The 265,312-nt window shown below is 49.4% G+C and overlaps 5 protein-coding genes and 3 pseudogenes across 8 annotated transcripts; 5 read left to right on the forward strand and 3 right to left on the reverse strand.

The window, feature by feature from the left end:
- The first annotated feature begins 586 nt into the window (after positions 1–586).
- LOC129151316 (natural cytotoxicity triggering receptor 3 ligand 1-like) lies at positions 587–28,325 on the forward strand. Its single transcript, XM_054725687.1, has 6 exons — positions 587–677; positions 1,287–1,634; positions 7,118–7,432; positions 11,803–11,973; positions 27,751–27,921; positions 28,194–28,325. Exons 1-4 carry the CDS (start codon positions 587–589, stop codon positions 11,856–11,858), a joined length of 810 nt encoding a protein of 269 aa, XP_054581662.1. The 3' UTR covers positions 11,859–11,973; positions 27,751–27,921; positions 28,194–28,325.
- On the forward strand, positions 23,837–37,384 carry LOC129151317 (translin-associated protein X-like; annotated as a pseudogene).
- A 17,886-nt stretch (positions 37,385–55,270) lies between these two features.
- On the forward strand, positions 55,271–65,004 carry LOC129151318 (translin-associated protein X-like; annotated as a pseudogene).
- A 2,136-nt stretch (positions 65,005–67,140) lies between these two features.
- LOC129151057 (natural cytotoxicity triggering receptor 3 ligand 1-like) lies at positions 67,141–113,567 on the forward strand. The gene is made up of 5 exons (XM_054724574.1): positions 67,141–67,294; positions 69,949–70,296; positions 77,997–78,311; positions 80,886–80,994; positions 112,772–113,567. Exons 1-5 carry the CDS (start codon positions 67,204–67,206, stop codon positions 112,854–112,856), a joined length of 948 nt encoding a protein of 315 aa, XP_054580549.1. The 5' UTR covers positions 67,141–67,203; the 3' UTR covers positions 112,857–113,567.
- Positions 82,900–93,893, forward strand: LOC129151107 (translin-associated protein X-like; annotated as a pseudogene).
- A 10,454-nt stretch (positions 113,568–124,021) lies between the features above and the next one.
- Positions 124,022–126,652, reverse strand: KCNJ11 (potassium inwardly rectifying channel subfamily J member 11). The gene has a single exon (XM_008149010.3). The coding sequence runs from the start codon at positions 126,377–126,379 to the stop codon at positions 125,192–125,194; it is 1,188 nt and encodes a 395-aa protein (XP_008147232.2). The 5' UTR covers positions 126,380–126,652; the 3' UTR covers positions 124,022–125,191.
- Positions 126,653–130,891: 4,239 nt separating this feature from the next.
- ABCC8 (ATP binding cassette subfamily C member 8) lies at positions 130,892–202,718 on the reverse strand. 4 transcript variants are annotated; one of them, XM_028156784.2, is made up of 39 exons: positions 202,571–202,718; positions 201,212–201,353; positions 197,014–197,135; positions 191,711–191,877; positions 189,695–189,934; positions 188,595–188,783; positions 181,054–181,218; positions 177,630–177,785; positions 174,023–174,157; positions 173,601–173,763; positions 164,672–164,712; positions 163,410–163,555; positions 161,339–161,444; positions 161,092–161,208; positions 160,599–160,674; positions 159,776–159,881; positions 152,912–152,944; positions 151,251–151,286; positions 150,287–150,385; positions 149,139–149,223; positions 148,375–148,455; positions 146,332–146,469; positions 144,732–144,857; positions 143,609–143,708; positions 143,139–143,380; positions 142,867–143,033; positions 141,730–141,799; positions 140,872–141,029; positions 139,071–139,163; positions 136,182–136,284; positions 135,500–135,613; positions 135,027–135,147; positions 134,748–134,878; positions 133,764–133,842; positions 133,481–133,589; positions 133,012–133,115; positions 132,136–132,269; positions 131,608–131,670; positions 130,892–131,080 (listed from the first exon to the last, which is right to left on the reverse strand). In XM_028156784.2, exons 1-39 carry the CDS (start codon positions 202,716–202,718, stop codon positions 130,943–130,945), a joined length of 4,743 nt encoding a protein of 1,580 aa, XP_028012585.2. In that variant the 3' UTR covers positions 130,892–130,942. The 4 variants fall into 4 exon arrangements, with proteins under 4 accessions (XP_028012585.2, XP_028012584.2, XP_008147231.2 ...); XM_028156783.2 differs by having other exon boundaries at positions 152,912–152,947; XM_008149009.2 differs by having other exon boundaries at positions 189,692–189,934.
- A 14,985-nt stretch (positions 202,719–217,703) lies between these two features.
- Positions 217,704–263,681, reverse strand: USH1C (USH1 protein network component harmonin). The gene is made up of 28 exons (XM_054725688.1): positions 263,646–263,681; positions 255,614–255,681; positions 253,959–254,102; positions 253,685–253,823; positions 249,910–250,018; positions 249,734–249,758; positions 249,485–249,542; positions 249,116–249,210; positions 246,163–246,247; positions 245,196–245,255; positions 244,986–245,042; positions 244,555–244,697; positions 243,486–243,551; positions 242,625–242,749; positions 238,349–238,398; positions 234,903–235,052; positions 233,491–233,607; positions 232,519–232,992; positions 229,088–229,207; positions 227,909–227,959; positions 224,754–224,795; positions 224,159–224,212; positions 223,734–223,833; positions 222,632–222,738; positions 221,206–221,261; positions 220,075–220,177; positions 218,860–218,916; positions 217,704–217,715 (listed from the first exon to the last, which is right to left on the reverse strand). Exons 1-28 carry the CDS (start codon positions 263,679–263,681, stop codon positions 217,704–217,706), a joined length of 2,703 nt encoding a protein of 900 aa, XP_054581663.1.
- Between the last annotated feature and the right edge of the window lie 1,631 nt (positions 263,682–265,312).

The following is a 265,312-nucleotide window of genomic DNA, read 5'->3' on the forward strand; positions in this document are numbered from 1 at the left end:
CGGCTCCGTGAGGATTTTAAGTCCAGTTGCCGCCCCTAACGTCAGGGCAGCCAGGGCTACCCGCCCACAATCCGTCTCTGCTCAATGGGAGGGACGGCCCATGCTGGGTGGCAATGGCCCAATTGCTCTCAGGGTTGGAAGTGATCTCAACGCTCATTGGTTGATCTGATGGGTTGATCTGATGACGCAAGGCTGCCCGGCTCCGGTCCCACCTCCAACCACTAGGATCAGGGCCCGGGAGTTTCCAGGCGGATTCCCGGCGTGGCTGCCGGTGGGGCCGGATCGCTCGGTGTTGGGTGTTGACGCAGGTGCTTCCAAGGCTGAGACCCCAGGCTGCCGCGGGGACGCGGGAGCTCCCGAGGCTGCAGCTTCCGAGGCTGCGTGCTCGGGGAAATCATAAGTCAGGTTGAAGGAGGGGCAGAAAGATTAAGAAGGCGCAAAGAAGCCACTCTTTACCAAGAAAGTGAGCGCCCTAAGACGCGGGTTTGCGGACTGCACCTTTCGACCGAGGACTTCTCTTTCTAGAAAAAAACTCGGCGGCGGCCTCCAGTGCAGACCAGGGCCGGCGAGCTGGTCCTCCTCAGCCATGACTGTCACCGGGACGGAGGCGGCAGGCCGCACATTGCGGGGCTTCCTGCGGCTGCTTCCTGTCCTGTGGTGCTGGGTGGCCCCCGCAGGTAAGGTGGGGGAGTTGGGGTGGGGGTGGGAGATGGTTGTCGCCAGGCACTCTCCCTGGTCATCTCCTTCGGGGATCCCCCCTGCCGTCCTCAGCCACCTGTACCTTAACAGTCCCCAGCTCTAAGCTCTCCTTTGTGGAATTGTAGGAATCAATTAAACGGATTTGAAAATTTCTAAGAAATTGCAAGAGACCAGAACAATCAAAACAATATTGAAAAGGAAGAACAAAGTTGGAGGATCTTACGAGGATTAAGGAGGGGCCATGAACTAAGGGCCTCTGTACAAGAGATGCCTCCCTACCCCACCCCCCAAAGGAGTTTGTTTTTGGGTTTTGTTTTTTTATAAAGGGTCCGGTAGAGTGCCCGCTACCTAGTAAGCTCTTTTAAAAAAATGTGTATTTTTATTGATTTCAGAGAGGAAGGGGGCGAGGGAGAGAGAGAAATATTAATGAGGAGAGACTCATTGATCAGCTGCCTGCTGCTCGATCCCTACTGGGGACCGGTTAGGGCAAGGAATTTGTTTTTAATTACAAGGTAGTGTCTTGGGGAGTACAAGACCTAATTTTTTTTTCAAGGTTCTCCCATAACTGAATTTTCTTATTTCCACAGGTTTTTTCATATTGAAGATGGAAGGGAAGAATCAAACTGTGTTGCTGAATGACAATGTTACCATCTCTTGCAAGGTCCCTGGTTCCACACCCCTGAACACCAACATTATGGGTGTTATCTGGTATCGGAAGCACCAGGCGCATGAAACAGAGCACGAGGTGTTTAAAATGTATGGAAAACATCAAAAGGCGTTCCGACCCGGAGCCAGCGTGTCTCGAGCGGGGCTAGAGAAGGGGGACGTCTCACTGCACCTTCCTGGAGTCCAGCTGAGGGACGCAGGAGAGTACCGATGTAAGGTGGTGGTCACCCCTGAGCAGGCCCAGGAAACAGTCTTTCTAAATGTTTTGGGTGAGTGCCTGAGGCAGTGTCCTGCGGTTCCCATGGTGATGGGGCTTGGGGTAGAGATGTGGGTCAGTGAAGTAGAGCAGAAGTTTGGGCACGGGCCTTGGAGTTGGATAGACTCGGGTTTAAGTTCTGGGCTTCCCTGGACGTCTGGACAACTTAGAGCAAGTTATTAATCACGCTGAACCTCAGTGTCCTTTTCTGTAAACAGATGTACTAGTACCTCTGTAAAGACCCTGTCTCCAGCCCTAGCCGGTTTGGCTCAGTGGATAGAGCGTGGGCTTGCGGAGCAAAGGGTCCCGAGTTTAAAAAAAGACCCTGTCTCCAAATACAGTCACAGTCTAAGAGAATGGGCTTAGGGCTTCAACACATGAATTTGGGGGTGGGGCCACAATGCAGCCTACAATGGGGGCAATGTCTCTGAGCCTTCAAAATTGTACTTAAGACTTGGAATGTTTTGTACATATTAATTAGGGAGATGGGAAAGTATATTAGGATTCATTTCCTCCGCAACTGACAGAAAGCCTAAAAAGATTTAAAAAAATTAATAGACTTTATTTTTTAGAACAGTTTTAGATTTACAGAAAAAATTGCAAAGATAGTAGTTTCTTTATGCTCCTGCCTGTGCACATACCGCTTTTTCTATTATTAACCTCTTGCATTAGTATGGTATATTTGTTATAATTAATGAACCAATATTGACACATTTTTATTAACTACTGTCCATAGTTTATTCAGATAACCTTAGTTTTGACCTAATATCCCTGATAATTTTTCTTGTTCTAAAGGCTACTTTGAAATTCATAGAGCTATCCCAGTTTTCTTTAGATTAGGGTTAGTATGGTATATAACTCCCTTTACTTTTTGTTATTGTTGTTAATCCTCACCTGGGGATATTTTTTTCCAGTGATTTTTTTTGTATTTTTGAGAGAGTGGAAGGGATGGAGACGGGAAGGTGTGAGAGAGAGACAGAGAGAGACATCGATGTGAGGAAGACATCGATTTGTTGCCTCTCACATGCACCTAGACTGGAGCTAGAGGCTGAACCTGTAACCCTGGTACCTGCCATTCATTGGATGAAAATAGGACCTGTGACCCTTTGGTGTGTGGACTAATGCTCTAGCCATTTAGCACACCAGCCTGGCTCAGTTATACTTCTTTAAAAAATTTTTAGTGATTGCAATGTATTTTTACCTCTAATCTAAGTCAGTTTATGAAAGAACACTGTACTGCATCATTGTCATCAGTAGTACAGATATTTTGTAACAGGATATTTCCAGTTCTCCCCTCCCATCTCTTATAACATTCTGTCATTCACTTATCCATATGCTATAATCACCCAATGTATTGTTGCTATTATTTTAAATCAACAATTATCTATTAGATCAATTAAGCATCTGAAAAGGTTTTAATTTACCTTCATTTCTGTCTTCTCTGATTCTAGTTTCTGACCCATATCCTTTTCCTTCTCTCTGAAGACTTTTTAATATTTTGCAAGGCAGGTCTATTGGTGACATATTCCCTCAGTTTTGTTTTTATACTTCACTTTTGAATGATAATTTTTCTGAATATAGGATTCCAAGTAGGTGGATTATTTTCTTTCGACACTTAAAATATTTCATGTCCCTCTCTTCTCTCTTGCATTTAAGAAGTCCAATGTCATTCTTATAACTGTTCCTCTATGAGTCAGTTATTTTTTTCTTTCAGGTTTCTTTTCTAGAAGATTTTCTCTTTGTCTTTTGATTATATATATATATATATATATCTCCTACCTAATAATAGACAAATATGCAAATTGACCGCACCTTCGCTACGCACAAGCCACGCCCACCAGCCAAAAGCCACGCCCACCAGCCAATCAGGGAGAGCATGCAAATTACCCTAACCAATATGGTGGTTAATTTGCATATCAAGACAGTGTAGAAAGAAGCCAAGAGCTGCAGAAGGGAGCAAAGCTGCGGAGAAGCAAGCAAGCGGGGCGGAGGAGAAGGGAGGAGTGGAGGCAGGGTGGGGGAGAAGGGAGGAGAGCAGGCGGGGTAGGGGGAGAAGGAAGGAGAGTGGGCGGGGCTGGTGGAGAAGGGAGGAAAGCAGGCGAGGTAGGGGAGAAGGGAGGAGAGCAGGCGGGGCGGGGTAGAGTTCAGCAGGAAGCCCTATTGCAGGAAACTTCCTGCAACGGGAACGCTAGTTTTATTTATAAATATATATATATAAATATAAATATATATTTCTGCATTTTCAATATGATAAGATGTTTTCCTACTTGGTGTTTTCTAAGCTTCAAATGTCTGTGTTTTGATGTCTGTCATTAATTTTGGAAAATTCTCAGCTATTATATTTTAAACAATTTCTTCTGCTTCCTTCTCTTTACTTCTTTTTGTATTCCTATTACATTAAGATGACCAGACATCCGCTTTTGGTGGGACAGTCCTGATTTTTAACAATTTGTCCCGTGTCCCGTGGCTTTTTTAAAAAGTCCCGATTTTTGGAAAGAATGCACGACAAGCTAGGGAACGGCAGGAGAACGGGAAGGGAATATACGGTTTTCGGCGGCCATGTGGCTATTTAGCCAGGATATGAGTTTTATATGATTTTTGTTAATTTTATAATGTTAAACTTTAATAATAACAAATAATTGTTGAGAACTGATTATCGAGAACTGCTTATCAAAGTTCGCATTGTTGATCAGTTGTTAGAATTCAACCACTATTGTTTGGACTTAATGAACAATGGCATTTTTTGGGATTGGCAACGACGAAAACATTTTGTAACTGTCTCTCAGACGATACACATCATACTGAGCGCTAGTAAGCTAGTTAAACAAGTGTTGTCGTTACAAATCAGCTATTCAGATAATTTAGGTAAGTAAGTTAGCAGACAGTACTCGTATTATTTATATTTTATAGTGGCGGCAAAAAGTCTAGCGCCGGCCTTGAAAGTGACACGACTTACGTTAATCAAGAACCTCTCCCCCCACCCCCCCCACCCCCCCGTCAATGGTGTCCCGCTTTACCAATGTTAAAATCTGGTCACCTTATATTACATGTACATTACAACTTTTGCAACTGTCCAGATTTTGGATATTTCTTTCCTTCCTGGGTCCTTCTCTCTCTCCTCCCCCCCCCAAAAAATTCTTTTTGCTCTTCGCATTTTAGTTTGGGAAGTTTATATGGACATATTTAAGCTAGCTGATTCTCTCTTTGGCAGTGTTAAGTCTATTGATGATTCTGTCAAAGACATTCTTCATTTCTTTTATAGTGTTTTTGGTTTCTAGCATTTCCTTTTGATTCTTTCTTAGAAAGTGTCTATCTCTCTGTTCACATTATCCATCTGTGCTTGCATGTTTTCTGCTTTTTTTCATTAGTGCTCTTAACATTTTAATCATAGTTATTTTGAATTTTGTACCTGATTATTCCAAAATCTGTGTCATACCTGAGTCTGGTTCTAATGCTTTTTGTTTTTTTCCACTATTCAGCACGCCTTGTAATTTTTTGTTGAAAGACAGATATTATGTATCAGGTAATAGGAACTGAGGTAAACAGGCTTTTAGAGTGAGAGTGTATGTTAATTTGGCTAGGAACTGGGCTGTGTTTAATGTTAATACCATGCTGTACGTGTCAGATTTCAGTTTTCCTCTACCATCTTGTTTCCTCCTTCCCTGTTTTCTTTAAGTTTCCCTATGAACTCCTTATGTAGATTTTGTGTCTTGCAGCTCTCTCAGTTGTAATCTACTATCATTATACGGGAGCCCTGTTGATGTGGTGGCAAAGTGGTGTGGAGGGGAAGCAGTCTATCATCTGATATTAAATCTCATTCTCTGAGTGGCCTGAGCCCCTAGGCCAGTGGTCGGCAAACTGCTGCTCACAAGCCACATGTGGCTCTTTGGCCCCTTGAGTTTTTAGCAAAGGCCAGCATAGGAGAACCCTAATTAAGTTAATAACAATGTACCTACCTCTAGGTTTACGTTTAAAAAATTTGGCTCTCAAAAGAAATTTCAATATTTGGCTCTGTTGACTAATGAGTTTGCCCACCACTGCCCTAAGCTATGACCTTCAGAAGTGTGCCTGGGTGAGAAAGGAAGGTTATAGAGGGCTGAAGAGCTAATCATCATTCTTCTGGGTGAGCCAGGGCTCTGGCAAAGTCTTCCCACTTGAGAGCATTCTTTGTTATGGAGAACGCACTGGGTATATTTTTAAATGGTTACTTTTCCTCTCCCTTCTCCCACAAACAGGAGGGAATTTTTCTTGGAACTGCAAGAACCTGAGGGGGGCGGCGGGGGTTTCTGGAGGTAAAACCCAGAAAAAACTCCTAAGACTGGCCTCCAGCTAACCCACCTTCATCCTTGAGCCATTTGTCAGCTATACCTCCAGCACCTTCTGCTGTGGTAATAGGATTATGGCTGTGGTTCTCCAATCTGCTTGTCTCTCTAGCTTTCAGGGTTGTGGTTGGCCCTGTCACCTCAGTTCTCTGATGGATCTAAGAAAAGTTGTTGATTTGCCGTTTGTTCACTTCAGTGGTTTTTTTTTCCCATTATGAGGATAGGAGTGATGACTTCTAGTTCTTTACATGCCAGAGAGGAAACCAGAAATCAACAAGTGCTTTTATTATTTTTAATTAAATTAATTAATTAAAAAATATGTTTTTCTTGATGCTAGAGAGAGAGAGGAAGGAAGATGGAGAGGGAGAGAAACATTGATGTTTGAGAAACATTGATTGGCTGCCTCCTGCACGCCCCCTCCTGGAGATCGAGCCTGCAACCAGGGCATGTGTCCTGACTGAGAATCAACTCGGCCACCTCTTGGTCATGGGATGACACTCAACCAACTGAGCCACACTGGCCAGAGCAACAGGGCCCTTTAAAAAGGTAGTTTATTTTTCTTTCACACAAGTGGAGCCAACCTTGGGCAGGGAGGGCAGTTCTGTGATCATCTGGGACCCAGAGTCCTTTTGTCTTGCCACTTTGGCATCCTCAACCTGTGGCTTTCACCTTGTGTTTGGAAATGGCCGCTCCATCTTGAACCATGACATGGTCTTCCGGCTGTTCTCCAGGAACGAAGAAGGGGAGAGGAAGAGAAGGGCATAGTGCTTTTCTTTAAGATACCCTTGTTCTTTAAGGGTACTATCCAAACTAGTAGACCCTGAGTTCACATGGCTACACCAGCTGAAGTGGAGGTTGGGAGATATAGCTTTAACTTGGATGTGTCATTGAAGAATGGACAGCGGATTCCACCACAGCAGTGTTCCAAAGCTTTCCTCCCATTCTCAGAGGTGTCTATGACACCAAGTGGCTTAAGAAACTCTGCTTTACAAAATGGCTGGGAGAGTCGGGGTCATGGTCTATCAGCATCACATTGGCACCGGGATTACGTAGGCTAAGCAGAATCTCATTCGCCTCACTCACCCTTCCTGAAGGCTTGCTATGGGTCAGGCTTTGAACTGATAATAAGCTAGTCCCAACCTACCCTCAAATCATGACTTCTCTTCCCTGGCAGCTTCCCCAGAGTGCACCTTGTTTCCAGAGCAAGCCATGGTGAAAGATGATGGCAACAAATATATTTTGTGTAAGGCTCGTGGGTTCTACCCAGAGAACATTATCATAACATGGTATACGTGGACCCAGGAGAATCCCCAGGGCCAGGAGATTTCTGAAGGTATCACCACTGGTCCAGCCATCAAGAATGAAGACGGCACATTTAACATCACCAGCCGTTTGAGGCTGGAACACATTGTGACCACCTGCCAATGTGTGATAAGACACATATCCTTGCTCACCTCCTGCAGATTGAACTTCACCCAGTTTCAGAGAGGTAAGCATCCTCTAAACGTTTCCCTTACTCTTCACCTTGAGGGGGTATAACGTAACATTGAGGTTCCCAGTTAGTCCAGGCCAAGATGGGGGCTAATGGGGAAGGAGAGAAAGTTTGGTTTGGCCTACTTCAGCCCCAGAGTCAGCAGTCCAGACTAGGTCCCTACGCCAGGGTGGATGGCCTAATAGGTGGAGAGTGGTGACAAGAGTCCTCAGGGTTGCTGTTAACTTATGGCCCCTTAGGGAGCTGGGAGGTCTATATGACCTGGAATAGGAAGCCTGTCAGCTACGAGGAGAAAGGAGATAGGATCCTGTCCATGACCCCTGAGGATAGGGGTCTATCAGGGGCCAGAGACCCAACCCTACCAGCAACTCTTCTGGCCAGGCTCCAGGGCCACTGCAAACTGTTTGCTGGTAGAGGTCAAATCAGGAGTTCTGTGCCCAAGCTGGGGAGTCCATAGTAGGGAGTCCTGCAAATGCCAAGGCCTTTCCCCAGGCACACTAGATCCTGAGCTTAAGATAATACAGCTCACTACAGATCTCCCCCTGCTGGTGGGGTGGGGTTAATTGAGCTCATATCTTGGTTTCCATGGTCATGGCTCTGGTCCTGGGTGGGGATGACCCTGCAGGTCAAATGCGTCTGCCTAGAGCTGAGAGGGGTTAGGGAGGCAGGGGCTGACTGGTATTGCCAGATGGGGCCTCGGGTGGCCCTGGAGGGAAAGAGGAATTGTTTTTGGAAGCAAGGGCCAGGGATGTGTATGAGTGTGGTGTGTGTAGAATATGTGTGGCACATGGGAGATAAGGAATTGAAATATGTGTTTTGTGTATAATCTCTCATATAAAAGGCCCGTGGCCGTCACACCATAATGCTGTCACAACCAAATGAGCAGTGGCTTGGGGGTGTGGGGGTGGAGACGGGGGGTTGGGTCATGATCTACTGGCGGTGAAGGGCGAGCCAGCCAGCTGAGGCAAGCGGAAGCCAGCTATCCGCGCATGATTTTGTGCGCACTGGGCCTCTAGTACAATGAAAGAGATTTGTGTTGGGGACTTGTGGCTGCTATAATAAATTGCCACAGACTGGGTGGCTTATAATCAACAGCTTTATTTCTCACAGTTCTGGAGGCTGGAAGTCTGAGATCCGTGTGCCAGCATGGCTGGGTGAGGGCTTCCTCCTGGGTCACAGATTCCTTGTGTCCTCACATGGTGGTGGGGATGAGGGAATCTCTAGGGCCTCTTATATAAGGGCACTAATTATTCACGAGGGCTTCTCCCTCACGACCTAATGATATCCCCAAAGCTCCACCTCCTAATACCATCACATTACTATTTCAACGTATGAATTTTGGGGGGACACAGATATTCAATATATAGCAGCGTATAGTGATGTAAGATGGTGTAGTGTGGAAGCTTTGGACATGTGCACGGCATTCATATGTGGTAGGTGGTGTTCCATATTGCCCTGTATTTCTGGAAGGTGCTAAACACACTATTTGATGTGTGGAGGTGTATGTGATAGGAATAACAAGAAGTGTGGCAGAGGATTGGTGGTCATATCTATGACAGGGAAATGACACACCACCACAGATACCTTAGCAGTGGTTGTGTGGTCACTTTGGCCCCTGCCCGTAGGTTTCCTTTTAACGTTTGCCTCCTCTTTCTGCAGGATCTGAGATGGGATATGCCTGGGGGACTACTGATACTTATATTACTACTGTTGGTTGTATTATACCAGCAATCGTGGGACTGATTTATTGTTTCAAAAAAAGGTAAGAGTGATGCCAAAGCAAAGTGTAGCCCTGTGTTTTGGACTTGGCTCTGGGAGTTCAGGGGCCTTTGCCAGTGGGTGATATTTGAGAGTTCTCAGGATCGATGCCAGAGGAATCTGAGTGTGGTGTGTGTGTGTGCTGTGTGGCTTTTTCTGATGCTGTGTCAGGGAAGAGCGTTCTCATTAGATCCATCTGTGGTAGCTGGGACTCTGGGGAGCTGCACTGTAAGGCCCCTCTGCCTCTTCCTGACATGCAGTCTCACTGTGAACCAGACCTCACTGTATTCATTCAGGCCAGGCCTCCTAACTGTGTATGGGCTGCAATGTTGTTCTCACACATAGAACCACAGCTCAGAGAGGGGAATTCCTTCCCCAGGTGCTCACATTTTGTTAACAGCTTAAAGGGATAGCTTACAACCAGATTTCACCATTAAATCAAGAATTTCTAGCCCTCATTGGTGTTTCCAAACTAAGAAAGGTTTCCAAACATTTATCTTGACTGTGGTCAAAACAGCAAATAAAAGAGCTGAGGTAAAGAAGTCTAAGAGACACGTGTGAACATGTTGCTTAAAATGGTTCTAGATACTAAATTGCCCTCATTTTTTTTTTTTTTTGAGGGTGGGGGGAAGGGCGGGCCTCCAAGGCAGAATCTGTGCAATAGCTAATACATCTCTTTAGAAATCCTGGTGTATGGTCCAGGGGAAATCACTTTATAGAACTGGTCTTCCAAGTGATTTTTAAAATTTATCCTTCTATTGGAGTTTTTAGGTCAATTATGTATGTTGACTAAATTTACAAATAAACTTGTTTAGCCAACTAAAAAACAACAACAAAGAAATGCTTTAGGAAAATTAGAATAATCAATTAATCAAGAAAAAAGGCCTTCTATCCAAAGTTCGCCTACTGATTCTTGGGACAGTTTCTTCTTTTTTAAAAAAATTTTTTTATTGACTTCAGAGAGGAAGGGAGAAAGAGATAGAAACATCAATAATGGGCAAGTAACATTGATTGGCTGTCTCCTGCACACCCTGAATTGGGAATCAAGCCTACAACCCAGGCATGTGCCCTTGACTGGAATTGAACCCAGGACCCTTCAGTCCGCAGGCCAGTGCTCTATGCAGTGAGCCAAACCAGCTAGGATGGGACATTTTCTTCTGATTTGACTTAGGCCAATGAGAAAACTGGATATAAAGTGATTTTCGGATGATTCTTTTGAATGATACTTGTGAATGTTCTCATATTTCTGGCCTTGCTCTGGCTTCTGATATCTAGTACTGTCACTGTTAGCAGACATTTCACATTGAAAAAAGAGACTACTAAAGCCTTCATAATCATTCTGGATTCTGCCGTGGTTTGTAATGAAGGTTCCAGGCCTCTAACCTTCCCTAATATTTATCCTTTGCCATGTAACTTTAAAAAATATATATTTTTATTGATTTCAGAGAGGAAGGGAGAAGGAGAGATAGACAGAAACATCAATGATGAGAGGCCATGTAACTTTTCAGTGCCCTCCAACCATGGGCTGCCCCTTAACATAGGGCTCAACCTTGTGACTTGCACTGGCCAATAGAATGAGACAGAAGTGAAAGAGGCCTTGTGTATTTCCATTTGCTTTCTTTTGTGCTGACATCAGTGAGAGGAGGACACTTCTAAGCTAGCCTGAGGGGAGACGAGAGACACTGAAGCCAGTGCTAGTTGCTCTAGAGGAGGTCAGTCTACAGTAAGACCGCACCTAACATCATGCCTAGGTTCTGCAACTTTAAACAAAACGACATATAATAAAGCTAATTTTACTAAAGGCTATTTGATATAAACAGGAGGCAAGTTCCTATGGCATCTCATCAACATTATAATGGGAGGACATTGACCAAAACCACATTTTTTTTTTTTTTGAGAACCAGCTATAGATTAGATGACAGTCATCTAGTTCCTAGACATGTGAACAAATCTAGCTGAGATCATCACCATCAACAGGGTCAACTCGCGAATGTGTGAGAAATAAATATTTATTCTTTTAAAGCCACTGTTTTAGTCTTGCTTGTTATATAGCAAAAGCTAACTGATACAGCTCCTTGGAGAGCTGAGTTTTGACCCAAAGTGGTTGCTCTAGAGCTGTGAGAGAGTCTGCTATGAAGCATGCACCCAGGTCACATGTTCTACCTGTGCCATCTCAGGAATCTGCTGCTATCCTCACCCCAAGGAGGTCCAGCCAGTACCTGAACAAAGCAGGAGTCTTTGGAGCTCTCTGTTGGAGTGGCCGAGACTTCCTCAGAGATGCACTATAATCTGAAACTCTTGCTTCCCAATCCTTTCTCCTTCCTCCCTTCACAGATATCAGATCTACATCATGATCTAAAGCAGTGGTTCTCAATATAAACACAGATATTTACATTACGATTCATTAACAGTAGCAAAATTACATTTATGAAGTAGCAACAAAAATAATTTTGTGGTTGGGGGTCACCACAACATGAGGAACTGTATTAAAGGGTTGCGGTATTAGAAAGGTTGAGAACCACTGATCTAAAGGCTTCCCTCACCTACTTCTGTGCCCTCTTTCATAGGTACTACTCCCAATAACTCTCTCCTATTTCTAACATATCTAGAAAGCTGCTTCTCAGAAGATTCAAACTACTACCACAAGAAGAGCCTGAAGAATTGAAAGTCGGTGCTTTCACTGAGGTGCATTCATGATGTCTTCAGTTGGGGCAGCACTGGAAAATCGGCAGTTCTTACACAGACAGATAACAGAAACCACATGCTTTCTCAGAGAACGTGTAAGTAACTGACTTACTTTTCCTGATGACTGCCAGAGCCTCCTCAAGAGTATACTGTTCAAGCTGCCCTCCTGGATAGCCTCTGGCCAATCATCTCTTTCCAAGAACAGGAGAAAGCAACACTTTCCAAAGAAGATATACAAATGGCCAGCATGGGTATAAAAAGGTGCTTAACATCATTAATCTTCAGTTAAATGCAAGTCAAAACAATGCAAGTCAAATCACCTCATGCCTCTCGGAATGTCTACTATCAAAAAGACAAGAAATAAAAAGTAGTGGCAAGGATGTGATCAAAAGGGAAGACTTGAGTACTGTTGGTGAGAATATAAATGGGTACAACCATTATAAAAAACAGTATGGAAGTTCCAAAAGAATTAAAAATGGAACTACCATATGATCCAGCAGTTTTACTTCTGGGTATTTATCTGAAGGAAAGGAAAATTCTAACTTGAAAAATGATCTGTACCTCCATCTTTATTGCACCATTACTTACAATAGCCAAGACATGGAAGCAACTTGTGTCATCGATGGATGAGTGGATAAAGAAAATGTGATACACTCCTATACACACAGTCATGTGCCACTTAACAAAGGGGATGCATTCTGAGAAATATATTGCTAGGCAATTTCATTGTTGTGTTAACATCATTGATTATACTTACACAAACCTACATGGTATACTAGTAGCCTATTGCTCCTGTACAGTCAGACTACACTAAAATCATAAAACAATATGAGACCAAATCAAGCAGAAGAGAAAATGATATCAAGAGATGCAGTCAACAGGCTAGGCTGCTGCTAGTGTAACTCCACATACTGCTTTTCAGAAAATTATTTTTATACCTAGAAAGAGTACACTCTAAAATAGCAGTAAAAGGCCCTGGCCAGGTGGCTCAGTTGGCTGGAGTGTTGTCCCATACACCAAAAAGGTTGTGGGTTCCATTCCTGGTCAGGGCACATACATAGGTTGCAGGTTTGATCCTTGGTTGGGGCAGGTACAAGAGGGAACCAATCAATGTTTCTCTCCCACATCCATGTTTCTCTCTAAAATCAATAAAAACATATTCTCAGGTGAGGGTTACAAAAAGAGCAATAAAAGTATAGCATAGTAAATACATGAGCCAGGAACAATCGTTTATTATCGTTATCAAGTATTTTGTATTGTGCATAATTATATACAGTTTTGTATGACTGGCAGCACAGTAGTTTGTTTACACCAGCATCACCACACACCTGTGAATAACGCATTGTGCTACAATGTTAGGATGGCTGTGACTCCCCAGGTGAGAGGAGGTTTTTAGCTCCACTATGAGCTTATGGGTCCACTGTTGTATAAGTGATTAGTCCATTGTTCCTCGAAACATCATAATGAGGCATATTACTGTGCACACAATGGAATATTATTTAGGCATAAAAAAAGGAAATCTTGTAATTCGTGACAACATGATGGACCTTAAGGGCAGTATTTTAAGTGAAATAAGAGAAAGCTATGTATGATCTCACTTATATGTGAATCTAAAAAAGTACCCTCACCCCCACCCCCCCCCGCCCCCGCCCCAATGAGCTCATAGATACAGAGAACAGATGGGTGGTTGCTTGAGGTTGGGGACAAGAATGGGGAGAAATGGGTGAAGGGGATCAGAAGGTACAGACTTTGAGTTTTATTTATTTATATTTTAAAAAATATATATTTTATTGAATTTTCACAAAGAGGAAGAGAGGAGAGAAACCAAGATGGCGCCATAGGATAAACACCTAACCCGCAGCCGGGCACAACAATTTCAAAAATACAACTAGAGGTCAGAACGGTCATCGTCCAGAACCACAGGAAAGCTGGCGGACTGAAATGCCCACAGCTGGGGAGAAGGAGAAGGCCACGGGGACAGTCGGGGGAGCCGCAAAAGCCTGAGGTATGGAGAAACGGACGGAGACACGAGCACGCGCGCCTGCGGGGAGGATGGAGCCGGAGAGGAAGGGGCGGCTGACGGCCTGGCCGGCGTTCACTGGCAGGAAGGAGATAAAGGCTCCGGAATGCGCTGAGCGCCGGCTCCGACTGCACTGAACCCTGTTCCGGGCGAAACCCTGGGAAGCCAGGCGCAGGCTGGGGGAATGAATCTGGGCTGTGGGGCGCAGGCACAGAGGAGCGGCGGAAGGCAGAGCTCCAGAGGCGCGCGCAGGAAGGGGCGCAAAGGACGGACTGTTGCCTGCGCCACTGAACTGCCCTAGCGGGAAGGAGACAAGGGCTCCGGACCGTGCTGAACCCCAGTTCCGACTGCACTGAACCCCAGTTCCAGGCGAAACCCTGGGAAGCCAGGCACATGCTGGGGGAATGAATTTGGCCTGTGGGGCAGAGGCACAGAGGAGCGGCGGCTCCAGAGGCGCACACGGGAGGGCGCGCAGAGGAGGGACTGTTGCCTGCGCCACTGAATGGCCCTGCTGGGAAGGAGACAAAGGCGCCAGACTGCGCTGAGACCCAGTTCCAACTACATTGAAACCCAGTTCCAGGCAGCGGGCGAAACTCCAGGGCGCGTTTCTCTCAGAGGTGTTTGCAAGGAATACAGAGGGACACAGACACAGGAGCCTCATGTCTCCTGCACAGCAACTCTTCCTATATAGACAAAGAGGGTCCTCATGGACAATTGGCCTGGAGGACAATTCCTCCTAGTGACACCAACAACAATCAAGACTTAACTGTAGATACTCACTCAGTTTCGCAACTGCGCCGCCCCCGCAGGCCGCCCGGCCCGGGGCACTGGGGACGCCGCGGCGGCAGCGGCGCCCGGAGCCCGGCGGCCGCCCAGCACCCATCCCCGCCGCGAGGCCCCCGCGCGCCTGGTTCCGCGGGCCGCGCGCCCCGCACACCGGACGGAGGCCCGGGCGCCCTCTCCGTGCACCTCCCGGCGCCACTAGACCTCAGTAGAGTTGACTGAATTCAAGGGATTAAGAAGAACAAATTGGGGAATTCGAAAAAGATGACGGCGGAGGTGAAGGCTGATGTGTTGCCTCACATGGCAGTTTCGGAAATACAACTGGAACATGGACTAGTGAGGGTGGCGACTGCTGCTCGCGTCTCCCCAGACCGGGCGGCTGCTCCTCTCAGTCAGCACCGCAGCCGGGGCCATGGGCTCGTGGGCGCCGCAGCAGCTGCTGTGGCGGCGGCCGCGGACTCGGCGCAGCGGCTCTCTGTGAAGGAAGAGACCATCTTTCTGCAGGAGGGGCGCATCCGCGCCACCGACCTGGCCGAACTGCGCAGTGAGATCCTCGAGGCCCCGGAGGCCGCCAACACCGATTTGGAGGATTCTTAGGAGTTCTCATCTTACATTCAAGCCCTTTAAGCCATTTTGACAGAGGAGAATCAAGAAGGCGGCTAAGTTAAACAAAGGAACTGCGAACTCCACCGCGCACAGCAATTTCAGGGGCACGAATGGAGGACAGAGCCTCTGCCATCCAGAACTACAGGAGAGATGGCTGAATGGTAGATTTATAGCTAAGAGGGAAGAGGAAACCAGCGAAATCGGAGGGGATGAGGTGTGGAGGCGCGTGGGTCTGGTTGGTGGCGGGGGAAAGGGGCTTTTGTTCCAAACCTAGGGGAGATTAGCTCTCCATCACACTGAAATCCAGCTTCTGGGGACCCGTGGGAGACCCAGATGCCTGCGGGGAGAGGCGGGACTCTTGCGGAGGTGCCAAGCGCCCCTGGGTCTGGGGGAGGCCGCGCTCCCCTGGGTCCGAGAGAGGCCAGGGGTCCATAGATCCAGGTGAGGCCTCGCGCATCTAGGCCTGGTGAGCCCAAGTGGCCCTGGGTCTGGGAGAGGCCAAACATCCCTGGGTCCGGGTGAGACCATGCGTCCCTGGATCGGGTGAGGCCTCGTGAACCTAGGCCCGGGTGAGCCCAAGTGGCCCTGGGTCTGGGAGAGGCCAAGCGTCCCTGGGTCCGGGTGAGACCATGTGTCCCTGGATCCGGGTGAGGCCTCGTCCACCTAGGCCCGGGTGAGCCCAAGTGGCCCTGGGTCTGGGAGAGGCCAAGCGTCCCTGTGTCCGGGTGAGACCATGTGTCCATGGATACGGGTGAGGCCTCGTGCACCTAGGCCCGGGTGAGCCCAAGTGGCCCTGGGTCTGGGAGAGGCCAATCATCCCTGGGTCCGGGTGAGACCATGTGTCCCTGGATCCAGATGAGGCCTCGTGCACCTAGGCCCGGGTGAGCCCAAGTGGCCCTGGGTCTGGGAGAGGCCAAGCGTCCCTGGGTCCGGGTGAGACCATGTGTCCCTGGATCCGGGTGAGGCCTCGAGCACCTAGGCCCGGGTGAGGCCACGTGCCCCTGGGTCTGGAAAAGACCAAGCGCCCCTGGGTCCAGGTGAGACCATGTGTCCCTGGATCCGGGTGAGGCCTCGTGCACCTAGGCCCGGGTGAGCCCAAGTGGCCCTGGGTCTGGGAGAGGCCAAGCGTCCCTGGGTCCGGGTGAGACCATGTGTCCCTGGATCCGGATGAGGCCTCGTGCACCTAGGCCCGGGTGAGCCCAAGTGGCCCTGGGTCTGGGAGAGGCCAAGCGTCCCTGGGTCCGGGTGAGACCATGCGTCCCTGGATCCGGGTGAGGCCTCGTGCACCTAGGCCCGGGTGAGCCCAAGTGGCCCTGGGTCTGGGAGAGGCCAAGCGTCCCTGGGTCCGGGTGAGACCATGCGTCCCTGGATCCGGATGAGGCCTCGTGCACCTAGGCCCGGGTTAGCCCAAGTGGCCCTGGGTCTGGGAGAGGCCAAGCGTCCCTGGGTCCGGGTGAGACCATGCGTCCCTGGATCCGGGTGAGGCCTCGTGCACCTAGGCCCGGGTGAGCCCAAGTGGCCCTGGGTCTAGGAGAGGCCAAGCGTCCCTGTGTCCGGGTGAGACCATGTGTCCCTGGATCCGGGTGAGGCCTCGTGCACCTAGGCCCGGGTGAGCCCAAGTGGCCCTGGGTCTGGGAGAGGCCAAGCGTCCCTGGGTCCGGGTGAGACCATGTGTCCCTGGATCCAGATGAGGCCTCGTGCACCTAGGCCCGGGTGAGCCCAAGTGGCCCTGGGTCTGGGAGAGGCCAAGCGTCCCTGGGTCCGGGTGCGACCATGTGTCCCTGGATCCAGATGAGGCCTCGTGCACCTAGGTCCGGGTGAGCCCAAGTGGCCCTGGGTCTGGGAGAGGCCAAGCGTCCCTGGGTCCGGGTGCGACCATGTGTCCCTGGATCCAGATGAGGCCTCGTGCACCTAGGCCCGGGTGAGCCCAAGTGGCCCTGGGTCTGGGAGAGGCCAAGCGTCCCTGGGTCCGGGTGAGACCATGTGTCCCTGGATCCGGGTGAGGCCTCGTGCACCTAGGCCCGGGTGAGCCCAAGTGGCCCTGGGTCTGGGAGAGGCCAAGCGTCCCTGGGTCCGGGTGCGACCATGTGTCCCTGGATCCAGATGAGGCCTCGTGCACCTAGGCCCGGGTGAGCCCAAGTGGCCCTGGGTCTGGGAGAGGCCAAGTGTCCCTGGGTCCGGGTGAAGCCAGAGCCTGGGTCCGGGTGAGGCCGTGTGCCCCTGGATCCATCCGGGTGAGGCTGGGTCCCAGGCCCGGGTGAGACCACGCGCCCCTTGGGTATGGGTGAGGCCACGTGCCCCTTAGTCCGGGTGACGCCGTGCCCCTGGGTTCGGCCGAGACCAAACCAGAGGGAGTCGGACCTCCGTTACCGCCATTTGTCCACCATCCAGAGCTGGGGGGTCAGTGCTGACATGTACACATAAGGAACTACTGGACATTGAAATTGAGTCTCAAAAGAACTGTTGGTCCAGGGGGAAGCTCGCTACAGACTGATTCATTTGCCTGTCAGCATAACTATTATTGCTCGTCTCACATTCAGTGCTTATTAGTATATATCTAGTGACATATGATCTCGCTCATCTAGGGGAAATGATGAACAACATAGACCGAGGAACAAGAACAGAACCAGAAGCAAGGAGGCATCGATCGGACTATCGGGCCTCAGAGGGAGGATAGGGGAGGGTAGGGGGAGGGTGGGAGGAGGGGGAGAGTTCAACCAAAGGACCTGTATGCATGCATATAAGCCTATCCAACGGTTAAGTTCAACAGGGGATTGGGGCAGGCGTGGGGAGAGGGGTGGGATGGGAATGGGGGGATGAGGACAAATATGTGACACCTTAATCAATAAAGAAATTAAAAAAAAAAAAAAAAAAAAAGAGGAAGAGAGAGGGATAGAGAGTTAGAAACATCGATGAGAGAGAAACATGGATCAGCTGCCTTCTGCACACCCCACACTGGGGATGTGCCAGCAACCAAGGTACATGCCCTTGACCGGAATCAAACCCGGGACCCTTCATTCCGCAGGCCGACGCTCTATCCACTGAGCCAAACCAGTTTCCGCTGGACTTTGAATTTTAAATAACTCATGGGGATGTGATAGCACAGTGACTCGAGTTAATAATGCTGTATTGCATATTTGAAAGTTGCTAAAAGTAAATCTTAAAAGATCATCATAAGAAAAATATTTGTAACTGTATGGTGATGAATTTAAATTAGATTTATTGTGGTGATTATTTAGCAATACATAAAAATATCAAATTTTATCCTGTACACTTGAATCTCATATAATATATGTCAATTATACCTCAAATAAAAAAGGGGGTGGGGGAAAGCAATATTTACTGGCTGCAGATTGTGTCCAGTTTCCATTTCATATTCTATTTATGTTCAGTAAATTCAATCTGTACATTTTAGTATATGAATAAAAATATTCCCCTTTATTAATGGCTGAGTTATTCTTTGATAGAAAATAAGTGATGTATCCCCTATCTCATGATTAGTAAAGAGTGGAGCTTGGATTTTTTAATCAATATACCATACTAGAGACCCGGTGCACAGGATTTGTGCACTGTTGGGGTGTGGCCTGTGAGGATAGGCCCGGTGTGGGAGCACCTCTCATCCCCTGGCTATGGACCGCACTCTGAGCAGCTGCTCTCTGGTCCGGCATCTTCCGTGGAGCCAGAGCACTCGCCTCTCCAGGGACCAGGTCGGGCTGGGCCCAGAGACAATAGCACTGAGAGGCAGTGGAGTAGGCCTCAGTCCTGCGGCAGCCAGGAACCTGCCTCCGGGGTCAGCTCTGTGAGCCTGGTGGCGCTGAGAGGCCTGGGGGTGTCTGGAAGAGGTGGGGGAGGGGCGAGGAGGAGGGTGTTTGCTGTGGGAGCAGCTGCTCATCCCAGGTCAGCCCAGCTGCGCTACCACTGTGGTAGCACATTGACCACCAGGGGTAACTCCTGCATTGAGCACCTGCCCCCTGGTGGTCGGTGTGCGTCATAACAACTAATCAACGGGTCATTCTGGTCATTCTGCCATTTGGTGTCTGGGCTTTTATTACATAGGATTGATAACCAAGGAAGATCCAGGCTGTGAGGTTGGGCTGTGAATCATGGGCTTGATCATTAATTAGATCTAGAGGAGCGGCTTCCTCTGTACAGTTCTAGTCTGTTCTTAGGGGAGGACCTGATAGTTGGTGTGTTGGGCCCTTGCCTTATTTTCTGTGACTGGCCCAAGGTGGCTGATGCTATTCCCAATTGGATAGAAGTAGGGGCGCCTCAGCCAGGACAGGCTGACAGGGCTGTGGAGGGTCTCATGCAGGTGCTGGTCATGGGTAACACACAGTGTGGTTCTGAATGCAGTTATCAGGGATGTGCAGCTGTACTTCAGGCCCTTTGTGGGGCAGAGAAGCCCTGTTACCATCTTTACTGGATGGAGTAATGACTCAGAAACAAGTGTTAGATCACTCAGGACTGGTGCAATTAGCACTCAGGCATAACTTAACTTGGATTCTCTTGGCTTAGAGCAGTGATTTTCAACCTGTGTGCCACAAGAATTTTGAAAACATGCAATTCCTAACTATTTAGTCAGGGGCGCTAATCTTTCCCCTTAGATTGTCAAATGACAACAGCCAACATAACAATAGCTGTCTGGTGTGAATGAATCAAAATTATACCTATTTTTGTGTGTCAAATAGACAATATAGTATATTTTTTGGTGTATTGCAGAATTTAGTTTATGTGTGCCATGAGATGAAAAAGGTTGAGAGTCCCTGGTTTAGAGGGATGAATAGAACAGACTCTCCATAGCTGAATTCCCACCTGAGGGTGAGTTAGAGTGGCCGTTAGTGGTGCCCTGTGGGGATCGCAGTGTTGATGTGTTTGGTGCCTGCTCTGAGAATATAATGAGATCAAACAATAAATCTCAAAGTGGAAGGAGGCACATGGCAATAGTAGGAAGTAGTCCAAAGGTGTTCATAGTGGTTGAAAGAAAATGGCACCCTTTGCAGAAAAGTAGTAAGGCAGAGGAAATTTTTATAAATTTAGTAAAAGAAACTATAATTTTGTAGAGATTGTGATAAAATAATGAAAGGGGAAAAATAAATAAAATATAATTAGATAGGGAAAATCACAAATGGGGTCTTTTTATAGGAAGATGAAAATATTAGATATAAAACATGGGGAACAGTAATTGGACATTATTGATTAGAAGTGAATCTATGATGTAGAAAAAAAAGGCACCAAGGAGTTACTGAACTCAGATATAAGTTTGCTGGTCAGACCCTGAGAGACCTGAAGAGAGGCACAAAAGAGGCAGAATTATGGGACGATTTTCATTCTTCTACATTTACTTCTTTCCCTCTTTTCCCCTCTATTTTAAATCTGTGTATAAGTATATCCTATCTTATAAAAGAGTAATATGCAAATTGACCATACCTCCACTATACCCACCAGCCACGCCTCCCAGCCAATCAGGAGCAAATATGCAAATAAACCCAACCAGGATGACTGTGACCACAGAGAGCAGGAGGGAGGTTTGGGTTTCCCTGGTAATGGAAGTGTTGGTCATGGGTAACACACAGTGTGGTTCTGAATGCAGTTATCAGGGATGTGCAGCTATACTTCAGGCCCTTTGTGGGGCAGAGAAGCCCTGTTACCATCTTTACTGGATGGAGTAATGACTCAGAAACAAGTGTTAGATCACTCAGGACTGGTGCAATTAGCACTCAGGCATAACTTAACTTGGATTCTCTTGGCTTAGAGCAGTGATTTTCAACCTGTGTGCCACAAGAATTTTGAAAACATGCAATTCCTAACTATTTAGTCAGGGGCGCTAATCTTTCCCCTTAGATTGTCAAATGACAACAGCCAACATAACAATAGCTATGAATGAATCAAAATTATACCTATTTTTGTGTGTCAAATAGACAATATAGTATATTTTTTTGGTGTATTTAGTTTATGTGTGCCATGAGATGAAAAAGGTTGAAAGTCCCTGGTTTAGAGGGATGAATAGAACAGACTCCCCATAGCTGAACTCCCACCTGAGGGAGTAATATGCAAATTGACCATACCTCCACTATACCCACCAGCCACGCCTCCCAGCCAAATATGCAAATAAACCCAACAAAGATGGCTGTGACCACAGAGAGCAGGAGGGAGGTTGGGTTTCCCTGGTAATGGAGGAAGCCAAGCTTTCTGCCTGCCCTTGCTGGCTGGGGTCTCCACTCAATGCCACAAAGTTTCAATGATAGAAGATAAATGAATCCCCCCAAAAATGATGGCAGCCACAGAGCTGGAGAGAGGAGGAGGCTTGAGTTGTACCCGGAGATGGCAGAAGCCAAGCTGTCCTCCTGCCCTGGCTGGCCCAGTCTTCCGCTTAAGGCTACAAAGTTTCAATTATCCTATATAATAAAAGAGTAATATGCAAATTAACCATCACTCTGTTATACTCACAAGCCATACCCACAAGCCAATCAGTAGTGTGTATGCAAATTAACCCAACCAAGATGGCTGGAGCCACGAAGAGAGCAGGAGGGAGGCTTGGGTTTCCAGGCGATGGAGGATGCCAAGCTTTCTGCACACTCTGGCTGGCCCAGGCCTACAGTCCAGGCTACAAAGTTTCAATTATAGAAGATAAATAAATCCTAACAGAAATGGCTGCCGCCGCAGAGTGAGTAGAAGTCTTGGCTCTGCTCTAGGCTACAAAGTTTCAATTGTAGAAGATAAATAAATCCCAATCCCAGGGCCTCCGCTTGTGTCACCGGGCAGGCGTGGCCGACTTGCAAACCACCACAGGCCCCTTGCCCAGGTCACCCCATGCCTCAAGAGAACCTCCACCCTGATCCGGGATACCCTTCAGGGCAAGCCAGCTGGCCCCCACCCATGCATCAGGCCTCTATCCTATCTAATAAAAGAGTAATATGCACATTGACCATCACTCCAACACACAAGATGGCTGCCGCCATGTGGTCAAAGATCCTGCCCCCATGTGGACACAAGATGGCCACCACAAGATGGCCAGCAGGGGAGGGCAGTTGGGAGGGACCAGGCTGGCAAGGGAGGGCAGTTGTGGGTAATCAGGCCAGCAGGGCAGGGCAGTTGGGAGGGACCAGGCTGGCAGAGGAGGGAAGTTGGGGGTGATCGGGCCTGCAGGGGAGGGCAGTTAGGGGCAAACAGGCTGGCAGGGGAGCAATTAGGCATCAATCAGGCTGGCAAGGGAGTGGTTAGGAGGTTATCAGGCTGGCAGGCAGAAGTGGTTAGGGGCAATCAGGAAGGCAGGCACGCGAGCAGTTGGGAGCCAGCAGTCCTGGATTGTGAGAGGATGTCCGACTGCCCATTTAGTCCCTATCACGGTATTGGGCTTAAACGGGCAGTCGGACAACCCTCAAGGGGTCCCAGATTGAAGAGGGTGCAGGCTGTGCTGAGGGACACTCCCCCAACCCCTCCCTGTACACGAATTTCGTGCACAGGGCCTCTAGTCTATATTTAACGTATAATTATTTTTGAGAGTAACTTGCACATGATACTGCTTTAATCTTACATGCTCAAATGTGTATTTCTTGCAAAAAAAGGATTTATCCTATCTAATACAAGAGTAATATGCAAATTAACCATCACTCCGCTACACCAACAAGCCATGCCCACCAGCCACGCCCACCAGCCAATCAGAGCGAGTGTGCAAATTAACCCCAACCAAGATGGCTGCAGCCACAGAGAGCTGGAGGGAGGCATGGGTTTCCCTGACAATGGAGGAAGCCAAGCTTTCCACATACCCTGGCCGGCCGAGGCCTCCACTCAAGGGTACAAAGTTTCAGTTATAGAAGGTAAATAAATTCCAACAGAAATGGTGGCAGCCACTGAGCTGGAAGAGCAGGAGCCTAGAGTTGCCCCGGGCGATAGAGGAAGCCAAGCTTCTGCAGCATTGGCTGGCTCAGGCCTTCACTCCAGGCTACAAAGTTTCAATTGTAGAAGATACATAAATTCCAACAGAAACTGCTGTGGCCTCGGAGCGAGCAGAAGGCTTGGCTCCGCTCCAGGCTACAAAGTTTCAATTGTAGAAGATAAATTCCAGATACCAGGGCCTCTGTTGCTGGGGGCGCATGGCTGTCCTGCAAACCACCACAGGCCGCTCTTTCAGGCTGCCCCACGCCCCAAGGGAACCCTTCAGGGCAAACCAGCTGGCCCCCACCCATGCAGCAGGCCTCTATCTTATCTAATAAAAGAGTAATATGCAAATTGACCATCACTCCAACACACAAGATGGCTGTCCCCATGTGGTCAAAGATCCTGCCATCATGTGGACACAAGATGGCCAACACAAGATGGCCATCAGGGGAGGGCAGTTGGGAGGCACCAGGCCTGCAAGGGAGGGCAGCTGGGGAAGATCATCCCTGCAGGAGAGGGCAGTTAGGGGTGACCAGGCTGGCAGAGGAGGGAAATTAGGGGCAAACAGGCTGGCAACGAGCAGTTAGACATCAATTAGGCTGGCATGGGAGTGGTTAGGGGGTTATCAGGCTTGCAGGCAGAAGTGGTTAGGGGCAATCAGGAAAGCAGGCATGCGAGCAATTGGCAGCCAGCAATTCTGGATTGTGAGAGGGATGTTTGACTGCCCATTTAGGCCCAATCCCGGTGGGTCCCAGATTGGAGAGGGTGCAGGCTGGGCTGAGGGTCACCCTCCCCCCCCCGTGCATGAATTTCGTGCACCGGGCCTCTAGTCTTATATAATCAAGTAAAATTATCAACCTCCTCCCATCCACCCACAATTCTCTAATCCAGGCGTGGGGAACATCTGGCCTGCGGGCTGTATATGGCCCAGAGATCATTTGGTCTGGCCCTGCCAAGGCATTAGTGGTGAGTTATCAAATGTTTGACCAAAGATAGCAGGCTCATTGATAAGTTGGTAATTTTGTATGGCCTGAGAATGATGTTATAAATATCCAAATGGACCTTGGCAGAAAGAAGGTTCCCTACCTCTCTAATCAGGTAGACTTGATTGAGATTTTTGTCAATGTTCCCAATATTGTCTTTTATAGCAAAGGAAAACCCAAGATACTGCATTGAATTTAGTTGTGATGTCTTTCTAGTCTCTGTTAATCTGAAATAGTTCCTGAGTCATTGTTTCTAATGATATTGATATTTCAAAACAGTATAGACCAGCTATCAGTGTGAGGGGCTGTTTCCTACTTTTGACAGGAATATAGCTGAAGTGCTGCTAACTAAGGACATCGTATCAGGAGGCATGTGGTCCTGATGATTCCCTTAACTGGCAATATTGACTTTGATTATTTGGTTAAGATGAAGTCTACCAGGTGTTTTCACTGTAAAGTTACAATTTTACCTTTTATAATCTAAAACATATCTTGTAGCCGAAACCGGTTTGGCTCAGTGGATGGAGCATCGGCCTGCGGACTCAAGGGTCCCGGGTTCGATTCCGGTCAAGGGCATGTGCCTTGGTTGCGGGCACATCCCCAGTGGGGGGTGTGCAAGGGGCAGCTGATCGATGTTTCTCTCTCATCGATGTTTCTAGCTCTCTGTCCCTCTCTCCTCCTCTCTGTGAAAAATCAATAAAATATATTTTAAAAAAATAAAACATATCTTGTAAAACCAATGATATTGCCAGAATCTTGAGTCAGCTTTAAAAAAATCATTCTACATCATAAGTCTTTCCAAATTTAATTTGTAAGCATTATTTTCATACCTATGGGTGCTTAATTATTTTCTCAGGATTAGACATTCAGGTTATCTTCAGTCTTTTATTGTTATTTTAAAAAGTGCTGCTCTGAACACATCTTCTCTAATAATAGACAGATATGCAAATTGACCATACCTCCGACACACCCACAAGCCACGCCCACCATCCAATCAGAGCGAGTATGCAAATTAACCCAAACCAAGATGGCTACAGCCACAGAGAGCAAGGTTTCCTAGGTAACAGAGGAAGCCAAGCTTTCTGGCTGCCCTAGCCAGGCCTAAGCCTCCACTCAAGCTACAAAGTTTCAATTATAGAAGGTAAACAAATTCAAACAAATGGCGGCAGAATGGAGCTTGAGAGAGCAGGCCAGGGTTGCCGCAGGCAACACGGGAAGCAAAACTTTTCACTCACCCTGGCCAGGCCCACCCACTTAAGGCAACAAAGTTTCAATTATAACCCCAACACAAATGACTGCCGGCCAGCCTCGGAGGGAGCCCCAGGCTTGGCTCCGCTCCAGGCTACAAAGTTTCAATTGTAGAAGGAAAATAAATTCCAGATACCAGGGCCTCCACTTGCATTGCCAGGGGGCGTGGCCGGCCTGCAAACCACCACAGGCCCCTCGCTCAGGCCGCCCCACACCCGAAGGGAAACCCCACCTGATCGGGGACGCCCTTCAGGGCAAACCAGCTGGCCCCCACCCCTGTACCAGGCCTCTATCCTATCTAATAAAAAAGTAATATGCAGATTGATCATCATCGCAACACACAATATAGCTGCCCCCATGTGGTCAAAGATCCTGCCCCCATGCGGACACAAGATGGCCACCACAAGATGGCCAGCAGGAGAGGGCAGTTGGGAGGCACCTGGCCTGCAAGGGAGGGCAGTTGAGAGGGACCAAGCCTGCAAGGGAGGGCAGTTGGAAGTGATCAACCCTGCAGGAGAGGGCAGTTAGGGGTGACCAGGCCGGCAGAGGAGGGAAGTTGGGGGCAAACAGGCTGGCAGCAGAGTGGTTAGGGGGTGATCAGGCTGGCAGGCAGAAGCGGTTAGGGGCAATCAGGAAGGCAGGCAGGCAAGCAGTTGGAAGCCAGCAGTCCTGGATTGTGAGAGGGATGTCTGACTGCCCGTTTAGGCCCGGGATTGGGCCTAAACAGGCAGTTGGACATCCCTCAAGGGGTCCTATATTGGAGAGGGTACAGGCTGGGCTGAGGGACAACCCCCCTCCGTGCACGAATTTCGTGCACCGGGCCTCTAGTTTTTATATAAAACTTTTAATGTGTTTACGGCTATTTTATAAAGTAGATTCTCGGTGTAGCATTATCAAGGTCAAGAGAATATTTTTAAACTATTGATATACTTTGTAAAGAATATTGAAAGAATTGCACTAATTTACATTTATACTAATAAAAAATGAGTGATCTGTTTGTTTTTTTTTAAATGTATTTTTAAAGATATACTTTGAGACAAATTTCATCTTCTCATGATTCTGGTCAGCATCATTTGCTACCTGACTGTTGACAAATAGTGATTTTCTAATCATCATTCCTTCTACATTTATTGTTGCCTTTGTATTGTAAGAGAAAACTACCCTTTTCCTCTTCTCTATCTGTTCACTGTAGACTCATGGATTCCTGTTTTATTCAGTAAACCTGCATCCTTCCTATTATTTCCATACTTGGCTAGTGGGAGTTTCCTGAAACAGGTTTTTGTGGCCTTCTGGTATGTTCCCATCATTCTTTGAGGACTTTCTTATTTTTTAGCATAAGATGTTCAAGGTTCATCTTGTTCCTTCTCTGTCCCACCTCCGAAAGCAGCCATTTTTCTGTTGTTTGTTTGTTTTTCAGTGGCGATTGATAGTACAGACCAGGAACTGAGCACTGAATTGACTACTTGCTACTGAATTGTCCTTGCTTTTAAAGCAAGTCCTGGTCAGATAATAGAGCTGGGAATTAAAAAAAATTAAATACATTTTTATTTATTTATATTGTGAATATATACATATACACACATACTTGCACACACATACATAGACACACTACACACATTTATATTCATTTTATATATTTCACTGTTAATATATGTTACAACTCATGAGTTCACACTATCCTCTTAAATTTTAATACAACACCTTCAATTCCAATACATTTTATCTTTTTCTTTTTCTGTATTTCGTACAAAACCTGGCTCCCATTTTCCACAATAATTTTCCATGTATTTGCTCAGTCCTAGCATATTCAAAGCATTTTAGAATTGCTAATCCATGCCTCTGCAAAACAAGACTAAGATTTGTTTAGATTTTTGGGTTGTTTTTAACCTGAGTGCACGCAGTGCAGATACTGTGTTCAGAAGTTTCTTGGGTTAGTTCTTTTTTCCCCTTCTCCCTTCTGTCAGTTATTTTATTCAGTTAAAATAAAAGTATTTCTGTCCTTGTGGATTTTAGTTATTTGGTTGTTGTTGTTTTTTTGAGTATGTAAAACATTGAATGTTTCAGAAAAGCAATTCTGTACAAAATGTGTATTCAGAGGAGTAGGATTTCCTTGCCTTCATTCCCTTTCCACCCAGTTTCTCCCTCGTTCTGTAGATAAACAATCTCATTAATCTTTAACTATTCCTTTTATTCAGAGTACATAAATATGTATTTTCTTAATCCCCTTTCTTTTTTTACCCCAAAGGTATAATACCATATTCTACTACACTTTGTTAATCATACAATTTTATAGCTGAATCAGACTTACCATTGCATTTCTAAGATTATTCTTTCTTTATTTTTTTTTTCTTTAGACATTAGATCAGCAACAGTTTTTCACAGAGGAAGAACTGAAAGAATATGAAAATATGATCTCCTTACAAGAAAATGAACTTAAGAAGAAAGCAGATGAGCTTCAGAAACAAAAGGAAGAACTACAGCGTCAGCATGACCAACTCGAGGCTCAGAAGCTGGAATATCATCAGGTGGTTTTTTGTGAAAGGGTTGTGGCATTAAAAAGGATTTTAGGCGCTTTGCCAAAGTCTGTGTTGTAGTAATATTTCAAAGAACTATTAGCTACAGTATTTTAAATGTTGGTATTTTTAAAAGTGCTTTGTGGAATATTAATCTAAATTTTAGAATTTGACTATTTCATTTTGGAAAGTAAATTTAAGTTAGTTTTGATTTGTTAAAGGTCACACATATCAGAGAAAATTAAGTACTACTTCCTTGTAAAACATTATTTTTCATTCCCCAGGTCGTACAGCAGATGGAACAAAAAAAAATCATAACAAGAAATTTCTCCATCAGGGCCTGGTGGAGAATTGAAGTTTGAGCCACGTATGTAATTTTATTTGCTTATTTGTTTAAGGAAATAAATTGAAATCCACATTTATTGCAAGTATAATGTCAAATTATTAATATCTTTGTTATTTTTCTATATATGTGTGGAACTATAGCACCTTACATTACAGAAGGCCTATAAAATTTTTATGCATCTGTGTATTTTAAAAACTATATAATTTGTAGGCATATTTATGGTGAAGTGATTTATTTTAACATTATTTATCATTCTTTCTAATCATTTATTGATATTATCAGAGAACATGTTTTTAATTTTAATTTTTTTTCTTAACTATAGCCTCCATTCTGACACAGTTTTGGTTTTACAACATTTGGTAGGGTAAGGGTAAGCGTTGCTCAGCCAGAGAATCCATTCCCATAAAACATTCAGGTAAAGAAGACAAGTTATTTGCATAAACCTGTCTAAACATTCCAAGGCTCATAATCGCATCAGTCCTTTCCTTGGGAGGACAACCTTTATGTTCTCTCAGTCTAATTGTAGTTCACACCAGCGCTTCACCAGTGGATTTTGGTACCACAGTTTGTGGAGCTCCCATGTCACTGAGTCCAGAAATTTCTCTTCTCTACCTCCTGACCATTTTACCCACTCTGGTGTAAAGAGTGGTTGAGTCAAAGGATCCTGGTTCTTTTGTCAGCTTTCATCTTTTTAAAAAAACATTTTTTATTGTTGATAATATTACGGATATCTCCCATTTCCCCACTTCCCCAGCCCCTACCCACCCCTCAAGGTCTTCACTACCCTATTGCCCGTGTCCATGGGCTATGTCAGCCTTCATCTTGATTCATCTCCTTAACCATTGCTCAAAGCCATGGCAAGTCAGATTTCTCGTTATAATCTTTGAATCTTGGCTTTCAAAGTGTTCCAAACCAGGATAAATAAAGCGGACTTGTTTGGGGCTCTTTAATCCTGGGGAGTCAATAGGAGGTTCTTTTGGCGTGCACCACCTTGGGTAGTGCTGTATTAAAGCCTTTGTCAATCCCCCTCATTGTCCATTTTATTCACATCTAACCATCGAGGGTGTGGGTGTTCATATGCTGGGCCAGGGCCACTGTGGTTGGGGTCCCAGCATTGGCTCCTTCTTTGGGGGGCTCAGTAGCATGGATTCTAGGCAGCTCCATCAGATGAGATTGGCATAGGCAAAGACTGAGGGAGTCCTTAGTGGCAATATTAGGTGTTGGGTTTGGCTCAGTGGATACAGCTTCTGCCTGGGGACTGAAGCGTCCTGGGTTCAATAGATTGCGGGCTCATCTCCTGTGTGGCGTGTGCACAAGGCAACCGATTAATGATTCTCTCTCATCGTTGATGTTTTTTATCTCTCTCCTCCCTTTCTCTTCCTCTCTGGAATCAATAAAAATATATTAAAGAAAAAAAAAAAAGCTTAAGTGTCTCTGACAGCCACGAGCGCTGCTTGGGTTCCCGGTGATGAAAGCTGCTGGGGTCTTCTCCTTTTCCTCCAAAGGGAGAGGTCACAGCTGAGGCCATCCCTTTTGGCAGCAAGCTCTGCGGGACTGGGGGACAGGATGACAAAGGTCAAATGCTGCCTGTGCTTGTCTATGTGGCCATCTTTGACTTCTGTGCTCCACTGGGCTGCTGTAGCTCCGGCGTGTCTCCCCAACTCTCTCGGAGCTATTTTCATCAGTGAGCGGCAGTTACCTAACCATTGCTTTTTTGGCGGCGGTACAAGTGCTGGGACCTCCGAGTCCACAATCTTGCTGACGTCATGCTCTTAAATGTTTTTTGTGTGTGTGCGTGTGTGTGTGTGTGTGTGTGTGTGTGTGTGTGTGTGTGTGTATGGGTAAGAAATAAAGATGTTCCTTTTGGGACAGGAATTTTACATAGTATTGACTGTAGTTGGAGAGCTTTCATGGTGCTAGGCTAACTTGGGACAGGCTAGGACCAAGGAAAACTAGTTGGCTTTTGTTTCTTCCAGAGGCACCGATGACTGTCCTTGACTCAGGAGACTAAGAGGATGGAACTTTCAGGCGATGATAAAAGGTAGAGGGATTTCTTCTTATAGAAAAAGATAAGTGACTGGTCTGTTTAAACATTTAAGAGCTTGATGTCAGCAAGATTGTGGACTGGGAGGTCCCACCACTTGTACCGCCGCCAGAAAAACAGAGGCACCAGCCCCTCCAGAGTGCTGGATACCAGAAGTCTTAGGTGGTTCCTGGTCATAGGCATTCACAATGCTGTACTCATGGTGTTTGTGAACTAATGGGTAAGGGGGTTTCTGCCTCCTTCGCTGAAATTATTTGGTTTGGAGCTTCTAATGCCAGGCTTGGCAAGTTTGTAGCTACTGCTTCTTCCTTTTTGCTGTGCTAGTTCTTCTTCTTTTTCTTTAATATATATTTCATTGATTTCAGAGAGGAAGGGAGAGGGAGAGATAGAAACATCAATGATGGGAGAGAATCATTGATAAGCTGCCTCCTGCTCTGTTTGTTACTTTTTAAATAAATTGCTCTCACTTACTCATGAAGATAGATATTCTTTTATGGGTGCTTATCATCCCCTCTCTCTATAAAAGTCTCTTTGATACTCACAATTATTCTCCTGAGAAGACCATGTACTGGTATTTCCTGTTTCTTGGTAACTTCTTCCTACTTTCAGCACCTTAAGTGCTAGAAATTCTTCTACTGAATAGTTTTTTTGATACTACTTGAGGTCATTTTTCACTCACACTTTTGCTTTATACTCTATCGTTTAAGATCAGATTTGCTACATATAACCAAAAACCAGAGATAACAGTGGTTTAAACTAAGTAGGAGTTTTTCCCTTTTATATAAATCTGTAGGCAGGTGGTGTCCAGGTTCCTATCTTTTTGCTCTACTATCCTCACTACATTGCTTTTATCCTCAAGCTGCTTCATCCTTACTATCCAAGATTGCTTTTGGAGGCAGCTGGGAAGGGCAAGAAAAGGATCTTTCTCCACTTGAGGAGCTTTCTCAGCTCCCTTGAAGCAATTTTCCTGGAGAACCACACAGCATTTGAACTTACATCTCATTGGCCCAAACTGAGTTACATGGCCATCTAGCTGCTAGGGAAACTGAGACATCTTTGTGGCAATGTGACCAGCTAAAAGTTAAGATACTTGTCCTAGCTGGTTTGGCTCAGTGGATAGAGTGTCAGCCTGAGGACCAAAGGGTCCAGGGTTCGATTCCAGTCAAAGGCATGTACCTCAGTTGCAGTCTCCTCCCTGGCCCGTGCCCTGGTCAGGGCTCCTGCAAGAGGCAACCAATCGATGTGTTTCTCTCACATCGATGTTTCCATCTGTCTTTCCCTCTCTTTCCCACTCTCCCTAAACATCAATGGAAAAATATCCTTGGATGAGGATTAACCAAAATAAATAAATAAATGAATAAATAAATAAATATTGGGATACTTTAATTAAGGAAGGTGGGAAGAGGTAATATTTGTTAGGCAACTTTTTAAAAAAATGTATTTTTTTTATTTATTTCAGAGAAGAAGGGAGAGGGAGAGAGATAGAAACATCAATGATGAAAGAGAATCATTGATTGACTGCCTCCTGCATGTCCCTCACTGGGGATTGAGCCTGCAACCTGGGCATATGGCCTGACTGGGAATCGAACAGTGAGTGACCTCCTGGTTCATAGGTTGATGCTAAACTACTGAGCCAGCCGGGTTGGTAAGCAACTTTTAATTTTAATCCAGACAGCCTTCTTGGCTACCTAAATATATATGTACACTCTTCTAAAACATAGGAAACACCCACCTCAAAAGGAAACCATCAAAATCCCACCCATTATTGCATATAGCTCAAAGACCATGATATCGCTGGCCATCCAGAAACTAAAAATCAAGGTGTCTGCCCCATGGGTACCATATGCATAAAGGTGGGATAGTTACAGGATAACTGCATACAATCAATCTTTTTGAAAAAGGGGAAAATGGGAAACATAGCAGTCACTGATCCATAGCAAGGTCTCTCTGCTCTGTCCATAAACATATTCCTTGGTTTTCCCATCAGGCAAGTGCTGATTCACCTTTCTGGGAGTAACTCCCTTGTCTAATGTCCTCAGGGGCTCTTGGTGTTGCCCTCTAGGAAGTCTTTATTGTCCATTACTTTTTAGGTTCACACCAGAAAGGATGCGTTTCTTGGAGGCTGGATAGTCTTAGCACTTTGTTTCCTATTATTTTGGGTTTGGCGGCTTGGGGATTATTTAGATAGTTACAGGCTATTGCAGGCCAGGTTTAGGGTTTTTATTTATTTAGTTTCTTTTTTTGTTTGTTTGTTTGTTTTTTTTTTACAAAACAATTCCCTAAAAAGTTAGTAAGTTTCTGGTCTGTTTTCTTTAATTATTATCATCATGAGTAACCAGAAAGATCTTGTCAAGGCATAGTTTTTATCAAAGAACCCATCTTTACTTGCCTGTTTCTGTGTTCTTTCTTTCCCCTGGGTCTTAAATGAATGGCTTGGATGGATGACAACAGAATTCATCTGACTGTTTTTCTCAGGATGGCTCCCATTACTTGGCAGAAAATTTCCAAGGGAAGATTCTTGAAAAAGGTTAAAGAAATTTTAACAGCTTTCTCAGAACCTTTACTTATGGAGTGTGGTAGTAGTTGACTTTTTCAATTCTTCAAGGCTCCAGATTTGGGACTTTAGTCACTTTTTTTAATTTTTTATTTTTGTAGACAGAGAACAATTTCCTCAGCAAAGCGATATATACCTTTCCATCTCTGCAGACTTGTAAACCTTAGCCCAAGTGGTATTTGTCTTGTAGGATTTTGCCGAAAGAGGCAGAGGCAGCCCCGCAGGCTAGCATTCTCAAGTTCCACCACACTTTCTTTGAAACCCTTACTTCGGTTGGCATGAGGCCTCATGGCCTAAGGCCCTACCTCTTCAACTCAGCCCACTTCATATTTAAGATCCTTTCACTTGTTGCACCTTGCTTCTAGCTATCAGATTCTGTAGAGGTCAATATTCATGGCTGTAGGTCATGGACTCTTCTTGAGCTATTAAACTGAATGGGATTGATCACGGGAGATAGATAGCTCACTGAAATTTTGAGAGGGCTGAAGAAACAGAACCTGGGCTGAGCTTGTAGGAACCACATCACCAGAGAGGACTGCCAAAGAAGCTGCTGCTTTGGAATAATGAAGAAGCTGCCTGCCACATTGGGAAGCTGCCTGCTGGATTAGAAAGACATGAACAGTTGCCAGCTCCAGAATCACACCACTGCTGCCACGCTTTGTGTTGGCAAACTCGGCTACAAGTGGAAGTCTCAAGTGAGTGCATCTGATTGTTGGACCAATCATACCTGGAACCCTAGCTGCAAGGGAGGCTGGGAAATAATAGTGTTTAACTTTCCTACCTCTGTAGTACAGGAATGCATGTTTAAACTTTTTAAGTGAACTAATCCACTGTAACACCTCATAATTTCACATTGTTTCTCTTAACATTAATACTTTTTAAACTCCTAGTTTTCATTTTACACGTTTTTAACTAATTATTGCATATTCCTCCAAATATACTTCAGACTTTTTTTTTTCTTAAATCATGGATCCCAAAATTAAGTATAGCAATCTAGAAATGTTCTGCTTATATTCAGCTTTAAAACCCCGACAAAAATCACTCAACAGAGTAATGCTATGGTTTGTTAGGGATGGAGAAGAATTTTTATCTCTATGGTGAAAATTGTAGGAAACATTAAAAAATGGTCTGGAATATCTTTTTATTTATTATTGTATCTATGCCCAGAAATTGTGATAAGATGAGTTTTCCAAGGATAAACTCTTTTAGATGATTTAACCACAGTCCACCTTTTAGGTGGTGGACTGTGGTTAAATCAAAAGGTAATTGGAGGAGAACTTAGAGAAATATCTTAAAATGCTTTTATGCATGAATAAATAATGGTTGGATATTAATATAGACATGCCTCTTAGTTTCCAGCAAATTATCTATACTAATAAAAGGGTAATATGCTAATTAGACCAAACATCTTCTGGACATCCTTCTGGACGTCCTTCCGGACAAAGCCATGGTGGCAGGGCCAAGGCAGAGGCAGTTAGGGGCATTGGGCAGGCAGGCAGAGTGGATAGGGGAGATCAGGCAGGCAGGCCGAGTGGTTAGGGGTGATCAGGCAGACAGGCAGAGTGGTTGGGGTGATCAGCCAGGCAGGCAGGTGAGCGGTTAGGAGCCAGCGGTCCCAGATGGGTAATTCAGCATTGCAAGGGCAGGGGAGAAGTCATTTGAAGGGCCTGGTAATAAGTTCCATGAAGCTGGTGGGTTTGAAACTGTAAGAGAGCTGACAATGGTGCTATAACTTTTCTACATCCATCAAAGCTTCCTCCAGCAATTAGGGAGGTGCATTAGAAATACAACATTGGAAAAGTCATTATAGAAGTAGGAAAATGGGAGAGTATAGAGAAAAGAAAGAATTTAATTAAAACTCAGATCATCCTGGCAAACATAAGGAAGAAACAGTAAATGATGCTACTTCAGAGATTGCTCAATTTATGTCCTGGTCTAGTCCAAAAAAAAAAAAAAAAATTCCCCTTTGTTAACTACTGTGAAATACAAAATATCTGCTGGGGTACACAATGTATTTTAAAACTATTATTATTTAAGGAGGATATAAAAAAGCTAATGACTTGGACAAGGGCTACACATCAGAGTTTCTGTCGAAGGGAATGAGTCAAGAGTCAGGGTCTCTCCTCATGCGTTACAAATTTTCTTCATGGTTAAAACTACTCTCCACAGTGCTCAGAAAGCACTAGAGGAGTGACTGCCTGCTTGTCTAACTAGTTTTTAAAAAGCTAACATTTCTGCAAATTTAGTTTTGTTTAGGCCAAGATCAACCTTGAATCTCAATGAAATATACTATGAATATTGAAGAGAGTGAAAATACATACACAGGGTCTGTTGTATTACTAATTAAGATGTAGATGTGGCTTTTTAAAAATAGCATTAATTTCCAAAACATTTCTATAAAGGATTAAAAAAAGGCTAAGAATTTTGCTTTAAGGACAACCTTTAGAAGCCAGTTAATGCCCAGAGGGACTGTTTCATTCTTTTGTGATGGCTCTGGTGACTTCCGGATGGTTCTACCCGCACCTCTCTATCCAGTTTCAGGGCCTAAGAGTTGAAGCTGAAATACTGATGGCTGAAATAGTGTAGCCACAGTGGACAAAGAAGCCCCTTATCAGTGAAGGTGTTTCTTTCTCTGAAGCTGTTAGTCCAGCATCCATTAGCATACATGAAGGTCATAATAAGCCCTTGTGACTTTCAAAGCATCTGTCTATGTACCAATTAACAGAGACTCTCATGGAAATATATTTTTGAATGAACACATGTGTGTTTGTATGTAAGCTTGTGCCTAAAGTAGGTCTGGAGGGAAACCATTAGTTATGTCATGTCTTCTGAAAAACTTATCTTCTGGAATTTAAACATGAAAAACACCTTTTTAAATTATTGGTTTTTCTTTTCATGAAGGAAACTAGTGCTACTTAATCTATATTTTATCAATATTTATTATGGTTATAAAAACCATTTAATAATGATGATTTATACATTCTATTTTAAAGTTAGGATTTTATTTGGGGGGAATTTAAAAAATTTTTTTATTTAAATGTTGAATTAAAGATTTAACCTTTTATAAGTATGTGGTCCAAAATGTTCTGTTAATTTTAAACATTGGAAAGAAATTTTATTAGTCTTATGTGTACTTAATTTTTCTTGGCTTATTTAGATAATTGGACTGTTTTTTAAACTATAAAGAAATAATTGGATTTTAATTGATAATCAGAAAGACACAGAGACTTTATATAAGTTTATTATATTTTAGTTCATTTATTTACTATGTGTTATGAAACTTCTTTCAGTGCAATATTTGTTGGAATATTGTTGCTAAGGTCATTTGTATAAGTTCATTTTTAATTATAGTAAATGTAAAATCAGAACAATATGTAATATTTGTTGTAATTTTTTTGGGCAAAAAGACAAATTTGACAATATTGAAAGAATGGATTGTTTACAAAAAAATAACATTTCAGAGTCATAGTCTTGGGGCCTTTCTTTCTCCTAAACACCATGGGTCCCCGCAGAGACTTGCAACCAGGGGAGCAGCAGGCAGCAGCAGCTCCTTCCAGGCTTCCCCCAGAACCGGTATCCAAGGCCCCTTTTCTCTGACTGTCCAGTGAGCGAAGCAGTCCCACCTTGGCTCACTTCTTTCCTATAATCTTTCTAGAGAGCCAAAGCAGAGCACTGCCTAGGCTCTCTCCTGTTGCTTCTCCTACCCTGAGTCCTTCCTTTGTTCCACTGTCCCAGTGTTAATAAAAATATTCTCAGAATCACCTGGACTCAAGAAGGCAATGATAAGCCGGAAGCAAATTCCAACTCTGCTCCTGGGATACGTCAAAGGGCCCTAACAGGCTCTCTTCCCTGCACCCCTCCCTTCCATCCCCCCTCTACCCTTCACCCCCCTAACCCCCCCACTTTCCCCCGCCTCAGGCACTCCACCAGGTCCAAGGCCCTCTGTCTGTTCACGCACTCCACCAGGTCCAAGGCCCTCTGTCTCTAGGAGACTCGCTGTAGGCTGTGACAACGTGAGCAACAAAGAAGGATTGGGAGGGTTCAGGAAAAGGAAGCATGACAATTTTCCCTACAACCACAGGATAGAAGGGTAGGATGTTAATGCATTGTCACCTGTGATGGTGGCCTTCACATCACTTCAGCAGGAACTTGATGCAAGACATAACAAATATGAGAGACTTGTGAAACTTAGTTGGGATGTAACTGTAGAAAGTAAAGGATAATTTTTCTGCTCCATAGGATAACAAGTGTTCCTGATATGGAGGAAATATTGACTGAGTCAGAAATTAAATTAGATGGTGTCAGACAAAAGATACTGCAGGTGGCCCAGGAGCTCTTGGGAGAAGAGATGCATTAATTCCATAGAGCCCATTACCACAGGACTTATGACAGGACTTCAGAAATATGTGGAGGCCGTCTCTTTTCAACACTTAATTATACACCATCACTTATCAGTATGGATGAAATTAATAAACAACTGGTATTTACAACAGGAGATAATTATGTTAAACCTCTCTGTAATCAAAGATAAAGATACGTAATTTAAATATAATCCTATTATAATTTTGTTTTGAGTTACTATTACTGGGGGTGAGGGGGATCCTTTAAGGAACTGCATTCAGTAACAACCCCACAGTATAGCAATATGGATAAAATTTTAAATCCAGCAAAGAATGCTATTTAAGATTACTTTAATGTATTTTGCCTGAATAACAAAATAATACCTCAACTTCCAATTAAAAATATAAACCTAGCCCTCTCATCTCTCACTCACTTCTAACTAGACCTTCTTTTAAAGGCAACTATCGATTACATGGTTAGATTGGATTCGAATTAACCCACAAACCCAAATGAGCCAAAAGCCCAGTGATGTGTAAAACCCAGGAGGCACCCTGCGAGGCTGACCTGGGAAACCCCTTCCTCCGCTCTCATTTTATGAAACCATGTGATCACCTCTGGAGATGAAAACTTTTGCCTGGGAACGTAGAACCAGGATCCCTGGAGGAACAAGAGTAAAAGAGCACTACATCGTGCTCCACAGCAAATACTGAGGTTATGAAAACAGAATCTATTTGTTGAAAGAAGAGGACATTACTAACAATAGAAACATAAAACTCAGGAAGAAAGACTAAGAAGCACATGGATAGGCCTTAGCAGTTTTGATGCCATCTGCAAGTCTTCTGCTTTGTGTAGGACTTCGGTATAGGTAGTTTCGATGCAATTATTAGGCATGATATTCACCAGAGCAGACTCAGTCTCTTTCCCTACCAAATATCTGAATACAGGATAAGCGTTCTAACATTGCCACCACCGGCTTGAACTTCAGGCTCTCAAGTGTTGGATGCAGAGTAAATGTGATTTGCAAGTAAAATGTGATTTCCCAATTCTTTAATGTGTGGACGTGAAGTTGTGAGACATCCACCTTCCAGCTCTTCCCTGTTTCTGTGGTTTCACAGTGCTGGGCTCTGCATACCCATTTGGCCATTTTAACCCAATTTTGGAAACCAAGAAGTTTAGCCTGGTTTTAGACCCTGGTATGCCATCTCTCCCAGGGTACAGAGATTACAATAATCCAAATGGCAATTTTCGATGTTTTGAAGCATGTGGCCTCAGCTGGGTGAGGGCTCAGCCGGGTTAGGGTCATGTGAGGGCTCAGCCGGTTGGGGTCATGAGGGCTCAGCCAGGTTAGGGTCATGAGAGGTCAGCTGGGTTAGGGTCATGTGAGGGCTCAGTCGGGTTAGGGTCCATGAGGGCTCAGCTAGGTTAGGGTCATGAGGGCTCAGCCAGGTTAGGGTCATGAGGGTCAGCCGAGTTAGGGTCACGTGAGGGCTCAGTCGGGTTAGGGTCATGAGGGCTCAGCCAGGTTAGGGTCATGAGGGCTCAGCCGGGTTAGGGTCATGCAGGGTCTACTAATCTTGATTGAGATATTTAAGAGATGACAAAAATAAATTTAAATATTGAAGTATATTTACATTGTATGTAACCAACAAACAAAATTATATACATATTTTTTCTTTCACATATTGGACACTGTAACTGCTGTGGTCCTGGCAAACCAGTAAACATGTAAACCCAAACTAGAAGTGCCATAAAATAAACTCCTTAAACAGGAAGTTCATGAGACTTTGGAAAGGTGATATCATGTGGTTGTTTCCTTCTTTTTTCCTTCTCTTTCTTTTTCTTGATGTTTCATCTTTTGTCCTTTCTTTCTTTTCTCCTTTTATTCCTTTTTCTGTCCTCTCTCTTAACTTTTCTGTTGGTAGAATCCTCAGTACCTGAATCTGTCTCGCTTCCAGCAGACGAAGAAGAGGGAAACACACAGTCATCTGAAGAAAAAGATGTTGATCTATGTTGGGATTGGTGATGTTTCTGGTTTTGCTCTCTCCCTCTCTCTGCATCTTCCCCCCCTGCCCCCCCCTCCCCGGTTGTTTGTGATTGTCTTCATGCTGGTCCTGCATCTTCAGGACTTGTGCGTGGGCACTTCTTTTTAAAAAAATTTTTTTTAAATTAATTTCAGAGAGGAAGGGAGAGGAAGAGGGAGATAGAAACATCAATGATGAGGGGGAATCATTGATTGGCTGCCTCCTGCACACCCCCTACTGGGGACTGAGCCCGAAACCTGGGCATGTACCCTTGACTGGAATCGAACCCTGGACCCTTGAGTCCCGCATGCAGGCTGACGCTCTATACACTGAGCTAAACTGACTAGGGCACTCTTATTCATGTCTACAAAACCTGCCTGCCTTGGTGAAAACTGTAGGGGAAAAGGCCTTCCAGGGTGGGCTCAGGCCGGGGGAGGGTGCCGAGGAACCAGGGCGGGGAGCGCCGGGCACCGCTGCTAGGCAGCCGGACCGCCGGACCACGGGGCACTCTCTAGTTACATTGCCATTTGCCTACAGAAATTAGTTGTAAGTTATTTCGGATGTGAAACCTGACCTCACACATTTCCTTTGGTTCTATGAGGATTTTTAAGTCCAGTTGCCGCCCCTAACGTCACGGCAGCCAGGGCTACCCGCCCACAATCCTTCCCTGCCTGATGGGAGAGGTTGCTGGGTGGCATTGCCCAGCCGCTCCCAGGCGGAGCTCAACGCTGATAGGTTGAGCTGATGATATGATGCAAGGGTGCCCGGCCTCCTCCGTCTCCAACCACTAGGATGAGGGTCTGGGAAGTTGCCAGGTGGATTCCTTAAGAGGCTGCCTTTGGGGCAGGACCACTCCGCCGGGACACTGGTGCTTCAGAGGCTGAGACCCTGAAGCTGCAGGTGTGTGTGTGGGATCACTCGTGGGGAAGTGCAAGGTTCCGAGCTGGAGACCCCGAGCCTGCATTGCTTGGCGGGGATGTGCAAGGTTCCGAGGCAGAGACCCCGAGGGATCGCTGGGTGGGGATGCGGGAGCTTCCAAGGTTGAGAACTGAGGCTGGGGGTCGGGGGTGGGCGGGGAGAGGGGATCGCCTGGCAGGACGGGGTAACTTCCCAGGCTGAGGGGGAGAGGGGATGCTCTGCTGGGACATGGGAGCTTCCGAGGCTGAGACCCGGAGGCTGCCGCTGGGAGGGGATCAGTCCAAGGCAGTGGTCGGCAAACTCATTAGTCAACAGAGCCAAATATCAACAGTACGATTGAAATTTCTTTTGAGAGCCGAAAACTGACTTCTGCGCATGGGCCCTGAAGTTTCAATCGCACTGTACGTGCACGCGGCACGTAGCTCCGGGAGCAGTTTGCCAACCACTGGTCCAAGGGGAGGCGGGGCAGTGGGGACGCCGGAGCTCCCGAGGCTGCAGCTTCTGAGGCTGCGTGCTGGGGTAAATCATAAATCAGGTTGAAGGAGGGGCAGAAAGATGTAGAAGGCGCAAAGAAGCCACTCTTGTACCAAGAAAGTGAGCGCCCTAAGACGCGGGTTTGCGGACTGCGCCTTCCGACCGAGGACTTTCCTTTTTAGAAAGAAACGGCCACGGCCTCCAATGCAGACCAGGGCCGGCGAGCTGGTCCTCCTCAGCCATGACTGTCACCCGGACGGCGGCGGCAGGCCGCACATTGCGGTGCTTCCTGCGGCCGCTTCCTGTCCTGTGGTTCTGTGTCTTCCCCGCAGGTAAGGTGGGGTGGGGCGCGGGAGTGGTTGTGGCCAGGCACTCTCCCTGTTCATCTCCTTCGGGGATCCCCCCTGCCGTCCTCAGCCACCTGTACCTTAACAGTCCCCAGCTCTAAGCTCTCCTTTGTGGAATTGTAGGAATCAATTAAACGGATTTGAAAATTTCTAAGAAATTGCAAGAGACCAGAACAATCAAAAACAATATTGAAAAGGAAGAACAAAGTGGGGGGATCTTATGAGAATTAAGGGGGGGCCATGAACTAAGGGCCTCTGTACAAGAGATACCTCCGTACCCCCCCGCCAAAGGAGTTTGTTTTTTATAAAGGGTCAGGTAGAGTGCCTGCTACATAGTAAGCTCTTTTTAAAAAAATATGTATTTTTAATGATTTCAGAGAGGAAGGGGGCGAGGGGGAGAGAGAAATATTAATGACGACTCATTGATCAGATGCCTGCTGCACGCCCCCTACTGGGGACCGGGTGGGGCAAGGAATTCGTTTTTAATTACAAGGTAGTGTCTTGGAGAGTACAAGGCCTAAGTTTTTTCCAAGGTTCTCCCATAACTGAATTTTCTTATTTCCACAGATTTCTTGATAGTGGAGATGGAAGGGAAGAATCAAACTGTGTTGCTGAATGACAATGTCACCATCTCCTGCAAGGTCCCTGTTTCCACACCCCTGAACACCGATATTATGGGTGTTATCTGGTATCTGAAGCACCAGGAGCATGAAACAGAGCACAAGGTGTTTGAAATGTATGGAAACCATCAACAGGCGTTCAGACCCGGGGCCAGCGTGTCTCGAGCGGGGCTAGAGAAGGGGGACGTCTCACTGCACCTTCCTGGAGTCCAGCTGAGGGACGCAGGAGAGTACCGATGTAAGGTGGTGGTCACCCCCGAGCAGGCCCAGGAAACAGTCTTTCTAAATGTTTTGGGTGAGTGCCTGAGGCAGTGTCCTGCGCTTCCCATGGTGATGGGGCTTGGGGTAGAGATGTGGGTCAGTGAAGTAGAGCAGAAGTTTGGGCATGGGCCTTGGAGTTGGATAGACACGGGTTTAAGTTCTGGGCTTCCCTGGACGTCTGGACAACTTAGAGCAAGTTATTAATCACGCTGAACCTCAGTGTCCTTTTCTGTAAACAGATGTACTAGTACCCCTGTAAAGACCCTGTCTCCAGCCCTAGTCGGTTTGGCTCAGTGGATAGAGCGTGGGCCTACAGAGCAAAGGGTCCGGAGTTTAAAAAAAGACCCTGTCTCCAAATACAGTCACAATCTAAGACAGTGGTTCTCAACCTTCTTAATGCCATGACCCTTTAATACAGTTCCTCATGTTGTGGTGACCCCCAACCATAAAATTATTTTCGTTGCTACTTCACAACTGTAATTTTGCTACTGTTATGAATCGTAATGTAAATATCTGTGTTTCTGATGGTCTTAGGCGACCCTGCTAGCAGTTCTCAACCTGTGAGACCAAGTAGGGTGTCACCACAACATGAGGAACTGTATTAAAAGAGGGTCACGGCATTAGGAAGGTTAAGAACCACTGGTCTAAGAGAATGGGCTTAGGGCTTCAACACATGAATTTGGAGGTCGGGCCATAATGCATCCTACAAAGGGGGCAATGTCTCTGAGCCTTCAAAATTGTACTTAAAACATTGAATGTTTTGTACATATTAATTAGGGAGATGGGAAAGTGTATTAGGATTCATTTCCTCCGTAACTGACAGAAAGCCTAAAAAGATTTTAAAAAAATTAATAGACTTTAGTTTTTAGAACAGTTTTAGATTTACAGAAAAAATTGCGAAGATAGTGGTTTCTTTATGACTCCTGCCTGTGCACATATTACTTTCCATATTATTAACCTCTTGCATTAGTATAGTATATTTGTTATAATTAATGAAACAATATTGATACATTTTTATTAATTAATGTCCATAGTTCATTCAGATAACCTTAATTTTGACCTAATATCCCTGATAATTTTTCTTGTTCTAAAGGCTACTTTGAAAATCATAGAGCCATTCCAGTTTTCATTAGATTAGGGTTAGTATGGTATATAAATCCCTTTACTTTTTGTTATTGTTGTTGTTAATTCTCACCTGAGGATATTTTTTCCATTGATTTCCTTTTTAAAAAAACAAAATTAGAGTTTTTATTATCAAGACAGTGTGGTATTGACCTAAGGATATGCATAGGTCACTGGGACAGAATGTGGTGTGGAGGGGAAGCAGTCTATCATCTGATATTAAATCTCATTCTCTGAGTGGCCTGAGCCCCTAGGCTATGACCTTCAGAAGTGTGCCTGGGTGAGAAAGGAAGGTTATAGAGGGCTGAAGAGCTAATCATCATTCTCCTGGGTGAGCCAGGGCTCTGGCAAAGTCTTCCCACTTGAGAGCATTCTTTGTTATGGAGAACGCACTGGGTATATTTTTAAATGGTTACTTTTCCTCTCCCTTCTCCCCCAAACAGGCGGGAATTTTTCTTGGCACTGCAAGAACCTGAGGGGGGTGGCGGGGAAGGGGGTTCCTGGAGGTAAAACCCAGAAAAACCTCCTAAGACTGGCCTCCAGCTAACCCACCTTCATCCTTGAGCCATTTGTCAGCTATAACTCCAGCACCTTCTGCTCATGGTAATATGATTTTGACTGTGGTTCTTTCAATCTGCTTGTCTCTTTAGCTTTCAGGGTTGTGGTTGGTCCTGTCACCTCAGTTCTCTGATGGATCTAAGAAAAGTTGTTGATTTGCAGTTTGTTCAGTTCAGCTTTTATTCCTATTACTAGAGGCCTGGTGCATGAAATTCGTGCACGGGTGTGTGTGTGTGTGTGTGCGTGTGTGTGTGTCCCTCAGCCCAGCCTGCACCCTCTCCAATCTGGGACCCCTTGAGGGATGTGTGACTGCCCGTTTAGGCCCGATCTTAGTGGGATTGGGCCTAAACCGGCAGTCAGATACCCCTTTCACAATCCAGGACTGCTGGCTCCCAACTGCTCACCTGCCTGCCTGCCTGATTGCCCCTAACCACTCCCCTACCAGCCTGATCGACGCCTAACTGCTCCCCTGCCAGCCTGATTGCCCCTAACTGCTCTCCCCTGCTGGCCCGGTCACCCCCAACTGCCCTCTCCTGCTAGCCTGGTCATCCCTGATTGCCCTCCGCTGCCAGCCTGGTTGCCTCCAACTGCCGTCCCCTGCAGGCCTGGTATTCCCCCCCCCCCCCCCCCGTCAACTTGCCTCCCCTGCAGGCCTGTTCACTCCTAACTGCCCTTCCCTGCAGGTCTGGTCACTCCTAACTGCCCTCCCCTGCAGGCCTGATCTCCCCCAACTGCCCTCCCCTGCTGGCCTGATTGCCTACAACTGCCCTCCCCTGAGGGCCATCTTGTGGCGACCATCTTGTGTCCACATGGGGGCACCCATCTTTTATTGATTTTAGAGAGGAAGGAAGAGGGATAGAGATAGAAACATCAATGATGAGAAGAATCATTGATTGGCTGCCTCCTGCACACCCCCTATTGGGGATTGAGCCTACAACCCAGACATGTGCCCTTGGCTGGAATTGAACCTGGGACCCTTCAGTCCGCAAGCCAACGCTCTATCCGCTGAGCCAAACCGGCTGGGGGGTACCCATCGTTGACCACATGGGGGCGGCCATCTTGTGTGTTGGAGTGATGGTCAATTTGCATATTAATGCTTTATTATATAGGAGGAGGATAGGAGTGATGACTTCTAGTTCTTTACATGCCAGAGAGGAAACCAGAAGTCAACAAGGGCTTTTATTAATTTTAATTAAATTAATTAAATGTTTAGAGGATGCATACCTCTCCGAGATTGGGTGATAAATCACCCAATCTCGGAGAGGTATGCATCCTCTAAACGTTTCCCTTACTCTTCACCTTGAGGGGGTATAACGTAACACCCAGGTTCCTAGTTAGTCCAGGCCAAGATGGGGGCTAATGGAGAAGGAGAGAAAGCTTGGTTTGGCCTACTTCAGCCCCAGAGTCAGCAGTCCAGACTAGGTCCCTACGCCAGGGTGGATGGCCTAATAGGTGGAGAGTGGTGACAAGAGTCCTCAGGGTTGCTGTTAACTTATGGCCCCTTAGGGAGCTGGGAGGTCTATATGACCTGGAATAGGAAGCCTGTCAGCTACGAGGAGAAAGGTGATAGGATTCTGTCCATGCCCCCTGAGGATAGGGGTCTATCAGGGGCCAGAGACCCAACCCTACCAGCAACTCTTCTGGCCAGGCTCCAGGGCCACTGCAAACTGTTGGCTGGTAGAGGTCAAATCAGGAGTTCTGTGCCCAAGCTGGGGAGTCCATAGTAGGGAGTCCTGCAAATGCCAAGGCCTTTCCCCAGGCACACTAGATCCTGAGCTTAAGATAATACAGCTCACTACAGATCTCCCCCTGCTGGTGGGGTGGGGTTAATTGAGCTCATATCTTGGTTTCCATGGTCATGGCTCTGGTCCTGGGTGGGGATGACCCTGCAGGTCAAATGCGTCTACCTAGAGCTGAGAAGGGTTAGGGAGGCAGGGGCTGAATGGTTTTGCCAGATGGGGCCTCGGGTGGCCCTGGAGGGAGAGAGGAATTGTTTTTGGAAGCAAGGGCCAGGGATGTGTACGAGTGTGGTGTGTGTAGAATATGTGTGGCACAAGGGAGATAAGGAATTGAAATATGCGTTTTGTGTATAATCTCTCATATAAAAGGCCCATGGCCGTCATACCATAATGCTGTCACAACCAAATGAGCAGCGGCTTGGGGCGGTGGGGGTGGAGACAGGGGGGCGGGGCATGATCTACTGGCGGTGAAGGGTGGGCCAGCCAGCTGAGGCAAGCAGAAGCCAGCTACCTGCGCATGACTTTGTGTGCACTGGGCCTCTAGTATAATGAAAGAGATTTGTGTTGGGGACTTGTGGCTGCTATAATAAATTGCCACAGACTGGGTGGCTTATAATCAACAGCTTTATTTCTCACAGTTCTGGAGGCTGGAAGTCTGAGATCCGTGTGCCAGCATGGCTGGGTGAGGGCTTCCTTCTGGGTCACAGATTCCTTGTGTCCTCACTTGGTGGTGGGGATGAGGGACTCTCTAGGGCCTCTTATATAAGGGCACTAATTATTCACGAGGGCTCCTCCCTTACGACCTAATGATATCCCCAAAGCTCCACCTCCTAATACCATCACATTGGGTATTAGGATTTCAGCATATGAATTTTGGGGGGACACAGCTAGTCAATATATAGCAGTGTATAGTGATGTAAGATGGTGTAGTGTGGAAGCTTTGGACATGTGCACGGCATACATATGTGGTAGGTGGTGTTCCATATTGCCCTGTATTTCTGGAAAGTGCTAAACACACTATTTGATGTGTGGAGGTGTATGTGATAGGAATAACAAGAAGTGTGGCAGAGGATTGGTGATCATATCTATGACAGGGAAATGACACACCACCACAGATATCTTAGCAGTGGTCGTGTGGTCACTTTGGCCCCTGCCCGTAGGTTTCCTTTTAACGTTTGCCTCCTCTTTCTGCAGGATCTGAGATGGGATATGCCTGGGGGACTACTGATACTTATATTACTACTGTTGGTTGTATTATACCAGCAATCATGGGACTGATTTACTGTTTCAAAAAAAGGTAAGAGTGATGCCAAAGCAAAGTGTAGCCCTGTGTTTTGGACTTGGCTCTGGGAGTTCAGGGGCCTTTGCCAGTGGGTGATATTTGAGAGTTCTCAGGATCGATGCCAGAGGAATCTGAGTGTGGTGTGTGTGTGTGGTGTGTGGCTTTTTCTGATGCTGTGTCAGGGAAGAGCGTTCTCATTAGATCCATCTGTGGTAGCTGCCTCTCTGGGGAGCTGCACTGTAAGGCCCCTCTGCCTCTTCCTGACATGCAGTCTCACTGTGAACCAGACCTCACTGTATTCATTCAGGCCAGGCCTCCGAACTGTGTATGGGCTGCAATGTTGTTCTCACACATAGAACCACAGCTCAGAGAGGGGAATTCCTTCCCCAGGTGCTCACATTTTGTTAACAGCTTAAAGGGATAGCTTACAACCAGATTTCACCATTAAATCAAGAATTTCTAGCCCTCATTGGTGTTTCCAAACGAAGACAGGTTTCCAAACATTTATCTTGACTGTGGTCAAAACAGCAAATAAAAGAGCTGAGGTAAAGAAGTCTAAGAGACAAGTGTGAACATGTTGCTTAAAATGGTTCTAGATACTAAATTGCCCTCATTTTTTTTTTTTTGAGGGTGGGGGGAAGGGCGGGCCTCCAAGGCAGAATCTGTGCAATAGCTAATACATCTCATTAGAAATGCTGGTGTATGGTCCAGGGGAAATCACTTTATAGAACTGGTCTTCCAAGTGATTTTTAAAATTTATCCTTCTATTGGAGTTTTTAGGTCAATTATGTATGTTGACTAAATTTACAAATAAACTTGTTTGGCCAACTAAAAAAACAACAAAGAAATGCTTTAGGAAAATTAGAATAATCAATTAATCAAGATAAAAGGCCTTTTATCCAAAGTTCGCCTACTGATTCTTGGGACATTTTCTTCTTTTTTTAAAAAAATTTTTTATTGACTTCAGAGAGGAAGGTAGAGAGAGATAGAAACATCAATAATGGGCAAGTAACATTGATTGGCTGTCTCCTGCACACCCTGAATTGGGAATCAAGCCTACAACCCAGGCATATGCCCTTGACTGGAATTGAACCCAGGACCCGTCAGTCCGCAGGCCAGTGCTCTATGCAATGAGCCAAACCAGCTAGGATGGGACATTTTCTTCTGATTTGACTTAGGCCAATGAGAAAACTGGATATAAAGTGATTTTCGGATGATTCTTTTGAATGATACTTGTGAATGTTCTCATATTTCTGGCCTTGCTCTGGCTTCTGATATCTAGTACTGTCACTGTTAGCAGACATTTCACATTGAAAAAAGAGACTACTAAAGCCTTCATAATCATTCTGGATTCTGTCGTGGTTTGTAATGAAGGCTCCAGGCCTCCAACCTTCCCTAATATTTATCCTTTGCCATGTAACTTTAAAAAATATATATTTTTATTGATTTCAGAGAGGAAGGGAGAAGGAGAATAGACAGAAACATCAATGATGAGAGGCCATGTAACTTTTCAGTGCCCTCCAACCATGGGCTGCCCCTTAACATAGGGCTCAACCTTGTGACTTGCACTGGCCAATAGAATGAGACAGAAGTGAAAGAGGCCTTGTGTATTTCCATTTGCTTTCTTTTGTGCTGACATCAGTGAGAGGAGGACACTTCTAAGCTAGCCTGAGGGGAGACGAGAGACACTGAAGCCAGTGCTAGTTGCTCTAGAGGAGGTCAGTCTACAGTAAGACCGTACCTAACATCATGCCTAGGTTCTGCAACTTTAAACAAAACGACATATAATAAAGCTAATTTTACTAAAGGCTATTTGATATAAACAGGAGGCAAGTTCCTATGGCATCTCATCAACATTATAATGGGAGGACATTGACCAAAACCACATTTTTTTTTTTTGAGAACCAGCTATAGATTAGATGACAGTCATCTAGTTCCTAGACATGTGAACAAATCTAGCTGAGATCATCACCATCAACAGGGTCAACTCTCGAATGTGTGAGAAATAAATATTTATTATTTTAAAGCCACTGTTTTAGGCTTGCTTGTTATATAGCGAAAGCTAACTGATACAGCTCCTTGGAGAGCTGAGTTTTGACCCAAAGTGGTTGCTCTAGAGCTGTGAGAGAGTCTGCTATGAAGCATGCACCCGGGTCACATGTTCTACCTGTGCCATCTCAGGAATCTGCTGCTATCCTCACCCCAAGGAGGTCCAGCCAGTACCTGAACAAAGCAGGAGTCTTTGGAGCTCTCTGTTGGAGTGGCCGAGACTTCCTCAGAGTTGCACTATAATCTGAAACTCTTGCTTCCCAATCCTTTCTCCTTCCTCCCTTCACAGATATCAGATCTACATCATGATCTAAAGCAGTGGTTCTCAATATAAACACAGATATTTACATTATGATTCATTAACAGTAGCAAAATTACATTTATGAAGTAGCAACAAAAATAATTTTGTGGTTGGGGGTCACCACAACATGAGGAACTGTATTAAAGGGTCGTGGCATTAGAAAGGTTGAGAACCACTGATCTAAAGGCTTCCCTCACCTACTTCTGTGCCCTCTTTCATAGGTACTACTCCCAATAACTCTCTTCTATTTCTAACATATCTAGAAAGCTGCTTCTCAGAAGATTCAAACTACTACCACAAGAAGAGCCTGAAGAATTGAAAGTCGGTGCTTTCACTGAGGTGCATTCATGATGTCTTCAGTTGGGGCAGCACTGGAAAATCGGCAGTTCTTACACAGACAGATAACAGAAACCACACGCTTTCTCAGAGAACGTGTAAGTAACTGACTTACTTTTCCTGATGACTGCCAGAGCCTCCTCAAGAGTATACTGTTCAAGCTGCCCTCCTGGATAGCCTCTGGCCAATCATCTCTTTCCAAGAACAGGAGAAAGCAACACTTTCCAAAGAAGATATACAAATGGCCAGCATGGGTATAAAAAGGTGCTTAACATCATTAATCTTCAGTTAAATGCAAGTCAAAACAATGCAAGTCAAATCACCTCATGCCTCTCGGAATGTCTACTATCAAAAAGACAAGAAATAAAAAGTAGTGGTAAGGATGTGATCAAAAGGGAAGACTTGGGTACTGTTGGTGGGAATATAAATGGGTACAACCATTATAGAAAACAGTATGGAAGTTCCAAAAGAATTAAAAATGGAACTACCATATGATCCAGCAGTTTTACTTCTGGGTATTTATCTGAAGGAAAGGAAAATTCTAACTTGAAAAATTATCTGTACCTCCATCTTTATTGCACCATTACTTACAATAGCCAAGACATGGAAGCAACTTGTGTCATCGATGGATGAGTGGATAAAGAAAATGTGATACACTCCTATACACACAGTCATGTGCCACTTAACAAAGGGGATGCATTCTGAGAAATATATTGCTAGGCAATTTCATTGTTGTGTTAACATCATTGATTATACTTACACAAACCTAGATGGTATACTAGTAGCCTATTGCTCCTGTACAGTCAGACTACACTAAAATCATAAAACAATATGAGACCAAATCAAGCAGAAGAGAAAATGATATCAAGAGATACAGTCAACAGGCTAGGCTGCTGCTAGTGTAACTCCACATACTGCTTTTCAGAAAATTATTTTTATACCTAGAAAGAGTACACTCTAAAATAGCAGTAAAAGGCCCTGGCCAGGTGGCTCAGTTGGCTGGAGTGTTGTCCCATACACCAAAAAGGTTGTGGGTTCCATTCCTGGTCAGGGCACATACATAGGTTGCAGGTTTGATCCTTGGTTTGGGCAGGTACAGGAGTTAACCAATCAATGTTTCTCTCCCACATCCATGTTTCTCTCTAAAATCAATAAAAACATATTCTCAGGTGAGGATTACAAAAAGTGCAATAAAAGTATAGCATAGTAAATACATGAGCCAGGAACAATCGTTTATTATCGTTATCAAGTATTTTGTATTGTGCATAATTATATACACTTTTGTATGACTGGCAGCACAGTAGTTTGTTTACACCAGCATCACCACACACCTGTGAATAACGCATTGTGCTACAATGTTAGGATGGCTGTGAATCCCCAGGTGAGAGGAAGTTTTTAGCTCCACTATGAGCTTATGGGTCCACTGTTGTATAAGTGATTAGTCCATTGTTCCTCGAAACATCATAATGAGGCATATTACTGTGCACACAATGGAATATTATTTAGGCATAAAAAAAGGAAATCTTGTAATTCGTGACAACATGATGGACCTTAAGGGCAGTATTTTAAGTGAAATAAGAGAAAGCTATGTATGATCTCACTTGTATGTGAATCTAAAAAAGTACCCTCACCCCCACCCCCACCCCCGCACCCGCCCCAATGAGCTCATAGATACAGAGAACAGATGGGTGGTTGCTTGAGGTTGGGGACAAGAAGGGGGAGAAATGGGTGAAGGGGATCAGAAGGTACAGACTTTGAGTTTTATTTATTTATATTTTAAAAAATATATATTTTATTGAATTTTCACAAAGAGGAAGAGAGAGGGATAGAGAGTTAGAAACATCGATGAGAGAGAAACATGGATCAGCTGCCTTCTGCACACCCCACACTGGGGATGTGCCAGCAACCAAGGTACATGCCCTTGACCGGAATCAAACCCGGGACCCTTCATTCCGCAGGCCGACGCTCTATCCACTGAGCCAAACCAGTTTCCGCTGGACTTTGAATTTTAAATAACTCGTGGGGATGTGATAGCACAGTGACTCGAGTTAATAATGCTGTATTGCATATTTGAAAGTTGCTAAAAGTAAATCTTAAAAGATCATCATAAGAAAAATATTTGTAACTGTATGGTGATGAATTTAAATTAGAGTTATTGTGGTGATTATTTAGCAATACATAAAAATATCAAATTTTATCCTGTACACTTGAATCTCATATAATATATGTCAATTATACCTCAAATAAAAAAGGGGGTGGGGGAAAGCAATATTTACTGGCTGCAGATTGTGTCCAGTTTCCATTTCATATTCTATTTATGTTCAGTAAATTCAATCTGTACATTTTAGTATATGAATAAAAATATTCCCCTTTATTAATGGCTGAGTTATTCTTTGATAGAAAATAAGTGATGTATCTCCTATCTCATGATTAGTAAAGAGTGGAGCTTGGATTTTTTAATCAATATACCATACTAGAGGCCCGGTGCACAGGATTTGTGCACTGTTGGGGTGTGGCCTGTGAGGATAGGCCCGGTGTGGGAGCACCTCTCATCCCCTGGCTATGGACCCGCACTCTGAGCAGCTGCTCTCTGGTCCGGCATCTTCCGTGGAGCCAGAGCACTCGCCTCTCCAGGGACCAGGTCGGGCTGGGCCCAGAGACAATAGCACTGAGAGGCAGTGGAGTAGGCCTCAGTCCTGCGGCAGCCAGGAACCTGCCTCCGGGGTCAGCTCTATGAGCCTGGTGGCGCTGAGAGGCCTGGGGGTGTCTGGAAGAGGTGGGGGAGGGGCGAGGAGGAGGGTGTTTGCAGTGGGAGCAGCTACTCATCCCAGGTCAGCCCAGCTGCGCTACCACTGTGGTAGCCCATTGACCACCAGGGGGTAACTCCTGCATTGAGCACCTGCCCCCTGGTGGTCGGTGTACGTCATAACAACTAATCCACGGGTCATTCTGGTCATTCTGCCATTTGGTCACTGGGCTTTTATTACATAGGATTGATAACCAAGGAAGATCCAGGCTGTGAGGTTGGGCTGTGAATCATGGGCTTGATCATTAATTAGATCTAGAGGAGAGGCTTCCTCTGTACAGTTCTAGTCTGTTCTTAGGGGAGGACCTGATAGTTGGTGTGTTCGGCCCTTGCCTTATTTTCTGTGACTGGCCCAAGGTGGCTGATGCTATTCCTAATTGGATAGAAGTAGGGGCGCCTCAGCCAGGACAGGCTGACAGGGCTGTGGAGGGTCTCATGCAGGTGCTGGTCATGGGTAACACACAGTGTGGTTCTGAATGCAGTTAACAGGGATGTGCAGCTGTACTTTAGGCCCTTTGTGGGGCAGAAAAGCCCTGTTCCCATCTCTACTGGATGGAGTAATGACTCAGAAACAAGTGTTAGATCCCTCAGGACTGGTGCAATTAGCACACAGGCATAACTTAACTTGGATTCTCTTGGCTTAGAGCAGTAATTTTCAACCTGTGTGCCCCAAGAATTTTTAAAACATACAATTTCTAACTATTTAGTCAGAGGCGCTAATCTTTCCCCTTAGATTGTCAAATGACAACAGCCAACATAACAATAGCTGTCTGGTGTGAATGAATCAAAATTATACCTATTTTTGTGTGTCAAATAGACAATGTAGTATATTTTTTGGTGTATTGCAGAATTTAGTTTATATGTGCCATGAGATGAAAAAGGTTGAAAGTCCCTGGTTTAGAGGGATGAATAGAACAGACTCCCCATAGCTGAACTCCCACCTGAGGGTGAGTTAGAGTGCCCGTTAGTGGTGCCCTGTGGGGATCGCAGCGTTGATGTGTTTGGTGCCTGCTCTGAGAATATAGTGAGCTCAAACAATAAATCTCAAAGTGGAAGGAGGCACATGGCAATAGTAGGAAGTAGTCCAAAGGTGTTCATAGTGGTTGAAAGAAAATGGCACCCTTTGGAGAAAAGTAGTAAGGCAGAGGACATTTTTATAAATTTAGTAAAAGAAAATATAATTTTGTAGAGATTGTGATACAATAATGCAAGGGGAAAAATAAATAAAATATAATTAGGTGGGGAAAATCACAAATGGGGTCTTTTTATAGGAAGTTGAAAATATTAGATATAAAACATAGGTAACAGTAATTGGATACTATTGATTGGAAGAGAATCTATGATGTAGAAAAAAAGGCATCGAAGGGTTACTAAACTCAGATATAAGTATGCTGTTCAGACCCTGAGAGACCTGAAGAAAGGCACAAAAGAGGCAGAATTATGGGATGATTTTCATTCTTCTACATTTACTTCTTTCCCTCTCTTTTCCCCTCTATTTTAAATCTGTGTATAAGTATATCCTATTTAATAAAAGAGTAATATGCAAATTGACCATACCTCTGCTACACCCACTAGCCACACCTCCCAGCCAATCAGGATTAAATATGCAAATAAACCCAACCAAGATGGCTGTGACCACAGAGAGCAGGAGGGAGGTTGGGTTTGCCTGGTAATGGAGGAAGCCAAGCTTTCTGCCTGCCCTTGCTGGCTGAGGCCTCCACTCAATGCCACAAAGTTTCAATGATAGAAGATAAATGAATCCCAACAAAAATGATGGCAGCCACAGAGCTGGAGGGAGGAGGAGGCTTGAGTTGCACCCAGAGATGGAAGAAGCCAAGCTTTCCTCCTGCCCTGGCTGGCCCAGTCCTCTGCTTAAGGCTACAAAGTTTCAATTATCCTATATAATAAAAGAGTAATATGCAAATTAACCATCACTCTCTTATACTCACAAGCCATCCCCACAAGCCAATCAGGAGTGTGTATGCAAATTAACCCAACCAAGATGGCTGCAGCCACGAAGAGAGCAGGAGGAATGCTTGGGTTTCCTGGCGATGGAGGAAGCCAAGCTTTCTGCACACTCTGGCTGGCCCAGGCCTGCAGTCCAGGCTACAAAGTTTCAATTATAGAAGATAAATAAATCCTAACAGAAATGGCTGCCGCCACAGAGTGAATAGAAGTCTTGGCTCTGCTCTGGGCTACAAAATTTCAATTGTAGAAGATAAATAAATCCCAATCTCATGGCCTCCACTTGTGTCACCGGTGGGGCGTGGCCAACCTGCAAACCACCACAGGCCCCTTGCCCAGGTCACCTCACGCCCCAAGGGAAACCCCACCCTGATCCGGGACACCCTTCAGGGCAAACCAGCTGGCCCCCACCCATGCAGCAGGCCTCTTTCCTATCTAATAAAAGAGTAATATGCAAATTGACCATCACTCCAACACACAAGATGGCTGCCCCCATGTGGTCAAAGATCCTGTCCCCATGTGGACACAAGATGGCCACCACAAGATGGCCAGCAGGGGAGGGCAGTTGAGAGGGACCAGGATGGCAAGGGAGGGCAGTTGTGGGTAATCAGGCCAACAGGGCAGGGCAGTTGGGAGGGACCAGGCTGGCAGAGGAGGGAAGTTGGGGGTGACCGGGCCAGTAGGGAAGGGCAGTTTGTGGGGACCCACGCCTGCAGGGGAGAGCATTTGGGGGGGACCAGGCCTGCAGAAGAGGGCAGTTAGGAGTGACCAGGTCTGCAGGGGAGGGCAGTTAGGGGCAAACAGGCTGGCAGGGGAGCAATTAGGCATCAATCAGGCTGGCAAGGGAGTTGTTAGGGGATTATCAGGCTGGCAGGCAGAAGTGGTTAGGGGTAATCAGGAAGGCTTAATTTTTCTTGGCTTATTTAGGTAATTGCACTGTTTTTTAAACTATAAAGAAATAATTGGATTTTAATTGATAATCAGAAAGACACAGAGACCTTATATACGTTTATATTTTAATTCATTTATTGACTATGTGTTGTGAAAATTCTTTTAGTGCAATATTTATTGGAATTTTTGTTGAAATATTGTTGCTAAGGTCATTTGTATAGGTTCATTTTTAATTATAGTAAATGTAAAATGAGCACAATATGTAATATTTGTTGTAAATTTTTGGGGCAAAAAGACAAATTTGACAATATTGAAAGAATGGATTATTTACAAAACAATAACATTTCAGAGTCATAGTCTTGGGGCCTTTCTTTCTCTTAAACACCATGGGTCCCCGGCAGAGACTTGCAACCAGGGGAGCAGCAGGCAGCAGCAGCTCCTTCCAGGCTAACCCCCAGAACCTGTATCCAAGGCCCCTTTTCTCTGACTTTCCAGTGAGCGAAGCAGTCCCACCTTGGCTCACTTCTTTCCTATAATCTTTCTAGAGAGCCAAAGCAGAGCACTGCCTAGGCTCTCTCCTGTTGCTTCTCCTACCCTGAGTCCTTCCTTTGTTCCACTGTCCCAGTGTTAATAAAAATATTCTCAAAATCACCTGGACTCAAGAAGGCAATGATAAGCCGGAAGCGACTTCTAGCTCCGCTTTTGGGACATGTCAAAGGGTCCTGGCAGGCTCTCTCCCCGCCCCCCCCTCCCAACCCCGCCCCGCCGCCTCATGCACTCCACCAGGTCAAAGGCCCTCTGTCTGTTCACGCACTCCACCAGGTCCAAGGCCCTCTGTCTCTAGGAGACTTGTTGTAGGCTGTGAGGATGTGAGCAACAAAGAAGGATTGGGAGGGTTCAGGAAAAGGAAGCATGACAATTTTCCCCACAACCAGAGGAGAGAAGGGTAGGATGTTAATGCATTGTCACCCATGATGGTGGCCTTCAAATCATTTCAGCAGGAACTTGATGCAAGACATGACGAATATGAAAGACTTGTGAAACTTAGTCGGGATGTAACTGTAGAAAGTAAAGGATAATTTTTCTGCTCCATAGGATTACAAGTGTTCCTGATATGGAGGAAATATTGACTGAGTCAGAAATTAAATTAGATGGTGTCAGACAAAAGATACTGCAGGTGGCCCAGGAGCTCTTGGGAGAAGAGATGCATTAATTCCATAGCGCCATTACCACAGGACTTATGACAGGATTTTAGGAATATGTGGAGGCCATCTCTTTTCAACACTTTATTAAAACACGATCACTTATCAGTATGGATGAAATTAATAAACAACTGGTATTTACAACCGAAGACAATGGGAAAGAAAATAAGAGTTTGAGGAAACTGAGGTTTAGAGAGATGAAATAAAGGCATACCCCTTATGAAGCAAGGTCCTGGAAGAGGTGGGAGGAGATGGGTCAAGATCATTTAAAAGAGTTAACCTCAAAACAAGAGGAGGGACAACTCATCATCTGAGACTGGAGGATAGAAGCCCTCAGTGGGAACCCCTTTCACGTCCCGCGTGGTTCAGGGTTCAGGTTTAGGGTTCAGGTTCAGGGATCCGGTTCTGAAGGAGGCCGCACACAAATGAAAGAGACTAGAAAAGTATTAATTTGGGCTTGTGGGCCAGGCGGAAGTCCAAGAGAGGACTACTCACTGCTCTGGCCTTGCTATCCCTTTATTTATTTATTTATTTATTTATTTATTTATTTATTTTTTTTTATTTCTTTATTGATTAAGGTGTCACATATTTGTCCTCATCCCCCCATTCCCATCCCACCCCTCTCCCCACGCATGCCCCAATCCCCTGTTGAACTTAACCGTTGGATAGGCTTATATGCATGCATACAGGTCCTTTGGTTGAACTCTCCCCCTCCCCCCACCCTCCCCCTACCCTCTTCTATCCTCCCTCTGAGGCCCGATAGTCCGATCGATGCCTCCTTGCTTCTGGTTCTGTTCTTGTTCCTCAGTCTATGTTGTTCATCATTTCCTCTAGATGAACGAGATCATATGTCACTAGATATATACTAATAAGAACTGAATGTGAGACGAGCAATAATATTTATGCTGACAGGCAAATGAATCAATCTGTAGCGAGCTTCCCCCTGGACCAACAGTTCTTTTGAGACCCAATTTCGATGTCCAGTAGTTCCTTATGTGTACATGTCAGCACTGACCCCTCAGCTCTGGATGGTGGACAAATGGTGGTAACGGAGGTCCGACTCCCTCTGGTTTGGTCTCGGCCGAACCCAGGGGCACGGCGTCACCCGGACTAAGGGGCACGTGGCCTCACCCATACCCAAGGGGCACGTGGTCTCACCCGGGCCTGGGACCCAGCCTCACCCGGATGGATCCAGGGGCGCACGGCCTCACCCGGACCCAGGATCTGGCTTCACCCGTACCCAGGGATGCTTGGCCTCTCCCAGACCCAGGGGCACGTGGCCTCACCCGGGCTTAGTTGCACAAGGCCTCACCTGGATCCAGGGACACATGGTCTCTCCCGGACCCAGGGACGCTTGGCCTCTCCCAGACCCAGGGCCACTTGGGCTCACCCGGGCCTAGGTGCACGAGGCCTCATCCGGATCCAGGGACGCATGGTCTCACCCGGACCCAGGGACGCTTGGCCTCTCCCAGACCCAGGGCCACTTGGGCTCACCCGGGCCTAGGTGCACGAGGCCTCACCCGGATCCTGGGACACATGGTCTCACCCGGACCCAGGGATGCTTGGCCTCTCCCAGACCCAGGGCCACTTGGGCTCACCCGGGCCTAGGTGCACGAGGCCTCACCCGGATCCAGGGACGCATGGTCTCACCCGGACCCAGGGACGCTTGGCCTCTCCCCGACCCAGGGCCACTTGGGCTCACCCGGGCCTAGGTGCATGAGGCCTCACCCGGATCCAGGGACACACGGTCTCACCCAGACCCAGGAACGTTTGGCCACTCCCAGACCCAGGGCCACTTGGGCTCACCCGGGCCTAGGTGCACGAGGCCTCACCCAGATCCAGGGACACATGGTCTCACCCGGACCCAGGGACGCTTAGCTTCTCCCAGACCCAGGGGCACGTGGCCTCACCCGGGCCTAGGTGCACGAGGCCTCATCCGGATCCAGGGACACATGGTCTCACCCGGACCCAGGGACGTTTGGCCTCTCCCAGACCCAGGGCCACTTGGGCTCACCCGGGCCTAGGTGCACGAGGCCTCATCCGGATCCAGGGACGCATGGTCTCACCCGGACCCAGGGACGCTTGGCCTCTCCCAGACCCAGGGCCACTTGGGCTCACCCGGGCCTAGGTGCACGAGGCCTCACCCGGATCCTGGGACACATGGTCTCACCCGGACCCAGAGATGCTTGGCCTCTCCCAGACCCAGGGCCACTTGGGCTCACCCGGGCCTAGGTGCACGAGGCCTCATCCGGATCCAGGGACGCATGGTCTCACCCGGACCCAGGGACGCTTGGCCTCTCCCAGACCCAGGGCCACTTGGGCCCACCCGGGCCTAGGTGCACGAGGCCTCACCCAGATCCAGGGACACATGGTCTCACCCAGACCCAGGAACGTTTGGCCACTCCCAGACCCAGGGCCACTTGGGCTCACCCGGGCCTAGGTGCACGAGGCCTCACCCAGATCCAGGGACACATGGTCTCACCCGGACCCAGGGACGCTTGGCCTCTCCCAGACCCAGGGCCACTTGGGCTCACCCGGGCCTAGGTGCACGAGGCCTCATCCGGATCCAGGGACGCATGGTCTCACCCGGACCCAGGGACGCTTGGCCTCTCCCAGACCCAGGGCCACTTGGGCTCACCCGGGCCTAGGTGCACGAGGCCTCATCCGGATCCAGGGACGCATGGTCTCACCCGGACCCAGGGACGCTTGGCCTCTCCCAGACCCAGGGCCACTTGGGCCCATCCGGGCCTAGGTGCACGAGGCCTCATCCGGATCCAGGGACGCATGGTCTCACCCGGACCCAGGGACGCTTGGCCTCTCCCAGACCCAGGGCCACTTGGGCTCACCCGGGCCTAGGTGCACGAGGCCTCACCCGGATCCAGGGACACATGGTCTCACCCGGACCCAGGGACGCTTGGCCTCTCCCAGACCCAGGGCCACTTGGGCTCACCCGGGCCTAGGTGCACGAGGCCTCACCCGGATCCAGGGACACATGGTCTCACCCGGACCCAGGGACGCTTGGCCTCTCCCAGACCCAGGGCCACTTGGGCTCACCCGGGCCTAGGTGCACGAGGCCTCATCCGGATCCAGGGACGCATGGTCTCACCCGGACCCAGGGACGCTTGGCCTCTCCCAGACCCAGGGCCACTTGGGCCCACCCGGGCCTAGGTGCACGAGGCCTCACCCGGATCCTGGGACGCATGGTCTCACCCGGACCCAGGGACGCTTGGCCTCTCCCAGACCCAGGGCCACTTGGGCTCACCCGGGCCTAGGTGCACGAGGCCTCACCCGGATCCAGGGACACATGGTCTCACCCGGACCCAGGGATGCTTGGCCTCTCCCAGACCCGGGGCCACTTGGGCTCACCCGGGCCTAGGTGTACGAGGCCTCACCCGGATCCAGGGACACATGGTCTCACCCGGACCCAGGGACGCTTGGCCTCTCCCAGACCCAGGGCCACTTGGGCTCACCCGGGCCTAGGTGCACGAGGCCTCACCCGGATCCAGGGACACATGGTCTCACCCGGACCCAGGGACGCTTGGCCTCTCCCAGACCCAGGGCCACTTGGGCTCACCCGGGCCTAGGTGCACGAGGCCTCATCCGGATCCAGGGACGCATGGTCTCGCCCGGACCCAGGGACGCTTGGCCTCTCCCAGTCCCAGGGGTACGTGGCCTCGCCCGGGCCTAGGTGCACGAGACCTCACCCGGATCCAGGGATACATGGTCTCACCCGGACCCAGGAACGCTTGGCCTCTCCCAGACCCAGGGCCACTTGGGCTCACCCGGGCCTAGGTGCACGCGGCCTCACCCGGATCCAGGGACACATGGTCTCGCCTGGACCCAGGGGTGTGTGGGCTCTCCCAGACCCAGGGGCGCTTGGCCTCGCCCGGGCACGGGATCCAGCGTCATCCGGGTCCAGGGGCACTTGGCCTCACCCGGACCCGGAGTCCGGCCTCACCTGGACCCAGGGGCATGTGGCCTCACCTAGACCCAGGGACTTGAGGCCTCTCTTATACCCAGAGGCGTGTGACCACACCCGAGCCCAGAGGCGCGCAACCCCGCCCGCACCCGGGTCTCAGCGGGGCCCCGTCTTCCCGATCCCAATTCCTGCCGGTCAATCCCCCCTCAGCAATTCCCCTGGCCATCCTTCCAGCATTCCAGTATGGCTGCTGCAGAACTCCTCGGGCGGCGGCTCGGCGAAGCTCCGGTGCACCCGGTGCATGGCGGTGGGCCAGTCTGGCGTTGCTGCTTTGGCCCTTGGGTCTGCATCGGTGGCCGGTCGCCGAGCATGCGCACTTGGCCGCTTCCGGGGCGTTGAGATTCTTGACGGACTCAGAGGTCAGCAAGCGCGGAGTCTCCCACCCCATGTCTCATAGGGGTTCGTCTGTCCGTGCTTGGCTGCCAGTGGAGCCGTCCCCTCAGCCGGAGACCGCCGGGGGAATTGCGCCGAGCACGTTCCAGGCCGCTGTTGTATCGCCTGAGCCATAGTTCTTTTGTGTCGCCTGAGCCGTAGTTCTTAAAGTGTGGTCTTTGGGTCACCGGCATCAGCATCATCCCACATACCCCTCTTTTATTCTAGTTGTAGAGCATCTACTCAGCCAGCCCTATGGTGGTCTTGGATGGTGTCTGCTCTGCTCTCTTGTCGTAGTCTCAAAGTTGTTGTGGTAGGCAACAATCAGGCTTCCGCCCTATGCCTCCATCTTGGTCCTCCTTTGTATAGTTAAGTCTTGATTGTTGTTGGTGTCACTGGGGGGGCTCTCTTTGTCTATAAAGGAAGAGTTGCTGTGCAGGAGACACATTTATGGGCCGGGTCTTGGTGCAGCAAAGCTTTGGCGCTCACTGAATATTCCCGTTGAATGTGTCCCTTATGCACGTGGTTGAAATCTGGTGTCATCTCCCACAGACCACTAGATGCCCTCGTTTCTGGGTCTCCAATGGGGTGTAGATCAGCTACTGCCTTAGGCACTCAGCAAGGATTACAGCAAAAACTGTAGTTTCTTCCTCCTGTCTGAGTGGCCCTGGAGCAGTCCGACTAGAACAGCAGATCATCTGGTCCGCTGCCAGAGGGCAGACCACCCACATGCATAAGCCGTTGCTTGGGGCGCAGGTGTGCCTGCGAGACTTGCGGGGCAGGTCTTCAAAACGTGTGGGGCGGGTCCCAGGGCGGGGCGGGGTCTCAGGGCGCCCACAGGCCATGGTGCGGCGAGCCGAGATGGCTGTGAGTCTGGTCCTTCTGCCTTCCACGTATCTAAGTCCCCTCGTTCCGCACTCCAGCGCAGCAAACACTGATTGCTGGGCGCACCTCCGCAAGAGTCCCGCCTCTCCCCGCAGGCATCTGGGTCTCCCGGGGTTCGCCAGAAGATGGGTTTCAGGGTGATGGAGAGCCAATCTCCCCTAGGTTTGGAACAAAAGCCCCTCTCCCCCGCCACCAGCCAGACCCACGCACCTCCACACCTCATCCCCTCCGATTTCGCTGGGTGCGAGGCAACAGAACAGCCCCTAACCTCCGCCGCCATCTTTTTCAAACTTCTCAATCCGTACCTCTTAATCCCTTCATTTCAGTCAACTCTACTGAAGTCTAGCGCCGCCGGGAGGTGCACGGAAAGGGCGCCCGGGCCTCCGTCCAGTGCGCGGTGCGCGCGTCCCGTGGAACCAGGCGCACGAGGGCTGCGCGGCTGGGACGGGCGCTGGGCGGCCGCCGAGCTCCAGGCACCGCCATCGCCGCATTCCGGACGTCGCTGCCGCGGCGTCCCCCCAATTTATACTTCTTAATCCCTTGAATTCAGTCAACTCTACTGAAGTCTAGCGCCGCCGGGAGGTGCACGGAGAGGGTGCCCGGGCTTCCGTCCGGTGCGCGGTGCGCGCGTCCCGCGGAACCAGGCGCGCGAGGGCCGCGCGGCTGGGACGGGCGCTGAGCGGCCGCCGAGCTCCAGGCACCGCCATCGCCGCGTTCCGGATGTCGCTGCCGCGGCGTCCCCCCAATTTATACTTCTTAATCCCTTGAATTCAGTCAACTCTACTGAAGTCTAGCGCCGCCAGGAGGTGCACGGAGAGGGCGCCCGGGCCTCCGTCCGGTGGGCGGGGCGCGCGGCCCGCGGCACCAGGCGCGCGGGGGCTGCGCGGCGGGGACGGGTGCTGGGAGGCCGCCGGGCTCCGGCCGCCGCCGCTGCGGCGGCGTCCCCAGGGTCCCGGGCCGGGCAGCCTGCGGGGGCGGCGGAGTTGCGAAAGTGAGTGAGTTTCCCAGGGTTTCGCCCGGAATGGGGTTCAGTGCAATCGGAGCCGGTGCTCAGCGCACCCTGGAGCCTTTATCTCCTTCCTGCCAGTGAACTCCGGCCAGGTCATCAGCCGCCCCCTCCTCTCCGGTTCCATCCTCCCCGCAGGCGCGTGTGCTCGTGTCTCCGCCTGTTTCTCCATACCTCAGGCTTTTACGGCTTCCCCGACTGTCCCCGTGGCCTTCTCCTTCCCCCCAGCTGTGGGTATTTCAGTCCGCCAGCTCTCCTGTGGTTCTGGACGATGTCCGTTCTGACCTCTAGTTGTATTTTTGAAATTGTTGTGCCCGGCTGCAGGTTAGGTGTTTAACCTATGCCGCCATCTTGGTTTCTCCCCGCTATCCCTTTTATTAAAACTTTGGATCCACCCATAGAGGCAGGAAATTCCAATAATAGCCACCCAGCAAGGATTTACATAAGATTGACAGGCGGAAGTGGCTTCAGCTACCAATGTCTCAATCAGAGGACAATGGGCGGCTTACGACAGCCCTCTTTCGATGCTCAATGCTCACGATAAAGAATTTGGTACTTGGAGACTGAAAATCACCCCTGTTGATTACCTCCTGGGAGTGGCTGATCTAACTGGTGAGTTGATGCCGATGTGTATTAACAGTGTGGGCAATGGGGACATTGACACCCCCTTTGGAGTGAGCCAGTTCTTATGTCAGGTTTATGATGGGTTTTCATTCATTGGCAATACCGGACCTTATGAGGTTTCTAAGAAGCTGTATACCTTGAAACAGAGCTAGGCCAAAGTGGAGAATGCCTGTTACACCTTGAAAGTCAGAGGCTCAGAAATTCCCAGACCAGTTTGTAAGACGATTATTTGGTATTTTATTTGACTTTATTGTGGCTTTTACGTAGGAAATTTTCAGTTTTACTTGTTTTGAATTCTATACAAGCTGTACGTAAAATGATCAAATGAATCATTTTCCGTGTCTTACTCATGAAAGGTGGCATTCAAATGTTTACATATATGCCTATTTGAATTTTTGCTGGCTAAACCCTATCACTTGTCTCTGCAATGTGAATGTGCCAGCACTTTCTGCCACCCGTTTCACTTTACTTTGTGTGAATTTTGAGTGGTAGTAATTAGTGGGAGCCATTTATAATTTAAGTTGATGATTTTGTAATATATAGAAAAGACTTTTTAGTTATATACTTGGACTTGAGCTTTTTGTTAAATTTCTTGGTAATATTGTGCCAAGCCTCCAAAATAGGCTTATTCCATAGAACAGAATTAAAACTACTAAGTTATCGATATACTTTAATGTTATGTGGCAATATGATAAGAATTCACATTATATTCTGGCTAATCTAGGCCACTTTGAAATAGCCTTCCAGAAAAATTGACAGAAACCCAGATGTTAGTTCCTACATTTAACTTTTGGGCTTTATCACAGAAAGTCTGATAGAGAATTGGAATTAATATTGTAATATTTTTATTGGTGTTTTTGTTGAATTATATACTTGTACATACAACTATAAAGCTTTTAGTAGTGATTAGTTAGCAATTTTTTGTTGTCTATTATATTGACATTAGGCATGTTTGGAGACTTCCCTATTTTAGCATCTAGAAGAAATTACATTTAAATAATTATAATGAAGTTTTGAAATACTAAGCACAAACCTTTATAGTTGTCTAGTTGTCCGTTTGTGTTAATTGATAGTATAAAAAGCTGCCAAAGAAAACTTATGCTGTACAATTCAGCAATAATTGTCAACACAGTTGGGAACAACAATTGTAGTTTCTAGTTATATATATATATGTATATGTATCTGTGTATATATACATATATATTTACATATGTGAATATTTATTTAGAATAACAGAAATCACTAATTACAAATTTTATAACTTGACAATTAGCACAAATATTTCAAAATCCAGAAAAACAACATTCTCATTTTATTAGCTGCTTGACATATCTCTATGTTGCTTTTTTTTACATATTTGGAGGGAGAGAACTGTAAATGTCTTTGTAATGATTTTGTAGTATCTTTTAAAAATATTTTTATTGAGTTCAGGGAGGAAGGGAGAGGGAGAGAGAGATAGAAATATCAATGATGAGAGAGAATCATTGATCAGCTGTCTCCTGCACGCCCCCTATTGGGAATCGAGTCTGCAATCCAGGCATGTGCCCTGACCCTGAACCGTGACCTCCTGGTTCATAGGTCGAAGCTCAACCACTGAGCTACGCCAGCCGGGCTGTAGTATCTTTTTTTATACATAGAGAAGGGAAAGATAATTTAGCTTTTCCTCTTTCATGGTTGATCAAAATTATTTTTAAATGAAAGGATGCCCAATCAACAAAGGTGTCCTCAACCACAGGTACACTAGCTGTAGCACAGCTGTAAGTTTGTGCCCTACATAAAGCACAACTCAGATAAACGCTATTGTATATGATTCCCATAAACAAACAAGCACGGTGCCTTTTAGACTGTATAGGCCCCATTATCAAGTATATCAAATTGTGGACTTGAATCTTTATTTTGATAGATATTGATGAAAACTAATCATCTGCTAACAGCTTCACATACCTAATTATTGGACATTTTTCATAAGCTACTCTCTGGCTCCATATTGCAGGAAGACCTCTGGCCCCGCACCTGGTGATACGGAAGTGCAAGACCATGTAAGCACAGTGCTAAGGACCCTCGGACCCTTGCTGGTCTTGGCAGGGCCCTGATGCTTATGCTTCATCATCTTCCTGGAACTTCAGCCTCTGCTGATGGGGCAATGGAGAGAAAAAATTTCGGGAGGGACAAATCAGCACGGGGGCTCACAGCTCCTGATCACACACAGCCCTGCAGTTTTTTCTACTGGAACATATTTTACAAGTCTCTTTTCAGGTTTTCTTCATTAAAACTCTCTCTTGCTATCAGGTGGGTACTAGATTTATCAGGGTGATCACTTTGTAAGTTATATAAATGTCAAATCACTATTTTGTACACCTGAAACTAATATAATATCGCATTTCAAGTATAATTGAAAAAAAATTTAAAAACTACCTCTTGCTTGTCTGAAATTGTTTACAATTCAGTAAATTTAACTTTTATCTTGGAAAGCATTATAGTTCTCCAAAGTGAGGTTTTTCAAGTAAACTGACCCATTATAAGCACCAATCACATGGGTAAACGCAGGCCTGGAGCTGGGAGAGAAGGCAGGGAAGGGATGCCCTGTCCAGACCTCCATCTGTGCTGTCAGTCTCGCCTCCAGAAAGCATATGCTCTATTTTAATTAGGCTACAATGTAAAAAATAGTTTTGAGATAATTTTAATATCTAATGCCTACATTTTATTTTACTCTCCTAAGAGGTCATGCTCATCCCATAATTATGAATATTACTTTTCTGGAAAAAAAATAGTCTATTCATAAACTAAAATATCTTTATTTCTTTAGTAAATAAAAAATAAAAGAAAACCCACCTGAGTCCTATGCTAGCACATTTCAGAAAGTCACCATTTCAAATATAAGGAAGTAACTTTCTTAATACATAAATACTATGAGCCCAAGACAATATTGGGAGGGGGGAAGGAAATGATGTATAATTATGTTAAACCTCTCTGTAATCAAAGATAAAGATACTTAATTTAAGTATAATCCTATTATAATTTTGTTTTGAGTTACTATTACTGGGGGTTAGGGGCATCCTTTAAGGAAGTGCACTCAGTAACAACCCCACAGTATAGCAATATGGATAAAATCTTAAACTCAGCAAAGAATGGTATTTAAGATTATTTTAAGGTATTTTGCCTGAATAACAACATAATAATACCTCAACTTCCAATTAAAAATATAAACCTAGCCATCTCTTCTCTCAATTCACTTCTAACTAAACCTTTTTTTAAAGGCAACTATCGATTACAGGGTTAGATTGGATGCAAATTAACCCATAAACTCAAATGAGCCAAAAGCCCAGCGATGTGTAAAACCCAGGAGGCACCCTCCTGCAAGGCTGACCTGAGCCGAGGATGCTGAGGAACCAGGGCGGGGAGCGCCCGCCACCGCTGCTGCGGAGCCCGGCCCCCGGACCCCGGGGCACTCTCTAGTTACCTTGCAATTTGCCTACAGAAATTAGTTGTAAGTTATTTCGGATGTGAAACCTGACCTCACGCATTTCCTTTGGTTCTGTGAGGATTTTAAGTCCAGTTACCGCTTCATGGCAGCCAGGGCTACCGGGCCACAAGTCCCTGCCCGATGGGAGAGGTTTGCTGGGTGGCACCGCCCAGATGCGGAGGCGGAGGAGCGAGCTCAACGCTCATAGGTTGAGCGGATGACGGCTAAGGCTGCCCGGCTCTGGTCCCGCCTCCAACCGCGAGGGTCACGGCCCGGGAAGTTTCCAGGCGGATTCCCTGTGAGGCTGCCGGTGGGGCGGGACCTCGGTGGGTGGGAGCATGGGGAGCTTCCGCGGGGGATGCCGGGGGGATTGGAGCTTTTGTGGCTGCAGGGTGTGGGTGGGGGTGTGGGGTGCGGGGGCGCGGCAGAGGCGAGGGCCGCGGGGGTGCGGGGGGTGCAGGGAGGGGGAGAGGGGCGCGGGGCTGGGGCTGCGGGGAGGGAGGGGAGGCTGGCGGGCCGGGGAGCGGTTTCCCAGGCTGAGAACCGAGGCTGTGGGGGGGTGGGGGGTGGGGGGGGGGCGGGGGGGGGGGGGGGGGGGTAGGGAGCGGGGAAGGCGTGCTCGGGTAAATCATAAAGTCAGGTTGAAGGAGGGGCAGAAAGATTTAGAAGGCGCAAAGAAGCCACTCTTGTACCAGGAAAGTGAGCGCCCTAAGACGCGGGTTTGCGGACTGCGCCTTCCGACCGAGGACTTCTCTTTCTAAAAAGAAACTCGGCGGCGGCCTCCAGCCATGACTGTCACCGGGACGGCGGCGGCAGGCCGCACATTTTGGGGCTTCCTGCGGCCGCTTCCTGTCCTGTGGTTCTGTGTCTTCCCCGCAGGTAAGGTGGGGGAGTTGGGGTGGGGCGCGGGAGTGGTTGTCGCCAGGCACTCTCCCTGTTCATCTCCTTCCGGGATCCCGCCTGCCGTCCTCAGCCACCTGTACCTTAACAGTCCCCAGCTCTAAGCTCTCCTTTGTGGAATTGTAGGAATCAATTAAACGGATTTGAAAATTTCTAAGAAATTGCAAGAGACCAGAACAATCAAAACAATATTGAAAAGGAAGAACAAAGTTGGAGGATCTTACACGGATTAAGGAGGGGCCATGAACTAAGGGACTCTGTACAAGAGATGCCTCCGTTCCCCCGCCCCCCCACCCCCACCCCGGGCAAAGGAGTTTGCTTTTTGTGTTTTTTTTTTGGTGTGTGTGTGTTTTTTGTTTGTTTTGTTTTTTATTTTAATGAATCTTTATTGTTCAGATTACAACTGTTTCTCCTTTCCCCCCCCATATCTCCCCACCACCCAGTTCCCCCCCCTGCCCTTACCTCCCCCCTGCTGTCCTTATCCATAGGTGTATGATTTTTGTCCAGTCTCTTCCTGCACCCTCCACACCCTTCCCCCTGAGAATTATCAATCCACTCCCATTCTATGCCTCTGATTCTATTAAGTTCACCAGTTTATTCTGTTCCTCAGAGTTTTAATTCACTTGACTTTTAGATTCACTTGTTGATAGATATGTATTTGTTGTTCATAATTTTTATCTTTCTTCTTCTTTTTCCTCTTTTTAAAGAATACCTTTCAGCATTTCATATAATACTGGTTTGGTGGTGGTGAACTCCTTTAGCTTTTTCTTATCTGTGAAGCTCTTTATCTGACCTTCCATTCTGAATGATAACTTTGCTGGGTAGAGTAGTCTTGGTTGTAGGTTCCTGCTATTCATCACTTTGAATATTTCTTGCCACTCCCGTCTGGCCTGCATGGTTTCTGTTGAGAAATTAGCTGATAATCGTATGGGAGCTCCCTTGTAGGTAACTAACTGTTTTTCTCTTGTTGCTTGTAAGATTCTCTCTTTGTCTTTTGCCCTTGGCATTTTAATTATGATGTGTCTTGGTGTAGTCCTCTTTGGATTCCTTTTGTTTGGGGTTCTGTGCGCTTCCTGGACTTGTAAGTCTATTGCTTTCATCAGGTGGGGGAAGTTTTCGTTCATTATTTCTTCAAATAGGTTTTCAGCATCTTGCTCTCTCTCTTCTTCTGGTACCCCCATAATTCTGATGTTGGTACGCTTGAAGTTGTCCCAGAGGCTTCTGACACTATCTTCAATTTTCTGAATTCTCTTCTCTTCATGCTTCTCTGGAGGAGTATCCTTGGCCTCTTTGTATTCCAAATCTTTGAGTTGATTCTTGCGATCCTCTAGTCTGCTGTTGGGTCTCTGTATAATATTTTTTATCTGTCAGTGTATGTTTAATTTCTAGTTGGTCCTTTTTCATATCCTCGAGGGTCTCATTGAATTTATCGGCCTTTTCCATGAAATTCTTGAAAAACCTTATAACCGTGGTTTTGAACTCTATGTCCAGTCGCTTGTTCTCCTCCATTTCTTTGGTTTGTGATCTGTTTCCTTGCCTCCTCATTTTCTCTGCTTCCCTGAGTTGGTAGGGTAGTTTTGTGTACTAGGTGTCCTATTGGTTCAATGGGTCAGCCTCCCAGGTACTTGAGGTGGACACTCTTGGTGTACCCTTGTGTACTGTGTGTCCCCCAGCAGGAGCTACAGCAAGAACTAGTTTTCTCCTCCTTTGCTTGGGCGGTTTTGGAGCAGTCTGACTGGAGCTGCAGTTAATTTGGTTGAGCTGCCACAGAACAGGCCATTTATATGCAAAAGCCGTTGTGTGGAGCCTAGGCGGGTTTGTAGAATGTGTGGGGCGGGGTCTCAGGGCGGGGCAGGGTCTCAGGGCGTCACTATGTTAGGGCGTGGCCAATGGCAATGGCTGGCGTCAGCCGTCTCTGCCTTTCCACGTTTCCAAGTCCCTGCACCCCACGCTCCAGTGCAGTAAAACAATGATTGCTGGGCACACCTCTGCAAAAAAGTCACTCTCACTTTCCGACCTGATGGCCTAGAGTCCAGCTTCTCCCTGTAGGTGTCTGGGTCCCCCGAGTGTCCCCAGAAACTGGATTTCAGAGTGATCGGGAGCTTGTCTCCCTTTGGGTTGAAGAAAAGCCGTGCACCCAGTCGCCCGCCACCAGCCCGATTCGCGCGCCTCCGTACCTCACTCAGCTTTTCAGCATTTGTGCTCCTTTTTCTCCTTAGTTGTAAATCTACCACTCAGCCAGCTTTCCCGTGGTTCTGGGTGGTAGACGTTTTGTCTTTTAGTTGTATTTTTGAAATTGTTGTGTGAGGCAGCAGATTAGTTGTTTAACTATGCCGCCATCTTGGTCCCTCCCCTGTGTTTTGTTTTTTATAAAGGGTCACGTAGAGTGCCTGCTACATAGTAAGCTCTTTTAAAAAAATATGTATTTTTATTGATTTCAGAGAGGAAGGGGGCGAGGGAGAGAGAGAAATATTAATGACGAGAGACTCATTGATCAGCTGCCTGCTGCACGACCCCTACTGGGGACCGGTTAGGGCAAGGAATTCGTTTTTGATTACAGGGTAGTGTCTGAGAGTACAAGGCCTAAGTTTTTTTCAAGGTTCTCCCATAACTGAATTTTCTTATTTCCACAGATTTCTTGATAGTGGAGATGGAAGCGAAGATTCAGACTGTGTTGCTGAATGACAATGTCACCATCTCCTGCAAGGTCCCTGGTTCCACACCCCTGAACATCAACATTATGGGTGTTATCTGGTATCGGAAGCACCAGGCGAATGAAGCAGAGCACAAGGTGTTTGAAATGTATGGAAACTATCAACAGGCGTTCAGACCCGGGGCCAGCATGTCTCGAGCGGGGCTAGAGAAGGGGGACGTCTCACTGCACCTTCCTGGAGTCCAGCTGAGGGACGCAGGAGAGTACCGATGTAAGGTGGTGGTCACCCCCGAGCAGGCCCAGGAAACAGTCTTTCTAAATGTTTTGGGTGAGTGCCTGAGGCAGTGTCCTGTGCTTCCCATGGTGATGGGGCTTGGGGTAGAGATATGGGTCAGTGAAGTAGAGCAGAAGTTTGGGCATGGGCCTTGGAGTTGGATAGACTCGGGTTTAAGTTCTGGGCTTCCCTGGACGTCTGGACAACTTAGAGCAAGTTATTAATCACGCTGAACCTCAGTGTCCTTTTCTGTAAACAGATGTACTAGTACCTCTGTAAACACCCTGTCTCCAGCCCTAGCCGGTTTGGCTCAGTGGATAGAGCGTGGGCCTGCGGAGCAAAGGGTCCCAAGTTTAAAAAAAGACCCTGTCTCCAAATATAGTCACAGTCTAAGAGAATGGGCTTAGGGCTTCAACACATGAATTTGGGGGTGGGGCCACAATGCAGCCTACAATGGGGGCAATGTCTCTGAGCCTTCAAAATTGTACTTAAAACATTGAATGTTTTGTACATATTAATTAGGGAGATGGGAAAGTATATTAGGATTCATTTCCTCCACAACTGACAGAGAGCCTAAAAAGATTTAAAAAAATTAATAGACTTTATTTTTTAGAACAGTTTTAGATTTACAGAAAAAAATTGAAAAGATAGTAATTTCTTTATGCTCCTGCCTGTGCACATACTGCTTTTTCTATTATTAACCTCTTGCATTAGTATGGTATATTTGTTATAATTAATGAACCAATATTGACACATTTTTATTAACTACTGTCCATAGTTTATTCAGATAACCTTAGTTTTGACCTAATATCCCTGATAATTTTTCTTGTTCTAAAGGCTACTTTGAAATTCATAGAGCTATTCCAGTTTTCTTTAGATTATGGTTAGTATGGTATATAAATCCCTTTACTTTTTGTTATTGTTGTTAATTTTCACCTGAGGATATATATATATTTATATATTTATTATTATTATTATTATTTTTTTTTTAATATATATTTTATTGATTTTTTATAGAGAGGAAGGGAGAGAGATAGAGAGTCAGAAACATCGATGTGAGAGAAACATCGATCAGCTGCCTCCTGCACAGATTTGCCCGCAACCAAGGTACATGCCCTTGACCGGAATCGAACCTGGGACCCTTCAGTCCGCAGGCCGACGCTCTATCCACTGAGCCAAACCAGTTTCAGCCACCTGAGGATATTTTTTCCATTGATTTCCTTTTTAAAAAAAACAAAATTGGAGTTTTTATTATCAAGACAGTGTGGTATTGACCTAAGGGTATGCATAGGTCACTGGGACAGAATACGGGAGCCCTGTTGATGTGGTGGTAAAGTGGTGTGGAGGGGAAGCAGTCTATCATCTGATATTAAATCTCATTCTCTGAGTGGCCTGAGCCCCTAGGCTATGACCTTCAGAAGTGTGCCTGGGTGAGAAAGGAAGGTTATAGAGGGCTGAAGAGCTAATCATCATTCTCCTGGGTGAGCCAGGGCTCTGGCAAAGTCTTCCCACTTGAGAGCATTCTTTGTTATGGAGAACGCACTGGGTATATTTTTAAATGGTTACTTTTCCTCTCCCTTCTCCCACAAACAGGAGGGAATTTTTCTTGGAACTGCAAGAACCTGAGGGGGGCGGCGGGGAAGGGGGTTCCTGGAGGTAAAACCCAGAAAAACCTCCTAAGACTGGCCTCCAGCCAATACACCTTCATCCTTGAGCCATTTGTCAGCTATAACTCCAGCACCTTCTGCTGTGGTAACAGGATTTTGGCTGTGGTTCTCCCAATCTGCTTGTCTCTCTAGCTTTCAGGGTTGTGGTTGGCCCTGTCACCTCAGTTCTCTGATGGATCTAAGAAAAGTTGTTGATTTGCCCTTTGTTCACTTCAGTGTTTTTTCCCATTATGAGGATAGGAGTGATGACTTCTAGTTCTTTACATGCCAGAGAGGAAACCAGAAATCAGCAAGTGCTTTTATTATTTTTAATTAAATTAATTAATTAAAAAATATGTTTTTCTTGATGTTAGAGAGAGAGGAAGGAAGATGGAGAGGGAGAGAAACATTGATGTTTGAGAAATATTGATTGGCTGCCTCCTGCACGCCCCCTCCTGGAGATCGAGCCTGCAACCAGGTCATGTGTCCTGACTGAGAATCAACTCGGCCACCTCTTGGTCATGGGATGACACTCAACCAACTGAGCCACACTGGCCAGAGCAACAGGGCCCTTTAAAAAGGTAGTTTATTTTTCTTTCACCAAAATGGAGCCAACTCTGGGCAGGGAGGGCAGTTCTGTGATCATCTGGGACCCAGAGTCCTTTTGTCTTGCCACTTTGGCATCCTCAACCTGTGTCTTTCATCTTGTGTTTGAAAATGGCCGCTCCATCTTGACCATGACATGCTCTTCCAGCCGTTCTCCAGGAAGGAAGAAGGGGAGAGTGAGAGAAGGGCATAGTGTGTCAGGGCCAGCCTGATGGTTGAACCGGGCTGAGGTAGGTAGGTGGGAATTGAGAAAAGAAAGAAAGACAGGACAGCGGGATCGGGAGGACTACGAATCATCAAGAGACTGTAGTGAGTTTATTAATTGTGTAATGCCTTTTATACACAAAACACTGAATAGGAGGTCTGTGAAGAGGAATGTACTCTTTGTTCCTCTTAATCTCTAAGGGAGAGACAGAGCAGGATAAATTCTTGGTACAGAAAATCAGGCACAGAAATATGACTGCTTTGGATTTATTGTATGTTTAGCAATTTTACTATGAAATGAACCATTAATAAAAGTTTTTTGTTAATACTTTAGGAATAGTCTTTTGTCTAGTACAATTAAGTTTTTATGAATACTTATTTTAATTAGCTAATTTAAATTAATCTGAAATATAGCTTAATTTATTTATTAACTTTACTTGTCCTAGATTATGGACAATAAATGACATTAAGTTTCTGTTATTAATTTTTAATTTTATATAAAACTTATTAGAGAGGAAAAATATAAATTATTTACCTTAGTTTAAAAGGCTAAGCATATAGACTTTTAATTATAATTCTTATAATATTTGAAGGAAACCTCTTTATTTCTTTTTAAAATAATCTTCAGGCTACAGAGAGTTTTATTTAAGGATCTTTGTCTTTCTTTTTACAACAGGTAACCTTTAGGGCTGTAGTTTGAAGGTTAAGCCTACAGGCGACTAGCTAGCTATATTATAAGTACTTTTATAGTAAGGCTGACTACTAATTTACATTTAAATTTAATATTTTAACAACAATCTTAAGTTTACCCTGTAAATATTAATGGAAAGGATTATTTGTATCCCTGTGAAAGCCCTGAGCATTCCTGGTGTTAGGCTGGATTTAGATATAGGGCAGCTGCTGTTAGCCACGTCTCTGTTATCTGGGTCCCGATCTGAGCTGGGCCAAGTCTCTATTACCTGGGTCCCAATCTGAGCTGGGCATGGGAAGTGTAAAGTAGTGATGGGGGCAGGAGACCTCCCTTAGAAGGGGCGAGTGTTCAAGCCGCTGTAATATTGGGGGGTTGAGGATCTGTGCCCTACCTTTGTTGACCCCCAAGTTCTCTCCTGATGGCCCCTTTGCGACTGTGCCTGTCTTAGGTTGTTCCTTCCCTGAGGAATCTTACCCATCTCTGGCTAACCAGCCATCTTCCGGGGCCAAGCAGGGTGATGTGAGGTTCAGTTCTGTCTCCTTGGTAGCCTATGCCTCTGTGGCCTCCACACCCAGCACCTGCCTTGTGATCCCTTTGCCTGCTGGCGGGGCCTCGGTATTGATCACATATCTTGGGGAACCCAGGTTTCTTCTCCAGGGAGGGCCCAGCTCACGCCATTGGGCGAGAGACAGATCTATGGTACCAGCCACCATGAGGCTTCAACCTCAGTATGAATAGAGAGCTCAGGTAACAGCTGTGGGCAATTGGATTGTGAGAAGAGGGTCCCTCTTGGCAAAAAGTGTAAGAAGGGCCAATATAGAATGCTCAAGTGCTCTCCCAGGGGGCCCTCCACACAGTTGAAGGGATTAAATCCTTTTATGTCCTTTTAAATTGCTGCTAAATATTCAAAGAATTAGTTTGTAAGTTTGTTTGGGATAAATGTACAATATGCTGTTGTAAAATATTAAAAATTATAATGACATTGTAGAATAATATTATGTAAGGATATTCTTTGCGCTGGGTATGGCAATTTAATTTTAAACTGGCTGTTAATTTTTGTATAGACAAGGTCTTAGTAACTTTCTTAGTATACTTAATTAAATTGCTTACGAAGACATTGACTTTTCTTTAAGCTGAAAACCTTGATTATAATTTAATAAGCTAATTTATTTAAGTAATTAAAGTAGGTATATTTATTTAAAATAAAGTAAATTTACATCTGATTTTATAAAACGCAAATGTTGCCCCGCCTCTAGCTTAATGCAGGCGGCTACATAAAGTTAGACAGTAAATGGTGGCTTCTAATCTGTTCCTAGGTTTTACTTGGATTTAATTATTTAAATATTGGTTTCTTATGTAACTTAATTTATATGAGACCTTGATTATATTTTAAAAGGCTAATTTATAAAGTAACTTAAATAGGTATCTTTAATTAAAAAGTAAAGAAACTTATCTAGTAAAACCTATAGGTCTGATACTTTATTGGTCTGATTTAAAAGTATGGCTTTTGTCTTTCTAGAAATTCTACTGTTGTTGAAAAATTTGGATTTATTTAAGAAATATATTGTTTTTGCCCTTCTTACAGGCGAAAACTTATAACATTTAATATATATGTATAAGTAAAATATATTAACTTTTATTTGATAAAGCTTTCCGTGCGATTTCAAGTATTACTCGGTTTAATTAAAAAAATATTTCTTTTAAGAGAGAACAGACTTTTGAAAAACATTTCGGGGCCCAATGAAATGTCTAAAAGTCACTCTCAGTCTTGAAATAAATTGGAAAGATTAAATATATATATATATATATATGTATATGTATATATTTATATATATGCTTTAAAGATTATATACCTAAATTATCTTTTTTAAAAAATATATTTTATTGATTTATTACAGAGAGGAAGAGAGAGGGATAGAGGGTTAGAAACATCAATGAGAGAGAATCATCCATCAGCTGCCTCCTGCACACCCCCACTGGGGATGTGCCCACAACCAAGGTACATGCCCTTGACCGGAATCGAACCTGGGACCCTTCAGTCCGCAGGCCAATGCTCTATCCACTGAGCCAAACCGGTTTTGGCAGTATATCTAAATTATCTTAAAAATATCAATTACATTTAAACTGGATTATAGAATTAATCCTCTTTTTAAAATCAGACCAATAACTAATATTTTTTAAATTCCTAATTATTAGAGAAAATATAACATTTTATTTTTTCAAAAATATATTTTTATATTTTAGGTATATAATTACTATATTTATATAATTTCTCCTAATTCAATATGTACTTTAAACTTTCAGAGCTTGTAAGTCAAATATTTTTAGTAGTTCTTAGATTAATAACACTTTTATATTCTTAAGAATAAATTTCTAAAACACAAGATATAATCAATTAATAGCTTCAATTCTGTCCTTTAGATTTTTCTCATGAGGCAAATTTAAACTTTACTTTTTATTTGCCAGTAGCTCTGGAAAACTAGGTTTGGTTTATTCAAATGTAAATTACTACATTCTTTAAAATGGCTATTGGCAGGAGACTGACCTGTCTGCTGGGGGAAAGGCAAGCATCCTTCTTCCTCTATTAGTAAAGGGCGTAGCCAGTTACCTGGGCTACTTAGATCTTTATAATCAATACATTATTTATCTGTATTTTAACAATTTCTTTGAGATTCTAGAATAAATTATAATTATTTTAAAGCATTACTTTGGATAAATTCTATGACAGAGACAAATTTACTTATTTTCTTAAAGGCTATAAAAGTTAACTTTTTAACACCCTTTATTAGTATTTTAAAAACAACTCTTTATTATGGAAATGCGAATCTTGTTGGAATCAGTTTGAATTTCTTTCCTTTAGATCAAATTCGATACATATATATATATATATATATATATATATATATATATGTATTTTTTTTTCTTTCCTTTTTTCTTAGGAAAAAACTATTCTTGGGTTTTTCATTTCTGTAGCCCTTGTAAAGAGTTAAGTCTAGTTCAAGACCTATCTAATATCCGAAATCGGACCGTGTGCACATTTTGCCTTATACTAGCTTTCTCTTTACACATGTACAGATATCCCAGATGCATTTCTAAATTTTTAAAACTTTTTTATGGCGAGAAAGAAAACTTTTAATTTAACATACTAGGAGAGTGGGCTTCTATATTGAATCGCCACATGTCTCCCTTCCCCCACATCCTGCTTACTTCAGGGGAAGCATTAGCAACAGATCTGGCCACATTTCTTTTCATGCTTAAAAGATAAACAGATCTCAAATTTTTTCTTTCTATTTTGCTTTTTGAAGTAATAACTCACACCCAATTTGGTCAAGATTTGCATTTCCCTTAAAATTCTCATAATTTTTAAACAAGGCATTAAGTAATCTTATTGCAACTAATCTTATTGCGGGAGAGCAGATAGCCCTGCCCTCTCCTGTCTCCTTTGAATTTCTCCATACCAGAGGCAGTTTCAGCAGTGGAGTTCCACTTATTACAGATTTTAAATTCCATACACACACTAAGATTCTAATTTGAACAAGAAACAACATTATTTTGTGATCACATAGACTTCAACATTTGCCTCTAAAGGGCACTTTCACTTTGTCCCATGCTTTACTCCTGACTATCAATAAATTGCTCCTCCCTTACCTTATCGAGTGCACTCTTTATCTGTAGGAGTTCCTCACCATCTGCTTCCCAAGTCCTCAGGTGTCTGTTCGGGGTGCCAATTGTCAGGGCCAGCCTGACGGTTGAACCGGGCTGAGGTAAGGAGGTAGGAATTGAGAAAAGAAAGACAGGACAGTGGGATCTGGAGGACTACGAGTCATCGAGAGACTAGTGAGTTTATTAACTGTGTAATGCCTTTTATACACAAAACACTGATTAGGAGGTCTGTGAAGAGGAATGTACTCTTTGTTCCTCTTAATCTCTAAGGGAGAGACAGAGCAGAAGGACAAATTCTTGGTACAGCAAATCAGGCAGATTCTCAGTACCGAAAATCTCAGTAAATAGTTACAGACTTCTTGGTAAGCCATGAAAGGGTTGCTCTCATTCTACTGATAATCGCCATCCAAACAAGCCTGGGAAAACTGTGTGGGTAGAGGACAGCCTTGCTAGTCCCTCCGGGTGCAAGGACCGTGCCAGCTTACACCCGGTCTCCAACAATAGTGCTTTTCTTTAAAGACCCTTGTTCTTTAAGGGTACTTCCTTGAGGTTGCTCTTCCTACTTCTGATTCTATCTGAACTAGTAGTCCCTGAGTTCACATGGCTACACCAGCTGAAGTGGAGGTTGGGAGATATAGCTTTAATTTGGATGTGTCATTGAAGAATGGACAGCGGTTTCTATCACAGCAGTGTTCCAAAGCTTTGCTCCCATTCTCAGAGGTGTCTATGACACCAAGTGGCTTAAGAAACTCTGCTTTACAAAATGGCTGTGGGAGTCAGGGTCATGGTCTATCAGCATCACATTGGCACTGGGATTACTTAGTCTAAGCAGAATCTCATTCGCCTCACTCACCCTTCCTGAAGGCTTGCTATGGGTCAGGCTTTGAACTGATAATAGGCTAGTCCCAACCTACCCTCAAATCATGACTTCTCTTCCCTGGCAGCTTCCCCAGAGTGCATCTTGTTTCAAGAGCAAGCCATCGTGAAAGATGATGGCAACAAATATATTTTGTGTAAGGCACATGGGTTCTACCCAGAGAACATTATCATAATATGGTATACATGGACCCAGGAGAATCCCCAGGGCCAGGAGATTTCTGAAGGTATCACCACTGGTCCAGCCATCAAGAATGAAGACGGCACATTTAACATCACCAGCCTTTTGAGGCTGGGACACAATGTGACCACCTGCCAATGTATGATAAGTCACATATCCTTGTCCACCTTCTGCAGATTGAACTTCACCCAGTTTCAGAGAGGTAAGCATCCTCTAAACGTTTCCCTTACTCTTCACCTTGAGGGGGTATAACGTAACACTCAGGTTCCCAGTTAGTCCAGGCCAAGATGGGGGCTAATGGGGAAGGAGAGAAAGCTTGGTTTGGCCTACTTCAGCCCCAGAGTCAGCAGTCCAGACTAGGTCCCTACGCCAGGGTGGATGGCCTAATAGGTGGAGAGTGGTGACAAGAGTCCTCAGGGTTGCTGTTAACTTATGGCAGCTTAAGGAGCTGGGAGGTCTACATGACCTGGAATAGGAAGCCTGTCAGCTACGAGGAGAAAGGGGATAGGATCCTGTCCATGCCCCCTGAGGATAGGGGTCTATCAGGGGCCAGAGACCCAACCCTACCAGCAACTCTTCTGGCCAGGCTCCAGGGCCACTGCAAACTGTTGGCTGGTAGAGGTCAAATCAGTAGTTCTGTGCCCAAGCTGGGGAGTCCATAGTAGGGAGTCCTGCAAATGCCAAGGCCTTTCCCCAGGCACACTAGATCCTGAGCTTAAGATAATACAGCTCACTACAGATCACCCCCTGCTGGTGGGGTGGGGTTAATTGAGCTCATATCTTGGTTTCCATGGTCATGGCTCTGGTCCTTGGTGTGGTTAACCCTGCAGGTCAAATGCATCTGCCTAGAGCTGAGAGGGATTAGGGAGGCAGGGGCTGACTGGTTTTGCCAGATGGGGCCTCGCGTGGCCCTGGAGGGAGAGAGGAATTGTTTTTGGAAGCAAGGGCCAGGGTTGTGTATGAGTGTGGTGTGTGTAGAATATGGAATTGAGGAATGGGAAATAAGGAATTGAAATATGCTTTATGTGTATAATCTCTCATATAAAAGGCCCATGGCTGTCACACCATAATGCTGTCACAACCAAATGAGCATTGGCTGGTGGGGAGGAAGGGGGGGGAGACAGAGGGGTGGGGCATGATCTACTGGCAGTGAAGGGCTGGCCAGCCAGCTGAGGCAAGCAGAAGCGAGCTGCCCGCGTATGATTTTGTGTGCACTGGGCCTCTAGTATAAGGTGACCAGATTTTAACATTCGTAAAGCGGGACACCATTGACCGGGGGGAGGGGGTGGGGGGAGGGGAGGGGAGTTCTTGATTAAAAATTTGGTCTATATGGAGCAACAAAAATTTTCATAGAAGGCAAAATAGTATTGTAGTATATTTTTAAAAATTTCAACTTAAGTACAATTTACAAATATAAAAAATAAAAAATTATGTATAGTATTATTTTATTCTTTGTCATATTTCTCATTTGAGTGAATTTTTTTTTAGTAGATTGCTGTCGTTGTTTAAAAGGTCATGAATTTGCCGTAAGTCGTAAGTGTCGCTTTCAAGGCCGGCGCTAGACTTTTTGCCGCCAATAAAAAATATAAATAATACAAGTACTGTCTGCTAAATTCAAGAAAATTTATGTATTTATGAAATAAATAAATAAATTACTTACCTAAATTATCTGAATAGCTGATTTGTAATGACATCACTTGTTTAACTAGCTTACTAGCACGCAATACGATGTGTATCGTCTGAGAGACAGTTACAAAATGTTTTTGTCGTTGCCAATCCCAAAAAATGCCATTGTTCATTAAGTCCAAACAATGGTGGTCGAATTCTAACAACTGATCAATAATGCGAACTTTGATAAGCAGTTCTCGATAATCAGTTCTCAACAATTATTTGTTATTATGAAAGTTTAACATTATAAAATTAACAAAAATCATATAAAACTCATATCCTGGCTAAATAGCCACATGGCCCCCGAAAACCGTATATTCCCTTCCCGTTCTCCCGCCGTTCCCTAGCTTGTCGTGCATTCTTTCAAAAAATCGGGACTTTTTTAAAACGCCGCGGGACGCGGGACAAATTGTTAAAAATTGGGACTGTCCCGCCAAAAGCGGGACGTCTGGTCACCTTACTCTAGTCTAATAAAAGAGATTTGTGTTGGGGACTTGTGGCTGCTATAATAAATTGCCACAGACTGGGTGGCTTATAATCAACAGCTTTATTTCTCACAGTTCTGGAGGCTGGAAGTCTGAGATCCGTGTGCCAGCATGGCTGGGTGAGGGCTTCCTTCTGGGTCACAGATTCCTTGTGTCCTCACATGGTGGTGGGGATGAGGGAATCTCTAGGGCCTCTTATATAAGGGCACTAATTATTCACGAGGGCTCCTCCCTCACGACCTAATGATATCCCCAAAGCTCCACCTCCTAATACCATCACATTACTATTTCAACGTATGAATTTTGGGGGACACAGCTAGTCAATATATAGCAGTGTATAGTGATGTAAGATGGTGTAGTGTGGAAGCTTTGGACATGTGCACGGCATACATATGTGGTAGGTGGTGTTCCATATTGCCCTGTATTTCTGGAAGGTGCTAAACACACTATTTGATGTGTGGAGGTGTATGTGATAGGAATAACAAGAAGTGTGGCAGAGGATTGGTGGTCATATCTATGACAGGGAAATGACACACCACCACAGATACCTTAGCAGTGGTTGTGTGGTCACTTTGGCCCCTGCCCGTAGGTTTCCTTTTAACGTTTCCCTCCTCTTTCTGCAGGATCTGAGATGGGATATGCCTGGGAAACTACTGCGATTTGTATTATTACTGGTATTTATATTGTAGTAGCAGCAGCAATCATTGGATGGATTCGTTGTTTCAAAAAAAGGTAAGGGAGATGACAAAGCAAAGTTTAACCCTGTGTTTTGGACTTGGCTCTGGGAGTTCAGGGGCCTTTGTCAGTGGGTGATATTTGAGAGTTCTCAGGATCGATGCCAGAGGAATCTGAGTGTGGTGTGTGTGTGTGTGTGTGGCTTTTTCTGATGCTGTGTCAGGGAAGAGCGTTCTCATTAGATCCATCTGTGGTAGCTGCGACTCTGGGGAGCTGCACTGTAAGGCCCCTCTGCCTCTTCCTGACATGCAGTCTCACTGTGAACCAGACCTCACTGTATTTGTTCAGGCCAGGCCTCTGAACTGTGTATGGGCTGCAATGTTGTTCTCACACATAGAACCACAGCTCAGAGAGGGGAATTCCTTCCCCAGGTGCTCACATTTTGTTAACAGCTTAAAGGGATAGCTTACAACCAGATTTCACCATTAAATCAAGAATTTCTAGCCCTCATTGGTGTTTCCAAACTAAGACAGGTTTCCAAACATTTATCTTGACTGTGGTCAAAACAGCAAATAAAAGAGCTGAGGTAAAGAAGTCTAACAGACAAGTGTAAACATGTTGCTTAAAATGGTTCTAGATACTAAATTGCCCTCATTTTTTTTTTTTTTTTGAGGGTGGGGGGGGTAGGGCGGGCCTCCAAGGCAGAATCTGTGCAATAGCTAATACATCTCATTAGAAATGCTGGTGTATGGTCCAGGGGAAATCACTTTATAGAACTGGTCTTCTAAGTGGTTTTTAAAATTTATCCTTCTATTGAAGTTTTTAGGTCAATTATGTATGTTGACTAAATTTACAAATAAACTTGTTTAGCCAACTAAAAAACAACAACAAAGAAATGCTTTAGGAAAATTAGAATAATCAATCAAGAAAAAAGGCCTTTTATCCAAAGTTGGTCAACTGATTCTTGGGACATTTTCTTCTTTTTAAAAAAAATTTTTTTATTGACTTCAGAGAGGAAGGGAGAGAGAGATAGAAACATCAATAATGGGCAAGTAACATTGATTGGCTGTCTCCTGCACACCCTGAATTGGGAATCAAGCCCACAACCCAGGCATATGCCCTTGACTGGAATTGAACCCAGGACCCGTCAGTCCACAGGCCAGTGCTCTATGCAATGAGCCAAACCAGCTAGGATGGGACATTTTCTTCTGATTGGACTTAGGCCAATGAGAAAACTGGATATAAAGTGATTTTCGGATGATTCTTTTGAATGATACTTGTGAATGTTCTCATATTTCTGGCCTTGCTCTGGCTTCTGATATCTAGTACTGTCACTGTTAGCAGACATTTCACATTGAAAAAAGAGACTGCTAAAGCCTTCATAAGCATTCTGGATTCTGTCGTGGTTTGTAATGAAGGCTCCAGGCCTCCAACCTTCCCTAATATTTATCCTTTGCCATGTAACTAAAAAATATATATTTTTATTGATTTCAGAGAGGAAGGGAGAAGGAGAGATAGACAGAAACATCAATGATGAGAGGCCATGTAACTTTTCAGTGCCCTCCAATCATGGGCTGCCCCTTAACATAGGGCTCAACCTTGTGGCTTGCACTGGCCAATAGAATGAGACAGAAGTGAAAGAGGCCTTGTGTATTTCCATTTGCTTTCTTTTGTGCTGACATCAGTGAGAGGAGGACACTTCTAAGCTAGCCTGAGGGGAGACGAGAGACACTGAAGCCAGTGCTAGTTGCTCTAGAGGAGGTCAGTCTACAGTAAGACCTCACCTAACATCATGCCTAATTTCTGCAACTTTAAACAAAACGACATGTAATAAAGCTAATTTTACTATAGGCTATTTGATATAAACAAGAGGCAAGTTCCTATGGCATCTCATCAACATTATAATGGGAGGACATTGACCAAAACCACTTTTTTTTTTTTTGAGAACCAGCTATAGATTAGATGACAGTCATCCAGTTCCTAGACATGGGAACAAATCTAGCTGAGATCATCACCATCAACAGGGTCAACTCGCGAATGTGTGAGAAATAAATATTTATTCTTTTAAAGCCACTGTTTTAGGCTTGCTTGTTATATAGCGAAAGCTAACTGATACAGCTCCTTGGAGAGCTGAGTTTTGACCCAAAGTGGTTGCTCTAGAGCTGTGAGAGAGTCTGCTATGAAGCATGCACCCAGGTCACATGTTCTACCTGTGCCATCTCAGGAATCTGCTGCTATCCTCACCCCAAGGAGGTCCAGCCAGTGCCTGAACAAAGCAGGAGTCTTTGGAGCTCTCTGTTGGAGTGGCCGAGACTTCCTCAGAGATGCACTATAATCTGAAACTCTTGCTTCCCAATCCTTTCTCCTTCCTCCCTTCACAGATATCAGATCTACATCATGATCTAAAGCAGTGGTTCTCAACCTTTCTAATGCCGTGACCCTTTAATATAGTTCCTCATGTTGTGGTGACCCCCAACCATAAAATTATTTTTGTTGCTACTTCATAACTGTAATTTTGCTACTGTTATGAATCGTAATGCAATTATCTGTGTTTTCCGATGGTCTTAGGCTCACAGGTTGAGAACTGCTAGCAGGGTCGCCTAGAACCATTGGAAAACACAGATATTTACATGTCGTGACCCACGGGTTGAGAACCGCTAGCAGGGTCACCTAAGACCATCGGAAAACACAGATATTTACATTATGATTCATAATAGTAGCAAAATTACAGTTTTGAAGTAGCAACGATAATAATTTTATGGTTGGGGGTCACCACAACATGAGGAACTGTATTAAAGGGTCGCGGCATTAGAAAGGTTGAGAACCACTGATCTAAAGGCTTCCCTCACCTACTTCTGTGCCCTCTTTCATAGGTACTACTCCCAATAACTCTCTCCTATTTCTAACATAGCTAGAAAACGGCTTCCCAGAAGACATGAACTACCACAAGAAAAGCCTGAAGAATTGAAACTCGGTGCTTTCACTGAGGTGCATTCATGATGTCTTCAGTTGGAGCAGCACTGGAAAATCGGCAGTTCTTACACAGACAGATAACAGAAACCACACGCTTTCTCAGAGAACGTGTAAGTAACTGACTTACTTTTCCTGATGACTGCCAGAGCCTCCTCAAGAGTATACTGTTCAAGCTGCCCTCCTGGATAGCCTCTGGCCAATCATCTCTTTCCAAGAACAGGAGAAAGCAACACTTTCCAAAGAAGATATACAAATGGCCAGCATGGGTATAAAAAGGTGCTTAACATCATTAATCTTCAGTTAAATGCAAGTCAAAACAATGCAAGTCAAATCACCTCATGCCTCTTGGAATGTCTACTATCAAAAAGACAAGAAATAAAAAGTAGTGGCAAGGATGTGATCAAAAGGGAAGACTTGGGTACTGTTGGTGGGAATATAAATGGGTGCAGCCATTTATATTGAAGTTCCAAAATAATTTACATATGAAGTTCCAAAAAAATTAAAAATGGAACTACCATATGATCCAGCAATTTTACTTCTGGGTATTTATCTGAAGGAAAGGAAAATTCTAACTTGAAAAATTATCCATACCTCCATCTTTATTGCACCATTACTTACAATAGCCAAGACATGGAAGCAACTTGTGTCATCGATGGATGAGTGGATAAAGAAAATGTGATACACTCCTATACACACAGTCATGTGCCACTTAACAAAGGGGATGCATTCTGAGAAATATATTGCTAGGCAATTTCATTGTTGCATTAACATCATTTATTATACTTACACAAACCTAGATGGTATACTAGTAGCCTATTGCTCCTGTAAAGTCAGACTATACTAAAATCATAAAACAATATGAGACCAAATCAAGCAGAAGAGAAAATGATATCAAGACATACAGTCCACAGGCTAGGCTGCTGCTAGTGTAACTCCACATACTGCTTTTCAGAAAATGTATTTTTATACCTAGAAAGAGTACACTCTAAAATAGCAGTAAAAGGCCCTGGCCAGGTGGCTCAGTTGGCTGGAGTGTTGTCCCATACACCAAAAAGGTTGTGGGTTCCATTCCTGGTCAGGGCACATACATAGGTTGCAGGTTTGATCCTTGGTTTGGGCAGGTACAGGAGTTAACCAATCAATGTTTCTCTCCCACATCCATGTTTCTCTCTAAAATCAATAAAAACATATTCTCAGGTGAGGATTACAAAAAGTGCAATAAAAGTATAGCATAGTAAATACATGAGCCAGGAACAATCGTTTATTATCGTTATCAAGTATTTTGTATTGTGCATAATTATATACACTTTTGTATGACTGGCAGCACAGTAGTTTGTTTACACCAGCATCACCACACACCTGTGAATAACGCATTGTGCTACAATGTTAGGATGGCTGTGACTCCCCAGGTGAGAGGAGGTTTTTAGCTCCACTATGAGCTTATGGGTTCACTGTTGTATAAGTGATTAGTCCATTGTTCCTCGAAACATCATAATGAGGCATATTACTGTGCACACAATGGAATATTATTTAGGCATAAAAAAAGGAAATCTTGTAATTCGTGACAACATGATGGACCTTAAGGGCAGTATTTTAAGTGAAATAAGAGAAAGCTATGTATGATCTCACTTATATGTGAATCTAAAAAAGTACCCTCACCCCCCCCTCCCCCCGCACCCGCCCCAATGAGCTCATAGATACAGAGAACAGATGGGTGGTTGCTTGTGGTTGGGGACAAGAAGGGGGAGAAATGGGTGAAGGGGATCAGAAGGTACAGACTTTGAGTTTTATTTATTTATATTTTAAAAAATATATATTTTATTGAATTTTCACAAAGAGGAAGAGAGAGGGATAGAGAGTTAGAAACATCGATGAGAGAGAAACATGGATCAGCTGCCTTCTGCACACCCCACACTGGGGATGTGCCAGCAACCAAGGTACATGCCCTTGACCGGAATCAAACCCGGGACCCTTCATTCCGCAGGCCGACGCTCTATCCACTGAGCCAAACCAGTTTCCGCTGGACTTTGAATTTTAAATAACTCATGGGGATGTGATAGCACAGTGACTCGAGTTAATAATGCTGTATTGCATATTTGAAAGTTGCTAAAAGTAAATCTTAAAAGGTCATCATAAGAAAAATATTTGTAACTGTATGGTGATGAATTTAAATTAGATTTATTGTGGTCATTATTTAGCAATACATAAAAATATCAAATTTTATCCTGTACACTTGAATCTCATATAATATATGTCAATTATACCTCAAATAAAAAAGGGGGTGGGGGAAAGCAATATTTACTGGCTGCAGATTGTGTCCAGTTTCCATTTCATATTCTATTTATGTTCAGTAAATTCAATCTGTACATTTTAGTATATGAATAAAAATATTCCCCTTTATTAATGGCTGAGTTATTCTTTGATAGAAAATAAGTGACTTATCCCCTATCTCATGATTAGTAAAGAGTGGAGCTTGGATTTTTTAATCAATATACCATACTAGAGGCCCGGTGCACAGGATTTGTGCACTGTTGGGGTGTGGCCTGTGAGGATAGGCCCGGTGTGGGAGCACCTCTCATCCCCTGGCTGTGGACCCGCACTCTGAGCAGCTGCTGTCTCTGGTCCGGCATCTTCCGTGGAGCCAGAGCACTCGCCTCTCCAGGGACCAGTTCAGGCTGGGCCCAGAGACAATAGCACTGAGAGGCAGTGGAGTAGGCCTCAGTCCTGCGGCAGCCAGGAACCTGCCTCCGGGGTCAGCTCTGTGAGCCTGGTGGCGCTGAGAGGCCTGGGGGTGTCTGGAAGAGGTGGGGGAGGGGCGAGGAGGAGGGTGTTTGCAGTGGGAGCAGCTACTCATCCCAGGTCAGCCCAGCTGCGCTACCACTGTGGTAGCACATTGACCACCAGGGGTAACTCCTGCATTGAGCACCTGCCCCCTGGTGGTCAGTGTACGTCATAACAACTAATCAACGGGTCATTCTGGTCATTCTGCCATTTGGTCACTGGGCTTTTATTACATAGGATTGATAACCAAGGAAGATCCAGGCTGTGAGGTTGGGCTGTGAATCATGGGCTTGATCATTAATTAGATCTAGAGGAGAGGCTTCCTCTGTACAGTTCTAGTCTGTTCTTAGGGGAGGACCTGATAGTTGGTGTGTTCGGCCCTTGCCTTATTTTCTGTGACTGGCCCAAGGTGGCTGATGCTATTCCTAATTGGATAGAAGTAGGGGCGCCTCAGCCAGGACAGGCTGACAGGGCTGTGGAGGGTCTCATGCAGGTGCTGGTCATGGGTAACACACAGTGTGGTTCTGAATGCAGTTAACAGGGATGTACAGCTGTACTTTAGGCCCTTTGTGGGGCAGAGAAGCCCTGTTCCCATCTCTACTGGATGGAGTAATGACTCAGAAACAAGTGTTAGATCCCTCAGGACTGGTGCAATTAGCACACAGGCATAACTTAACTTGGATTCTCTTGGCTTAGAGCAGTAATTTTCAACCTGTGTGCCCCAAGAATTTTTAAAACATACAATTTCTAACTATTTAGTCAGGGGCGCTAATCTTTCCCCTTAGATTGTCAAATGACAACAGCCAACATAACAATAGCTGTCTGGTGTGAATGAATCAAAATTATACCTATTTTTGTGTGTCAAATAGACAATGTAGTATATTTTTTGGTGTATTGCAGAATTTAGTTTATATGTGCCATGAGATGAAAAAGGTTGAAAGTCCCTGGTTTAGAGGGATGAATAGAACAGACTCCCCATAGCTGAACTCCCACCTGAGGGTGAGTTAGAGTGGCCGTTAGTGGTGCCCTGTGGGGATCGCAGCGTTGATGTGTTTGGTGCCTGCTCTGAGAATATAGTGAGATCAAACAATAAATCTCAAAGTGGAAGGAGGCACATGGCAATAGTAGGAAGTAGTCCAAAGGTGTTCATAGTGGTTGAAAGAAAATGGCACCCTTTGGAGAAAAGTAGTAAGGCAGAGGACATTTTTATAAATTTAGTAAAAGAAAATATAATTTTGTAGAGATTGTGATACAATAATGCAAGGGGAAAAATAAATAAAATATAATTAGGTGGGGAAAATCACAAATGGGGTCTTTTTATAGGAAGTTGAAAATATTAGATATAAAACATAGGTAACAGTAATTGGATACTATTGATTGGAAGAGAATCTATGATGTAGAAAAAAAGGCATCGAAGGGTTACTAAACTCAGATATAAGTATGCTGGTCAGACCCTGAGAGACCTGAAGAAAGGCACAAAAGAGGCAGAATTATGGGATGATTTTCATTCTTCTACATTTACTTCTTTCCCTCTCTTTTCCCCTCTATTTTAAATCTGTGTATAAGTATATCCTATTTAATAAAAGAGTAATATGCAAATTGACCATACCTCTGCTACACCCACTAGCCACACCTCCCAGCCAATCAGGATTAAATATGCAAATAAACCCAACCAAGATGGCTGTGACCACAGAGAGCAGGAGGGAGGTTGGGTTTGCCTGGTAATGGAGGAAGCCAAGCTTTCTGCCTGTCCTTGCTGGCTGAGGCCTCCACTCAATGCCACAAAGTTTCAATGATAGAAGATAAATGAATCCCAACAAAAATGATGGCAGCCACAGAGCTGGAGGGAGGAGGAGGCTTGAGTTGCACCCAGAGATGGAAGAAGCCAAGCTTTCCTCCTGCCCTGGCTGGCCCAGTCCTCTGCTTAAGGCTACAAAGTTTCAATTATCCTATATAATAAAAGAGTAATATGCAAATTAACCATCACTCTCTTATACTCACAAGCCATCCCCACAAGCCAATCAGGAGTGTGTATGCAAATTAACCCAACCAAGATGGCTGCAGCCACGAAGAGAGCAGGAGGAATGCTTGGGTTTCCTGGCGATGGAGGAAGCCAAGCTTTCTGCACACTCTGGCTGGCCCAGGCCTGCAGTCCAGGCTACAAAGTTTCAATTATAGAAGATAAATAAATCCTAACAGAAATGGCTGCCGCCACAGAGTGAATAGAAGTCTTGGCTCTGCTCTGGGCTACAAAATTTCAATTGTAGAAGATAAATAAATCCCAATCTCATGGCCTCCGCTTGTGTCACCGGTGGGGCGTGGCCAACCTGCAAACCACCACAGGCCCCTTGCCCAGGTCACCCCACGCCCCAAGGGAAACCCCACCCTGATCCGGGACACCCTTCAGGGCAAACCAGCTGGCCCCCACCCATGCAGCAGGCCTCTTTCCTATCTAATAAAAGAGTAATATGCAAATTGACCATCACTCCAACACACAAGATGGCTGCCCCCATGTGGTCAAAGATCCTGTCCCCATGTGGACACAAGATGGCCACCACAAGATGGCCAGCAGGGGAGGGCAGTTGAGAGGGACCAGGATGGCAAGGGAGGGCAGTTGTGGGTAATCAGGCCAACAGGGCAGGGCAGTTGGGAGGGACCAGGCTGGCAGAGGAGGGAAGTTGGGGGTGACCGGGCCGGTAGGGAAGGGCAGTTTGTGGGGACCCACGCCTGCAGGGGAGAGCATTTGGGGGGGACCAGGCCTGCAGAAGAGGGCAGTTAGGGGTGACCAGGTCTGCAGGGGAGGGCAGTTAGGGGCAAACAGGCTGGCAGGGGAGCAATTAGGCATCAATCAGGCTGGCAAGGGAGTTGTTAGGGGATTATCAGGCTGGCAGGCAGAAGTGGTTAGGGGTAATCAGGAAGGCTTAATTTTTCTTGGCTTATTTAGGTAATTGCACTGTTTTTTAAACTATAAAGAAATAATTGGATTTTAATTGATAATCAGAAAGACACAGAGACCTTATATACGTTTATATTTTAATTCATTTATTGACTATGTGTTGTGAAAATTCTTTTAGTGCAATATTTGTTGGAATTTTTGTTGAAATATTGTTGCTAAGGTCATTTGTATAGGTTCATTTTTAATTATAGTAAATGTAAAATGAGCACAATATGTAATATTTGTTGTAAATTTTTTGGGCAAAAAGACAAATTTGACAATATTGAAAGAATGGATTGTTTACAAAACAATACCATTTCAGAGTCATAGTCTTGGGGCCTTTCTTTCTCCTAAACACCATGGGTCCCCGCAGAGACTTGCAACCAGGGGAGCAGCAGGCAGCAGCAGCTCCTTCCAGGCTAACCCCCAGAACCTGTATCCAAGGCCCCTTTTCTCTGACTTTCCAGTGAGCGAAGCAGTCCCACCTTGGCTCACTTCTTTCCTATAATCTTTCTAGAGAGCCAAAGCAGAGCACTGCCTAGGCTCTCTCCTGTTGCTTCTCCTACCCTGAGTCCTTCCTTTGTTCCACTGTCCCAGTGTTAATAAAAATATTCTCAAAATCACCTGGACTCAAGAAGGCAATGATAAGCCGGAAGCGACTTCCAGCTCCGCTCTTGGGACATGTCAAAGGGTCCTGGCAGGCTCTCTCCCCCCCCCCCCTCCCAACCCCGCCCCGCTGCCTCATGCACTCCACCAGGTCCAAGGCCCTCTGTCTCTAGGAGACTCGCTGTAGGCTGTGAGGTCGTGAGCAACAAAGAAGGATTGGGAGGGTTCAGGAAAAGGAAGCATGACAATTTTCCCCACAACCAGAGGAGAGAAGGGTAGGATGTTAATGCATTGTCACCCATGATGGTGGCCTTCAAATCATTTCAAGCAGGAACTTGATGCAAGACATGACAAATATGAGAGACTTGTGAAACTTAGTTGGGATGTAACTGTAGAAAGTAAAGGATAATTTTTCTGCTCCATAGGATTACAAGTGTTCCTGATATGGAGGAAATATTGACTGAGTCAGAAATTAAATTAGATGGTGTCAGACAAAAGATACTGCAGGTGGCCCAGGAGCTCTTGGGAGAAGAGATGCATTAATTCCATAGCGCCATTACCACCGGACTTATGACAGGATTTTAGGAATATGTGGAGGCCATCTCTTTTCAACACTTTATTAAAACACGATCACTTATCAGTATGGATGAAATTAATAAACAACTGGTATTTACAACCGAAGACAATGGGAAAGAAAATAAGAGTTTGAGGAAACTGAGGTTTAGAGAGATGAAATAACTAGCCCAAGGGCATACCCCTTATGAAGCAAGGTCCTGGAAGAGGTGGGAGGAGATGGGTCAAGGTCATTTAAAAGAGTTAACCTCAAAACAAGAGGAGGGACAACTCATCATCTGAGACTGGAGGATAGAAGCCCTCAGTGGGAACCCCTTTCACGTCCCGCGTGGTTCAGGGTTCAGGTTTAGGGTTCAGGTTCAGGGATCCGGTTCTGAAGGAGGCCGCACACAAATGAAAGAGACTAGAAAAGTATTAATTTGGGCTTGTGGGCCAGGTGGAAGTCCAAGAGAGGACTACTCACTGCTCTGGCCTTGCTATCCCTTTTATTAAAACTTTGGATCCACCCATAGAGGCAGGAAATTCCAATAATAGCCACCCAGCAAGGATTTACATAAGATTGACAGGCGGAAGTGGCTTCAGCTACCAATGTCTCAATCAGAGGACAATGGGCGGCTTACGACAGCCCTCTTTCGATGCTCAATGCTCACGATAAAGAATTTGGTACTTGGAGACTGAAAATCACCCCTGTTGATTACCTCCTGGGAGTGGCTGATCTAACTGGTGAGTTGATGCCGATGTGTATTAACAGTGTGGGCAATGGGGACATTGACACCCCCTTTGGAGTGAGCCAGTTCTTATGTCAGGTTTATGATGGGTTTTCATTCATTGGCAATACCGGACCTTATGAGGTTTCTAAGAAGCTGTATACCTTGAAACAGAGCTAGGCCAAAGTGGAGAATGCCTGTTACACCTTGAAAGTCAGAGGCTCAGAAATTCCCAGACCAGTTTGTAAGACCATTATTTGGTATTTTATTTGACTTTATTGTGGCTTTTACGTAGGAAATTTTCAGTTTTACTTGTTTTGAATTCTATACAAGCTGTACGTAAAATGATCAAATGAATCATTTTCCGTGTCTTACTCATGAAAGGTGGCATTCAAATGTTTACATATATGCCTATTTGAATTTTTGCTGGCTAAACCCTATCACTTGTCTCTGCAATGTGAATGTGCCAGCACTTTCTGCCACCCGTTTCACTTTACTTTGTGTGAATTTTGAGTGGTAGTAATTAGTGGGAGCCATTTATAATTTAAGTTGATGATTTTGTAATATATAGAAAAGACTTTTTAGTTATATACTTGGACTTGAGCTTTTTGTTAAATTTCTTGGTAATATTGTGCCAAGCCTCCAAAATAGGCTTATTCCATAGAACAGAATTAAAACTACTAAGTTATCGATATACTTTAATGTTATGTGGCAATATGATAAGAATTCACATTATATTCTGGCTAATCTAGGCCACTTTGAAATAGCCTTCCAGAAAAATTGACAGAAACCCAGATGTTAGTTTCTACATTTAACTTTTGTGCTTTATCACAGAAAGTCTGATAGAGAATTGGAATTAATATTGTAATATTTTTATTGGTGTTTTTGTTGAATTATATACTTGTACATACAACTATAAAGCTTTTAGTAGTGATTAGTTAGCAATTTTTTGTTGTCTATTATATTGACATTAGGCATGTTTGGAGACTTTCCTATTTTAGCATCTAGAAGAAATTACATTTAAATAATTATAATGAAGTTTTGAAATACTAAGTTAGCACAAACCTTTATAGTTGTCTAGTTGTCCGTTTGTGTTAATTGATAGTATAAAAAGCTGCCAAAGAAAACTTATGCTGTACAATTCAGCAATAATTGTCAACACAGTTGGGAACACCAATGGTAGTTTCTAGTTATATATATGTATGTATATGTGTCTGTGTATATATACATATATATATATATATTTACATATGTGAATATTTATTTAGAATAACAGAAATCACTAATTACAAATTTTATAACTTGACAATTAGCACAAATATTTCAAAATCCAGAAAAACAACATTCTCATTTTATTAGCTGCTTGACATATCTCTATGTTGCTTTTTTTACATATTTGGAGGGAGAGGACTGTAAATGTCTTTGTAATGATTTTGTAGTATCTTTTAAAAATATTTTTATTGAGTTCAGGGAGGAAGGGAGAGGGAGAGAGAGATAGAAATATCAATGATGAGCCGAAACCGGTTTGGCTCAGTGGATAGAGCGTCGGCCTGCGGACTCAAGGGTCCCGGGTTCGATTCCGGTCAAGGGCATGTACCTTGGTTGCGGGCACATCCCCAGTAGGGGGTGTGCAAGAGGCAGCTGATCGATGTTTCTCTGTCATCGATGTTTCTAACTCTCTATCCCTCTCTCTTCCTCTCTGTAAAAAATCAATAAAATAAAATAAAAAAGAAATATCAATGATGAGAGAGAATCATTGATCAGCTGTCTCCTGCACGCCCCCTTTTGGGAATCGAGTCTGCAATCCAGGCATGTGCCCTGACCCTGAACCGTGACCTCCTGGTTCATAGGTCGAAGCTCAACCACTGAGCTACGCCAGCCGGGCTGTAGTATCTTTTTTTATACATAGAGAAGGGAAAGATAATTTAGGTTTTCCTCTTTCATGGTTGATCAAAATTATTTTTAAATGAAAGGATGCCCAATCAACAAAGGTGTCCTCAACCACAGGTACACTAGCTGTAGCACAGCTGTAAGTTTGTGCCCTACATAAAGCACAACTCAGATAAACGCTATTGTATATGATTCCCATAAACAAACAAGCACGGTGCCTTTTAGACTGTATAGGTCCCATTATCAAGTATATCAAGTTTTGGACTTGAATCTTTATTTTGATAGATATTGATGAAAACTAATCATCTGCTAACAGCTTCACATACCTAATTATTGGACATTTTTCATAAGCTACTCTCTGGCTCCATATTGCAGGAAGACCTCTGGCCCTGCACCTGGTGATACGGAAGAGCAAGACCATGTAAGCACAGTGCTAAGGACCCTCGGACCCTTGCTGGTCTTGGCAGGGCCCTGATGCTTATGCTTCATCATCTTCCTGGAACTTCAGCCTCTGCTGATGGGGCAATGGAGAGAAAAAATTTCGGGAGGGACAAATCAGCACGGGGGCTCACAGCTCCTGATCACACACAGCCCTGCAGTTTTTTCTACTGGAACATATTTTACAAGTCTCTTTTCAGGTTTTCTTCATTAAAACGCTCTCTTGCTATCAGGTGGGTACTAGATTTATCAGGGTGATCACTTTGTAAGTTATATAAATGTCAAATCACTATTTTGTACACCTGAAACTAATATAATATCGTATTTCAAGTATAATTGAAAAAATTTTAAAAACTACCTCTTGCTTATCTGAAATTGTTTACAATTCAGTAAGTTTAACTTTTATCTTGGAAAGCATTATGGTTCTCCAAAGTGAGGTTTTTAAAGTAAACTGACCCATTATAAGCACCATTCACATGGATAAACGCAGGCCTGGAGCTGGGAGAGAAGGCAGAGAAGGGATGCCCTGTCCAGACCTCCATCTGTGCTGCCAGTCTCGCCTCCAGAAAGCATGTGCACTATTTTAATTAGGCTACAATGTAAAAAATAGTTTTGAGATAATTTTAATATCTAATGCCTACATTTTATTTTACTCTTCTAAGAGGTAATTCTCATCCCATAATTATGAATATTAGTTTTCCTGGAAAAAATAGTCTATTCATAAACTAAAATACATTTATTTCTTTAGTAAATAAAAAATAAAAGAAAACCTACCCGAATTCTCTGCTAGCACATTTCAGAAAGTCACCATTTCACATATAAGGAAGTAACTTTCTTAATACATAAATACTATGAGCCCAAGACAATATTGAGGTTTTTTTACTTTAAAAACCTCACTTTGGAGAACTATAACTTTGGAAAGCAATGATGTATAATTATGTTAAACCTCTCTGTAATCAAAGATAAAGATACGTAATTTAAGTATAATCCTATTATAATTTTGTTTTGAGTTACTATTACTGGGGGGTAGGGGAATCCTTTAAGGAACTGCATTTAGTAACAACCCCACATTATAGCCATATGGATAAAATCTTAAACTCAGCAAAGAATGGTATTTAAGATTATTTTAAGGTATTTTGCCTGAATAACAACATAATACCTCAACTTCCAATTAAAAATATAAACCTAGCCATCTTGTCTCTCATTCACTTCTAACTAGACCAGTGGTTGGCAAACTTCGGCTCGAGAGCTACATTTGGCTCTTTGGCCCCTTGAGTTTTTAGCAAAGGCCAGCTTAGGAGTGCCCTAATTAAGTTAATAACAATGTACCTACGTATATAGTTTAAGTTTAAAAAATTTGGCTCTCAAAAGAAATTCCAATCATTGTACTGTTGACATTTGGCTCTGTTGACTAATGAGTTTGCTGACCACTGAACAAGACCTTCTTTTAAAGCCAACTATTGATTACATGGTTAGATTTGATGCGCAATTAACCCACAAACCCAAATGAGCAAAAAGCCCAGTGATGTGTAAAACCCAGGAGGCACCCTGCAAGGCTGACCTGGGGAACCGCTTCCTCCGCTCTCATTTTATGAAACAACTAGAGGCCTGATGCACGAAATTTGTGCATGGGCCTTGGCCCTGGCCCCCACACGCTGCCATGGCCACGGTCGTCGAAGGCCTCTGCCACCTCTGCCTCGGCCCCCCGCCTGCTTCAGCTTTGTCTGGAAGGAAGGACGTCCAGTCTAATTAGCATATTATTCTTTTATTATTATAGATGTGATCACCTCTGGAGATGAAAACTTTTGCCTGGGAACGTAGAACCAGGATCCCTGGAGGAACAAGAGTAAAAGAGCACTACATCGTGCTCCACAGCAAATACTGAGGTTATGAAAACAGAATCTACTTGTTGAAAGAAGAGGACATTACTAACAATAGAAACATAAAACTCAGGAAGAAACACTAAGAAGCACATGGATAGGCCTTAGCCTTTTTCATGCCATCTGCAAGTCTTCTGCTTTGTGTAGGACTTTGGTATAGGTAGTTTAGATGCAATTATTAGGCATGATATTCACCAGAGCAGAGTGTCTCTTTCCCTACCAAATATCTGAATACAGGATAAGCGTCCTAACATTGCCACAACCAGCTTGAACTTCAGGCTCTCAAATGCTGGATGCAGGCCTTTGCAAGTAAAATGTGATTTCCCAACTCTTTGTCATGCAGATGTGAAGTGGTGAAAGACATCCACCTTCCAGCTCTTCCCTGTTCTGTGGTTTCACAGTGCTGGGCTCTGCATACCCATTTGGCCATTTTAACCCAAAAGGATGAACTTTGGAAATCAAGAAGTTTAGCCGGTTTCAGACCCTGGTATGTCAGCTCTCCCAGGGTACAGAGATTACAATAATCCAAATGGCAATTTTTGATGTTTTGAAGCATGTGGGTCTGTTCTACTAATCTTACTCAAGATATTTAAGAAATGACAAAAATAAATTTAAATATTGAAGTATATTTACATTGTATGTAACGGACAAACAAAATTATATACATGTTTTTTCTTTCACATATTGGACACTGTAACTGCTGTGGTCCTGGCAAACCAGTAAACATGTAAACCCAAACTAGAAGTGCCATAAAATAAACTCCTTAAACAGGAAGTTCATGAGACCTTGGAAAGGTGATATCATGTGGTTGTTTCCTCCTTTTTTCCTTCTCTTTCTTTTTCTTGATGTTTCATCTTTTGTCCTTTCTTTCTTTTCTCCTTTTATTCCTTTTTCTGTCCTCTCTCTTAACTTTTCCGTTGGTAGAATCCTCAGTACCTGAATCTGTCTCGCTTCCAGAAGAGGAAGAAGAGTTGGAAACACACAGTCATCTGAAGAAAAAGATGTTGATCTTGGTGTTTCTGGTTTTGTTCCCCCCCCCCCCCCCCCCTTTGTTTGTGATTGTCTTCATGCTGGTCCTGCATCTTCAGGACTTGTGTGTGGGCACTTCTTCTTTTTTAAAAAATATATTTTTATTAATTTCAGAGAGGAAGGGAGAGGTAGAAACTCAATGAGAGGGAATCATTGATTGGCTGCCTCCTGCACGCCCCCTACTGGGGACCCAGCTGGCAACCTGGGCATGTGCCCTTGACTGGAATCCAGCCCTGGACCCTTGAGTCCCGCATGCAGGCTGACGCTCTACACACTGAGCTAAACTGACTAGGGCACTCTTATTCATGTCTACAAAACCTGCCTGCCTTGGTGAAAACTGTAGGGGAAAAGGCCTTCCTGGGTGGGCTCAGGCCGGGGGAGGGTGCCGAGGAACCAGGGCGGGGAGCGCCGGGCACCGCTGCTAGGCAGCCGGACCACCGGACCACGGGGCACTCTCTAGTTACCTTGCAATTTGCCTACACAAATTAGTTGTAATTTATTTCAGATGTGAAACCTGACCTCACACATTTCCGTTGCGTTCTGTGAGGATTTTAAGTCCAGTTACCATCCCTAACTTCATGGCAGCCAGGGCTACCGGGCCACAAGTCCCTGCCCGATGGGAGAGGTTTGCTGGGTGGCACTGCCCAGATGCGGAGGCGGAGGAACCTCAGAGGTAGAGCTGATGACGCGAGGCTGCCCTCCTGCCTCCAACCACTAGGATCAGGGCCTGGGAAGTTTTCCCGGCGCATTCCTTGTGAGGCTGCGGGTGGGGCAGGTTCACTCGGTGTTGGGTGTTGACGCAGGTGCTTCCAAGGCTGAGACCCCCAAGCCCCCCGAGGCTGCCGCGTGGAGGGGATCGCCGGGTGGGGACGCGGGAGCTTCCGAGGCTGAGACCCCGAGGCTGCAGGTGTGTGTGTGTGTGTGCGCGCGCCGGCGATCACTCCGTGGGGATTCTGGAGCTTCCGAGGCTGAGAACAGAGGCTGGGGCGAGGGGCGAGGGGCGAGGGGTGGGGAAGGGGGAGAGGGGTTCGCTTGGCGGGGCCGTGGGAGCTTCCCAGGCTGAGAACAGAGGCTGGGGCGCGGGGTGCGGGGTGCGGGAGGGGGAGAGGGGATCGCTTGGCGGGGCATCGGGAGCTTCTGAGGCTGAGACCCGGAGGCTGCCGTTTCCCAGGCTGAGAACCGAGGCTGCGGAGGGTGGGGCGGGTGGGGGGGATGGTGGGGGGTGGGGAGTGAAAGGAGTGAGGGGGTGGGGGGCGGGAAAGGCGTGCTCGGGTAAATCAAAAATCAGGTTGAAGGAGGGGCAGAAAGATGTAGAAGGCGCGAAGAAGCCACTCTTGTACCAAGAAAGTGAGCGCCCTAAGACGCGGACTGCGCCTTCCGACCAAGGACTTCCCTTTTTAGAAAGAAACTCGGCGAGCTGGTCCTCCTCAGCCATGACTGTCACCGGGACGGCGGCAGGCCGCAAATTTTGGGGCTTCCTTCGGCTGCTTCCAGTCCTGTGGTTCTGTGTCTTCCCCGCAGGTAAGGTGGGGTGGGGCGCGGGAGTGGTTGTCGCCAGGCACTCTCCCTGTTCATCTCCTTCCGGGATCCCGCCTGCCGTCCTCAGCCACCTGTACCTTAACAGTCCCCAGCTCTAAGCTCTCCTTTGTGGACTTGTAGGAATCAATTAAACGGATTTGAAAATTTCTAAGAAATTGCAAGAGACCAGAACAATCAAAACAATATTGAAAAGGAAGAACAAAGTGGGAGGATCTTATGAGTATTAAGGAGGGCCATGAACTAAGGGACTCTGTACAAGAGATGCCTCCGTACCCCCCCCCCCCCCCCCCCCCCCGCCAAAGGAGTTTGTTTTTGTGTATATATATATATATATATATATATATATATATATATATTATTATTGATTTTCCACAGAGAGGAAGGGAGAGGGATAGAGAGCTAGAAACATCGATGAGAGAGAAACATCGACCAGCTGCCTCCTGCACACCCCCCACTGGGGATGTGCCCGCCACCAAGGTACATGCCCTTGACCAGAATCGAACCTGGGACCTTTCAGTCCGCAGACCGACGCTCTATCCACTGAGCCAAACCGGTTTCGGCGTGTTTTGTTTTTTATAAAGGGTCAGGTAGAGTGCCTGCTACATAGTAAGCTCTTTTTAAAAAAATGTATTTTTATTGATTTTAGAGAGGAAGGGGGCGAGGGAGAGAGAGAAATATTAATGACGAGAGACTCATTGATCAGCTGCCTGCTACACGCTCCCTACTGGGGACCGGGTGGGGAAAGGAATTCGTTTTTGATTACAGGGTAGTGTCTGAGAGTACAAGGCCTAAGTTTTTTTTCAAGGTTCTCCCATAACTGAATTTTCTTATTTCCACAGACTTCTTGATAGTGGAGATGGAAGGGAAGAATCAGACTGTGTTGCTGAATGACAATGTCACCATCTCCTGCAAGGTCCCTGGTTCCACACCCCTGAACACCAACAGTACGGGTGTTATCTGGTATCTGAAGCACCAGGCGAATGAAACAGAGCATGAGGTGTTTGAAATGTATGGAAAACATCAAAAGGCGTTCAGACCCGGAGCCAGCGTGTCTCGAGCGGGGCTAGAGAAGGGGGACGTCTCACTGCACCTTCCTGGAGTCCAGCTGAGGGACGCAGGAGAGTACCGATGTAAGGTGGTGGTCACCCCCGAGGAGGCCCAGAAAACAGTCTTTCTAAATGTTTTGGGTGAGTGCCTGAGGCAGTGTCCTGCGCTTCCCATGGTGATGGGGCTTGGGGTAGAGATGTGGGTCAGTGAAGTAGAGCAGAAGTTTGGGCATGGGCCTTGGAGTTGGATAGACACGGGTTTAAGTTCTGGGCTTCCCTGGACGTCTGGACAACTTAGAGCAAGTTATTAATCACGCTGAACCTCAGTGTCCTTTTCTGTAAACAGATGTACTAGTACCTCTGTAAAGACCCTGTCTCCAGCCCTAGCCGGTTTGGCTCAGTGGATAGAGCGTGGGCTTGCGGAGCAAAGGGTCCCGAGTTTAAAAAAAGACCCTGTCTCCAAATACAGTCACAGTCTAAGAGAATGGGCTTAGGGCTTCAACACATGAATTTGGGGGTGGGGCCACAATGCAGCCTACAATGGGGGCAATGTCTCTGAGCCTTCAAAATTGTACTTAAGACTTCGAATGTTTTGTACATATTAATTAGGGAGATGGGAAAGTATATTAGGATTCATTTCCTCCGCAACTGACAGAAAGCCTAAAAAGATTTAAAAAAATTAATAGACTTTATTGTTTAGAACAGTTTTAGATTTACAGAAAAAATTGCAAAGATAGTAGTTTCTTTATGCTCCTGCCTGTGCACATACTGCTTTTTCTATTATTAACCTCTTGCATTAGTATGGTATATTTGTTGTAATTAATGAACCAATATTGATACATTTTTATTAATTAATGTCCATAGTTTATTCAGATAACCTTAGTTTTGACCTAATATCCCTGATAATTTTTCTTGTTCTAAAGGCTACTTTGAAAATCATAGAGCCATTCCAGTTTTCTTTAGATTAGGGTTAGTATGGTATATAAATCCCTTTACTTTTTGTTATTGTTGTTGTTAATTCTCACCTGAGGATATTTTTTCCATTGATTTCCTTTTTTAAAAAACAAAATTGGAGTTTTTATTATCAAGACAGTGTGGTATTGACCTAAGGATATGCATAGGTCACTGGGAGAATACGGGAGCCCTGTTGATGTGGTGGTAAAGTGGTGTGGAGGGGAAGCAGTCTATGATCTGATATTAAATCTCATTCTCTGAGTGGCCTGAGCCCCTAGGCTATGACCTTCAGAAGTGTGCCTGGGTGAGAAAGGAAGGTTATAGAGGGCTGAAGAGCTAATCATCATTCTCCTGGGTGAGCCAGGGCTCTGGCAAAGTCTTCCCACTTGAGAGCATTCTTTGTTATGGAGAACGCACTGGGTATATTTTTAAATGGTTACTTTTCCTCTCCCTTCTCCCCCAAACAGGAGGGAATTTTTCTTGGAACTGCAAGAACCTGAGGGGGGCGGCCTGGAAGGGGGTTCCTGGAGGTAAATCCCAGAAAAACCTTCTAAGACTGGCCTCCAGCCAATCCACCTTCATCCATGAGCCATTTGTCAGTTATAACTCCAGCACCTTCTGCTGTGGTAATAGGATTTTGGCTGTGGTTCTCCAATCTGCTTGTCTCTCTAGCTTTCAGGGTTGTGGTTGGCCCTGTCACCTCAGTTCTCTGATGGATCTAAGAAAAGTTGTTGATTTGCAGTTTGTTCAGTTCAGTGTTTTTTTCCCATTATGAGGATAGGAATGATGACTTCTAGTTCTTTACATGCCAGAGAGGAAACCAGAAATCAGCAAGTGCTTTTATTATTTTTAATTAAATTAATTAAATTTTATTGATGTTTTTCTTGATGTTAGAGAGAGAGAGGAAGGAAGATGGAGAGGGAGAGAAACATTGATGTTTGAGAAACATTGATTGGCTGCCTCCTGCACGCCCCCTCCTGGAGATCGAGCCTGCAACCAGGGCATGTGTCCTGACTGAGAATCAACTCGGCCACCTCTTGGTCATGGGATGACACTCAACCAACTGAGCCACACTGGCCAGAGCAACAGGGCCCTTTAAAAAGGTAGTTTATTTTTCTTTCACGAAAATGGAGCCAACTCTGGACAGGTAGGGTAGTTCTGTGATCATCTGGGACCCAGAGTCCTTTTATCTTGCCACTTTGGCATCCTCAACCTGTGTCTTTCACCTTGTGTTTGGAAATGGCCGCTCCATCTTGACCATGACATGGTCTTCCAGCCATTCTCCAGGAAGGAAGAAGGGGAGAGGGAGAGAAGGGCATAGTGTGTCAGGGCCAGCCTGATGGTTGAACCGGGCTGAGGTAGGTAGGTGGGAATTGAGAAAAGAAAGAAAGACAGGACAGCGGGATCGGGAGGACTACGAATCATCAAGAGACTGTAGTGAGTTTATTAATTGTGTAATGCCTTTTATACACAAAACACTGAATAGGAGGTCTGTGAAGAGGAATGTACTCTTTGTTCCTCTTAATCTCTAAGGGAGAGACAGAGCAGGATAAATTCTTGGTACAGAAAATCAGGCACAGAAATATGACTGCTTTGGATTTATTGTATGTTTAGCAATTTTACTATGAGATGAACCATTAATAAAAGTTTTTTGTTAATACTTTAGGAATAGTCTTTTGTCTAGTACAATTAAGTTTTTATGAATACTTATTTTAATTAGCTAATTTAAATTAATCTGAAATATAGCTTAATTTATTTATTAACTTTGCTTGTCCTAGATTATGGACAATAAATGACATTAAGTTTCTGTTATTAATCTTTGATTTTATATAAAACTTATTAGAGAGGAAAAATATAAATTATTTACCTTAGTTTAAAAGGCTAAGCATATAGACTTTTAATTATAATTCTTATAATATTTGAAGGAAACCTTTTATTTCCTTTTAAAATAATCTTCAGGCTACAGAGAGTTTTATTTAAGAATCTTTGTCTTTCTTTTTACAATAGGTAACCTTTAAGGCTGTAGTTTGAAGGTTAAGCCTACAGGCGACTAGCTAGCTATATTATAAGTACTTTTATAGTAAGGCTGACTACTAATTTACATTTAAATTTAATATTTTAACAACAATCTTAAGTTTACCCTGTAAATATTAATGGAAAGGATTATTTGTATCCCTGAGCATTCCTCGTGTTAGGCTGGATTTAGATATAGGGCAGCTGCTGTTAGCCACGTCTGTTATCTGGGTCCCGATCTGAGCTGGGCCAAGTCTCTATTACCTGGGTCCCAATCTGAGCTGGGCATGGGAAGTGTAAAGTAGTTATGGGGGCAGGAGACCTCCCTTAGAAGGGGCGAGTGTTCAAGCCCCTGTAATATTGGGGGGTTGAGGATCTGTGCCCTACCTTTGTTGACCCCCAAGTTCTCTCCTGATGGCCCCTTTGCGACTGTGCCTGTCTTAGGTTGTTCCTTCCCTGAGGAATCTTACCCATCTCTGGCTAACCAGCCATCTTCCGGGGCCAAGCAGGGTGATGTGAGGTTCAGTTCTGTCTCCTTGGTAGCCTATGCCTCTGTGGCCTCCACGCCCAGCACCTGCCTTGTGATCTCTTCGCCTGCTGGCGGGGCCTCGGTATTGATCACATATCTTGGGGAACCCAGGTTTCTTCTCCATGGAGGGCCCAGCTCACGCCATTGGGCGAGAGACAGATCTATGGTACCAACCACTATGAGGCTTCAACCTCAGTATGAATAGAGAGCTCAGGTAACAGCTGTGGTCAATTGGATTGTGAGAAGAGGGTCCCTCTTGGCAAAAAGTGTAAGAAGGGCCAATGTAGAATGCTCAAGTGCTCTCCTAGGGGGCCCTCTAGACAGTGGAAGGGATGAAATCCTTTTATGTCCTTTTAAATTGCTGCTAAATATTCAAAGAATTAGTTTGTAAGTTTGTTTGGGATAAATGTACAATATGCTGTTGTAAAATATTAAAAATTATAATGACATTGTAGAATAATATTATGTAAGGATATTCTTTGCGCTGGGTGTGACAATTTAATTTTAAACTGGCTGTTAATTTCTTTTTGTATAGACAAGGTCTTAGTAACTTTCTTAGTATACTTAATTAAATTGCTTACAAAGACATTGGCTTTTCTTTAAGCTGAAAACCTTGATTATAATTTAATAAGCTAATTTATTTAAGTAATTAAAGTAGGTATGTTTATTTAAAATAAAGTAAATTTACATCTGATTTTATAAAACGCAAATGTTGCCCCGCCTCTAGCTTAATGCAGGCGGCTACATAAAGTTAGACAGTAAATGGTGGCTTCTAATCTGTTCCTAGGTTTTACTTGGATTTAATTATTTAAATATTGGTTTCTTATGTAACTTAATTTATATGAAACCTTGATTATATTTTAAAAGGCTAATTTATAAAGTAACTTAAATAGGTATCTTTAATTAAAAAGTAAAGAAACTTATCTAGTAAAACTTATAGGTCTGATACTTTATTGGTCTGATTTAAAAGTATGGCTTTTGTCTTTCTAGAAATTCTACTGTTGTTGAAAATTTGGATTTATTTAAGAAATATATTGTTTTTGCCCTTCTTACAGGCGAAAACTTATAACATTTAATATATATGTATAAGTAAAATATATTAACTTTTATTTGATAAAGCTTTCCATGCAATTTCAAGTATTACTCGGTTTAATTAAAAAAATATTTCTTTTAAGAGAGAACAGACTTTTGAAAAAAATTTCAGGGCCCAATGAAATGTCTAAAAGTCACTCTCAGTCTTGAAATAACTTGGAAAGATTAAACATATATATATGTATATATTTATATATATGCTTTAAAGATTATATACCTAAATTATCTTTTTTAAAAAATATATTTTATTGATTTTTTACAGAGAGGAAGAGAGAGGGATAGAGGGTTAGAAACATCAATGAGAGAGAATCATCCATCAGCTGCCTCCTGCACACCCGCACTGGGGATGTGCCCACAACCAAGGTACATGCCCTTGACCGGAATCGAACCTGGGACCCTTCAGTCCGCAGGCCGATGCTCTATCCACTGAGCCAAACCGGTTTTGGCAGTATACCTAAATTATCTTAAAAATATCAGTTACATTTAAACTGGATTATAGAATTAATCCTCTTTTTAAAATCAGACCAATAACTAATATTTTTTAAGTTCCTAATTATTAGAGAAAATATAACATTTTATTTTTTCAAAAATATATTTTTATATTTTAGGTATATAATTACTATATTTATATAATTTCTCCTAATTCAATATGTACTTTAAACTTTCAGAGCTTGTAAGTCAAATATTTTTAGTAGTTCTTAGATTGATAACACTTTTATATTCTTAAGAATAAATTTCTAAAACACAAGATATAATCAATTAATAGCTTCAATTCTGTCCTTTAGATTTTTCTCATGAGGCAAATTTAAACTTTACTTTTTATTTGCCAGTAGCTCTGGAAAACTAGGTTTGGTTTATTCAAATGTAAATTGCTACATTCTTTAAAATGGCTATTGGCAGGAGACTGACCTGTCTGCTGGGGGAAAGGCAAGCAGCCTTCTTCCTCTATTAATAAAGGGCGTAGCCAGTTACCTGGGCTACTTAGATCTTTATAATCAATACATTATTTATCTGTATTTTAACAATTTCTTTGAGATTCTAGAATAAATTATAATTATTTTAAAGCATTACTTTGGATAAATTCTATGACAGAGACAAATTTACTTATTTTCTTGAAGGTTATAAAAGTTAACTTTTTAACACCCTTTATTAGTATTTTAAAAACAACTCTTTATTATGGAAATCCGAATCTTGTTGGAATCAGTTTGAATTTCTTTCCTTTAGATCAAATTCGATATATATATATATATATATTTTTCCTTTTTTCTTAGGAAAAAACTAGTCTTTGGTTTTTCATTTCTGTAGCCCTTGTAAAGAATTAAGTCTAGTTCAAGACCTATCTAATATCCGAAATCAGACAGTGTGCACATTTTGCCTTATACTAGCTTTCTCTTTACACGTGTACAGATATCCCAGATGCATTTCTAAATTTTTAAAACTTTTTTATGGCGAGAAAGAAAACTTTTAATTTAACATACTAGGAGAGTGGACTTCTATATTGAATCCCCACATGTCTCCCTCTCCCACATCCTGCTTACTTCAGGGGAAGCATTAGCAACAGATCTGGCCACATTTCTTTTCATGCTTAAAAGATAAACAGATCTCAAATTTTTTCTTTCTTTTTTGCTTTCTGAAGTAATAACTCACACCCAATTTGGTCAAGATTTGCATTTCCCTTCAAATTCTCTCATAATTTTTAAACAAGGCATTAAGTAATCTTATTGCAACTAATCTTATTGTGGGAGAGCAGATAGCCCTGCCCTCTCCTGCCTCCTTTGAATTTCTCCATACCAGAGGCAGTTTCAGCAGTGGAGTTCCACTTATTACAGATTTTAAATTCCATACACACACTAAGATTCTAATTTGAACAAGAAACAACATTATTTTGTGATCACATAGACTTCAACATTTGCCTCTAAAGGGCACTTTTACTTTTTCCCATGCTTTACTCCTGACTATCAATAAATTGCTCCTCCTTTACCTTATCGAGTGCACTCTTTATCTGGAGGAGTTCCTCACCATCTGCTTCCCAAGTCCTCAGGTGTCTGTTCGGGGTGCCAATTGTCAGGGCCAGCCTGACGGTTGAACCGGGCTGAGGTAGGGAGGTGGGAATTGAGAAAAGAAAGGACAGCGGGATCTGGAGGACTACGAGTCATCGAGAGACTAGTGAGTTTATTAACTGTGTAATGCCTTTTATACACAAAACACTGAATAGGAGGTCTTTGTAGAGGAATGTACTCTTTGTTCCTCTTAATCTCTAAGGGAGAGACAGAGCAGAAAGACAAATTCTCGGTACAGCAAATCAGGCAGAGTCTCAGTACTGAAAACCTCAGTAAATAGTTACAGACTTCTTGGTAAGCCATGAAAGGGTTGCTCTCATTCTACTGATAATCGCCATCCAAACAAGCCTGGGAAAACTGTGTGGGTAGAGGACAGCCTTGCTAGTCCCTCCGGGTGCAAGGACCGTGCCAGCTTACACCCGGTCTCCAACAATAGTGCTTTTCTTTAAAGACCCTTGTTCTTTAAGGGTACTTCCTTGAGGTTGCTCTTCCTACTTCTGATTCTATCTGAACTAGTAGTCCCTGAGTTCACATGGCTACACCAGCTGAAGTGGAGGTTGGGAGATATAGCTTTAACTTGGAATTGTCATTGAAGAACGGACAGCGGTTTCCACCACAGCAGTGTTCCAAAGCTTTGCTCCCATTCTCAGAGGTGTCTATGACATCAAGTGGCTTAAGAAACTCTGCTTTACAAAATGGCTGTGAGAGTCTGGGTCATGGTCTATCAGCATCACATCGGCACCGGGATTATGTAGGCTAAGCAGAATCTCATTCGCCTCACTCACCCTTCCTGAAGGCTTGATATGGGTCAGGCTTTGAACTGATAATAAGCTAGTCCCAACCTACCCTCAAATCATGACTTCTCTTCCCTGGCAGCTTCCCCAGAGTGCACCTTGTTTCCAGAGCAAGCCATGGTGAAAGATGATGGCAACAAATATATTTTGTGTAAGGCACGTGGGTTCTACCCAGAGAACATTATCATAACATGGTATACGTGGACCCAGGAGAACCTGCAGGGGCAGGAGATTTCTGAAGGTATCACCACTGGTCCAGCCATCAAGAATGAAGACGGCACATTTAACATCACCAGCCGTTTGAGGCTAGAACACATTGTGACCACCTGCCAATGTGTGATAAGACACATATCCTTGTCCACCTCCTGCAGGTTGAACATCACCCAATCTTGGAGAGGTAAGCATCCTCAAATGTTTCCCTTACTCTTCACCTTGAGGGGGTATAACGTAACACTCAGGTTCCTAGTTAGTCCAGGCCAAGATGGGGGCTAATGGGGAAGGAGAGAAAGCTTGGTTTGGCCTACTTCAGCCCCAGAGTCAGCAGTCCAGACTAGGTCCCTACGCCAGGGTGGATGGCCTAATAGGTGGAGAGTGGTGACAAGAGTCCTCAGGGTTGCTGTTAACTTATGGCCCCTTAAGGAGCTGGGAGGTCTATGACCTGGAATAGGAAGCCTGTCAGCTTTGAGGAGAAAGGAGATAGGATCCTGTCCATGCCCCCTGAGGATAGGGGTCTATCAGGGGCCAGAGACCCAACCCTACCAGCAACTCTTCTGGCCAGGCTCCAGGGCCACTGCAAACTGTTGGCTGGTAGAGGTCAAATCAGGAGTTCTGTGCCCAAGCTGGGGAGTCCATAGTAGGGAGTCCTGCAAATGCCAAGGCCTTTCCCCAGGCACACTAGATCCTGAGCTCAAGATAATACAGCTCACTACAGATCACCCCCTGCTGGTGGGGTGGGGTTAATTGAGCTCATATCTTGGTTTCCATGGTCATGGCTCTGGTCCTGGGTGGGGATGATCCTGCAGGTCAAATGCATCTGCCTAGAGCTGAGAGGGGTTAGGGAGGCAGGGGCTGACTGGTTTTGCCAGATGGGGCCTCAGGTGGCCCTGGAGGGAGAGAGGAATTGTTTTTGGAAGCAAGGGCCAGGGTTGTGTACGAGTGTGGTGTATGTAGAATATGTGTGGCACATGGGAAATAAGGAATTGAAATATGCTTTATGTGTATAATCTCTCATATAAAAGGCCCATGGCCGTCACATCATAATGCTGTCAGAACCAAATGAGCATGGGCTGGGGGGAGGGTGGGGAGAGACAGGGGGCGGGGCATGATCTACTGGCGGTGAAGGGCTGGCCAGCCAGCTGAGGCAAGCAGAAGCGAGCTACCTGCGTATGATTTTGTGTGCACTGGGCCTCTAGTATAAGGTGACCAGATTTTAACATTTGTAAAGCGGGACACCATTGACCAGGGGGTGGGGGTGGGGAGGGGGGAGCGGAGGGTGGTTCTTGATTAAAAATTTGGTCTATATGGAGCAACAAAAATTTTCATAGAAGGCAAAAATAGTATTGTAATATATTTTTTTAAATTTCAACATAAGTACAATTTACAAATATAATAAATAAAAAATTATGTATAGTATTATTTTATTCTTTGTCATATTTCTCATTTGAGTGAATTTTTTTTAGTAGATTGCTGTCATTGTTTAAAAGGTCATGAATTTGCCGTAACGTAAGTCATAAGTGTCACTTTCAAGGCTGGCGCTAGACTTTTTGCCGCTACTATAAAATATAAATAATACGAGTACTGTCTGCTAAATTCAAGAAAATTTATGTATTTATGAAATAAATAAATAAATTACTTACCTAAATTATCTGAATAGCTGATTTGTAATGACATCACTTGTTTAACTAGCTTACTAGCACGCAGTACGATGTGTATCGTCTGAGAGACAGTTACAAAATGTTTTCGTCGTTGCCAATCCCAAAAAATGCCATTGTTCATTAAGTCCAAACAACGGTGGTCGAATTCTAACAACTGATCAACAATGCGAACTTTGATAAGCAGTTCTCGATAATCAGTTCTCAACAATTATTTGTTATTATGAAAGTTTAACATTATAAAATTAACAAAAATAGTATAAAACTCATATCCTGGCTAAATAGCCACATGGCCACCGAAAACCGTATATTCCCTTCCCGTTCTCCCGCCGTTCCCTAGCTTGTCGTGCATTCTTTCCAAAAATCGGGACTTTTTTAAAAAGCCGCGGGACGCGGGACAAATTGTTAAAAATCGGGACTGTCCCGCCAAAAGCGGGACGTCTGGTCACCTTACTTTAGTATAATAAAAGAGATTTGTGTTGGGGACTTATGGCTGCTATAATAAATTGCCACAGACTGGGTGGCTGATAATTTCTCACGGTTCTGGAGGCTGGAAGTCTGATATCCGTGTGCCAGCATGGCTGGGTGAGGGCTTCCTTCTGGGTCACAGATTCCTTGTGTCCTCACATGGTGGTGGGGATGAGGGAATCTCTAGGGCCTCTTATATAAGGGCACTAATTATTCACCAGGGCTCCTCCCTCATGACCTAATGATATCCCAAAAGCTCCACCTCCTAATACCATCACATTGGGTATTAGGATTTCAACGTATGAATTTTGGGGGGACACAGATATTCAATATATAGCAGTGTATAGTGATGTAAGATGGTGTAGTGTGGAAGCTTTGGACATATGCACGGCATACATATGTGGTAGGTGGTGTTCCATATTGCCCTGTATTTCTGGAAGGTGCTAAACACACTATTTGATGTGTGGAGGTGTATGTGATAGGAATGACAAGAAGTGTGGCAGAGGATTGGTGGTCATATCTATGACAGGGAAATGACACACCACCACAGATATTTTAGCAGTGGTTGTGTGGTTACTTTGGTCCTGGCCCGTAGGTTTCCTTTTAATGTTTGCCTCCTCTTTCTGCAGGATCTGAGATGGGAAATGCCTGGAAAACTACTGCGATTTATATTACTATTGTTGTTGGTATTGTAGCACCAGCAGCAGCACCAGCAGTAGCAGCAACAGTAGCAGCAGCAATCATTGGACTGATTTGTTGTTTCAAAAAAAGGTAAGAGTGATGCCAAAGCAAAGTTTAGCCCTGTGTTTTGGACTTGGCTCTGGGAGTTCAGGGGCCTTTGTCAGTGGGTGATATTTGAGAGTTCTCAGGATCGATGCCAGAGGAATCTGAGTGTGGTGTGTGTGTGTGCTGTGTGGCTTTTTCTGATGCTGTGTCAGGGAAGAGCGTTCTCATTAGATCCATCTGTGGTAGCTGCGACTCTGGGGAGCTGCACTGTAAGGCCCCTCTGCCTCTTCCTGACATGCAGTCTCACTGAGAACCAGACCTCACTGTATTCGTTCAGGCCAGGCCTCCGAACTGTGTATGGGCTGCAGTGTTGTTCTCACACATAGAACCACAGCTCAGAGAGGGGAATTCCTTCCCCAGGTGCTCACATTTAGTTAACAGCTTAAAGGGATAGCTTACAACCAGATTTCACCATTAAATCAAGAATTTCTAGCCCTCATTGGTATTTCCAAACTAAGACAGGTTCCCAAACATTTATCTTGACTGTGGTCAAAACAGCAAATAAAACAGCTCAAGGTAAAGAAGTCTGAGAGACAAGTGTAAACATGTTGCTTAAAATGGTTCTAGATATAAATTGCCCTCAATTTTTTTTTTTTGGGGGGTGGGGGCGAGGGGAGAGCGCCTCCAAGGCAGAATCTGTGCAATAGCTAATACATCTCATTAGAAATGCTGGTGTATGGTCCAGGGGAAATCACTTTATAGAGCTGGTCTTCCACGTGGTTTTTAAAATTTATCCTTCTATTGAAGTTTTTAGGTCAATTATGTATGTTGACTAAATTTACAAATAAACTTGTTTAGCCAACTAAAAAAAAACAACAAAGAAATGCTTTAGGAAAATTAGAATAATCAATCAAGAAAAAAGGCCTTTTATCCAAAGTTCCCCTACTGATTCTTGGGACATTTTCTTCTTTTTTTAAAAAAAAGTATTTTTATTGACTTCAGAGAGGAAGGGAGAGAGAGATAGAAACATCAATGTTGAGAGAGCAACATTGATTGGCTGTCTCCTGCACACCCCCCATTGGGAATCAAGCCCACAACCCAGGCATGTGCCCTTGACTGGAATTGAACCCAGGACCCTTCAGTCCGTAGGCCAATGCTCTATACAGTGAGCCAAACAAGCTAGGACGGGACATTTTCTTCTGATTGGATTTAGGCCAATGCGAAAACTGGATATAAAGTGATTTTAAAATGATTCTTGTGATATTTGTGAATGTTCTCATATTTCTGGCCTTGCTCTGGCTTCTGATATCTAGTACTGTCACTGTTAGCAGACATTTCACATTGAAAAAAGAGACTACTAAAGCCTTCATAAGCATTCTGGATTCTGTCGTGGTTTGTAATGAAGGCTCCAGGCCTCCAACCTTCTCTAATATTTATCCTTTGCCATGTAACTTTTTAAAAAATATATTTTTATTGATTTCAGAGAGGAAGGGAGAAGGAGAGATAGACAGAAACATCAATGATGAGAGGCCATGTAACTTTTCAGTGCCCTCCAATCATGGGCTTCCCCTTAACATAGGGCTCAACCTTGTGGCTTGCACTGGCCAATAGAATGAGACAGAAGTGAAAGAGGCCTTGTGTATTTCCATTTGCTTTCTTTTGTGCTGACATTAGTGAGAGGAGGACACTTCTAAGCTAGCCTGAGGGGAGACGAGAGACACTGAAGCCAGCGCTAGTTGCTCTAGAGGAGGTCAGTCTACAGTAAGACCTCACCTAACATCATGCCTAATTTCTGCAACTTTAAACAAAACGACATGTAATAAAGCTAATTTTACTATAGGCTATTTGATATAAACAAGAGGCAAGTTCCTATGGCATCTCATCAACATTATAATGGGAGGACATTGACCAAAACCACATTTTTTTTTTTTTTGAGAACCAGCTATAGATTAGATGACAGTCATCCAGTTCCTAGACATGTGAACAAATCTAGCTGAGATCATCACCATCAACAGGGTCAACTCGCGAATGTGTGAGAAATAAATATTTATTCTTTTAAAGCCACTGTTTTAGGCTTGCTTGTTATATAGCGAAAGCTAACTGATACAGCTCCTTGGAGAGCTGAGTTTTGACCCAAAGTGGTTGCTCTAGAGCTGTGAGAGAGTCTGCTATGAAGCATGCACCCAGGTCACATGTTCTACCTGTGCCATCTCAGGAATCTGCTGCTATCCTCACCCCAAGGAGGTCCAGCCAGTGCCTGAACAAAGCAGGAGTCTTTGGAGCTCTCTGTTGGAGTGGCCTCAGAGATGCACTATAATCTGAAACTCTTGCTTCCCAATCCTTTCTCCTTCCTCCCTTCACAGATATCAGATCTACGTCATGATCTAAAGCAGTGGTTCTCAACCTTTCTAATGCCGTGACCCTTTAATATAGTTCCTCATGTTGTGGTGACCCCCAACCATAAAATTATTTTTGTTGCTACTTCATAACTGTAATTTTGCTACTGTTATGAATCGTAATGCAATTATCTGTGTTTTCCGATGGTCTTAGGCTCTACAGCAGTGTTTCTCAACCTGTGGGTCACGAGACAGGTTGAGAACTGCTAGCAGGGTCGCCTAGAACCATTGGAAAACACAGATATTTACATGTCGCGACCCACAGGTTGAGAACCGCTAGCAGGGTCACCTAAGACCATCGGAAAACACAGATATTTACATTATGATTCGTAATAGCAGCAAAATTACAGTTTTGAAGAAGCAACGATAATAATTTTATGGTTGGGGGTCACCACAACATGAGGAACTGTATTAAAGGGTCGCGGCATTAGAAAGGTTGAGAACCACTGATCTAAAGGCTTCCCTCACCTACTTCTGTGCCCTCTTTCATAGGTACTACTCCCAATAACTCTCTCCTATTTCTAACATGTCTAGAAAGCGGCTTCTCAGAAGACACGAACTACCACAAGAAAAGCCTGAAGAATTGAAACTCGGTGCTTTCACTGAGGTGCATTCATGATGTCTTCAGTTGGAGGAGCACTGGAAAATCGGCAGTTCTTACACAGACAGATAACAGAAACCACACGCTTTCTCAGAGAATGTGTAAGTAATTGACTTACTTTTCCCGATGACTGCCAGAGCCTCCTCAAGAGTATACTGTTCAAGCTGCCCTCCTGGATAGCCTCTGGCCAATCATCTCTTTCCAAGAACAGGAGAAAGCAACACTTTCCAAAGAAGATATACAAATGGCCAGCATGGGTATAAAAAGGTGCTTAACATCATTAATACTCAGGGAAATGCAAAGCAAAACAATGAGACATCACCTCATGCCTCTTGGAATGTCTACTATCAAAAAGACAAGAAATAAAAAGTAGTGGTAAGGATATGATCAAAAGGGAAGACTTGGGTACTGTTGGTGGGAATATAAATGGGTACAGCCATTATAGAAAACAGTATGGAAGTTCCAAAAGAATTAAAAATGGAACTACTATATGATCCAGCAATTTTACTTCTGGGTATTTATCTGAAGGAAAGGAAAATTCTAACTTGAAAAATTATCTGTACCTCCATCTTTATTGCACCATTACTTACAATAGCCAAGATAATGGAATCAACTTGTGTCATCAATGGATGAGTGGATAAAGAAAATGTGATACACTCCTACACACACAGTCATGTGCCACTTAACAAAGGGGATGCATTCTGAGAAATATATTGCTAGGCAATTTCATTGTTGCATTAACATCATTTATTATACTTACACAAACCTAGATGGTATACTAGTAGCCTATTGCTCCTGTAGTCAGTCAGACTATACTAAAATCATAAAACAATATGAGACCAAATCAAGCAGAAGAGAAAATGATATCAAGAGATACAGTCAACAGGCTAGGCTGCTGTTAGTATAACTCCACATACTGTTTTTCAGAAAATGTATTTTTATACCTAGAAAGAGTACACTCTAAAATAGCAGTAAAAGGCCCTGGCCAGGTGGCTCAGTTGGCTGGAGTGTTGTCCCATACACCAAAAGGGTTGTGGGTTCAATTCCTGGTCAGGGCACATACATAGGTTGCAGGTTTGATCCTTGGTTGGGGCAGGTACAGGAGTCAACCAATCAATGTTTCTCTCCCACATCCATGTTTCTCTCTAAAATCAATAAAAACATATTCTCAGGTGAGGATTACAAAAAGTGCAATAAAAGTATAGCATAGTAAATACATGAGCCAGGAACAATCGTTTATTATCGTTATCAAGTATTTTGTATTGTGCATAATTATATACACTTTTGTATGACTGGCAGCACAGTAGTTTGTTTACACCAGCATCACCACACACCTGTGAATAACGCATTGTGCTACAATGTTAGGATGGCTGTGACTCCCCAGGTGAGAGGAGGTTTTTAGCTCCACTATGAGCTTATGGGTTCACTGTTGTATAAGTGGTCAGTCCATTGTTCCTCGAAACATCATAATGAGGCATATTACTGTGCACACAATGGAATATTATTTAGGCATAAAAAAGGAAATCTTGCAATCCGTGTCAACATGATGGACCTTAAAGGCAGTATTTTAAGTGAAATAAGAGAAAGATATGTATGATCTCACTTATATGTGAATCTAAAAAAGTACCCTCTCCCCCCCCACTTCTCGCCCCAATGAGCTCATAGATACAGAGAACAGATGGGTGGTTGCTTGAGGTTGGGGACAAGAAGGGGGAGAAATGGGTGAAGGGGATCAGAAGGTACACACTTAGAGTTTTATTTATTTATTTATTTATATTTAAAAAAAATATTACATTGAATTTTCACAGAGAGGAAGAGAGAGGGATAGAGAGTTAGAAACATCGATGAGAGAGAAAGATGGATCAGCTGCCTCTTGCACACCCCCCCACTGGGGATGTGCCGGCAACCAAGGTACATGCCCTAGACCGGAATCAAACCTGGGACCCTTCAGTCCGCAGGCCAACGCTCTATCCACTGAGCCAAACCAGTTTCGGCTGGACTTTGAGTTTTAAATAAGTCATGGGGGTGTGATAGCACAGTGACTCGAGTTAATAATGCTGTATTGCATATTTGAAAGTTGCTAAAAGTAAATCTTAAAAGATCATCATAAGAAAAATATTTGTAACTGTATGGTGATGAATTTAAATTAGATTTATTGTGGTGTGGTGATTATTTTGCAAAACATACAAATATCAAATTTTATCTTGTGTACTTGAATCTCATATAATATTGTAGAGGGCCCCCTGGGAAGACACATGGACATTCTTTAGATTGCTGTTGATTAAGCCCAAGATATTTGAGAGTCATGTCAGTTGCACACCGCCCCAGGAGTGCGGAGGTGTTGTCATTTCCTGGCTTACCTTTGTCTAGGTTCTGGAAGAGGGCTTTGAGATGTGGAACCAGTCTAGCACAGGAAAAGAGGAAATGAAATAGACCTGGGCCCTCCCAAGCTCCTTTAATCTTAAGTTTTTCAGTGAACCCGCCTTGTATATGGGAGTATAAATAAATGTGCTGCGTGGCTCAGGAGTCGTCTGTCTCTCCAGCAGAGGAGGTCAGTGACCCACCTGGGACCCAGCTTGCATCTACTCTGTGTCTCTCTTTATTTCTTTATTTCTCAATCCCTGGACGCCTCTATCAAGAACCAGTTTCATCTCTCTCCATGCTGGCCACGGAAAAGGGAGATCCCCGCCGCATCAGGCCCCCGCATAATATATGTCAATTATACCTCAAATAAAAAAGAGGGTGCGGGGAAAGCAATATTTACTGGCTGCAGATTGTGACCAGTTTCCATTTCATATTCTATTTATGTTCAGTAAGTTCAATCTGTACATGTCAGTATATGAATAAAAATATTCCCCTTTATTAATGGCTGAGTTATTCTTTGATAGAAAATAAGTGACTTATCCCCTATCTCATGATTAGTAAAGAGTGGAGCTTGGATTTTTAAATCAATATACCATACTAGAGGCCCGGTGCACAGGATTCGTGCACTGTTGGGGTGTGGCCTGTGAGGATAGGCCCGGTGTGGGAGCACCTCTCATCCCCTGGCTGTGGACCCGCACTCTGAGCAGCTGCTGTCTCTGGTCCGGCATCTTCCGTGGAGCCAGAGCACTCGCCTCTCCAGGGACCAGGTTGGGCTGGGTCCAGAGACAATAGCACTGAGAGGCAGTGGAGTAGGCCTCAGTCCTGCGGCAGCCAGGAACCTGCCTCCGGGGTCAGCTCTGTGAGCCTGGTGGCGCTGCGAGGCCTGGGGGTGTCTGGAAGAGGTGGTGGGGGGCGAGGAGAAGGATGTTTGCAGTGGGAGCAGCTGCTCATCCTAGGTTCTGGGAGAGGCCACGCACCCCTGGGTCCGGGTGAGGCTGGGTCCTGGGCCCGGGTGAGGCCACGCGTGGCCTCTCCCAGAACCAGGGGCGCGTGGCCTCACCCGGACCTAGGTGCTCGCGGCCTCACCCAGACCCGGGACCCAGCCTCACCCGGACCCAGCCTCACCCGGACCCAGGGGCGTGTGGCCTCTCCAAGACCCAGGGGCGTGCGGCCTCACACGGGCCCGGGACCCAGCCTCACCCGGATCCAGGGGCACACGGCCTCACCTGGACCCGGGATCTAGCTTCACCCGGACCCAGGGGCGCGTGGCCTCACCCAGACCCAGGGGCATGTGGCCTCTCCCAGACCCAGGGGCACGTGGTCTCACCCAGACCTAGGTGCGCGCGGCCTCACCCGGAACCGGGACCCAGCCTCACCCGGATCCAGGGGTACACGGCCTCACCCGGACCTAGGTGTGCGCGGCCTCACCCGGACCCGGGACCCAGCCTCACCCGGATCCAGGGGCACACAGCCTCACCCGGACCCAGGATCCAGCTTCACCTGGACCCAGGGGCGCATGGCCTCACCTGGGCCCAGGACCCAGCCTCACCCGGATCCAGGGGCACACGGCCTCACCCGGATCCGGGATCTAGCTTCACCCGTACCCAGGGGTGCGTGGCCTCATCTGGACCCAGGGGCGCGTGGCCTCTCCCAGACCCAGGGTTGCATGGCCTCACCCGGATCCAGTGGCGCATGGCCTCACCCGGACCCGGGATCCGGCTTCACCCGGATCCAGGGGCACACGGCCTCGCCCGGACCCAGGATTCAGCTTCACCTGGACCCAGGGGCGCATGGCCTCACCCGGACCCGGGATCCGGCTTCACCTGGACCCAGGGGCGCGTGGCCTCACCCAGACCCAGGGGCGTGTGGCCTCACCCTGATCCAGGGGCGCACGGCCTCACCCGGACCCAGGATCCAGCTTCACCCGGACCCAGGGGCGCATGGCCTCACCTGGGCCCAGGACCCAGCCTCACCCGGATCCAGGGGCACACGGCCTCACCCGGATCCGGGATCTAGCTTCACCCGTACCCAGGGGTGCGTGGCCTCATCTGGACCCAGGGGCGCGTGGCCTCTCCCAGACCCAGGGTTGCATGGCCTCACCCGGATCCAGTGGCGCATGGCCTCACCCGGACCCGGGATCCGGCTTCACCCGGATCCAGGGGCACACGGCCTCGCCCGGACCCAGGATTCAGCTTCACCTGGACCCAGGGGCGCATGGCCTCACCCGGACCCGGGATCCGGCTTCACCTGGACCCAGGGGCGCGTGGCCTCACCCAGACCCAGGGGCGTGTGGCCTCACCCTGATCCAGGGGCGCACGGCCTCACCCGGACCCGGGATCCAGCTTCACCTGGACCCAGGGGCGCGTGGCCTCACCCAGACCCAGGGGCGTGTGGCCTCACCTGGATCCAGGGGCGCACGGCCTCACCCGGACCCGGGATACTGCTTCACCTGGACCCAGGGGCGCGTGGCCTCTCCCAGACCCAGGGGCGTGACCTCACCCGGGCCCGGGACCCAGCCTCACCTGAACCCAGGGGCGTGAGGCCTCACCTAGACCCAGGGGCGTGTGACCACACCCAAGCCCAGGGGCGCGCAGCCTCTCCTGGACCCAGGACCCAGCCTCTCCCGGACCCAGGGGTGTATGGCCTCACCTGGACCCGGGATCCAGCTTCACCCAGACCCAGGGGCGCGTGGCCTCACCCAGACCCAGGGGGGTGGCCCCACCCGGACCCTGGAACCAGCCTCACCCAGACCCAGGAGCGTGCGGCCTTACCCGGATCCAGGGGCATGTGGCCTCGCCCGGACCCGGGACCCAGCCTCACCCTGACCCAGTTCCCAGCCTCACCCGGACCCAGGGGTGCATGGCCTCACCCGGACCCGGGTCCCAGCGGGGTTTCGTCTTCTTGATCCCAATTCCTGTTGGTCAATTCCCTCTCAGCAATTCCTTCGGCCATTTTCTCAGAGCTCCAGGGCGGCTGCCGCAGAACTCGCTGGGCGGCGGGCTCGGCGAAGCTCTGGTGTGCCCGGTGCCTGGCAGCGGGCTGGTCCGATGTCACTGCGTCAGCCCTTGGGTCTGCAGCGGTGGCCGGTTGCTGAGCGTGCGCACCTGGCCGCTTCCGGGGCGTTGAGATTCTTGAAGGACTCGGAGGTCAGCAAGCGTGGAGTCTCCCACCCCATGTCTCCCAGGGGCTCGTCTGTCCGTGCTCGGCAGCGAGTGGAGCCATCCCCTCAGCCGGAGACCGCCAGGGGAACTGCGCCGAGCATGTTCCAGGCCGCCATTGTGTCGCCTGAGCCGTAGTTCTTAAAGTGTGGTCTTTGGGTCACCGGCATCAGCATCATCCCGCGTACCCCTCTCTTTTATTCTAGTTGTAGAGCATCTGCTCAGCCAGCCCTCCGGTGGTTCTGGATGGTGTCTGCTCTGCTCTCCCATCGTAGTCTCAAAATTGTTGTGGTAGGCAGCAATCAGGCTTCCGCCCTATGCCTCCATCTTGGTCCTCCTTTGTATAGTTAAGTCTTGATTGTTGTTGGTGTCACTGGGAGGAATTGTCCTCCAGGCCAATTGGCTGTGAGGACCCTCTGTGTCTATAAAGGAAGAATTGCTGTGCAGGAGACACGTTTATGGGCCGGGTCTTGGTGCAGCAAGGCTTTGGTGCTCACTGAGTCTGCCTCTTGAATGTGTCCCTTATGCGAGTGGTTGAAATCTGGTGTCATCTCACACCGACCACTAGATGCCCTCATTTCTGGGTCTCCATTGGAGTGTAGGTCAGCTACTGCCTGAGGCCACTCAGCAGGGATTACAGCAAAAACTGCAGTTTCTTCCTCCTGTCTGAGCGGCCCTGGAGCAGTCCGACTAGAACCGCAGTTTATCTGGTCAAGCTGCCACAGGGCAGGCCACCCACATGCAAAAGCCGCTGCTTGGAGCCCAGGTGCGCCTGCAAGACGTGTGGGGCGGGTCTGCAAGACGTTTGGGGCGGGTCCCAGGGCGGGGCGGGTCTCAGGGCAGGGCAGGGTCTCAGGGTGCCACCAGGCCATGGCATGGCGAACCGCAATGGCTGCAAGTCTGCTTTTTCTGCTTTCCACGTTTCTAAGCCCCCTCGTTCCGCACTCCAGCACAGCAAACACTGATTGCTGGGCACACCTCCGCAAGGAAGTTACTCCCACTCTCCGACACGAAGGCCTAGAGTCCAGCTTCTCCCCGCAGGCATCTGGGTCTCCCGAGAGTCCCCAGAAGCTGGATTTCAGGGTGATGGGGAGCTAATCTCCCCTAGGGTTGGAAAAAAAGCCGCACGACCCTTCCCCCGCCACCAGCCCGACCCACGTGCCACCGCACCTTATCCCCTCTGAGTTCGCTCTTTCCTCTTCCCTCTTAGCTGTAAATCCACCATTCAGCCAGCTCTCCTGTGGTTCTGGGTGGCAGACGCTCTGTCCTCCAGTTGTATTTTTGAAATTGCTGTGCGAGGCGCAATTCATTTGTTTATCTTTGCCGCTTTCTTGGTTTTCCTCTCTCAAAATGGCTAAAGGACTTGAATGTAAGACGGGAATTCCTAAAAATCCTCCAAGTCGGTGTCGGCGGCCTCCGGGGCCCCGAGGATCTCACTGGGCAGCTCGTCTAGGTCGGTGACGCGGATGAGCCCCGCCTGCAGAAAGATGGTCTCTTCCTTCACCGAGAGCCACTGCGCCAAGTCCGCGGCCGCTGCCACAGCAGCTTCCGCGGCCGCCCACGAGCTCATGGCCCCGGCTGGGGTGCTGACTGAGAGGAGCAGCCGCCCGGCCTGGGGAGACGCGAGCAGGAGTCGCCGCGCTCACCAGTCCATCTTTTAGTTGTATTTCCGAAACTGCCATGCGAGGCAACAGATCAGCCGTTCACCTCTGCCGCCATCTTGGCTCCCTTCTGGGATGACTTTCATTCTTCTACTTCCAAGATGGATGGGGAACCAAGGCCACAGTAGGACTTTAACAAGGATCTCAGTCAGAACTGTACTGAGTTTACTTCTCTCTGGGTTCCCCTGAAGTGACTTCCCTTCCCCAGGAATAATGGCCTTGTGAGAAAAACTGGCATGGATCAAATAAAGAGAATGTAGAGGCAGGACTCCTCAAAGTCTGGTTCTCTTCACTTTGGGTGCCGATGGTCTGTGGAGGAGGAGTTTGCGACCCATTTGTGCTGCAAGGAGTGATGCCCCTTCATGAAGAGGAGGTGTGTGGCTGAAGACCACTTCTGGGTACCGCTCACCTGGCCTGTACTCCTGTATACCCTTGCTCCTCCCAGTGAAGGAAAGACATTTGTGTAGTTGCATATGCACTTTGCATTACTTCCGCACTCCGTGGAGTCAGTGCCTGAGATCAGGGGAAAGGCAGCTCACACTCCCGTTCCCGAGCTGGCCAGCGTAAGTGACCTGCCTTTCCCGTCACTTCAGAGTTGGTCCTGTCCAGAGTGAAAATAGAGGAGGGGGTGTAGGTAGCACCTGCTTCCCCTTCCGCGAAGACATGCAATGCCCCAGGCAGGTGGACCTGGCAGAGAGGATGCCAGTAATTTAGAACGTAGTGCAATGAGCTCACTCTCTGGAACACAGTCTGACTTGAATCCCACTGTTCTCTCTTTCCCCAGCTTCTTTCAAGCTGGAACACATCTTTGTTGTTCTTCACACCTGCCCTGGTCTGGGGTCAACAAGACTTTGGCACGCAAAATTCATATCTTCTTCCCCAAAGCCTTCTGCATGTCTTGGTACTACGTAAGGCGTCTGATATCTGGGCCTGGGGAAAGGTCAGAGGTGAGCCCAGAGACATGTAGGAGCCACCTTGGTAGACAGCTCCTTGGGGAAGTTCTCCTTAAGGAAAGCTGCTGGGTAGGAGCTCACCTGCAGGATGGAGTTGGGAGGATGCCACCTGTGGATAGTGGGTCCTGAAGAAGCTGGGTGAGTCCAGGGCCACGTGACTGGCGGGAGATGCTACAGCTTAGCCTGCTATCAGTCTCAAATCTGGGACTCAGGGAGGCCCAGGGGCTTCCTGGGTTACACTCTCCCTCTTGCTCTTGGACTAGAGACAACTGTCCTTCTGTGGTGGATTTGACACGTAGGAAAGGTGGTGCCCCTAGTAAAAGCTGGAGCTCAGGTCACTGGGACTGTGCAGCAGCCTCGGACAGACTCGGGCTCGAGCCTTGGGCCTGTCATTTACGAGCTGTGAGATTTTAGCAAGTTAATGTCACTCCTGATCCTGTTTCCTCATCTGCAAACTTGGAGAACAGTGCCTCCATCAGCACTGGGACGTGGTGACACGAGGTGCTTCCCTCCCGTGTCCACGGGGACAGCGGGGGGAGCCAGTTCTGTACGCAGGGTGTGGGCTAGCATGGACTGATGTCTGCTCTTATGTGATGTCCAGTGCTGTCCTGGAGGCAGCATATCAGAAATGAAGTTCTCACAGGAGCTCCTGCTGGGCTGAGTGGAGCTCAGGGGACCTTCTTTGGCCAGGTTAGTTCAGTGCTTTAAAGCAGGGATGCCCTCAAATGGAAGGGGCACTACCAGTGGGCAAGAACATTCACAAAGGTAAAGAAAGTCTTGATACTTCCCCTCCATGGCCGAAACTTTCCAGCTTCTCACTGAGCTAAGCGAAAAAGGCTGGGGGTGTCTCTGGGATCAAGTAGGTCTTCTCTGTGACCAGCAGGTGGCGCTGAGCCCTCAGTTCTGCCAGTTTACGTCCCCAGTGGCTTAAGGTCTGAGGGCTGCAGGAAGGTTACTCTGGATGGAGTCCTCAGGATGGTGCTGCTAAGGGGTTTCACAGTGGGTCTGACCCCTCCTCTGGGCCTTAAGAGCAGCTAATGTAAGTCCCAAGAGCCAAGCACTGCCCCCAGAAGTCTGGGCTGACTCTGAGTAGCTTCTCATCTATTTTTTTTTTTTCTAAACCAGAAATGGGTCAGCTCAGCAACGCTAGGGGACTGTGTGGTGCAGGGAGGAGAGAGCTTAGAGCTTGGAACTGCAGCAGCAGCAGCTTCTTGGCTCTCAGCCTTGCCTCTCGAGTAGCCTGGGACAATAATAGCAGGCCTCAAACTGCAGCAATAACCCTGGCTTGTCATGTACACCATCCATCCACGCATCCATCATTCATTCATTCATCCAGCACTTACTCAGTGCCAGGCACAGGGCTAAATCAGACATAGTCCCTGATCTCAAGAAGCCATGGACTTGGGGAAGGGGAGACAGACCTAAAAATTGAGGCAAAAGTAGAATACCCACAGACACAGATGGAGGGGGAAGGTCCATGTCTTTCCAGAGGAATCAGGGAAGGCTTCAAGGAGGCATCATTTGGCCTGAACTTTTATGGATTTCAATAGGCAGACATGAAGCCTGGGCAGTCCAGGCACAGGGAGTAACATAGGCAAAGGCTCAGAGGTAGAAAGGTCAATGTTATATGCAAAGAGGGGATAGTAAGGCAGCATGGGAGTGGGAAGGGTGCACAGGGTCCTGGCAACTGTGAACTGTAAGGCTGGAAAGCAGGTAAAGCTGAAATGGCTGGCTATGGGACTAGCCTTGACCCAGAAGGCGATGGGAGCTACTGCAGGTGGTTGACATAGGAGGGTACGATCATAAACCTTTTAATAAGACCACTGGTGGCTGCATCAAGGATGGACTGAGGGGGTGAGATGGAGACAAGAAGACCAGGTAATCCGTGCAGCCACAGCCCCTGAGATTAGTTCGAGGGGCAACTGTGAAGAAAATAAGATCAGGCAGAGACTCTCATCACCGAGGGGAAATATAATTAGCACCCTCTCTCTTAACATCTGCTTGGCCAGTTGCCTCATCATGTGGCTGATGCAATAGCAATCACAATAGCTAACATTTACTGAGCACTTATTATGGACCAGACACGAAAGCATTTTATGTGGAGAGCGGCTACAGTATTTGGAGAGGTTCAAGCCTCGGACTAATGAGAGGGCACAGTCCTCTCATGGCCACGTGCAAGTCCCAGCTTGGAGGGCAGAACCCTCCCAGCACAATTATAGCCAACAGCTGTAGTTGTAAGCTTGAACCTATGGTCCGAACACGTGGCCCCATGTGCCTGAGTGATGTGGGCTTGCTAGAGTTCAGGTGCATGTAATTGAGTAGGATCGAAACCCACGAGAATGTTGTAAACATCTTGACCACGTCCTTACTTTGCCTCGTGGCATCTGGCTGTAAAATAAAGACACGGCTTGTAGTCTGTGGTGCTGTTGCTAGCTCTCCATCAGAGAGACTCTCCATCAGAGAGGACAGCGTCCCACTGAGACCCAGCTTTCATTCTCTTGTCTGTCTTTTCTCAATCCTTCACCACCCCCGCTCAGGTTCACCCTTGGCTGTGCTGGCATGGCACAATTTTACATATATTTTTCACTTCCTCCCACAACAGTTCTATGAGGTAGGTACTATTAGCGTCCCTACTTTATAGATGAGGCAACTGAGGCACAGAGAGGTTGAGTTACTTGACCAAAGTCTTAGAGCTAGAGCCAGGATTTGAACGCAGGCAGCTGGCATAAGGGCTTATGCTCCAATCACTACACTAATGCCCGTGACGTCCCCACCTCTCTCCCTGAGCACCCCAGCTTTGTTACAAGTTCCTGAGAGTGGAGGCAGCGCCATAAGCCTGGTGAGTGTCCAAAGGTTGAAATGGCCAGACAGGTTGGCAGGGCTGGGCTGCCTGAGGCAAAAGGGGAAATGTCTCCTTGAACTGGGGAAGAGGGACAGCCTCAGGGCTCTCTCCAGGGCTCCTGGACTATACTCCATGGCACCTCTGGAATGTGGGCTGGCAGCCCCAGCCCCCCGCTCCCTGTCCACCAGCATGCCTCCTGCTTCCCCAGCAAGAACAGCCCAGAGTTAGAGTCATGAAGGAGGGAGGCTTTATTGACAAGGAGAAGGCAGAATTATGGGTAAGTACACACAATACTGCTCTAAGAGTCCAGGCCTGGAGTCAAGCCCATCAGGGCCAAGGGCCCCTTCACCTCAGGGACCTTGCTCACCCCCACCATCCTGAGCTTTCCAGCATCTCCTTTTCTAGCAACCCCTAGACCCTCCATGGTCACCCTCTGGACAAAGTCAGTGGCAGCCACCGGTGGGGAGCCAGGACCAGAGTTTGGTCTGAGGCTCAGTGAGTGTGGTGGGTCCAAGACCCCCTTCTCCTCGGCCTCTTTCTGCATGGCATGCCAGTGTCTGGCCCAGCCCACCCCAGCGTCTGAGGATGGGGGACAGAGTGGGAACAGGCAGGCTCAGCAGCCACAGCCCACGGAGCCCTCACAATAGAAGCCTTGATCTTGGGGCAAAGGGTAGGGGAACAGTGCCCATCCCACTCCCTGTGCCTGAGAGGTCTCAGTGAAGCTGAGCCTTCTCACCCCATTTCCTCCCTGCAGGAGCCTGCCCTTGGAGGGGAGTCCTGTCAGCCTCAGCCTGTCCCTGTCTGTGCAGGCTCCACACCTCCCATCTTCCAGCTGGAATGAGCTCCCTCATTGGCTGCCCTCCCCAGCTGGCCCACTCTTAAGCTCATCACGTTTGCAGGGAGCAAGGGTGGCTGGGGCCTGACCACAGGCATCTCTTGGGGCCACAGAAACACAGCAGCAGGCCCCCAACCAGCAGTCCCCCAACCTGTTCTTCCCCAGCCATCTGCCCAGCTGTGGCTGGTTGATCATGGGGCTCCAGGAGTAGCTGGAGATCCAGCTTTCGGGCCTGACACTTCCCACAGTTTCCCCAGCCTTGAGTCCGGGGCGGGGCACCAACCAGTCCTGAGTTGGGGCTGGGAGGGGCAGGGACAAAAATAACCCAGCACAGGCTCCCACTGAGACCAGAAATAGGTAGTGACAATGCCTTGTAACACCCTGGGCGAGCGCAGCAGCGGGGAGGCTGAGCTGCGGAGGGCCCAGCCTCACGCCAGATCCGGACCTGGCCAACAGACCCCATACCATGTCCACTCTACATATCGTATCACACTGCCCATGTGCACACACATGTGGGGTGAGAGCCCAAGGGACCAAGGCTCAGGACAGGGAATCCGGAGAGATGCTAAACCTGGGCTTGGCCTTGGCTACGGCCACGCTGCGCTTACGCAGTGGCCCACGGGCCGTAGCGAGGGTCAAAGCGTCCAGCAGGCTGCGGTCCTCCTCAAGCTGGCGGGCCGTGCAGAGGGGCGTGGGCACTTTGATGGTGTTGCCAAACTTGGAGTAGTCCACGGCGTAGCGGCCATCCTCCTCGGACACAATGGGCACGAAGCGCTGACCCCACAGGATCTCATCGGCCAGGTAGGAGGTGCGGGCCTGGGTGGTGATGCCCGTGGTTTCCACCACACCTTCCAGGATGACAATGATCTCGAGGTCCTGATGGTGGTGCAGGTCACCGGGCGCCAGGTCGTAGAGTGGGCTGTTGGCGTCAATGACGTGGTAGATGATGAGGGGCGCCACCAGGAAGATGCTGTTGCCCCCCACTCCATTCTCCATGGGGATGTCCACCTGGTGGAGGGGCACCACCTCGCCCTCCGGGCTGGTGGTCTTGCGCACCACCTGCATGTGGATGGTGGCGCTGATGATCATGCTCTTGCGGAGGTCGCCCACGCGCAGCATGAAGCAGAGGCGGCCTTGGCGCAAGGCGATGACCGCGTGCTTGCTGAAGATGAGGGTCTCGGCCCGCCGGTGGGCCTGGGCGGTCTTCATGAAGATGCAGCCCAGCATGATGGCGTTGATCATGAGCCCCACGATGTTCTGCACAATGAGGATCAGGATGGCCAGCGGGCACTCCTCCGTCACCATGCGCCCGCCGAAACCAATGGTCACCTGGACCTCGATGGAGAAGAGGAAGGCGGACGAAAAAGAGTGGATGCTGGTGACGCAGGGCACGATGGCGCCCTCTGCAGGGGCCAGGTCCACGGGAGCCAGGTCACCGTGGGCGAAGGCGATGAGCCACCAGACCATGGCGAAGAGCAGCCAGCTGCACAGGAAGGACATGGTGAAGATGAGCAGCGTGTGCGGCCACTTGAGGTCCACCAGCGTGGTGAACACGTCCTGCAGGAAGCGGCCCTGCTCCCGGATGTTCTTGTGGGCCACGTTGCAGTTGCCCTTCTTGGACACGAAGCGGGCCCTGCGCTCTCGGGCGCGGTACCGGGGCTCCGCAGGGTCCTCTGCCAGCCGGGTCAGCACGTACTCCTCGGGGATGATGCCCTTGCGGGACAGCATGGCTCCGGCGGCCACCAGGGCGAGGCTCCCCTCATGGGGGTGCCCCCTGACCAGCCTCCGGCCTCGCTGTAAGGTTCCTTCCCTGGGTCCCCTTCCGCTCTGGGACCACCCTCAGCCTGTGCTGGCCTCACTTCTGAGTCGCCTCCCCAGCCAGACGCGTCCTCACCTCCATCTGGCCCCTGCCTCACTTTTTACACCCGTCTCACACCTCAGCCCACCTGCCCATTGCCTAGGGAGCCCCCCCCCTCACCCTGGGGTCCCCACCTGGATCTCAGCTCAACAATCCTCCACCTACTGGCCACCCCCGGGGGACCCCCTGTCTAAGACCCCCGTCTCCCCACCCAGCCTTCCTTCCCAACCCACCTCTTCCACGGTGGAACTTAACACCTCTGGTTATTATCCACTGGCCAGACCTCACACAACCCCCACCGTGCCTCCTGCCTCACCCATTGCTGTCCCCGGGCCCCCTCCAAGCTAGCTGCATATCCTGCCCACTCCCCAGTCTCACCTTCAGGTGTGCCCCTCTCTCCTACCCCACCCCCTGAAGCCGTCTCGCGCTCTTCGCTCTTCGGACCCCCCCTCCAAGCTGCCGTCCTCTCTGTCTCCTTGGGATCCTGCGATCCTCCAGAGTCACCACCCCACCCGGCTCAGCTCCGGATCCCCTCACCCCTGGCACGACCGGACCGGGCTCACTCCGGAGTTGGGGCCTCCGGGCCCCCAGCGGGCCGCACGCACGCCGGCGCCGCGCCCCCGCCCCGCGCTCGGTCCCGGCCCCGCCCGCCTGTCGCCGCGGCACCTGCTCCTGCTCCTCAAGCCGCTGCCGTCGCCTCCCCGCCCCCTTCTGCCCTGGGGCTCGCAGCGGCCGGTCCTCCGGTCCGTCTGTCAGTCCGCAGAGACCGCCCTGTGCTAGGTGGGGGTAGGAGATTGAGGGCGAGGGGCGCCGGAGGAGTGGAGTGGGGGGACGGGGCCGGGGACCGCCAGGGGGAGCCCGACCTGTTCTTGAACTGGAGCGGGGCGGGCACAGACTCAAGCCCCGCCTCCCGCCGGTCACCTCCCACTGCCAGCTTTCTCCAGACTCACAGGCTGGCCTTGGGGATTTGTCCCATCAGATGGACAAAAAGAGGTCCCCCCTGCCCACAGGCTATGAGATTAGGGCGGGATGGGGGTGAAGGAAGTCGTGGCTTGCCCTCCCACTCGGGATGACAGCTCCTGCCGCCCAGGCTTCCGTCCCCAATTTTCCCATCCTCTGTGGGGTCAGTATCCGCCTCTGAGCGCAGCGCTGGGCTTTGCGGTTCCCAGAGAAAGGAGGCACCGAGGGGCTGCATAACCGACCCGGTGACTGGGCGAGATTAGGAGGCCCTGATGACTTCTCAGCCACCTGCTTCTTCTCTTTGGGGGATGTTCTTAAACTCTTCTGAGTCTCGGATCCTTTGAGAATCTGATGAAATCCACGGTCCCCCTCCCCAAGGGCGGGGGTGGCGGGGAGAGTACCTGAGAAGGTGTAGGAACACAATTTAACAGCCACTGCAGGGGATGCTGGATACAGCAGCCCAGGAGCCTGGGTGGTTGCATCTTTTCAATCATGACTGCCCCACCCCAGCCCTGCATGTCAAAGAACTGTCCCTGAGTTACTGGCACTTGCTTCACACCTCCTTACACCCGAAGCCTGATTTCTTCGACCTTAGTTAAGGGGAGGCACTCGGGTCTGTGGGGCTGTATTAGGGCCAGCTTGGTCACTGAGGACCCAAGCTCTTGGCCTGGACATGAGTGGTTTCTACTGCAGGCATTAGGCTAAGGGTTGCCCTATGGCCTAGGCTCCAGATGGGGGGGGGGAGGGGGGTCCCCAGTTCCTGGCTGAAAGGGAAAGGCTGCTTGGTTTCTATTGTGGCAGTACTAGCCCCACTCCCTTTCTGGGGCTCAGGATCCATGTGTGTTCATTGGTTGGCGTGGGGGCTTGAGGCAGAGGCTGGGAAGTTAAGGACAGTGGGTTTGTGGGCCTCAGTAGGGCCAGGTGTGGCTTTCATATTGACTTTTCCTCTCTCCCATACCCATCAGCAGACAGAACACTACTACTTAGAATAAGCATGATCTTGGGCTGAATTACCAGAGGTACAGTGCCTATGGCGGGGAGGGGAAAACAGGATGAGCAGAGTGGGGAGCTCAAGGAGACAGGATTACACAGGAAACCTCTGGGGCAACTACAGCTGTTGAGTCACCAGAAAAGGAGACTTGAAAATCGCCGCCCTCCCTCGAGAGTTTGGGCACTACTGCAGAAACCCTTGAGGTCCAAGAAGGATGGACTAGTAGTGTTGTGTGGCCCCAAGTGTAGACCCAGTACAGACACTGAGTGGAACAGAGGCGGTCTTTGATTTCATGCAGGGAAGAGTCAGTCCTAATAGCCAGAGATGACCCACGTCTGTAGGGTATCCAAGTCAAGGTTGGCAGATCATGAGGGATGCTACAGAGGGGTTTGGGCCAGGATGGCCTTGGGCATCCCTGCAAGACTTCAGTGTGGACCCTGCCCCTGCTACTTCCCTTCAATTCCGTGGGGGTAGGGTGGGCATAGGAGGATGGGGACCCTCTTCTCCTCCTAGGCTCTGCTCCTGGGAGGTCCCATAGTGGCGGGAGCTGCTGGGGCCCCAGAGGCATCTCAGAGCTGGAAAGGCCAGGACCTGCCTCACAGGGTGGCCCTGCGGCCTCAGCTATTTCCTGCTCTACCCTTTCCAGGAGGATGAGCCCACTATCCAAAGAGCCAGCCTCCTGCCCTGCTCCATCCTGTACCTCCTCATATTCATCTCCCTCAAGTCTCTTTCTTACTCAAAAAACTTCTCCATTTCCCTTTTGTTCATAGGCTTATCCCAGACTTCTTGTCCTGGCATTTAAGGCTGTCTGAATTTATGTCACCCATCCACCACTAAATGGGCCATTTTTACCCAAGTCTGCCTATATAATTCTTACCCCTCCCATGCCCAACTCGAATCCTGCCTCTTCCAGGCAGCCTTCAAGGACTCTCCCTCTCTGAGCTCCTGTGGCTCCTAGACCATCCAGAAGGGTTTGTGTTGGGCCCCTCGCCAATGACTGGTGGGTTTTACTTATGTTGTATGGCTCTGACCCCCTTGCAAACAAGATGAATGCAGGCCCAGGGCTCCTGGGGTCTGCACCCCCAGGGCCTGGTACAGCCAGTACTGAAGGCAACATGTAAATGATAATAAAATGATATGCAAACGAGCACCTGCCATTTCTTGGCTGAGGGCAGGTATGCTCTCCTGTTTCAAGATGCAGATGGAGTTGGCTGTTGTTTTGGCCTCCCCTGTCTGGGCCCCAGCACCTCCCAGCCATTACCTGGCTGACTTGTGGCATGCACTGTGCTCTCCCTCTGGAGGGCCAGCATCTCCTACTTCTGAATGCCCCTGCATGGAGGATGGAGATGGAGACATGTGGTCCAGACCTAGCCAGTCAGTTTGTTCCAATCCTCTGGCCACATGACTAGGGGCAGGGATGTGACCCAAGTTGGTCAATTGAGATTTTTGCTGGAACTATTAGGAGAAAGCATCTCTTTTTTCAGAGGGGTAGGGTGTAAGCTGGAGCTGCTAGTGACCATCTGTCGTTGGGGAGGGGAGAGGAAGATGGAACCGGAAATAGAGACACATCCTGATGTCAAACACCTGGATCCAGCGTACTTGGAGTAGCACACCTCCTGCCCTTCTCAGTCACATATGATAATAACTCCAGTTTTTGTTGAAGCCACATGAGGTTCCTGTCATTTGCTGGGGAAATAGTGCATTTCAAAGAGGGGTTGAGTAATCCAAGGTACTTGGGGTCCCACAATTTCAGTTCAGGAGTTAAAGTGAGAAGGAAGGGGACCAAACTATAAGGAGACCTGCTACCTTACCTGATGAGATAATCACAAAATGCTATAACTCTTGTTATGTGCTGCCCCAAAAAGCATATGTTGAAGCCCCCCCAAATGTGACTGTATTTGGAGATAGTTCCTGTGAAGAGGTAATTAGGTTAAATGAAGTCATAGGAGCGGGGCCCTAATCCAAGATGACTGGCATCCTAACAAGAAAAGAGAGAGACACCACAGATGTGCAAACAGAAGAATGGCCATGTGAGGACATAGCCAGATGGCAGCTGTCTGCAACCAAGGAGTGAGGCCTCAGGAGAAGTCAGATCTGTGATAGGCCTCAGGAGAAGTCAGATCTGCGATATCTTGATCTTGGACTTCCAGCCTCCTGAACTGTCAGAAATAAATTGCTGTCATTTAAGCCATGCTGTCCTTGCTGGTTTGTGATGGCAGCCCTAGGACGCTAATACAACCCTCATTTCACAGACAAGGAAACCCGCTTTGCCCGAGCTCACACAGCTTCTTCAGGTCTGCTTGATGCCAAAATCATGCTGGCTCCACTGGACCCACAGTCTGCCCAGCCCCCGGCCCACCAGATCCAAGGCCTCTGGTAGGAAATAACCAATCTCTTTATTTACAAGTGATTTACAGTTAGAAAACCCAGGTGGGTGGTGAGGCCAGGAGGGGGCATGGGCTGGCACTTGGGCTCCGGGAGGTCACTTGTCTGCACGGACGAAGGAGGCAAAGACGCTGTCCTTCCGGCTGAGCAGCTTCTCTGGCGTGTCGAACTCGAGGATGGCGCCACGCTTCAGGACAATCACCAGGTCTGCACTCAGGATGGTGTGCACACGGTGCTGAATGGAGCAGGAGGGTGCTGGTCAGGGTGGTGGGGGAAGGCTGGGGCAGCTGAGGGCATCCTTCCTGCAGCTTGGAGGTGGAGGAGGCGTGTGGCCAGAATGTCCTGGCTCTGTGGTGACTGCCCTTTCCTGAGGTGGCTGTGATTCCAAGCCTTCCATTCACTAATGACGTCCTCTCCCTTCACCAGGTTCAGCTCTGCCCCAGACTTCAGGCTTCAAGCCTCAGAGACCCCCACCCCCCATTTCCTATGGAGATGTCACCCTAGCCTAGCTCACTGGGCCTAGGGAAGGGGTGAGGTGTGGGAAGGGATGGGGTGGGGGAGGGATTGGAACTTGAAGAAAGAGAGGGGAGGTCTGAAGGACAGCAGGTACAAATCCTCTCCACTCCAAATCCTGCAAGCCTTCTAGACTCCTTGCCGTGCCCTGCCCCAGGTCCCCTCCCTCTTGATCACCAGGTCCCAGTGAGCCTAAGGGCTGCTCTTTCACTGGGTGTCCACCCTGCACCCCATCAACGGGCCCCTTACCGCAATGGTGACCACGGTACGGTCTGCGAAGGCCGTCATCACCACCTTCTGGAGGATGTTTTCCTGCCAGGTTGGAGCAGCAGCTGTTGGCTCACCTGCCCAGTGGTTGTGGTCTGGCCTAGCTTTGGGGATGTGGGGCCCAGGGTTGTGGCCCAGCTCCCATCTGACCCCAATCCTAGCCCCACCTCCTCCCTCTGTCTGGCCCTAGTCCACATAGGACCGACCAGGTTCCCAGCATTCAAGGGGCTCAGCTCTGTGCTTATGTGTGTGTGCTGTGAGCTTATGTGGGGTGTGCTCTGGTGGGGGACAGGTATGAAGTTGCCATGGATCTGTGTGCAGCTTGTATGTATGTGGATTGTGAAGATGCCCTAGCTGGAGTCAGGGTCCCCACCCCTTTGCCTTTTCTGCCACAAATGGCCTTGATGTTCAAGGCAACATCTTGAACTTCAGGGCCACTTTATGCAAATTTCCCCCTAACCCACCCACCCTCTCCGAGCCCCCCACCCCGTGGATGTGCCCAGGACCGACCGTGGCCATGTCGATGGAAGCCGTGGCCTCGTCCATGATGAAGATGCTGGTCTTCCTCACGAAGGCCCGCGCCAGGCAGAACAGCTGCCTCTGGCCCTGGCTGAAATTCTCCCCGCCTTCTGTGATGATGGCATCTGAAATCAGCCCCAGGAGAGGAGCAGGGCTGAGTGAATCTTGGGTTGTGAGGAGAGTAGACAGTGTGGCTTGGGGGGCGGGGGCTCGGGAAATGTCTGTACAGGAGCGAGTATGTGAGTGTGTGTGGTGAGTACAGGTGTGTAGGGTTGCCGTGCCTCACACAACAACACGGATGCCACCCGCATGGATTACAACGGGAAGAGCACCCCCTGGAGTGTGTGCTGCTGGGGCCCTGGGCAGTTCGGGGAGGGTGTGTGCACTGAGTGATTCTCTGAAGCCAAGACGTGGCCAGCCTCTGCTGCCAAAGGGGCCGCAGCAAATGCAGCGACCCTGGGGAGGGGCGGTCTCCCAGGAGCCTCCAGGAGCGCCCTGTGCCTGTGATTCCCCAGACGGTTCTCTCCTTCCTCTTTCTGGGAGAACTGGGCAGGCAGGTGGACAGGGAAGGACAGGACTGAATATACCGCCATGGTATTGGGGACCTGAAAGCTCCATCTCACAGGGACCCCTACTGTCCTCTCGGTGTCAGACCCTGAACTGACCGTTGTGTGACCCGGGGCAAGTCACTTGACCTCTCTGAGCTCCCGAATGGGGAGAGCTAGGACTAGATGGTCTCTGGGGTCCTGCAGGACCTCAGACTCCAAACTCTGGACAAACCTAAGGCATGAGTTTTCCCTCCCCAGCCCTTACGGACATCCGGACGTCCGCTAGTGCCCGACCAGCCGCTCAGCCAGCAGTGGTTACCGAGGCCTCCTGGCAGCGCCTTCACCACCAGCTTCAGCTGCGCTATCTCCAGGGCCTCCCACAGAGTGCTGTCGGAGCACTTCCGCTCTGGGTCCAGGTTAAATCTGGGGGGGACACAGAAAGCCCCGTAGAGAGGGGAGCAGGTCCTGGCTCCATCCCCACGGGCCTTGCAGAGGGTGAGGCTGGTGAAGGGAGCAGTGAGTGAGAACTGATTGACTTGGGGGTCTGGCTGGGAGGTGGGCTCTACGGTGGTGGCACCCCAGACCTGAGGGTAGGGGTACCCCTAGGGACCAGGGCCTGCCCAGGCCTAAGGAGAAAGAGAAGGGCATGGGGGTAAACTCCTCTGAAGAACCAGCGCCAGCCCCTCGCGCTCCTGGCCTTGTTCACCCCTCCTCTTTGTGCTCCAGATTGGATGGCTGGAGCTGAGCCAGGCCTGGCCGGGGACCCCCCCCCCCCCCCCGGGGCTCACCGGATGGTGCCGCTGAAGAGGACGGGGTCCTGCAGGATGATGGAGAGGCGCGAGCGCAGGGTGTGCAGCGGCAATTTGGCGATGTCAATGCCGTCAATGATGATGCGCCCTGCGTGGAGACCATGCTACAGGTGGGGCACCATGGTGCTGGGGCTTGGGTCCCCAGGAGGATGCCGGGGAAGACAGTGATTGCCGGGCCTCCCGTGACGTCTGACCACACACCAGGCCTGAGGTTTCATCTGGTGGCTGTGGGTGCCTGTGGGGTGCCGGCCATACCACTCACCTTCGAACATGTCCACCATGCGGAAGAAGGCGAGAGAGAAGGAGGACTTCCCACTGCCGGTGCGACCGCAGATCCCAATCTGGAAAGAGAGGAGCAGGTAAGCTGCGAGGGCGCTGGGAGCCTGGGGGCGCCTGGCGCCTGTGGTGCTAGCTATGGGGGTGCGCGGGGCTGGGGGGTCCTAGCGCATCTCCTTGTCCCGGCTTTCTCACCAGCTTCTGCTTGGCCAGGGCTGGGCCCCGTGTTTGGACTTGTTTCCTGCAGTGGGTCCAGAGGGGGCTCCCATGGGGACCCGCAAGCAAGTGCAGGTGTAGATGCCCATTGGCCTGGGCCTGGGTGTGGGCCTGGCTGTGCCTGGTACTTGCTGCAGGAGAGTTGGGGGCACTAGTGTGTCTCTCTGTGCATGGGTGTGGCAGGAGGCCTGGGTGGCTGCGTGAGGTGTGCAGGATGTGTCTGTGCATCCCACCTTAAACTGGAGCCATCTCTGTCCGCATCGCTTCCTGGCCCTTGGGTACCAACAGAAACGACAATAAAGAACGAATACAGAGACAGAGATAGTGACAAAAAGATGGAAGGAGAGGGGCAGAGGCAGAGAGAGCAGAGTGGGAGTGAGGAAGAGGGAATCAGTCAGAGAGGCAGGGCAGAGGGCCAGACGGGGGTTCCCTCCCCGGGACAAGGTGGCCTCACACTCTGCCCCTAGACCCCTGCTCTGAAGCTCAGGAGGCAGTACTCTGGGACAGTCTGACCATTTGCAGGGGGCTTGGGGAGTGCTGACAAAGCCACTCGCACCAGGGGAGTCTGAGGTGTCCTCCTTGGTGAGTGAGTGAGGGCCGCAGGAGGAGAAGGGGAGAGGGAGGGAGGGGAGAGGTGGGCTGAGCCATGTCCAGTGAGGGGCCTGGGGGCTCTGAATGGGTGTGAGAACTGAAGGACCCTGGAGGGCCCCGAGGTGACTCTCTGGGTGGCCCGCCCGGTGCCCTCCGCCCTGACCTTCTGTCCTGGGGAGATGAGGGCGTTGACGTGCTTCAGCACGGGCTTCAGGGAGCTGTCGTAGCGCACACTCAGGTTCTGGATCTGGATCTTCCCTTGGTCCGGCCAGTTCTTGGGGATCAGCGAGGGTGCTGGGGGCCGGGCTGGGGGTCAGCCACCAGGCAAGGGCCACAGCTGGTATCCAGGAGTACCCTACCCCCAGGCTCCCTCCTGGTCCCCTCCACCCAAGCACACCCCTCCTCCTGGCCCTCTCCCCAGAAGCCCTCCTGCACCCCTCACCCAGCAGCCCCTCGTAGCTCTCTGCCTCCGTTTTCAGGAGCCCGTGGATGCGTTTCACGGCCCCCAGCTGGATCTCCATGTCCGCCAGGTTCCTCACCATCCAGTTGAGGTAGTTGGAGACCTGTGGGGAGTGAGCCAGTCACAGTCAGTGGCCACGTAGTCTATCCCTGGCCACCAGGATGCTCTGCTTATGGCTGAGGAGGGGCTTCTCCCCCACCCCCCGCAATATCGTTTGCTGCCCACTGGCTGGCTGTTCAGGTGGCCCTTCCCAGAGGCACAGGAAGGGTCACCGTGAATGAGCTCCTCGCCCACCCTCTGTCTGGGGCCTGGGCTCTCCTGCCTGCATGGTCCCTCTGGCATCAGACCCAAAGCAGCTTGGGGTAAGGCCCGGGGTGTCTCATGGGGGAGAGGTGCCCTGGGATTCCCTGCGTGTGGTTTCTGACCCCTCCCCTGACCTAGCCGCTGCCACTCACCATTAGGGCGTAGGTGAGGCCCAGGCCCACCAGGCCGGCAGAGAGCCCCCTGTGCAGGGAGTTGGAGATGGAGGTCACGGCCGCGATGAGGACCACACATGCACCAATGTACTCCTGTGGAGGGACGGGGCTGGCTTGGGCCCTCGGGGGCTGAAGCCACAGTGACTTCCCCCCTCGCCTTCAGAGCAGAGAGAAGCTCAGCTGAGACTCAACCCCAGCCCCAAACTCAGGTAAATGTCAGCACACACAGGAGGCCTGTGAAGGCCGGAGCTCCAGGAGACAGAGTGCACACAGCTATGTTCCCCCTGCTCCCCAGTCACCTGTACCTGTGTCTCACCAGCTGGTCCACACATGTACACAACATAAGTATCATATGACCTACACACTCATCACAGTTAAACACACACTTATTCTCACTATTCACACACACCTCAGATTCCCAGTCCCCAGGCAATAACATGGAGAAGAGGGGGCTCCGGTCAGACACCGGGAGGACCACCAGGGCTGGGAGAGGCAGGAGGCCTTGAAGACCTCCCCCCACCCACTGCGTGTGCACACGAGCTGGTGGTATTCCACACTCTTCCTACCCTCTGGTCCAGGTTTGGCCCTGGCTCTGCAGAGCTCCACACCCCTATCAGAACCCCCTGTCCTGGGGCCCGGGGTGGGGGTGGGTGGCACTTGCCATGCGGACTTCTAGCCATCTGTTGGCAGCCGTGAGGAAGAGGGAGGCGATGTTGTTAGAGTCTGTGTATTCGAGGAGCTTCTGCTGGAACCGGGCCTCGTACCTGGAGGGAGGATGATGGTCTGAGGCAATATCCTTGGTCCACATAGCCTGTGGGAACCTGCCCTGACACTCTAAGGTAGACGAGACCTCTCTGTACAAGGAACTCTGGTGGCTTCTTCCTGCCCCTGTGCCCTCATCACTTCCCTCCTGGGGTTACTACACATGGGTCTGCCTCCTCTTTCTGACCAGCCTGGGCTCCTGGCATCACTCTCCTTGGCCACCCCTCAGACCTGGCTGGCTTGGGCACTTGTTTGATGGTGAATAACGGAATGAATGAAAGTGGCTTCAGCGCTGGTCCCAGGGAGGCAGTGAGGGACTCAGAGGGACTCCAGACAAGCCTTGGTGGGCACTGGCTTTTCACTCCTGGAAGGTGTTTGTTCTGCTTCGGTTATTTCTGGGTGGAGGGCCTGTGATGCACTCTGTGTGTGAGGAGGGTAAAGGGAGTCTCTGAGGCGAGGAGCGTGCCTTTGCGCAGCACAGGCGGATGTGTGTGGGGTGATGTGGCTGAGGCGGGTGTGAAACCCTACGTCTGCAGGGCTCGATCAAGTGTGTGTGCAAGAGGTGTATGTGAGAGTGCAGGTGTGCGCGACGGGAGAGTCCACGGGGTGTGTGACCGTCTGCGGGGTGAGTGTGTGAGGGTGTGTGAGCTTCTGGGGCAGGTGTGTGATGGTGGAAAGAGCCCCAGCTTTGGGGCCATGTGGACCCAGGTTGGAGTCCGGCCCACTCCTTACTGGCTGTGTGTGTAGATGGAGACTCAGTTTCCTCATCAGATGGTAATAGTTCCTACAGGGCCTCTTCTCTTCATCTCAGTAGGGGCTGCATTATCTCTGGGTGCAGAGTTACTGCGATAGCACAGGTACAATGCCTAGTGCAGGGCCTGGCACTTGGCAAGTGCACAATCAATAAATGCTACTCAGCTCTCAACAGAGCAGGCTGCTGGGCAAAAGCCAATGAATTAAACACATCCAAGGGATGATTATAAAGTTCTTCATTCATTTATTTAAAAACCGTCCACTGAGTGCAATGTGTGTGTGTGTGGGGGGCGCACCTCGCTGGGCAGCAGTTCCCCTGGCCGACCACAGGCGTGGTCTGGGGCTGGTTACAGGATGCTGGGATTTACCCGGATCCTACTGAGAGGGTCTGGCTGCCCTAGGTCCAACCTCAAGACTTCAGGACACCAGTTGTAAGACAGACATCACCAATATCTAGAGTAGAGGGTAGGCCCGGGGGTGTGGAGGGGTCTGGAAGTTGAAGGAACTGGGGAAGTTCAGGCTTGAGAAGGGAACAGAGAGGAGACCCTAGAGTCATGTGTCAGGCTCCAAGGAGCATCCGGATGGGAGACAGCACAGGCTTGCAGGGGGCAGGGGATGACCAGGGAGCAGAGCCAAGACCGGAGTGGAGCTCAGTTTTACTCAGACAAGACCCCTAAGAGGCTCTCCCACTGGCCCCAGATGTCCCAGGGTGTGAACACCAGGGACCCGGGCATCTCTCCCTGGGCTGCAGCTGGACTTTGGGGGCTAGGGGAGAAGATATCAACCTCCTTGGACCCTCCCAGCTGGTCCTTGGGCCCTAGGGTTACTGTTGGACACAGGACTTGGTGTTGCATGCCTCCTGTCACACCCTGCACAGCTATGCCATCCTAAAAATAACCTGGACTCACTCTCTGGTTGAGGCTTAAATACCAGAGCCTAACTATCTGGGTCAGGGGTGTTTGACCTGTCTGGCTGGAGGAGAGATGCCCTAATATATTAGTCAGAGACGAATATAACAGCCCTACCACGCCCCAGGCAGCCTCAATGCTCCCGTCCACCCTAACATCACAACTCAGGATAGCAAGACGATAGCAGGGGCACTGAAGTTTTCAGAGCTTTCCTCCAGCCTGGTGAATCCTGTCCACCCTTTGAGTCCTAGCTCCATTGCCACCTCCTCTGTGAAGCCTTCCATGACTGCCCTCCCCTTGTGTGCTCCCACAGCTTGTGTCCTGCCAGGTGCTTTCAGAGTACCTGTCACATGGGTTGGTCCTGGCCTGCTCAAAGTCTGGACTGTAAGGGCCTCCAGGTCAAGAGCTCATCTGACTCATCTCTTTTTTAGCACCTGGCATGGGGCTTAGCACATGGTGCATGCTCAGTAAAGGTTGTTGAATGAATGAGCAGATTCAAGCCTGGGCTTCGACGGGCTTTACACAGAACAGTAATATAAGCTCTCTGAGCCTCAACCTCCTTGTCTGAGAAATGGGAATAATCACTGTCACTGCCTTGGAATGCAGGGCAGAGTGAATGAGATGGGCATGGAAAGAACTCGGCAGTGTTTGGCTTACAGGAGGTACATGCCATTGACTGTGAATCTAACCCATGATCCTTTGGTGTGCAGGCTGATGTGCTATCCACTGAACACCACTGGCCAGAGCTAGGAGATTCTCAAAGATGGCCTCATGCTTGCCCATATGACGTAAGGTCCTTTCTAGCATTGATATGTGAGTACTTGTCCCAGCCTTGTTTGTTCTGAAATTCTGCCTTAGGCCACAGGGGGTCTGGGCTTGGCTGTGGGGCTGAGGTTTTCCTCTCTGGATCATACAGTGGAGCCCACCTGTCCTGACCCTCCGGGGGGGCATCATCTGGGCCTTGGGTTTTGAGGAGGGGTTGGGAGATGTATGCCTTTGGCCTTCCTAAGTGGAGCCCTGAGAACTGAACCTCATGGCCTGTGACCCAGGCCCCGCCTCCCCCCCCCCCACCCCGCACCAAGCCATCCCTACCTCTACCCGCCCGCACCCCGGGGTGAATCTGGTACCTGAAGGCCCGGATGGTGATGAGGCCTTCCACAGTTTCAGCAAAGTGCGAGAGCAGGGGGAGCTGGGTGGTGTCATCCAGCTGCTGCAGGTCCCTGTGCCGGGGGAGCAGAGCGGGATGGTTAGGAGGGCAGGCTCCGGGCTCAGCCTGGGTCTGCATCCGAGCTCCACCCCTTTAACCGTGTGGACAAATGGCTTTGCCTCTCTAGAGCTCAGTCTCTCACCAGTCAATGATACCACCCCATCAAGCAGTTGCGAGGACTGGACAGCTCGTGTAAGTAAAGTGCTAAACCAGCTTGCTGGCACAGTCACTGCTATCCTGGGCATCACCTACCCCTCCTCTGTACCTCTGTCCCTGTGCTGCTGCTGCTGCCGCTGCTGCATAGCCTCTCCCTGCAGGGAGGCTGCGCAGGCACGGTTAGTTCCCTTGCACAGGTGAACAACCTGAACCCGAGACACCTCGTCAAAGGAACAGAAAGGCAACCCAAAAGCTTCCAGTCCCTCCCCAATAACCACAATAGATTTCAGCACATCACAGGTCAGGTCAGTCGCCAAAGAGCTCCTAGAGGGGGAAAGGCCAGCAGTTTCCATGGAAACAGAATTGCTCCTGCTCTCCACAGCTGCACCTTGACAGGCTGGGATGCAGAAAGCATCCTTCCTCCAGGGCCACAGTGGGTGCTAGGGGAACAGGGCAGTTACCCTGGCAGAGGAAATGCACTTTGTAGAACAGCTTTGTAGTGTTTAAACAGCCACCATGTTTTGTGAATGTCAGTGAACTATGGATACATTGTGGGTACTGGGGGATTCTGGACCAAACAGGCAAAACGCAATTTATACAAGTCTTGATCCTTTGGTCAAGGTAATTGAGGCCAAAATGTACCTAAATTTAATTATTACTATTGCTAATCAGCATTTTGACTCCAGTTTTTAAGCAACCTTTGCACTTGGGAAAGGTACATAGTATTTCTCACCATCACCCATAGTAAGAAATACATTTTATATCATAACACACCCCTATGCCACCCCAACAAAGCTTCCATGAAGCAAAGCTTACTGTTACTATGTGAATACGGTCTGATATTTTCCGTTTTATTTCTTTTCTTTTTAAACGCTGGTTATAATCTATGTACTGATTTCACAACCCATGGCTAGGTTGCCATTGGCATCTTGAGAAACGCTGGCCTAGAGGTTCTTTAAAATTGTCCCTACGATTCTTTGAATCTAGGAGTTAAACAGAATTGTTCCCAGAAAAAATTCCTAGGGAATGTTCTTAGAAAATTTTGAGGTGAAAAGAGGTATGTGTGGCTCCAAGGCCCCCGAGGGCAAATGTGATCTTGAGGCTGGTGGTGAGCAGCTCCCTGGTGAGGAGGCTCCTGACCCACATGGCTGGGATGCGTGGTTGCCATAGCACCCCTCACATCAGGTGCCCTCTGACTTCACGCGTCGTCGGCAATCTGCCTGGTCACTGGACTCATACAACCCCTTCTGAGACACATTTTGGCAAAATGAATGAAGGGCATAAGCATGCACATACTCCCCTGACCTAGCAGTCCCATTCCTGACCATAGCTCCCAAGGAAACAGTCCAGGTGTTAGCTGCAGCCTGTGTGCTGACACTTGCTTACATTAGGATAGTGGAATAGGAATACTTCATTTCCTTCATGTCTATTTTCCTTTTCACAGGGAACAAGACTCTACTACTTTCATGATAAAGACTAACCAGAGTACCAAACTGCCCATTGCAAAGCACCTCCCACCCCCCTCCCCACCCTCAACCTCGGAGGTTGACAAATGATGCCATCACCTGGACGCCACCCGGAAGTACTTCTGGATGAAGTAGCACACGATGGCCAGGGGCAGGAGGGCCACGAGGAACACAGGTGTGACGTAGGAGATGACGGCCAGGGCCGAGACACAGAGCAGGGTGGAGCGGCTCAGGCACTCCAGCGTGGATGGGATGTGCTGAGGGAGGGTGGGGAGGGAGGGGGAGGGGAGTTTCCATATTTGATGACCTTTAGTGAGTTACTTGCTGCCAGGTTTTGCTCTGTCACACTATTATAGGCACAGGTCTTATCTCTCCAGCTACACTGTGAGCTCCCTGAGGGCGGGAGGCAGGACTTGGCCTTCTCACTATCTAGTGCAATGGTAAATAAAGAACACAGGCTGAATCAAAATACATATTCTCCACAAAATCAGTGTGGCTCAGTGGTTGAGCATCGACCTATGAACCAGGAGGTCATGGTTAGATTCCTGGTTAGGGCATATGCCCGGATTTCAGGCTTGTTCCACAGTGTGGGGTGTGCAGGAGGCAGCCAATCAATGATTCTTTCTCACCATTGATGTTTCTATCTCTCTCTCCCTCTCCCTTCCTTTCTAAATCAATGAAAAGATATATTTTTTAAAAAAGCAGTCACCTTGGTTTGGAATATGTTGGAACCTTCCTAGAGTGAGCCAGGGGGCTCTTGGATGGAAGCCAACTGGATGTGGTTTCCCTCAGCCTTATTATGAGGGCCTTATAGGGGGGCGTGGGCAGCATTATAATCAGATTGGGGCCCACTGGGTTCCTCCCCCAGGGCCCAGGTCACCGAATCTGGGGAAGCCAGCAACAGACAGGGGCCTGGCCTCTCTCCAAACTGGAGGACTGGGTCACAGTCCTGTGTACCTGGTCGATGGTATTACAATCAGATGAAAATCTGTTCAGGATGCTTCCGAGGGGTGTGGTCTCAAAAAACCTAAGAGGCAACCAGAAGAAGTCCCTCATTTGTTTACTGATTTCTTTTCTGTTTATTGAACGAGGGTAGTTATTTCTTTCATTTTGGTGTCTCTGGAGTCATCCCTGGGGCTAACCTTTGCAGCTCTGTAGCCATCTGGCCTGAGTCCCTGAGAATTCTCGCAGCAGCCCAAAGGGGTGCTGGCCCCTCGCTGGCCTCTCTTACTATCAAGCCCATGTGTGACCCCTGCCACCTTCCTCAGCTGCTCCCCAGGCCTGACTCACTCAGCAGCTGTCCTCCCCGGGACATAGAGTCCTCTCCAAGGGACAACCAGTCAGGGGAACAGGGCCCCGGGGACAGCCTGTCAGCTGGCTGACCCTGCAAGGCCACTCTGTCTGTCATCACGCTAGCTGTGTCACAGAGCCAGCCTAACCCCAACCAGAGTGTTTCAGACCCCCAGATCTGAGACAAATAGAGGGTGTATAAACTTTGAGGACACCTCTCTGGACCACGGAGAGGCTGCAAAGTAAATAATGGAGCCAGATGGTGAGGTCTGGAATTGACAAGGGTGGGGCCAGATGACCTGCTGGCCTGTGGATTCTTAAGCCGAATTGGCTAGCCAGCTGGGCAGTGACTTCTTTTACACCAAGTGGTCTTTGGGGTTTTTGTCATTACAGAAGATTAGAGCAGCTACACCATGTGCCCAGTGTCAGAACCTGCAGGCTGGCGGAGGGAGGACAGAGAGGAGGAGAGCTGAACCCGTGGTTGGGGACAGGCAGATGGTACCTGCCTAGGGAAGGGAAACTAACGTTTACACAGAGCCTGCAGACCCTCACTTTGGAAGGCTATTGCGACAATTAGATGAGTGAACCATGTAAAATGCCTAGCACTGTGTCTGGCTGAATAAATGCCCATTCCCCTCTGTTTTCTGCACTGAGGAGGGCACTTTTACAAACACTGGAGGCTCCTTAAGTCATGCCCAACAGCTTGTGACAGAGATTGTATATCCCCATTTTACAGATGGGACAACTGAGGCCCACATGATAGTGACTTGCCCACAGCCCCAGCATGGTGGGGGAGAGGGGTACCTCATGGGAGCCAGGATGATCTGGTTCAGCAGGCTGCGGTGCAACTTCTTGGCCACCTTCAGCCCCGTCCACTCTACTGTGACAGATGTGACCAGGCAGAGCATGATGCCCAGGCTGCAGAGCACCGTGAACACCATGGCGTAGACAGACTGGTCAAGGGAGCATTCCTGGGCCAGGCAGAAAATGAGGCAGAGTCCCCGGGGTGTCTATGGTTCAGCCCCCTCTACCCCTGCCCCTCCCCCAGGCCCTTGCCCTGGGGCTGCTGGCCCCACCTGGCTGAGGGAGCAGTTCCTGGCCATGGGGCTCAGAGTCAGGGCACTGTCCGTCCACTTGGCCAGCCAGTAGTCAATGGCCACCAAGACCATGTGCTTGAGCAGCTGGGAGAAGATGAGCAGCGACAAGAGCAGGATGCCGGCAGAGGACAAATACTTGGCACAGGCTCTCCACGGGATCTTGGCGCGCTGGTGCAGCACCGACGACAGGTTGTCCTCCTCCTCACTCTCGGCGGCCTCCTCTGCAGGCCACAAGGACACACACTGTGGCTTCACATTTTACGGTCCTCTGAGGGTGGCGCAGGGGGCATGTTCTCCCCACTTACAGATGGGAAGACTCGGGCACACAGAGGAGAAAGGATAAAATCAAAGGCATACTATCTTACCACCCTCAGGACCGCAAACCTTAGCCTCCCAGGGAATGATTAGACCTCAGGCCATGATTTCACTCCCAGTCCCACTGTCTATACCTTCCTCCTCTTCTTCATCCTGCAGGAGGCCATCTCTCGAGGACATGGCCCGGGGCAGGCCCTGGGGTGGCTCTGGGACTTTTCTCTCCACGATGGTCTCCTGAAAGACAAATGGGGCCTGGCTAATGCCCTCAGGTGTGCAGAGGGGAAAAGAGAGGATGGGAGCAACTACTCCTGGTAATGAACAGTGTCAATTTCCAGGTTGCCCCTGCCTCTAGAAGGGTCCAGAGGGACACATATTTGTACTGTCTTGTCTCTCTCTGTCTTTTTAAAAAATTATTATTTATTGTTGAAAGTATTACATATATCCCCTTCCCCCCCCCATTGACCAACTACAGCCCCCCATCCCCTAACCCCCCTGCTGCCTTCTCCATCAGCTAACAGCATCCCAAAGTCCCTGGGGGAGACACCTCTCCCCTATTCTTAGTCTTTGTGATATGGGAGAGCTGGCAATTCTCCCTGGCTCCAGGGGTGGGCATATGACACCATACTGGCCAATATTCCATATCCTTGGCCACAGTGATTTGTTCAGAGGTGGGAACATGACCAAACTGGACCAATGAGTGTCAGCCCTGGGACTTTTGCTAAACAATCCTGAAAGAGGCACTCTCTTTCTGACAGCTGTTGATCTGTGAGAATGTAAACCTCAAACTGCCAAAGGCCCTCACTGTTACCATGGGAATGAAGCCAGTGTGAGGGGAGCAGAGCCAAGGGATGGGGAGAAACAGACCCCTGGTGACATTGTTTAACTGCCTGGATCCAGCTCTATCTGAAGTTATGATACCCCTGGACTTCCTGGTTTCATGAGTCAATAAATTCTTACTCCCTCCCCCCCCCCCTTTTTTTTTTTTGCTTAGTCAGTTTGAATTGATTTTCTGAAACTCTGTAAAGTAAATGGTATCTGACTATCTCAGGATAAGGGGAGGTCATCCTCCTGATTCTGCCTTGGGTAGTGGGCACAGATACTGTTCATCCTCTGACAGGAGCAAGTTTACACTCCGCTCTCGCATCTGTCCTTTGGGGGGTTTCCTGGGACCAGCGAGGGCAGGAAGGCCTTTATGAGGTTAGGTCTAGCAGAACCTTCTTCTCAGGGGGTGGCTGCTTGGTCCAAGGATATACCCACCTTCTCCAGCTCTTGGTCCTGCCGGTTCATGAGCGTCTTCCAGTGCTCAAAGAGCTGGCACTCAGACCTCTGGAAGTCCTTGAGCGTGCCCTCCCTCTGGATGGTGCCATCCTTCATGGCAATGATCTGGAAAGGCAGTGACAAACCCTGCTGAGGGCTGGCTGGGGATGTGGAGTGGAGGTCACACCACGCCTGACTGAGGATTCAGAGGTGGGCATATACATCCTTTTCCCACCACAAATGGCCTCTGTTTTTCCCACAGCAGCAAGCTGGTAGTGATAACCTACCCTCACCAACACACCCAGGATTTAGGGTTTGGTACATCTGGGGGGGGTGAGTAATTCTCAATGGTTGCCCATGGGTGATAGGAGGGTTTGCAGAGCAACTTCGTGCATCCTGGTCAAGCTGCCTGGTTATCAGCAAGGCAGCCGTGGCAGCTGTTTTTGTACACTTAATGGGCTCATTGCACTCTACCCTTAGCTCCTCCTGAAGGCAGGTCTGAGAGGTTCCACCAGCTTTGGCAAAGCACCTGTTGGCTTAAATGTGTGGCCACGCCTCTTTGAAATCAATAAAACTTATTTTATTTGTGATACTCAGTGTTTCACACTCACATGGACTCGTGATTAATTTAGACACCTACCCCTGCTCCTCTTACCCCCAAACACCCCCAGGGGGCTTAGGGAGGAGTGCTGGGAGTCCTATCCACTGATTTTCCAATAAACCAGGCACCTCCATGCTTCTCTTCTTTGGATTAAGGATTGTCCTGCAATCTCGTCAAGGTGACCATGGAAACTCAGACATGAACCTGCACCTGTTTTAATAACTTTTTCTTTTTTTAACTTGGACTTTTCCCCCTTTTTCCTAGTGGAGGGAGGGTCTCGCTACATGTAGAAGGGAGACTTATTTAGGGGGAATTAGAAGGGCCAATTGGCACAGGCAGACCTGAAGGTTAGGGAGGACCTCAATTGTCAGGGGCAGCTCTGAGTAGGGTTTAGGCAAAGCCCAAATGTCAAAAGTCACATGATTTCCATCTTAAAAACTAAGTGTTTTCCAATGAATTAAAAAGGAACTATGTGTAGATGTTGAGGGGTATGTGGATTTAGTTAAATGTGGGGTTTACAAAATTGCATCCACCGATAATGAAGTCCTGTTACTACTGCTATCATTTGTTTCCAGATGGGAAAACTAAGGCACAAAGAGGGGAAAGAATAAAATCAACTTGAATCTGACCCACGAGATGGCAAGAAGCTGGTTTTCCCATCCAGTGGGCATCCCAAAGGCCAGGGGGATGAGCTATTTAACTGAGCAGGATGCAGAAGGTAGGAACTGAATGTCTACTGATTTCTGAGATGTCTCAGTGCCAGCCCTTGTGGTACCCAGGCCAGGATGGGGAATGCCTGCAGCTCTAGGTGACAGCAAACCCTTGGGCTGTGCAGGTCTCCCTGATCTGCGCAGCCTGCATGAAGCCATCCAGTGCTGATCTCTTCTGCTTGGTGGCCCTCAGACACTGCTATGAGACATCTCATTAACTTCTTGGAAGAAGTCAGACTGCCTCTCCCACCTCAGCCCCCCGCAGCTTGATGTCCCTGTGGCCCCTCACCCAGTCTGCGTGAGGCAGGTATTGTAGCTTGTGGGTCACTAGGACCACTGTCCTCTTATCGTCTCTGAGGAGCTCGAGGATCCCGGCCTGCATCAGGTGGTCACTCAGGTGGACATCCAGAGCTGAGAAGGGGTCATCCTGGACAGAGAGGAGAAGGTAGGGGCAAGTGTAAAGGGAGGGGGTGACAGTGAGTACAAAAACCAGCTGAGTTATATCAGCTCTGGTCTCAGGGCTAATTAGCTGTGTGGTCTTGGACAATGTCCCTCAGCTCTCTGGGCCTCAGTTGCCTCATCTTTAAAATGGGGCTGTTATCAGTTATCATTCTCAAACAGTGGTTCCCCATAGTCTATGAAGCCTGAATTCCTTAGCGTGGGAACCCAGGCCTTTACAACCTGCTCAGTCTTCCTTTCACTGCTCATCTGTCTTCCCCAACTTCTCTACACTTCAGGTTTCCAGGGAACTTACAATTCCAGGCATTTGTCTACTCTGTTCCCTCTGCCTGGAGTCTGATGTGCCTTTTGTCTGCCTGGCGAACTCCTACTCATCCTTCAGTGTTCCACCCAAGCAATGGCTCTTCCTGAGTCCTTTCCTGACTCCCACACCTAGCCTCTTCTCCTCACTGTTCCAGCGATACCCTGCCCAAAGCCAGATCTGGTAGTTATTTATATGAGGCCCCTAAGATCTGAGACCCTCCTTCCCCACCCAAAGAAAACTGAGACCTCCTTGTGCCTGGTACAGAGTAGTACCTTAATAAAGTTTGCTGAAATAAACGAAAATATCCACTTTATTTCTCACTAACAAGGTTGTTTAAAGTTCACATGGGATCCTGAATGAGACAGTGATGGCGAACCTCTGACACGCATGTCAGCACTAAATATTTAGCTTTTGGTTTATTAAATACAATTATATATAACAATTATACATTTATGTTATTTAAACTATAAATATCGCGAAATAATGTTTTTTCCTCAAAGTGACACACTACCCAAGTTATGCTCAGTTTTTTGGTGAAGTTTGACACACCAAGCTCAAAAGGTTGCCCATCACTGATTACTAGGACTTTGTGAAGTGCTGTACATGAGTCAGTTACAGACTGTGAACCTTACATAGTGACATGTGTTTAGTAGGGAGTGTTTATGTGTATTGTGGAGAAGAGAGAATAAAGCTGGGATCAGAGACTCGAGGTTCCTCTTCTAATTCTCACTCTAAATGGCCCCCTCTTTCCTTTTGTTTAACTGACCCACACTCCAAGGCCCTCCTCCAGGAAGCCTTCCCTGATTACTCTAGTCCTCACAGCTGTCTTCCTGGCGAACTCCTACTCATCCTTCAGTGTTCCACCCAAGCAATGGCTCTTCCTGAGTCCTTTCCTGACTCCCACACCTAGCCTCTTCTCCTCACTGTTCCAGCGATACCCTGCCACACAATTTGACTCTCAGCTGGGCTGAGCTCTGCCTCCCTATCTGCACCTTTGAGGCCAGTGGTTTTTCAGTATCAACCAAGGCACCTAACAAAGAACTTGGCATGAAGTAGGACAGGGATAGCCAAGAAGTTTGATCTCATGTCTGATGGCTAGTGGTTACCCAGAATACTGTGTTGAGAAGGATTCTGAGGACAAGTTAAGTTTCTGTGGGAAAAAATTCTGTGAGCAACTAGCAATGTCTGCTGTGGGCACAAGATGGGAAGTGGCAGCACACATTCAATGTACTCGTCATTCTCATAGTCAGGCTAAGTACGTACTGATAGGTTGGGCTCTCTTACAGAGACGTGGCCTGTAACTACTACTTGCCTTCCCTCATGGCTACTGCGGAGCTCAGTGTGAATTCCACAGTGGGTCACTTGCACTATCCTTGTCTCAGTTTCCCCATTAATAAGATGAATAAGTAATATATTTCTGGCAGGAGAAGTTTGCTCCTGGTGATGGTGATGGTGATGGTGTTTGTGTGTGTGTGTGTGTGTGTGTGTAGGCATGTGTGTGTAGGCAATGAGCCAGGGAGGCAAGCCAGACACGAGGGCCCCTAGGGAGGTGCTGGCTGGTGCACTCACCAGGAAGACGACGTTGGTATGCTGGTAGAGGGCTCGGGCCACGCTGATTCGCTGGCGCTGACCACCAGACAGGTTGATGCCCTGTCACCAAAGGGGAAGAAAGGTCACGCCCTCATAGCCCTTCAGGAGAGACTGTCCTTGCATCTACTCGACTGTGAGCTCTCTGGGATAGAGGCCTGGCTCCGTCCATCTCTTTGTCCCCCCTCACTGTGCAGAGAGAAGGCACTTGTATATGTTCACTGAATTCAGTGGGAAGTGGGGCATATAATCTCCAAGTCTTGGATGAGTCATCATATAGGTGCTAGGGACCATCTGACCCGTGAAAACCAAGACAGAGGATGTAGGGGTTTCATTATATGCAAGGAGGATGGCCACTGGAGAATCCTGTTGTCTAAGCTGTGGAGGAGGGGCCCCGCCTGCGGAGTGAACAGAAAGAGCATAACCCTAAGCCTAGCACAGTGCTGTGGGAGCTCCCCGTATATCCTCGGGGCCTGAATGAAGATGTCAGTCATCTCCAGCCTGGGAAGGTGGTAAGCTCTCTGCACCAAGCAAGGCTGAAAAAACTTGCCATGGACAGCCACCAGCCTGGGTTCAAGGAGATGCTTTTGACCCCATTGCAGGAAGCTCTGCAGCTTCATCCTCTCTTATTTCCCAGGTAGCTGTTCTCCATGACAAGGATCTGGGACTTGGTGGTGGTGATGGGTGGGGAGCAGGGGAGGTTGAGGTCCCCAGCTTTGAGAAAACCCCTTGGAGGCTCTACTAACCCGTTCCCCAATCTGGGTCTGGTCTCCATGGGGCAGGATGTCGATGTCCGGCTGCAGGGAGCAGGCTTCGATGACCATCTTGTACCTGGAGTGGGGTGGGGCGGGGACCCAGCTGCTCAGCCTGACCAGAGTGGGGCCTGAGCACTGGCAGAGGGTCATTAGCCTCCAGGCAGCTGTGCCAGGGTGAGCAATGGCTTTAATGGGTCTCCTGCTTGGGTGCAAGCAAACACCACGTGGGCTTAAAAAAAGCTGAGGGCGGCACGTTACACGGGCTTGGAGCAAGTTAAATATTTGAAGGATGGAATTAGATGGCAGCAAATATGCCACATAAGTGACAAGAGAGGGCCAGGGCACCTGTGCAGTGGGAAAAGTGACAGTCAGGGCCCACGCTTGGGGCGCTGCCACGGCAAATTACTGCTGGTTGGTTTAGGCAGTGATGCTAAACAAATATTTGTCCAGCCTGCTCCTCTCATGCTTCTTGGGCCAGCTCTTCACCCGGCAGGTGCCAGCCAGGGTGCACAGAGGAGGCATCTGAGTGTCTGGGTGACATACTCTTGTGTATCAGGCAGCCTTGTATTTGAGACTGATTTCATCACTTAGTGGCTGGGTGGCCTGGGGCCAGTTACCTAAGCTTTCTGAGCCTTGGTTTCCTCACCTGCAAAATGAGAATGCTAATAGTACCTGCCTACTGGGATTGTGGTGAGCATTAGAGGAAGTCACGTGGACAGAGGCCGTGGCACTGGGTCTGGTAAGAGCTCAATCAATGTCAGTGGTTATTGTTCACTGGAGGGGAAAGAGTGCACAGGCTGAAGAGCTGGGGGTAGGGAATCATGAGCACAGAGACTCCCGGGGATCTGGGTTGGCCGTCCCACCAGCCACAGGAGAGGGCAGCAGGGCTCCCGCCCCTCCCTCGCCTCCCGCCCTCTCACACGGGAGTTGGGCTGCCTGATGCCCGGGCACATCTGAATTGTTTCCAGATGGACCATATGGACCAAGCTGGCACCCAGCTAAGCCGGCTGGAGAGTGGACGGCTGGGTGTGGGGGATGGATGGAGGGCAGGGCAGGGCAGAGGGCTGGTGCAGGTAGCTCATGCTGCCCGTGATCAATTTCTCCCTCCCCCAGCCCACCTCCCTCGCAGAGGCTTTTACCGTTGTTTGTTGAAGGGACTCTCAAAGGTGATGTTCTCCTCCACGGTGGCGTTTAGCAGCCACGGTTTCTGAGAAGCATAGGCCACGGGGCCTCTCTTCCTGGGAAAAGCAGGGTGGGAGTAGGGAGGCATTTTCAGGGCTCATTCTCAGAGGCACTTGTCCAGGTGATGGCTTAGGCCAGAGCAGGTGGGTGGGGCGGTGCTAAGGTGGGAGGTGCAGTTGGCCGAAATCTGCTCTGTGTGGCCCCTGGTGATGGCTCCTTCCCCAGGGCCTGAGGCAGGTTTGGGTGTTGGGTGTTAGCTGACTCGGGGGACCTTGGCCCTTCCCTGCCCTACACCCCACATGCCCCACCCCGGTAGTGTGTACCCCTTCCTGAGTCCTACCCAGAGCCAGGAGGGAACCAAGCCAACACTGGACCCCTGGTTTCCCTTCACTGAATAGCTCTCAAACCATTCCATTTGGACATTAGCAGGTAACTCTCCAAATGGAACTTTTAAAGGAAGTGGAGCCAAGGAAACCACACCTAGTACGATGCAACTTTTGAAGACCCCCCCAAATTAAAAAAGAAAAGCAAAAGATGAGCTTCAGATAAAAATGACCTGGTGGGGCCCGACCGGTGTGGCTCAGTGGTTGAGCATCAACCTATGAACCGGGAGGTCACGTGCCGGGGTTGCAGGCTCGATCCCCAGTGCGGGTGGTGTGGGAGGCAGCCGATCAATGATTCTCTCTCATCACTGGTGTTTCTCTCTCCCTCTCCCTCTTCTCTCGGAAATCAATTAAAATCTATTCTAAAAAATGACCTGGTGGGAAGGAGCATCTTGATGCGCCGTGGCTTCCAAACCACCCCTCGGGCACAGAGCCCTGTATGGCTCCTTCCTGGGGCCTGCCCTCCACAGTTCTCCTCGGCCTGGGACCCCCCCTGAGGAAGCCGGGCCTGGAGGGCAGTGCTCCGGGGACACAGTACCTGACGTCCGCCTCGGCTGCCGGCTCCCGCTCTGGGCTGCAGCAGGGGAAGAAGGACATACCTTCAGGGTTCACATGAGTAGACTGTGCCCTCCGCAGACATTTCGAGCTCCCTCAAACCCAGCACGAGGGTCTTTATCATCCCTGTGACCACGTCTGCAGCCACAAATGCTGCATGGAGGGGTGTGGGAGTGGGGTGTGGCCATCCAGGGGGAGCTTCCACTGCTGGAACCCCAGTAGTGTTCAGAATCCATGTGGGGTATGTGAGGAGGGTCCCCCGGGAAGGGTAAAGGGGAGAATGGGGCAAAGGCGCCATTGGTGTAGGCTCATGGGGGAAGGGGACGCCTTGCATCGGAAGAGTAAGAGGACCCACATGTGGCTCCTCCAGACCCAGCCTCTGCATCAGGGTTCACGTGCACTGGCCGAGGTCTCAGGCTGACACAGCTGCACCAACAGCTGGGACAGGGAGTGCTGTCTGGCTGGAGCCAGGCCTGGCTGGGCAGGCGACAGCGTTGCCTGCAGTTTGTGGGTGGGAACCCACAGCTGATGAAACTCAGGTGGCACCGAGAGAACTGAGAAGGTGTGATTTGCAGCCCCATGTGGTCCTCTCAGAAGACGACAGAGGAATCTGGGATCTGCTCTGAGACCCGGTCAGCTGCGGTGCCCAAGGGCCCCGGACTGACCTGACCTGCTCCAGGACTAACTATGCTGTCCTGTTATTCTCATCCGCACAAGCGTACTTGTCACATACCACGAGGCCTGATTTTTGGCTCAAGAACTATGGTCACTGTGGCTAGAGAGGCCGGGCCTGTCATCACAGCCTGGCACTTGGGGACAAGGTGGGAGAAAGGGCAGAGAAAGACAGGGACGTGAAACCCTAGTGTTAGAGAGCGAAGGCCAGACCTTAAACCCGCATAGTTGACTCCTTCTTTCCAGTCCTGACTTCCCACCACCTCAGTGTGTCTGAATGTTCTTGGGAGAGGTGAGGTCAGGGAGAGTTTTGAGAGCCTCAGAGCCCCATTAATCGATTTCACTTTGATTTTTTTAGACAAGAACATAAGGCAGCAAGACCACATTTTTTTGTCTGGTCTGGGGGATACCTCTTCTCTTTACAGCGTGTTTCTCAAACTTTTTTCTCATGATCACCCCCTAGGGCCATTTTAGACAAATGTTTTCTAATTGTCCTTTCTTGAACACATTTCTTTCCAATGCTGTGTGTTTTTTTTGTTGTTGTTTTTAACTCACGAGGTTGTACAACCATCACCCCAATCTAATTCCAGAACATTCTCATCACCCTTAAATAAACCCTGCACCCATTAGTAGTCACTCCCTTCCTGCCTCCCCCCTCAACCCAGTGGCAACCACAAACCTACTTTCTGGCTCTATCCGCCAGGAGATTTTAATCCCACAGGCATACTGTATATCTGTTTGTATACATGGTCACAGTCATTGTAATGTCTAAGTTTTCTCTCTCCCCAAGAACCAGATTTTGTTTTCATTGAGAAGGCCTCTGAAATTATGTAGGTGGCACACCCCTGAATCCATAATCAGTACCCCCACCACCATAAGCACAGCCCCCCCCCCCTGCCCCCGGCGTGCCCCACACCCAGACCCTTCCTTGATCCAGACCGACCAGCTTCCAACTCAGTTCCAAGGTTGTACCTGGGGTCCTCTCCCGTCTCGCTGTCAGGAAGGCTGCTGGGGCACAAATGGGAGGGAAAAAGCACCTGTTACTTCTCTCTCCATTGACTTTCTCTCCATCACACTGGGCCTTTGGGGAGAAGCAATCCCTACTGTCCCCACTCCCCACCCATTCCCAGTGTCCCAAGTGGCTGGCCTCCTTGGGGCACACACTGCTGTTCTCAATCTCTGCCTCTCCGGAAGCTGGATAGGCACCCTCACAGATAGCAAGGGCTTCACCAGTGTTCCTGGCACCATCAGAGCGGCAGGCAGGCAGGCTGGCACCAAGATCAGCTTATAGTTGGGAAAACTAAAGCTCATCGAGGGAGAGGGACTTTTCCAAGGTCATCATCATTTCCTACAGTGTTTCCAAACAGTGGAATGAGACCCAATAAGTGGATCTGAAATAAGTGAATTGCAACTGCACTGAAAAAAACAAACCAAAAAAACCCAAAAAAACCACAACACACCACCCAAATCAGTGTGGTCAAGATATATAATTTTTTTGTGTGAAATTGTTTCTCTTGTTTATCAAGGAATAAATGAATGTAGTGGACTGTGCTGTAAAATGCATTGCATACTGTGGATTCTAGTAAATGTTTTTTGTTTTTGTTTTGTTTTTTAAACCACTGACTGAGGTGACCTGATTTTGGTACCAATTTTGCCAGTGCTCTTTCTTCTGCCTCAGGCCTCCTGCCAATGAGAAGTGTCCTCTGACAGGCGCATTTGGGGAAAAAGAATCTGCTCTGCTTTCAAGTAGACCTTACGGAAACGATACTGCAACCAGCTAACATTTATTGAGCTGTTCGAGCACTCTGATAAGCACTGGGACAGTACTATCTATTTTAAAGCTCAAAACAACCGCACGAAGGAGGTGTGTTTTGACTGTCCCCACTTTACGAAGGAAGTGAGGCGCAGAGAGGCTAAGTAACTTGCCCAAAGTCACAGAGCCGGCAAGCAGCAGAGAAGATAGATTTGTTTGACTCCGAGGCTCCATATTCTTAATGACCGTGCCACCTAACTTCACTGTGATCACCGGCCATGGCTCTGATAAACGCCTTCTTCTCAGGAAAACCAGGGTGGACCGAAAACAGGGGTGGAAAGAAGCCTGAGGAAATGAGGGAGTTCCTTTCTGTCTTCAGCTGAGGGGCAGGGCTGACTGGAGACCCTGATGGATATGTCATCACTAGTCTCCAGTCTCTGTGGCCTCACTTCATTCTCTCAACGCAACCCAACCTTGGGTGCCTAAACCATCAGATAGCTGTAATTTATGGACAAGCTGGTAATGTGAGCAGGATGAAAAAATCCAAGCTTACAAATTCCAACCGTGCGGCCACAGCCCAGATAAGCTTATCTGTGGAGTCTCCTGCCTTGATTGCTTCCAGGGATGCAAAGGCTGTCATTTATCTGGAGGAAAGCGCATCTGCGGGCTCCCCGGGGACCAGGCCCACAGTGAGCCCTCTCTGCCCTAATCCGGTTTGCACCATTGTCTGGGCTGCTCAATTAGCCCTTATAATGGACTCACTCCCTCTCTAATCAGTAAGTCTTTTCTCCCAGTGGGATTTTAAGGCAGGAAGAGCATCCTTCAGCCCCCACAGTGGAGAGCACACGATGGATCTGTAATAAAGGGAGGCTGTTAACTGACATGTTAATCATTTGGGAAGAAGGGCGGGGACTAGGATGCATTGTAGGTGTCCTCGTGCCAGGCACGGAGTGAAGTTGTTTATATTCACCACTTCATCCTCACAGCAACCCTAGAAACAGGTGCTAGCATCCCCATTTTACAGATGGGGAAACTGAGGGATAAAGTTTGCATAATGGGCCTAATGGTACAGAGCTGGGAGGAGGGGAAAGCTGGGAGTGAATCCAGGTTCTTCTTCTCCTCTTTCTAGCGTAGTCCCAGCTTCCCTAGAATGAGCCTCCTACGACGTGTATGTCTATGTTTTAACCTGAAACGTAAAGAGTGGTATATGTGGCGCACACTTTCTCTCACTGATGACTGGGCTCTTCAATGAGTGTTGGGGACATTCTCCCAGGCCTGCACTTTGGGGACCAAGCACTGAGCTGAATAGACAGTTTCCCCAGTTTTCCAAGCCCAATATCCTTCCCTCTAGCCAGCCATGAGCTGGGCACGTGAGTGCATCAATCTGAATGAAAGCACAGAACCTGCCCTGCAGGGGCTCACAGTCTGCTAGAGTGAATCGGACAAGTACAGAACGTTGTAAGGGCCAGAAGAAAGAAGAGCAAGAAGGTATTATAGAAGCATTGAGGGGAAGGTACACACAGACATGGATGCCAATGCATAGGAAAAGACTGGAAACTTTTGGGTGATGGGAGTTAGGTGGTTTTCATCTTCCTTAGACTTGTGTATCTTTTCTAAATTAATGCACATCCTTTTAGACTCAGAGAAAAATGTAATTTCAAAATGTAGTTTGGAGGAGGAAGCAATCTGAGGAAGTAAGGAAGGGCTGGTAGGAATTACAGCAGACCTGAGCCTTGGAGGGGGGAAGCACTGAGACAGTAGAGATGGAGGGAGGGGTGCTGGGACAGGGGCGGTGGAGGGAGGGGTGCTGGGACAGGGAAGATGGAGGGAGGGGTGCTGGGACAGGGGAGATGGAGGGAGGGGTGCTGGGACAAGGGAGATGGAGGGAGGGGTGCTGGGACAAGGGAGATGGAGGGAGGGGTGCTGGGACAGGGGCGGTGGAGGGAGGGGTGCTGGGACAGGGGAGGTGGAGGGAGGGGCTCTGGGACAGGGGAGGTGGAGGGAGGGGCTCTGGGATAGGGGAGGTGGAGGGAGGGGCTCTGGGACAGGGGAGGTGGAGGGAGGGGCTCTGGGACAGGGGAGATGGAGGGAGGGGTTCTAGGACAGCGGAGATGGAAGGAGGGGTTCTAGGACAGGGGAGATGGAGGGAGGGGTGCTGGGATAGGGGAAATGGAGGGAGGGGTGCTGGGACAGGGGAAATGGAGGGAGGGGTTCTAGGACAGGGGAGGTGGAGGGAGGGGTGCTGGGACAGGGGAGATGGAGGGAGGGGCTCTGGGATAGGGGAGATGGAGGGAGGGGTGCTGGGACAGGGGAAATGGAGGGAGGGGTTCTAGGACAGGGGAGGTGGAGGGAGGGGCTCTGGGACAGGGGAGGTGGAGGGAGGGGCTCTGGGACAGGGGAGATGGAGGGAGGGGTTCTAGGACAGGGGAGGTGGAGGGAGGGGCTCTGGGACAGGGGAGATGGAGGGAGGGGTTCTAGGACAGCGGAGATGGAGGGAGGGGTTCTAGGACAGGGGAGATGGAGGGAGGGGTGCTGGGATAGGGGAAATGGAGGGAGGGGTGCTGGGACAGGGGAAATGGAGGGAGGGGTTCTAGGATAGGGGAGGTGGAGGGAGGGGTGCTGGGACAGGGGAGATGGAGGGAGGGGCTCTGGGATAGGGGAGATGGAGGGAGGGGTGCTGGGACAGGGGAAATGGAGGGAGGGGTTCTAGGACAGGGGAGGTGGAGGGAGGGGTGCTGGGACAGGGGAAATGGAGGGAGGGGTTCTAGGACAGGGGAGGTGGAGGGAGGGGTGCTGGGATAGGGGAGATGGAGGGAGGGGTTCTAGGACAGGGGAGGTGGAGGGAGGGGTGCTGGGACAGGGGAGATGGAGGGAGGGGCTCTGGGATAGGGGAGATGGAGGGAGGGGTGCTGGGATAGGGGAGATGGAGGGAGGGGTGCTGGGACAGGGGAGGAGGCAGGAGAAGTGGAAAGAATAAGGGCTTCGAAGTTTGTATCTGAGAGGCTACTCTACTCACTGGTTGCGAAAACTTAGGCAAGCCCCTTTACTTAGGGCAGTGGTTCTCAACCTTTCTAATGCCATGACCCTTTAATACAGTTCCTCATGTTGTGGTGACCCCAACCATAAAATTATTTTCGTTGCTACTTCATAACTGTAATTTTGCTACTGTTATGAATCATAATGGAAATATCTGTGTTTTCTGATGGTCTTAGGCGACCCTGCTAGCGGTTCTCAACCTGTGGGTCTCGAACTTCCCACAGGTTGTGGGAAGAAAGGTTGAGAACCACTGACTTAGGGGAACCTCTGTTTTCTCATCTATAAAATGGGGGTAATGGCACAAACCTCAGGGACACTGGGAGAATATATTATAATATAGCTCGTAGCTGGAGAACTGGGGATGATTCCAGTCTTTTCAGCTCAGGGCTTGTCCCAAAGGTGCAGGAGGAGCAGGAACTGAATGGCCCAACACTCATTAAGACCCCGGCAATAAGTAAAAAGGGAAGAGGTGGGCATTGAGGTTGGAAGAAGTTAGGACTCATAGGTCTCTACGTTCTGTTCATCTTGCCACAGGCAGGCTTGTCGTTGCCCTGAAATGTGACCTTTTCTACCCACAGTGCCTTTTCCAAATGATGTCAATGGGTCCTCATGCCCAATCTCTGAGAGAGGAAAGGGTTTCCTCATTGTCCTGCTGAGGAAACTAAGTTTCAGAGAGGTGAAGTAACTTGCCCAAGGTCACACAGCTAGAGAGGCAGAGGCAGGTCTACAACCAGAGACCATCTGATTCCCAAGGTTGGCTTCACACAGTGTCCCTTCTCCTGTCTGCCCAGGAAATCTGGGGTGCACCTGAACCCTGGGCCCAACGCCCCAAAGGCTCCAGGAACTATATGAGCAAATGGGACTACAGTCCTGAGAGGAGCCTATTTCTCCTTCCTGAGGAATCAGGGATCTCGGGAGGCAGCCTTCACACCAACCACCACAATACAAAAACGTTCAGAGGCAGGCCCAGGGCAAGCAGGGCCTAATGTGTGGTTGCCATGTGGAAGCCTCGGCAGGGGTGGGGGCCGGCAGCAGGGAGCCCTCGGGAGGCTGATTTGCACAGGGAGGTGGGACCTTTTCCCCCCTCGATGCTTTCCCTCAGGGCCCAGCTTCCTGCTGGCTCCCTGGGGACGTATAAAATCATTCTACTGCAGACACTAATGGCCCTATTCTTTATTTTCAGGGAAAAGATTTCATTTAAGTACATCTGCTAATATTGCCTTTTTATAACAATGCTTTCCTCTTAAAGATTAAGGAGAGAGTTTGCAAATTCCCAGGTTGATAGTGCATTGAGCAGAGTGCGGGCAGTGGCTGGCGACCAGTATGAAAGGGAATGCTTGGGAGTCACCAGGAGAGCCGGACCCTGCCAGGTCTGCTCAGGGCTGCCGCAGTAATTCTCCAACCCAGAATGCCAGGCCTCACCCAGTGGGCCCTCGGGGCCTGCCCTGGGGTCTGTCTGCACGCCTCTGTCCACCCAAGACGGGTGAGCTCTCTGAGGCAGGGGCCAGGTTTTCTCCTCTGTAGTCTGGACAGAGGGGCTCACAAAATCCACATCTTATGTCGGGCACCTGGGGTCCAACATGGAATCCTCCTCCAGCCCTGTCCTCAAGGAGCTCAGTGTCAGGGGGAGATGGCCGCAGATAATCACAGTGCAGGGAGAGATGCGCTCACTCCTTCCCAGTGTTGGTGGAGGAGCTGGGCGCTGAAGTTCTGGGTTAGGGGAACAGCTTGGGCAAAGGGACGCAGGAAGGAGAGACACATAGCAACACATTTACACTGGCAGTCTCTTGAAGGTCGTCCATGGTTTCTGGCTCACTCATTTAGCAAATAAATTCATTTAGCAGAGCCACTGTGGATGCAGAGGCAAATAAGAGATGGTCTCTGTCCCCAGGGAGCACACCACCGTCTCCTGGGAGACAGGATGGAGTACAATTAAAGAGCATTTTGTTCCTGGCAGAGAAGTATATCATCAAAGAATAATATTTATAATAATATTTATAGGGCACTCATCACATGCTGGGTCAAGCCTCACGTCCACCCCGTGGGTAATAAGGGAAACCTGGTACCGAAAGGTCACAGAATTTGCGAAGCACATAGCCCCAATTTGAACCCAGGCAGCCTGGCTCCAGAGCTTGCTCAGCCACACTGCTCACGTGTTCGCTGAAGGAATAAATGCACAGTTGTACAAACAAACCAGTCTCCCCAGAGCATTCTCCGTTCTGCGCCTCCTCTTCCTCCATCTCCCAGCCTCGTGCCTCCTGGAACTCTTTCTTCCAGGCACTAAAAACCTCCATCGGGTCCCTCTTTCCCTCGGCTACTGGGAAGCTCCAAGCCAGCTTGTGTATTAAATGCAGTAGCCGACTGTTGCCCAGGTTTCTGAACACCTTTTCCAAACGCTTCATTCCTTGGTTCCTTTTTTCTTTTTAAAAAGCTTCTATTTTATGTGTATCATTTATCAACTAGTCTCAAGTGCTTTCTGGGAATAGGTGGGCATAAATAATAGATTCGTGCTGGACTCAGCGTGGGGTTCTGGCTCTTTAATTAAGATAGCGATCTTTCCCCAGAAACCCATGCTTGTCTGGGTTAATTTTGGCTCCTCAAAACATTGACTGAATGGTCTGCTCCAGCTTTGCTGAGGATCAAGCTGGAAACCACTGTCTGGGTTGCACTCCGCTGAGTGAGCATCGGCTTTGGAATCAAATGGAACTGAGGTTGAGTTCCATTTATCAGGGGGATGAATTAGGGCAACTAGTTTAACCGTCATCTATGAAATGAGAACCGTCAGCAGTACCCACCTTGCCGGTTGTCATAAGGATTAAATGAAACAATGCATGTAGAGGACTTGGCAAGGTACCTGGCACATAGTAAGGGTATTCATGATGATGATGGGAATAACCAGTCACAGCATTTATTGAGTAATCACTGGACACACAGTGGGTGCACAATGAAGGCATCCTTAACGGAGCAGGATGGCTGGAAGGAGGGCTGCCCACCCGCCCACTGTGTGTCCGTCCCCACTACCTGAGCCCTGAGGATGTGTGTATTACCTGTTCCAGAAGACGGCCCCCGAGATCTTCTGCATCTCCCCCAGGGTGGCGAGAAGAAGTGAGGACTTGCCGCAGCCCACCTGCCCCACGATCATGGTCAGCTGGCCTGCAGGGAGGGAGGCCAGCAGATGGGGCTAGGGCCAGGAGGGCGTCTGGACAACCACCACCCGGAAAGACAGACAGATACGCCCAACCCTGGGGCCCCGTTTCCTTTCCTCCTACCTGGAATCCCCAAGGAGTCCTTTCCCTTTTTGAACCTTTCCTTCTGGAAATCTACACCCTCCTTTTCCTTCCTCACCGATGATGTCCCCCATCCCTCCCAAAGCTTTTCTTCTCCCTTCCATGGTTCCCCAGTGTGAGCCCAGCTCCTCATGGTCCCACTAACACCACCCTGAGTCTCACCTCCATCCCACTTTCATGCTTGGCTCAGCGGCTGCCCCTGCCAGAATGGCCACCCTGCCTCCTGGCCCGAGGGACCCTGCTTATGCTGAGAAACCCCACCTCTTCCATAACGCCTTCCCTGGCTACTCGGGTCTGATCTTTTTGCGAAGTGCCCATACTGTCTTCCACCGGTGGTTTGACATCAAGGCCCCCATCTTGCCCTGTCCTTGCTGCTGCACACGAACCCCTCGAGGATGAAGCCCACCCCCGCTCCAGAGTCCATGCCCCGGAGCACCCACCATGAGTGCGCACAGAGCAGACACTCAATAAATGCTGGTTTTTCTTGTTCTCTCCATTCGGTGGAGACATGGGGAGGGGCACTTCAGACAGGACTCTAAGGGGGACACCCCAGACCATGATGGAGGGGTGAGCGGGCCCTTACCTCGGGGGATGTGGATGGTGATGTTGGACAGCGTGGGAATTCCGTCGGGGGTCCATGTGAAGAAGCCTCCAATGATCTTCATTGGCAACACCCCACCGCCCACAAGAGAACAGAAAGACAGCTGGACTTTCAGTGTTAAAGTCTCTTGCCTCCCCTCCTCCCTGAAAGCCAACCCCCCCCCCCCCCGCCCAACTGATTCCAGTCCCTGGGTCACTTCCAGGACAGGGGAGTAGAGAAATGGTCTTCTCATGCTCACCCCTGCCTGAGGCACCCTCCCTGAAAGGGCAGCAGCCCTGCCCCCCCCCCCCCCCCCCCCCCCCCCCCGCCCAACTTGGTCGAGATGGAAGATTTGTCCCTATGAGCCCTACAGGCAGGTACGGTGACCTTGGACCTTGAGGGCTCAGTACATAGGTCTCTGGCCCTTCAGATGCTGAGCTCCTTCTTGGTGCAGGTGCTGGGGGACCAGGCATGGGGTGCAAGGTCTCCGACTCACCTGGACGCAGCAATTGTCAGCATTCCCGTCTGCACTGGGGGCCAGCCTCTGCAGTGGGCCTGTGAGGCCCCGGCAGTCCTCCCGGGCAGGACGCTTGCGGTTCACGACCTTGAGGGGCTGGGATGGTTAGGAAGAGGTGAAGGCCCAGGGGGCTGGAAGTTGTGCAGGGAAGGGAGCCCCCTTCCTGTGAGAAAGGCTGAGGCAGGATGCGGCAGGGCTGAGTGGCAAGGGGAGGCCAGGCACTCACCACGGCCTGGTACTTGCTGGCCTGGCCCTGGGGCGCAGGCTCCCGGGGAGCGCACTGCTCCTCTCGGATCTCTGCACTGGACAGGAACTCACTCAGCTTCTGCACGCTACAGAGGAAGCACAGAGACACCCCTCGCCCCTGCCAGGGGCAGAGGGGAGGGGGGAAGGAAGAGGGTGCAGCCTGAGAGAGCAGCTCTGAGAAAGTTCCGGGTCCTGAGGTGCAGCCCCGACAAAGCTCCCACTGGAGGGGGATAAAGCAGGGGCATCCGTGGTGGGAGCAATAAGTGTTACCAGGATTTGTTAGAGTTGAATAATCCTCTGGAGTAGGTTAGGGTCTGGATGAGGGCGGATTTGGTTAGTTTTAGGAATAGTTCAATGTTAAGGTTGGTTAGACTAAACGATGGTTGGTGTTAGACTATACGAGTTACTGTTAGAATTAAGGTTGGTCAGTGTTAAGGTTAATTAGGATTAGAATTGGTTATTAATAGTAGCTAATATTTATTGAGTATATACTATATGCCAGACACTACATATTTTATAAGCATACAGTTTAATCCTGCTAGGGGAGGTGTATTATTCTCAACTCATAAATGAGAAGCCTTCCCCCATCCCACCCCACCCGCCCCAGGGATTTCCTGTGGACCCAGAGGAGGCTCCAAAAGTTTTGGTTCATTTTCTCTCATCCCTGGGGGTGTGGAACGTGTCTTGGGCATCTTGAGAATGATCTATATACCTCTTTCCTCCATTTGCTAAATGTCCCATAGGCCTGGGCCAGACAAGCCCTCCGACTCTCAAGGCAAGAATAGTCTAAGGCTCTAAATGCACTGTGGCCCCTGGTTTCTGCTCTGGGCATGAACCCCTTCCCCTGACCAGGAGTAGACTGACAGCCTCCGCCTGCCTCCTCCCCACCCTCTGTGTCTCCTGGACCCAGCACTCTCTCAACAGTGAGTGTCTGCATTTGGAAATGCTCCTGAGAATCAGCACAAGGATTTCCAACAGGTGCAGCATTCTTAAACTTGTGGTTTCTACACAGAATCACAGGGCTGGGGTGGTATCGGGGAGGGGGTGGTCATTAGAAGTCACAATGCATAGCCAATAAATCTGAGGCAGCACAGCCAACCGTGGAAATGAGAACTGATCTTTTCCAGCATGTTAGTCCCTGGTTAGATATTCATTTGACCACAATTCTTCTGAGTTATATATAACCCCTTCCATCCCAGAACCCCTGCCAGAGCTTCCCTGTCTAAATTGCTCCTTCCATTAGCTACTTCAACCCAATAGCTACTCCTTCCTGCTAGCTGCCCAGGACCTGCCAGGGTCCCATGAGACAGGGGTGTCATTTTCCTCAAGGCTATAGGGGCTTGGGTACAGAAGATATTTGTCACTGTCTGGTCCCATTGATGATGAGGAAGGACATAGCCAGCTTTCCCCAGAGATATGACAGGCCACTGTTTTCAAGGAGCTATTTCAGAGGCCTAAGGAGATCCTCACAGTCAAAGCCTCAGCCCTCTACCTTTGGACATTCATTCCCAAGAGGGTGATGCCTCTGGGAGAGTGGGAGTCACCACTGGGCTCAAGAGCCTGGAAGTGGGGCCAGGGCTGTGAAGGCTCTGGGACCCATGGGAAGGACAGGGGATGCTCAGTCTGAGGAAAACAAAGATTCAGTGGATACCATCTGAAACCCGGGGGCTGTCCTGTGGGGAAGGGATGGTGCTCATGCTGGGTGGCTCTGGAGGATGGAACTAGGACCAATGGGTAGTAGTTATGAAGATGTACCAGTTTTGGCTCAATGTTGAATTTTTTTTTTTTTTTTACAGAGTTATCTTGGAGTTGACATTGACATTGGAGCTATGCAAGCCAGTTGGCTAGTCCTTTCTCAGGGATGGCTTGGAGGGGAGCCACACGGGGCCTACACCCCTCTGCCCACCACAACCAGCTCAGAGAGGCCCAGATCCGTGGGGAGGCATGTCCTGGGACCAAAGAGCTTTGGCTGTGACTGTCAGTCACTGGAGCCAGTGCTGGGGCTGCCACATGAGCTGCCTGTCAGCGCCCTGGCTGGACCCGCCTCTCACCTGACTAGAGCTTTGACTGTAGACCGGACCACACTGGACAGCAGGAACAGCGGCGTGACCAGGATGTGGAAGAGGGAGAGGGAGGCGAAGGCCACCGAGGGCGAGAAGTCGGCCTCTTTGAAGAAGCTGGCGTGGCCCACGAAGGTCTGTGGACAGAGGCACGGAGTGTGGGCCCCTCCCACCCCGGAAGGAAACAAGAGGCCTGGAACAGGGGACTCAAGGGGACCTTCCAGTTAGGGACACCTCCACCATCCTCACAGTCACCTCCCGGCAACGTCCCCAGCAACGTCCCAAGCTGGAGGGCCAAACTGCCCCTCCCTATCCTGCCCCCTCCTTGCCAGGAGTGGCCAGGGCGGAGCCCTCAGGTTGGGTCAGCTCTGCCCCCTCTCAGACAGCAGTCCTCAGCCAGGAGAACTGTAGCCACCTGGTCACAGTGCTTGCCCCCTGGCTACCTGGCTGGCTCACTGTCACCCAGAATTCCCTGAAGAGCCGGGACTGAACCAACCCAATAAATCATGTCGAAAGAGAATTCCCAAGCGTGCCTGATGGGCTGTGAACGTCACAGCTCAGGGACACCGGCCCCGGGGGAAATAAACGCATCTTCTTAAAGAACTGTAGCTGTCACAGAAGCCAGGGGTGGGAGTCCTGGGTGAAGGGGCTGCGGGTTCACAGGGGACCAGGCCTTTTGTGGGGTGGGGGGGGGCACGATGCCGCCCCCACTGCTGAGCTGAGCTCATACACGGCTTTGGTCAAAATCGCTTTATAAAAACCTCCACTGTAACATCTAATGACGGGCAGGATTGTTCGTGCCGCACCCTTACAGTTCAAAGGGCAGGTTACAAAACTGCATGTGCGGCCGAGTCCTATTTTCGTAAAAAGGTCATATTACGTGCCTTCAAAAAGGACTGGAAAGAAACACATTAAAGATGCTGCCAGTGGGATCATGGGTGATTTAAATCCTCTCTGCCCTTTCCGCTCTGGATTTCCCAACGTTGCTACCATAAACATGCTTGGTAGCTATTTTTAAAAGAAAGCTTAATTTCTTAAACACTAAGCCTCAGGTCCTCCAGGCCCGGAAGCCCGAGGCCCTTGACTTCCTGGAGTGGGGGAGGCGCCCCCTCCGCATAGAGCCGTGCAGACCACTGCCCTGTTTGCGGCCCCACTGCTGAGTCTCCTTCCGAAGTCCCGGGCCGAAGGGCGGCCTCCCACTCCAGACATCCTGCCCCACAGCCCACCCGGAGGTGGAGGGAGCAGCCACTTACGATGAGGACAGCTGCGATGGGGATGGCCGTGTTCATGAAAACTGTGGAGGAAGCACAAGTTCAGTGGGAGCGATGAGGCAGCTGAAGTGAAGGCCCCCTCCCGGGTGGTGGAGGCAGTGCAGCCCGTGGGTCCCTTCCCCAGCCATGGGGTGGAGCTGGGGCAGGGTAGGGGCACAAGTCCAGCCCTGTGGCACCTCCAGCTCCTTACCTGTTTCCCTCAGGAGGACTCTTGTCCCATGCCTCTGAGACGTAAGCCTTTACATAGAGGCTTACATGCTCCTATTCTGCTCCACAGTGTGAGGAAAGCCCCGTGAAAAAGTGGTGGGGATGGGATTGGAGAGGTGGCGGCCTGTGGTCAACTGGGAGGCCAGCAGCATGGGTTTCTGGAGCCAGCAAGTTGCTTCTTCTTCCTTTGCCTTTGGTCCCTGGGTCCCCCCAAACGGGGTTCCCTCAGAGGCTTAGAGGCTTCCTAACCTCCCATGGCTCTTGGGAAAGATTTCAAACTCATTCACACTGAGGTATCAGCGACGAAGGACAGCTTACAACGGGGTCTCCCTTAGCTCTAAGACTGAGAGTCCATGCCCAGGTGGGGCAGTTGGTTTGTTTAAAGTGTGGCCCTCGGATCCTCCATAGGGACCCCAGAGAGCAACGAGAGCTGGACATAAAGTCAGAGAACGGTGGATGCCCTGCTACCTATGAGCTGGGTGACCTTGGGCTGGTCATTTCCCTACTCCGTGCCTCAGTTTCTTCACATGATCTTTATGAACTTGTGCTTACTTGTTCACATGTTCTGGCTTTCCCCCAAGGTCAGAGGAGATAATGTAGGGAACAGGCTCTGTGAGCCCCAGGTGCTGACTATCACACCTTGCCCGCTGCTAGTTCATGAGCTAGCCCTGCTCCACAGGTCCCTGCTCCTCTGGCCCAACATGGAAGACGCCGAGGTATGGGCATGGGGTCCTGAACTTGCAGAAAGAGCGACCCTCCTACTATGACCTTCCTATCTCATCTTTAATTTTCCCCGTAGCCTCTTCCCGGCCAGCCCAGAAAGGAATCTGGTCTGTAATTAGCCAAATGAAAGCAAACGAGCCAGGAGCCAGGAGCCAAAGGCCACGGGCTCAGCCTGTGCATGTGGCCCTGTCTAATGAATGGTGAAGTCTCGGACACTCGGAAGAAGCCCAGATGGTTAACACCGATCCGAGCAGCTGAGTGTCTACTTACTCCAAGAATCCTGCATTGGCCAGTACATACACAGTGTACTAGTATATGGAGGTCTGGACCCCCGAGTGGGAGGAAAAACATAGCCCTGCCTCCAGGGGGCTCCTAGTTTGAGGAAGGAGACAAAACTGTGCCCCCAGGAAGGCCCTGATATGCTGGGGAGAAAGGAAACATGCCCCTAGGGAGCTCCCAAGCAGATAGGGAAGACATTGTGCCCACCTGGGGGGGCGGCGGGCGGGGGGTGGGCATCCTTAATCTGATGAGGGAGACACAGCCCCTGCAGAGCTCCCAGTCTCACGGAGGAGATACGGCTGGGGCTCCTGGGGGCTCTGCCAATCTGTCTGACCACAGGCTTTTCATCAACACCAGCAGCATACATGACCGTGCTTTAACTGCCCTTCCTGAAGAGGGCCCCATGCCTCCAAGTGCCCACAGCAGTGCCAGAGCCCTCCCTCAGAGTCTTGGGCAGGGGCAGGATAAGCATTATTGGTTTTCCTACAGTAGGCAGGACCCAGGTCTGGGACTAGGACATAGCACAGCCATTACTGGCTGAGGAGAGGGAGGAGGAGGAGGACTCCCATGAGGCCTGGGCCCTTAACCATCACCAACTGTATAGCTCTAAACACAAGGTAGCCTTGTCCCTCCCCTCCAGGGCCAGTTACTCCAGGAAGCTCTCTCAGGACAGGGGCCTCCTTCTGTTCCTCTCCTGCCTATCCCAGCAACTACCAAAGCGGGGAGTTCAAGCTACAAGGCACCACCCCTTGGCCCTTGCCTCAGGCTGAGACCCCTCCCAGCTAAAGAACAGGTTCAGAGTTAGATTGTAAATCGGTGCAACTCTGCTTGGAAAGCAATCTGGGGCTTTGTAGCTAGAGCCACAGAGTTTAGACCTTCTGATCCTATAATCCCTCTCCTGGGAATTTATCTTGAACACATAATCATTTGAGAGAACCAAAAAGCCCTCAGCAAGCTGGTGCTAGCTATAGCACTGCAACAGGCAAACAAAACCACAGCCACAGCCACAGCCACAGCCACAGCAAAGAAACCACCGGAAATGAGATCAACTGGCAACATCCAACACGAGGGGCTGTTTTAGTAAATGTGGTTTTTCAACTCTCAGGGAGATACTGCAGTCACAGAACACGTCATAATGAACACTTTGTTCTGGAGCATGTTTTTCCTGGTTGTGATTTTCCTTCATTTATATTTTTTCTATTTTGTTGTCTTTGTTCTTGTAGCTGCTTGAGCTCCTTTGAGGAATGAGACATGCTATAAGTAAATTTAAAAGCGAGTATTCCAAAGCTGATTCTCTCAAAAGAGAATCCATCTATAATAATAAAAGTGTAATATGCTCATTAGACCAGATGACCTTCCGGAGGAAGCTGGGGCTGCGAGGGAAGCCTGGGTCCCAGGTGTCAGAGGGAAGCCGGTGCCGGCAGCCGGGGGAAGGAAGGCCTACTCTTGCACGGATTTCGTGCATCGGGCCTCTAGTATGGTATAATTAATGTTCTACCCCGTTCTGGCTGTTGCATGGAGACACTAAAGAATGAAAATATAATTTTTCATTTTCCTCACCCTCTTTTGCAAGGATGGCCTTTGTGCAGGAACTCTGGGTACCCTTTGGGGCCGGGACTGGGGGATGGAATTACCAGCTGCTTGTATTTTAAAGGACTCTCTGAAGAGCACCCCGCTGGGCCCTGAAGTGGACAAGGCTGGAACTAGGGATGTCAGGGAGGCCTGGGAGGCTCTGGCATCTCTTCGGGCTCAGCAGACACCCCTGAACCCTGTGGAGAGTGGGGAGGACGGGGAGCTGGGCATCCCAGCCGTCGTGGGTTGAACATTGTGGCCTTGCCTCTATTTTCCTGAACCACATGAAGCCTTGTAAGATGTTAACGGGGGTGGTGACGGAGGTGTAAAAAAAATATGACCAATAGATCTCTCTCCAACTTTGGCGTGGGGTAGGAAAGAAAAACGAAAACAAGATACTGCTTAGATCTTGCATTTCAGGGAGCAAGGAATCCTGTTGAATAGCACGAAGTGAGAGTAGAAGATTACAAAATGATGTGTAAGTGTGATGCTGCGGTGGACAAGTTTAGCCGCACATAGGCAGGCTTCAAAGGCCTCCTTCGAAAGCAAAAGCCTCTCTGATGTGGTGTAGAGATGTGGGTAGGTGTTGTATTCAACTTCCCCCAAAATATCCTCTAAGAAGAACTTCTTAAAAAATTCTTTTTTGAGGGTCTTCCCTGTTCCAGGCTTGATGCTGGGCTCGGGGGGCAAAGCAGTGAACAACATGCTGGCTTTCCCCACTCTTCCCAAATGAAATGAACCCACAAATCGACCGAAACCAAAGCGGGGTGCAGGTCACCGCTCCCCTGGCTTTGCCAGGTGCACCACAATACCAGCAGCTTTTCATTTCCAAAGATAAATATGTCAGAAGCCACGTGGCAGGGAGCCGCAGCCAGCCATTTGTGCCTCTGGTGAACTGCAGCTTTGTCCCGGGGGTGGGCGGGGAGGGGTGGCCAGTGGGAGCTGCAGGCTCACAGCCTGGCCTAACTGCAGGCAGTACCCGCAGGAGGGGGCAGTGTAGTTGGACATGCACAGGGCTGTTGTACATTCTGTCTGATAGTCGTTCAAAGTCAGCAGAGGAGGAGGAAAGCAGGTCACCGGTGTGTCTGCCGCTGGCAGTGGTGGGAGCACAGCAGGAGGCCCCACACGTCACACAGATTTCTGCCTCCTTCACTGATGAACCTCCCAGCTCCCCCTCAGCCACCTCCAGGCCCAAGAAGGTCAGGATATGCATCGGCAACCCACACCCACCGTGGCTGCACCAGCTGGTGGCAGGAAGAGCAGATATTGAAGAAGAATTCCAGAGAAGCTGGAGAAGGAAGAGGGACCAGGTCAGGAGGCCCTGGCTGTTCTGAGACAGGGCCTCCACCGAGGAGGACAGAAGGAGCTCAAGTCTTGGGCAGTGGACCGGGGCAGGTGCTGGGTGTCCTGCGAATGGGGTTCACCAGCATCCTCCTGCCCGTACCACCCCCATGCATGGCATAGTTGGGCTTGGGGGTTTGTTTTTTGCTTTTCAGGACATGGTATGAGGCCAGTCACACTCATCCAAGGAGGGCCCACCTGACGGTGGTTCAGACCAGAATGGGAGGACAGAAGGTCATGACCCAGAACACTAGGAAAGACGGCAAACCCACCTTTCCTGCAGTTAAACTCCTTCAATGGCGCCCCTGCCTCAGAAGAAGACCCAGAGGCCTGCACACAGGGCACAAGGTTCTGCATGATCTGGCCTTGTTTCCCTCTGCTCACCGGATTATGACTGAGTCTCACACACACTGTCCTTCTCACCTGTAGCCCTTTGTACCTGGAACATTCCTCCCCTTACCTGGTTAACTCCTAGGAGTCATTCTTTGAGCGTCGGCTATGAACTTCACTCTATAACTAGGTCAGGTACAATTCTCACTGCACCTATAGAAAACCTCTTTCTACTCCTGTCACTCACCACACGGTCCCATGACCAGCTTCCCTACTAGACTGTGAGCAACCTGCAGGCAGGGACCGATATTTCTTCTCAACCCCGCATCCCCCATGCTTAGCACAGCGCCTGGCACACAGCAGGTGCCCAGTGAAGATTTGTTAAGTAAGTGAATAAAAGAAACAAAAGAGGCTAGGGCCGGGTGACTACCGCAAAAGAGGAAGTGGGGCATTTGGAACTGACCCCTGGCTCTGACCACAGGTATGGCATGATTGCCCACAAGACTGTGAGGGTGCGGACCATGCCTTTTACCCCTTTAACCTCCAAGGTCTCAGTAGAGTTTGGCACAGACAGAAGGCTCTGGAATGGGTGCTGCATAAAGGACAGAATGAACTGGCAGCGTGCAGCTTGGTTGACTGCTAGGGCCTAGGACCCCTTTGTCACTCTTGCAAAGCTTGTCCTCAAATACCTGGCGGGGCTGGATACCTAGAGTTATGCTGCGGCTGCAAGGAAACAAGTATTGAACTGACTTCTAAGGGGAGGGGCCACAGCACTTGCCTCCAGCTTTTCCCCATTTTATCTTCTACTCATTGAAATCCTGCCCATCTTGCAAGATGCCGCCAAGCCTCATCTTGCATGAAGCCCTGTGTGAACTCCCGGTCCACATGGGCTTCCTTCTTCTCTGTCATTTGCTGGCTGAGGACCTCAGTGAGTCATTTAACTTCACGGAGCCTCAGTCTTCTCTGCTGTAAAACGGGACAATGGAGCTACACACTTCACAATGTTGATGTGAGGATTAAGTGCAGTCAGGCTTGCTAGGCAGGCATGGCGGAGCAGGTCCACACAGTGTCCAGCTCCCTGCCACACCGTGAGCTCTGACTTCTCAGCAGACTACACACGCTTTGAGAATGGGGAGCACATCTTACTGACTCTTGCATTCCTCCCGGTACTTAGCACAGGGCCGAGCACACAGGGCTGGGCTCACTCAACACCCACTGAGTAACTTACATCTGTTTTTCTTTGATTCTGAATTTTGATGGTGGGGAAACTACACCCATTTCCTTTTCACCCCCTCCGGGGAGGCCCTGCTGTGCCCTGCACCAAGGCTCCACACACACAGCTCTTCGTGAAGCTGAAGGTGAGACCATCAGATAGAGAGTCAGAGGTAACCTGTCCGCCCCACAGCCTGATTGACTGGTGTAGGATGACAGACTGAAAGCCCAGCAGGCAGCACCAGATGGGCCCCATCAGGAAATGTGACTCCAGGGCTTCTCTGTGGTATCAGGACCCATGGCTGGCTGGCGCCGGGGAGCGAGAGTTAAAGATGCCCCATTACCTCAAGCCTAATGACCTGTGTCCTGATCCCTGGGGACAGAGAGCAGAAGGCAGGAAGTCTGGGAGGAGATCAATGAAAACACACTCAGCGCATATACCTGCAGCCAGGAGATGCCTCACCCACCATCCACCTCCCCCCCTCCCACTGACCAACACAAAGAAACCCGTCCCAGGAAGGGCGAACCCTGAGCAAACAGCGCTGGGCTTTCAGAGCTCTCCCGCGGGCTCTTTCCTTTCCCTCCCCAGCGCCTCTCCCAGGGATCCGCCTGGGCTGCTCTGTTGATCCTTCTGAGTCCCCCTCTTGGCTCCAGAGCCCCGTGCTCCTTCCAGAGTCATCTCAGCTCTTGTCAACATACAGTCTCCTTTCCCTGGGTCCTCCCGGTTCCAGGCCACTCACAAAGCCCGGGCTTGTCTTCTCAGGTCCCCAGGGGACAAGTGCACCCACTAGATAGGCTTCAGTGGGCCGGCCTGGGAACCTAGGCGTCTTCTGCTGTCGTTTACATAGGATGGAATGCGGGATGCGCATACATCTCCTAGGAGCAGAGTAGCTGCCACCTGCCCCCATCACCAAGACGGAGGCTGCCCCCTACTTTCCTGCCAGCGCCTCAGTATCCTTGCTGCTTCTCTCCCGTTGCAGCAACCATGAGCCTGCCCTACCTCACCCTGCTGTGTTGTTGCTGGGAGAGAAAGTCACCTGGCTGATGGGGGAAGCCATTTCCTACCTCAGCAGCTGTTGCCCCTGTTCTCAGGTGTCTGTAACGCGGGAGGCTGTACACAGGGTTTCTGTTAACACAACCAGACCCAGGGGCAGGCGGAGCTGGCAAAGGGAAGGATGAAGAGGGCCTGGGTCTGTGGACACTGATTTCTGAGCTCTCTAGGTCCTCCCCAATTTCTGCTGTCCTGTGGAGTGCTCAGCCTGAGGGTCGGAGGCCACAGGGTCAGGGATGAGGGTCAAGGGGCGAGACCAGCAACCTGAAGTGTCTTGGTGAGGAACCCAGGAAGCAATGGCTGCCTGCCCTGCTCACAGCTCCAGTGTGAGAAAATCAGATCCTAGCAGGACTTTCTGCAGAAAGATGCCATGGCTGTGCTGTGTATGGTGGGTGGCCTGGCCACTGCTGACTGGACAAGGGTCCCTGCCTGAGGCACAGGACCCCAGGGTCTGGCTGGACACAGAGAGGCAGGACACCTGGGTGCTCAGCACAAGGCTTGCCCTGTGAGAACCTTCAGGTTGGATGGTGGCCACCTGTCCCCAGCAGACCTTAGGCAATATGAACACCGGGAATGCCGAGATGACTTGAGGGATTGTCCATTCTCCATGAGCTTACCTGGGAGACACAGCTAGTGCACCCTCCACTACTGCCCAACACCTGTCACTCTCCCGCCTCCACCCCACCCCCCACCCCAGGGATGTCTCTTCCTTGCCATAACCACCCCCCACCCCCTCCCACCACCACATTTCAGCTGTGGGAGGTGATCAGATTTGTTCATCTCTTCTAATTTCCTCCCCTGTTTTCACTTCCGTCAGAGCCCATTCTAGGTTGTTTCTCTTCTCAGTAAGAGAAAATAACTGAAAATGGTGCCCCATTGTGTCCTAAGTCTTGTCCGCCCACAGGTTCCCAGCTCTGTGTGGAAATAGTTCAAGGCCGGGAGCTAGAGACTCCAGAGGATCTAGTCTGAGTCATACTATTAACCTCAGGAGTGACCTCAGGAAGACACACCTCTGGGTCTTAATTTCCCATCAGAAAACCATTTACCTCCTTTGCCACATTCTGTGTAAGTTCTACAGGTCAGTCTTCTAATTCACAAATTCTCTCTTTAGCTATGTTATTTCATTTAACCTGTACACTGAGGTGCTTTTATTTTTTATTTTTATTGTTTCCATTTTTTTTTTCTCCCATTGAGCCATTGGACCAACTGATATAAACTTTAGCCAGGTCTCCATTGATCACCTGACCTCATACATCCTGACTCTGACTGGGAACTATTATCCATCGAATTAATTTCAGTAACTAAATTTTTAATTTCTACAAGTTCTTTTGGCTTGCTTTTCCCCCTGATATTTTCCTGTTCTGCCCTGTAGGTTCTATGTCTTTTTTAGCTCTTTAATTATTTTATAAACACTTATTTTATGATGTCTTTCAGAATATTCTGACATCTGCAGGTATTGAGGGAGTAATTCTCCTATTTTTTGCATTTACTGATTCACTCTGGGGATGCATTTATTATCTCTGGAGGATTTTTATTTCTTTATTATTAGCTCATTGTTCAACAGGAATGTTCCCCACAGGATCCCCATGTTCTCTGGAAAACGGTTTTATTATGTGTATCTGCTGGGACCCTAGGAGTTTTACCAGTTTCGGTCTTTTTTTCCCTCCTATTTCTGGGCTTGGAGTTCCCAAACCAGTAGGTTAATGTAAATTCAGTTAGTGTGGATACACCTGTGAGGACCTCAGACTCGAGCTCCTGTTGTTTAAAGAAAACGTTTCTCCTCCTCAGGGCCCCAGATAAATGGAAGTTTCCTGTTGCTTCCCCAGGCAGTGGCAGCTCAGTCTGACTTATTGAAAGGAGTCCTCACACTTAGGAGAATTCAAACTGTTATTTATTCCTTCACTGCTGCCTCTCGGGAACATACCAACTCAGTAGCATATCTCTCTTTCTCATCCTGTATCTTGAGGGCCAGCACTGTGCCCCCCTTCACCCTCCCGCACAGCAGGCTCTCAATACATTTTCGGAATAAATGACTGAAGAACACTGTGATTTCTGGGGGGCTCTGCTGCATGAGTCAGTGCAAGGCTCAGCTGGATTGGATGACCCCAAAACCTCCTGCTCTGCCACCACCCCCTCCCCCAAGCCCTGAGACCCTATCCCAGCAGCACACAGGGCTGGCTGGTTGGGTGGACTCACTGGAGATGGAGGTATAGATGGCGAAGGCCCTGAGACTCGTCATCTCCTTCCTGCGGGTCATCTCCACCCGCGTGCGGAAGATGTTCTCCCAGGCGTACAGCTTGAGCAGCTTGATGCCTCGGAGCATCTCGTTGGTCTGCTTCAGCCTCTCGTTAGAATACTCCTGCCAGGGGCACCAGTCAGAAAAGGGCTCCGTCTGCCCCCGTCCCACACAAGAGGAAGGAGCTGAGCCAATGGCCTCACCATTGCACAGACAATGCCCAGCTCCTGCCTTCTTCACTAATCCCATCCCACGGACCAAGAAATGGGTGAAGTGACCTGCTGGAGGTCAATGATAGTGTGCGTGCATATGTGTGTGTGTCTGTGTGTGTGCATGTGTGTGGGGTTATTTGGTGGCATCTGGGGGAAGGATGGACACTCACCAGGGTGCTCCGCTGGGCCTGGGAAAGCTTGGTGGCCACGAAGTACTGGACGGGGGCCAGCAGAATGATGACAGCTGCCCCAATTAAGGCACTGACTCCGAGGATGTAGTAAAGGAGAATCACGCCCACGATGATCTGAGGGAGGATCATGGGAATGAGTTCCCTTTGACCTGGTGGCTGCCCTGCCAGGGGGTGTTGGCCAAATCCCCTCCTCTCCAGTCCCCTAAAGTGGTACAGCCTTGGTGCCCGGGTTTCCAAATGGTCTTGGGGGTCAGGGCAGAGGAAAAGGAGTGACAGAGCAGTATCAGAAGGAGGAGTTAACATGATGGGCTCACACAGCAGAGAGTGTCTGGGCTGGGAACTAACTGCATTTATCTGCAAGGCTGGCTGATGCTTTATCTGTCCCCAAGTCTGTTTCCTAGATGGAGGTCTCGGAGCCGAGGTGGCACAGCGGGTGTGACAGCTCCCTTTGTTTTGCGCTGGTTATCTGGCATTTACTCTCATTGGGAAAGAGTGACACATATGAGCAAAGGGGCACCGTAGCCGCCTCCATGCCAGACAAAACCAGCCCAGGATCCGAGAGTTTACTTTTCATTCTTGTGCTCCTGACATCTTTAGTTTTTTAGTGGATCTCCAAGATATTCTCTAAAAAGAAAATCCGTTCTGTTTCTAGCGTTATGTAAATGACCGCCTGCTTCTGAATATTTATGACAAGTGTAAGTTCCTCTTGCCAGTCCCCAAAGCAGCAGGATGACAGTTTCTCAGGTTGCCTTCAAAAGCAGGCACCTCTGAATTCAGGGCTTCTTCTAGAGGAACAGATGTGCTGCCTTCCTAAATTGAAAATAAAAAAGTCTGCTGGGCTGGCCCTGCACTCCCTGAGCCCTGCGCCAAATGGGTGCTAAGCTCCTTGCACCACCTCCAGGACAGAGGAGTGGGCGGGTGGCTCTGTGATTTCCGTTAATCACGGAACGCTTCCTGCATTAGCAGGTGTTTAGGGCGGGTAAGCGACCCTGCACCACCTGCCTCCCAGTGTTTAGCTGATGTTAAATTGATGCTGGCACGGATGGGCAGGGGAGCTCATTAGGAGACGAAGAACCTCCTGTTCCTGCTGGGCCCCGCTGCCATCTCCCTCCGGGAAAACGATCCCTGGTCCAGTCCTTCCATGAACTGTCCGAATATGGAAGCTCTCAGGGCTTTGCTCAGCAGCTTGGGTAGGGCCGGACCCCAAGGAAGTTCCCAGAGTCACCAGCTGGGGGTCAGTGCCTGCAGCCCCACCACCTCCAGGTGCTGGCAGCTGCTGGGGAGGCAATATCTGCTGCTGCAAGGCTCCTCCTTACACTCCACCTGCCCTTCCTCATGCTCCTCAGACTCCTCTGTCCACTCCTCTCTTCTGCAGGGGTCTGAATGAACCCCACGGGGGAACATACCAGAAACCAGGGATTCTGAGTTTGCAAAGCAAGTGTGGGGGGAAGGGGCCATTTTAGCTCCTATTCACAAGTTAGAAAAGCAATCTAGGGTAGTAGTGGGGAGATCTCAGCACTTGCTGGCTGTGCAATCTTGGGCAAGTTACTTAACCTCTCTGTGTCTCAGCTTCTTCATTTTTCTAACGGTGATTTTAATGTCCGCTTAGCAGGACTGTTGTGAAGATTAAATGAACATATGTGATAAGCACCTAGAATAGTGCCTGGCACATAGTTGTAGATCAATACAAGGTGGCTGATGCCCCTTCTTAAAAACAAACAAATAAACACACGGGCCCTATGGAACCCTGTCACTAGGAGACCACAGAAAGACGATGCTTGGGTGTGGTGCTGCTACCAGCTTGCTGTGTGGCCCAGGGTAAGCCCCTGCGCTCTGGGCCTCTGGTGCCCGGAGATGGGATGGGGAAACAAAGAGGTCCCTCACTATGGCCGAGTTCATTACCAAGGTGTCCCTAAGCTTCAGGGGGCCCATAGAGCCCCTGAAATTGTAGGCAAAATGTGTGAACACCCATTTGTTTTTCTGAAAAAATGTTTTATTAGATTTTCAAAAGTATATGTAGACTAGTGGTTGCCTAGGGCTGGGGTGGGGAGGAGGCATGACTGCCAATGGGTATGGGTTTCTTTCTTTCTTTCTTTTTTTAAAATAATATTTTTTATTGATTTTTTACAGAGAGGAAGAGAGAGGAATAGAGAGTTAGAAACATCGATGAGAGGGAAACATCGATCAGCTGCCTCCTGCACATCTTCTACTGGGGATGTGCCCGCAACCAAGGTACATGCCCTTGACCGGAATCGAACCTGGGACCCTTAAGTCCACAGGCCAACGCTCTATCCACTGAGCCAAACCAGTTAGGGCATGGGTTTCTTTATGGGGTGATGAAATTGTTGTAAAATTGTGACATGATTGCGCAACCCTGTGACTATGCTAAAATCCATCACGTTGTACACATTAAATGGGTGAATTATATCTCAATAAAGCTGTTATTTAAAAAGTATATGTGACCAAAAAATGACTACAAAGCAGGGAGAGGCCTGGGGGATAAAGAAATGGGGTTCCTGAGGCCCAGAGAGGTTATTTGAATCAGCCTGTCTCTTCCTAGTCCAGACACTTTCCTCCACACCAGGCAGCCCCCAGGAGCTAGTAGGCCCTCTGGGAATGGGTCTGGGATTTCTGCTTCTGGCCTGAGCGCCCGCCTGAGTGGAGATTCGCTCCCAGCTACAGGAGAGGACCAGAGACTCCCTGGTGGAAGGTGGGAGTCAAGTAAACCACGTCTAAGATTCTTCCCGTATAGTAAGGAGAGAGTGCACCTCCTTCACAGCCAGCCTCTCAGGGTGTTTGGTTTTAAAAACAATCATGGTTTTGATGTTCAAAAATAACACATGCTTATTGGAGAATTTAGAAATGCATGAGAAAATAAAAACCACTTGCACTCCCACCATGTGACCTTCCAGTTCTTTTTTTTCTGTGTGAATCTGTGCAAATGTATACATACCTATATTCCAATTTGCATATACTATTTTGTAATTTACTTGTTTTGCTTAAAATATATCAGAACACTTTTCAGTGTACTTAAGCCCTTTGCTACAACATAACTTTTAATGTCTGCAAGCGTTCCACATATGATTATTCTATAGTTTAAAAAAAAAAGATTTTAAGGTTTAAACTGCATTTAAAAAATTTTAATGGTACTACCTTCTCTGACCATCCAGAGAGATGGCTAGATGCTTGCAGAGGGTGAGACAGTATAGAGCAGTGGTCGGCAAACTCATTAGTCAACAGAGCCAAATATCAACAGTACAATGATTGAAATTTCTTTTGAGAGTCAAATTTTTTAAACTTAAACTTCTTCTAACGCCACTTCTTCAAAATAGACTCGCCCAGGCCGTGGTATTTTGTGGAAGAGCCACACTCAAGGGGCCAAAGAGCCGCATGTGGCTCGCGAGCCACAGTTTGCTGACCACGGGTATAGAGACCGAGGGATGCACCCCATGGAGACCCTAGCAGGGTGGAAGGTACAGGCAAACATGGAAAGGAAGATGGTGAACTCCTAGTCACTGAGCACATAGCAGCAGATTCTGGTTTTGTGCCCCCTCTCCCACTCCCCACCAAAGCACACATCACTTACCTGTACTGGCATAGCCCAGAGGTTTGGGCACAAGAAGAAAAACCACATGAGCTGGTTGGTGTCGATGGCAACCAGGTTACAGATCTGCCCGGCAGTCATTTCCCCCATGGATAGGTTGGAGGTGGACAGGTGCATGATTTTATTGTAAATCTTGGTCTAGAAATGAGAGCAGCATGGTTCACATTTGTCATCATCATTCTAATCACCACCCCAGATGCCACACGTCTATAATGTGCCAGGGGCTTCTCAGACATTCGCCCGAGGGAGCACAGAGCAGCTCTGTAAGGGGGCCCTGCATGACTGCCCCCTATGGCTCAGAGACGTATAGGGCTTTGATGGCCAATCACACAAGCCCGAGAGGCAGCGTGCAAACGAGGAACCCATGCCAGCAGGGCAGGCTACGTTCCCAGCAAGCAAAACCTCTCCCTTGGGGACAGGACTTAATGAGCTCTTAAATCTTAAAAGCAGATTTTCATGTCTAGTTGAATCCTTGATTTACCAGAGGCCAGAAGAGAGCATACTTCAGAGCCATAAACATGACAAAGTGGGGCAGCCATCTGTTTTAATGGGCCACCTCCAACCGGGGATGGGGTGTGCTCCGGGGCCAAGCCCTGTCTTCGCTGAGCCTTGTCACAAGACAAGTGCTCAGCCTGGGATGGGCTCATGTGAGACACAATGTATGAGTGTTGATGAGCCCCAGCCCCATCCTGGAGGCCAGCCACCCTGCGGACCTTGCTCTGCCCCCTCCAGGCAGATGGGAACAGCCATGGTAATGGCTCCCTGTGAGCTGTGAACCTAAAAGCCATAGATGCAGAGTGATTGTGCCTCCCAGAAGGACGGCAATTTCCAGGCCATGTGCTCTTGAAAAAAGGAAAAATGCATTTCTGTCTTAAATATCCTAGGGATGTCTGCTCACAATGAAATCCTATTGTGCGTTCTGTTGTAAGGGGCATTCCCGGGCCTTAATTCATTATTTGTGTAAACCCAGGCTTTTTTGTGGGTCGGGCATGCTTAAAGCATAAACCTACATCTTTTTTGTGAGTTTATTTACACTACGGGTAAGGTTTAAAAGGAAGGCAATGGCATTTTTGGACAAGTCTGTGCACATCCTAGGTTATGTGAAATCGGTCTTTAAAGGATAATAATAAACCTAATTTCAGTGAAGTAGAAACATAGAGTAATCTATCAACGAAAGCATTATTAAGTAAAGACCAAGATACATAGAAACACACAACCGACTGATAGCTAGCATGCCAAAAAATTATATATAACACAGGAATTTTGCTTAATAACCTTTCATGTAAGAAATGGGATTACTCTCGCCCTAACTGGTTTGGCTCAGTGGATAGAGCATCGGCCTGTGGACTGAAGGGTCCCAGGCTCGATTCCGGTCAAGGGCATGTACCTTGGTTGCGGGCACATCCCCCGTAGGAGGTGTGCAGGAGGCAGCTGATCAATGTTTCTCTCTCATCAATGTTTCTAATTCTCTATCCCTCTCCCTTCCTCTCTGTAAAAAGAATCAATAAAATATATTTTAAAAAAGAAATCGGATTACTCTCAAATTCATGAAGACACGGACTCTTGTCTATAATGTTCTGTAAATTTCTGAAAGAAATGTTTTTATCTCATTTGTTTCCATAATTAATGCCAGCATTTTCTTTTTCTGACACCTGAATCAATCTCTCTTATTAATGCAAAAGATTCAGATAGTTTGATAAAAACAATTATATGCTAATACATTAAAAAACCATTTTGCCTCTTTTGGTGTAATTGGAAAATTCTGGGCCAGAGTGTGAATTATGACATACAAATAGAAAGATGATTTAATTACAAAACTGTTTGACTACAAAATTGGCTGTTGTTTGTGGTGGTGCAGGTCTGCCTGTCCCTGGAGGGGTGTGAGCAGAGGCTGGGATTTTCAGAATGGTTTTCTGAACTGAGCAATAGCTGGTTCCTGCCAGTTCCGAGCCCCTATGAGTCTTAGAGGGTCTTGGATTTTCCTGGGGTCTTTCTACCATTCTCATATGATGACATTCCTGGAAATGGCTCTGCTTCCTCAATGGAAAATCACTGGGGATGGGCAGCGATGTCATGGCAGCCTGCTCAGGTTGTGCACTGCACAATTCCAGGGGTACCATACACATGGACTACACCTAGATAACCAGAGTTTGGTCCCTGACACTGTTCCCAACCCAGGCTATGCCTTTTCCCTTCCAGTCCCTCTTCTACACAGCCTCTGGTCCCGGCTCCCAGAGGACCAGTCAATGTTAATGGCTCTGAGGCTCATTTCTGAAGAATGATGTGGTTTTGGGGTTTAATCACAACTTCCTAGTGTTGCACTGACTTCATGGGAATGGCCGGGTATGGCAGAATCTGTAGTTGTCCCTCCATATCCATTCTTTTCTTTTCACCAGAAGAATTTCTAGAATTATGGCAAGAAGAAAGACCCACGTTTTAGCCTCTACGGGTGGCCATGTGGGCAATTTCTCAGGAAAGGGATGAAAGAGAATATGTGCAACTTCTGCCCTGTGATTTTAAAGGAAGGCAGCATTTCCCCCTATTGTTCCATCTTTCTTCTGCTGGGTTAAATGTAGACATGTGGCAATTTCAAAAGTGCTTTAAAACCACAAGATGAAAGTAATTGTGAGAAGCCTGGCAGAGCAACATTACAGAAAGCAATAAGGTCTCTGATATTGGGTAGCTATTTCACAGCCCTGACTGTGAAAAACAAACTTCCATCCTATGTAAACCACTATTGTACTGGGTCTCTTCATCCCAACCGTTGAACCAAAATTCTAATGAAAACACTGGGGCTTAGACAACTCTCATCACCAGCTTGCCGAAAGGGCCCTGCATCCTCCCTGACTTTGATCATCCTTCCAATGACTCTGAGAAGAAATCCGCAGAAGGCAGCAGCAAGAAGCTAGACCCAAGGGACCTATCAGACCAGATAAGTCTCTCTTATGACCTAAAATTTAAGATCTCCAATAGATCTTAGAGGCTCTCTAATCCTGGCATGTCAAACAGTTTTCTGTTTTGCACCCAAAGAAGATTGTGTGGTAGAACTCTGGAACGGTACCTAGAGAGGGTTCTGAGGCTGCATTTGCATTCCGAGGGAAAGAGTGCTGTGATGGATTAGGGATGTCAGTCCCATTCAAGGCTGAAAAACATGGAGGCCCAAAGGCTGAGCAGTTGACATTAGGGGTCAAGTCCAAGGCAGAAGTACAGCATTTCCTAAGGCCAGCCCAAGGCATTTCCCACTGTCCCACACTGCATTGTCAATGGTCATTATTTCAAAACACAGTTAAAAGAGCCACCAAAAAAAAAAAAAAAAAAAAAATCCCAGCAGAAATTATCCTTGAGGGCCCATGAGGACAGATCATGTGGCTCTTACTATGAAGTGAAAAAATAATCAGCCAAGTACCTGTATTGCTCCTCGCAAGTTAATTCCAGTTTCAATGGCGACATAGTAGGATGCTTGCAGAAATGTCCTCTGCAGCAGGAGGGCCAGGAACAGAAGCACGGCCAAGACGTAGGCATTAGCAAGAAACTCTTGGGATGAGACAAAGTAAACCCCGAGAAACTGTGTCTGTTGGAAAGAGAAGCGCAGAGGTGGCTGTCATTGCCAGCAAAAAGACCACCATCAGTACCTGTTCCTGGGCCATAATGGCTGTTATTACAAGACACCCCCCCATGCCTGCAAAGCCATGTGCAATTGTTTATGCGAGAAAAATCAGACCGATGAATCCCACTAAGCATTCTTCTAACTACAGGGAGGGCTGCCTACACCCTCTTCAACATCTTGCTTCGGGGAACAGAATGTGGCCCAGTTCTAACCTTACGCCCATAAATATGACTTGCAGTGTTGCGGCCACCAGGCCCAGGGGAGCTCACTCTGAATGGAGCAAGAATAAATAGAGCGAAATCACAGAGCAGCCAAAACCAGAACGGCTAGAACAAATCCCACGATGTGTGTTCTTTGCGACAAAAATGGAATTAGGGAGGCCTTGTCCCACACTCACCAGCAGCCTGTTCTGTAGTAATTTCTGGGAGGAAAGACCAGCGGAAAATATGGCATGGCAGTGCTCCCAGGCGAGAGATGGGAACGCGTCGCCTATAACAGACTGAAAAGATTTCAGGCCCAAGCCCCCCAGCCTCTTGGGCTCCCAGGACCTCCTTTTAAATTTAGGGTTCTCTTGCTGCACTCCACAGCAAGATCTCAGATGATAAGCAGTGAAAAAAAAACACCCCAAACATTTTGACTTTGTTGCTAAAGATACCAGGGAGCAGCAGCATGTCTGCTTCCAAACTCAGCCTCAAGCGCTCCCAGGAAAACTTTGATCTTGGCTAAATTCATTGCTCCCCAGCAGAGCCACATCAATATTTCCATGAAGACAGAGGTTCTTCCCTGAACTCTGCGAGCTATGTGGAAGGGTGTGGGAGCTGCTGCAGGGGAAAGAGTGCTGGGAACCAAGTGATGAGAAGAGGCCGAGGCGTGTCCCTGACTGTGGTCAGGCTGAAAGGGGCAGGCCTCTGAGGGGAGTCCTTTCCCTAGAGTCAGGAGGGCTTCCTGATGGTAGGAAAGATACTGCCTTTTGGCTCAACAGGGCTCTCTAAAGGAGCCCTCACTGCTTACAGCTATTTCTCCCTTGCTCTGTGGGACAGGGGGCGCTACCTTTTGGGGACAGCAGGAAGCAGACACAGGGAGATCACTGAGGGGTTCCCACAGGACTCTTAGAGGAAAGCCGACTGAGACCTGAAGCCCTGGACTCTCTTTCTCATTTGTCAAAATACCAGAGGGAGAGAGTAATGGGTGGGGGTGGACAGGAAGCAGCAAATGGACCTTAAAATTAGGCTGCAGGGTGGGGGTGGGGGATAAACCTGACCGTACAGGGGAGCAAGGGGCAGGACACACTATTTATCAGGTGCAGAGCTCCATCCTCATAAAACCCTAATGAGAAGGGTAGCATTATTAGCCCAATTTTATACATGAAAAAATGGAGCTACAGCACGGGTAAGGGGCTGGCCCCAGGTCACGTGCTATAAAGGAGATTATGTGAACATAAACCTGTGTGATGCCACAAACACCACCCCAGACCTGATGCTTAGGCCATCTAGCCTTTGACCTTGAGTCTTTTATCGTCATCGTCAAGCTGTGACCTGTGGGGGAGAGAAACATGCCCATTTGGCTGGGTCTGAGTAAAAAATGAAGGCATGCAGAAAAAATGAATTCTTCCATACTGCTATTCTCTGCAGAGACCCTGGACAATGGAGTCCATTATTTTAAAACAAGAAAGCACATCATGGGAACTCATTCCAAAGGAAGTAACTGAATGTAAGGAAATGGCTGTAGGTGCAAAAATGTCTACCCCTAGATTAGATCAGGGGGACAGTGCAAAGATCCCTTAAATTTCTAACCGCAGGGAACTATCAGGTATGTTATGGTGCTCATGGGAATGCTATGCACCCAAGAACACTGATCATCATGAAAGCTCTTGAGCAGCCCGGAGTGCCACACATGTGCTGTGCCACAATGACCAGAAAATACATAGGGTAGAGAATGAGGGCTGGAAAAATAAATGGATCATAAATGTTGGTTAGGCTCTGGGTAGTATCTGTTAAATGCACTCATTTCATGTTTGCATATTTTTTACAATGTAACAAACTCTCTTTTTGCGGCTGTAAAAGCAAAGCCTTTACCCCTCACCCTGCCACATACCCATTCTTGAGTCAGAAATTGTATTTCTTTGGATCAAGAATTTTGTGACCTGTTAAAATAAAAATCTCCCTTCAGGCATAAGTCATGAGGTCATTATTTCATCTCCCTTCAAAGAGACAGTTTAAAGAGGATGAAGTCTAGGAAAGCAACGTTTTGATTAAGAAGTGGGTACTAGATTAGCCAATGAGGCCAGGGGTACTGTCCAAAGAAGGGAGGCCCTGATGAAGCCTAGTGACCAGAGGGTCCTGGGAGGCTGTGCATGGCTGTGAGGGCGTGGCCACTGTCCAGTGCTCTGAAAGCACCATGGCAGGACAGAAAAGGCTGAGGACCTACAACTTAACATTTGGTGGGAGATAAATGCTTGGTAAGGTCAGATGCCCTCATCTCACATTTTCACAAACTCTCAGAGCAGAAATTATGTTTGTTTCCAGGGATTTCCCCAATAGTGCTCAATAAATATTTAAAAATGAATCAATGCATATGTTCTTCACCCCCCCATCTAATTTCTATAGAAGTTATCACACTTTTCCCCATTTTGCAGTTGAGCCAATGAGGGCTGTAGAACGTGAGCGATGAAGAGCACAAGGAGAGTTCGTAGCACAGGTAGGACAGAGCCCAGGACTCATGACTCTACAGTGATGACCCCAGAGCCCCTGCCTGGCCAGAGGTTTGACTGGAAAGGCTCCCTTCCCTTTTCCTCTGGAGCTCGAAGGGAGGGGCCACTTGAGCTCTTGCTTCTGATGTTGGCAGGACCCAAAAGGTGAACTGCCCATAGGTCCTAGCCCGGGGCGGCTATGAGTAAAAGCAATGAGAACTGTCTTTGACTACTCACAGACCAACATAGCCCCCATCTGCCCACAACCATTGGACATGCTGGTTTAGAGCCTGGACGTTGAGGCAGACATATCTGAGTTAGAGTTCTGATGCATTACATACTAGCCATGTGTCCCTAAGTAAGTTCCTCAACTTCTGGGAGCCTCAGTTTCCTCACCTGTAAATGAGGCCATGAAAGGTTTCTACTTTAGAACATTGTTGGGAGGATTCAACGTAGCAATGAAGGTTAAAAAATTTAGTAAGTGCAAGTACTCAACCAATATACAATAACTTCTGCATTATTTGTTGAAGATCATTTCTCCTGTGCCTTCAGGGTGTCAGGCCTGGAGCTGGGAGCTGAACACACAGAGACCAGGCAATGTAATTCCTGTCTTAAGGGACTCAGGGTCCAGTTGAGGAAGGAGAGAAGGGGTGATTTGATGGTGCAAGCATGGTATGTTATAGGACCACAGAGGAAGGCCATCTAACTCAGCCAGAGGAAGGCTGCCTGGAGGAGGTGACATCTGAGCTGGGTCTTGGCAGCTGAGAAGGGGTTAGTGAGGTGAAGGAAGGAAGCAAAGGCAGCTCAGGACAGAGCAGAGGCATGAGGAGCTGTCACACACTAACTTCACAAAGTCACAGAAATGCATATAAGTTCACAAAGTCACCCATAGGGATAGCCACAAATACGGGCACTCAAATGGGGGCACAGACTCACAGAGAACAAGACATGCCAACAGACACAGGGACAACACCAAGGACACACAGATAGAAACATAAGCAGTTCCCAGGAGAACTCATTCAGAAACAAGCACACACACAGTCACAAACCAACACGTTTTTCCTCTGAGATTTAGAGGCCGTTCAGAGCTTTGGCCCTGAGACCATACCCAGACTGTGTCTCTGTTCAGCTGACAGCCTAGAGCAGCGCTGGCAGGTTTCAGATGCCAGCAGCTCTTTTGAATCCAATTTCCTCATCCTCTAGCCAGATCAGTGGCCTCCATGGCAGGTGACAGATTGTGGGTGGGGGTTGGGCAGGAGAAGGCACTGGCAAAAGATATATAATGGCCTGTGCCCAGCCTGGGTCCTAGCTTTTCCTGGCACGTGGCAGGAGGGACAGAAGCATCAAAGATCTGTCAGGCCATGGGACACTTCCAGTCATTAAAGAAGAAATAAGAAATGTTTGTCCTTGCGGATGCCAAGGGCGGTGTGGTTCTTGCTCACTGTGAGTGTCCTGGACAGGGAAGAGAGGGCAGGGCAGCCACTGATAGTGAAGTAAACATTGGTGCCTGGCTGTGCAGGCTTCAGCAGGTGGATACGGGCTAAGCGGAAAGAAGCGCCTTCTCACCGAGAGGTTGTTAAACATTGCAATGTGTAGCTAGAGAGCTTCCCTCTCTGCAGGTACGTAAACACCAGAATAGCACCTGTCTCTCTGGGTCAGAGCTGCTGAGAGGCAGGGGGATGAACCAAATGACCTCAATATATGACCTTTTCCCCCCATTTTCTGGGCCCAGAAGCCCAAATGAGAAGTAAGCCATGTCCCAGTCAACCATACAATTGAGGATTCCTTGTTGCTGACAGTAGAGACTACATTTACTTTCAACTCTCGTCTGTATGTGTGTAATTTGCTGATTGCATCTGGGCCACAGGGAACATACGTGAAAGGTGTAAGGCCTGCTGCCGCTGAGGCAGGGCCACTGGTCTCAGGGACTTAGGTGCTGGCGAGTAACTGGGGCAAGAACATTCCAATGAGAGGGCAGCGAAGCCCAGGTTTGTGTTTAAAGAGAAAAGAGGAGGCAAAACTGGTGTCAGAGGAACTGACATCTCAGTGCTATTCTCACCATCGCTTCAGCACATCCTGCCTCAGAGCTCTCTTCTCAGGAGAATTCCACAAGATTTTGGGGAAACACAGGAAGGAGACGATATGAACTAGCAGACAAGGGCTCTGGCCTGTGCCACTTCCTTCTGATATTAAAAACTGGCTCCATGTTGCTGCAGGAGTACCAATGTCGAGTATTCTGGGGTCACTTCTGACTAGAATTAAGCTAAAAGATGACACTGCTGTGGACAACAGAAGCAGTCTCTTCCCCTCTCTTTTGGAACCAATAAAGTTCAGATGCTCAAAAGCCAGAGTAAGCCTCAAAAGCCATCAACATCTAAATAAGCAAAATGCATTCTCACATTCTTGATTAAACAAGAAATCTGCCCATCTTAGCCTGACCAACTCCTATTCATCTGTCAAGGCCCCATTCAAATACCCCTTCCTCTATGAAGCTGTCAAGACCACTGGCTGAGTTAGTCATCCATCTTCTCATAGTTCCCTGTATATGCCCCCTAAGAGTAGTATTTAACACACAATCCTATATAATAAAACCCTAATATGCAAATCGACCGAACAGCGGAACGATGAGTCGCTATGATGTGCACTGACCACCAGGGAGCAGATGCTCAATGCAGGAGCTGCCCCCTGGTGGTCAGTGTGCTTCCACTGCTCAGCTAGAAGCCACGTGCAGCGGCCGTGGAGAGAGGGCCTAAGCTGGCAGGCGGACATCTCCCGAGGGGTCCTGGGCTATGAGAGGGTGCAGGCTGGGCTGAGGGACCCCAGCCCACCCCAGTGCCCAAATGTCATGCACCGGGCCTCTAGTATAAATATATTTGATTTAGATTTCTTGGAGTCAGAGGTGATGGCCTCATCATTGTAAGTGCCCAGACTATGGAGTGAAAGAGACTTAGGTGCAAACACTGTCACAAACTAGTTGAGGGTCCTAGGGAAAGTTACTTAACCTCGCTGAGCGTTAAGTTACTCATCTGTAAAATGGGGATAAAATACTTACAGCATAAGTTGTGTGGTATGTGAATTATATCTCCATAAAGCTGTTATAAAAAATACTTACCCTAAAGGTTTGTTTTGGGGATTAAATGGGATAATACACGGATCACTCCTGCACACAGCCAGGCATGTAGTAAGCAGCCAATAAGTGGTGGTATTATTGTTAACACTCTTCCTCATAACCATCGTCTATATTCTCACAGCCTAACCCAGGCCTGACACATAGCAGGGTTCAATAAATATTTGCTGAATAAATCAGACAAACAGACTTGGAGTGTCTCATATTCCTGACCCAAAGTGCTTGGCTGATTAATTATAGCTCAAGAAAAAATTAATATAAACCTCCAGAGAATTAACTGCTATCTGCGATTTTAGAGTCCTCGAGATGAATAACATCGCACAAGGGAGTATCATAAATTACTAAGATCGCTAGTTAGTCATTCTCTGCATCATTTTTGGACTGTTTGTGGTTAAAAGATTATAATGATGTTCTTTCTGGGAAAATAAAACATTGAGTCTTATTAGAGGTGAAAAGTTTTCCATCTTGTGACCATCTAAACCTAAGTGGCAGCACGGAAACAGGTGAAAGAATTAAGTATCCCACCTTCCACCCATGGTGAATGCTACTGCATCAAGCAGGGGAAATAAATATCCAGAAAGACTTTTTGTCCAATAAATTTCAGTTTGTAGCATCTTTAGAGCTAGAAAGGCCAGTGGGTATCGTCTAGTCCAATGGGTTTCAAATATTTTCAAGACATGAAGCTCATTAAAAAATAAATTTAGCCCTAGCCAGTTTGGCTCAGTGATAGAGCATCGACCAGCAGATTGAAGCGTTGCAAGTTCAACCCAAGAGTTCGGGAGGCAACCAATCGAAGTGTCTCTCACACTCCGACATTTCTCTCTCTGTGTGTCTGTCCCTCCCTTCCACTCTCTCTAAAAATCAATGGAAAAATGCCCCTGGGTGAGGATTAACAAAACAAAACAAACGAATAAACAACAAAAAAACAAAAAAAGAAAAGAAAAAAGAATTCAATGAAAAAGTCTAACATATTAATAAAACTGGGGAAGCTCTGAATGAACTTTGGATCAGGGGGAGAAAAAGCCCTAGGCATGGGTATTTCCCATGTTCCTTACCCCAACAGCAGCTCCCCCCTCCCCCAGGTGCCCCTGCAGAACCTCGGGTGCTCTGGATATACAGAACTGGGGAAGACAGATCCCTGAAAAGGTACTGAGAGTCTATTAAGGTGACATGGACTAAAAGCCAACAAGTCATAAAAGCTCTTGACACTGAGCACACAAATGCACTTCCTGCAACTTTCTCAGTGACTAAGTAACCGGGAGAGCTATTCTGGTGGTGAAGGCATGGCGAGCAGAGCAGGGCACCAGAAATCCTCTTGGGGCACAAGCTCGCCTCCTGGCATTTCTGTGGACCGATACGGAGCATCTTCTGGATGGGGGATATTGCCAAGTGAGGAGCAATATTGTGCATGTGTGAGGAGTGACCCTACGGCAGCCACAGCTCACACACTGGGCCTCTGGCACGTTCTCACCCACCAGTGAAGACCTTCCAAAGGGTGCCCTGCTCTGCCCCTGGGTGGCCTACCTTGGGCTGGAAGACGTGGTTCTCCTTCCCTAGATGGTCCACGATTCCGAAGATGCACATGGGTCCGGCGAAGCCCAGTAGGTCGGCCAAGATGCGGAAAGTGCTGCTGAGGACCAGGCGTCTCCCGAAGGCGTGGCAGAGTGCCCGCCAGATGGCCCGGGCGCCCTGTGGGCTCTGGGTGTCCTTCCGCTGCCAGAGAGACCCATGGCCAGGTCAGAGCGGCTGAGGGCCCGTTCACAGCAGGGCCCAGCACCCCAGGAAACCCCTGGCTCCTGCTGCCTGGGGAAACCCAGTGGCCACGTCTGCTGCAGACAGATGAACTCCAGGAAAAAAATCATGGAACCATCAAGTGCATAGGTGGGTCGGCCCATCAATGCCAACATGGTCCAGATGGGGAAACTGAGGCCAGAATATCGGTCAAGGCCACACAGCTGTCAGGGACTATGTGATGAGCATAGCACTGCAATGAGGAGTGGCACAGGCCACACTTACTCGCTACTGCCTGCCAGCGCATCTGCCTCGGTGTTTCCCCGCCATGCCAGGGCAGAGGCAGGGAAGGAGCACTGAACTGGGAGTCGGGAGACTGGCTCTGGTACCTGCCAGCCGGGGGCCAGCTCTGAGGAGGTCATGGCCTTTCCCAGGATCTCAGTTTCCTACTCAGTGATGTGGGGAGATCCTTATCGGGCCCAACTCATAGTTATTATAAGGATCAGGCCACTAACGCCCTGGCTCTCCAAAACGGGTGAAAATTCCCACCGTTAATCACTGAGCTCCAGAATGAAGAGCACGGGGCATACATTATCCAGTGGGGTCACTTCTCTTCTCAGGGCCTCAGTTTCCCCACCTGGAAAATGAGGGTGTTAGACCGGATGACCTAAACTATAAGGGCCATTCCAGCTGTGACTGCCCTATGAATCACTGGGCCCTGGACTTGTCCCCTGGCTCACTGTGCGACTTAGGGCAAACCTCTTCCCCTCCCAGGCCTCAGTTTCCCCACCTGTCCCACCCGGGGTTTGACCTGATGCTTTCTGAGGTTCCCATCTGTGAGTCTAAACCAGAGGGCAGGGGACGGATGGTGTGGCCATGCTCCCACTGACCACCTGGGCGTCGAAGGCCTCGCGGAGCCGCCGGTAGTTGGTCAGAGCCCTCATGGCGATGGGCAGCTTCCCGATAACTCGGAGATCAATGGGCTTCTTGTGGGCGGTCTTGATGAAGGCGTTCATCCACCAGTACGTGCCTTTGGACAGCAGGTTCACGAAGGGCTGCAGGAAGCGCACCCCCAGGTCCTGCAGGTCCTCGGGGGGCTTCACCTCCCTCGGCGTCTTGAAGAAGATGTATCTCTGTGGGGCACACAGGCCACTGGGGATGGGTAAGTGCAACTTCTCCCCACTCTGCAGTTTGCCCCAGCAGCAAACATCTGGGGCTAAGACATCCCACCCTTGACCTCTAACAAATGGGACCATCGTTTGCCTATTTCCAGGAAAAGGAACACCCAATCCTTTGGCCACCAACACCAGGGCCTCCTGACGCTTCACTGAGGCTCTCTGATCCCCGGGGCTGGGCTGGGTTCAGGTTAGATTGGGGAAGAGCAGAGATCTCCCATAGGTTGTCTTCTCCACAAATCGGAGGATATCACCATGCAGGGTTTCCAGAACGTGGAGCCATGCAGACCTGGGTTTGAATCCTGCCTCTTCCGCTTACTAAATTTTTGGACAAATCTTATCTAAAATGTTTCCTCATCTACAAAGGGGGTGGTACTTGCATCACAGGGGGTGCTGTGGGGGTCAGTTGAGGGTAGGGAATGTAGAAAACCCTTGTACCCTACAAATCAACTAAAACAGAGGAGCCAGAGAAATGCAAATTGAAGTAGCATTTCACCCTCATCAGACTGGCCCAGATGAGAAGTGGCTGTAGCCCCCACTGCTGGTTGGAGGAAGGAAGAAGGTTTTTATTTATTGCTGGTAGATTACAGCTTCTCTGGAAGGTGATCTGCAACATTGATTACAATTTAAAATACACAGAGTGTTTGAACCAGCAACTCAACTCCTTGGACTCTCTCCCATAGAAATAAAAGCAGCAATACATAAAGATATAGTAAGTATGTTTAATACACCATTATTTGTGGAGGCAAAAACTTGGCAACAAAGTGAATGCCCATTAATAGGGTAGTGGCTGATAAATTATGGCTCAACCACATGATGGAATATTATGCAGCCATTAAGAAAACAAAATAGCCATACTATACTTGGAGGGAGTCCTAAGAGATATCTGTTGGATGAAAAAAGCAAGATGCAGAAAACTGTAATATAATCCCATTTTATAAAATAAATATTGAGAGTTAAAACTCTGTGTGTGTGTGTGTGTGTATGTGTGTGTGTATAGAGAGAGAACCCCCGCAAAATGTATACACACTTATTTTTTTGGTAACTCAATTGATGTTTCTTTCTTTTCAGATTTAACCCATTAGAATTAATAATTACTCAAAGTGTGTATACATTTTTTTGGGATACTCTATATGTATATGTGTGTGTTGAGAAAAAAACAAACCCTGAATAGATAGAAGTTTATGCTATTATATTAATAAAAACAAAGAATGGAAGGACACAGATTAGGTTGTTAATTTGGGTTACCTGAGAAAGGAAAGGGAGGGAAAGGGTGGATAGGGGAGGGGATAACTTTAGAGAGGAAAAGGGGGCAAGCAAAAATGACAACAAAACAAAAGACATGTATGCAGCCACCTTGACTCATTCACATGTGTGTAACTATATGAACACATTAAAATAAAAACAAGTATCAACCCTCCCCTCCCCTTGAAAAAAAAATCAAACAAACTTGGAGAAGGCAGTACCTGAAGCTTTTATTTCCCCTCTGTGGGATTAAACGCAGAATCCTATAACCTTGCTAACACATCCTGTCACCTTCCTTCCCTCTGGGCAGCTGGGCCAGATGGAATGTTGCTCCTGAAACTTCTGACACTGGCCTCAGCTCCCCTTTCTGAGGCAGGTAAAGCAAGCTGACTTCTAGGACTTGGCTAAGAAGCAGGACACTGGTCAGAAGCCCCGCCCTAGCCCAGGTGCGTCCTCAGGTGGGGGGCAGCCCAGGAGGGGCCCGCTTACCCTCACCCTGATGACATTGACCTCCACGAGCAGCAGCATCCCATAGAGGATTACCAGCAGCCCCGTGAGGCAGAATCGCAGCTGGGAGAAGCCGATGTTGTGGTCGTAGAACTTGACAAACTTGATGGTCTTGGTGATGAAGGCCAGCGTCCAGTAGACCAGCAGGGCTGTGGAGGAGAGACAGAGAGCAAAGAGGGTGTGTGTGCACAATTTGTGTGAGTGAACCCTCATGCATGTGCAAATATGTGGGAGAGAAGGAGAAAAATGAGTGTGTCAGAGGAGGTGCGTGAACAAGCAAGTGTTATAGATGTGCGTGTGCACACTTCTGAGTAAAGGGATGTTGCGTGTATGAATAGCTGAGTGTGTAATTTTGAGATGATGTACATACATTAAGTCATCCATGATGGGCATGTTCAAAGACAATAATCTTGGAAGTCAAGCAATTCACCCTTTACAATAAATAGAACGAAACCAGGGAAACTATTTATTTAATTTAATTAAGTTGTAGGTGCTGTGCCAAGTAAGCACTTTAAAAATGTCTCATTTATTCCTTACAATAGCCTTGTGAGAGAAGTATGTGTCACACCCCAATTTAACAGACAAAGGAGTCGAGGCTCAGAAAGCTTAGGTGACTGATCCTAGGTCGTACAGGCTCCACCCTAGAATGGGAATTGTGGAATTTCCAAGCTGAGATCTTAACAGACCTTCATTCCAGCCCTTTCATTTTACAGACAAGGAAACTGAGGCCCAGAGAGAGGAGGTGACCTACCCAAGCTCACTGCAAGCTAGTAACAGGGAGAGGGTGAGGGTAGAGGTCCCTGGATCTCCAGTCCAGAGCCGACTACTGCATGATGATGCTCCTCAGGGGGCCTGGGAAATGGGGGATACAAAAAGTCACAGTCTGACCAGGTGGCTCAGTTGGTTGAAACATCGTTCCATACACCAAGAGGTTTTGGGTTCGATTCCCGGTCAGGGCACATTCCTAGGTTGTGGGTTTGATCCTGGTCGGGGCCCGTATAGGAAGTAACAGATTGATGTTTCTCTCTCACATGGATGTTTCTCTCTCTCCCCCTACCTCTAAAAATCAATAAAAACATATCCTCGGGTGAGCATTAAAAAAAGGGTGAGGGTGGGATGGGAATGGGGGGATGAGGACAAATATGTGACACCTTATTCAATAAAGAAATTTAAAAAAAAAAAAAAAAAAAAGGGTGAGCCACAGAGCTGGGAGGCAGTGTGCACAGTGATTAGAACTGGGCCCTATAGCCAGATACAGCGGGGCTCAGATCCAGTGACTTAACAGCTATGTGACCGTAGGTAAGTCATTTAACCCATCTAGGCCTCAGTTGCCTTATCCATAAAATGGGGATAATAATAGCACTACCTCAAAAGTTGTTGTGAGCAATGTATGAAAAGCATTTAGCACAGTGAGCCTGGCACACAGTGGGTGCTCTTTGGACGTCAGCTGTTAATATTTTTATTATCTCCAGATTTCAGACCTGGGGTCATAAATATCAGAAGCTCTCAGTGGGTTCTAGCCTCTTAATTCCCACCACTGCCACCTACCAATAAACCAGTCAGCTGGCAACAACAACAAAATGACCACAGGAAGCTCCTTCCCCCCTCACTCCCTACAGCCATCTGCAGAGAAAGTCAACCTGACTGCTCTCTAGACCTTCACCCGGCCCTCCATCCCTAGGTGGGCCTGGACACGAATCCCAGGGCATCTCTAGGGACAAAAGCTGGGGTCTGCCCCAGCCTGGCTCTGAGCTGGGGGCTAGGTTGAGGCACTGAACTTGCCTGGGGAGGGGGCAAACGCCCTCTCAGCTCCGTCTGGTCTCCAGGTCACAGGAATCCCATAGCTGGAGGCCATCTCCCTGCTTCCACCTACACTCCCTGGAAAGGCTCTATCCCAGGTGTCAGAACCTCTTTCGTCCTTAGTGAGGGTCATACTGGGGCTAAGACCTGACAATATGCCTCACACTGGTCTTGCCTTTAACACGTAACAGTCATGGTCTGATTTGATCTTCAAAACAACCTTAAGACTTACTATTCCTGTCCAGATGGGAAAATGAGGCTCAGAGAGCCTAAGTGTCTTGTCCAAGGTCACACAGGGGGTTAGTGGTGGACCCAGGGCTAAGCCCAGGGGTTATTTCCTCAGTCCCATCCTACAGTGCTGAGACCTCAGCCTGTTGCCAGACACAGCTGCACCCAGCAAAAGCTTAGCGCTCGGCTGAGAAAAGGGGAAAGGAAAAAGAGTGGTGGAGCACAGGGGCTGCTGGGGAGGTTAGGCTCAGAATGCCAGTTTTTCCTGCTTCTTTCCCCCCTCCTTCCCAGCCCCTCATTCCACCCATTACCAAGTTCTGGCAATTTTACCCCCAAATATCTTGAATCCATTCACTTCTTTCCATCCTGGTGGCCACCTGGATTCAGGCTGTCCTCGTGCCTACCCTGGACCTCCTTGAGAGCCTTCTCATGGCTTCCCTACTCCCCTCATCCAATCTAGCCTCCATAAAGCAATACATATCAAACATGATCTCAATGCACCCATGTTCATAGCAGCATTATTCACAACAGACAAAGGTGGACACAACTCAGTGTGCATGGATGATGAATGGATAAACAAAATGTGGTATACACATACAATGGACTATCACTTAGCCTTAAAAAGGATGGTCATTCTGACACATGTTACAATCTGGGTGAACTTTGAGGATATCATGCTAAGATAAGTGATCCAGCCACAAAAGAACCAAGTAGTGTATGATTCCAATCATATGAGGTACCTAGAGTCATCGGATTCATAGAGACAGAAAGAATAGTGCTTGTGAGGGGTTGGGGGAGAGGGGAATGGAGTTATTGCTTAATGGGAACAGAGTTTCAGCTTGGGAAGATGAAAAATTTTGGAGATGGATGATGATAATGGTTACACAACAATATAAATGTACTTACTTCCACTGTGCTATAGACTTAAAAGTGGTGAAAAGGTAAAATTTATGTCACACATATTTACACACACACATACACACACACACACACACACCAATCCTCAATGGTGTGGCCTTCAAGGCCCTGTCTAGTGCAAGCCCCACCTGCCACGCCAATCATCAAAATTCAGCTCCCTTCTGTTCTGCGTGTCAGCCACTATTTTTCCTTCCAGATTTCCTAATGTGCTTTGCTCCTCCTGCCTCAGGGTCTTGGCATGTGCTATTCCTTTTCCTGAAGCGCTCCCCTCTCCTTTCTCCTAAATAGTTCCTACCTATCCTTCAGTTCTCAGCTCAAACGTGACTTTCTCATAGAACAGTTCCTTGTTTTCACTTGGGGCCCCAGAATCAAGGTTGTTTTGTGGGACACTGTAAGCTGCTTTCTGTGGGACTCCAGACCTGTGATCAGAAAGTAGCCTCCTCAGAGGACCAGCGATTCTCCCAAATACCCACTGCCCTCTCTCATTCCACTTTCCCCTGTTCTAGAATTTTTGGCTCTGTGGCAAGCAAAACTCTAACAAAGGGGAATGGAGGGAGTAATCCTTGCTCCTTGGAAAAGGACAGGGCCATCCACGAGTGGTAATTTGTGCTTTAAGGAGAGAACATTATGTGTGTCTTGGAGAATGAGAAAATGAACTCACCAGATGCCCAGACGGGGTGTTTCCAGGGGGACCAGGCAGTTAATGAGGGATTCTCTGTGCATGAGAATCTGCTTCAGAACCCGGAGTGGGAGCTCTCTGAAGCCTGTATTTAACATTTCTCCCCATGCCTCCCCTTTGTCCCCAGCCACACTGACACGGGGCTCCCAGGGCAGCGGGATCACCTGGATGATGAATGGAGCTCAGCTCCCACCTTACACGGGAAGGTAGACCTGTGGTCAGCTTGGAAAACACTATCTACCCCCTCACAACACTGTGCTATCTCTGACTTAGTCCAGAGAAGTCCACATTCCAGATGTCAATTAGATGCTGCGACTTAATGACACACAGTCTGACCACAGCCTACCAGCCAGATGGACAGCCTGGTGTTAGGCATGTAGACTGAGCCCAAACATAGAGGCAGACCTGTGGATTTATACCTCTGGCCCATGCACACCCTGAGGACTTTAGACATACAGTCTCAGAAAGAGTTAAGACCCTGCTGAGGTGCCATAGTCCTGGCACCCTGCTGGGCGGGCTAGTGCCAGTCACAAAACCTCCGAGCCTCCATTTCCTGACCGGCCAAGGGGAAACAATAGTGGTGCTTACCTCACAGCATTGTTGTAAAGATTAAATGAGTTAATACAGGTAAAATGCTTTGGATAGTGTCTGACACCTACTAAGTGCTAAGTGAGTGTCCACTGTTGGCGTTTCTAACTTCTGAATTTCAGGGTCCACATCTGTAAAATGGGAATAGCAATAGTAGCAATAGGGCGATTGTGGGGATTAAGTGAGATCATGCATGTAAGAAGCTTAGCACTGAGCCTGCAGGCAGTACATGCTCAGCAAATGTCCACAATGAGCACTTTTGTTTCTGCCCGGGACCCCAGCCACTTGGTGTCGGAAGCTCTAGGCTGGCACTCCTTCCTGAGTCTCTTTAAATGTTGGCAAACCACAGGTTCTGGTCCCGCGGCCTTTCTCTCCTCTCTCGAGCTGACTTCATCCGAGCTCAAGCTTTAGATGCTACCTGTAAGCCTGTGACGGTGGAAGGTACATCTCCAGCCCTGAGCCCCAGCCCCCTTCTTCCCCCTCACCCCCATTTATCTAGTTCTGACTTATTTATTTAGTGGCCTATTTGATATTTAAGTTGGCATCTCAGCGACATCTCAAGCTCAACATGCAGGGAGAAAAACTGACCCACACTGCACTCCAACTCTTGCTCCTTTGCCATGTCGGTTATTAATACCACTATTTGCCTAAGCACTCGAACCCAAAGCCCCTGACCTCATCTCCTACCATTTTCCCCTTTTCCATTTGATTCCTTTGCCAAGTTTCTTCCTATCAGAAGGCCTTTGCACTTGCTGTTCCATCTGCGTGGAACGTTCTTCCCCCAAATATCTGCTAGCTCACTCTTATCAGAAGCCTCCTCTATACGGACAGCCCCACTGCCATCGCTCTCTACCACTTACTCAGCTTTATTTTCTCCACAGCAGCAGCACTACCTGTTCATTTATTTACTCCATTTGCCTGTCTGTAAGCTCCGCAATAGCAGGGTTTTTTCCTTCTCCACTTCTGAACCTCTAGCACGTAGAAGAGTGCCTGACACAGGAGTCCTCAGTAAACATGATCTAAAGGAATGAAAGGAGGTTCCTACCCCTCCCGGCCCCTTTCCCTCCCCTACCGATCAGCAGCTTAGGGAAGTTGGAGGTCTCGATGTTGTGATAGTAGACCACGGAGGTGACAGCAGCCATGAACGCCATCCCGGCCGGCATGTACAGATGAAGGTGGCGGGATTCGGTCACCCTGAGATGGAGGCAGGAGAGAGAGAGAGTCAGACGGACAGGATGTGGATATGCTGAGTACCCTAACAGAGCAGCCCAGGCCTTGGGCTGAGGGCTCAGCACACAGTGGGGTCTCCAGGACTCATGCACAGCTCCACACCATACGCTGGCATCTCTCCGCAGTCATATTACAAACGTGCCTGCTAAGTAAGGGGCCCAGGAGGCCACACAGAGATGCCAGGAAGGCTTGGTGTTCAGGCTTTGGCAGTCACAGCCTTCTTTCCCCGGGTTCGTGCTTATAGAACCTGGCATAGGGAAGCCAGCCTTGGCAGCCGCAGCTGCAGAGCCTCTGGCCTGGAACCACTTTTCTGGGAGTGAGCACAGCTGGGTCTCTGTCCTCGGGGGCCTCTGGCAGTGCAGGAGCCTGTGCACCCAACTCTCTTAGTGACAGCCCCATTTAACATGAACAGCGTAGGTCAGCATTGCTGCTCCTCCCCAGGCGGTGTAATAATAAGACTGATAGTCAATATTTATTGAGCATTTACCGTGTCCCAGGCACTGTTCTTAGCACTTCATGTATGTTAACTCACTTTATCTTCATAAAACACCATGAAGCCGGTACTGAGGCATAGAAAGGCTAAGTAACAAGGCCAAGGTCACTGTTTTTGTTTCCTCCCTTGGGCTGGGGATGAAGGCAGCCCATACCATCTCATCCCCTCCCCTCTTTAACGCACAGAGGCCTGGGTGGGTGGGCTCTGGTCTGGTGATAAGACCCATAGGGAGCCAGAGCCCCTCCCACACCTGAGGCCTCCCCATGACCGGTGAGGTGGTTCACCTACTTGGTCCTGATCAAGCCCTTCCAAAGCTCCCTCCCATAGACAGCAAAACCCACAGCCAGCACCACAGGCTCAGTGATGTGGCCTCAAACCATTTGTCTAGCTTTGCTCAGACTGCTCTTTCTACTGAAGCCGTGCTGGGATCCCCCCATTGCCAGAGGGCCTCCTCCAGTGTCCCGCCTCGGGCTGCTCTTGCTTCAGCTGCTCCTTCTCTACAGCCCAGCAAGGCCCCTGCCCTCGACAAGCTGACAGTAGGGAAGGGCAACCAGCTCAGAGCTGACTGACCAGACAGTCTAGGGCAGTGATTCTGCAGATGAGCAGAAGGCTGAGAGCACAAAGGAGCTGGTGGGCAAAGGAGCTTCATAGAGGAGGTGGCACCAGCCTGGACTTTGAAGGATGAGCAGGAGTTCCACAGAGAAGGAGAGGGGAGCATGTTGGTACCCCAAGTGGTCTGGAGGGACAAGGGAATAGGTATAGAGGCAGGGGGAGCTGTTCACCAAATGGTATGTTCCTCTCTTTCCATGCTAAAAGAACAAGTTTGCTCCAACAGCAATGCGCCCAGCCCCAGGGATGGATGGTGATTGGTTCAAGCACCATGCAATTCCATACCCCTTTGCCAGTGATTTGCCTAAGGGTGGTCATAGCACCCAACTCCAGCCAATGAGATGTAAAGGGAAGCCTGCAGAGGACGTCTGCATGAGGAAGAGGCATGTGGGAGCATGAGTGACCATGAGGGAAGACACAGCAGACACACAGAGGATGGAGTAAAAAGATGGGGAGAGCTGGGTCCCTGATGCCATCACTAAGTCACCACACCACCAACAACAAAAAGGCAACTTCAGGCTTCTTGTTAAATGAGACAGTAAATGTCAATTTTCCTTAATCTTTGATTAATGGATATTTTCAGCAAAATATGGATATGTGATAAGGCAATCAGTCACCAGTGGGGACCCTGAGAGCAACCAACACTCGGCCCAGGGGGCTTAGGCAACTCTTGCCTCTGGACTCCTTGAAGTAGTTTAGACTCTCGCACATTTTGAAAGTGACATCTAACATGTCACATCATTTAAGTTTAAATAAATTATTATTTTTTTGCCATAGAAAGGAGAAATGATAAATATTTTATAAGATGAAATAAGGTGAGGAATAATCATAATTGAAATAAATATTTCATGACATGACTTCATAATACAGGTTTTGGCTGCTTTATTGAATAGTATACACAGAATTAGGTAAGAAATTAGGGAACATTTTTTACATATGGGCTTTATGCAGTGTCTGGTGGTCTGGGGAAACACTCTACTTATGTTTTCTTTAAAAGTGCGTCCTCATTAACCCACACTGCTCTGGTTGTTCTGAACCCAGAGCATCACACACAGAAATAAGACCCAAAGGAAGACAGGAAGCCCTACGGGGTAAGGATGGCTTGATTAATCACTAAACGAGCCTTATCCTAAATTAAAGTCAAGTTTGAAGACCACTGCTTTAACCAGCCTCCACTCCCACCTGCCCCCTAGACTTCCAGGCAGGTCTGTAAACCCAGGCCAGGGTGGACTGGGGGTGCCACAGGGCAGGGACTGTGGCTTCTCCTCCTGTCTGCTCCTTTCTGATGTCCCTCCCTCACACTTGCTTGTTCAGGGGTTTGGAGCCACAGATTGAGGCCAGCCAAGACCAGCAAGTGCCCGGTTCAGGAGCTGACCTGTCTGCGGGGGAGGAGATGGCGGTCTGCCCTGAGCTGGAGAGGTTTGGGATACAGGTGCAGCCCACACAGGAGGGGCTGCTGCACAGCTTAAGGCAGAAAAGTCCTGGACCTGATTCACTCCAGTCTCCCACCCTCTGGGGATAAGCTATCTGCCCAGGGCTCTGCCCCTCCTCGCCTGGCACCCTGTTTGTGCTCTAATTCCGTCCTCCATGGCCCTGTGAAGCAGGCAAGGCAGGGGTTATAATGCTCATTTCATAAGAATGAAAGAGAGGCTGGGCGGCTTGTCTGAAGTCCCACAGCTGGTGTGTACATGGCAGAAGTCCCAGCAGAAGACCCAGGCCTACCTTCTGCATGGGCGGAGTGTCTTTTTCTGTCAGTGCTAATTATAACCTAGTTGGTATTTCCGGCCTAAAGGCACACCAGGCATCCCTCCCCTATCTCCCATTTGTGTGCTTTGGAAGGGGTGTTGGGGACTTGTCACCTGCTAGTCACTGTGGCAGTACGCATTCTGGTCATCTCACTGGTCTGGGGACTTTGATACTCAGGAGAAGCCTCAAGGCAAGCAGTTACCACAGAGATTACCACTGAAGCCAGGATGCAGGGACATTGACAGTAGGAGGGTGAGGGAGTGTGTGGGGAGGTGGGGGATCCCATCCCCCTGCCATCCAGCTGCAGGAGCCAGGGCTGGCAGGAGTGGGGTCTGAGCATACTCTGATTCCAGCTCAGAGGGGCTGGACCTCAGATATTTAGGCCAAATGCCCCCCTTTTCACCACCTCCTCACTCAGGCGGTCGCTGAGCCTCGCTGATTCTTCCATTCTTCCTTAGTGACAAGACTGCTTCGCCGCCTCCTCTTCTGTACTCCCAACTGCTGACACACCATTTGCAGCTGCTATTATTTCTCACCTAGATGACTGCAATCACCTCCTAAGTGCTATTTCTACCTCCACCTTCTCCCTGGCTCCAAACCTGCCCTGACACCCTCTAGGGTTCTCACCTAAAAGTGCTGTGCCAATCACAGCTGATTACACTCAACCTCCAACGCTCTGCTCACTCACCTGCTGTGTTTCATGCTTCAGCCCCATGCACTTCTCCCAACCCGCCTGCTTTTCAAGCGGAGGGAGGCTTTTGTTCCTACAGGCACAGAGAACTGACTGGGAGGATGCTGGGTGCCAGGCTGAGGACTGGGGACCTTATATACAATTGGAAACCAAGGAAAGATCCTAAGCAAGAGTATTCCCCCTCCCCCAATAAGGTAACTCCAGCAGCTGATAGAAGAGGCTGGGTACCGTCCACAGAGTTGGGGCACTCTAATAGGCTCTGGGATTATTTCACTGGGTTGTGGCATTCAGATCTGGGCTCCCTGCTGTCCTGAGAGCAGGGGCTCACTTGTGTCCAGCGCCTGGCACAGAGAGTCTGGCACACAGGAGATGCTGGGTGAACTGTTGCCGGATTAATTAGCAAGTGATACTGGCTCATGGAATGCAGGCGGGCTGGGCTCTCCCTGAGCCCGAAGCCCCTGGAGCAGGTCCGTTCTCCCGAGTTCTTGGAGAATTACTCACCCGTCAGACAGGATGCCCTCCGCGATCTCACACACCAGGACGAAGAGCAGCATGAAGGTCAGGATCCAGCGCAGGTTGTGCCCAGGGAAGTGGAGCCACGTGCTGTGGTGGATGTGCACCTTGGAGCTCTGGCTGCCCCATCCTGCGAGGAGAGACAGGAAGAGGTGGGGAGCCTGGAGGAAGGTGCATGAACCCCAGGAAGGGGCTTCGACGTTGGGTCCACGGTGGGGGGAGGAGCATACCCCTTTGCACACCTGTGCCTGAGGATGCTGGAGTCTGGTACACATGAACTAAGTGTCCAAGCATGAAGCCTGGACTGACCCAGGCCCACCTATGTAGGTACCCATTTTATATATTGATCTCTTGTGTGACAAGTTATCACATAAATAAACCATTTGGTTGAGAACAGAGTGTAAATGTTGGTATAATTTTGATACCCATATGAGCATATGTCGCATATGCTTCCTTCTTGTTCCTATTTGTCAACAACTAGCAACTCTGCTTCTGCAGCATCCTGCTCTTTTGAATTTTATTACAATATTTTCTTTCTTCCCAAAAGCTGCATATGAACTTTAAGATTTGCTTTATATATATATAAAGCAAAGAAACAGGGGAATGAGTTGACAGAGCCACCAGCTTGGGAAATTCAAGGTCTTGAAGAGGGATGAAGGGGACGCTGTGAAGAGCCCAACTTTGCAGAGAGCTTTCAAGCAGTGGCGCTGGGGGCCTCTGGCGTCCAAAGTCAGGGGCTGCTGGCCCGGAGCCTGAGAAGTTGCGCTCCAGAGACACGCGCCCAGGTGGGGTCGCCAGGAAGGGGATCCTTGTCCCTAGCTCCCGGCTCTCCTCGCCTAGGCTGAGTGGGACCCTGGGATTGTCAGAGACCACACAAGGGTTTGCAGGGCCTCGGTCCGCCTCTGAGGCGCAGGCTGCACTCCTCCTGGGCCCAGCTTCGGCTGACAGGGAGGGTGCCTTGGGGGAGGGGTGACCCGGCTCAATGCAGCCCGAGCCCCTCCCGACCTTTTCAGTGGGTACAGAAACCTCTGTGTTCCCCTTTCTCCACCCCAGCTCCGGCCCTGAGGTGGCAAAACTTGGGGATTCCCTGGGTGTGGAGCGTCCGCCTTGTTCGGTGCAGGTTCGGGGGCACCCCAGGGAATGAAGGGAAGTGCAGGTGTGAGAGTGCGGGATCGCGGGGTAGTACACAGAGCAGGGGACACGGGGAGGGGATCCCCGAAGGGGGACAAGCGGCGGCTGCGGGGCCGCCAGGGGACCCCGAGCGGTGCGGTGCGCGGCACCTCTTCCTCCTCCCACCCCGCCGCCCCCCTCCCCTGCTCCGCTGCCCCCGCGCCCGCGCGCGCTCACCGATGAAGAGGATGGGGAAGGTGATGAAGAGCAGGAAGACGTGCGGCACCACGTTGAGCGCGTCCACGAAGCAGCCGTTGTTGAGGACGCCCTGGTCCACCCGGTAGGCGGCCGAGTGGTTCTCGCTGCCGCAGAAGGCCAGGGGCATGGCGGCGCGGGGCGGGCACGGATCGGCTGCGGCTGGCTCCACGCGCCTCCGCGCCTCTGTCCCCGGCTGCTCAGCCGCCCTGCCCGGCCGACAGGCCCCCGCCCCCCACCCCGCGGGCCCCGCCCCGCCGGCTCTCCCGCTGCCCCCCCTCCCCCCCCACCTCTCCCTGATCCACTATCTGTGGGGCCGGGGGTGGGGGTGGGGCGCAGCCGGGAGCCCAGCCGGGCCACGCTGGACCCCCGTTCCAGCTGTGGCAGCCCACGCGCCCAGATGTGCTGGAGGACGCTTTGTGAGCGCCCCCGCTGCGCGCGTGCGCTTGGAAAGAGGGAGAAGGGTGGGCACGCTCAAGTCTGGGTGGAAGAGTCAGGGGTGCAGAGGAGAGGTGGAGGGTCCTCGTGGGTCTGCAGTGGGAGGGAGCGTTTGGGGTATCTAGTGTGAGCTCACTGCCCGGGATCTGAGATGTGGGTTCACCTGGGCAGGGCGCCAAGAGATGGAGTTAGATGCGAGGGTCCTGGTGGGGGCAGAGTGGAGCTAGTCCCCACCCCAGGTGGGTGAGAAAAGCAGCGAAGAACATTACTTGGGCAGGGGGCGGGGTGGGGGCGCTTGGAATATTTTGAAAAGTGGTCCCAGGTGCGGGGCACTCCTAGGTGCTTTAAGGTGTATCCAGTGCTTTCACAAACCGGATCTCCCAACACTTTCGCTAAGTACAGGTTGTAATGGCTCCTATTTATTTATTTCTGATAAGAAAACTGAGGTTCAGGGAGGTTACATGACTGACCCACGGTTTCACTGCCAGCAAGTGGGGAAGCATAATTTGAATCCAGCTCTTCCAATCCTCCCCACCCCTCCCCATTGTCCTAAGGCATGCATCTTCTAACCCAGTGGTCGGCAAACTCATTAGTCAACAGAGCCAAATATCAACAGTACAACGATTGAAATTTCTTTTGAGAGCCAAATTTTTTAAACTTAAACTTCTTCTAACGCCGCTTCTTCAAAATAGACTCGCCCAGGCTGTGGTATTTTGTGGAAGAGCCACACTCAAGGGGCCAAAGAGCCGCATGTGGCTCGCGAGCCACAGTTTGCTGACCACGGTTCTAATACATTGAAACCTCCCCGTGACTGGCAGGTGAATGGGTGGGATGGATCCTGGCTCAAGGCTGAAAAACAGGCCGCTTGTGGAGTTGTATTCAGCAAAAGCAATCAGAGGCCGTCAGGAAGGATGAAAAGAGAGAAAATCACCGTGGGCTGTATTCTTAATCAGACACAGACAGGTTTAAGGAGTTAAAGATCCTGATAAATTGTAGACAATGTTATGCATTTCTACACTTTTTGGAGTAACTCTCACAGTCCTATGGCCAGAAAGGTTTGTGTCTTATGAAGAAAGAAGAGCAAATGGGATTTTAGGTTAGTTTTTAGAAGAATTTCCTGAGTTCAGATTATAGAGCTTAAATCCGTACGTTCTCAGGAGGGGCTAGGGGGGCAGCCGGGGAAGCTCTTTTCAGCCCCTTTCCCTCTGAGCTTCTCTGAACCTATTCTGGGGCTGCTTTGAGGCTCCTGAGCATTTTCAGGACATTGTCAGGCAACATCTCAGCTCTGCCTCAGCCCTGGGAGCCGCCAGGGAGAACCAGGCACCATGGCAGAAGGCAGGTGGGGTTGGGTGAACAGGCTGGGGAGGGCGGGCACTCAGGGTCCTAAGGCCTCAGACAGTCTCTAACTTTCAGGGAATCTCTCTGATGTTTCCTGCAGCATCAGCCAAAATTGTGAAAATTTGGCCACAGTAAATGTTTAGCACTATCAGGCAGGCGTTAATGAATCTGGGTGAATTCAAGCTCTGAAAAGGCGATTGCTGCATCCATGTAGCCAAGTGAAAAAAAGCTCATGAGATAATGTCAGGGGAAAAGGAGGACACAAAATTGTGTGCTTCCTATGGTTACAGCCATATTAAATATGGATGTTTGCATGCAAGCCTGCATGGGAAGCTCAGTCTTGCAAATGGCTATTGCATTAGGGTGGTGGGCAGTTATATGTTACCTACCGTCGCTTGTTATTGTTATTATCATTTTCTTCCTGTAAAAACGAGACAACTGAGGTTCAGAGTGATGAGATGGTCACCTAACATTTTTTTAGAGTTCTTTATTTTGTGTGTGTGGGGGAGGGGGGGGCGGGGATCCAAGTTTCTCTCAAGCTTTCTGCAATGTTGCCATTTTGTCTTTGTAGTCACAAGTTCAGTTTTTCACTTTCAGCCATGTTATTTTTCTGTTTAGTACTAACACTATACATATCTTTAACTAACAAGTCCCCAACATCCACCACCACTAGTTGTGTGATGTTGGACAAGTCACCATTCTGTGCTTTAATTTCCTCCTTTCTAAGTAGGGAAGATAGTAATACTGATCCCAGAGGAATAAAATGAGATCACAGAGTTAAATATACTTTGTAAGCCAGGGAGATGGTTCAACCATTGTTGAAGATTATCTAGTGGTTCTTCCCTTCCTTGGCACTCAGCACGCAGTGCCAGGCACAACCCACACCTCTGCCTCTTCCAGGCCACCTATATGTGTATATAAAAGGCTAATATGCTACGTGGCTGATCATGGGACTGGTAGCTATGATGTGCACTGACCACCAGGGGGCAGACGCTCAATATGTAGGCATGGAAACATGGAAGAGACTGATGACTCTCAGAGGAAAGGGGGAAGGGTGGAAAGAGATTAACCGAAGATCTTATATGCATACTAGAGGCCTGGTGCACGAATTCGTGCACTGGTGGGGTCCCTTGGCCTGGCCTGTGGGGATCAGGCCGAATCCATACACTGGGCCTCCAACATCCCCCAAGGGGTCCCGGATTTCGAGAGGGTGCAGGCCAGGCCGAGGGACCCCATCAGTGCACGAATTCGTGCACTGGGTCTCTAGTTTGAAATAAACAAATAGGCTGGTCCAACACAAGCTGTGCCCAAGCATTGAGGACGATTACATGATCCTCAACTGGGACTAAGAGAGTGTTAGGTTTGGAGGCTGGAGTGGGGCACGAGGCTGGTCATCTCCAGCACAAATCCACTGGGTGATTGTGGGCAAGTTCCACCCTTCCCTTCATCTAGCTTTACTGTGAAGATGCCGTAGAGATGCCCTTCACCCTGCCCACCGTGTGGTGGCAGAGTTATTTGAACAGTGTGGAGTCAGGGGCACAGAGGGGCATGAAAGGACTTCTGTAGTGTGCATTATAATCTTGGAAACAACCCAATTGCTCATCAGTAGCATGCTGGTTAAACAAAACAAACAAAAAAACCATGGTGTTATTCATACTGGGGAATACTGTGAGGCAAGTACAGAGAATAAAGTGGAAAGATGTTCAAGACATAGACGTGGAGCAACTTGTGCTGCAGAAAACCATTTATTTCTACAACAGAAATAGACACGGAGCTACAAATGTCTCTATGGGGAGGCGCTGGGTCTCACCTCTGCCCACCTCCAGAGATGCCTTCTAGCTTCTGCTGCGGTGTGCTGGAAGAAGGGCAGGCTCAAGGAGCTTGCTCAGAGCTGGGATATTCATTCCCCTTTGAGAATTCCTAGCCTTCCTGCGTGCAGGATGGAAAACCTGGCATGGATTTATGGGACCTGGATGCTCCCCACTCACTGGCCCACTGGGTGGGTGTGGCCCAAGGCAGGGCCCCTCCTCTCCTTTGTCAGGCAAGGGCGTGGCACAGAGCTTCCTAAGTCTTTCCCAGCTCTAGTCCTTCTGGCTTTAGAGCCCTGTCTCTATCTGGCTGATCAGGTGTGTCCGTGATCACGTCAGAGAAGGTCATCAGGATGATAATGGATGATAGTTCAAGAAATTAACCCTTTCAGTAACTCCAATCAGTAGTGGGCTAGTTAAAAACAAACAAAAACAAAAAACCATGGTATTATCCCTACTATGGAATACTGTGCAACAAATACGGAGAATGAAGTAGGGCCAGCTGTGCTGACTTAGAAAGATGTCTCCTCCCCCATCCCCATCCCCTTTCAGGCAGATGATAGAAGCTGGGGCCAGGTGGAAAGCAGACAATTGCTGTTCCAAAGCCTGTGTCCTTGGGGGGAACTTAGAAGACTATTAAATCACGAAAAGAGAGGATTGAGTTATAGACCAAATGCCATGGCTGGAATCAGGAGGGAAAAGTCATTTTTCCTTTCATTCCCATCCTGCCCTATGTCAGGAGGCAGGAGGAGGAGAGAGAAGGTCTTGAGAGCAGGAACCTGTGCCCAGCCTCCCTGCCTGTCTGCTGTGTGTGTGTGTGTGTGTGTGTGTGTGTGTGTGTGTGTGTGTGTATAGGGGGGGCGGGGGAGGCACGGGGGTAGTCACCCAGCAAGCAAAAGGCTGTACATTACACCAGAAAATTCATACACAGGCTATTTTGAAGAAAGGTTTCCTTCAAGGCAGGGCCACCAGGCCGACAGAGGTAAGGGGCCCAGGGACAAGACGCACCCTTTCCAGCATCTTGGCACCACCTAACTGGGGAGGTGGGGAAAGAACTCCAAGAAAGCCCAGTGTCAATGCTTTCTGCCAGCTTGGCAGAATGGGAGCTTGAGATAGAAATTAAAGAAAGTTCTTGTTTCTGCCTATTTAAATTTTGGTCCAAGATCACCCTCACTACAGTAACATAACTCGGAAGGCTTTTCCATGTGTGACCTGGGTACTCTACACCTTAAGGCCACTGGAGGTTGAACTCAGCCTCCCATTGCGTCCCCCAAAGATCCGGCTCCCCAGCCCATCAGTTACAAATGGAGGCTTTGCTGAACTCTTCTAGGGGAGGTGGAAGGTTATACTTTTCACACCTCACAGCACAAACTTAGTATAATCCCCCCATTTCTCTGCCCCCAAGGGTCTTCTCCCTCACGTGTTGGTGTATATCTCCTCTTCCTTTCTTCCTCACAGCCTCTTTAAAAAAAAAACACGTGCCCCTTATGCCCCAGAGCAATTCAGCATTTGCATCCAGTTTACATAGCCATTCAGGGTTTCTCAAGCAAGTCCGTTTCCCTTCCCAAGCTGCTGACCATCCTCAAACCTGCTCTCTTCCTGGACGGATCAATGGGGGACCGGGAGAGAGAATAAGGTTTTCTGTCTTTTGTTTCACCAACACTTGTTAATGTTTAGTATCTGCCACAGTCTCTCCCCATTTTAAACCTCCGAGTACCTCTGTTTAGTAGTCGCTATTACCAGAGAAAGCCGAGGCTCAGAGGAATCACGTCTTCTGCCAAGGTCACACAGCTGGGACTTGGAAGAGAAGAGATGCAAAGCCAGTTAGGCCCAGTTCCAAAGCCTGTGCTGTTAACCACTTCCCAAAGGGATGTGGGGCCTACTGAGGACTTTCCTGCCCCTGAGACTGTCTCCTGAGGAGAGAGTGCAGGTCCCAAAAAACAGACCTTTGGGGAAACCTGCATATCGGTGCATTTTGCCCTTCCTGTGTTAGAAACCAAAGGAAAGTCCCCGTCACGGCATCGGTCGCTGGCATCAGTCAGGAGGCCAGATGGGCGCACGCGAGTGAGGGAGCTCTGCTGACTGGGGCCTCACCCTGTGGGTAAAGGAGCCACACAAATGACCCGTGGTGATTTGCTTTGGAGAGAACTCCCATCAGTGACAGAGGGAAATGGCTGCATGTGAGCTGTACAAGGACAGTTCATGATCTGGCCCAGCGCTGTGGGATCCCGTTAGGTGTGCTGACCCACCCCTCTCCCCACCCGGGGCCACACTATATCAGAGCCTCCATCTGGGCTCAGCCAAAGAGGAGGCCTCTCTCTGGCACAGCCTGGCCACTGTCAGCTGCCCCAGCCTGAAGGGCCCTGCCAGAGCTGGGGCTGAGGCCAGGGAAGATGAGGTGCTGCTGAACAACCTGCCTTCTCCTCCTCACCCCCCAGCTCCTGTCCCCTGAGCAGAGGCTGTCTGGACCCAGATTCCATGCTGGGGAACTTTACGTCCCAGGATGACCTGACCAGCCGTGACCTTGGGCAAGTCCATCTTTCTGATCCTCTACTACAAACTCATGGATCATATGAGTGAGAAAGCCTGGCTCACAGTAGACCTCATGTCAGGCTTTTCCATTTTCTGATCAGCTGAGGGCTCCTTGCCTGAAATCCTAAGACATTTATTGATTTTGGTCTGGTTTTATTGAGATATATCTGACATATAACATTGTATAAATTTAAGATGCACAACATCATGTTTTGACATGTGTATATTGGGAGATGACTACCACCATAAGTTTAGTTATATCCATCAACTCAACTATTTGCAATCTTTTCCTTGTGGTGAGAACTTTTAAGATCTACTCTCTTAGCAGCTTTCAAATATGCAAGAAAGTGTTGTTAACTATAGTCACCATGCTGTACATAACATCCCCAGAATTTATTGAAAGTTTATACCTTTTGACTCACTTTACTCATTTCCCTCCTCCAGCATCTTTCTCTGTCTGACTTATTTTACTTAGCATAGTGCCCTCAAGGTTCATTCATGTTGTCACAAATGGTAGGATTTCCTTCCTTTTATGGCTGAGTAATATTCCATTTCATACCACATTTTTCTCACCCATTCATGCTTTGTTTCTTTATCTTGACTATTATAAATAACGCTGCAACACTTACTGATTTTTAATAGTTAACTGAGCTCTTACCTAAAACTTAAATGGACAAGGACAAAGTGCCAAGCCCTTTAATTGCATTATCTGGCTTGATCGTCATCTCCCTTTACGGCAGGTGGCATAAGGCAGAGAGGAAAACTCACTTGTCCAAGGTCCCCCAGTAAATAGCAGAGCCTGGAGTCTCCTGATGAGACTCCAGGGGGTGGCTGGGCTAGGGGTGGGGTAAATGAGGAAAGCACGCAGGAGAGTGGGAGCAGGGTGGGTGGCCTTGTCTGGAAGTGGTGTCTGCAGAGTAAGTCCATGTCCTTATTTAGCCTTGCTGCTTGAGGATGCGCCTATATGAAACACATATAGCTGGCTTCCTGGTGCACTGGTGAGAGCTCTGTGCATAAATGGAGATGAGTGTGGGCAGCCTGTGACTGTGATTCTGTGGGGAGGAGGGAGGGCGACCCTTCACTTTGGTGCTTGAGCAAAGAAAGACCTCTCCACTCAGGCAAGCTGAGACCTGAAAGGGAGGGAGGGAGAGCTGGGGGTGAGAGAGAGACAGTGGGAGATTCAACAGCCACTGCCTAACTTTTACCTGTTCCAGGGAAACATTGCTGAAGTACTCCCCTCATGCCCATAGTCAAAATCTATTTTTAGCTAAAATGAGTACAATAAAGGTTCACATTGGTAATTATTTTCCATTTTAAGCTTTTGAATAGCCAGTGTGCTTTTCAGAGGATACTCTTTTAATGATGTGGGTGCTCTGGGGCTTGGGCAAAGGACAGAGCTTGGAGAAATTTTGTCAGAAAGAGTGAGCTGGATGGTTTGGAGAAACCAAATCAAATTCCCTGCTGGTCCAGCCTCCTGTGAGAAAGGGTGGGGGGAGAGGGTGTTGAGGTGTTTGTTGCTCGCTCCCCTAATTGGGAGAAATAACCTAGCTCATCCAATGGGTGCCCAGATCTGTAACGAAGGCAATTCGTCAGTCAATGAGCAGGCATTTATTGAGTATCTACTGTGTGCCAGGTGGATTCCCCTGTAACCCCGCAACATGATTATTATTGTGTCCTTAGGAAACTGAGGCCCAGAGAGGCTAAGGGACTTGCCCTAGCTCACACAGCCAGTGAGAGGCATAACCTAGGTTGACTGGGCTTGGAGAGGTAGCTTATTGGATGCTTTAGGAGAAAAGGTGGCTTGAGGGATGGCCCAGCCTGTCCAGGGGAAGAAGGGAGAAGACACGTGGCTGGGGAGGGATATCGGTGCGGGTAAAGGTGGGGAAGCTGGAATAAGGCTCCAGCTGCAGTGAGTGACCATGAGTCTTGCTGGGATGGGGCACACTGAGGAGTCATGGAACATAATGGACGGCGGGGACTGGGTTGCTCATGCTCTGGGATTTCCAGCTGAGGAGCTGCCCCTACAGATGGTGGCTGTTCACTTGACAATCCACACTTAGGAAGCACCTGTTGTGTGTGTGCCCAGCACCAGGCAATGGAAACTAAAAACAGGCTCCTTCGCCCACTGACTACCTGCAGCTCAGCTTTCAGCACTGGGCTCAAATGTCACTTCCTGGGTGAAGCCTTCCCTGACCCTCCCATAAGGCAGTCCCTGGCTTGGGTCTCCCAGCATTTGGTATGGTCCCTGTCACTGACCTTATACCACCCAGTATTGTGACGGTGCATTTGCAGGTCTGTCTGTCTCACTGGACTAGGATCTGGTAACAGTAGGTGCTCAATTTCAATACGTATTTGTTAAATGAATACTGAATGGACAAACGAACAAATGAATCGATCAGTGATAATGTTCACCCACAGACAGAACAGCTGTGTGTTTCCTCAGCTAAGTGAAAAATTGATGTCTATAAATTGGATTCAGTTTTCTCATTGACTTACATCATCTCATTGAGGTGCATTTTCTTTGTTTTTGACAGATTCTTCTTCATTCATTTGTTGGCTCATCTTTGCTGAGCACATACTATGTGCTAAGCACCTTACTAAGTGCTGGAGATACCAGTGGTGAATACAAGGCCTGCACCGAAGGAGCTCACTATTTAATTTTTGGGGGGAATTCCCAACACCTCACTATTAAGGTTTTGTTTTTTGTTTTAATTGTCACCCTTTTATGAGAGTGGACTTAACCTCTTTTGGGTTAAATCTGATAAAAGCTTGGGAGCACTTCTCCAAAAGGAGATTCGAACACTGGGGTTTGTAAACCCTCCCTAAATCCATCTGTGGACCCTGAGTCGGGAACTGTGGCCTGGGGTGGCTGCCGGGTGCCTGTCGGACGGTGCTGAGGGACTGGAGCCCCATCAGGCAGAATTGTGCTCTGTGACCTATTAAGTGGGTGATGGGCCTGAACCGCAGAATCTGAACTGACTCACTGGTTTCAGGATTGCCTTTGACGGTTGAAGAGTCTGTGGCCAGAGTGGCTAGTCGTGGGCATTTAGGCAGAGAGGGGGGAACTCTTCTTCCTCTGAGGTGGCTGCCCTCATTGCTTGCCTGTAGTGCTTGCTGAGAGCCTCCATGGTCTGCCCACCTGTAAGCAGCATGTGGATTGTGGGGAAACAAACCTCTTGGATTTCTCAGGGCTCCTGTAAAAAGCCCTCGCCTCCTGAGACTTGGAAAATAGATAAGATATAAAGATAAGGAATTTTTCCTTTCTCTTTCCCTAGAAGCGTTTTGCCCTTCATGTACTGTGAGAATTAGTTCTGTAGCTATTTGTCTAGATGAGTGCTCTGACCCAAAAGGAAAATAAAACACATCCAGCAATCCCACTTGTGGGTCCATGCCCAAAATAATTGAAAGCAGAATCTCCAAGAGATATTTGTACACCTGTGTTCATAGCAGCATCATTCACAATAGCCAAAGGTGGAAGTCATCCAAGTGTCCACTGACAGATGAATGGATAAACAAAATGTGGTATATACATACAGTGGAATATTATTCAGCCTTAAGAAGGAAGGACATTCTAACACATGCTACAACATGGAGAAACCTTGAGGACATTAAACTAAGTGAGATAAGCCAGTCATAAAAGGACAAATACTGTACGATTCTACTTACACGAGGCATCTAAAGTAGTCACATTCGTAGGGACAGAAAGTAGAGTGGTGGTTGCCAGGGGCTGGGTGGAGGGGGGTGGGGAGTTCGTGCTCAGCGGGCACAGAGTTTCAGGTCTGCATGATAAAGGGCTCTGGACATGGATGGTGGTGATGGTGGCACAACAATGTGAATGTGCTGAATACCACTGAACTACCCACTTAAACTGATTAAGATGGTAAATTTTATGTTACGTGCATTTTACCACAATTTTAAAAAAGGATAATACAACTTCTCTTATCTCCCCAAGAGGGCCAAAGTGTTGGAACCAGGACCAGCTTCCTAGGACCAGCCCCTAAGGTGCCACGAAGACTAGAGCTCTAGCTCCATAGATGTGTACATTCCAGAAGTTTTGGGTGAGAATCCACAACCCTTTCCATCCCCTCTCAAAGAAGCAGTTATTGTTTTATCTTTCTCTCCTTTCTGGAGGGGAGGGGGCCACTGTCTCTCTCCTGTATGTAAATGTAGAAAATCCATTGTTTCCCATCTCTCGCCTATGGAGTCTCTCACCACTCATGTAGATTTTTCCATCAGGTTTTCATTGCATCACATGAGAGGTAAAATCTGGGACAACTGAGAGGGGGAGAGGGACAGACATGCTTATCATTTACTGTACGGTAGTTGATGAGCACTCTGTCTTTATTCTAGAAAACCTTGTGTGCACTGCAGGCTAAAGTTAATAAAGATGAATATTCAAACTCAACCTGTATACATGTGTGTGCGCGTATGCACTCAGCTGGTGGCCTCTTGGGGGAGCAAGAGCCCCTAGAAAGGGAAGGGCCATGGAGGACTTTCTGCACTTAACACGTGGAGGGGGAGCAGCTCCCCCAGTTGCTGGAGTTGTACGTTTGGGGGGCACAGAGGCAGGGGAAGGAACAATTTGCCTTACACCTATCTCTGGGAAGCTCCGTCCTGAGGGGTGAAATGGGCTCCAAGCTGCTCTTTCTACAGCACCTATCCCAGATTTTTAAAAAAGTTATCCTTCACTTGAGATCCAAGAACTGTTTCTAAGTTCTCTATCTCTATTCCTTTAGATTATCATCAGTCTGTGAAGTAGGTACTATTTATGCTCCTTTTTGTAGTTGGGGAAATGGAGATAGAGCTTCAGTAGTGTGCCCCAGGTCAGATTCAAGTTCTCACTTCTCAGGGTATTTGGGGAGCAAGTGTTGGGACTCCTGTGTCTCAGCTGTGGGAGTTCTGTGGTCATAGCAGGCCCCTCATTTCCCCATTTCTTCTCCCCAAGTGGTGGCCAAGCAGCTGTGAGTTGGTGAGGGTTCCACACTCCAAGGGAGCTAAACCCTGGCCTCCTGAGCACCCGATTCCTCCCAGAGCAGGTCACAGGGACAGGAAAAGGGAAGAACAGAAGGAAAGGAGGTGTGTGGTGGGGGAAGGAACTTTGGGGGACAGAAGTCAGTGGACCCTGCTTTGTGCCTGCCAAGATCTATTTCTCTTTCCTCTGTAACAGCACCCCAATTTTCCTTTTGGAACCCATCCTTTCCCTTCACTCAGTCCAGGGGGTGCTGATGGGGCTACATAGGTGAATGTGTGACTTAGGCTTGGCCAGTTGGAGAAGGCCTTACCCCCAAGACAAGCTAATTAGAATAAGTCCTTGGGATTTAGCTGGAACTCTTAGGATGGCGATGTGCTTTTTCCACTGGGGTTGCACTACCTGGTAGACTATGTTTGGGATACTGGAGGACCATCTTGGCATCACATGAGAACAGCCTATATGAGCATGAAGCCAACCAGACGGGGGGAGAGTCCAGAGATAGTGTGCTGGGTAATTTTATGTATCAACTTGGTGAGGCCACGCTACCCAGATATTTAGTAAAACATGTCTGGGTGTTGCTGTGAAGGTATTTTTTAGATAAAATTAACATTTAAATTAGTAGACTTTGAGTAGAAATTATCATCTATAATGTGGGTGGGTTTCACTCAATCAGTTAAAGAACTAAATGGAAAAAAGGCTGATGCCCTTAAGGAAGAGGGAATTCTGTCCCAAACTGCCTTCAGGCTTGAGCTGCAACATTAGCTCTTCCCTGGGTCTCCAACCTGCTCGCCTGCCCTGCAGATTTTGGACTTGCCAAGCTTTGCAATTGTTTGAGCCAGTTCCTTAAAATTTCTCCTCTCCCTCCCCTCTTTTTCTTTCTCTTCCTCTTTCACCCCCCACCCCACCCTCTGACAGCTACAGATGCCCAGAACAAGTTCCCGATGTCTTGCTTTACTACTTGGATCTAGTCAGACCTGACATCAGCTACCCCTGGATTTTTTACTTAAGAGGTCTTGAATTGGGTGGCCTATCTCTGTCACAAAGGGTCCATCTCAGGTGGGAGTAGCTCACATGACTGAGCTCTCATTCCTTGCCAGGCCCAGTGTTTCCCTTCTACACGTGAGTGGGGCCTTGAAGGATGCACAGAAGTTCACATGCACATGAGGAGCACAGGGTAGAGTGAACATGAATGTGTGCACAGCAAGCCAGGGAAATCAGATTCAGTGGCCGAAGGGAAAGAAGTGATCGGCGAGAGACCGGCTGGAGAAGTGGTCAGGGGCCAGGTGATGGAGGCCTTTATATGCCGTGCGAGGAGTTTGGACTTTGTCCTGAGGACAGCATGGGAGGCGTTGGAGAGTTTTAAGGAGAGCCAGGTATGGGCTGCTTCACTCTGCAGAGGGAAGGACACAATGAAGTAGAGAGAAGGTAGGTACAGAGAGGAATTATTTTATGGCTGGAGTTTTCCCTGGTGCTTCTGAAATCATATTCCACCCATCATTGCTTTCTCACTTCTCCAAGCAGTATAGCATGGTGGTCAATGATATGGATTCTTGGAGCCACCCTGACTGGGTCTACATCTGGCTCTTCCATTTACTATTTAAGTCAGGCATGTTACTTAAGTCTTGGTGCCTCAGTTTCCTTGATGAACATAAAGAACATCATTGCTCCCTCTTAGTAATGTCTGGTAATGATTACATGTCACTGCATGTTTAGGGCTCAGCACAGTGCTTGACACAGAGTAAATACCTAGCAGTTAGTAGTGCTCTTACTCCCACCAAGGTCAACAGCTGTGGCAGGGCCTCTGCCCTCTCCCTGCACCAGCCCCCATCTGCCTGTCCCAGGGGGCTGTGCCTGCGCCCTCCGGTTCTCACAGAACATGGCCAGCCTGGACCCAGGGACCTGGGAAGGGTCACTGCAAGGACAGGAAGAGAAAAGGGCTTTCAGCTCTGAAAACAGATTTTTACCCAAGTCTCAGGCTTGGGAATTAGGTTGGAGTCGGGTGAAAACCAGCTCCCTAGCCCTGCTCAGGCCCAAAGGGGTGTCTCCAAGCACAGAGGCTGTACCTCCAGCCCTTGCACTCCGAATTCCAGATGCAGAGGTGAGAGGTTCAAGGCCAACTCGGTAGACCCGAGACTAGCTGTGGGAAGCAAGTTCAATGAGATAAATAAAATGCTAAAAGTTCAGGGTCAAAGGGCACTTTGAATTCACAGCTTTTTTCCCGGTTTTGTTTCCACAGTGCAACAGAAATGGTAGCTCTACCACCAAGTTAGGGGAACACTGGACAAGAAACCCCCTCCTTGGCCTCCGTTTTCCTGAATACCCAAGGATGGGAGGCCGATTCAAAGGTGGCAAGTAGGGCCCATCTTGTGGGCCAGGTTTGATCTGTTGTTAGTGGCTCCCTGTTTGGCTGGTGAGAGAGAGCACTGGGATCACAGTAGTGATGTCTGCCATGTGTGTGGGAGCCAATGGATGATGCATGGCTGTCCTTTGCCTGAATGGTTTTTTTTTCCCTAAATACTCAGCCTTGGCACTGAAGTGGATTCCCAGGGCTGGCCCAGTGCCCCTAGCGGACTCTTGCCTCAGCAGGGCCTCTCAGGGCTCCCCCGGAAAGTTAGGAACTGCTTTAGGCCCAGCCTCTGTACACATTCTCTGGGCTTTCCACTTCTTACCTGGTTACTGCCGACGTCTGCTGGGGAGAGCTGTGTACTTTGGGTTCAACACAGGACAACTTTCCAATACAGGAAAATTGATTTCCTTGATGATAGTGAAGAGGAGTCAGGCCTTATAAAAAAGTAAGCTGAAGCCCCACACACCCTGCCAGCCCTAGGCAACCTCCTGGCTCAGAACTTATGTCACTCATGTCCCAGTCCCCCCTGACCCCCCCATTCCCTCTTCCCACCCTGCCCAGTGGCACACTGTCCCTGCTCCTCTCCTCTAACCTGAGGGCTCAGGCCCTCTTTATTGTCCCACTCGTCAAGCGCTGAAAAGCACTGATAAACTCATTTGTTCTTAGGTGCCAAGAACTAAGAATAGCTGGAGATAACTTCCAATGGTGAGATTCCAGGCATCAACAGGCAGGAGGCCTCAGCAGCAGTATTTGTGAGTCACACGAGGAGGTAGAGGAGGTAACCATCGCTGAACAGCAAGCAGAATGTTAGTTGTTCTTCAACTATGGGGAGAATTGTTCTGCCAAAGGTCTGGGACCTGAGACATTCCACCTGGGCTGCCCTGCCCTGCACAGGCTGTGGTGAGGAGGGTATGGTCTCTGGGGCCAGAGTGCCTGGGCTTCAAGTGCCAGCTCCACTTTCTCACGTGACCTAGGGAAAGTCACTTGACCTCTTTGTACCTCAATCTTCTCTTAACAAAATGGGGTTGGTGATGATATTATTACCTACCTTATAGAGTCGTTGAGGGGAGCAGATGAGCTTGGTGGTTAGGATAGTCCCTGGCATGCAGTCAATGCTAAGTGTTGGCTGTTATCACAAGGCTCCTTGCGGGGGGCCATGCACCGATCCCACTCATTGCAGTTTGAGGTGGCAGACACCAGGGTCCAGCCCAGGCCTAGCACATAGTAGGTGGCAGCAAAGATGAGCTGCCTCCTTTTACCTTCATTTTGGAATTGTCTCCAGAGTCAAGTCAGGAGCTAGATAAGAAAATACAGAGAACTCCTCAGCATGGCTGCTATCTCTTGAGCCATTAGAAGGCCATTGTGGCTTTTTCTCCATTGAGATCAGAAAGTCCTGCAGATTCTCTCTTTCTCTGTGCCTCCCATCGATCATGACTTGCTCCCCACAGTCTCTATTGCCTCAGCAGCTATGTTAGGTGGGACCTGATCCCACCCCTAGCCATAGCTGATTGGACCTAGGAATGATCCCTGACCCTAGGGCTGCCCACTCAGGTGAGTTGGCCCAATCAGATTCTGCCTTGGGAATTTGGAGTTGGGAAATGGAAACTGAGCCAGGTGATGGTGATGGAGTTACAGCTGAAAGGTCACCTAGAGTTAGGCAGATGATCATGATGGCCATGGTCAAGCTGAGCCCTGGGGATGCAGAGGAAGCTGGTGGCAGAAGCAGGAGGCCTGAACAGAGAGAGCTGCCCCTTTGAGACACTGTAAATCAGAACTACTTCCCACTTCCAATTCTCAGGAGGCCCAAGGACATTATGTCTCCTTGGCTTGGATTTCCATAAGATGCCTATACTGACACGACCCCACTCTCTTCCCTGGAGCTAGCCTGAGAGCTTTCCTGGGCCCTGTGACCAGGAGGGCCTCGACTTGTCCCCCGGCAGCTCCTTGGCTCAAGCCCTGTCTCCTTCCATGAGGTTCCGCTGGATGTAATTTCATGGACGGGCTGGACCCCTGCACCTCCCTCACTCACACCCTATCTTGGTGACCTCAGGGGAAGCAGCTGAGGCCATGCTGTCCCCGAGAGAAGCTGGGGAACCCCACACCTTGAGGCAACCATCTGGGGCTCCTGCTTGAAGCTATGCTCTCTGGAATTGAGTAAAGTCTCCACGACACTGGCTTCATTTCCTGCCATCTTTCTGCTGAGAAGACACTGAAGCCCAGCTCAGCCTGGCTCTGCTGACTCAGCCTCGGCTCCAAGCCAGGCCCTGGCCTTGATTATGTCCTTCCTGTGAGACCCAAATCCCAGCACTGGGTTCTGTTTCTCACTCTTGATTAGGAGCCAAAACGTTATGTTTATTTTTTTATTTTTACTTCACAGCCTTGAATCTGCTACCCAAATCCACACTCTCTCCTGTAAGCTGGAAAAGAAATCTGTTTATTTTATTGATGAGTTCAAAGTAAGGTTTGTGGCAGCAATCTTAGCAGCAATGACAGCAGGAGTGAGGGGAGAAGGGTGTAGAGAGTGGGACCGAAGAGTCAGGTCCTATTGGATTTAAGGGAAAAGTCTCTCAGGGCTGGGAGAGACCAAATTCACAGGGCCAGAGAGAAGACACGAGAGTCCGGTTTCCAGGGGCCCTTTTCAGAACGATTGGCTGCTCTCCCTCCATATTGGCCTTCAGAGCAATGGCCAGAGGTGCTCCTATGCAGCTCTTCTCCAGGGCCAAGGGGTGTCTGAGGCCTCTGGGTGCTGACTGTGGGTTTCCAGGGTGCCTGCAGGCTGGCGTCTCTCAAGGCTGGATCCCGGCTTTGTGTTCAGAAGGGTGGGTCCAGAGCTCACTGGCTTCGAGGGGTGAATTTGGTTTCTCCTTCTGGACTTCAGAAGAAGGTCCTGTGGGGAAGATGAAACAGACCAGGAGGGTGCAGGCCTTGTGGGTGCACACGCAGCCCAGGGAAGGGCCTGACAACAGGGAGGACTCCCCAGGGGTGCACGGCCCTGCCAACCTCTGGCAGCCCGTCTTGGTGCAGGCCCCCAGCAGCTACACACCAGTCATAGCCACAGCACACAGGAGGCCAGGGAGGAAGTTGAAGGGACACCTGGGATGAGGTAGGAGGGGACCGGAAGGCAGAGGGGCTGGGGTCCCTCACAAAGAGCAGAGGACAAGTGACAGAAAACATAGGGCCACTGAGGCCATCCCAGAGACCACAGCAGAGCAGGCCAACGGTCTTGGGAGCATGAGGCCCTTATGTTTTGAGGAACTTGTAACAGGAAAGACGTAAGTCCAGCCTTGAGTCTGCCCTAAATGCTGCCAGCTGTGGGCTAAACCACACCAAACACCAGTTTCACAGCCACCTGCCAGCTCTGCCCATGGGCACAGCCCTGTCACAGGGTGGAGAACACATCCCACAGGTGGGCTCCACAGTGTCCCTCAGATAGGAATCCGGAGCCACAGGAGAGAGAAGGCACAGAGGACAGTTTGGTCTGAGCAGGGCTCAGGCCACGACAGGTCACAACATGAACAACCCCATAGGCCAACCCTGGTTCTTTGGACCAGCCTTAATTGCTTCTTAATCGCCCTGGCCCTGCCCAAGCTTGGGGCGGGGTGGAGCAGGGCTCCCAGAAGGTGGCGCCCAGGGAAGGGGAACTCCAGGCTGCACTTGCTTTGGGCTCTCCCAGCCCGTGGTGCCCGGTTTGAAGCACTGTCTGTGCCCAGCAGAGGATGGTGCTCACCGCTCCATCCTGCTCATTGGGGTGCTGTGTGGGACCCGGGGCAGGTCCCAAGGGCTGTGGTGAGTCAGGATGCCCAGCTCCCAGCCTGCTACAAAGCGGGCTCTGCTCAGCTCCCGTGAATGGGAGGGCCTTTGAGTCCAACAGAAACCCAGTGTGGCCAAGAGCAGGCCTGAGTGGCACTTCAGGAATGCTGCCTCGTGTGCCCCTCCAGACACCAGTCCAAAGAACCTGCCGACGGCATGGGCAGCAGACGGCCACGACACGCAGCACGGACAGACGGGGCCCTGCAGCCCGCCTGCCTATTCACCGTGGGGGGCTGCCAGGCTCCAGCTGCAGGAAGAACCCGTGTCTAACCACGGGAGCACGGTCTTCAAGGAGCTTTCGGACCGGCTGGGGGCTTTCGGCTGCAGAGGAGGGAAGAGAAGAGCTACATACGCAGAGCAGAGCAGGAAACACAAAACAGGGCTCAGTTATTTCCAGGCAGAGCTCCATCGGACCTCTCCCTTCACTTGGCTCCTGCCTAGGCCCCGGGTTCCAGAATTCCTTGCTACGAGACATTGATTTCTCCAAGACATGCACAGGACTCAGCCTCTGCTGGGCAGGGGGGGGCAGGCAGGTCCAGGCACAAGCAGAGGGGTAAGGAGGTGATGTGATAAGATGAGGCTAGAGGTCAGACACCAGAGAGGCAGAGAGAGACAAAGACAGAGAGATAAAAATGGATGCAGAGACTCAGAGACAGAGAAGCAAAGGAGAGGGTAAGAAAGAAGAGGGAAGGCGATGGAAGAGAAGAAAGATGAAGGGGAAAGAGTGGGGAGAGAGAGGTGGGAGAGAGAGGTTGACAGGGAGGATGGGGGGGAGAGAGAGAGAGGGGAAGGAGACAGAGAGAGAATGAAATAGAGATCCACACAGGTACAGAGACAGGAATGAAACAGAGAGCAATACATTAGAGGGAACCACAGAGAAAGATGGAAACCGGGCCAAGGCTCTTCACAGATCCTGCAGGTGGGGCCAAAGCCTGTGGTCCTGGCAGCTTGAAGACTCAGCAAGAAGCAAAGCAGTTACCTATCAGGGAGACCGTCCAGAGAGTAAAAGACAGAAATCTGTGAACTAGCTGATGACGGTGTGGGGGCTGAGCCTCTGAGTGGGGAATCAGAAGTCCCGAGGCTTTGTACCAACGTCACCGTTTACTTGGTCTGGGCCTTAGTGTTCTATACGTAAAGAAGTCTTTGGACAAGGTGGTCTCAGAGGCAGCTCTGAAAATGCTTGAGGACCATGACTTAGTTCTAGGCTTTCTCTAGCTCCGTGCTTTCTAGGAGTGATTTCTACCAGAAGCTGTGTGCTTGGGCCATTTCTTCAGGCTGATGGAGGCCGGGAGTGGGCTGGCAGAAGGGAGCCAAGATTCTGGAGGAGGAAGAGACAGAGGAGGCAGTGGGCCAGGCTCCTGCACACACTTACAGCTCGTCATCATACTCCTTCGGGGGACAGACAGCAACAACAAGGTCGATCCAGTCCTGCGGGGAGAAGGTATGTGACACTATGGCACACTCAGGGATTGATGGCATGTCTGCCCCTGACACTCCATTCCCATTCCTGGGCACCATGGCCCAGGATCAGCTGGCTCGGACCTTCTTCCCATGGGAAGGTGGGCCCAGTTGGGGCTGGAGGATCTCCCGGTGGGATGGGCCTCACTTTGTGGCCCCATGGTCTGGGGAAGCTTCCAATCTCTGAGGCTTCAAACCACAGAGGCAGGGTTGCCAGGCCCTTGTATGACACCAAGTTCTCAAATGCTGACCCGTGGACCAGGGCGGGGCAGCAACCGTGGGATCAGGGGGGAATTTCTTAAAACTCTAGATTCTTGGACTTGACCCCTGGAAATCTAGGGTAGGTCCTGGGAAACAGTATGTTTAACAAGGTCCCTGAGTTATTCTGATGTAGAGCCAATTAGGGAATTGCAGGCCTAGATTTCTGATCCTAACACATGCATCACCTCAATGGATCACTGCCATCCTTGGCTTATCCATCATTGTCCACCCTTGATTTGGGTGTATTCAACAAAAGGCATGTGAACTACCACCGGGTCCCTCTACCATGCAATAGTTCAGAGATTGAACTGAAATCTCTTCCCAGGACCTCCCTCCATCCAATCCAATTCTGTTCTCAAGAACCACAGAGAACACTTCTGCTCCCTCTACCCTAATGCAGCCCTTCAGATAATCAAAGACAGTCATCATGTTACCCGTAAGTCTTCTCTTCTCCACATCCCTTCATGGGGGTCCCAGTCCCATCTGGTCAGCTTCCTCGGCTCTGAACTTAATACCCCAGGCTCGGCTGCCTGCATACAGTTGCACAGGTTGTGCATTGCACAACATGAGCGGGCGCCATTCGCACTGTAGTCGGCAGGAGGGCACCCCTCGAGTTGTGCAGTGCACATCCTGGAAGATCTTACGTGGTGGCCCTGACCCAGGTGTCTAATGAGCACAGAGAAGGCTACCCTCAGCCCCTCCTCCATTCTGGGCCCTCTGCTTCTGTGAATGCTTTCTAATAGCTCCAGGCACTCTCTTGATTCCTGGTCAGTGTGCACTTACAGAAGACCTTATGTTTTCTTCTTGGGTGGGTAGCCACACCTGGTCTTCTGGAGTCTGTATCTGTGCTACTTGCTTTTTGGATTCAGAATCAAGAACTGACATTTATTTTTTCTGAATCCCACATTGTCAGACTGAGACTCTCGGCTGGATGGGGTATGTGGGTGTCACCCAAGTGTTGCCTGGATCCTGGATACCCACCCTGGGATGAGAAACCCCGGCTCTAAGGCCTGGTTGCAGAGGCCAGGGTTTGAGGCAAGCAGGCAAGGGAGGGAGGCAGGGAGGAGGGTCACTCTTACCCCCTGATTCCAGGCCTTCTGCAGGGCAGCCTCAGCCTCAGCCAGGGTGTAGTCCGTCACGATTTTGCCATTGATTGCCATGACCTCGTCTCCTTTCACAAGACCGCCTGCGGGAAGATGAGGCTGATGGGCAACTGGGCTGTATGTGACATGTGCCTGGCCCAGGGCTTGGCTAAGGGGTCACTGTAGAGCTGCAGAAGGAGCCTGACTCCTGGATTCTGAAAGCTCACATGGGCTCCGGAAGCACAAGGGGAAACAATCCGCCAGGTTGCTCAAAGGCACTTCCTTCCCACACCGTCCACACGCCCTCGCCCCCACTCCACTCAGTAGACAGGGACACCAGTGATCATCTTTGTCACCCAGCTTTACTCCGGGCCTCTGCTATGTCAGAGGGAGGCAGACCTGCATTCCCAGGGAGGTTACTGGAAACATGAGCTAGTTCTGCAAGCCATCCCTCTCTGTGCTCCAGCCCTGCTGGTCTGCTTCAGGGCCCTGAGCTGGCCAAGCTCTTGCCTGCTTCACTTGCTGTTCCACCTGAAATACTGTTCCCTCTCTTTTTCGTCTAGTCTACATCTGAGATGAAATGTCTTCTCCTCAAAGAGGTCTTCCCTGACCCCCACTCACTCTAACGTAGATCTCTCTTTTTATTCTCTCACTGTATCCTGGTCCTTTCCTGCAGAGCATAGTTCACAATTTGGAATCATCTATTTGTTGACAGGTGGTCTCTTCCCAGCAGCCCCCTTTCCCTTGGTGGCTTAGGGGTCCCTCAGAGTTCCCACAGCTTCCCTCCACCCCCATAGTCATTTGTCAGCCCTTGGCAGACTGCACTGTTATTGTCAGTACCTGGAAATTCTGAGCATGTTTTCATCACTAGATGGGGAGCCCCTGGAAGGCAGGGTATATCTGATTTGGCTGTGCACCCACAGGCCCTGGCACCACTGTATGCCCTCAGGCAACATGTGGTACTAGGTGGCTGGATGGACTGGAAGGGGCATTCTTGAGCAACTACCAACCACTCCGAGTGGGCAGCTGTTGGCTTCCTGCAGAGTCCTGTATAACCATCACACCAGCCCCAAACCGGGACATGGCTGTCCCCACTCACCATGCCGCTCAGCAGCTCCCCCCTCGTAAACAGCTGAGACAACCACCTTGCCGATCGGGGAGTCCACACCGCCTTCCAAGGCCAGGTCTAAGGATCCCTCCTGGTTAGAGAAAAACAGGCCTTAGGGAGCCGAGCAGACAGCAGCCTGTGGGCACCTGGGCAATGAGCCTCTTGACAGGGCCACGTAGAGGACAGGAGAAGCCATGGCAGGGCCATAGGGAGAAAATGAGGCATGGTCACCAAGCAGGGCCAGGGCATGGGACACCACTACAGGAGGGGGCACCCTCAAGGGAGAGAGGAGGGATAGTGGGGATCTGGGGAGTCAGCCAGGAGTCTCTTGAGAGTTGGAGAAGCAGGGGACCAAGAAGGGAGGGGGCAGGGGCAGAGAAGGGTGGCGGCTACCCAACCTCCATGTGCCCAGGTACCTTCTTAATGCGCAGGAGCCGGATATCCTTCCCTATGATCTGCTCTGGGGTGAACTAGAGCGAAAAGACAGTGGGGAGCTTTGAGTCTGTCTGAAGGATGAGGGTGGGGCCGGGGTGGGAAGGGACCCAGACACTTATGGAGGACATGGACAAGGGGACCTTTCCCAGCCCCACCACCATCAGACTTCAACTGGGGGTCCCAGGCCCCCTACGGGACTTGTGAGCACACACACAAATCCCAGATCCATTCTTCCTGGGAATGTTGTGAGATGGTGAGAGCATGCCTCATAAACACACAGCACAGTTCCTGGCATGTAGTCAGTGCTCAGCGAGTGTAACTTGTTATCAACCACACACACACACACACACACACACACACACACACACACACACACACACCATACACTTCCCACTTGAATGCCACTTGAAAGGTGCCTTCACAGGAAAGAGCAGAGCAGTTGGGGCCTCCTTGGGGCTCCTCATGTGCTCATCCCTGGCACCCCCAGGACCCAGAACGTATCACCACCAAACACATTGTAACTCCCAACCCCCATCATTCCTGGGGTTACTCCCGGGGAGGAGAGTTCTCTCTCACCATGGAGTAGGGGTCAAAGCCTTCCTCATATTTCCGGAAATCCTGGAAGCAAAGAAGGGTGTTAGGGCAACAGGCCTGAGGCCCCAGAGGGTCACTGCAGGAAGCAAGCTTAGGGCAGAGGTAGGGGAGAGGGTGAGGGGGCCAGGTGTGGCCTGGATGGGGCATGCAGGAGGAGGCTGGCAGCCCCAACAGCCGGAGCACCCCTGCCCAGGAGAAGCAGAAAGCTGTGGGAAGCATCAGAAGAACCCCAGCCCTGGACCCTGCACTGTTCCTGGGGGAAGGCGGGGGGTTAACATCTGTGGCTGACAGGGGCACCAAGCTGACAGATGTCCAGGTGGCCTAGGCAGCGCCAGGCTTATTGAAGGTCTTTTTAAAAAAAAAAAATTTTTTTTTTTATTGATTTCAGAGAGGAAGGGAGAGGGAGAGAGAGATAGAAACATCAATGATGAGAGATAATCATTGGTCGGTTGCATCCTGCACACCCCACACTGGGGACCGAGCCCGCAACCTGGGCATGTGCCCTTGGCTGGAATTGAACCTGGGACCCTTTAGTCCACAGGCCAATGCTCTATCCACTGAGCCAAACCAGCTAGGGCTTAATAAAGGTCTTATCTTCCCACAGCCACAGGTCCTATGGCCCTACTTCAGTTCCTCCACATGCCCTGCGAACCCAGGTCCAGGCTTTTGGAGAGGAGGGAGGGAAGCCCAGCTTTTCTCCACGCAGGGCTATGATCCCAAAGAAGGACCAACACTGCTCAAGAGACAGCTTATCCTGGAGAATCAGTCCCAGGAAGATGGGGGGCAGTGCGGGGGGTCAGGCGGGGCAGGGGCAAAGGGAGCACAGGCACCGTGGGGAAAGGTGGGAATTCTGTGCTTGTCCATGTCCAGTGTTGATCTTAATGTAGGCCTCCTCAGAGCCTTAGCCGGGGAAGAGGCGAGAGGACACGCAGCTCAGGGGACCTGGCTGGTGGGGGCTCTGGGAACAACATTCCCAAGATGTAGAAACAAGGTGGTGAGAAGGGAGGAGGAGGTAGAGCCAGGAGTCACACAGAGAGCGGGAGCCCGGGGTCCACAGACTGAGGGCCAGGCACACCAGGCCCGAGAGCAGCAAAGCTTCCCTTAGTCCCCATGGGAATATGGGAGCAAAGGAGCGGCCTTGCCAGACTGAGTGGAGCCACCCCCAGCACACAGTTCCCTAGGCCTCACCAAGTGTCCCTTGGGGCCTATGGTCAGCATCATGGGGAGGCCACAGCCATCGCTATGCCCAGCATAAAGCATCCACGCTCGGGGTACAAGACGAGGGCCACATATCAGCAGATGGATCCCTGGGCATCTGCCTGCCCTCCCTCCTCTCTAATCCTCATCATCCTGCTCAACCCCAAAAAGCCAAGGAGTCTCGAGCTGGCCCAGCTCGAGGCCACCCCCAGGTCAGTCTATGGATGTCAGGACAGCAAATCCACAAGCAAGAGAGCTTATTAGGCAGGATCTGAGTCAATGCTCTTTCAGGGAGGGCCCTGCCTGCCCCTGGCTGTCTCTTCCGCAAAACTCGGCAGTGCTGGCTCGGGGCCTGAGAATCTTCCCCCTGAGAATCTGCTCTCAGGGATGGGCCAGATGGCAAGTGCTTGTGTCTTGTGTAAATTTAGATCTGAGACTTATAAGCCATTATAGCTGGTCAGCCCTTGAAAAAGGAGCCCAACCCTTCATCCAACAGAGGAGAAAAGGAGGCCCAGAGAGGTGACATTCATGCCCAAGGCCAGCCAGTCAGCGGGCAGTGGAGCGAGGGCCTTGGACTTCTCACCCTCCTGCCTCTCTCTCTTTGGACCTGTGTGTGCCCTAAGCAACACGGCCCTTAAATGTCTCTTTTATAATCATGGTGCTTTGAGAAACAGAATGGCGCAGTGTCAAGGGGCCCAACCTCCCGAATTAAAATCTGGGGTCTGACACTGGCTGTGTGTGTCTGAACATCACACATATGTTTCCTAATCTCTCTGTGTCAGTTTTTCTCATCTACAAAATGGGGATGATGATAGCATGTAACTCCTAGGTTGTTGTAAAGATTGAATGAATTAATATACACTGAGTGGCCAGATTATTATGATCCCTGAACACATAATAATCTGGCCACTCAGTGTATATCCTATATAATAAAAGGCTAATATGCAAATTGTCCCTTCGACCAGGAGTTCGACCAGCAGGCAGGCCAGCCAACCGCCCATGTCCCCTCCCCCTGGCCAGGCTGGCTGGACCCCACCCATGCACGAATTCATGCACCGGGTCTCCCTGTGCTCTGATGGGGGGGGGGGAGGGCGGAGCGGACACTAGGGATCATAATAATCTGGCCACTCAGAGTACATAAAGTATTGAGAAACAGTGCTTGGTGCAGCACACCTTCTGTTAGCCACCGCCTGTCATTGGGAGCAGCCTCCTTGGCAGACCCCCATGTCTCACTGTACAGCCGACACCTCCCCTTAGCTTCCTGCCTGTAGTCACTTTCGTCTGTGGTTGGGTGGTGGGTTATCAGTGAGGAGTTTGGCTGCACGATCTCCCTCCATCTGGGGGTCTCTTTCATTGGTGGTGAGGCAGCCAATCCAATGGTGGTTCTGTGGATGTGAGCCCCAGGAGGTGGGGAGGATAAGTGGCTGCCTCCCGACCCCACTCATGGACCAGCTAGGACCTCTGTGGCCCCGTGCACAGGAGCACCCTGGGCAGATGGAGGATCTGGGCCATCACTTCCTCCCTGTTGTGGGTTCAGTGCAGGGGTGGGGTGGGGGGTTGGGTTGACTCTGTCATCTGCCTTGAGGGGCCAAAATGGGGGGAGGGGCAGGTAGAAACCTCAGGCACCTAGGGCTGGAACAAGGGCCCATCTTGGCCTCTGAGGGTTTCCTCTGTCCTATTCCTCTTTGAACAAACAGCAGCAAAAGAGCTGAGCCCCCAGGGATCCTGCATGGGGCCCAACAAACCTAATGTCCCCACCTGACATGAGACCCTCCCCAACCCCTGGCTGTGGCCATGGGGACACAGCTCTGGCCTGAGGCTCCCAGCAGATGGCGCTAGGGGCCACCTGAGAGCCGACCAGCACTCCCAGAGAGAAAAGTCAGAGTGGGAGACACGGGGTGGCAGGGAGGACCACAGACACACGACGGGTATCACTGTACTTGTCTGAACGCTGTCTGATAAACCACCATCCTCTTCAACATCTCCTGTGGCTGCCAGGAAAAAAAAAAAAGTTCCATGCTGGATGTTACCAACGGGCCTCGTCTGCCCCCTGGTGCCAGATCCCAGGCCTATCACTCTGGGGTGGCCCTGACAAAATCCCTCCCCAAATAGACACAGCCTGATTTACGCTTTGGCCCGTACGATGTCCCCAGACACAGCAGCTACCCAGTTCTAGTCAAGCAGATACCACCCCTTGTCATCAGCCAGAGCATGCGACACAGATGCACCAGCAGGCTGTCACGGGAGCATGAACCTAGCTTGTCGGGAAGCTGACAGGACAGCTAGAGCTCAAAATAAGTATCTGAGCCGCCCTGCCCTGACATTTGGATAGGGTTTCCTTGAAAGGAGAATTAGAATTCTGGCATGTGACTCTTTCCACCATGGGTGGGAGGCCAGTCAGTGGCTGGTGCCCCTGGAGCAGGGTGCGCATGAGTCCCAGCTCGCTCAGCTGCAGGTGGCTGAGGGTGGGCAGAGCTCCCCTCTCCCTCAGGACCACACCTCACACTCTCAGTCCCAGTGAGGAGTGAGATGTGAACTGGAGAAAGGGAGTGGATCTGCTTTGGCCAGGTCCCCTTCTGAGGGTGGTCCGTGCCACGCTGAGCCACGCTGGGCCTTAGGGGCAGAGGCAGAGCCGCTGGAATCACTGTACGTTTAGGCAAGATGGCAATATAGGTAAGAGCTTGGGCTTTGGATTCTGAATGACTCTGAAGTAAGTAGTAAGTCCTGGCTTTGCCTTGGGCAACTGACTCAACTTCTCTAAGCTTTGGGCTCCTCAAGTGTGAAACATGGATAGCAGGTACCATCTACTGGATTGGTGAGGATTAAGTGAGACCCCGCAGAGCCGACACATGGTAGGCTCACAGCAAGTCTGAGCGGTTATTTTTATTATTTCTAGACGGAGCCGCAGCCTGTTTGGTCAAGTGAGGAACAGGAATGTCACTTGGCCATGTCACAACCACTTATACCCATGTGGATCCATCTCTTGGCCAATGAGAAGGTGAGGAGATGGCACCTGATGTGAGTTTGTGTCCCACCTCACTGTCCCTCCAGCAGAACCCAGAGGAGGCGGCCCTGGTCTGCTCTCTGGCGATGCCCTGGTGGGGACCCGCGAGGCTCACCAGGACCTCGGATTTCACAGCTGGCCTGTAGATGAAGTTGGACTCCTGGTGGACCATGACAGGCTTGGAGATGGTGGACACGCCAGGGCCTCGTGGAGGCTGTGGACTTGGGCAGAATGTCTACAGAGGTTAGTTTAAGAGAGACCCATGTGAGGTCATGGCGGGCATGGCCCAGGTCAACCGCGGCACTCTGACACACATGCAAATTCACACCATGCACATGCTGAGCCAGCCTGGTCCGTTCACCTGCCAGAGGTCCTGGGGTCTGATCTTCAGCAGAGAGATGAGCAATCTGCTGGCCACAGTGTGCCCTGAAGTCAGACACTACGTGCCTCTAGGGAATCCGGGACTTGAGCCAGAGTCTGGTTCTGGGGTCACCAGCAGCCACTGTCACTCAGAGGACAGGCTTTCAAGGCTTCCTCTCAGTGGCCTTGGATGCCGTTCAGCCTCCTCTCTCCCTAAGGGTTCTCTCTTCTGGCCATGGTTCCAGTCCCCTGACTGCACAGGAAGTATCTGCTGTCCCTGATGGGTCGGCATAGAGTCTCTGGAGGCTGGGGTGAGGAGCAGTAAGAGGCATCCCTGTCTGCTTTGCTCTAATGCACTGGATCATCTTGGGTAACACAAATCAAATTGGGTCACAACCCTACCCAGGGCCCTTGATGGGTCTCCATTGACTACTGAGCCCCTTGACTTGACCCCAAGATCCTTCACGAGCTTCTCTACCTTCCTCACTCTTTCTCTCCCTTCTCACACTGCCTAAATGCCAAATTTTCTTGCCTCAAGGATTTTGCACGTGCTCTTTCCTGCTGCTGCTTTACCTCCCAGGTGTTAGCTTGGGAAGGTATTCCTTGAGCTTTTCCTCTCCACTTCCGTTGCTCATCCCTAGTGTTCCCCCCATCTCCCTCTGGTAGTGTGGTGGTCTCTTGTCTGCCTTCCCACCATACTGTCTCGGGCAAGGACTGGGCTGCCTATTTTGTGGTGGCGCTCCAGTGCCCAGCACAGTGTCTAGCATATAGTAGTTGCTCCCTAAACATGTTTCATGAATAAATGGATGACTTAATAGTATAGTGGGCACAAGAGACAGTACCTGGGGGTAGATATGACCCTGCAAACCTTCCCTTGGCGGGTGCTGATGAGGCAGGTACGGAAGCCGACACAGGTGTCTTTTCCCACTACCTGAGACCTGCTGGTGGCTGGGCTGACAGTGCAGTTGTGTGATCAGCCACACCTCCTGCTGCTGCACTGATGACAACTCACTAGGAGCATGCAGAGAGGAGGGTGGGCAGGGCTGGGGGTGCAAGGGCCAAAGTGCTAACTAACAAAACAGCAGCCCCTGGCCTTTGGGTCAGGAAAACCCTGGCTTTGATGTTGCTTGAGACACTTAGGGTCCAGTTTTTCAGAAGCTCCTTGTGCTGCGGGAGTTTTTAATCCTCCCTGATCGGGAAGTAACAGTGGGAACTCCGTAATTCCTGGAGCAATCTCTGAGAAAGCTGGATCCTGTTTTGAAGCTTGACCCTGACTCAAAAGTCGGCAGAGGTTACCTCCAACCCCATGTTTGCAGCTTCACCCAAATTTTCTTGTACCTTGTTTTGTCACTGATCACAGGTAATGTCTACTGAGCACCTACTCTGTGCCTGTCATACTCCTAAGTATTAACTTAGAATAAGGTCATGTGTTAACTCATTGGATCCTCATAACAGGTAGGTGCCATTAACATTCCCACTTTACGAGTGAGGACATCCAGGCTCAGATTGATGAGGTAACACATGCTCAAAGTCATCTAGGCCGTGGTCGAGCCAGGATGCACACCCAGGCAGTTCCTCCTTGCAGTTCCCTGCACCTGCAATGCCCTTCTCCCCCATCCTTCGTGTATCGCCATCCCTCAAGGCTCGGCTCTACAGAGGTGCCTGCAACCTCCCATTAGAAGGCGTCTCTCCCACACAACACCTGACCTGATTTTATAGCCGATCCTGCCCTGTCAGCTGCTCACCCTTCCGATGGCAAAGGCCTGGAAAGCACAGGTGGGCTCATCTCCCGGGTCCTTTGCAGCACTGCTCCCCTCCCCTTCACACAGAGAGGCACAAGGCAGGTCCTCAATCAATGATTTTTGATTCGAATTTGTTGAGAAAAGCTGCCTCCCATCTTGGTGGGGACCACTCACAATAAGGATGTGATCCTCTGTGCCAGGCTAATTCAACCGCCTGCAAACCTGGTCCTGGCTGGGCTCTGAGGGAAGACATCCCTGGAACCGTCAGGGCTCAGGACTCCACCAGGGGTTCAGAGGGAGTCCCCGCAGAGAATCCCCTGTGAAAGCCAGAGCCTTGTCTGCATCTGGCACTTCCTCACTCCCACCTCCCTTCCCCCAGGCTCTCCTCAGTGCTCCCAAAGGCTCCGTTCTGCTCTGCATGCAGGAACTCAAATCCAGGCAGGGAAGGTTAATAAAAGCCACTGATTGGTACTACTGCCTGCCCTCCCCCACAGCCCTGCCACAGTCCCCCTCACCCCCCCCCCCCCCCCCTCCAGCTGACATGAGCTGCATGGGCTCTGACTCCAGCCTGGCCCCACAGCTACTGGAGCAGAGGAGTATTTTGTTTTTTTCCTTGCCAGGAATCAAAGTTCTGTGTCTTCCTTGAGGATTGCCTCTTCCAATGTAGTCTTTGGATTATGAACAATTAATAAGAAATACGTCTTTTTGAGAAAGATCACTGTTCTGCCTCCTGACATCCAAGAAAAAGATCCCTAATCTTTTAATAGCAAATTTGGAGATTTCTAGGAATTCTCCATCTTCATCTTTTCTGGAGCTGGAAGATAGCCAGACATTTCTGGGGATTATACTTCAAGCCGACGGAGTTGATTGGTGCCATAGAAAATGCTGCATTGGGCAGTGTTATTGCTTCATTTACAGAGCTTAAGATTGCTCCCCTGAACCCCCTTTTCCTCTGTTAAACTGGGGATTCATTTCCCACACTCAAGGCTTTCTAGGCTAATATGAGGACATGACCAGCTGTGGCATAGTGCTCTGGCTATTCAACACAGCCTTGCAAGTACTACAGTGAATGGCACCAGCCCACACTAGCCAAGGGGAAGAGAGGGCAGCTTCACCCACATTTTCTTGTACCTTGATTCATCACTCCTCACAGTTAATAATGTCTACTGAGCACTTACTGTGGGCCTACTACGAACACCGATACACTGTTGCTCATTCCAAGTACCACAGGCAATTCCCCATGCAATACACACTTCAAAGTCAGCAGAAACCATCCACATGCAGGGTGTGCACAACATGCAGGCTGGGGAGCTCATTCCGGGGAAATGGGGTGGGGTGATGTTTCCTCCCGTCTCCGCTCACAGGGGCAGTGGAGGACATGGGAAACAGCAGCCCTGCCCACTCCACCTGCTTCCCAGTGGAGCACGCAGAACAGGGGCAGTACCTTTGGGGTGGGTGGGAAGCTCCGTTCAGGGGTAGGGGAATTGGCGGGCTTCCCGCTGTGGTTCTTTGCCGCCCAGTCCTCTGTAGGATTGCCTGTGTCCCCAGCGCGGAACGGGTGGTTGCCCAGTGCCTCTTCCAGGGCAGAGGGCAGTGGGCGGGTAGGAGTGAGGTCTTGGGTGGGAATAGAGGGTGGGGGAGGGATGGGGATGGGGGGTGGGGTGTGCTGCACCCAGGGTGAGGATGAGGCACTCACACGGCCTGATGAGGGAAGGACAGGGGTTGCGGGGACCTTGGTGGGTGGGTTGGAGGGTGGAGGATGGGGCATCACGGGTAAGGCAGAGGGAATCTTGGGGGGGTAGTAGAACATGTCCAAAGAGATGTCATCCAGGTCAGTGGTGTGGAGGTGCAGCCCGCCGGCGAAGCGTCTCAGGGGTGGGGCCAGGGGAGACATAGAAGGCGGGGGGCCCGTGGTCATCTGGGGGTTGCAAGGAAGTTCTGTAGTCTTCCGGCTAGTGCTTCACTTCACAGTACATTGAGTACAAGGCTCTTCTCATCGATTTCTCTTACTGCTGGAGGCCCACCACCCTCAAACCAGAGCCACACGGATGCCACCTGAGCTCATGCCAGACCGCTGGTAGGGAATGCCCAAATGCAAGGGGGTCCCACGTTATGCCATTTGTGGGTGGTAAATAAGGTGACCATATAATCCATCATCTAAACTGGAACGCACTTGACAGTGAACGTGGCACTCTTAGTTACACCAGGACAATGGGCCTAGCCGGGACCATCTCAGATAAGCTGGGACTTAGTGGTCACTCTGGAGACAAGCCCAGGAAAACAGCTATGTTCCCCTCCTCAAGAGAGGAAGGGGGAGTGCGCTGGGCGGTGGCCATCGTGCCTCCCGCCGCCCCCAGGGCGGGTCATTCTGAAGGCAGCAGGAGGAGGGGCTAGGTGGAAAGAAGGGCTCTGTTACCTCAGAAATCTCATTATCAGCAGAGGAAATCTGCTCAAGGCGAGTCTGACAGAGCCTTTCCACCCAATACTGAATCTTTTCCGATTCCTCAAGGTCTTCCCGCTCCGTCTCGGACACCTGGGACCCAAGGCCGAGGCACAAAGGAGAGGACAAAGGGCGCACTTGAGTCACACGTGAGCGGCACACACGAAGCATTTCTTAGAAAACCCCCAAGTACGGTTGGTGTGTCAGCTTCTAGAAAAAGACCCGAGCTTGTTTCACCTGGGCCCAGAAGAGGGGGAACAGGTGGGGGGAGGGTGTCGAGGTCTTGGTTTGACTAATGCCACTTGTAGGCACAATCAGAGAAGGGGCTCCTGCATTGCATAAGATTAGCTGGCCCCCCGAACCCTGAGGCTCTTATGATTCTCCACGAAAGGTCCTATTGTAGGCTCCTAGCACATTCTAAGAGTTTAACTTTACATTTTTTTCCCCTTCCAGGCTGCCTTGTTCTCAGAAGTACAAGTTCAATTTTTAAAATTTTGTGGCTAATCTGTTCCTAGTGCCAGACCTAATGCACTTCACATTTTCCAGGACTTCTCTTGTTTTGTAATGTAATCAGCTTGGCCATCTGTCATGGAAGCATGAAAGGAAGCAGAACCAGTGCTATCTCAAACAGCTAGGGAGTGCAGGTCACCCAGCGCACCTAGGAATAAGGATCACTCCTGCTGGAAGACTGCTTTGGCATGTCTGGGAGGGAACAGCCTTAGATACATTCCCAGGTTGAAGAGGCCTAGCCTCAGACACACCCCCTGCTGATGGGAGCAGCCTCAGACCCATAGCCTGGTTAGTTGAGGGATAGCCTGAGACATCCTGCCTGTGCACGGGGTTAGCCTCAGACCCATACCCTCAGAGCCCAGGCACTTTGGGAGACCCTGGTCTTGAACTTATAACCTGGGGAGGGGAGCAAACTGATTCAGATGGAATGACAGGCGGGTGGAAGGCTAACTTCCGATCTGCGTCTAGGCAGAAGGCTAAGCCTCTGACTCACAGCCACACCTGGGGCAGAGAGGCCTAGTCTTGGACTCACACTCTGATGCAGTGGGGGTGGAGGGCACAGACCCAAACCTCTGGCCAGGTGTGTGGAGGGCTAACCTAAGTCCTACAATCTGAGCAGAGAGGTTAGCTTCAGACCCATACCTGAGCAAGGAGGCCAGTCTCAACCCCAAACATACATCTAAGCCAGAAGCTAGTCTCAGATGACCCTGGGCAGGTGGGATGATCTCACTCTCCACACTAAGGAGGGGGGCAGGGCTCACTCCACCTTTGGACTCCATTTGGGGAGAATAACTCCGGCTGGTTCCCTGGGAGCATGATGGGGAACAACCAAGCCGCATCCCAGGGGTGCTCACCTGGCCTTCGAGCAGGTCACCTACCTCCTGGGCCAGCCGGTTGATCTTCAGTTGCTTTTCCTTTTCCAGCATTTCCTCCTTCTCTTTGTAAAGCTTTTGCTCAAACTCCAGTTCCTTCTTATTCTTTCTCAACTCCTGCAGGCTGTCATACTTGGCTTTCTTATCCTTTCCTTTCTGAGCAGATGTGGCATTTTTTACACGACAAGGGTTACAAGGTAGTGTTGACACTGGCACAGCACCACAAACAGGGCATTCAGTCCTCAGCAACACCAGGCAACCATCCCACGGCGAGCCCCTCCCCCAGCTCTGCCCATGGGCATTGGTCCTCAGGTTTATGACAAGCAGGCCACTGCTACTCATTGCAGAGTAGGAGACACATTCCCTTTGCCAGAAGAATGGGTTACTAATTCACTAACTGGCTGTGTGACCTTGGCTAAGTTTCTTAACCTCTCCGGGGCTGATTAATTCATCTCCAAAATGGAAGAAATACCTGCCCCATAAGCTTGCCATCCAGAGCCAATGAAATAACATCTATAAATGTGCTTTATAAACATTATAGTACTGTATAAATAAAAGGCGTTGTATCTACTTCCTAGTATCTGGGCACATGCCTTCTCCAATATTTGGAGAGAAAGGTGTCTCATATGTAGACACCACATGACATAGTCTCTTGCCCAACATCAAACATCTAACAAGTGGTGGTGCCAGGATTTGGTCCCAAGTCTTCCAGGTCCCATAAATTTTCTACTGTGTCCAGATGAGCTGGGGGCAATGGGAGCATGGCAAGTGTCAACTCCATCACACACAGCCTGGAGGATATAGCTAGCTCTCTGGAGAGGGGACAGAAGGGAGTCAACATTCTGGGGAATGTCTGGGGAAGGAGGAAACCCACCTGTGAGCTCACCCCACCCCCAGCAAACCTTCCTGGGGCCTGCTTTCAGAATTCCTGAGTCACCCCAGCATCGAAGGCCAGACATGAAGGTTTGAGTTTACTAGCAATTGTAAACAGCTGGAAGGACTTGGGCGGGGAGGTGTCATTATGGACTCATGCTTGAGTCATCCTGCCCCCTAAAGACAATCCCCACCTCTGTGTGAATGTACTGTGCTCTGGAGATGATCCCACCCGCCACCATCTGAGGGATGGGACCCACCCCAGAACAGTCTACGAGCCACTTGAGGAAATGGTTCTCTGCTTCAGAGTTCTGCTTGGTTCCTTGCCTACCCTGTCGACTAGACTCCTGGCTCACTTGATAGATGAATCCCTGCTATCATGTTATAGATTCAGACAGCAAATCCCCAGAGGAGCCAGAAACATTGTGCCTGGTGGCAGCTTGCTAGAGGAAGGGCATGGCCTCCCACAGGGACCACTATGACAGGAATGGCCATTCTGTGCTAAGGTTTTAGAGCCAGGGCACCTGGGTGGGGCAGGCACATGTGACAGTTTCTGTCCCATCTCCAAGAGAGCAGCGCCTGCTTACTGATGCAGAAGGGCAAGTTGCCCCATAGCATTGTCTACTGCTCTCAGAACAGTCTGCTCTATATGGGTACTTAGTTGCGTGTGAGTCTGCCTCCCTGCCGGACGGTGGGCTCCTGCAAGTAGGGCTGGTCTTCATGATTTACTCATGCAGTCCTGGTGAGAGGGTTAGTCAGAACCATACATCCTCAGGCCCTGGCATAGACTCTGTGGGGCCACTGGCCGGGGGGCTTTGAAGCCCAGAGGGATTACTTCCAGGTTAGGAATCGAGACATCGAGCCGTTAGCTTTTCACCTAAGGGGGATGTTGTGCGTCAGTGGTCACGGCCATAGACAGCCACTTGTACTCCCTGGGCACTGGGTGTTCCAGCTCCTGGGAGACACGGCGTCTCACGTGGCTCTGGAGGAAGTGGCGGTGGATTTTCAGAGCCAGCAGGAGGAACACGATTCTGTTGTCCTTTTAGCTGTCAGTTAAATTCATGGCAAATATTCCTTTCAGTCAGGACTAAGGAGAGGCAGATGGGGTGGATGTGTTCTTGCTGCTAGAAGCAATTTTCCTCTCGTTTGGAAATGAAATGGAAATCGAAATACCAGCTATTTCTGGAATGACTGAACTAATGAATAGGGGGAAGCAGGTCCACTTCTCTACCAACAACATTTTTCAAGGGACGTGATCTCTGAGGGGAAGTGTGTGTGTGGAGGAGACACACACACACACACCTCTCTTACATTTATCTAGTTATCAGTGGCCTGGGAAGGATTTAACCTACCCATCTCCTCTCATTCGTCATTCAAGTAAAATCCTGTGTGTGTGTGTGTGTGTGTGTGTGTGTGTGTGTGTGTGTGTGTGTGTTTCTCTCTAGTTACATTCTAGTAGAGACAGTATATAGGAAAGAATCCGAAGTGTAACGCAATGAAGCATCCTAAGCCAGGGTCAGCCTGCAAATGGAAAGGACAGTTTGATGAGACCAAGTCCTTTCTGAGGCCACCACAGTGTGGAAAGGAGTCCCCTAAGGGGCTCTGTCCTGGCTTATTTAAGGTCAGACAAATCATGACCTGTGCTCCTAGGTGAAGGCGATCTCCGTCAGGAGTAACAGTGCCGTCTTCGTGTCTGAACAGTACTGTGTTGGAGGGAGGGGTAGATGTTTCTAGCACATTAGATAGTCCCATTTACAGGCAGGGAGAGGCTACATATGATCAAGGCCACACTGCTGCCAGGGCTTTGGTTTCTGGAGGCCAGACAACCCGCCAGAAAGAGCCGGTCGAGTGATGACACCTACATGGCTTCACCCAGATTTATGCTGATGCCTGGATCCCAAATACCAAGTCATCCTGAAGGTCCAATCTATAGATGTTAACAGCGGCATTTTCATAATGAAATGCCAGAGTGATTTAGAAAGAAAAGGGATGAGAAAGGTTTATGGGGCCTGGAGATACAGTAGTAATAAGGTTTAGAGAGGAAATCCAGGGCCTCAGAGACCAGACAATTGCATTATCCCGGGCACGTGCGGAGATATTTCTAGGGAGAGTTATGATTGGTGTGGCTCTTTGTCTCAACCCGAGGCAGCAAACTCCCACCTCGGCAGCTGGTCTGTGTCTGGCTCAGTCGGCCTCATAATTTGTATTGTGTACACCCCACCTGACATTTCCCTCTGCCTGACCTCGGCTTCCGGTCTTGGCCGCTGGGTCTGCTTGACAGAGCAACAGAGCAGCAGCTTCCTGCCATGCCCCTGCCCCGGATGCCCTGTGCCCACTGGGGCTGACCCAGGTGGTGCCTGATGGTGCCTGGGCAGGTTTCACCCCGAGAACCCTCCCCGCCATGATGCCCCTGTGACAGGGCCCTGCCCTCTGACGACAGCCTGACAGAGAAGCACAGCCCTCGAGTGAACAGTCCGGGTCACACTGTTGAGAGTTGACAGGAAAAAACAATGTTTGGAAAAGGCCAAAACCCACAGCAAACTCACTGGCAAACGGCACAGCACCCAGCCCTGTCCTACCTTCCGGATGGTTGGGAATTTGCCATCGTAACGGTAAAACCACCCAAAGGCTGTAACAACACAGAGAACGGAGCCGTGAGACAGTTCAGCGCAGCCGGCGCTCAGCGAGGGCAGAGGCTGGGAGCGGGGTTCCCATGCACGGGGTTCCAGCCGCAGAACCGCACCCTCTGCCTGACTCTCCCCTTACCTGCCTCGCCCGGGCTGTAAAGCGGGCCCAGGACCACCTGAGAAAGGCCCCGGCCGCCAGGCCCTGGGCCCCTGCCCCCTGCCCCCTGCCACGGCCTCTGGCTTTAGAAGTCAGTGCCAGGAAAATCAAAGAGAAAGCCCCTCGTGGGAGGATGAGCTTTGCCAAATCAGAGCCACAGCCTGCAAGACACAAAGCCCCGTTGAAAGAGAACGAGGCTTTTCCTGACTGACGTCTGGTCCCTCCATCCAAGAAATGGCTCGAGACAAAAGGGAGCCTGGGTCTCTGCCTAGAACTGCTGTCAGCCAGAACAAAACAGTCTTGTCTCATGGTCCAGGCCATATCCTCCACTCTCAGTGTTGGAAGAGAAAGCGATGGTTGGGGGAAGCTCTGGGAAGGACGGCTCAGGCAGCAAGCAGGCAGATCGGCCTCCAAAAAAGCACATCCCCAGCCAGGCCAGACAGCCCGGGCACCAGCCCCCTGCCGTCCTCAGGCAGCAGCATGGCTGGGCAATACCGCAAACCTAAATAATTACTCACTCTGGACCAGCCTGGGCTCTAGAATAGAATCTTGAAAGCCCCTTGCTGGACCAAGCACAACCCTCTAGTTGCTGGATCTTGGGGAGATTTGGGGTGTCCTGGGGAGAGGCCCGAGGAAGAACTTGGCCTTGGCCGTACTTAAATATTTGAACCAGCAGTTCAGTTGTACTGTGTGCACCAGCCGTCATGTCAGCCTGGCCCTGAGTCCTGTTCTCAAGGTTTTGTGTGCAGGGCTTGGACCAAGCCGGGGCTGGGAGGAGCTCCACAGACTCCAGTGGTCTCCACCAAATGCTGGTCCCCCAAAGCTGGATGCAGGGATGGCAGGGGAGGTGAGCAGAGCAAGCAGAGCAGCAAGGCCAGGGAGCGAAGCGGGGGCCGCAAACCTGCTCTCCCTGCTCCTCTGTGCCTCTGTCCGGGTCGTCGGCAGGCTCAAGCTCGGGCTCCACTCTCTGATCATCTACCCGGGAAAACAGGGGGAAGCTGGTGAACAGAGAGGGATTCAGGAGACCCAGAGGCCAGAGGCGCTTCCCAGGAGCCTGGGGGCCTGGGACCAGCTTCCTCTATGGGAGCTGTGAGGTCAGGGGCAGGCACAGGGCTCAGGAGCCCAGTGCAAAGCTTCCTCGCTCTGGGATGGTGTGTGTCGGGCTTTCAACCTTGGTAGCTTTCGCTTCTCTATCTGTAAAATGGGCTCACAACACGGGCCTGTGATCTGACAGCAGAGTGAGAAGCATTTTGTGGGGCGTTCAACTGACACTGGGAGGTGTGGCACAGAGGATGGGAATACCTGAGTATTACACATGCTTGGTGCCAGAGCATACAATGGGAGAACAGATCCTCCTGGCTTCTTACCACCTTCAGACCTCTGGGTCCCCCAGGGGCTGTTGGAGCTGTGTGGGTGGACTGGGGACCCTGAGGAGGTGAGGAGATTCCCAAGGGTAGAGGGGCACATGTGGTCAGGAAGACACTAATTTTGACATAATGTGGAGAAAGCAAACCACCCATTCCAGTGGTTTCCAACCTGGATTCCAGCCTCCCTGGGATGATAGGAGGTAGTGTATATATTTGCTGCGAGTTATTTATTAATATTTCAAATATTAATTAGAAGAACTTGCTCAATCACCTATGAAAGGGTTAATGTTAAGAGCCTTTGCTTTTGGCTTGATTTCTGGTTACAAAACAGTGGAACACTGCTGCTTTCTTCCTAACAAGAATGACTACCTAATCCAACAATGGGGACACAAATGATTACTTAATAGTTTGGTAAGAAAACAACTCCACTTCCAAACCATGGGGCCTATTGGGTGTGGGGACTAATGGATTGATGGGGTCCGTAATGGCAAGAGAAGGGTGGGAATCTCTTGTTTAAACCTCTTCACCTCTCCAGGCTTTTTCTAGCTCTGGGATCCTTGATTAAAATCCCTCCTCCTTGTTGGTTTAGCTAAGGAAGTTCTTCTGGGGAGTTCTGTGACAGTGTGTCCTGGACTTGAGGGCCTGGCGGGATGTTGGGGTTCTGTCAGGTCGGTCATGGATAGGCAGGGTGAGACCCTGGGGCAGGGGGTGGTGAGGGGAACAGTCAGTCCCACCAACATCATTAGGATGAGTGGCCTCATTTTCTGGGCAAGAGATGCTCCCCACTTTTTACTGACGGTTCAAAAATGCAGGGTCCACCCATCATCAGGCACAGACACCTGAGTCAGGTGTAACCTGTGGGCGGACTGGGCCCAAGTTGAAGAGGGTCAGGGAGGACCTGAACACAGCCTGGTCCTGCTGCCCCATAACGGCTGAGACCATTCCAGCCTCCCAGGAACGTGGAGAAAGGCAGGCACTGGGCTGGCTCCCAGGCCTTCCTGCATTTCCTGACTTATCTCCAAACAAGAATTAATTGCCGGTGCATATGGAGATGGATGGAGGCGGCAGCGGCAGCGGCCCCAGCTCAGGCTGGCGGACTCCGGTCATCAATCTCACGCTTCACCATGTTGCTTTAGAAAACATTTACATGTTGGACAAAGTTCTCACTCCTTTTCTTCAAGATGCTTGGTTTTGTTTAAAAGCACTAAATAAATAGCTAGCTGCAGAAAGGGTTTTCATTTTCTGTAGTTCCTGAGAGAGTGTGTTTGTTCTGAAGCCAAGACCCAGTTTCAAGGCAGGTACTAAATTGACTAGGGTTACTTTCAGGAGAAGCAATTAAAATCGATTTCTCTTCTTCTGAAGCTCCTGTTTCACGCATTAAGAGTAAATTAACTCCCTGTCTAAAGCACAGATTATTCACCGGGAATTTAGCTCTGGCCTCATCCTCCACTAATGTCACAGGGAAGGCTGATGACAGCGTGCTTTGTCCTTCCGAGAGGACCCTGAGGTGATACCATGCCCCCTGCCAGGACGGAGTGGCTGGGTGGGAGCTGCTTTCCCTGCACCAAGGAGGGTGAGGTGGAACCATCCAGATGCTCTGAACCTCTTCATTGACCCCAGTTCATGTCCCTCTAGGGCTCGGGCAAAATTCAAAGTTGGAGCCTGAGATGTCCAGACCCTATCACAGATCCCAAATGGCTGCCACACAGCAGAAATGGGGAACCTTGGTCCTTAGATACAGATTCACCCCACATCCAGAGGTTCCCAGGTCGGCTGAGCACAGTCAGCTGGAGTAGAACCTGCCCCATGTCCATTATCATCAAAACAGCTATAAAGAGTGAAGGCCCAACCAGGCATCCTGGACTTGGGACTGCTCAGCCTCCAAGCTGCCTTGCCCCTGGCTCCCCACCATGAGCCCACTAAGAAGCACTGAGATTGAGCCCCCAGTTTGCCCTGGTGCTATGAGCTGCCCCTTGAAGAGGCATCCTGGGAGTTGGGGTTGAGAGCTAGTGGAAAGGAGAGCAGTTGATTGAGGCCTGGACCAAAACTAGGGATCATAACATAGCACAGATGAAGAAAGGAGATAAGGGCAGAGGGACCGAGGCCACAGGATGGCCGCAGTTTGGTGCCTGGGAGTCCTGATTCCATCCTTGGAGTGGAGGGGCCTCTCAGGGTCCATGCCCAGGGATGCAGATGGTAGGGTCACTTTAGGGAAGCACCTCCCACAGTTGCCCATCAAGCTTGGACCACCAGAGTCTTCTCTCATGTGAGCCCCTTGCCCTCTTTCCTGCTGCTGTTTCACCCCAGCCCCAATTCAGACCCAAGCAGGAAGAAGATACAACACCCAACAAACTAAGATAATCCCATGAGCAGTCCACTTCCCCTACGGCTCTCCAATCCCTCTTCAGCAGCCCACGGGCACGGGAGGGTCCAGCTGCCTGTGTCTGTGCTGTGGGGGAGAGCCTGGCAGCAGGCCTCGAGGACAAGGAGGGCAGACAGATCCCTCCAACCCCAATGCCCTGGCAGACAGGCCCTGGCACATGGCTGCCCCTCTGTGAAGCACATGCAGCCCCGACAGCCAGGGCTATTCACCTGGGGAGGTGGTGGTGAGTGAAGAGGGACCGGCATCTCAGCCTGGACCATCCCCCAGCCTCCTAGCCCCTGAAGGGAGCTCTCTCCCCACCCACCAGCCCATGATACGTACACTTGGGCTTGCGAAGGGGCACTGGGTGCATCTCGGCGCTGATGGTCTTAGACGAGAGCAGCTGTTCCCTGGAGCCCCAGTCTTCTTCCCACTGCTTCTGGAACTTCTCTTCCTCCTCCACGATCCTGAAATAAGATCCCACGCCTGTGATTAGAGTCAGAACCTTCACGGGCCCAGCTTCTGCCTATAGGTCAGGGGTGAGTTGATTAAATGTTTGATCAAATATAGCAGGCTAATTTTTAAGTTGATAATTCTGTATGTCCCTTGAATGATGTTGTAAATATCCAAATGGCCCTTGGCAGAAAAAAGGTTCCCCACCCCATGCCCTGACCGATTTGGCTCTGTGGATAGAGCATCAGCCTGCGGACTGAGGGGTCCCATGTTTGATTCCGGTTAAGGGCACGTGCCAGGTTGTGGGATCGATCCCCAGTGGGGGGTGTTTAGGAGGCAGCCAATCAATGATTCTCATCATTGATGATATCTCTCTCTCCCTTCCTCTCTGAAATCAATATATATATTTTGAAAAAGGTTCCCCACCCCTGCTATAAGGAAACCTCAACCAGCCTGGGGAGAGACCATGTGATTCTAGCTGTGGTGAAGACTACAAAGTCCTTGGCTCTTGTATTGTAAATCGAGTGTGAATGCTACTCTGGCAATTATGTAAGACCATGTTCTAGTTACTTGAATGGGCTGGGCTTCACTAGGATTATGGAATGGCTAAAAATAAAGGAGGATCCACCGGGGGACAAGAGGGCCAGGTAAACTGGGCCTGGAAGTGGCCTCTGGCTGGCTACACTCCGAGAGCACACTCATGTCCACACACAGACACGTGTGTGTGGACGCATGGGGCGGAGCACTCACTGTTCCATCTCCTTCCGGTATCTCTCATTTTCCTCTGCTGCCTTCTGGGCAATTTCCTTTTTCCTTCTGAAACATGAATGCAGATTGGCATGCTGAAATCTGTGCAAGGGAAGTTCACTCTTCTTTGTAGCTAACTCCTGATTTGGAAAAAGTTCTATTTCTTTCAGGTTCCCCTCCAAGGATGCCTGGGCCAGCTTTGGATGCTGGTCGTGTGCTCTGTGGGGTTTGTTTGGCACCACTAAGCAGAGATTCTGTGCTGCCGGAGCCGGAGTGCAGGTCAGAGTGGGCCACACTATGCGCCCACCTCCAAACACTTAGCCAAAGTGACTGATGATAGGCAGGGCCTGGCCTGAGGGAGGTTCTCCTGGAAGAGGGCCTCAGACCCCAGGGACAAAGCTGGGTGACTACCCAAGACCAGGGCTGTGGGCAGGGGTAGTTTTCCAGGCCAAATCTGTGATGGGAGAGATGGGAAAATCCCTGTCCAAATTCTTATAAAGCTCCTAGAATGTACCTGGATTTAGATTTTGACATTGTTTTTGATGTATGAATTGCTTGCCCCGTTTATTCTCTCAACCCATCATCTCAACCATTCCATGTGTGGCAGGGGGACTTATCATCACAGATGGGGCAGCTAGACTGCCTGTTGTGAATCCCCGCTTGGCCATGTGTGACTTTGCATACAACTGGCTTACCCTCTCTGAGTCTCAGTCTCCTCACCTGTAAAATGGGTTAATACCATCCATCTCACAGGGCTATTGTGAAAATGACATAAGTACCATACATGAGGCTGTAATACAGTGACAGCTACATGATTGGTACTCAACAGATGTTAGCTACTGCAACCCCACATTCCTGGGTCTTGGAAATCAGGGGCTCTCTTTGGCAAGGAGGGAGGAGCCTGGTGGCCTGGAGGCAGGGGATGCTTATGCTGACCACCACTGGACCCATCTGGTCTGAGGACAGGCCTTCGGAGGAGAGGATGAGGTCGGCTCAGGACACAACGGGCAGGAAGCAAGGCGGATGTGGTCTGAGAGGATAGGGAAGGGGCGTCCTAACTGGCCACACTCACTGCTGCTCCATCTCCCGCTGCTCCTGCAGGATCTTGTTGGACTCCATCGCCAGCCGCTTCTGCATGAGAAGCTCCTGCCGCTGCAGCTCGCGCTGCCTCACCTCTTCCAGCCGCTCCCGCTCCGTCATGAACAGCTCCCGGCCCTCGTGGGAAGAAAAGAGGCCCCATGCTCAGTCCCCTGGGAAACCTGGGCTCCCACTGCCACAGCCTTGGGGGCCAAGATGAAGACTGTCTTCTCACTGTGGTTCCTGCTGTCTCTGACCCAAACGTGCCCTGGCTGGGCAGAGACCCTCTCCCTCTGCTCTGTCAGAGCTTCAGGGACAGTGACACTCTTGGCCCTTCTCGGGAGTGTGTGGCAGACCTCAGGGCTCTGAGTGGCTGGGCCTGGAGGTCAGGGGTCATGGAGGCCCACCAGCTCACTCTGGACTTACAGCTCCAGCTACGATGGAGATGGTCAGGCTGCGGCTACTCTTCAGCACGTTCACGGCCTGTGGGGACAGGTGGGCAGTCAGCTGAGGCCTGACAGACCAGAGCAGTCCAGACCTCTAGAGAGCACAGGTTTCAGACACTGTGGCAGGGGGAGGGGTGAGACGTGGAGGGCAGAGGTGTAACAGCCAGTTGGTGAAGATCCCGCGTCTCACCTCCTTGTGGTCCAGGTTGGAGAAGTCGATGCCGTTGACTTCGACAATCTGATCCCCTGCCTGGTGGAGAAACGGAGAGGCATCAGCGTGCCTGCACTATCTGTATACTCACTTGTCTGAAGGAAAGGTTCACCCTGGGGTTCAAGGGCAGACGTTGGGTTTTCAAGTGACGGCACTTCAGCTCTCCTTCATGAGCAGAGCGTTGGAAAGCTCTGATGGGGTCTTCTCAGGGTCCCTCTGCCTCATGTCTTTCATCAGCTGCCAAATATTATATTGCTAGAGGGTCATTCCTTTGGCTGAATTTATGACATTTGCTTTAAACACTCAGAATGTAGACCTAGGAGCCTTTGGACTTCTCATATAGCAGAGGCTGTGCTGAGTCATAACTGGTAGCTAGCATTCATCGGTGCCTTACTATATGCCAGTTCTAAGCATGTGTATTGATTCATTTAATTCACACAATGACTCTAGAAGGAAGGCTGTCACCCCATTTTATAGGAGAGAATTCTGATGCACAAAAAGAGGAAGTAATATGCCAAAGTAGAGGTGACAAGTTCTGGCTCTGTAATCAGGCCACCTAGGTTTGAATCACAGCTCTACCATTCTAGGTAGCTGATCCTGGAAAAATCACATACTCTCTCCGGGTCTCAGTTTCCTCATTTGTAAAATGGGGATGATGACAGTACCTAATTCTCAGAGTGCTCATGAATTTTAAAGGGCTTAGAACACTGTCTGATCCAGTCAACACTCAATGATCATTATTACTACATCTCCAAGCTCAGGACTAAAGGCTCTCAGAGCTGGAGAAGACTGTAGAAAGGGTCAAATGCCACCCTCTCTGTGACACTTCCCTTCAGGAGGTGGGAAGGAATCATCAGCCAGTGACGGCCGAGAGAGGGCTGTGTGGGAAGACGTGTGCCTCCATCACTGTGTGATCACAGTCTGACCCTGGCCCAGGCTCACTCACCTCCAACCCCACCTCGGCAGACAGGGAGCCAGGCTTCACATTACTGATGAAGATGCCTGGTTTCTGGATGGGGCCGCTGGAAATGCTGTGGAGGAGATGGGAAATGCAGGTGAGCCTCTGCCTTCAGAGCTTGCTCATTGTCAGTGCTATGCTCCCTCTGCCTGTGTCTCCAGGCTTTGGTCCCTCAGGATACAGGTCGCCCATGAGCTCAGGACCCAAGGCTCTTCACTGTCTACCTGTGGCCAGAGCCACAGACAACTACTTGTGACCCCTGCCTCCCCACCCAGTCCCTCACCCAATACATCACATGTGCTGTTTCCTTTTCTAGCACTTTCCTATTCATCCCTTAAGGCTCAAATGCTATCTTCTCTACAAGGCTTTAACTAAACTCCTCTTCTATCCTAAGATTAAGATAGTTGCTCCCTTCTCAATGCTCTAAAACACCTACAGCAAGGGAAGCATTTGCACTATTGTTCTCCCCACCCAGATGTGGCAGACATCACTAATCGATCACAGCACTCTTTCCCACCAAGCCTGGATGCAACCTTAGAGTTCTTTTCAAAACAGTACACCAGGCAGCCACTACTAATTGATTAGAGATAGCATAGGATTGGAAACATATTTGCCATCCATGATGCAGAATGCAGCTCCATTAGCAACCTTGCCATTCATTCCTGTAACTGTTTATGTGGCTGGATTCGATATTAGGCTGCAATCTCTGAGAAAGGAGGGGCTTTTTATCATTTACTAGAGGCCCAGTGCATAAAAATTCATGCACTGGAGGGGGGTTCCCTCAGCCCAGCCTGCCCCCTCTCACAGTCCGGGAGCCCTCAGGGGCGGGAGGCAACCCGGCGATCAGGGGAAGGCGATGCCCCCATCACACCTCTGCTGCTGCCACTGCTGGCAGCTCAAGCCTCGGCAGGCCCTGGTTACCTGAGCCTCAGGCAGCCCTGGGCAGCTGAGCAGCCAACATCTGAGGCTTGCTTGTGACTCGGGCCAGACCTGGGCAGCTGGGGGGCTGAGGGGACTGGGCACCGCCATCTTATGGCTGTGGGTGCTGCCATCTTTGAGGGCGTGACAGTCAATTAGCATATTCCCTCCTTATTGGCTGTGGGTGCCACCATCTTTGTGATGGTCAATTAGCATATTCCCTCTTTATTAGATAGGATACTTGGCAGAAAAGTATTGAGTAAACGTGAATGAATGGAAACAATAAGGATGACTTAAGTAATAATCTAAGCTAATAATAGATAAATATGCAAATTGACCATACCTCCGACACACCCACAAGCCACGCCCACCACCCAATCAGAGCGAGCATGCAAATTAACCCAAACCAAGATGGCTACAGCCACAGAGAGCAAGGTTTCCTAGGTAACAGAGGAAGCCAAGCTTTCTGCCAGCCGTTGCAGGCCTAAGCCTTCACTCAAGCTACAAAGTTTCAATTATAGAAGGTAAACAAATTCAAACAAATGGTGGCAGAATGGAGCTTGAGAGAGGAGGCCAGGGTTGCCGCCGGCAACAGGGGAAGCAAAGCTTTCCACACACCCTGGCCGGGCCCACCCGCTTAAGGCAACAAAGTTTCAATTGTAACCCCAACACAAATGGCTTCGGGCCTCGGAGGGAGCCTCAGGCTTGGCTCTGCTCCAGGCTACAAAGTTTCAATTGTAGAAGGAAAATAAATTCCAGATACCAGGGCCTCCGCTTGCGTTGCCAGGGGGCGTGACCGGCCTGCAAACCACCACAGGCCCCTCACTCAGGCCACCCCATGCCCCAAGGGTACCCCACCCTGATCAGGGACACCCTTCAGGGCAAACCAGCTGGCCCCCACCCCTGTACCAGGCCTCTATCCTATCTAATAGAAGAGTACTATGCAGATTGATCATCACTGCAACACACAATATAGCTGCCCCCATGTGGTCAAAGATCCTGCCCCCATGTGGACACAGGATCCACAAGATGGCCAGCAGGAGAGGGCAGTTGGGAGGCACCTGGCCTGCAAGGGAGGGCAGTTGGAGGTGATCAACCCTGCAGGAGAGGGCAGTTAGGGGTGACCAGGCCGGCAGAGGAGGGAAGTTGGGGGCAAACAGGCTGGCAGCAGAGTGGTTTAGGGGGTGATCAGGCTGGCAGGCAGAAGCGGTTAGGGGCAATCAGGAAGGCAGGCAGGCAAGCAGTTGGGAGCCAGCAGTTCTGGATTGTGAGAGGCAGGCAGAAGCGGTTAGGGGCAATCAGGAAGGCAGGCAGGCAAGCAGTTGGGAGCCAGCAGTCCTGGATTGTGAGAGGGATGTCCCAGATTGAAGAGGGTACAGGCTGGGCTGAGGGACAACCCCCCTCCGTGCACGAATTTCGTGCACCGGGCCTCTAGTAGCTAATATTTACCAACTGCTTATTACTTGCCAGGCACTAAGCTTGGTACTTCTGTCATCTCATTCCTCCTCACAATGTGGATATTATTATCCCCAATTTATAGAGGGAGAAACTGAGGTTCAGAGTGGTTAAATAGCTAGTCCAAGGTTCTGGAGCTCATAGGTGGCAGAGAAGGGGCTGACCCCTAGTCCTGCGTGCTTAACAACAATACATCGTGTGATCTAATTCCTATTTGCAATTCCCTGGCTGCCCCTTAAGGAAGCCCACAAGGCAACAGGTAACAAGGGAACAGTGACAGAGATGACCAGCAGGACAGAGGCCTTTACAGTGGCTTGAGGTCCCACCAGAAGAACATGGTTCCTCTTTGGGCCTCAGTTTCCTCATCTGTAAAATGGTCCTGTTAAGAGCTGTCCCCCTGACCTTACAGGCCTGTTGTGAAACTCAGAGGGGAAACCAGGCACCAAGAAGTGTCATCACCAGTGGATAAAAGTTTCCTCAGAAGCAGCAGTGAGAAAAGGGCGAGGCATTAGGGGCCTCCTGGGGTCTGCTGGCCGTGAGTGAGCCCCAGGGCATGCCCGCCACCCACCTGCAGCCAAGGCCCCGGGAGCCCACCAGGCTGATGAAGACCTTCTTCTCCCTGTTTTCTCGACTCCCTGGGGAGCCCAGAATGTTCCGCCCGCCCTGGAGGAAAGAGAATAAGGGTCACGAGGTGTCACATGTGTGCAAATGGCCATTTGAGCGCACAAGCACTACTATTCCTGTGTGAGTCTGATGGCCATTCTGTCCCTGGGGAGAGGTCTATATCTGCTGGGCTTGGCTGAGGGCCCAGCACCCACAGGGGCTTTCTGGATGCACAGGGGCATGTGTGAAGCCCCTGAGGGCACATCCCTAGAGCAAGGCCCCTCCTTGAAGACCATTCCATCCAGACCCCATCACTGGTGGTCCTGGCCCTTACCTCAGATCCTGACACAAACTGATCCACATACTGCCATTTGAGGGGCTCGTCCGGAGAGCTGATGGGAAAGGAAATGAGAAGGGGGGGTCATTAGAGATGTTTGAGAGACCAGGCCCTAAGTCCAGATCTGCCCCATCGGGAGCCCCCAGTCACCGCTGGCCCAGGGGCAGTGCTGGCCTACAGGAAGCCAAACCCCAGGACCCTGAGTCCACAGGGAAGCGTCTGCCTGCAGAGGAGGGTCCTGCTCACCTCTTCACAGGGATCAGGCCGATGTCTGTGGGAGAAAGGCACGGGGGTTAGGACGGCTCCTCTACTCGCCCCTCCTGCCCCAGGAGCTGATTCCCTGCTGCCTACCATCCTACTCCACCCTCAGCACCACCCCGATCCCTCCCTCCGCCTCTCCCCCGCCCTCTGGCCTCACTCACGTCTCACTTTGATGGACACAGTCTTCTTGGTGCGGATGAGGTTGATGACCTCCTCATGGGTGCATGAGGAGATGGAGTACCCATTGATCCGGACGATCTCGTCCCCTACCTTGGCCACAGACAGAGGGAACAGGCACAGGTTGAGGGAGCATCGAGTGGCTGGGCAGGTTCACTGCCAGATGCCCTGGGCCTGCTCTCCAGGAAAGGGGACGATGGCCTAACTATGTGCCCTAGTGCTTTGTCACAACCCACCCACCCTCCAACAGCTGGAGGGACCCCAGGACGGTGGTACTTCCCAGGAGTCTTTCTGCCACCCTGTTTCACAGATGGAGAGACCAAGATGGTGGGAGAGGGGCACAGAGAGTGGGTAGCGGAGCTGGGAATAGAATTCAAGGCTCTGTAATCTCACTCTGGTGTCCCTTTCACCCCATTGGGGTACCAGCAGGTTCCAGAATCCATGCAGAGGGTGACCCTTCACACAGATTCAAGCAGCTCTTCCCACCCCACCCCAAGGAGCAGGCTTCCCTGCAACAGCTTAATGGAGTCGGGGTGGGGAACTGCCAGGACTCCTGATCCAAGCACACATCACACACACACACACACACACACACACACACACACACACACACGCGCGATCCCTTTTTCCCCACACTATGGAAACTCAATGGACATTTAATCTGCCACTGCCCTGACTCTGAATTCCCATTCTGGGCGTGAGCAAAGAACAGCAAATGAACAAAAGGCTTTGGCATTGCAAGGCCTGGGTTCAAACCCCTGCTCTTGCTCTTATTAGCTGTGTGACCTTGGGCATGTCTACTGAACTTTCTGAACGTGTGTCTCTCATCTGTGAAATGGGGAAATGTGGTTGCTATGAAAATTAAGTGAGTGTGTACATATAAAGTCAGCCAGCGTCTGGCACCACAAATAATAAATACCTGGTTGCTATTGCTATTATTAGTTGAACCTGAGCTCTAAATATTCTGATCAGATCCCTCTTCTCAGGACTCAGCCTTCCTTATTCAGGGACAGATAGGGGGCACTTGGGCCTGCGGGGCCAGCCGGGATACAGATGGGTGGTGAGACTGCCCCCCAGTGGACACTGCCATGGGCTCCTCCAAGTACCTTGGCCCTGGGGATCAGGCTTGAAGTTGAAGTTCCTCATTTAATAACTGCAGGGCTGGAAGGAACCTCAGACATCAGTAGAAACTGAGGCCCAGGGAGGTGATGTTTTGTCCAAGGTCACACAGCCATTAGCCATAAAACAGGGACGGATCCTGGATGCCCCTCTCCAGCCTGAGCCAGCACACGTCAGCAGGGGCTTGGCTCACACCACATGTGCTGACCCTTTGGAGAGTAGTGGGTACATGTTGACTCTCGGTGGGGCCTGGGGACTGGGCGGGCAGACAGTCCAGGAGGGACTGTCAACTCCTACCTCCTACAGCACCGCCACAGAGTCACCTTCTCACTGTTGCCACCTGAACACTTCCCTTCCACACCCGGACACCCCCCTAATCTTCTCAGGGGCCTGCAGGGGTGGCAAGGGGTTCAAAAAGGTGCCACGAGGAGGGACTCACTGCAGAACTGTCTAGGTTTCTGGGGCCATCTCCTGTAAGGAGAACAGTTTCTAGCTCCTGCACCGACTTTTCACAACTCTGCGTCTCTGTTAACCAGACGAGGAAACAGGCTCAGAGAGGTGAAGCCACTTGCTTAATGTCACCCAGCCAGCAAACAGTGTTGCTGGGATTTGAAGTCAGGTTTCCCTGACAGACCCCAAGTGTTGGCTCGTGGGCGTTTGGAGACCGAAAAGCAGGGCGCCTGGCCAAGCCTGGCTGCAGTTCCCTGCGTCCTGCCCTCTTTGGATCCTTGTCACCTGTCAGGGCCCTCAAGCCCCACAGGAAAGGCAGGGGTTGCTCTGTCCACTTTATGGCTGGGACCACCACGGATGCAGAATCATTCTCTAGCTCTGGACCATATAGCAGGTTGGGCAGCACAGACCGCCCTGTGCAGGGCCAAAGAGGTAGGTTCAGCCAGGATACACTTTAAAAAACACACACTAAAACATCTCCAGTAGGGGGATAAGAGCAGAGAGATGAGGTTCCAGGTTCTAGGTCCTATGGGTGGGTCCAAGCCCACCAACCCAGGGGCCTAGCCTCACAGGTCAGATCAACAGGACCTTCAGTCCAGCCAGGCTGTGCCTGAACATGCCTCTCCCTTGCCTTCCAGAATCTTCCTCCGGCCACATCCAGGCAGGAGAGCTCCCCGGAAACATGAACCCAGACAGGTGAATGGATGCAGACGCTTTCCCCAGCTCCTCTGAGTGAAGTGCCCTGTCTTGTTGCTAAAGGGAACCTGCCCAGGACCCCAGGCAGAACGATTCCCACGCAGCCCCCGGCTCAGGTTGCTGGATCAGCTTTCCTCTCCCTCTGGCTCCCGCGCGGAGCCCTTGCAAAAGGCCCTTTGTGCCAGGACCACAGAGAAATGACGATCTGAGGGGCAGCGGCACAAAGGAGAGATGAGCCCGCCAGCCCGAGAAAGGGTCGATAATGCCTGAGCCTGAGAAACAGGCGGGAAGATAAAGCTGTTTCATTAAAATGGCCCGCAGCCCCCAGGCACGGAGGCATCGCTGAGAAGTGCTTGTCCTAGGAGGAGAGCTCGCCCTGGAAAAAGGGGGCCTCCACGGACGCCCGGAGAGGCGCTCATTGTGCTTCCTCCCTGGCCGCGTTTCTGGGCTGGAAAATGTGCGCCCCGGAGAGGAATAATGAAGCGGCTGAAATTTCAGCCGCCACCGGCGAGCCGTGGGACAGGGATTTAGAACAAAGCGGTGTCTGTCAGCTCCCCGTTTCCACCTCCCACTCTGCGGTGGTGTCTTGTACCCTTCCCCTCAGGCCCCTAAAGCCCCTGGCTTGGCAGCCCGGATTGGGGTGTTGATAACAAACATGCTGGAAGCCCTGGGAGGGGGTGGGAGGGCCTCTTTTATCTGGACATACAAAAACACAGCTCTGGGCTCCGGCAGGAGCGAGCCCTGGAGGTCTGCCCATCTCTGCTCAGACACTGAGGTGCGGGGCCCCGAGGGGAGATGCCTGGGCTTGGCAGTCAGGAGACCTGGGTTCAAATCCTGGCTCTGCCACTTGCTGGCTGTGACACCAGTCAAGAGCGAGTCGCTATCAGCTCTGGGAACGGGATGATACAGCCAAGGCGTATAACGAGGGCTGGTTGTGAGCGTGTTACCTGGCACATCCCAGGGGTTTATTCAATCTCCCTCTCTGCTTACCTAACAAGCATGGGAGCACTTGTGCCAGGTACGGTTATAAGTACTTCATAATATGAATTCTCCTCTTAACAACCCGATGAGGTGGATAGTGTCATCATCATCATCATCATCATCATCATTCCCATTTTACAGATGAGGAAACTGAGGCACGGGGTTAAGTGCTTTCACCAGTCACACAGCTACAAAGCCAGGACAGTTCGGATACTACATAGTGTTTCCTTTTGCCTCCCAGTATAAGGCTACATGTCCAAAGCTTCAGGGGTCAGGACGTAACTAGGAAGGAGGGGAGGTGGGGGGAAGAGCAGCAGCAGCTGCAGCAGCATCAGGGGGAGCCATGTCCCCAATGGGACGCAATAAAACAGGTGATTGCCTGCAGCCTGAGAGAAGTCTATCAGGATGCGGCAGCCTCTTCCTCTCCCAAAGCCTCAGAAAGGTGAGTGGGGGGACACACAGCCCAGCAAGTGAGTGGGGGAGGCAGGAAGCCTGAGGACTCTGCCTGCTCACCTGCAGCCCGACGCTGTCTGCCTGGCCACCTTTGATGAGGTGGGAGATGAAGAGCCCACAGCCGAACTCGAGGCCGCCGCGCACGCTGAGGCCCAGGCCTTCGGGGTGCAGACGGTCCAGACGCACCTCTTTCAGCTTCCTGCCGTAGGAGAGGTGGCTGATGGCCCAGCTCTGGCCTGACCACCAGTGCTGCCCCATCCACTAGTGAGGGATCCTGTCCATCCCAGGGTGACCTCGCCCAGCCGTGCCTCTAGCCTGGGGGCTCCCTCCGCACCTGGAGCGCCGGGGGGTCAGCTGGTCGTACTCCACCTGGTGCTTCAGCGGGATCAGGGGCCTGATGGCGTCAAACAGTGGCAGGCGGCTGGGCTCATTGATGACCAGCTTCAGGTCTCCCACAAGCACAGCCACGTCCATGGTCCTGCAGAGACAAGGGGGACCTGGAGTCTCACCGATGACCATGACCTCTGAGACCCAAAGATTCCCAGAGAAAGCAGTCCTGGACTGGGTCCCCCCCCCCCACCCCCCCCCCCCCCCCCCCCCCCCGCCCCAAACACACACACACTGGGCCCAGGCCTTGGAATTGAGGAGAATCTTGAAAAGCCCAGAGCCCTACCTCTGGGCAACCTGTCTCAGAAGAACTTTGTTCTCTCATGTAAGCATCACACGGAAACCGGTGAGGTAGGGGTTATGAACCCATTTTGCAAATGAAATCAAGTCAGGATTCAAACTCCACTCTTCCCAGTTCCGAAGCCCAGGGCCTCTCCAGACAGGAAACCTCCTGTGAGATGGCGGTGACCCCTCCCCTCTCCCCTGGTCTCCCACTTCTAACCTGTAGCTAAACTCTGTAAATTCCACCTTCACAATACCTCTCCCTCGCCTCCTCTTCACACTGTCAGGCCCTCGGTGTCTCTGGCCTGCCTCTCTCCAGCTGCCTGCCAACTTGCTCACTCTCATCTAGTCTTTTCTAAATGTAAGTCACTCCTCAGAACGCTTCAATGGCTCCCTGCAGCCCAGAGGACACACTCCATTCTCCCTGGCAGCCTCAGGGCCTCCCTGACCTTCTCCAGGGACTTGCTCCAGGTTTGGCTGTCTAAGGTCTCCACGAGCCCCGAGCTCTATTCCTCCAGATTACTTACTTGTCACTTCCCAGTCACACCTGTGCTTTCCCATCTTCATCTCGGTCTGCTAATGCTGACCCTTCATCCTGGAATGTCGTTCCCTGGTATTTCCACCTACCAAAATCCTTCTTACCCTTCAAACCCGCGCTAAAGCCTTTTTGGTCCTTTCCCCCATGGTTAGAAAGGAAAAACTCCCTTTCTTCACATCCTGCTTTGAGTTTTTTTCTACTGCTTTTAATTATATGCAGAACTTATTTTGCTACAACTTATATTAGAGTTTTTTGCATTTGTAATGTTGTGTCCACCTCCCCTCTGTAGGCCATGAGCTAGTTGAGGAAAGAAAGTAGGTCTTATTCATTACCGGATTCTGCATGGTACCCAGCAAGTGGCAGGAGCTTATGAATGTATGCTGAATGAATCAAAAAGCAGGTGGGTCCTAAGAGACATCTGACGCAGGTGCTGGGTCCAGCTGGCATGTCCTGTCCTATTCCAGCAGGCACACTCTACTGAGCCTCTCTGGCTACTTGATGCCCCCTCCCCATCGGATTGTGAGCAAGCTGAGGGCAGCGACCAGTCGGTCATGTTCACACCTATGCCCCAGCCCCTAGTACAGAGCCGTGCACAGAGTGTTTGTGCAAATACTTGCCGAGACACGTGAATGATGTGTCCATTTCGTCCCCGGCATCTGCTCCACCCCCGAGCTCCCCAGGATGGGAGGGGGCGGTCCTCCTGTCATAAAACAACCCGTCCCAGGGCTCCCTGCAGACAGAGATACCCAGGGGCCCACAGGAGCTAGACGCAGCACACTTACTGGTGATACATCCGCAGCACGTCATAGAGGTAGTCCTTCTCGGCGTCATTTTCAATCAGAAAATCCACCTGGAAAACCCAAGAGCAGAATTACAGCTGCAGGCCCAGCACCCCCATTGCAGATCCCAGGAAGGGGGAAACCACCACTGGGGACCTCTGCAGCATCAGCTCAGGGCTGGGGTGGTGGGGAGAGGAGGAAAGCCACAGGCCAGGCTGGCCCTCTGACCCCAACACATCACACCTGTGCAGACCACCCAGGCCTGGCCACAGTACTCTGCACATCCAGATGTGGCAGGCTGAGCCTCACCCAAGGTGGGCGCACACGCATCTGCACATATATGACCGCGATACGCCCCCATGACAGCGGTGCTGCGGCTCAGTGTCCAGGGTGACCACAGCCGTGTCGGCTCCTGATCTTACCTGGTAGCGGCTATAGTGCCGGATAACTGCTTTCAGAAAGGATTTGGGCCACTCGCTCAGATAGCACATCCCACCGGCTGGGAGCACCCCACCTCCGGGTTCTCCTGTGTCACTGATGCCAGGGGCAACTCCACCGTCCCTGCTGGCCTAAGCTTGGTTGGACCTGACTTCTGGCCACTCCTTCCCCTCCCCAGGTCCCTGAATATTCCCCCTGCTCTCCCTGCTCTAGGGGGAGAGTCAGGTTACTTATTTCATCTTTGCTGACGTCAATGGCTGGGACTCCAAGGTCAGGGTCAGGAGCTGTTTCATTAGCACCTCAGTCCCAGGGGAGCTGGGGGCCCAGGAGCCTCGAGCTCCACTCCCTGGGACAGCTCAGTGCGAATCTCTACACACTGTGTCCTTGGCTCCTCTTCAGCCCGAGGCTGAGTGAGAGGGCAAGGTTAGAGACTGGAGGGACCACTGGGTCCCTCCCTCTTGCAGCCTCCAGGCCCAACAACATGGTCCAGGGCCTCAGCTGCAAGCCCCCCGCCCCCTCTCCCCATTGGTCCTCAGAGGACGGTCAGCACAGCTTTGCCTCTTTTTATGAGTATCTCAGGGGTTCTGGGGTAAGTCTGTCCCAACACCCTGGGCCCCACCCTTTTGGCTTGATTCATCATGAGTGAGAAAACACTCTTTTGAATGACTGAACCATGGATGTTCTGCTCTCCAAAGGAGCATAAAAATCCCATCTGCTCTGGTTTGAGTGAGGACCTTCTGACCAAATGGCTCCTAGCCCCACTTCAGCTGTGGGGGCGCATGAGAGGAAGGCGAGGAGAGAGAATCTCTTGTTGGCTGAGGCCTTAAGGCTGCTGCTCTCTCCCACCCCTCCTTGCAGAAATGCCTCCTGCTGTCCTCGGTAGGCAGGCAGCGTTGATGCTCTGGGTGGAAAGTAGGAGTAGAAGACAAAAGCAATTTCCAGTGTTACAGTCTAGGATGCTGTTTTTCTCCTTCCCGGTCAACCACAGATCACCTGGAGACGGTCTTTGTGGAAAAAAAGCCTGGTCCTGGGGTTCCAGGGTCCCCATCCTTGTTGGCAACCCTCCAATGCTGACCACAGCATCCGGAAATCACAGCCTACCAGTCCTCTGAGGCAGATGCCAAACTCAGCTCTTTAGCCTGATGTCACCAGTTCGGTCACTCAAATCCTGGTCTTGAGTTCTGCCCGGCCCTCCTTCTCCAGGGTTATCTCCACTGTTTCCTAAGTGGGACTCGGACTCACTCAGAATGAACCATCTCCCTCTATCATTTCAATGTGTCCATTCAAAAAATTATCTATATACCATAACAGCTGGGGAAACACATCTGGTTTATGTGGGATCCTCTTTAAATACAAATCTAAGTGATCAAGCCACATGGAGGTCCTTGGCAAACCATCTGGAAAGGTCTCGGCTTCATTGTCAGACCACACCCACGTGAAAACACACACTCACACCTCACTCTCTGGGCTTTCAAAGGCACCGAGAAAGACAACTGAGAAAGATGGAACTTTCTCTAGAAGCCTGACAGGTAGTGATGTCACCGGCATAATTCAAGTTTCACTTTCTAAATAATTTTTAAAACTCATGTGGTCTATCCCCTCCTCCTGGGGTCTGGGTTCTAGCAAACTCGGCAGGAGGACCGAAGATCAGCTGGGTGGGTTTCGCCCGATACCTTGCACTCAGGTACCAGTGAGGCGCCTGTACTCAGGGGAGTGCACACAGGCAGGCAGCGCTCAGTGGTGTCTACTGAATGACAAGTGAACTCCAGCTGCTCTAATCTGGAACCTTCCTTCCAACCTCTTGGCCCAGTCCTGGGTGACCACCTCCCCATCTCCTCAGCACACACCTGCCATGGCCTCCTGGATCTTTCTCCTGTTAGCTCAGTTTCAGCTTGTCACCAAAGAGTAAGTCCCAGACCCACACAAGATGGGCTGTCTTCCCTCCTTCCCTGGAACCCTGCCTTTGCTTAAGGGGAGTGCAAGCCCCTCCTTCCAGAGTCTTTCCTGACCACACGCAGCCTGGAGCTTCCTCACCAGCCTCCCAGCTGAGCCCCTCCTTGCCTGGATCCCTCATTCAGGACAGACTCTATTTACTGACTGCTTACCACGTCTGAGGAAGTTTACACGTAATGCCTTTAACCTCCCAACAATGCTCTGAGGTGGATGGACAATATTATCCCCATTTCACAGATGAATAAACAGAGGCTCAGAGAAGTGGCAGAGATGAGCCTTCAGCCTATGTCCGCTGGCTCCAAAACCTCTGCTTTCTCTAGACCACCACATGGTATCCACTTCCCAGATATAACTTTTTTTTGGTATGCATTTATTTGTCTAATACACATTTATTGAGTACCTACTGTGTCTTCTTTCTCCAACTATATCTAGAAAGCCTTTCCTTTTCTTAGATCCCTTCTCAATGATGGGCACAGAAATCCTAAGGAGCCACCATCTACAAATAACTGTTGGGAGGTCTATTTATCACATCAACCTCCCCTCACCCCCTCACCTCTGCTGACTTTGTGTCTGACCTTGTGTCTGGTTGCCTTCATTCTCTAGCTGATGCTCAACTATTTCTGCGCTACAGGCCTATATGGCAGGGAGACGTGGGGGTTCAGGCCCCTTGTCTGGGGCACAAGAGGCAAATTCTAGGTGTGACCTTGGGCCCACTGCAGCCTCAACTCCTGGCATTCCTCTGTGTGATCTGGCCATTCCGGAGAGAGGAAGCATATACCTTCAGCTCATGCAAATTCAACTCCATGTGTGCACCCAGCCAAAGAGGGAAAAAGAGAGCAAGAACCAATTAAATAATGCATATTGTTCCACTCGACCTTGGGCCATGGTGGGGATTAAATGAGTGAATGCATGTAAAGTACTTAGGAGAGTGCCCCGGGCCCCAAAACATGTGCTGAATCTCTTCCTTTGCACCTCCAGACCCACTCGCCAGCCTTCACCAAACGCCCTGTGTCCCAGGAAGCTTTGCCTGAGTTCAGCAGTGGGTGGGGAGGGGTGAGGAGAAAGGGAATGGGTTCTGATTCTGGCTCCCACCACGCTGGGTCACCTTAAGGCAGGCTCCCCGACCTGAGGCTGCAGATGCTGTCTGGGCCATGGCTGCCCCTGTTTGGGGGAACCCTCCCTCCCCTCGCCTTCGGGAGCCCTGGCTTCTGGCTGCTGCTCCTCTCAGGCTGTGTGAACAAGCCTTGTTGGCCCATGTGCTCCTGCCCTTCCCTCTATGTGGCCCCTTCATAAGGCTCTTTTCAGTTTTGCGGGTGGATGGGCCAGCTGCTCCCACCTGAGTGGCTGGCCTGAAACATTAGCTGTTATTGATGGTGGTGCCAGCATCATTTCCTCTGTGACCTCTTCCTCCACCGCTAAGACTCCTCGGCTCAAATGTCAGCTCTCCTCGGTCCAGCCTTGCTTCGGGCTCCGCCACAAAGACTGTCCTGTCATTCTCCGCACACTTTGTTCCCACCCCTCCCTGGGACCCACCGAGCTGTGCTGTACTTTCTCTCTTACCCTCCTGTGTCCCCACCGATGTGTGTGTGGCCCAGGCCCAGGCCTGGGGGGAGTGTGGGGAGTGAGGCCAACAAGCTCCTTCCCCATCTAGGTCTGCATCTCTCTGCTTCATCTGAAAAATGGGGATTCAAGTATCTGTCTCATAGGATTTCATCCTTCTATGAGGGATTTATAATTTTAAAGTTATGCATGAGTGATTAGTGATCAAATGCTCAGAACAGTGCTGGACAAACAGTAAGTACTCAGTATTTGTTCAATAAAACTAGGTAAGAATAGATGATTCACAGCCTATATTCTCAGCAGCGGGCAGAGAGTGGGCCCTCCGTAAATGTTGGCGGGATGAATGGGCCCAGGCACATCCTTCCCAGGCCTTCGCGGCTTGCATCCCAGAGAGTGCTGGGGTTGCTTGTCTCTTGTTTTATTATCCTTCATCTTTTCAAAAGACTCATATCTTGCCCACTAGTTGGTAGCATTTGATCCAGCGCTTGGCACAGCTGACCATGCTCCCTTCTCCCGGTTCTCCTGTCTTATTTGCTGTTCCTTCTCCTTTAAAGGTTGGGTCTCCCGAGTCTTCTCTCCATCTGCGTTGTCTCCCTAAGTGACCTCGTTGGTCTGGTCTCGGGGCTTGAGCTACCATTCACGCCCCAAGGACTCACTGAGACTTGTGTCCAGCACAGACCTCTCCCCAGTCTTCACACTCCCTCCGCTACTGGCCTTCTCACTCCCCGCTCCATTGGAAGGTCTAATAGGTATCTCACACTTAAGACATCCAAAATGGAACGCTTCGTTTCCACCATCTCCCACTCTGTCTCCACCAACTTGCTCCTTTTCCCAAAATGTAGATCACCCTGATGTCTCTCTCCACACCCACAGCCAACCCATCAACAAAGCCCACAGGAATAGCTGCACCATGTATCCTGGTTCTGACCTCTCCTCACCATAGTCCAAGCCCCTGCCTCCATCCTGGGCTACTGTAGGAGCCTCCTAACTGGATTCCTCTCCTGGCCCTCTTAGCCTGCTCTCTACCAGCAGTCAGAGCAATTTCTTTTAAAAAAAAAATATTTATTTTAAGTGTCCAGTTTAATGAGTTTCAACAGATTTCTGCACTGGTGTGACCACCACCCAAATCATCTCATCATCTCAGAGTTTCCTCTTCCGCTAGCCCCGCTCCCATCCCCTTACATACATGTAATCATGCAGAACATACTTTTGTGTTCTCTGTGTTTCACTCAGCAGAATGTTTGAGATTCATCTGTGTCGTTGCGTGCAGTAATAGTGTGCTCCTTCCTATGACTGGGTGATCGTCCACTGTGGAGGTACATTGCAGTTTGTTCATCCATTTCTCATGTATGAGTCTTGAGGACATGTATTTTCACTTCCTTGAGTAAACAACTAGGAGTGGAATTGGTGGCTCATGTGGTAAATGTATGTTTAACGTTTACAGGAAACTGTCGAGCTACATATTTTACAACGTGGTTGTGTCATTTTGTATTCACTGCAGCAGCAACGTATGAGAGCTCTGGCTGTTCCACATCCTCACCAATACTTGTTATTGTTAGTCTTTCCCATGTTAGCCAGGCTGGAGGATGTAAAATGTTATCTCATTGTTTACTGTGCATCTCCTTATTGGCTAATGATGTAGAGCATTTACTTACATGCCTATAGGCCTTTCATTTAGCTTCTTTTGTGAAGTTTATGTTCAGATCTTAAGAGTAATTCCTTTTAAATGTAAATCAGTCATGTCACTCCCCCGCTGGTTTCTCATCACATAACAAATCCCAGAGTCTTTTTTTTTTTTCTTTTTAAATCCCAGAGTCTTGACCATGGCCTACCAGGCCCTCCCCCCCGCCCCCCCCCCCACCTCTGATCCATCTTCCTCTGAGAATTCCATAACCTCACCTCATAACTGAGAAGACTGACACTTGGAGGATGACGTGGCTTATGAGTTGACAGGGTTGCAATTTGAACCTAATTCTGCGCAACCCCAGATAATAGACAACAGCAGTGAACATTTGTGGAGGCCTCACTAAGTGCCAGGGTCGAGTTAAGCTCCTTCCACATGTGTAGCTCTCCTCCAGCACTCACAGTAACCTTACTAGTTAAATATTATTGCTATCCTCATTTAATCAGAGAACGGAGGCACAGAGAGGTTAATAGCTGGTTCAAGGTCACAGAGCACTGTCCAGGACCACACACTACCTCTAAGGCACTATGGGTTTAGATTACAAATCATTCCCAGTGGGTCAATTAGCTGTGAAACACCAAGGAGGAACATCCAGAAAGCAATCGACAGCAAGTAGCTGATTTCACCCTCTATACCTGTGAGCCCCTCTCTATCCTCAGCTACTTCTTCCTTTCTCCCTCTTCCTTCCTGAATGATCTCCAGCCTGGGAGGGGAAGGCTGCAGCAGCCTCCCAAGCTGCAGGGCACAAAGTCCAGCCCAGGCCTTGCCCAGCATGGCGCCTGCCCCGCCTTCACTCACAGGGGCATTAATAGGTAATGACTGGTGATGAGGAAGAGCAGGGCGGGGGCGGGGGAAACACAGAGGCCTGAGGCCCTTTGGAGCCCTCGGGGCCTGGTGAAGAGGAACGGGAGCTAACCCAGGGGCTGACGCAGACTCTGGGGCCCCAGAGTTAATTCTCTGAAAAGAGGCGAATACTAGTACTCACCAGGGAGAAGGCAAAAGAGGGCCGGCCTTACTTTCAGCCCAGGGGCAGGAAAGTGAAACTCAAGCCTGAGCCTTGGGGTGGGGGACCTGAGGTTGTGATCCTTTCAAGTGGGTTGTGTGAAATCTACACTCACCGGACGTCCTTGCTGCTGAAATTTCTCCCCTCATGTCCCTTTGCAATAGGGTACACCAGTGAACACTGCCTCACACTCCCCCAGCTATCTCTCACCCCAGGATGCCCAAGGCTCCATTGTTAGGAATGTATGAGTTGCCCGCTTTTTGCCCCAGCAAACCTTGATCGCCCCCCCCCCCCCCCCCCCCCCCCCCCCCGGCCCTGCTCCCGCTCAGCAGCCCAGCTGCAGGTAATTACTCGTGTAGGGTCTGCCTCCCATGCACACAGCCAACAATTTGAGGGCAGAGAGTGGGTCTGGCACAGAATGGGTGCTCAGAACATGTTTATGAAGTGAATGACTGACCCCAGCTCCTGGCGCTCAGCCCCTGTGGCCCTGCACTGGCTGGCTCCTTGGCTCCCCTGGGCCTCTCTGTGGGGAGAGAGGGGTTAAGTACCCTGATCTTGCCTATCTGAGCTCTACCCTCAGGCCTGAGAAGTGGGTAGGCTTGGTGTACAGACAGGACCCTTCTGGGCTCTGGGAGGGCGAAAAGACACACAGTTGTGAGTTCCTCAGGCGGGGCCTGTGGGCAGCTCCAGGCACCCTTGGCTTCACCCTAGGGCTCTGAGGCATCCTAAGGCCTGGTGGGGAGGTCACCTGGCCCTCCTGAATGGTCCTCTCTGGTCTCAGGGACTCAGCGGCCCGGGCACAGCTCTGGAAACTGTTCTGGAAATTCCCTGGGTGAAATCCAGCAGCTTTCAGTGATGGTCCCAGTGGGACCCACAGGGGGAGATGTGGCTTTGGGGAAGGGTCTGGCTGACTCTCTGGAACACCCCCCTTCTTCCCACTGCCCCCGGGGCCAGCACCAGTTCCTCAACAGCTTCTCTTCTTGGAGACCTAAGAAATGACCTTAAGCAGGGAAGAGGGTGGCTCCCTGAAGCGTTTTGAGGTCAAAATACAGAGAGAGACATGCAGTTCCCTCTCAGACACTGCCCCCACCCTCTCCACATGCTCCAACTGAGCTGGGGCGCCAGGAGCTGGGGGATTTGCCCACTATGGGGCATCTCAGAGAAGTGTCCCGTCTCAGGCCAGGGCTGGAAGGAATTCCAACTCCAAAGAAGTCCCAGCCCGTGGAGGGCAGAGGCAGAAGGGACAAAGATCAGATCCGTAGTTCCTACACCGGAGCCCCAGGCCTGCTCCCTCATTTTACCGGCATCATCAGGGATCCCAGGCTACCCAGAGCCCTCAGGTCCCACTGGAAAATGGAGGGGTCCGGGGCGCTGGGGGCGCCCTTAGCAGCTCTGACCTTATGCCGGAATTCTCGGGCCACCTTCCGGTCCATGGTTGGGGCAGATCGCGCCTTGTCTCTGCACAATTCGCTCCTCCGGGTGCCAGGCTGCCGGCGACAGTGACCGTCAGGGCCTGGGAGCGGTGGGGGCGGGGCCTGGCCGGTGGAGGCGGGGGCGGGGCCGGGCGGCTGGGAGAGGGAGACACCTGTCTGCACCTCGTCGCCGCCTCTCCCTGCTCTCTGATGCGCCCGGAGAGCAAGTGGGCTGCAGCGTGTGTCTGTGGCGGTGGGTGGGCGGCTGACGCTATTCCAGTCCCCTTGGAACGACCCTCCAGACGCACACGCTTGAAGGAGAGGATCTGTGGAGACTGAGGAGGAGGTTTGGGACTTTTTTTTTTTTTTTTTGGCCGGGGCAGTAATGCAGAGGTCCTGAGACTCAAACACAGGTGGATAGGGAGCGGGGTAATCTGGTCAGAATTCTCTGGGTACACAAATAGAGGCTCATGCGCCCTCATGAGCCTGTCTGTCACCCCTTGCCCCATGTCTCACCTTCAGCGTGCATTCCATAATGGCCTCCTTCATGGGCTTTTCCCACTAGGAAGAAATCTTTGATCTGAATTCCTTGGGCCTGGGTCTTGGTGTGGCTCACAGAGGCCAGAACCAGTGGATGGAAGTGCCCCTCCTCCACCAGTTCCCTTCCCACCTCCCCTAGCCCACTCCCTCCAAACACCCCCCCACACACACACACATTCACTGAAGCATGGAAGGGCCTAGCAATGACAGGAGGATTTACGGCTCACCTTAACCCATGTCTGAGACCCCACCTGGTTCATGTGATTCAATTCAACCAAAGTGTGCTCAACTCTAGGTCTAGTGCTGGGTACAAAGACTGATGAACCCAGCCTGGGGCAGACTGAGAGGAAAGAGGGGGCCGGGAAAGGGGCAATAAAACAGGTGTGAGTGGGGAGAGTGGGGACTTTTCATTATGGAGCTTGTGCCTGGCTGTCCTGGCTCTCTCCTCTCCCCCTTCCCATCTACGCCCATCTACGCCCAGGGCTTCAACCCCCCCCCCCCCCCCCCCCGTGTGCTTTATTTACCGCCCTCATCCCAGAACAACGTGCGATGAGGAATGGATGCTCACCAACTTAGTTGAATGGGTGAATGAATGCATGTATCCCAAATCTATACCCCTGTTCAGAGGTCTACTCGGGCCAAAATCATCATCGCCAAGGCCTGGCATCTAGTTGGTGTTCCAACACTTAGTTGGACAAGTGAGTGATGCCCAGGTTCCCAAGGCTCTCAGGTCCAAATTTCCATTTTCAATTTCCTCCTGGACAGGAAGTGTACCTTGTTCACAAAATTTGGCCAAAGTCCGGCCTTGATGGGAGCAACAGTATGGGAGTGTGAGGCACTTCTGTTATTAAGTTAGCATTTCCTGAGCTGCTCACACTGGAGTGGGGGAGGGTGGCGGGAGGGGGGAGGCGGACTCAGGAGGCTGTAGTGGAGAGTGGTGGGAGCACAGGCTAGGACTCTGCAGACCTGAGCCCCGGTCCTGCTACTGAACACCAACCACTGAGTGGCATGTCGCAGGACCTCTGTGAAAGGAGAGGGAGGAGACATACTAGCATCTTGGGTCTCTGGCATAAGGGGCTTGCAGGACCTAGATCCTGAGCCAGGGATCTCTG

The sequence above is a fragment of the Eptesicus fuscus genome, chromosome 13 (genome assembly GCF_027574615.1).
Source record: "Eptesicus fuscus isolate TK198812 chromosome 13, DD_ASM_mEF_20220401, whole genome shotgun sequence".
Classification (NCBI taxonomy): Eukaryota; Metazoa; Chordata; class Mammalia; order Chiroptera; family Vespertilionidae; genus Eptesicus; species Eptesicus fuscus.

What these genes read in the sequence shown, in the direction of transcription:
- LOC129151316 (XM_054725687.1), top strand. Translation starts at nt 587, where the DNA reads ATGACTGTCACCGGGACGGAGGCGGCAGGCCGCACATTGCGGGGCTTC. An exon ending in GTGCTGGGTGGCCCCCGCAG is followed by an intron (nt 678 to 1,286) that starts GTAAGGTGGGGG and finishes TTATTTCCACAG; the next exon opens with GTTTTTTCATATTGAAGATG. An exon ending in CTTCACCCAGTTTCAGAGAG is followed by an intron (nt 7,433 to 11,802) that starts GTAAGCATCCTC and finishes TAACATATCTAG; the next exon opens with AAAGCTGCTTCTCAGAAGAT.
- LOC129151057 (XM_054724574.1), top strand. Translation starts at nt 67,204, where the DNA reads ATGACTGTCACCGGGACGGCGGCGGCAGGCCGCACATTTTGGGGCTTC. An exon ending in GTTCTGTGTCTTCCCCGCAG is followed by an intron (nt 67,295 to 69,948) that starts GTAAGGTGGGGG and finishes TTATTTCCACAG; the next exon opens with ATTTCTTGATAGTGGAGATG. An exon ending in CTTCACCCAGTTTCAGAGAG is followed by an intron (nt 78,312 to 80,885) that starts GTAAGCATCCTC and finishes CTCTTTCTGCAG; the next exon opens with GATCTGAGATGGGATATGCC.
- KCNJ11 (XM_008149010.3), bottom strand. Translation starts at nt 126,379, where the DNA reads ATGCTGTCCCGCAAGGGCATCATCCCCGAGGAGTACGTGCTGACCCGG.
- ABCC8 (XM_008149008.2), bottom strand. Translation starts at nt 202,718, where the DNA reads ATGCCCCTGGCCTTCTGCGGCAGCGAGAACCACTCGGCCGCCTACCGG. An exon ending in TCAATGTCATCAGGGTGAGG is followed by an intron (nt 189,935 to 191,710) that starts GTAAGCGGGCCC and finishes TGTGCCCCACAG; the next exon opens with AGATACATCTTCTTCAAGAC. An exon ending in GGATGAAGAAGAGGAGGAAG is followed by an intron (nt 143,381 to 143,608) that starts GTATAGACAGTG and finishes TGTGGCCTGCAG; the next exon opens with AGGAGGCCGCCGAGAGTGAG.
- USH1C (XM_054725688.1), bottom strand. Translation starts at nt 263,681, where the DNA reads ATGGACCGGAAGGTGGCCCGAGAATTCCGGCATAAG. An exon ending in CCAACCTGGACCACAAGGAG is followed by an intron (nt 245,043 to 245,195) that starts GTGAGACGCGGG and finishes CTGTCCCCACAG; the next exon opens with GCCGTGAACGTGCTGAAGAG. An exon ending in AATTCCCAACCATCCGGAAG is followed by an intron (nt 235,053 to 238,348) that starts GTAGGACAGGGC and finishes ACATCTGCTCAG; the next exon opens with AAAGGAAAGGATAAGAAAGC.